Source organism: Talpa europaea (genome assembly GCF_964194135.1).
Source record: "Talpa europaea genome assembly, chromosome: 1".
Lineage (NCBI taxonomy): Eukaryota > Metazoa > Chordata > Mammalia > Eulipotyphla > Talpidae > Talpa > Talpa europaea.
Window position 1 is genome coordinate 56,955,166 of NC_140073.1, and position 288,358 is coordinate 57,243,523.

The following is a 288,358-nucleotide window of genomic DNA, read 5'->3' on the forward strand; positions in this document are numbered from 1 at the left end:
TGGAAAGACAAATATTTTTTAGGGAGGTAGACTCTAGAGCCATAATTCCAAGATTCAATTCTCAGCCCTGCCATTTACTAGCTGTATGTCAAATAAAATTCTCTGCCAAGGTTTGTTTAGTCAGAACAATAGAAATAGGGCTGGTGTATTAAATGGATTTACTTAAATCCACTCAGATTTAGAACAGTGTCTACTGTATAGTAAGTGCTAAGAAGTTTCAACCACAGTTACAAATTTCCAAAACAGTAGAGGGAAAATATGGGTTAAGAGAGGAAAAATCTTAATCTAAAAGAAATCCAGAACAGAAAATGAAACACAGAAATATGCCAAATAGTACAAAATGAGAGAAAAAACCAAATATAAATATAGCAATACAAACAAAATGCATAGTAAAATAATAAAATGTAATGCGATGCATTATAAAATAATGTAAATAGGCTAAGTTCTTGGGTTAAAGAAACTGGTGTGCCAGACTGAATTGCGAAAATAAAAACTACCTGGTAATGTTGCTTTCGCGTGCCATGCTAAAACATGAAGCGGATGGAAAACATGTGAGAGTCAATGAATCAGTTTCTCCTTGCCCTTGCTACTTTCCCCTGTCTACCTGTTTTAGGCCACCCCTTTGTCTCTTTTAAGCCTCTTCCAGGCCACACGCCCATCTCTCCCTTTCAGAGAGCCTCCTCAGCCCTTTGTTCGCTGGACCGGGAAAGGATGCTCATCCTCCGGTGTTGGCCAACTGGCTGACTCCTGCCTAGCCTATACAGGCATCTGATGGGGCAGGCCTCATGTCCTCAAAAGTTTCAGTTCACCAGTGTAACTGAGGCTAAATAGTTAAACTGCTAAAAAGGAAAAAAAAAATTAAATTTATCTCTGAGGTTTTTTTTTGCAGACATAGCAGAGTTTAGAGGCTTACTGCCTAATCTTGAGCTGAGTTCCAAGACTGGTTGGAGTTGGGAGATACACATAAAGAGGAGGGGACTGTTAGAGGTGAAGGGAACTTTCAACAAAAATTCAAAACACCAGTTATCTGAAGAAAAGTCTCTTTCTACTTCTACATGTTATGAAGTGCCTTGTAACTAGCCAATGAACTTCAGTCAAGTCCGCATTTATTTGCCCTTAAAATTATAATTATTATTATAATTTGTTAAAAATTAAGGTAATATTGATTTATGACATTGTGTATGATTCAGAAATATCAGATCCTACCTCTTCAAGTGCATATTCCACACTATATCCATTGGAGTGCTGATAGGGATTGCTTTGAATCTGTATATTGCTTTGAGAGAGATGGCTATTCTTTCAATCCATGAGCCAGGAATATCTTTCCATTTTTTATGTCTTCTATTTCTTTTAACAATGTCATAGTTTTCATTGTGTAGGTCTTTCACCTCCTTTATTAAGTCTACTCCTTGGCATTTAGTTCTTCTTCTTGTGATTGTGAACGGGATTATTTTCATGATTTCTCTCTCCTAACTCATTGTTTGCATATAGAAATGCAACTAATTTTTGAAGATTGATTTTGTATGCTTTCACTTTACTGAATATGATTTTAATTAGTTTTTTAGTGAAATCTTTAGAGTTTTCCATATAATCATGTCATCAAGAAATTGTGATAATTTTATTTTTTCTTTCCCAATTTGGATTCCTTTTATATCTTTTTCTTATCTAATTGCTGTGTCTAGGACATCCAATACTATGTGGAATAGTAGTGGTGAGTGTGCACATCCTTATCTTGTGCCAGATCTTAGAGCAAGAGCTTCAGTCTTTTGTGATTATGATATTGGCTGTGGGTTTGTTTTATATGGCCTTTATTATATTGGATAATGTTCCATCTATCCCCAATTATTTTCAGGGCTTTAATGGATATTGAATCTGATCACATTGTTTCTCTATATCCATGGATACACTTATTTGATTTTTATCTCTTCTTTTGTTAATGTGGTGAACTACATTGATTGATTTTTGGTCATTGAACCAGTCCTGTGTTCAGGGAATAAATCCCACTTGGTCATGATGTATGATCTTTTTGATGTCTAATTGACTGTGGTTTGCTAAGATTTTGTTGAGGTTTTTTTACATATGTGTTCATCAGATAAATTGTTCTATAATTATCCTTTTTTGTGAGTCAATTTTTGGTATCAGATTGATACTCAACTCATAAAATTTATTTGGAAGCTTTCCCTCTTTATGTTTTGGAAGAGTTGGAGAAGTATAGCTATTAGTTCATTCTTGAAGGCTTGCTAGAACTCAGCAGTGAAAGCATCTGGGCCTGGGCTTTGGTTCTTCAGGATACTTGATTACTGTGTCAATTTCCTTACTTACGACCGGCCAGTTTGGGTTTTCTATTTCTTCCTGTTTCGTTCCTAGAGGGTTATATACCTCTACGAAATTGTCCACCTCTTTTAGGTTATGCAATGTTTTATATGGATGTCTGTATTATTATCTTATGATCATTTATATTTCTGAGGAAGATGTTTGATGTTACTTCTCTTTAATGGATGAGTCTATGAGTTTTCTACCTGTTTTTCTTTGTGGGCCTAGCTAAAGGTTTGTCTATTTTATTTATTTCTTCAAAGAACCGGTTACTAATTTCATTGATCTCTGCATTTTCTTTTTGATTTCTATTTCATTTATTTCTTCCTCAATTTATATTATTTCCTTCTACTGGCTTTTGATTTTGTTTGTTCTTCTCTAATTCTTTAAGGTGTAAGTTTAAATTGATTAAGCTCTTTCTTGTTTCTTAATATTTGCCTGTATTGCTATATGCTTTCCTGTTAGCATGCTTTTACTGTACGCTATAGCTTCTGGTTCTTCTTTTCTTCATTTTAATTTGTCTCCAAGTATTTTTAAAATTATTATTTGATTTCCTCATTAATTGAGTAGTCATTCAGTGGTATGTTGTTGAGGCTCCACATACTTGAGGGTTTTCCTGCTTTTTTTGGGTATTTGAATTCTAGTTTAATACCCTTGTGACCGCAGTATATACTTGATATGATTTCAATCTTCATGAATTTATTGACACTTGTATTATTTCTATCCTGGGGAAAGTTCCTTGTGCACTTGAGAAAAATGTGTTCTTAGCTGTTTTGGTAGATGCAGTGTCATGTAAACATCTTTTAAGCCCATGCGTCCTAATTCCTTTTTAAAGGGTGCTGTTTCCTTGTAAATTTTCTGACCTGTTATCTGTATATTGATGTAAGTGTGTGTTTGAAGTCCTTTACAATTATTGTATTGTTGTCAATATCTGTTTACAGGTTTGCTAATAGTTATCTTATACATTTTGATGCTCCTTAATTTGGTGCATATGTATTTTTTTTTCTTTTTTTTGAAATTGGTGGAGGAATAATAAACTCTGCAAGAACATTTTAGTCTTATATATTCTTATTGTATATATTTCAATAATCTATATTAAAAAATTAGTATGGGTTTTAGTATATTCTAGGATTTAGAGTATCTTATCCTACTATTTCCTTAGTCTGTAGGACATTATAAGTTATCCATTATCTGTGTGTCCAAAGGTTTATAGGGTTATATAAAAATACACACAGTGTGTAAAACCTACCCATAGCTAAGGACCTAGAATCTGGGATTAGGAGATATTTTATTTTTTTATCTATTTTTTAAAGATTTATTTTTATTCATCTATGCATATAAAAACTGGAGTGTAGGCCAGAGGTGCAGGGCAGGGAGGAGGGGAGGGTGAGAGGATTCACCAGTGATAGAGTGGGGAACAGAACAGGTGGATCTACTAAAATACACTGCTGAGGGGAGCAGCACATGAGACAGGAGCAGTCTGCTGCAACATGTGGGTTAGTTCCCTGGATGGGGATCAAACTCATGGTGCTTTTTGATGAGTGTGATGTCTCCCTAATATATTGTTCCCTAAATAATTTTATAAAGACCATCCATGTATCTTGTTACCTTTTATAGCTTTCAGTCTATTTTTTTCTGACATAATATGGCTTTTCTGGCTTTTGTTCCCAGAATATATCTTTATATATTCTGCATCTCTGTTTTGTTATTATTTAAAGCTTCAATTTCTATATATTTTTCATTTATTTTATTTCTCAGTGCTTCATTTGTTCCCATTTTCTTGTAGGATTGTTTCTCAAACTTTTACTTTGAGCCTGTTTATCTTTGGAGTCCATGTGTGCTCCTGGAGATGGCAGAAAGTTTGGTTTAGTTTTCTGATCCAATAAGCTGCTCCGTACTTTTTCATTGGTGAGTTTAGACCATTTACTTTTAAGGTGACCACTGAGGTATGAAGATTTGCCACTGCCCTTTTGTCTTTAATTTTGGTTCTATTTTTTTCTTTGTTCAGTGTGTGTGTGTGTGTGTGTGTGTATTCTTCTTTTTGAATTAGAAAGAGGAAATTCCCTTTTCATTGTAGTGAAGCCTTAGTGTTTGCAAACTCCTACAACTTTTGTTTGTCTGGGAGGGCCTTTATGTCTCCCTTATATCTGAGGGTCTTGCTGCGTATAGTTTCCTTAGCTGGTAGTCTTTATCTTTAATTACTTTGAATATATCATTTCATTCTCCCCTTGCTTGTTTGGTCACCTCATAATAGTCTGATATAAGCCTGATGGGAGTATCTTAATAGGCTACTCACTTTTTCCCCCTAGCCACCTTCAATATTCTTTCTTTGTCTTGAACTCTTAGCGCTCATGACTATGTGTCTTGATGGAGACCTTACATTTGGATAACCATGTGTTTTTTTTCACTTCATGGACTTGTGTATTTATTTCAAATATATAGTGTTGGTCTATTTGGTAAGGTTTTGTAAGGTTTCCTCTATCATTTCTTTCAGTAAGATCTCTGCTCGTGCATATTTCCTTTTACTTCTGGAAAACACATTCATATGTTGCCTTCCCTAATGGTTCCTTTCCTTAATTTTTTTCTTTGTAGTTCTCTTTCTCCATTCACCTGACTCTTTTATGCATCATCATCCTTGATGTTTTGACTTTACCTTCCATTTGATTTATTCTGTCTCCACAATTTTCTCCAGAATTTTTCATTTCCTTTATTGATTTTTATATATTCTGCATCTCTGTTATATTATTATTTAAAGCTTCAATTTCTATATAGTTTTCATTCATTTTATTTCTCAGTGCTTCATTTGTTTTCCATGTCTTTGAATTTCTTCATCATGCTGATTTTGAACTCTGATAGGAAGATAAAGTCTTTTATGTCTTTGTGGTTAGAATGTGTGAAGGAACTATGAACCAGAGACACTTTTTGGGGGGTGGGGGGCGGGAAGGGAGGGATTGGGGTCAGAATGGGGGGATTACAATTGTATGGGGAATATAAAAATAAAATTTATTAATTAAAAAAAAAGAATGTGTGAAGGAAAAAAAAGAATATGGGAAGGTTCTTTTCTGGTGATGACACAGTCCCTTGATGAGTTATGGTGCCATGTGTTGTATCTTTCCATTTTGCCATTTTTCTGCTTTTAAAAAATTTCTTCATTTAAAAAGTGACAGCAGCAGTAGCTCAGACATTTGCAGTATGTCTGTATTTCCAGCAGGTGGCACAGTGGAGTTTTTAAAAAATTTTACTTTTTTTTTTTTTTTTTTTTTTAGTTTTCTTCAGTTTTAAATAATTTTAGATGCTTGACCTTTCTGTCCTTCTGTATATTTGGAAACCAGATTTTTCAGTTGCTGAGTTAGATGTGGGGGAGGCTTCTGGGGCTTCTGTAAGCCATGCAAGTGGGGACAGTGGATTGGTTCATGACTGCCACTACTGATCTTTCCTCTTTGAAGTTCCATACACAAGTCTCTGCAGATGAGGCCTTGTTAGTAAGTTCCATAAGGTTAGTACTAGTCTTGAGAAATGAGGGAGTGGCAGTACAGCCCAGAACAACGGATCCTATGACCTAAACTGGGGATCTGGTTTATTGTAAGCACCTCAGTTCCTTTGTATATATCTCCCCTCAGTGGTTTATGCCTCCACACTACTGACCTCTCCCTTCGCTGGGTTGCTGGCCAGGTGGTAGAGCCATTTTTTTTTTTTTAAAGATTTATTTATGCATACAAGAACTGGGGTACAGGCCAGAGATGCAGGGGGGTGGGAGTGAGAGGATTCAACAGAGACAGAGTGGGGAAAAAAACAGGCAGACTGACTGAAGTACACTGCCAAGGGGAGCAGCAGGTGAGACAGGAGAGGTCTGCTGTGCCAGGTAAGTAGCTCCTTGGCCGCCTGAATATTGAACTCGTGCTGCAGTGGCTGTGATAGCTTCACAGTGCTGTGCTTAACTCCTTGCACCACCAGGGAGGCCTGGCAGAGCCTTTATATGCGAGGCCTGCCAACAACCTCCGGGGCATTACTTTCCATGCACATCTTGCTTAATAAGGCATGAATCTTTTTAGTGTTCCTCTGGTGCTGTCTTTGCTGGTCTCTGATGTCTAATAGAATTCCAATTTCACCCCAAGTTACAGGATCCTCTTGAGTGTAGCCCTGGTGTGTGCTAACTTTCAGATTATTCTCTGGCAACAAAGCAAGGGACCTCCTATAATGCCATTTTTGGACAAATCCCTCTCATTTCCTTTATTAATATAGAAGATAAATTTGGGTTGGTTTCCTACCTCCCTATTGATCAATTTGCAATAATTTTGTTTCTTGTCTCAAAAATCCTGGCTGGTATCATCATCTGGCCTATGCACATTGGATAGAGAATCCAACACAAGGAAGTTACAACAATTCTAAACTTTATGTATTTTTATATTGTAGGTATATTGGTCCCCAAATATATAAAGCAAATGTGGAGAGACTGATGAGGGAAATTGAAAAATTTACCATAATTGTAGGAAATTTTAACATTCTTTTTTTTTAAGAAATAGATGAAATAGACAAAAACCAGTAAGGATATATAGATTTGACCAAAATGATTCACAAGCTACATTCCATGAACATGTAAAAGGCATCACATTCAACAGTGTGAGGGCCCATATTCTTTTTAAAGAGCATGTGAAATATTTTATTAAAATAGACTGTATATTCAACCATAATAACTTGCAGCAAATTTTAAAATGTTTGAATAAAAATAACTTCTATACCTACAATTAAGTAAGAAAGTTAATATTATTCATACATTTGGAATCTTGAAAATTGTGTCTAGAGATTTCCACTTCTGGATGCAATGTAGTAGAAAAAGGCATCATAACACTCTCCTTGAAACACTGGAAAAGTATGAATAAATTACAAATCATATGTTTACAGACATGTGAGAGCTGTGAAAGCAACAAGGACTAGGTCAGGAGAGAGAGAGAGGAACTTTCCTGAGGTGACTAGCCATTTCATTTCCTGGGAGCATTTCCAGTCTGAACATGGACTGCAGACCAGGCTTGGTTCATGTAGAGGGTCTCCTGTAAGGCTTGCCAGGGCCATGTGGGGCTAGTGCACAAATAGGAAAGTTGAGAAATTTGGCCAGTTTCTTCCACATCTTGTAAGTTGAGTTCTTTAGAAAATACACACTGAGTCTGAGATTTGCATGTTTATTATAGAATTTTATTGTAGTTTATTATAGAATTGCCTCAACTATACATGTGAGGGAGCAAGAGAAGCAGGGTAGGAAAGATTTTGAGTGTGGCTACAGAGAGTTGCTATAGTGACCTCAGCCAACTGCAGAGAGCTCTGAAGCTGAAGGGCCAGTGAGAGATGTTCCCAATGAGGAGCTGGTGTTGGGCCTTTAGAACTGAGTAAGCCAGTCAGTCATGTGATGCAGGTTGCTCAGAGGAAAGAGAGTTTGCCTTAGATGAAGCCTCTTCCTTCAGTCAAGTGCCATTCTCAGAGAGGCACGCAGTTGAGAGCCTGTAGCAGATAATACTCCTGAGTGTTTCAGATCTGAAGGGGGATCTGGTGGTGTAACCACAGCATCCACTACACTAGATGACATGTGCTGATTTCTGGGGCTGTGTATGAGAGGCTGGGGAGTTGGAATGAAGACTTACAAAAGTCAGTGAAATGATTCTTAATCTCATGGAGCTTAGGTAGAAAGTCTTGCTAAAAGAAGAGGTTACACTCTGACCTCCATGGGTGATCTGTCTATTATTCGCCATCTTAGTGGAGAGTGAAGTGGTATCCCGTTGTGGTTCTCATTTTCATATGCCTAGTGATGTTAGGGATCTTTTCTAGGAATGCATTGGTTCAAATATTTTGCCCATTTTTTCTAATTGGGGTGTTTGTCATCTTCTTATTGAGTTGTAAAATTCATTATATGCCTTTATCAGGTATATAATTTGCAAATATTTCCCCCCAGTTTGTTCCTCATCAATGTTCCCCTTAATGGTGTGTTTCAAAGTGCAAACATTTTGAAATTTGATTAATTAGAATTTATCGATCTTTTCTCTTTTGAATCTTGCTTTTAAATTGTATCTAAGAACTCAGGGTGAGTGAGGCAAGTGCATGCTGGATGTGTGAAACCTCCCAAAGTTCTATAGACATGTGGATGACTGGGAAATTTGTTTTAAAAATAGGGAAAAAGCAAAAAACCAAAACTAATAAGCAAAACAAAAGAAAAAAGAGTCTATAAGAGCAAAAGAGTGATTACCAGACAGGAAGAGGGAAGAGAGGTGAGTAAGTTAGAAAAAGGGGCCAAGCAGATGGCGAAGGATGGTAAGAGACTTTCAGTGGTGACCTGATGTCGTATATACTGATGCCTTGGGAGGCTGTACCCCTGAAAATTATATAATGTTATAAACCAATGCTCCTTCAATAAAAATATGTACCCAAGAACACTCCTCACTCGTTAAAAATATTTTTATGCAATATTTTCTTCTAGAAATGTTAGTTTTAGCTCTTACATTTAGGTCTGTGCTTCATTTTAAGTTTATTTCTGTGTATGGTCAATGTCTAAATTCTTCTGCTTTTTAAATTTTTTTGCATATGGATATCTGGTTGTCCCAGCATCAAAAAAACATTCCCAATTCAAAAGAACATTCTTTCCCTACTGAATTATCTTGGTGGTTCTGTGGAAAAATTAATTTACCATAAATGTAAGCACTTATCTGTGAATTCCCAATTCTATTTCATTAATCTACATGACCATACAGTTTTGATCATCATAGCTTTATAGATTTTATTTAATTTTTAATTATTTTTTTACATCATTGTTCATTTTTAAACAATATTTGCTTCCCCCCACCCCCTCAGGTACAGTCCCCATAGAGTTTCCTTCCCCAAGGCACCCGGGCACAATCACCTCAGTCCCCTGTGCTCCTCCCTCCCTCCCTCAGATCCCTCTCCCGCATCCTCCCCTGCAGGATGTCTCGGATTTATAATTATCCGGTTTTGCTTGTGTTTTGTACCATTATTATTTTTTTACACTGATGTCTTATTGGGTTTCCCTATATTCCTGCTATAAGTGAACCCATCCAATATTTTTCTTTTTCCTTCTGGCTTATTTCACTGAGCATAATTCCTTCTGCTCCATCCACGTTGCTGCTAATGGCATGAGTTTATCTTTTTTGACTGCTGAATAGTATTCCATTGTGTCTATGTACCACATCTTCTTGATCCAATCATCTATTTTTGGGCATTTGGGTTGTTGGCAGGTTTTACCTATTGTAAATAGTCCTGCAATAAACATAGGGGTACAGGTGCTCTTTTGAAACAATATTTCTGTGTCCTTTGGGCAGATCCCTAGAAGTGGAATTGCCAGGTTGTATGGTAGCTCCATTTTTAGTAGACTGAGGAACCTCCACACAGCTTTCCATAGTGGCTGGGCCAGTTTGCACTCCCACCAGCAATGTAGGAGAGTTCCTTTTTCACCACATCCTCTTCAACATTTGTTTTTTTTTTTTTTTTGATCTGTGCCATTCTTACTGGTGTAAGGTGGTATCTCAGTATGGTTTTGATTTGCATTTCCCTGATGATAAGGGATGTTGAACATTTTTTCATATGCCTGTTGGCCATTTGCATTTCCTCTTTGGAGAAATGTCTTTTAAGTTCTTCTCCACATTTCTTGACTGGATTGTTTATTTTGTTTTTGTTGAGTACTGTGAGTTCTTTGTATATCTTTGTGACCAGTCCCTTATCAGTTGGATGGAGAAGATTTGCACTTCTTAAATTTATAAGTACTTTTTTTCTTTTTGATTGTGTTGTGAATATAGTTTTAATTTTATTTTTAGTTTGTTTGTTGCTCATATACAGAAGTACAATTGATTTTTATATATTAACCTTGCATTCTATGGCCTTTCTAAACTAATTTATTGAGGGGAGAAAGAGACTTTATTATATTCTTTGACTTTCTCTACGTACAGGACTATGTCATCTGTGAATAAAGGTGGTTTTACTATTCTTCTCCAATCTGAATGATTTTTTATTTCTTTCTAAATTAAACTGAGTAGACCCTCATTGATCAGAAGTGGTAAAAACAACTTGCCTTGTTCCAGATCTTAGGGAGAAAGATTTATTCTTTCACTATTAAGTATGATGTAGTTGTTTCTTTCTTTTTTTAAATGAAGTTAAGATGTTCTTTAGCTGTTGAAAGTCTTGTCACAAATGGATGTTGGATTTTTTTCAAATGTCATTTCCACATCTGTTGACATGATTTAGTGGTTTTGTCTTTCATTTCATTAATATTATGGACTTTATTCACTAATTTTATGGACTTCATTAATTTTTAAGTGTTAAAATAACTTTGCATTTCTGCAATAAATCCCAGTTGTATATAAGTAATAATTTTATTTTATGGATATGGCTTACAATATTTTCTTTAGGGTTTTTACATTTATACTTGTGAAGGTTATTGGACTGTAGTTTTTTTCTTGTGCTGTCTTTATCTCATTGTGATATCTGTAATACCAGTGTCATAGAATGATTTGGAGAGTGTTCCCTCCTGTTTTCTGAAAAAGTTTGTGAAAGATTGGTATTATTTAAACTTTAAGTACTTGAAAAAAAGCTTACCAATAAAAACATCTGAGCTTGCACTTTTTGGGAGGAGATTTTTAATTACTAATTAAATCTCTTTACTTGTTATAGGTCTATTGATTTTTGCACTAAACTTTGACTGCCTTAGATTTGTTTGCTTTTTTTTCTAGTTTCTTAAAGAGGAAGTTTACATTATTGCTTTGAGAGTTTTCTTTTTTTTTTCTGGATACAGATATTGAAAGCTTTAAATTTCCCTTCTAAACACTACTTTAAACTACTCCTTATTTTCTATTAATCAATATATATTATGTTGAAAAAATCTTATGATTTTTTTTCTTTGAACCAGGAGTTATTTGGAGATGTAGTGTTTAATTTTCAAATAGTTGGGAAGTTCCATTTTTTTCTGTTGTTGATTTCTAACTTAATTATTAACTCTGGGAGAGTCAGGAAGAGTCCATTGAGCCAACTGCACTTGAACACTCAGGATGAATGTTGTCACCAGGCAGAAGCTGGGGTGAACTGAAACTTGACTGGTGAAGAGGGTGGGGAAGGATTTCCAGGTGGAGAGAGACCAAGCATGTGTAAGGGCACAGGCCAGAAAGTGCCAGCAAGGCTCTCAGTATGGCTGGAACAAAGGAAATGTAATTTGTGTCTTCTTTCTTTTTGTCTGGGTCAATATATCTTAAATTTGCTAATCTTGTTGGTATTTTGAAATAATGTTTTAGTTTTGTTGATTTTCTCTACTATGTTTCTTTTCTATTACATGGAGTATAAAGAAAGTATAATTGGAGTACAGAGGAAGATGTTGGACAGGAAGTAGGATGTTCAGATTTCAGAGTCACTCAAGTCTTCTGCAGAGATTCCCATTCCCTCCAGAGATCATAGAATAGGGATGTTTTCTTGAGATATTTTTGACTGAGCACAAGCACTAAGGAAGATGCTGGAAGAATAAGAATTGGGCACAGGGTGCTTGGTGTGTCTGCTAATTAGTCCCAGTCCTGGTCTGTGCTTGAGGGGTGGGCATTTTGTACCTCTCACGGGCAGGATAGAACCCAAGGCTGACTGGCAGTGGGTGTTTCCTGTGTTATACAATGAAATTAGAGGCCAAAGTTGCCATCCTAACAGGTCTTACCAACTTAGCAGGGTCCCAGATTGAGGGGGCTGCAGCCTTCTCCTCAGATCCGGGGTCCCTTCCATGGTGGTAGAGCACTTCTGGACATGTCAGCGGTGAAGGCTATGTCCAAACTTGGTCTATGAAACACTGGTGGAAGAAGACTGATGCTGTTCTATAAGATATAAGTTAGAAGGAGAAAGACAAGTACTGGAGAGTTTCACTCATACGTGGAATATAGAGAAACACAGCAAAGGGTCAGACAAAACCAAACCCAAACCAGACCCTTGAAATGTGACAGCAGAACTGAGGCCACCAGAGGGAGAGAGGGAGTGGAGGGCGAAGGGTGGAGGGGATGCACAGACGATGGCGGAGGACAATGGGCGCTTTGGTGGTGGGTGTGGTGTGGCAACATACACCTGAAGAGGCAGGAACTGTACCTCTGTATTATACACAGTGTTGTAAACCAATGTCACCTCAAAAAAAAAAAAAAAAAAACAGAAAACAAAAAACAAAAAAACAAAAAAACTGAATGAACAAAAAAAACCAAACCAAAAAACCCAAAACCCAAAAAACCAACCAAACAAGAAAACTGCTTGTTTGCTGAATTAATTCAGAGAGGGCAGGGTGCACGAGATTGAGTGTCTCGGAGCTGGGGAACTGAAATCAAGTCTTTTCAGGAACTCCCCCTGGTGCTCTTTCCTTCCCTGACTCTCTTCCTCTCGCCCATTTGCTTGCTAGCCTCCTCGCTCACAATTTCTCCTCTTTTCATTTCAGTAATAACCAAAAAGGAATGTCTAACAGTCAACAACTCAGGGCAGTGAGTGGCCTTCAGCCTCTCAGACCTCACACCGGGAGTCCTGCAGGGTGTGGATCCCTCCAGGAGGGACTGAGCTCCCTGACGGTCTGGCCTGCTCTGTGAACAGTGACTGCCTTCACATTCCTCAACTCCCCTTCATTCCTACCCACCCTTCATTCTTGAACACAGCGCAAACATTGCTCTCCCAGAGCATTGCGTCACCTGAGGAGGGATCCTCTTTTTTCAGAGCACCCCAACTTTTCTCTTGCAAGCCTTTCATGCAAGTACCACTCTCTCCAATGTGGCAAAATGAATTATATCCATATTTCATCTCCTGCCTGGGGCCTGAGCTCTGCAAAGCAGAGTTGTAGGCAGGGTTCCCATTGGCCTGTAAGGTCTAGCCCATAGTGGCAATTAATGGATGGGGCATTTTGGGCTAGGTCATCAGAGGAGGATCACACAAAATGAGTTTGCAGGGCTTTTGGGGAAAAGGCTCTCATTTCCGGTGTGCCTGGGCATCGCCCTTCACACCAGAGAGTTCAAAGGAAAAAGACAGTGACAAGGATGTCATTTGGGAAATCATTTATAGTTCCAGCGTTACTGGGGCTTCATTCAGTCCCACACCAGCCCCCGAGGCTGCATCAGACTGTCTGGACATTCATGGCTTCCTTGGGCCAAGAGTAGCTGTCCAGTGTAAAGGAGTCATAGTCTGGAGTGTAGACCAGAGATCTTACAAAAGCTTCCTTGTCTTGGGGCTCCGGGTAGTAGGAGGCCAGGTTGTGTTTGTACGCGAAGTCGATGACCTAGGGAAAAACATGTTTGACTGAAGACTGGATCTAAGGAGGAAACTGCTTGGGAGTCTGTGGAAGGAGGGGTGAATCCCTCTCATGGGTGGTGGTCTCTGTAACCGCTGCATAGGAAGGACGTGCAGCTTTGTGTCTTGGCAAAAAGTTGTTCCAGAATGGAGTATCTACTGGTCAAGTGTGTTCTTCCACCAGCCTCTGGGTCCTTAGCAGCGACATTGCCCTTGCTGAGCATCAATCGCCTCATCTCTAAAGTGGGGGTAATGAGACCTTTCTCTGGAATTGTATGAGGATAAAATTAGGTAACAGTCCAAAGTGACCAATACCAGATATTCTCTCCTCCCCCCCCCCCCAAATATGGGCTGAACTGGATGAACAACATGATCAGAAAAACTTGAATCTAAATAGCTCACCAAGGAAGGACAAGGTGGAGCTGGTCTGTGTGCTGGATTGTTCATTCAGTAGCCTTCATTGGAAAACTTATGGGGAGAATGTACTTTTTGTAATGCATTTTCTGTAATTAGCTTTAAAAGTTATCATAGAAAACTATAAAATATATATGCTAATAGAAAGATAATCAATGATAGTAAGCCCTTATGCTCTAATAATTATCAATGTTGGACCAGTCTGTATTGAACCATATTCTGATTCTTTGAAATCCCATCATCTTGGCATAGTCTCTAGAGTGACATTTTTACTTGGACTATTCCATGAACCCGACTACACATGGCCCAGCCCAGTCACCCTGAGAACCAAGAGGAACGAGTGTCTGCTCTGGGCTGCAGGCACTGAGTATGGCGTTCTCTCAGTGCTCTCTTATATTCTCCAGAATTTTGGGAGAGAGGAGTTACTGGCCCCTTTGGAAAAGGAGGAAACTGAGGCTCAGGGGAGTGGTGATTAGGGTAGATGGCCCTGCTGCCGGCTGGCAGAGCTGGGGCCCACACTCTACGGTTCTCATGATGCCACACTAGCTGACCTTTCTGTATAAATGGGCAATTATGACTCAATGGAAAAAATTCCACCCACATTCTGTTCCACAGAGCTGTGGACTTTGATGCCCTTTCTCCGCCTAGTGTTTGAAGAGAACTCCAGAAGTTTTCCCAGAACTGGCTTGAGTGGGTGTTGGGTGTGGGGAGTGAACTGCAGACAAGAGTTTGTCACCCAGGCTTGGGTTGTTTGCAGTGCTGCCCAAGGAGTTCGGGATGTGTCCAGTTTCTCCCCTTCAGCTTCCTAATGCCACATGAAAAATGGTTTAACCCTTGAGCCCAGAGTGCAGGGGAGGAGGCCCCTTACTTTGACGGCGATTCTCAGAGACACATCTCGAATGGTCCCGAGTGGTGGATACAGTCTCCCCTGGGACAGATGCTGCTCAGAGACCTCCTGGGCAATTTGCTGGGGAGAGAAAGAGAGAGAGAGAGAACTGACAAGAACAATCTGAGTTTCTGCTTTCCCAGAACAAACCCAACCTATTACCCCAGAGACTCATCTTGTCCTGAGGGGCAGGACTAGTGGTTCTCACTGGTGTCTCTGCCACCAAGTCACCCCAGGGGAGCTTGATGCTTAGACTTAGGCAAGGACAGCTCATTTCTGTGCTGACTGGCTGAGACTTAAAACAACAAGAGATTTTGTGAATTCTGGAGGAAAATCATTAAGTCTGTGGCTTGTAAAAATTCTGGAATGTCCCCTTGACTGGCCTGGTCTGTTGCATAGGGGTTCCCTGACTTTCTGAGTTCCAGCCTCCTAACCTCATGCCTCGTAACCTCATGGAGCCCTTGAGGCTGTCTTGTCTCTGTCCGGGGCTCTGTGACATATCTCCTTTCAGCCTTTGTCCCAGGTGGAAGAAAAGCTGGAAACAGTGAGCAGCTCCCCAGATGGGCCTTGTGCCTCTCCTGAGTGAAGGTCCTAAGCACAGCGTTCTGGGAGCAGCCCCTCCCACCACTGCCTGTCTGAGCGTCGCCTCTCCTACCAGCCTCATCCTCCAGCCTCACACACTGGTGCTCAGCCAGTGGTAGAACCGTCCCTACATGGTGGTTCTGCACTGCTCCTACCCAGTCTTCTTGTGTCAGACTTGAGTTTGGGAAAAGCTACGGTTCTCTCTGAAAACTAGAGCTAGGAAAATAGACAAGACAGCAACTTGGTCTTGCCTCGGAGCTTGGCAGAAATTAGGGCAGGACCTCTCCTCCTCTGTCCTGTTCTCACATTCCCACCACTCCTTTCCATTCACTGTCTTTCCCAGAGCTCTTCCACATGCCCAGCTCTGCAGTAGGGGTTGGGCACCTGTGGTGGAGAAGCCATAGTCTTTTCCCTCCTGGAGGCTGGTGTCAGTGGACAATTAAACACTAGAACACATACAACCGTGTGAGGGGAGTGCAAGGAGAGGGGACATATAGGCATAGAGGAAGGCCCAGTCAGTGGTGTACAGGAATGGCTTCCTAAGCTAAGACCTGAAGGAAAAAGCATGAATTTCTTGCATGAGGAGAGGGAAAAGCAAGTGCAAATTTTGGGAGGTGTGAGAGAGCAAGAAAGAACATGAACATGAGATTAAAAAAGAACATTGAATGGTAGCGGGTGCTCAGAGTGAAGCTGGACAGGAAAGCTGTGTCCAGCAGTAGAGCTTTGTGTAGAAATTGTGCGGAGAAGTTGGACATCATCTTGTTGGTCTCGGGGAAAAGATCTGAAATGAGGAAAGAGACATAGTCTGCTCCACATTTCGAAAGATTCTCTTTGGAGGTATAGAAGATGGATTGAGAGAGGGAAGCAGGATTTCCATGACGAAACTTCCTCTATAGGAGCTCATGAGGAAGAGTGAAGAGCTGCATCTGCCTGTGTGTTCATTGTGTTCAGTTCTGAGACACAGGGCATTGGTGACCCTGAGCTGAGGTGTGGAGACCAATTGTCCGGCCTGGCGCTCACATGCCCATGACCCTTGGGGGCCTGGTTACATAACCCCTTGTGTCATTTCCCTTGCCTATAACATTGGGATAGTCATTGTATCTCTCTTTTTTTAAAGATGTATTTATGCATGAAAGAACTGGGGTACAGTCCAGAGGTGTGGGGGATTAGAGGATTCACCAGAGACAGAGTGGGGAGCAGAACAGGCAAATTGACTGAATTATACTGCTGAGGGGAGCAGTGGGCAAGTCAGGAGAGATCTGCTGTGCCGTGTGGGTCAGAGGTCCCTGGCCAGGGATTGAACTCATTCTGCAGTGTCTGCTGAGAGTTTCCTAGTGCTGAGAGTTAACCCCTTGCACCACCAGGGAGGCTCAGTCACCATATCTCTTCAATAGAGTTTTTAAAGTGAAATGAGATAGTGCATGTAAATCTTCTGAGACATTCATTTTTCCATGGGAAAATCAGATTCAACTTAGATCACCTAAGCACCCTTTCCGAAATATAACCTGTAAGAAATTTGAAATCAAATTGTCAGCAAATAGAGGGGCGAGGTCTTGCCTACAGTGGTGATTAAAATTAAAGTGAAAAGGGGCCTCCCTGGTGGCTCAAGCTGTTAAGATGCAGCACTATGATGCTATCCACAGCCATTGCAGCACGAGTTCTATCCCTGACGAGGGAGCTACCCCCATGGTGCAGCAGACCTCTCCTGTCTCGCCAGCTGCGCCCCTCAGCAGTGTATTTCAGTCAGTCTGCCTGTTCTCCTCCCCTCTCTGTCTCTGGTGAATCCTCTCACCCACCGCATCTCTGGCTTGCATCCCAGCTCTTGCATGCATAAATAAATAAATCTTTCAAAAAAAATAATTAGAGCAAAGAGAGGACCTGTGTAACTAATGGATACTGATCACAAATGACACTGTTGAATTGTCCCACAGCAGGGGGATGGGTGTGCAGTTGTCTCAGGGTTACTTAGGGAAACTGTAGCAACTGTGTTTCTGCACAACAGGGGAATTTGCAAGCAGGAAGTGACTCTTCCTAATCAAACACCTGTTCATGGCCACAGGACACCGCTGCCCACGAGAGCAATGAGAAGAAATACAAACACAAAATATTCCCACCAGAGGTTCAAAGAAGAGCAACAAGAAACCTCAGCTAGCGTGCACACAGCCCGGAGAAGGCTTAAAAGCCTTCCGCTAACATTATTTGCACAGCCTTTGCAGAGCAGGTGCTTCAAGGTCAAGACATGGTAAAAAGGAACCTGGTGCCCGGGGCAATTCTGGTGCTCCTCAGAGAATCAGGGCTGAACAGGGTTGTGTGGAAGCCATTCCTGTGTCTTGCTGGTTTGGGGGCATCATTAGTGCTAAGGTGAGGGGGAAATGCAGGTGGGTGTGAAAAATCAAGGTAGAACCTTAGGAGCTCATTGGGTATAAATATATTTAATACTTGCATAAAGCTCTGATTAGCTTAACCTCCTAACACAGTCATTTCTATGCCTCAGTTCCTCAGTGAGGATGAACGGGAGGTGCCTGGCATTTGGTTGCAACAATAAATGTCAGCATCGATACATGTTATTAGTAATCATTGTTCCTGATGTGGGTTGTTATTCTGTAAGAATTCTCTCATTGGGGCCTCCCCGGTGGCGCAGCGGTTGAGCGCTGGGTTGCGAAGCTGCGCGCGGCCTCTGCGGCGCCGGTTCCATCCCCGGCTGCTCCCCGGCCACCGGAGGAGGGTCCCACATGGCGCGCAGACCTCTCCTGCCGCCCGCTGCTCCCCTCAGCAGTGTACTTCGGTCCTTCTGCCTGCTCTGCTCCCCGCTCTGGCTCTGGTGAATTCTCTCACCCTCCCGCGCTTCTGACTGTACCCAGTGCATGTATAAACAAAACAAACAAACAAACCAGCAAACAAATAAATAAAGCATGCCTCTATAAAAAAATAAAAAAAAATAAAAAAAAGCATTTAAAAAATAAAAAAAAAAAAAATAAAAAGAATTCTCTCATTGTTTCCACCATGTGCCAGAGCCCTTCTGGGAGTTTTCCAGTAGGACACCTAGCCCAGGTGCGCCTCACATCCTCATCTCTACGCACGAGATCCAGGGGCTCGGACATGCCACCTGTCCCTTCCTCACGGAGCGCTGTCCTCTGGGGCTCTTTATGTTACTGGTTACCCTGGGACATGCTCAAAACCCAGGCCGGGGGAGCTCATCTGCCGGGTCAGTGGCCCCATAGTCTCAAGTGGCTTTCGTGGCATCTCCTGTATTGGGCACCCAGATGGTCACTGCTGGGAGGGAGGGAGCCGGGCAGGTGGGGCTCCTTACTGCCAGTGCTTCCTGCCGCACCCTCCACTGATTACTCCTTAGCCCCCTTAGGAGCTGTTTGCATGTTTTGAGAGAAGCTTGAGGTTAGGTGCTTTGGGGATCTGTTGTCAGGGTGGGGCAGGTGGGCAGAGGAGACAAAGGGAGGACTCTTCGGGGCCCAGTAAGGATCAGGTGCCACCCACGGGCACTGGGGAGCGCAGGGACTTGGTACCTCTGCGGTCAGGAGGAAGATCTCCTCGGGGATGTGGCGGATCCCGCCTGCGATGACTCCCAGTGCCACTCCGGGGAACACGTAGGCGTTGTTGCCCTGCCCGGGGATGAAGGTCCGGCCGTCACTCAGGGTCACGCTCTTGAAAGGGCTTCCGCTGGCAAAGATGCCCCGGCCCTGGGGGTGAAAGCAAGTGGAGTGAGAGCTTGACTACGGGTCAGGCAGCACCACTGTCCTCGGCTGACCTCCTGAGCCTTGGGCCCTCTGCCAGGCTCTCTTTTGTGCCAAGCTCACTGGAGGTGCCAGCAGCGCAGTGCTCTCTTGTCTGGGAAGTTCAGCCCCCTCTGAGTCACCTGGCCGTCACCGGGCTGCTAAAAGGTGAAGTAAAGCTTTTCCACCTGTCACCTTCTGGGCGGGCCCCCAGCACAGGAGAGGAAGGCCCGTGGCCTAGGGATTCAAACGCCTGGGTCTGGGGACAGCGCCGTTCTGGGGGAACCCTGGGCACGTGTGGTGGGCAGAGCTGGCTTGGGCAGTCAGCTCCGCTCCTGACTGGCTCTGTGACCTGGGCTCATGGGTCATCTTCCCCATCCTGACTGCTCCTCAGCGGGCTGGGCCTGCTCTCATTCTCTAGTCCTCTCAGCCTGGGAAGGATTGGCTCCCCACTGACCTCGGTGACCTGGTAGCACTTCTCCGCAGTGCACTCGGCCTTGCTGGTGGGGTTGCTGAGAGCAAAGATGATGGGGCGCTCGTGGAAGGAGGCCATGTCCCTCAGAATCCGCTCTGTGAAGGCGCCCGCCATGGCGGCAACACCTGCAGGGACAGGAGCGTGGTGGAGCTGCCTGCCTTATGAGCAGCCCGCTGCTGACATGGCCGTGGGGGAATGGGGCATGACAGGGTGGTTCCCGGGGATGGCGCCTGCCTCAGGGTGGGGAGTGGAGGAGAAAGGGGTCTTCAGGCTTGAACTATCTGAGACCCTGCTAAACCCAAGGGACCATCAGTCAGTTTCCGGTCCCTCCCCAGTTAAGATGTACCCATGGGGGCAATCCTGGATGTTGTCTGTACAGAGAGAGAGGCCATGGCAGGGAGCAGGGCTCGGTGAGTCTTGGTTAGAGGTCAGCCTTGCGCTTTCCCACTGCATCTCTCCACCGCATAGCCGCAGCGGGTGCCGTAGGCCATGACTTCAGTGCACTTGTGACACATGCTCGTGGCTTGGAATTGGGCATGGGGTGGGGGAAAGGCTGAGTTTCCACGGGTTGCTGGGGCAGCCTCCGTAAGTCACCGTCTTCACCTGCTGGTCAAGAAGGTTAGCGGGGCTGGGCAGGGGGTCGCCGCCCTCCTCCTACCTATGATGGCTGTGGGCTTCACCAGTCTCACCACCTCCTCCAGGGACTTCACTTCAGGATGGTCCTGGGCAAACATCTCCTTCTCGTGGTTCAGGTGGCTCCTCCCCTGTGGGGAAAGAAAAACATGGCAGGACCTGCCGGATCGGAGCCTGGCTACATCTGGAGACTCTGAGAACATTCCCTGCGTTGGGCTTTGCTCTGCTCTCTTGGAAGCCTGTATATCCAATTTCCTGACAGACCTAAAGTGGAACTTAAGGATTTCTTGTGTGTGTTTCTGCAACCCAAGGTGGCGAAAGCCTTCCTTTGAGTGGCTAGGATCGTGTCTGCCTGGGGCAGGACACAGGGCTCCTTGGGAAGTACCAGGTCTTACGAAGACTTGTAGCCCCAAGATTTCCAGGACCCAAACCACTTTGAGGGGTGGGGGCCTGAATCACCAGGGCCAGGGAGTTAATTTGAATGTATTTTACTAGAGTCATCAAGTCCCCGGAATAATGCTAGACTGACTCCTGGACAGGCTGTAGCGGCTGTACCCCACTGGCCCCAACTCCCTTCCATTTCTTCAGAGTTAATGGGTAAAAGGCTGGTGAAAGCAGATAAATGTTTCTCCTGAGTCCATGGCACCAGCTGACTTCATGATGACCAAAGTGAAGAAGTTAACTTTGAGAGATCTTTGAGGAGGGGTGAGGACCATGGGGTGAGCACAATGATGTTGAAAGACAGGCGAGAGGGGAGTGTGGCAGCCTCCCCCTGTAGCTGGATTACGCTCCTGAATGATCTGGGATGTGAGGAGGAATCTCTAAGCCTCAATTCTGGGAATAATCTGGCTCCATATGGAACAGAAAGGAGTTCCTCTCTGCTGAAGGGTCTCTGCTATTCTTGGTTGATGGCCTCATGTACCCCCTGGGTTCTGTTGATGTCAGGTTTTTCACCTCTCACTGTTGTTGTATGATAGCAGAATTTCGGGCTACTTACCTCTCATTATTTCACACCTACATCACACACTGGTGATATATTTTACACTACCGTATGCCTAATATTGACATCCAGGATTCATGGCCCCTGGGGGGGGTGGAGAAGTACAGGGGCAACCGCCCTACCATGTGGGAATTGAGAGGTGCATAAACGTTGATGTAGGAGATTAATTAACACACACGAGTCCAGAGAACGCTTTTGGAGAGGTTAATCTGGGCTAAGTCAGAAGAGAAGAAGGAAGCAGAAGGGGCTGAGGGTTGAGAATAGGAATGTGCAAAAAGAGAAGACATGGAAGGAAGGAAGGAAAAATGCAAGGATGTGGAAGAGAGCACATACTGCTTTTGGACAATTAGGGCCCAATGTAGACGGAGGTTAGTGCAGGCTGAACCTCCCCACTTTTGGAAAAGAGCAGTGAAGGCTGCTGTGGGATGACTATTGCTTTGGCAGGTAAGGCATTACCCTCCTTTTGCTCACTCTTCTGACTCAGCAGTTTGCCCCTTGAGACCTCTTGATTTCAGTTCCAATAACTGTGGATGCCAGGAAACATCTCCTGACTGACAGTACCTTCACAATGAGCCCCTTGGAGTCCACCATCCAGATCTTCTTTGTGGCCTCTGCCTTGGGTACACCTTCTTTCTCTAGGGCCATGACAAGAAGGTGGGCGATGCCCATGGCTGCCTAGGAAGCACACATTTGGGTGTCAGATACAGCGCTGACAGCTCTCAGCATTTATCAGTCCCTCCTTTCTTGATGCTGTCCGTCCACCCCCTTCTCCAGGAAGCCCAGTTAAATTGTTTTGAGACACTCCCCTCCTGTTCTCCTCCTGGAACAATAGCAGAGAACTCCTGGTGTACTTACCTCACCTGCACCTTGGAAAACAAACACATGATTAGAGAGTTTGTTCTTGGTGATTCGCAGAGCGGCCAGGATCCCCGCCACTGCCACAGAAGCTGTGCCTGCAAAGAGTGGACTGAATTAATTCTCTGGTCTCTGTTCTTAACCCCCAAGAGAAGACCCCTGGAAGGGTTCCCCACTCTTTGAACTTGTGGCCAAACAAGCAACTTTCCAAATCCACCATAAAAGTCAGGCCTGCAAGCATGTAGGCATGGGAGGAAATTCATGTCCTATTTTGCAGACAACTTATGTTGAGAAACAAAACCTGTATTGATGCTCTACCCTAGGTGAGAGGATCAGAGAATCAGTTGCTACCACTATTATACAGAAATGAAAGGATAAGGGCAAATACAGTATAAAAGAGAGGTGTGACCTTCAGAGAATGGTTCGCTTAAGGGATGAGTGGATAAAAAACAATCATGAGACATTATATGGCCACGTATCTGAGCCGCTTAGCTCACTGCTTAGTCTGGCACATGCCATTGCCAAGGGGTGCGTCTGCAAGGCACACGTTGCCTGAGCAGGGGCTCAGACTCACTTATCACTCACTCTTGCAGCATGGCTTCCTCTCTAAATCCACTCCTAAGGTCTCACCAGAAATTCCTGATGACCAAGAAGACTTGGGCCACATGCTGGTGTCAACTCGGAGTGTGTGCTTGTCACCTCACAGCACTGATAAAGGTAGCCTTAAAGGGTAATAGTGAAGAAAATCTTTCCAAGGATTTGAATTCAGGTACTAAACTTGTTTGTCCACTCTGGTCCAAGAGATGGCTACACCTACATTAATCCAAGGGCAGGTGCTAATGGATTATCTGAATGTCTAGGGACTTGAGAAGACTAGAATAGCAAGATTGTTGATGAGGAAGTCTGGCGAAGGGGTGTGTGAATGGATCTCATGAAATAGGTAGAGTGTGAAGATATTTGTGCCCTAGATATTGATAAAAACTCACCAAGGGGCAGGATGAAAACAGGTTTTTCAATACTCAAGTGGATCAAAAGGCATGTCCTGTATGTGTCATCCAGTATCTTTCCCAGGCTAACAGGGTTTGCGATAGGTTTATGCACAAAGTAGCCGTACCAATGCTGAGCTCCTGCTATGGCACATTCTCTGGAAGGAACATCCACCTGGCAGCAGGATCATTGTATTGGGCTCCTTCCATAATAGACAGGAAGATTTCTCCTCACTGGAATAAAACATATTCTAGATAAAGACTTTTCTTGCCCTGTCTACAGTGCTTCTACCAGCACCATCACTGGTGGATGCTTGAAATGCCTATTCATGATGCTGACATCTTCCAGACAAGTTTTCTAATCAAGGAATTTAATCCAAAGGAATAGGAATATAGCAATAGTTCCGTGCCCATCAAATTCACTGGTTTTAGCAAGTATCCCCTCACCCAGGAGCAGCTGGATTCATATGTCAGGAACCTTCAGTTTCACCCAAGTCTTAGTTGAGGTAACATTCTGTGGAGAAGCATCTACAGATAGGATTTGACTTAGCAAACAATATACTGTGCTCTTTCTCCAGTAGCTAGATCACACAGGCCTGGGAGTGAAGAAGTTGCAATGGCTCCTGTCACCATTTCATCCAATAATTCGCTTGCACAGTTCTTGCTTCCCGTCACCTCGACTTTGTGCTCTAGAGGATTGGAGGTCTCTGTTTTAGGAGAAGTTAATTCTGCCCAAAGATGGGAAGACTGACTGTCTTCTAGGGAAGAAGAAAATGGCTATTGATACTTTGCCTTCATTTTGGGGAAAAGGTGAGAATTGACATCATTTTAATAGGCATGTTGTTCATTGTTTTTGTTGTGACAGAAGTACTGATGTGTAGGTACAGATGTGTGGTACGGATGTGTGGAATTGTGTGTATGGATGCTGGGTGGTCAAAAGGGTGACCTGTGTTGATTATTAGATCATTGTTTTTCAGCTTCAAACCCACACTTCTCACTGTCCTTAGTTTGCAAATCACTCTCCAGCTTTGGCAACTAGCTTTCTGTGTTACTTTGTGAAAAGGGGGTGTCAGAGCGCACCTGAGAGCCTGGACAAGGTGGAGAGGGGAAAGAATATTTTCCCAGCCTCATCTCACCTTGTAAGATTGTCGGGGTATATCTAGGACACTTAGTTAAATTTGAATTTTATATAAACAATGTTTTAAGTGTAAGTATGTCCCATGCAATATTAATGTAAATATTCTAAAACATTATTTCTTACTTACCTGGAATTTGAATTTTTTCTTTTTTAATTAATTAATTAATTTGTTTGTTTGTTTGTTTGTTTATACATGCACTGGGTGCAGTCAGAAGCGCGGGAGGGTGAGAGAATTCACCAGAGCCAGAGCGGGGAGCTGAGCAGGCAGAAGGACTAAGTACACTGCTGAGGGGAGCAGCGGGCGGCAGGAGAGGTCTGTGTGCCATGTGGGACCCTCCTCTGGTGGCCGGGGAGCAGCCGGGGATTGAACCGGTGCTGCAGAGGCTGCGGGCAGCTTTGCAACCCAGCGCTCAACCGCTGCGCCACCGGGGAGGCCCTGGAATTTGAATTTAACTGGGCAGCTAGTATTTTGTTTTTGCTAAATCTGGCAAACCCACAGCCTCCGTTTTTTTTTTTTTTTTTAACCTCTGCAGCAGCAGTTGAATACAATTTTCAGTGTCTATTACTTGCAGAGCTAGTCTCATAGTGCACCCCTCAGAGACTCAAACTCCAGCCAGCCACCCCCTGTCTTCCCTTTGCTCCCCCAGCCCAGGAGTTGTAGCTGACCCTTAAATGTCCCTTTCCCCCCATTATTTGATACATAATTAACAATTCCTTATATGGAGTATTCTCTGCTAAAGCCATAGGCATAGACAGCTGGCAGTGCTAATTCGCCATGACTGCAAAGGAAAGGAAATAAAAGTGGGATTATGTGTGGCTTGTTAAAGTTGCACAAATAAAAAGCATAGTTTTTCCACTAAGGCTGGCGAGGCAGCAGTAAGAAAGTAAAAAGTTTCAGTATACAATCCTTTTTAAAGTGCTTCAACCCTTTTGGACAAACTTATTTATAAGATAGACGCGAGAAATAACAAACACCTGACAGACGGGTAATGGTTAAGGAAATCAACTAGTGTGGACAATCGGCAGACTATATTGCAGTCATTGAAAATGATCATTGTGAGGATGATGCAGCAACATAGAAAATGCTGTGAGTTAGTAACTCATACCTGGTATTGTTATAAGTATTTTGTCTTAATGTAGACCTTTGTTTATTCTTCTTCTCACTTTACAGATTGGGAAATTGAGGCACAGAGTAGTTTGCTATGTGACCCAAGACCATATAACAGAGTGAGGATTTGAACTCAGAGAACAGACTTGCACTCTCGACTACTAAACCATGGAGTTAGTTGGAAGGAGTTAGTTGGAAGGAAGAGAACCTTAAATAGCACAGATACCATGATTCTAATTGCAATGAAATCATGGACAGAATCTGGAAGCAACACTAAAATACTGACTTCAGGGTGGGAATATGAGTAAAAAATTGGGTTTTCAGTTTTTCAGGGGTTTTGCTTTTTTCTGGTTCTGTGGTGGGGACTCTCCCAGAACTTGGGTTGGATTTGTGCCAAGGTTTAGAGGTTGTGTGTTGGTCTGAAGAAGGGGACACAGCAAACAGCTGGGGCTTAATAAATGTGGACATCAGAAGGCAAGACTATGGGGTGCAGTTTCTGCTAAAGACCCAGAGCCAGTGCTGAGGATGACTGGTGCTTCCTAACACCCCCTGAGAGCTGTGCACTTACTGAGGGCCTGCCAGACCGAGGTGCCAGGCTGGGCCCTACAGAAGATGGAGGGGAATCAAACATGGCCCCTGTACTCAGGCAGCTCCCGGGTTCCTAAGCCTTCAGGGAAACTATAACACAATTAGTTGCCAGAACCTGTTGTTTGGAAAATGTTGCATTCATTTATTTATCAAACATCAATTATGTACCAGACTTCAGGTTAGTGAGGTTACACTTGGTAGCCTGGATTACCCTTTGGTAACAAAATAGATAGGTCCGTCCCTGCTTTATAAAGAAAGAAGGTATGGAATAATTTTTATAAAGAAGTTGTTCATGATATGTTGTTAGCTAATGTGTAGAAAAATATAAAACCAGTATCAACCCACCTTTGCAACTTCAAGTCTCCCCATCTCCCCTAGAATGCTTTGTGTTTTTACAGTTCTGTGATTTGTCCATGTTGTTCCCATAACTTATAGGAGCTCCTGCAATCCAAGTCTTCTCCTCTGACAGACACTCTCTGCTTTCCCTAAACAACATGAACCACCCTTTATTTTTCCAGATCTTTTTATGTAACCTAGATAAACGTGGCTATGTCATGACCAGGTTCAGCAGAGCACTATATTAAAAGAAATACCAAGTTGACATCCAAGAAAGCATCAAAAGGCAATTTAAATAACTATTTAAGTGACTTACAGAGGTGGTATGAATTGCATTGTATGACTCTTCTTCTAAATCTCCAAATATCCTTTTTGCATCATTTTTTCAAAGTCCACTTATTATGTCAGAGACACCGCCCCCATTTCTCTGTTTCCCTGCAAACAACACTCCCCCTGCTCTTTGCTCCTTAAAACCCAGTTTCATTTTAGTTCTTTTTTCCCCTCAAGATTTATTTATTTATGTATATAAGAACTGGGGTACAGGCCAGAGGTGCCGGGGGTGAGAGGATTCACCAGAGACAGAGTGGGGAACAGAACAGGCAGACTGACTGAAATACACTGCTGAGGGGAACAGTGGGCGAGACAGGAGAGGTCTGCCATGCCATGTGGGTCACCTCCTGGCCGGGGATTGAACTCGTGCCTCAGAGGCTGTGGACTGCTTCATAGGTTGCGTTTGAACCCCTTGCACCATCAGGGAGGCCCTCATTTTAGTTCTATTGAAACAGAATTTGTATTTAAGAAGACCTGCAGATGGTTTACATGCCCATTTAAGGTTGAGACACTCTGACTTGTGGCTTCTCTGGAAGAACTATTTTCCTTCCATAAGATGCAGGACAACAAGCTGCTTCCTGAAAGAAGATGTGCAAAGTACCTGCCACCAGATGGCACCAAAGATACTTCATCAGATACAGCATTAATGGGTCTTTTCCTGCTTGGGTATTGAATATCTTTTGCAGGTAGAACACGCAGGCTGTGTGCCGGGATTACCTGCAGAAATTCAGCACTGGATGGGGATTGGAGAGGATGGCATCCACCAGAGGAATGTACAGAGGAGGAAGCAGGTCAGTGTTAGTGGCTTGCTTCACCATCACCCAGGGGCAAGGGAGGGAGACCTGAGGTGCTGCTTCCACCTGTTCAAGGTCTGTGTGCTTATGTGTTGAATGCAGCAGGGGAGGCATTATGAGGTTTCCCGGGGGAGAGCTGAGGGGCAGGTGGCAGTGGCATGGAGAGGTAAACTTAGGCAGTGGTGTAAAGGCCAGCTGTGACTCTAGAAGGAATGGAGAACATAAAACAGTGGGAAATCAGACAGCAAAGAGTTGAAAAATTCAGTAAATGGATCCAAGGGCAACTGTCATTTATTGTTAATCTTCACCATGACTTTGGCTGTATAAGCTCATCTGCATTTGCTCATTTAATTTTCAGAAGAGAAATTTTTTCTGTTCAGAAAATAGAAACAATCAGGACAGGTCTTCCGAATCCTCTTGCCACCAAGTGTGTACACCCTCCTCTGTCTCCATGTCCACACGCTCTGCCTCTCCTCCCGGGCCATCCATGACTACCCGGCTTCTAGCTATAGCCACTTCCAGGTGTGCCACATCCTGTCAGTGGGGCTACTTGGTCTGTCATTCTCTCTCCACTTTTCTGTATTCTCAAGTCCCCCTTCTCTACTGCACACTGTCATCCTGTCATCAGTACCAACTACGATAAAGTTCCATTTTTAAAAATCCTTCTTTTTAATCCATGTGGTTCCCACCTATCCTATTTCTTACTGTCCTTTATTGTCTAAAGAGCTGAGTGTGCGCACTACCTCCATTTTCTTTCTCCCTGATCTCCCTGAAACCCAAGCCAATCAAACAATTGTCCTCACATCTTGTTAAGGTCACTAGAACCTTCCCCTTGCCAACTCAGTGGTCGCTGCTTAGCACACCTCTTTCTGGACCTCTCAGCAGCATTTGATACTGTTGTTCATTCTTTTCTTTGGTAAATTCCCTCTGTGCTTGGATTTAGGGGGCCCCCCTCGCCCCTCCACTCATCGGCTACCTCTCTGGCTACTTCTTCACTTTTCCTTCCTGGGATTTCCGCAGAGAACATGCTTTGCAGAGGCAAGTTACCCTAATATTCTAGACCAGAACTCAGGAGGAAAACGGCAGCTCTTAAACCCCATTTTATAAAGTTAGGCAAATGAAGTTCTCTCCATCATTAATTTTCATGTTGGGGAGTTGTTGGATAACATGGATTTAAAAATAGGGAGGAAGGAAACTGCTTAGTTCTGGGGAGTTAACCAGCTGGAGAAGCCCACGAGGCCAAGGGTATGTTGCAACATGATTTGTGCCCCTAAGTGCCACAGGCAGCCAAAAAGTGTGGCTGGCTGTTCTCTATTCATGAGGGAAGAAAAACAATTTTCCCTTTTCAGAGGCAGCTTTCCATAATTGCATTTCCTGCGGATTGAGTCCTGGAGGCTTTAGGTCCAGGAAATAGCACAAAAGGACAAGCTGAAAATGTAGTTTCTGCTCTGCTTTTAATATTCCCATTTGACAAAATTAAAGGAATTTCTATGCTGAGCAGCAGATTGGTGGAGAAAGGGACTGAATTAGCACTTTATCAGGTTGAGGTGAGGCTGAAGTTCCAAGTGGCAGCAAGGAGGTGAGGCTGTCAGGGTCTGGCAAGGGTGACCTTGAAGGTGGAAGCCACGGAGGGTCAGGAGGTCCTCTAGTCCAAGGCCAGGCCTGCTTCCAGATGCACACATTCCCGCCCCGACATTTATTTGTTCATCAGTATGTGCTAGGGACCTGTTTTGGGTCTTCTTAGGCTATGCCTTGGAGACATAAGGATGAGTAAAGAGAGTCTGTGCACAGAGAGTTAGCAACATAAATACCCAGAAAATTCAGGTCCCTTTTATTAGGTACCAGGCCAGGAACTTCTAGATTACTTCAACCCTATTTCTTTGTCAAGAGGGAATTTTCTGGAACCTTTGGACTCTGAAGAGGCAGTTCCTGTCCTCTGGAGAAGGCAGGATTAGGTTCATTCTGCCACAATTTGGAAAGGAACAGAAGGGGTAACTACAATCTTTTTGGCTTCTTTAGGGCTTTATCTGATGCAACAGGCTAACGGGAGGGCCTCTGGGAAGCCAGGAGGAGATGCAAGAGCCCCGTAGCAACCCCATGGCTGGTAGCCCTGGGAGAGAGAACAGCCTCAGGGTACAAAGGAAGGCTTTGGGGACGGGAGAGATGAGGCTGCAGAGACCACCGAGAGTCACACTGCAGGGGTGGGGAGGGGAGAATGGAAGGCTGAGTGTGCAGGGGGTAGAGAGGGGGAGGTGGACCCCTGACAGCCCAATGGGACCCCTGGTACCTTGTCAATAGGACAAGCCAACTGGACAAAGTCTTCAGAGCTGAGCCGGGCCTCCATCTGCCCCTTTCCTGTTGGCATGTGGGTGCTCGGGATGTGGAAGCATTTTGCAAAGCAGTAATCACCACCCTGCAGCCCCCCCCCCCCAACCCCCCCCCCCCCCCGCCCACAACCGGTCGTGGGGAGGGGTGAGACCATTCAGGCTGCGTCCTGGGGGAGAGAGCCTTGAGCCCTTCCAGACAAAGAGGAACTAGCCAAGAGCCAAAGGGAGTTCTAAGCAGAGGGGCTTGCAGCGTCAAAATCACAGGGCTGGCAGGAAATTCACAGACGAGAGAGTAATGCAATGTGTGCAAGGAGAGGGAATGAGAGTGGTGCGGGGCCCAGCCTCCATCCTCTGCCTCCCCCAGTTGTTCACGCACACTGTCCCTCTCTCCACATCTAGCCAACCCTCTGCCGTGGGCCTCAGCCTCGCTCCCACCCACATCTCCCATTCCCGTGTGCTGGGCGCCCAGTAAGCGTCAGGGGATCAGCACCAGGTTCTGGGACTGAGCGCTGCTATGTGCTGTCCCACTGTGTGTCCCTCCAGTGACTAGGGGCCACCACAGGGCGACTCCTCCATGAGCTGGTGTGGGCTCCAGCTAGCTGGCACAGAGGCTGGTCATGGCAAAGCCTGGTGGCTCTGGTGGCACTGGCAGGTCACCAGCCACAGCTGTAACACTGTCACGCCCATTGCACAGGGATGGGCAGGAAGGCTAGGAGGGCTCAAGGCATGTGGCCAAAGCCACGGAGCAGAAAAGTGAAGATTCAGACCTAGGTCTGTCTCAGTCCCATGACTGTGAGCACCATGGGTCACCATCAAAATGTGCATGAGCATGGGGGTGCCCATGGCCTGGTAGATCGCTTGGTGCCCTGACGGGCCACGTGGCCCCTGGGATGCGGCGGGATCGGGGTGGGGTGGTGTGAGGGTGGGAAGTGGAGGTCCAGGGAAGGCGGGCCGGGTTGGGAGATGCTCTGGAGGTGAGAGCCAGCTGGGCCTCCCGTCACAGCCAGGGGAGCGCTGGGCCTGCGGTCGCTCGGCCAACCCTGTCCTGGCTTTGCTCCTTCGAAGGGACACCGCTGCCCCGTCCTCCAGCATGACCATCTCCTTCTGGCCTCCCCTCCTCTCCCCTGGGAGCAGAGATGTGTGCCTGGTTCCAGCTGAGACAACAGTCACCGGAGCCTGCCTTTCCCAAAGTTCCCGCGGCGCTGTCAGCGACGAGATGAGTCAGGGCAAGGGCCTTGCCCTTGAGGCCCAGGCTGGGGCTCCCCTCTTCCCATGCGTGGGAGCTTGGCCGGGGCACAGGAATCCACAGCAGCCCTGGGGAGTGCCTTATCCTTCAAGGCCAGGGCTCCCGAGTCCTCATCTATGTGGCCCTGTGAGGCCAGTGTCCCAGGCGCCTGGCGTGGCAGGCCCGCGGGGAGGCAGCTCGCACAAGCGCCCCAGCTCCTGCTCAGCACTGGCAGGCCCTCACTCAGGGGGTCAGTCTGGTGGGCCAGAGGCTTAGAGTCGCATCTTTGCCCGGTTCCCCTGAGGCTGTGAGGCTGGGCTGGTGTTCAGTCATGTTCTCATGCAGCCCCACTGTGTGCGGTTCCAGCAGGCTGGCCCTGGGCCCTGCGGGCTGCGCCCGCCGCCCTGGCAACCACACGGGGCTCGGCGTTGGCTTCCGTTTACCGCTGTGATTGCTCCCTCCCTCGTCTCTCCCAACCCCTCCAAGTTCCTTTTCTATTTTTGAACACAACTGTGTAGTTTTATTCCTCTTAACTTTGTATTTGGAAGTAAAGAGGCCCAGCTCAGGCATGAGCTTCATCTTGCACATTGACCCAGCACTCCTGGGGGTCCTCGCCAGTCTTTCAGTGGCCCGCCTGGCAATGAGACCAGACCGTGTGCCAGAGACTGCTGGTCCCGGAGGATCCATCGCTGACTAGCCGGTGGCTGGGGGCAGCCTTTCCCTCCCCGTACCTCCTCCTTGGGTCTGCCCACTGCGGAGGCGAGAGGAGGGTTTGGGTGAGATGGGGGGCAGTGACACCCACGCTGACCCAGGTCTGGAACTGAGTCCAAGGAAGAAGATGCTGCACTGCCTCCCTCACAGGACACTGGGCAGCCGGCTGCTATGGAAAGTGGAGACTTCAAAGTCAGAAGCTAGCCCCAGGTTTGCGCCCAGTGTGACCTTGAGCAAAACTTCACCCTTGAACTTCAGTGTCCTCATCAGTGATGGGGGCCAACAAGGTCTGCCCTCCCTGCAATATGGGAGGGGGCAATTTTCTAGGGAGCTTTGAGATAGTGTGGATGAAAGACACATTTCAGACCTGAAGTTCTGTGCGCATGGAAAATGTTAACATTTGCCACAGCCTGGGCTCCTTGGGAAGCAGAGTCCGAGAAACAGGGAGTGTTCAGGATGCCAACAAGATGTGCTCTTGGGATCCACCACTGTGCGAGGGCAGAAGGAGCCATTATGGGGTGGTAGGGGGAGAAGCCAGGCTGTCATTCTGCCCCAAAGCCTCAGTCAAACCCTGAGAAGCTCTGGAACTGAAATGTCCCCTCAGAGCTGTCCTGCACCATGACGAGCAGCACCTGCTCAGCAGCTGGGCATGATTCTTTCCTTGAAGGTCACACAGGACAGTTCCACAATCACAACTTTACTGTTGGAGTTATATGGTCACAACTCAGGGGGCAGACATCCTGATCAGACCTGATATTGTAGGGCTCCTGCCACTCTGGAGCTGTTTAACCACTCTCCTTGTGCATTCTAGAGTCTAGATTCCATTCTAGAAAGAATGGAAAATTCCTCTTCTGTCTGCTATGGAATCTGGGGCACTATTCTATCTGGCTTAGCCTGTGAGTGAGGCAAACTCTACCAGAACTGGCCATAAGCAGGACATAAAAGCCAATTAATTATTTAATTGAAAAAATGTGTGTGCAAATATGAGGGTGTATGCATGTGAAGATGTTTGTACTTCTGAGTATGAGCTCACATGGGGTGCATTTCTATGAGTGTTTCTATGTGGCCGCAGGCATGAGAGAGAGGCTGTGTGGGCAGCATCCCTGTGAAGGTTGGGTGCTGAGGAGAGTGTCATTGCCTGTGTCATTGCCTCTTCAAGCATTGTGCTAGGTACTGTGCAGGAAACTGGGAACAAGAATAGATGGACATGGTCCCTGCTTCTGAAAGTTTATCATCTCCTGCTGGTAGATAGCTCCATGTGAGCATTCAGAACTGTGTGTCACCTGGCGGGGCGTGGGGGGGGGTGACCCAAATTAGACTGGGGCCCAGTGAGGAGCTTCCCAGGTACAGGAGCCCTTGAACTGAATTTTGAAAGAGAAGTAGGAGTCACTAGGGGGATAATGATGGGGAAAGCCTTCCCAGGAGCAGATCTTTGGCCTGCAGCTACACCTGCGCATGGGAGGCATGGGAGAAAAAGTAAGGGAACATCAGAAGGCAGTGAAATTAGTGGAGGGTGAGGCGGGCACAGATACAGCCCTGAGCCTTACACTCCCAGTGAGTGTGAAATTTCTCACGAAGAGTGGTCAGAGCCAGAGCTTCCTCTTAGAGGCAAGAGTGGGGGGTGGCAGGGGTGGGTGGGTGGCAGATCCAGCTGTGTCTCCACCATGTTTATGTGGATGTACACACGTGGCTGTGTGTGTGTTTCTACACAGCTGGAGTCTGCTGCCACCAGGTGTGCTGCCCACACAGACTTTTTCCAATTCCACCCTTGGCCTTGCCTCCCAGCGGGCCCAGGAGGATGCCTTCCTGCTGCTGACTCATGCTGGCAGCACGGCAGGGGAGGGGGCGGTCAGGGCCTCCCAGGCAGGTGTTTCCTCCAGGGTCAGGGACACTCCTGCCTGCTGGGTATCAGGGCCAGGGGGAGGGGTGGACAGAGTGGTGACAGGGTGGGGGTTTCCATACCCTAGCTTCTCCCTTCTGAGTCTCCCCCCTCTATATGTTTGATTTTAATTATCTAATAATATGCTGATTATGGTATCCTGTTTCTTAAAAAGTTATGATTAATGCAACCCATTTATCACATATCTTTAGCTCTTAACATGGTCCACAGGAGGGAGGAGGCCTTTGGTTTTGTAATATAAGTACAAGAACTGTGAGTAGTCTGGAGAGCGATTAAGAACTTGGAATTTGGAGTCCTGGTGCTGGGGTTCAACTCTATACTTGCTGGCCATGGAAGTTACTCTTTCTGAGCCTCAACTTTAATAAGACAGAGATGGTAATATCTTGTAGGAGTGAATATAGAAAGTGTTTAGAGAAGCCCAATATATGTTAAATACTCTAACTCTAAATCTTAGCTGTTACTACTTGAGCTGACTCCATGTAGGTCTGTTCCTAACTCACTTGATGACATGTGGGGAACTCTTTAGGTCTCATCTGAAAAATGAAGGATTGGCTGATCTTTTACTCCCAAGGTTGCTCCATGCCAACTTCTTTTTACCTGGCATGACCCTTGGTTTTAAAATTTTTGTTTGTCAAACTACATTTGTTAAATAACGACCTGTTGTCATCAATGTTTCTCTTGTTGTTTATGAAATGCTGACTAGCTTACAGTGTTCCTTACTGAGGACGCCTGGATCCAGTGGGATAATCCCTGAGGGACCACCTCTTCCTTTCTAGTTCCAATCTTAGCATCTTCACAAGAAGAAGCAAGTACCTTCAGCTATTTCAGGCCCATAGAACAGGTAACCAGGTTGACCATGTACTAAAATATGCTTGTCATTAGTTCTTGGAGAATACTGGGGTCCTGGTGGCAGTATCTTTCAGAGTTATCATCCTGAGCAGCACACATTCAAACCAAATTAAGAAAAAGAATTATCCTAATTCTCTGACTGGAATCCCTCCAGTGTCTGGAAAATCCAAGAGCAAGTTGTTGTGTCTGGGGAAGGCCATTTTTATGGTGATTGATGCTTTGGTTTGATGAGTTTTATGTGCCAGTACTTTCCATACAGTAGCACTTAAAATTTTTACAATAATCTTGCAAGGCATCACTATCATTCCCATTGAAGAGATGATGAAACTGTGGCTCAGAGATGTGGTCTGTCCTAGTTCAACTAGCATTGTTTAAAATTTCTTTCATATATTCAATTACAATTCTTATTTTCTTCTGAAGCAGTAATGATCTCCAGTTTATAAATGAGGAAATTGAAGCTAGAGAAATCAAGGACCTTATCCAAGGTCATAGAGCTAAGAATTAGTCATTGGGAGTGAATCCAAGTTTAATATTCTGTCTTCCACAGTGACAGGCAGCTAATCTGCAAAGAGGTGCTTGCTTTGGCATCCAGGTGAGCATTGTGAGAATGTGTTAGTCCTTGGAGGCGCTATCAGTGGGGTGGACACCTACCTTGGATGTCATCGTTGAACATGCAGTACTTGTTGCGGTATTTGTTGAGCAGGCGGAAGGCATTGGCGTTGGCAAAGTCTTCAAACTGGATGAGGCAATTTATTCCAAACCTGTGAGATGGGGAGAAGACAGACACATGATTGCCTCCCTGAGGTTGAACCCTGGCAGTTCCAGCCTGTGCTGGGCAGCTGAGGGTGGGGCATATGTGGTGTGGCTCTTTCACTGTTTTTTTTTTTTTTAATTTTTAAAATATATTTTTTACATAATTGTTCATTTCTGAACAATATTTGCTTCCCCCCACTCCCTCAGGTGTAGACCCATAGAGTTTCCTTCCCCAAGGCACCCGTGCACCACCACCTCAGGCCCCTGTGCTCCTCCCTCCCTCCCTCTGATCCCTCTCCCGCCTCCTCCCCTGCAGGATGTCTCTGATTTATAGTTGTCTGTTTGTTTTTGGTTTGTTGTGTTTTGTATCATTATTATTTTTTCCCCTGATATCTTATTTTGTTCCCCTGTGTTCCTCCTATAAGTGAAACCATCTGATATTTTTCTTTTTTCCTCTGACTTACTTTGCTGAGCATAATTCTTTCTAGTTCCATTCATGTTACTGCAAATTGCATGAGTTTATCTTTTTTGATTGCTGAATAATATTCCATTGTGTATATATGTCACATCTTCTTGATCCAGTCATCTATTTTTGGGCATTTGGGTTGTTGGCAGGCTTTACCTATTGTAAATAGTGCTGCGATAAACATAGGGGTACAGGTATTTGGTTGATGTCTCTTTTGCAGTATAGAAGCTTTTCAGTTTGACGTAATCCCAGGTGTGCATCTTTTCCTTGACTTTCTTTGCTTTGGGTGATGAGATATTCTCTCTTATGGGCATTTTGGTGGAGGCTATAGTGTGGTAACAACACCAGAAGGGGGAGATTGTATACCTCTAAAGTATAAACAATGTTGTAAACCAATGTTACTATAACAATATATGTGTGTATATAGGATTCAGAGTTAATTACCAATATGCTTACCACACTGGACAGCAATCTGCATTTTTTAAAAGATTTATTTATTTATTTATTTATACAAGAGCTGGGGTACAGGCCAGAGGTGTGGAGGGGGTGAGAAGATTCACCAGAGACAGAGTGGGGAACAGAACAGGCAGATCTGCTGAAATGCACTGCTGAGGGGAGCAGTGGGCGAGTCAGGAGAGGTCTGCTGCACCATGCGGGTAGCCCCTTTACTGGCCAAGGGTGGGTGAAGACAATGCCCAGAAGCTGCTTAGACTGCCGTATTAAAAAACCCATGTTGGGGCCTCCCTGGTGGTGCAAGGGGTTAAATGTCAGCACTATGAAGTTATTGGCAACTACTGCAGCACAAGTTCGATCCCCAGCCAAGGAGGTGACCACATGGCGCAGCAGACCTGTCCTGACTCGCCTGCTGCTCCCCTCAGCAGTGTATTTCAGTCAATCTGCCTGTTCTGCTCCCCACTCTGTCTCTGGTGAATCATCTCACCCCCCACACCTCTGGCCTATACTCTAGCTCTTGTATGCATAAATAAATAAATCTTAAAAAAATCCATGTTATATGCAATGCTGCGTCAATAAAAGTCAAAAAATGAAGAATTAAAAACTCCCCTCCACATTGGAATTTTTTCTTATATTTCAAGTTCAGAAAAAAAGATTGCTTTTTCTGAGAACAAGAACAAAAACAAAAACCACAAACAAAAAACTGGCTTTGTAATCTCTTTTTCTTGTTAACATGGTTGGTGATGAAGCTGAGAGCTAAGTTTTTTGCTCCTTTCCTCCTTTTTTTGCTTCTTTGTAGTTTTTTGCTCCTAATTTAGTTTCTTGGTCAAGGCTCCTGTCCATACCTCCCCCAACTCTTACCCCACTCTTGAGCTTTGATCCTTGTTTTGATGATCTTGTTGTATTATATCTCTTATTGGAGACTTTCTGGAAGCAAGGATGGTGTGAAGTATTAAAAAAATACTTAATGCTTAAACAGAAAAATAGACTTCATTTCATGGGTCAATGTGTAACGAACGATGTCTGAGGAGGTCACATTTGCTGAGACAGAAAGGCCTGACTGGCCAGTGAGGACGGCCGGGCACACAATGGGGAGAAGTGACCTGTCATTCCCAGACCGAACCAGATGCTAAAGGCCAGCTTGGGAGTTGTTGTGGGAAGATTTATGACCTTTCTAGAAAAGGGTGGGCCTCGGTGGGCTGACTGTGTTAAAGGGGGCATCTGTCTGATGAGATTCATGTCTATGAGGGGTAAGTCACACTGAAATGGCCCAGAAAATATTTTTTCCAACTTATAATTTTGTGCATGACTTAGCCTGTGCAGTGAAAAGCAAGTGGGCAGGCAGATATTTGACCCTACCATGGTCCTTCCAGAAACTTATCATGTTGGAGTTGTTGTTGGGGGAGGCAGAAATGAGTTCATAAACAGGGGCAGGGATGGGATGATGTCACTGACAATGGTCCAGGGCCAAGCGTGCTGGGTATGGGTCAGGAGGCTGTGGCCAAACTGGCACTTCCACACAGAACTGATTTTTGCTATGTCACTTCTAGATTCTGCTTCAGTTTCTCATCTGACAAATGGGACAATTATATCTGCCAGGTCAACTTGTGTGTCCTGCTGTGAGGATTAGAAACTGAGGGTGACTTCGTCTACAACATTGCGTACTAAGGAAGTTTGGACTGTCCTCTTCTTAAGCACTACTAAAAATAAAATAATAAAATAAAAATATTGCTCGCTGAAAATTTCAGAACTTCATCACCAGAGATGGGGGATTGTCCCACAAATTATGCTGGGGTCAGTGGTCTTTGCCTGGCAGCCTGCATTTAGTGCCCTCTACCCAGTGAGGGGATACTGCAGTGAAATAAGTCTGAAGGAGAAAGACTAATACCAGATGGTTTCACTTATGTGTGGAATATCGAGAAACAAACAAAGGGTCAGACCAAACCAAACCAATAATAAATCCTAGAGCTCTGACTGTGGAATTGAGGCTACAAGCTGGCGAGAGGGGGAGGGGGAAGCAAAGTGAGACGGGCGCATGGAATATGGTAGAGGGCATGGGGGCCGTGGGGGGATGTGCTGGGCACAAGCGTCTGTGGGGGGGTGGCCATATGCCTCTGAATGACACACAGTGCTGGAAGCCAATGCTACCTCAATAGAAAATTAAATATAAAAAATAAAATTGGTCTCTTTTCATGGTGGAATATTATTTGGCAATGAAAATAAATGAAATTCTGATGCTACAACATAGATGATTTTAGAAAACATGCTAAGTGAAAACAGGCAGACATGTCTACTATGATTCCTTTTACGTGAAATGTCTGGAGCAGGCAAATCTGTGACAGAAAGAATATTGTTGGGGAAAGGAGGGGAGTGGGGGCTGACAGCTAGGAGATATGAAATTTCTTTTGGGGGTAATGAAAATGTTCTAGAATTGATGTCATGAAGATTACATACATCTGTGAATATACTAAAAGTCAGCAAATTGTGCACTTTATTTTTTTTAAATATTTATTTATTTATGCATACAAGAGCTGGGATGTAGGCCAGAGATTAGGGGGGGGGGTGAGAGGATTCCCCAGAGACAGAGTGGGGAGCAGAACAGGCAGACTGACTGAAATACACTGCTGAAGGGAGCAGCAAGTGAGACAGGAGAGGTCTGCTGCACCATGTGGGTCACCTCCCGGGCTGGGGATTGAACTTGTGCTGCAGTGGCTGCAGATAACTTCATAGTGCTGATGCTTAACTCCTTGTGCCACCAGGGAGGCCCTGAATTGTGCACTTTAAATGGGTCACTGTATGCTATGTGAATTATAATCTCAATAAACTTTAAAAAAGTAAAAAATAAGAATAATGAAAGTGCATCAGACAAATTCAGAAGTAACAACAAATTGTGGACTATACGCTCAATGGAATATTACTCAGTTATGAAAAAAAGATGAGATAGTGCCTTTTGGGGACGCATGGATGGAGCTTGAGGGAATTATGCTACATGAAACCAGTCAGAAAGTGAAAGCCAGTTAGGGATGGTTTCGTTCTCTTGTGAAATAAAAATAACCAAAGAAAACAAACTGGCAAAGCATCGCAAAAAATAGCACTTAGATTCTGTCAAAAATATACCAGAGGTTACCGGAGGGAAGAGGTGTCAAGGGAGAAGCACTCAGGGAAGGAAGAAGTATGCATCGGCACCCGAGCTTTGGTGGCGGTGAGTGGAGCGTGTGCACACATGGAGGTGTGAAGCTGTACTCAAATTACAGAGCTATGAAAATGATGGACAATTTAATAACAGTTGAGGAAAAAAATGCTGAGGGTGACTTTTTATATTGTAAGGTGCTGAACGCACATGTCACCCTTTCCACAATTATTCAGTCACAGAGCAGGCGATGATGATGGCGCGATCAGTGGCTGGAGGCTGAGTCTCCTTACCTCCCATTCAGCCCTTTGCTGCTTGTATAATGAATAAAACAACAAATCCTCCTGTGTGCAATTATCGTGCTATGCTCACCAACCCAAAATTTACTGGGAATTTTTGTTCCAGGGTATGTATTTCAAGTATTTGGATTGGGAAGGAGAAACAGAATGTCTTGGTCATGGTGACCTTTTGCTATACAGAATCTTCACAACATTTCCCCCGTTGCTCCACAACCAGCTTGCAGCTGGAAGGTCAGACCACAAAGCAATGTAGTGCTCACTATACTCCCCCCACTCCCCCCCCCCCCCCCCGCACACACGCACATTTAACCTTCAAGCAACACCACTCTGCGATAAAAATAAGGCACAGATTATAAATACATGCCTTTGTTTAGTGCACTATTTCCTCTTTCATATTAAATTCAATTTTATGTAAGAGAATGTCTTCAGGGAACAATTTGATTAAATGTAAAGCCTCATTAATTTAGGTCATTTCTAACTTGAGATAGAATAAGAAAAGACTATCTGAATTGCCCATCCAATACCCTAACTTGAACTGCTTAGATTTATGGGCCTCCAGACCCCTGTCCACACTGAATGTCCCTTGCCCTGGCTGCCCCCGGGGCTTCTCCCCACAAGGAACCACCCCTACTCTGCACATAACTCTGCTCTCTCATGCTCTGACCACAGCAATGCCTTCCACGTCCCTCCCTTCCACCACCCCTGCTGTTCATTTCCACGGAGATCTTTGGACACCACCATTTCCCCCTGTCCCTCGGTCCCTTCCTTATGGCTTTTCACAAAGTGATGCCACTGTCCATTCTGAACTACAGGTGGTGACTTCCGCTGCTCTCTTAGCTTCGGATCCAGCCAGCCACTGGGCTGTCTATTCACTCGTCTGTCTGCCCGGCCATTCAAAAACCCCCGTTGAGCACCTTGATACACTGATGCTGTAGTTGTTCAATACATGTTTTAGGAAGGGGTGGAAACATGAAGGGGGTGTGCTCGAGCTTGTCTGTGAACTTGTTAAATCGATTAAAAGCCACTTCAGAACAAAAGCACATTTTAAAGTGAAAAATGAGATAGCTGAAATGAAAAAGAACCTCGACTCACCAATATCCATACAAGTACAAGTACCTGACTTTCAGCACAAGGCCAATTTAAATGCTGGCTATAATTGCCTTGCATATTTACTGAAATATGACTATTGTTAACAATAGCAATAAAACAGCTATTGCTGTTGGCATCTCTACATATTTTATCTCTTATGGTATCTCTACATATTTTATCTCAATTAATTTTCACATGGCCTCATCAAGTAGGTGATATCTGAGCAGGAATCCTGAGCTACAGATATTGTTACAGGGCAACCCCATTGTGAAATAGGTTGGTCTTTCCCCCAACAATATTCTCTCTATCTCTGGGTCTCGGGTTCCTGCTCTGAGAGGTTAGGGCAGCGAGCTACTTACGACACTAGGAGCTTCACTTAGAAATTGGTACAGGCCAAAGTAGGGAGGTCAGAGCATTCTGCAGTGTCAGAAAGAATTTTGAGTCCCTGGAGTCCTTTGAGCTGGAACCCAGCAGACCAGGTGACCCCCCGCCAGGGCCAAAGCTAGGGCAGCATCAGGAGCCCTTCTCTCTTCCCCCCAGGACTCTACTAAGGCACCATGTGGAGCTCTGGGAAATTTCCTGATTTTAACGCTGTAACAGATTTCTCCTATTTATCTGTCCCCTTCTGCACTTTTGAACTTTTCATCCTGGAGCCCTGGCAGGGGCTCAGGAACATCTGATGTTTCTCCAGTGGAGAGTTCCTGAGATAGAGAAAGGGGCACCTCCCAAGGCACGGAGTTGGCTGCCCAGACTTCAACCCTGGCGACTCATCAAGGAAATGGCCGCGGAGCTTCCAGGGCAGGCATTCCAAGCCTGGGCTCTCTTAAGATCCAGATCCCTGGGGAGTTGATTGGTGTGAATATTAAATTTTTTTTCGCCCAGCACTCAGGCAAGGAACACCCAGAAATGGTGATGCAAGGCTGGGAGTCTTAGTGAGCTGTGAGTGACAGCGTGATGAGACTCAGGCCAGGACAAGCAGAACCAGGCACCTGCCACCTGGGAGTAGCCTCTGAAGGGTAAGGAGGTTCTGAGCTAGTTCTCTGCTCCCTTCCCCCATCCACCAAACACACCAGTGGAATACTGCCTGGGGATGTCGTGAGAGCAGAGCATTCCATGGGTTGTAGACTTGGTTTCTTAGTTCCAAAGGTCAGGACCTGCCATTCTTCAAACACCTGGGGCTGACCTCTTTCAGGCCTGAACAAACATGGGGGATCTGGGGAGAGCAGGTGAATTTGTCCAGCCTGTCTCCAAACAGAATGACTAAAATCTGCCACTCATATTTCCAAAACACATACACACCCTCACACACACATACACATACATACACACGAGATTTCCACAGCAGAGAACGTGGTGAAAATGTAAGTCGTCAGTTGAAACCCAATGGAAAGTTGTTTCTTTTACTTTTTCCTTCCAGGAACTAGAACTGACAGAATCACGACAGCTCTAGGTTTTAGTCTCTATTTTACATGTTCTGCAAACTCTAGTCATTTGAGATTCTCTTATAAAGATACTCTGTGGCTAAAAAAGTTTGAGAAACTCTGAATGCTACTTATATGCATGCAAATATATGCAATGCATAGTCAAGGTTCTGAGAAGTCCTGTATTAAGCAAACTGTTTGTGTTGGTGGGAATGTAAATGGGTACAGCCATTATGGAAAACAAGTAAGGAGATTTTTCAAAATGTTAAAAATAGAAATTCCTTATGATGCAGTTATCCTACCTGGGTATTTACCTAAAGAACACTAAAATACTAATTCAAAGAGATCTATGCACTGCTGTGTTCATTACAACATTATTCACACTAGCTAAGGGTGGCGCACAGCCTAAGTGCCCGAGGACAGATGCGCGATTAAGAAGAAGTATATACAAACTTTTGTGCCCCACCCCCATTTACCCTGCCCCTCCACGCACACACACCATGGCAGGCCACACTGGGAGAAAGTCTGAAGAAAGAGCTTTGTACTAGGTGGGGCTGGATTCTGGCCAGGCGACCTCTCCCCCAGGCCACTGCCATCACTGCTTCCGGCCAAGATCCTACAGTGACTGATCTTGCCCCTGCAGGTTTATCGCCCCTTCCCCCGCCCATCGCCCGGTCATTCTGAACATGAATCTGTACGGACCAGACCGTTCATTGTTCTGAAAATCCCTGCAGGGCCCCCACTGCCCTTGGGGACCTTTGGGGTTATGTGCAGATGCTGAGGTGCTGTCCACTGTGGCCCAGCCGTCATGCTCAGTCCCACTCGCGTCTTCCAATGCATGCTGCTGCTTCCCAAGGACTGGGCGCCCTCACACGGCGACACCTCTACTCACAAATGTAGAAGGCGCCCTTTCATGCCAGGCAACTCCTAAACAGACTAGAAGGCCCCGCGCAAATGTCACCTCTTGCACAAAGGCTGCCCTGCCCTGCAAAGGAAATATACTCTTAGTGAAAGATTTTTCATAGAATTAGTGGAGAGAGAGAGAGAGAGAGAGAGAGAGAGAGAGAGAGAGAGAGAGAGAGAGAGAGAGAGACTTCAAATAAGAGTTTCCCAACAAAATTCCCATTTCACCCATCATAGGCAAATGTCCAGCCAAACAGGCAGCCAAACAGGGACAACGAGGCCCAGAGGTTGCCACAGCTCTGTCAAGGACCCACAAGGAAGGGGTTTTGTGAATCCCTGAGAGCTGGGACGAGAGAAGAGAGTCCAAGTTCAAAATACAGCCCATAACCCACGATGGCATGAAGATAAAGGGGAAAGCTGCCAGTGTCTCTGCCAAGGGCCCGAGCGGCCTCTCTATGTGCCTTTCACCCGCGTGTCTCTTCCAAATCTCCGCCCCCACATCTCCACACGCCACTCCTTCACGTGTCTTCTCCAAGCCCCTCTGAGCGACTCCTCCGGCCGGTGGACTCTGGCAGAAGGTTTGACTGTCATGTCATCGTTGTGACTTGGAGGCGACACCTGGAGTAGAGTTGTGTGGAGACAGTGGGAGGAGCTTGGGAGAAACACGTGGGTGAAAGGCATGTGGGAGGCTGTTCTTTGGGACCTCCCCCTCCCCACCCCTCCCCTCCCCCCTCCCCTGACCTCTTCCCTCCCCCTCCTCCTCTCTCCACAGCAATTCAATTAAAAATTTTTCACACTAACAGTGTCTCTTTTGCCTTTGTGTGTGTGGACGGCTGGATCCCTTTCAGAGCAGGCACTGCCTCATATTTTGGGGTTCCTGGACACCCCTTGGCCAACACTAGCACTCCTGCTGGGGAACAGGGTTTGGCAAAGGAGTTCCAAGGATGACAGGGAGCCCGTTCTCGAGGCAAGGGCTGCAGCCAGCAGGAACACTGAGCCAATGTTGAGAAAACCACGTGGACTGAGGCATGATTATTGCCTTCAAGTTGAGGGGCCGCTGTGTGGACATGAATAACTCGGCTTCTTTTACGTGATCTTGAGGGGTCGAGCAGAACCCACATGTGGAAATGCGAAGAACACGGATTTCAGTGCTATTTAAAGACAACTTTTCAAATATTGAGTGGAAAGAGGCTGCCAGACCCTGCAAGTGAAAGTTGGGTGCTGGAAGTCCCCTGCATGGAAGCTGCGGGAAGGACCCCAGGGGGCCGAGGGTGGTCCTCTTAGGCCCTTCCCTTCCCGGCTCCCACACTGGATGGTCCCCTGCTGTGGGTGCCAGCAGCCAGCCTGGCATGTCCCTGCGGCTGTTCTTTCCCCTTCCGGGGAAAGTTTCCACTGAGTAACAAGAAAGTCACAGGAAGCAGCAACGTTTAAGCAAAGGTCCTGGGATAATGTGGCTGTTGCTCAGTCACTGCTCTGACGGCGATCTGAGCCCAGAAAGAAACACGCCAGGAAGAGTCTGGCCTTCCTCCTCTGCTTCCAGGTTTGTGGGAGTGCCTGGTCCAGCACTCAAATGGCGCCAGAAATTTTTGTGCTAGGAAGAGGATGGTGGCTGACCTGCTGACCTTTGACCCTTCAAAGATCAGAAGCCAGCACTGAGCTTCTCCCCCACCCCAACACACACAAAGGAAATGATCATTGTAAGATGTGATATGGGTTTTGCTTAAGCTGTGGTGGTAATTGCATTGCAATATATCAATGCATCCAATCAGCATGCTCTACAGCTTAAACCTGTAGCACGTTATGTATCCGTCATATCGCCATGAAAATAAAAGAAATGCTTCCCTCATATCAGCAGCTAAAGAATTTTGAAAAATGGGAGTTGATGGCTGATCCCTTCAGAGCCTTACGGTGATGACAGGGGGGCACCACGCTACCCTAGAGCAAGCTGCAGAGAGAGGCTGTGAGTATGCTAAGTTTTCATGACTGTCTTCTGGCTCGTCCTCCTTGCTTTCTGTTTTGAGAAGGTGACTGGAGTGTGATGTCTTTTCTGGAGTGTGTGTCTTTTCTGTCATGTGAAAGAACAGAGAGAGAGAGTATTCAAGTTAAAGGGTGGGTGCTAGAAATAGACCATGTGGGTTCAAGTGTGGTGCTACCATTTGCTTAAAGTGTGAACTTGGACATGATTCATAACCTCTCTGCGCCTCGCCTGTAGTGTGCCTCCATTCACTCACATTCCCCTGGAACTCAGGCTTTCGTAGTCATTATCTGGGAGCTTGAGATACAGCAACGGACCAAAAGTCAGGAGTCATCATGTCCCCCTAGAACTTCTATTTTAATGGAATAGGACAATAATTGTCTATTTAATATTGCATTAGATGGATTAATGTACACAAGTGGCTTTGTTGTCTGTAGGAGGCTAGAGTAGTCCAGCACTCAGTCCACTGGAGGGTGATGGTGGGAGGCTTGTTCTCTTATTTGCTTCTTTATTTCATAAATCTGTTTTTTAACTCAAGGAATTGTCTCTGGGGAAGAATTATTGCTTAGCTCATTATTTAAAAAGCCACTATTTTTTTCTAACTGCAAGAGAAATGCTTGCACACAATCAAACATCATAGAAATGAATGACACTGGAAGCAAAAATCCCTGACAATATCTTCCTTTAACTGTGATCAGTATTAACAGTTTAGTTTATATATCTCCAGATAGTCTTTCTTACATAACACACACATACATATATGTTATATATATGTATATATATAATATATGTTAACATATATTTATAACATATTTGTGTATATATATATACATATATATATTTTAAGTCATGCTGTATTGTCTTTATTTAAGCATCAAGACCCTTTCATCCAAATATGTCACCTAGTAAGTATTTCACCTGCTGTTTTGTTTGGGTGCCAATCTCTTCTCTCTGTTCAGCAATGATAAGGCGATACCTTTTCCTCAGGGAAGAGAAATCCACGATTTGTTACCTTTGCCAATATAAGAAAAGCGTTGGAGAGGCAGGTGGCAAAGCTGTTGCTGTTGGTGTCTTTCACATGGACAAAATCAAAAGAACCGGGATGTCTCTCTGTTGGTAATTGTACCTTTTTTTTTTTCCAGGTTAGCACCTTCGATTACTGTGCAGAAGTTGCCAGTGTCAAGCCTGATAAAATCTGTAGTCTTGACAGTTTCTCAATCAGTCCGAATGGTATAATTCACCTTGAAGAGGGGATCAGGTGAGTAGATGGTATTACCATTATGGGTGACCAGAGGAGGAATTCCTTTGGTGCCCACTAGAATTTTCCTCACTTCATACAACTTATACTTGGCCTCCTCAGGTCCAATGCAATAAAAAGCAAAGCTACCCTGAGCATCACAGATCAGTCAGAAATTCTCCCCAGTCTTGTCAATGCTGATGATGCCCATAAAACCAGCAGGCTAGGGTATATCAGTGTGCTTCTGGCATCAATCTTAATAAACTGCTGCATACAGATCTTCTTCACTTCATCTCCTGTTAGAGCATACTTAAGCCTATTCCATAGGAAAATGATTAGGGGGAGACATTTTCTCAGCTTGTGGGGACTGGAGGAGGTGCAAACACCCCATCAGCGTCCGATGCTTTGGTGCCACGACTCACTTCAGATGCTTCTGAGAATCATGAGCCATGGCTTCCCTCGGCAGGCAAAGAGTACACTTATCTTAAAAGAATAATTTTTTTATTAGATTTTTCCTAGTTCCTAGTTATAAAATTATAGTAAAAACAATTTGGCTAAATCAAATAAAATGGAAGGTAGAGTAAGATGGGGATGTGTATATTTGTGTGTGTGAGAGAACAAGACAAAGCGAAAATAAGAATAAATATACCATGGACTTGTTTGGAGTTAACGTGTCCTGCTGACATGGAATGAAGAGGCTCAGATTTGAGGGTTCCACTCTGGTCCTCTTTTCTTTCCCTCAACAATGTCCTTGTCATCAATAGCAGCTCAAAAAAACCTTTCCTGATAAACATTCTGGTGTCCTTGTTCCCTTCTGGATGATCACGGGTGGGAATGAATGTCTGAAATAACTACAGGCAGTACGTTTTGAGGATTTGGGTTTTCTGATGGTGTCTTATCTTAACACCAATGCACAGCTGGATTTCCATGCCTCTGATTTTCATTTTCAGAAGTTGAAAAAGTTGGTTCTTTTTCAAATTTGCTTATTTTTTCCTCACAGTGTTAGGTACTTTCCTTATTCATTCATTCTTATAAAAATATCTGTTTAATACATTTACTTGTAACTGCTTTAACTATAACACAGAATATGTCTCGGAATATTCCATTTCTTTGAGGTTCTAATGCTTGTAGCAGCTGCAGATCTGATTTTTCTCACATTGTGGATTGTTTCCACATGGCATGAATTGATTTTCATTGGGGAATTGTTTTTCCCTCTCAAGGGATTCCAGGTGACGTGGTTGTGAGAATCTTCCTTTGATTCCTTCTTTCAGGTTCTCTAACCACATCACTGGTAGGACGTTTTATACTCTTTTTAACTTGAGCATCTGACATATGTGTGTATTGTAAATGTGCCCTTTAAACCCACAAGTATGTTGTAAATGTGCACTTTCTTCCACATTCCCTTTCCCTTGGTCCCTTGTTGTTTCCCAGGGTTAGTTTAGAGCCACAGGGTTAGATGGGTGAAGGCTTTTCCAGTTTCGATCTTGAATCAGTACACCCTCTTGTCTGGTTCTGAGGCCTCTCACAGACTGTCCTTTCCTACTAAATCGTATTCTGAAACAATAAACATTCACCTCTGGGGGGGCCAGTTTTCCAGAAGCTTCTGCACAAGGCTTGCCTTTTCTGCATTGTTGGGTTTCTCATGATGTATCACCCACAGGGAATATGTATGTCCTCCACCCGCTTCCTCAGATTCAGTGCTGAATCTATGTCATTTCCATCTCTTCCTAAACACCCCTGATTCCTCCTTTCTCTGAATTCTGATTGAGCCAAAAATCAATGCCAAATAGTTGATGCCTTTATTCTAATTATTTCCTGTTGAAAAATTTTGTCTTCGAGGGCCTCCCTGGTGGCGCAGGTGGTTGAGCGCAGTGCTGTGAAGCTGTCCACAGCCTCTGCAGCATGGGTTCGATTCCAGACTGGCCAGGGAGATACCCACATGGTGCAGCAGACCTCTCTTGACTCGCCCGCTGCTCCCCTCAGCAGTGCTTCTGGTCTGTCTGTCTGTTCTGCTCCCCACTCTCTCTCTGGTGAATCCTCTCACTCTCCCACACCTCTGGCCTACACCCCAGTGCTTGTATAAATAAAAAATAAATCTTAAAAAAAATTTTGTCTTTGTGGGAGGTATATGAAATTTTTTGGGACATGGCCTGTGATTTTATTTCCTTTGAATCTCACTACAGTTTTCAGTGGAGTGCATGTCCTCATTATTCAAAATACATCTTTAGACTTGTGATTTTTTTTTGTTGGAAATGTATGATTTTTTTTTCTGCTTCTAGCTATCTTAGAACTTCCAGAATGAGTTTTCTTACTTCAGTGGTGAAATAAAGCTCAGTTTCTGAGTGGACTATAGAAACTGCTGCTCCTATATATATATATATATATATATATATATATATATATATATTTTTTTTTTTTTTTTTTTTTTTTTTGCCAGAAAACTACATCCTCTCATGGAGCAAATTTGAAAAATCAAATCCCAAAGCATAGACATATTTATTGTAGGGTGACGTGACTTTCTGTCCTTCTATAGGAAGCATTTATATGAAACTGCCTGAGGGAGACAGTCACAGGTGTCTTTATCTAACATGCATTTTCATCTCCTTGGCTTGTCTTTTTAGCTCTTCTACCCATTTTTTGACTGGATTGTTTGCATTGTTTTTGTTGAGTTGCATCTACTATTTGTAGATCTCTGTGATCAGTCCCTTATATCAGTTGTATGGAGTGTAAAACTTTCCTCCCAATCAGTAGGGTGTCTCTTTGTTTTGATTAATGTCTCTTTTGCAGTATAGAATCTATTTAGTTTGATGTAATCCCAGCTGTTTATCTTTTCCTTCACTTTCTTTGCTTTGGGAGATGAGTCTTTAAAAATGTTACTGAAGTGAATGTCATGTAGTGTTTTACCTATATTTTCTACTATATATTTTATGAATATCTATCTGTCTCTATATATAGACTATATTATATTCTACTATATATTTTCAGGTCTTATGTGCAATTCTTTTATCTATTTTGAGTTGATTTTTGTGCATGGTATGAGGTAGTGGTCTAGTTTCATTCTTTTGCATGTAGCGACCCAGTTTTCCCAGCACCATCTATTGAACAAACTGTCCTTGTTCCGTTGCATATTCTTTGTTCCTTTGTCAAAGATTAGTTATCCATATATGTGTGGCTTTATTTCTGGGTTTTCTGTTCAATTCCATTGGTCTGTGTGTATGATTTGTTCCAGTACCGTACTGTTTTAATTATTATAGCTTTGTAGTACAGTTTGAAGTCTGGGAGTGTGATACCTCCATTCTCCTTTTAATCAGGAGAACTTTGGCTATTTGAATTTTTTTTGTGACTCCATATGAATTTCATCAATATTTGTTCTATGTCTTTGAAGAATGTCATTGAGGTTTTTATCAGGATTGCATTGAATCTGCAATTTGCTTTCAGTAGGATGACCATTGTGATGTCAATTTTTCCAATCCATGAGGAGGAAATGTCTTTCTATTTCTTTATGTCTACTTCTATTTCTTTTAACAATGCTTTATAATTTTCTTTGTATAGGTCACTTACCTCCATGGTTAGGTTTATTCCCAGATATTTGATTTTTTTTTGTTTCAATTGTAAGTGGTGTAGTTTTCTTAATTTCTTCTTCCAATTGATTGTTTGCATATAGGAAGGGTATTGATTTTTGTGTGTTGATTTTATTTCCTACTATTTATTAAACTGGTTTATTATTATTATTATTATTTTAATAGAGGCATGTTTTATTTATTTATTTATTTGTTTGTTTTTTATTTATACATGCACTGGGTACAGTCAGAAGCGCGGGAGGGTGAGAGAATTCACCAGAGCCAGAGCAGGGACCAGAGCAGGCAGAAGGACGGAAGTACACTGCTGAGGGGAGCAGCGGGCGGCAGGAGAGGTCTGCGCACCATGCGGGACCCTCCTCCGGTGGCCGGGGAGCAGCCGGGGATCGAACCGGCACCGCAGAGGCCGCAGGCAGCTTCGCAACCCAGCGCTCAACCGCTGCGCCACCGGGGAGGCCCCCTGGTTTATTATTTTAATTAATTTTTCTGTGGAGTTTTAGGGTTCTCTTGTATATTAGCATGTAATCTGCAAATAGTGATAGTTTTACTTCTTCTTTCCCTATTTGATTTCCTCATATGTCTTTCTCTTGTCTTATTGCTCTGGCTGGGACTTCCAGTATTATATTGAAAAGCAGGGTGAGATTGGACATCTTTGTCTTGTTCCAGATTTTAAAGGAAAGGCTTTCTGTTTTCACCATTGAGAATAATATTGGCTGTGGGTTTGTCATATGTGGCTTCTATCATGTTAAGGTATGTTCCTTTCTTAGCATCTATTGATACGATCATATGGTTTTTACTTTTCTTTTTGTTGATGTGTTGTATTACATTAATTTATTTTCAGATATTCAACTATCCTTGTGCCCCTGGAATAAATCCCACTTGGTCATGGTATATTATCCTTTTGATGCACTGTTGGGTTCTGCTGGCAAGGATTTTATTGAGAATTTTTGCATCAGTGTTCATTAGGGAGACTGGCCTGTAGTTTTCTGTGTATGTGTTGTCTTTGCTTGGATTTGGTTTTAGTGTAATGTTGGCTTCATAAAACGTATTTGGTATACTTCTTCTGCTCGCTTTTTTGAAAGAGTTTGTGTAGGATAGGCACAATTTCATTTCTGAACATTTGATAGAATTCATTTGTGAAGCTGTCTGGTCTTGGGCTTTGTTTTTGGGCAGGTTTTGATTACTCTTTCAATTTCACTGCTTGTAATTGGTCTGTTTAGGTGTTCAATTTCTTCTTTAGCTTTGGATGATTATACTGTTCTGGGAATTTTTCCATCTCTTCTAGATTGTTGAACTTGTTTGCATATAAATGTTCATCGTAATTTTTGAGTGTTCTTTTGATATCTTCTATGTGTGTTGCTATTTTTTCTTTTGTTTATGATCCTATTTATTTGTGTTTTCTCCCATTTCTTCTTTGTGAGCCTAGATAGATGTTTGTCTATTTTGTTTATTTTTTGAAGAACCAACTTTTCATTTTGTTGATCTTTTGGATTGTTTTTCAATTTCTATTTCATATATTTCTGCTTTGACTTTTATTATTTCCTCTTTTCTACTGGTTTTTTTTTTGTCATTCTTTTTCTTATTCTTTGAGATGGGAGATTAGGTTGTTTCTGTGAGTTCCTTCTTGTTTCTTGATGTGAGCTTGTATTGCTATATACTTTCCTCTTATTACTGCTTTTGCTGTGTCCCTTACATTCTGGAAAGTTGTGTCCTCATTGTCATTCATCTCAAAGTATTTTTCAATTTCTTCTTTGATCTCCTCTTTAATCCAGTGGACTTCCATCATGTGGGTTTCAATATCCACGAAGTGGGAGAGTTCCTTGCTTTCTTTTTTATGGTTCATTTCTATTTTGTTGCCTTTATGATCAGAGAAGATACTTCTCTGGTATGATTTTGATGTATCTGTTGATCTTTGTCTTGTGGCCCAACATGTGATCAATCCTGGGGAATGATCTGTGAGCACTTGAATAATGTGTACTTGGATTTTTTTGGGTGCAGTGTCCTGTTAAGCCCATTAGGTCCAGCCCATTTAGGTCAAACTAAAATGTAGTCCATTTAGGGCTCTAGTGTTCTTGTTTATTTTTTGTCTCATTGTTCTGTCCATTGTTGAACGTGGGGTGTTGAAGTCTCTTAATTTATATATGTATTTTCTCTAATGTCTGTTTTCAAATTTATTTTTACTTATGCATACAAGAACTGGGTACAGGCCAGAGGTGGGGGCAGTACGAGGATTCACCAGAGGCAGAGTGGGGAGCAGAACAGGTAGAGTGACTGAAATACACTGCTGAGGGAAGTAGCGGGCAAGTCGGGAGAGGTCTGCTGTGCCATGTGGGTTTCTCCCCAGCCACTGGGGTATCAAACTCGTGCTGCAGTGGCTGCGGATTGACTCATAGGTTGTGTCTTAACCCCTTGTGCCACAAGGGAGGCCCAATAATTTTCTATAAATTTTGGCACTCCTTCATTTGGTGAGTATATGTTTATGAGTATTATATCCTCCTGATATATTGTCCCCTTAATCATAATTTAATGTCCATTTATCTCTCTTTTTATCTTTTTCAGTTTGACGTCTATTTCATCTGATATAAGTATAGCTCTCCCTGCCCTTTATTTTGGTCCATTTGCTTGTAGGATTGTTTTCCAACCTTTTATTTTCAGTCTATATTTATCTTTTGTAGTTAAATGTGTTTCCTGGGGACAGCAGAAGGTTGAATTTTGTTTTTTTAATCCAGCCTGCTACTCTGTGTCTTTTTATTGATGAATTTAGTCCATTTACACTTAGGGTTAATATTGGTATATTGTCCTCTATATTTGCCATTTTGTTTGTCTTTTTTTGTGATTTTATTCTTTACCTTATTCTTCTTTCTATTCATTCCTCTGTTGGTTTTGGCTTTAGGACTTCTTATAGCATTTTTTGGAGTGGGGGTTTGGTAGTAGTGAGTTTCTGGAGATTGTTTGTCTGAAAAGGTCCTTATTTTTCCTTCTTAGAGGAATGAGAGCTTTGCAGGGTAAAGTATTCTGTATTCTTGGTTGGCATTTGTTGACTGGCCACATGGCGTGGCAGCATTGGGAGCAGCATGGAATGGAGGAAATATAACTCAATGTCTAAGTAGGAGAGAGAGAGAGAGAGAGAGAGAGAGAGAGAGAGAGAGAGAGAGAGAGAGAGAGAGAGAGAGAGAAAACCTAAAGGGGCTCACAACTCTGGAGATGCAATGCCTTCCCCACTGCCAGTCTCACATTTATTTGGTATTAGATATCAGATTCAGGAAAAGTGGGCATGTTTGTGGAGGAATGAGTGGAGAAATGTGCTTGGTGGGGATGTTGACTAGGGAGGCATATGGTCTGGCACCAGCTAGGGGGAAATGAATAGGGGCTATTGCCTGGGCATCTCCATTGTTGCTGCTGATCAAAACATCCTATCTCTAGTCCCTGTTTATACTCAACTTCCTGTCAAGGTGGTCTAACTGGTCATGTTAATCTGGCCATAATATCTGCCTGCTGTTTTCAGCAGATATCCTCATGCCAAGACTTTTGTCTTGGTGAGAATTCCCCTGCCTGACTCTACATTTTAGTTTGATCAGTAGCAACTTTGGGTGCTAAGCAAAATCCCAAGAACAATGGGTGTTGGGGAATCCACAGTTGACTTGGAGTTTGTTGAATATGTCACTCCATTCTCTTCTTGCCTGTAGTGTTTCTTTGGAGAAGTCTGATGTCAGCCTGATTGGTTTTCCTTTATAGGTTATCTGTTTCTCCCCCCTCGTCAGCTTCCTTATGTTTTCCTTTTCTTGGGCTCTTGGAAGTTTTACTATTATGTGTCTTGCTTGTTTTCTTTTCATTGTTGAAATTTGGTGTTCTAGCTTTCTGTATGTCTATTTTCATGTTCTTCATGCTTGGAAAGTTCTCTTCAATTATCTCCTTGAATAGTTTCTCAGTTCCTTTGTCTCTCCTCACCTTTTGGGATTCCTATAATTCTTGTATTTCCTTTTCTCATGGTGTCAGATAGTCCTTGAAGTGTTTCTTCATTCTTTTCCTTTGTACTTCTCTTTCCCCCTTCTTTTTAAGTTCTTTTTATATCTATATATTCTAGAGTACTGATTCATTCTTCCATTTCATCAATTCTGTTTTTGTTATTTTTCCCAGAGTTCTTTAGCTCCTCCATTAATCTTTTAATATCCTGTATTTCCTTCATTTACTTCTTTAAAGATTCAATTTTATTTTTTAGTTCATTAATTATGTTTCTCATATCATTCATTTCCTTTTAATCTTCTTTATTGTTTTAATCATGGTGATTCTATATTCACTGTCTGGCAGGCACAGACGTCATTGTTGTTGAGTTCTGGGGGCCAATTTTCTTTTTGTGGTGTGTCCTTCCGCAGAGGGCTTGCTTGGTTATTTGTATTTTTTCCTTCTTCCTGTTGTTTGTTTTCTAATTTGTTCTATGAATTGGGCACCGTGCCACTGGTACTGGTGGGCTTATCTTTGGGGTGTTCCTACTGGGACGTCGGGAACTGGTGGTCAGACTGAGTCTGGCACTGTTGTGCCAGAATCCAAAATAGTGGAGGACAGGATACTGTTGCTGTGGATGGGGTGATGAGTGCTGTTCCTGAAGATCACTGAGTCTCTGCATGCTGCTGGCCTCTTCCCCTACATGCCTGTCTTAACCTTTGTTTATGAAGGCTTCCCTTTTTCTTTACTCAGTTCCAGAAGGGAATTGTGGGGTTTCTCGCTTTCAACAGCCCCTCAGGTAGGCCTTCACTTTCCTGGGACCCACAGCTCACCTTGTTGTCATGGGATTTTGCTAGGAATTACATTGAATCTGTATATTGCTTTAAGAAATGTGGTCATTTTAATGATGTTATTTCTTCCAATCCATGATCACAGAATATCTTTCCATCTTGTTGTGACTTATTTTTCTTTTAACAGTGTCTTACAGTTTTTAGTATACAGGTCTTTCACTTCTTTAGTTAAACTTCTTCCAAGGCATTTAATTATTTTGAATGCAGTTGTAAATGGGATTATTTTCCCAATTTCTTTCACTGCTAGCTCATTATGTGCATAAAGAAATAAAGCAGAATTTCTTTTTTTTTTTTTTCCCGAAATTGTGCTGCATTGGCTGTGGCAAGCTTCATAGGTTATGTCTTTTTTTTTTCTTTTTCTTTTTATATTATTTTTTTATAATAAATTTTATTTTTATATTCCCCATACAATTGCAACCCCCCCATTCTGACCCTAATCCCTCCCCTCCCGCCCCCCACCCCCCAAAAAGTGTCGCTGGTCCATAGTTTTTTGTTGACTTTGATTTTCACTTTCTTATAGTTATTCATTTTCCTGGTCCCTTATTTAAGTTTTCTAGATTCCTGCTATGAGTGAGACCATCCGGTATTTTTCTTTTTCTTTTTGGCTTATTTCACTGAGCATGATCCCTTCCAGTGCCATCCATGTTGCTGCAAATTGCATGTGTTTATCTTTTTTGAATGCTGAGTAATATTCCATGGTATATATGTGCCACATCTTCTTGATCCAGTCATCTATTTTTGGGCATTTGGGCTGTTTCCAAAGCTTAGCTATTGTAAACAGTGCTGCTATAAACATAGGTGTGCAGGTGCTCTTTGGAATTGATGTTTCTGTGTCCTTTGGGTAAATACCTAGGAGTGGAATTGCTGGATCATATGGAAGCTCTATGTTTAGTAGGTCCAGAAATCTCCACACAGCTCTCCATAGTGGTTGGACGAGTTTGCACTCCCACCAACAGTGCAGGAGAGTTCCTTTTTCTCCACAACCTCGCCAACATGTGTGGTTGCTAGTTTTTTTAATATGTGCCATTCTCACTGGTGTAAGATGGTATCTCATGGTAGTTTTGATTTGCATTTCCCTGATGACAAGTGATGTTGAACATTTTTTCATATGCCTGTTGGCCATTTGCATTTCCTCTTCAGAGAAGTTTCTTTTTAGCTCTTCTGCCCATTTTTTGACTGGGTTATTTTCTTTGTTGTTGTTGAGTCTCATCAGCTCTTTGCAAATTTTTGTGATCAGTCCTTTATCATTAGTGTTGGGTGCAAAAATGTTCTCCCAGTCAGTGGGGTTTCTCTTTGTTTTTGTTATTGTCTCTTTAGCTGTGCAGAGGCTCTTTAATTTGATGTAGTCCCAGCTGTTTGTCTTTGCCTTCACTATCACTGCTTTGGGTGATGTGTCTGTAAAGATGTCTTTGATGTGCAAATCACGTAGTATTTCGCCTATATTTCCTTCTATATATTTTATGGTTTCAGGTCTTATGTCTAGTTCTTTAATCCATTTTGAGTTGATTTTTGTGTATGGTGTGAGGTAGTGGTCAAGCTTCATTCTTTTGCATGTAGCGACCCAGTTTTCCCAGCACCATTTATTGAACAAACTTTCTTTGCCCCTATGCATAGTCTTTGCTCCTTTGTCAAAGATTAGTTGACCATAAATCTGTGGGTTTATTTCTGGATTTTCTATTCGATTCCATTGGTCTGTATGTCTGTTCTTGTTCTAATACCATGCAGTTTTGATGATTATGGCTTTGTAGTAGAGTTTGAAGTCTGGGAGTGTTATGCCTCCATCCCCTTCTTTCTTTTTCAGGAGAGCTTTGGCAATTCGGGGTTTTTTGTGATTCCATATGAATTTCATCAATAATTGTCCTATTTCTTTGAAGAATGACATTGAAATTTTGATTGGAATAGCATTGAATCTGCATATTGCTTTTGGTAGGATGGCCATTTTAATAATGTTTATTCTTCCAATCCATGAGCTGGGGATGTCTTTCCATTTCTTTGTGTCTTCTTCTATTTCTTTTAACAGTGTTTTATAGTTTTCTTTGTATAGGTCCTTCCTTCACCTCTTTTGTTAGATTTATTCCCAAATATTTGATTTTTTTTGTTTCAATAATAAAAGGGATGGTTTTTTTGATTTCTTCTTCTTCAGATTTATTGTTTGTGTATAGGAAGGCTACTGACTTTGTGTGCTGATTTTGTATCCTGCCAATTTACTGAACTGATTGATGAGTTGAATTAGTTTTTCTGTGGAGTTTTTGGGGTTCTCTATGTATATTATCATATCATCTGCAAATAGTGATAGTTTGATTTCTTCTTTTCCTATTTGGATTCCTTGGATGTCTTTCTCTTGTCTTATTGCTCTGGCTAGGACTTCCAGTATTATATTGAAAAGCAGTGGTGAGAGTGGGCATCCTTGTCTTGTTCCAGATCTTAATGGAATTGCTTTTAGCTTTTCACCATTGAGAATGATACTGGCTGTTGGCTTCTCATAGATGGCCTTTATGATGTTGAGGTATGTTCCTTGTATCCCAATAATTTCAAGGGTTTTTATCATGAATGGGTGTTGCACTTTGTCGAAAGCTTTCTCAGCATCTATTGATATTATCATATGGTTTTTATATTTCTTTTTGTTGATGTGTTGGATAATGTTGATTGATTTTCGGATGTTAAACCATCCTTGTGTCCCTGGAATGAATCCTACTTGGTCGTGGTGAATTATCTTATGGATACATTGTTGGATTCTGATAGCTAAAATTTTGTTGAGGATTTTTGCATCAGTGTTCATTAGGGAGATTGGCTTGTAGTTTTCCTTTTTTGTGTTGTCCTTGTTCGGTGTTGGTATTAGTTTAATGTTGGCTTCATAGAACGTGTTTGGTATTGTCTCTTCCTTCTCAATTTTTTGGAAGAGTTTGTGAAGGATAGGCACCAATTCATCTCTGAATGTTTGGTAGAATTCGTTTGTAAATCCATTAGGTCCTGGGCTTTTGTTTTTGGGGAGGTTTTTGATTACCATTTCAATTTTGCTGCTTGTAATTGGTCGGTTTAGGTGTTCTATTTCTTCTTTATCTAGCTTTGGGTGATTGTAGAGTTGTAGGAATTTGTCCATCTCCTCTAGATTGTTGAACTTGTTTCCATACAACTCTTCATAGTAGTTACTGATTATTCTTTTTATTTCTGCTGTGTCCGTTGTGATTTCTCCTCTTTCATTTCTGATCCTGTTTATTTGTGCTTTCTCCCTTTTTTCCTTTGTGAGCCTGGCTTGGGGTTTGTCTATTTTATTAATTTTTTTGAAGAACCAGCTCTTGGTTTCATTAATCTTTTGGATTGTTTTTTTAGTTTCAATTTCATTTATTTCTGCTTTGGTTTTTATTATTTCTTTTCTTCTACTGGTTTTGGGTTTTTTTTGTTGTTCTTTTTCTAGATCTTTGAGCTTCGAGATTAGGTTGTTTCTTTGAGTTCTTTCTTGTTTCTTGATGTGAGCTTCTATTGCTATATATTTTCCTCTTATTACTGCTTTTGCTGCATCCCATACATTTAGGATTTTGGTGTCCTCCTTGTCATTCAATTCAAAGAATTTTTTAATTTCCTCTTTGATCTCCTCATTAGTCCAGTTGTCTTCCAGTAGTGTGGTTTTTAGTCTCCATGAGGTAGGAAAGTTCCTTGCCTTCTTTTTATGTTTTATTTCTAGCTTGATGCCTTCATGGTCAGAAAAGATGGATGGTATGATTTCAATCTTGGTGTATCTGTTGATGTTTGTCTTGTGTCCCAGTATGTGATTGATCCTGGAGAGTGGTCCGTGTGCGCTTGAGAAAAATGTGTACTCCGTTTTTTGGGGGTTTAGTGTTCTCTAGATGTCTGTTAAGCCCAAATGCTCTAGGTCATTATTTAGAGCTTTAGTTTCTTTACTTATTTTTTGTCTTGTTGATCTATCCATTGTTGATAGTGGTGTGTTGAAGTCTCCCACTATATATGTGTTTTCTCTGATGTCTGTTTTCAGAGATGACAACAGTTGTCTGATATATTTTGGTGCTCCTTCGTTTGGTGAGTATATGTTAATTAGTGTTATTTCTTCTTGATTATTGTCCCTTTGATCATAATGTAGTGACCGTTGGGATCCCTTTTTATTTTTTTGAGTTTGAAATCTGTTTTATCTGATATAAGTATAGCTGTTCCTGATTTCTTTTTTGGTCCATTTGCTTGTAGGATTGTTTTCCATCCTTTAACTTTGAGTCTATTTTTATCTTTTGTAGCTAAATGTGTTTCCTGGAGACAGCAAAAGGTTGGGTTTTGTTTCTTAATCCAGGCTGCAACTCTGTGTCTTTTTATTGAAGAGTTTAGTCCATTTATATTTAGGGTTAATATTGATATGTTAGCATCTGTTTTTGCCATTGTGTTTGTCTTTCCTTTGATTTTATTTATTCTTTTAGTATCTTTTTTTTTTCCTTGTCTTCTTTCGTTGTTATTCGTCCCTCTGAGGTTCTGGCCTTAGGATTCCTTGTAGTATTTTTTGGAGTGGGGGTTTATTGGTAATGAAGTTCCATAGTTTCTGTTTGTCTGGGAATGTCCTTATTCTTTCTTCATAGAGGAAGGAAACCTTTGCGGGATAGAGTATTCTTGGTTGACATCTGTTTTCTTGGAGTCTGTAGACTATGTCCTTCCACTCTCTCCTTGCCCGTAGTGTTTCTTCAGAGAAGTCTGATGTCAGCCTGATTGGTTTTCCTTTGAATGTTATCTGTTTCTTCCCTCTTGTCAGCTTCATTATTTTTTCCTTGTCTTGGAATCTTGGGAGCTTCACTATTATGTGTCCTGCTGTATTTTTCCTTTCGTCATGGAAGTTTGGTGTTCTTCTTGCTTCTTGTATATAAATTTTCAGCTCCTTCTTCACATTTGGGAAGTTCTCTTCAATTATCTCCTGGAATATTTTCTCTGTTCCTACTTCTCTCTCCTCTCCTTCTGTTATTCCTATAACTCTTATATTTCCTTTCCTCATGGTGTCCGATAGTTCCCGAAGTCTTTCTTCGTTCTTTTTCCTTCGTACTTCTCTTTCCTTTTCTGTTTTGGTTCTTTTTATTTCTGTGTCTTCAAGAGAACTTATTCATTCTTCCATTTCATCTATTCTGCTTTCATTGCTTTTCCCAGAATTCTTTAGTTCTTCCATTAATTCTTTGATCTCCTGCATTTCTTTTACTTCCCTCTTTAGGGACTCAATTTCATTCTACTAATCGTTGATTATTTTTCCCTTATCATTGTTTTCCTTTATGAGTTCTGTCATTTTTTTAATCATGGCAATTTAAAATTCTCTTTCTGGAAGGCTCAGAAGTTCTTCCAAGTTACTGTCGTTGCAATCTGGGGGTTGGTTTTCTTTTTGTGGTGTGCTTCTTCCCTGAGGAGTTGCTATGTTGCGTGTGGTTCTTGTACTCCCTACTGACTGTTTTCTAATTTGCCGTATGCATTGGGACACTGTGTTGCTGGGACTGGCTGGCATCTTGGGTGAGCTTCTCTGCTCCCCTCTGGCTCCTCCGGGAGCCATCTGTCAGTTTTAAGCAGTCTTTACTGAGGAAAGGTCCCTGTTCTAAAATGCCGATGTGGGGACACACTCCCCTGTGCTCCTGGTCTGCCCCAGCAGTGGGTTCCCTCTCCCCCTCTGGGCTTGGACTGAAGGCCAGAGGTGTTCTGGTGTGGGCGAACTTCCCCGGCTCACCTCTGGCTCCTGAGGGAGCCTTCTGCAGGCAGTCTTTACTGAAGAAATGTCCTTGTTCTAAAATGGCGATGCAGGACCCACTCCCTGCGTTTCCAGTCTCAGGCACACTCTTCTGCGCGCCTGGTCTGCCCTGGTTTTGGGTACTCGCTCCCCCTGTGGGCTCAGACTACTGGTAGGCAGGGGCCCGGCGTGGGCTAACTTCCCAGCTGGCCACTGGCTCCTCCAGGAGCCTTTGCTGGTTTCAAGTCGCTAGGTGGCGCCAGAGATCTCTCCTAGAGCCCTTGGGGAGCTGTTTTTTTTTTTTTTTCACCCCGTGGGACAGGAAACAGAGCAGGAATGGTAGGGTAAACCTCAACGGCTTTGGGGTGCTGTGTCTGCCTTGTGCCCCACCGTCCTGGAGAACCCATGTCCCGAATTTTGTGCCCCGGATCTCAGTTCCAAAGCCCTCAGGTCCAGGATGCGGGCTGTAGCCCAGTTCAGTGTCCACAGAATGGCGTATTTTGAACCCCGCTCCCGGGCCTGGGTGCCTGGTTCCTGGATACTCAGTGAGGGACTTTCACCTTAGTGAGGATCTTTGCACGCGTCTCCCTGCAAGCCTAGGTGCAGGTGCGGGGACCTGGGTAGCCACGATCCCAATCCGCGTTTGCTTTTCAACCGCGCTGCTTTTCCGCGCTATCCCGATCCCGATCCGCGTTTGCTTTTCCAGCCCACCGTAAAGCAGAATTTCTTTATTAATTTTGTGGCTTACCACTTGACTGTATCTGTTTATTATTTCCAAAAGATTTTTACTGGAGTCTGGAATTTTCTGTGTATATTATCATGGGTAACTTTTTCTTAAAGTCAGATTTTTTACACTATTACGTCCCTTCTTTGTCACTCTTATCTCAGCAATTTAGGAATTTAGGGTTGGGGAGGGGCTGGAGAATAAAGGGGTAGTTTCTTTTTCACCTTTCCTAAAGCCTACAGCAGTTGCTGACATCAAACTTCTTTCCAACTTGGACCAAGTATCAGACAGAACCAGGGCTCCTGGTACAAACTTAAAATAGACCATTCCGGTCCGTTCTACTCTTAAGTTGTAGAAGTGAAAAAACATAAGTGTGAATCATCAGGGAAACTTGTCACACAGGCACAATACTCTGGGTTCCTTTGCATGGTAGGGGAAGAGCAGGAAGAAGGGAATATCCACTCCTGCCCATGGGAACATCAGATTTATCTTGACTTTAAGGACACTCATAGTTGTCTATTGCTGAAGTTCACAGATTGCATGGAGGATCCTTCATGCTGGTGGGTCCTCCCAAGTGGTCAAACTCCAAGATAGTAACTGAGTTACAGTGACTTTTTCTGGCCTCCGCATCTTAATACACACTCTGGTTAGTGGGTAAAGTCAAGAAGGTGGAGCTTGTATTAGCAGGATGTTTGGAAAGAGACAAAGATGTTGGAGGCAGGAACCAACATTTCCCAAGGTTCTTTCTTAAAATACACCATGTTTGTCTTGGGGACTGCTGACTCACCCCCAGGCTGGGATTTCCATCTCAGAGCTACATTCCCAAGAGTGCCTGGGGAAACCAGCTCATTCCCTACCTAGAGTAGCCACAGAAACATCTGCTTGAGCTTATTAAAAAGGCCAAATAACCGACTGTCAACCCCTCATTGTTCTGACGTCAGGACACATTCCTCTGGACTGAGGCACTCACTGCACAGGGACTCACCCCTGGATGGCCCATGTGTCTGAGAGATTGTGAACTGATTTTGATGATTATTTGAAGAGCCTCTTATATTCTAGTTGATTTAACCTTCTCACACAAAGAGCAATATGTCTCTGTGGGGAATAATGGAATGACTACTGACTCACTAGGTAAACAGGAAACAGAAAGCAAAAAACCAGTCAATTCCACTCTCTTCTCTTCGTGCACCAGTAACTCAAATTTGTAGAAAATCATCTGCCTTTGTAGTTAACAGACCCAGGCTCAACTTGCAGTCATTCAGACTTTGTATGACATGAGATAGGCTTGTAAATGGGGTTATTTCCCCAATTTCTCTCTCTGCTAGTTCATTATATGCATAAAGAAATACAACAGACTTTGTTTATTAATTTTGTGGCTTCCCACTTCACTGTATCTGTTTATTATTTCCAATAGAGTTTTACTGGAGTCTTTGGAATTTTCTATGTATATTATCATAGTCAACTTTTACTTAAAGTCAGGCTTTTTACACTATTACTTCCCTTCTTTGTCACTCTTATCTCAGCAATTTAGGAATTTAGGGTTGGGGACTTTCCTCTTCCATAAAATGAGTTTAATTATATCTATACTACCAGTCACACAGAGATCTTAAGAGAGCCTAACAGAACACTGGGGTAGGATGGCATCCTAAAGAGTATATAATGCTTAAATTTCCTCCTATACCTGCACCACCAATAAGTCACATCACCTATCCTTGTTCCTTCTGTGATGGAGAGCTCTAACACATAAAGAATCCAATGCACTGTGAGATAGCTCTGATTTATGCTGAAAACTGCCTCTTTGGGTGTTCAACCAATGGGTTTTCTTCATGTGGATTTAAATAGCAATCCAAGCTTTTCCTGGAAGAATGGCTTTCAGATATCCAGAGGGATCACTGTGCCCCTGATCTACTCAATCCCTAAGGCATCCCTCCACCAAGCTACCTTCACTGTCATGGCTAGTATCCAAAGGTACTTTCAATAACCTGTGACTTAATGTGGTATTTAAAGACAGCATGAAAGGAGGAGAATGAAGTGGAACACTCACCTCCCTTGTTTTAGATGCTATACCTCAATTAATGTGTCTGATTCTCGAATTAGCTGCTTTGGTGGTCTGCAGAAGCACCTCCTCTATAATCTCAGCTTCAATCACCTAACTTCCTGACTACCACTACCTTTCTTCCCAGTTCATTTCATCTCCTACCCAGTGCTATGATTCAGCCTCATTAGGACTTAGCAGCCATTGATCATATCAGTGTCCCTTACCCCTCCTCTCTTTCAGCATGCCCTCGCTTCTCTTCTTATCCAGCCTCAATGTCATGACTTATCACAACAATGGTCCTCTCGAATATACTCTCAAATCTTTTTTCTCTTGTCTGGCAAAATTCCAACCCTTATGAAATTCCTTACTCTGTTTTTCCTGCATCCAGAGTTGAAACGTGCTACAGAAAAAAGAGAAATAGGCTAACTAACCTACATTGAATTCATGGCCAGTAACGTCAAGAGGGCTGACTGCCTAGCAAGCAAACTTTAATTCCTTAGTGTGGATATTCCAGATATTGCTTCCTCCATTCTGATGCCTCCACCACCTCCATCCCCATCCTCACTGGCTGTGGACAGCCTTGCCTTTATCTTAGGAGGCCCCCACACATCCCCACCACATCAATCTACATGTCTGCATTTGTCCCCATCTCTGCCTCCTCTGTCCCTGCAGTGGATATTAGTGTGTTCTATCTAAAACTAAGCCTCAGGTACGCACTACATCTTCACCTTCTTGCTCCCTTACTCCACACTCCACTGATGATCCCTGCTTTTCTATAGGATGATTCCCATTCCATACAACTATAGTATTTTCTCTCACTTTAAAAAGCAAAAGCAAAGACATAACAGTAACAACATCAATGATAATGAAATGCTTTCTTTTTAGTCCCAGATAAGGAAACCAAAGGAAACTTAAAAATTGAGTAGCCAGGTTTGTCCAGGGTCACTGACCTGGAAGTGGTGGGGTCAAGCATCAAACCCAGTTGGCACACTCCCAAAGCCCACCAAATGAGACTTTATGGGCTGCACAGGCCAGAGCAACTCTTTCTCCAGCCCATCACTCTGGTTTGAGAGACTGCCACAACCCAGGTGCTCCAAGGACAAAAACAAAGGCTAGGGGTTTTCAAGTGAGACAGAGACTTCCTGGGTCTTCAGGGACCTGAAAGCTGCTATAACTCTGATTTGACTGACTGGCCTATTTCCAGGATTCCATCCCATCAGTATGGCAGTCATAGTGAGGCGGGCGGTTGGCTATGAGTACAGTCAGATTTGTGGACTCTGCCAATATGACACACCCCCACACAGACACAACACCTCATGAGTTTCAGCCCTGAGAGCACATGGCTTCTTGTAGTGGCTTATTAATGTGCCCTGGTCCTCAGATAGAGGTGGGAAATGGTGAATAGTGTGGCAAGTTGCCTTCCAAAGCCTTCCATCAGAAGGGGACACTTCTGTCCACCACTCACAGCATCCTAATTTATGGCACAAACCCAGAACAGCTCAGACCAAGGGGGTTTCCACCTGGGGCATCAGACACTCAACTGCCTCCAGACCACAGACTTCAGGCATCAGCCCTCATCCTAACCCTTGCTGTTCCGAAAGATTCTCCCAGAGAGTGATTCTATTTGGTTCTAAGTCTCCCAAGTACATGGGGCCAAGTTGGAATTTTCAGATCCATCCAGAAAAGTGTGCCTCTCCCGCCTCTTGTTTGTGGATCTACCAAAACCAGAGTTGACTTTAGTCACATTATCTCTTAATAGTCCTCTTTCAAAAAGGAGATTGGGCCACTTACTTATCTGTCACGGCCTGCATGAACTCGTCCAACAGCTCATCATAATCCTTCCCGCGCACGCGCTGGTGTTTCAGGCCAATGTATAGAGGGTCTCTGAGCAGCTCCTGGAACAGACAGCATCCGTTTCCTTAAGGGCTCTGCTTTAATGGAAAGGACCAGTGGATGGGGGGGTGGGAGGGAGTGGGGAGCCATCTGCCCTTCCTCCAAGTATCAAATCTGGAAGTTCTGGAGGCTAAGACCCTGACTGAATCTGATTCAATTGACTAAGAAATTATTATTATATAGAAATTTGATCAAAACATTTGTAAAAGCTCAGCTAAAACAAATATATTACCTCCTCCCCCCCCCAAAAAAAAGACCCTGAGTATGGACTACCAGGTGGTCCCCATTTTAGGAACCAGGAAACTTTGTTTTTTAAGATTTACTTATTTATTTATTTATACAAGCACTGGGTATAGTCAGAAGTGCGGGAGGTTGAGAGAATTCACCAGAGCCAGAGCAGGGAGCAGAGCAGGCAGACTGATGAAGTACACTGCTCAGGGGAGCAGCGGGCGGCAGGAGAGGTCTGCGCTCCATGTGGGACCCTCGCCCAGGGCCAGGGTTCCAACAGGCGCTGCATGCAGAGGCTGTGGGCAGCTTCACAACCCAGCGCTCAACTACTGCACCACTGGGGAGACCCGGAGCCAGGAAACTTTGAATCAGACAAGCATTTCTCAAAGTCTTCCAACTTCTGACTGAGATTGGATTTATTTCAGATATTTCCTCAGTGGCATTACTGACATTTTGATTTGAATAATTCTTTGATGTGAGGGCTGAATTGCACATTTTAGGATATTTAGCAGCATCTCTGACCTCTAGCCACTAGAAGTCAGTAGTATCCCCAGATATGACAATGGAAAATGGCTCTGGCTATTGCCAAATGTCTTCTTGGGGTCCATATTGCTCCTAGTTGAGAATGGCTCTCGCCAGTATCTGGATTGAGGTAACTCCTCCAAAGCCACTGTTCTGGACTCAAGTAGAGTCCTCATTCATTCATTCATTCATTCATTTACTCTTTCAATGAAATATTTGAATACTTACCATGTGCACAGCATCATTCTAAAATCTGGGGATACAAGGATAGAATGATACAACCAGAAATTTCTGTTTGGGAAAGATGTTACTGTTCATGCCATCCTGTGTTAGGTCACTCTCACTTCCCAACCTCCTTGCAGCTTCTTCTGTCACATCATTCACACACTGTCTACACTGGTCTCATGGCGACTTTCACTGGCTCGCTTCCTAGCTGCCTCTCCCACCCCCAACATCTCGGAATCAGTGGACTCATTCATGCATGGCACATCTACAGATCAATTGTTACTGCTGACATTGGGCCATGTGGGAGATTTATAGATGAAGGGAAAATGGTTATTGTCTTCAACATGCAGCCTATCAAGTGGTTTCTGACTAAACTTACAAACTCTGCTATAGGGTACAGTGACCATGCTTTGGGACCAAGTGTGGCACACAGGAGCATACAGAGGAGTAAAACAATTCTCTTTGGGGATGGGTGGGGATGTGTCATGGTGGAAATGGTCAGGCATTAGAAGACTTGCAGTGTTTGACAGGAGGGCTGGGCCCTCTAGGCTGAGAAATCAATGAGAAGAAAGGTTGGGAGCTGGAGACAAAAAAGAGGAAGAAGTACCTGGTGTGTTTGGGAAACAGGAAGTGTAACCATGGCTAAATGGTTAAATTGCTTTCAGAACCTAAAGCAAAAAGAAAAAAAATCTTAACTCTTCTCTGAGACTTGCTTTTTCAGACACAGCAGAGGCTTCACCAGTCCTTGAGTGGAGAAACATTAATGCAGAGGGGGCTCCTCAGAGGTGAGGGGCCCAGAAAAATAAGTCAAATTCCAGTAACCTGGCGAAAAGCCTCTTCGTACTTCCTCATGTATGAACTTCTCTGTAACTAGTCAATGAATCTCAGGCACATTCACATTTCTTTACCTTTAGCCTACTCCTTAGCCAATAAAAATTAAAACCTACATAACCTCATTCCTTTTCTTAATTGGGAGATAGATTTTCAGATTAACTCCTCTATATTTGCCAATCAATTTGTAATAAAGTGTTTTTCTTTTCTCAAAACATCAGTTTCCGTGCTTGCCAGGTAGAGCATGCTGGGTAGCAGAAGTAATTCCTTGTAATGGGGTCTTCTGGAATTATCTATTTTTGTGTATATTTCACCAAGAATATGAGCTCCTAAGGATAAGGATTTATGTTTCTTCATTTCCATTTGAACTCTTAGAAGATATAAAGATATAAGTTGAGTAAGATTATAGTCTGAAGTCCCTTCCCCCAGCTACTCCTGCTTTCCCCACTCTATTCTTTATGGCTGTCTCCCCAATAAAGCTCTCACATATCTCTTTCTTAAAGGACCTGAGCAGACACAGAGGTAGGTCTTATTATTTCCCCCCATTTTATAAATGAAGCAAGAAGACTCAGAAAAGTTAAACAACCTGTCCAGTCCTTGGGCAGGTAAGTAGAAGTATCAGCATTCAAATTCAGGTTCCAAAGTCTGTTATCTTAACCACTGAGCCATGCTGCTTTGGCAACTCTTCTTAATAATAAGAATTAGTGAACTTTTGATAAAGATAGTGCTCTAGGCCCAAGCTGTCTTGGTAGCACTGCAGGAGATGGCTGGGCAAAGTTCTGTGGGACAGAAAAGAACAGGCACTGTATGTTTTTCCAACCCCTTACCCCCAATGCTGGGCCATGGGTGGGTTTAGCACTTTCTCCAAGGCACCACGAGTCCTTTCTCAATATCTTCCCCCTAGATTACGTTTACTTGAGACAATTTAGGTTTCTGCTCCAGCAGTTGCGTGTGTGGCAGAGGGGGAGTAGGTGTCAAAGGATGAGGTTTTACATACTTAGTGCTCCCCTTCCATGAATCACCTTCAAAGTGAACAATGGATCCTCTGTCTTAAGGATTCTCTTCCCATTTTACAGCTGAGGAAGATGGAGCTGAGGTTAAAGTTTAAATAAACTGCCTACGCTTGCACAGCCCGAAGTGGCTAAGCTGAAACACAGTCTTATTTTGATTGGGTCTCAAGACAGGGCCCTTTGTACCCCAACATTCTATGCTGTGGGGACCAGGGAAGATGGGGGTGGTGCCTTATCTTCCCTGGGCCTTCTGGCAGAGTGCGGTTGGCTGAGAATGTCCAGGCATCACCCTGATGACCAGGCTGGGAAGCAGTGGGCTAGAACAGGGTCTGGGGACGGGTCATGTGTGCTCCAGCTGCTGGATCTCGCCTTTCAGGAGGAAAATGGCTTCTCAAAAGCAGCAGGGGGTAGGTGGGGTGGGGACTCCCACAGCTCTCCTGATATGACACAAAGAAGTCTCACTGAGTGCTTTCGCTGTAACAATGACTGCCAATGGAGTGTGGGGCTATAAGGCCTGGTCTCTCCCCATGTAGCCCTCCTCTATTCCTGACTTCCACATACAAATATCTAGAAGTTTTCAGCAGATAGTACTGTCAGTTGGAAATGCAGGATGCCTGGCCAAATTTGAATTATCAATAGTTAATGTATGTCCCAGGCATTACATGGGACACACTTTAGACTAAAAAAAAAATTGGCCATTTATCTGAAATTTAAATTGAACTCTCATCTTTTATTTTCTTTGCTAAATCTGTAGCTCTATCAGGAAAGGCAAAAGGAAGTTGGAAGGCCATGTAGTGCGATGGAAAGGGCAGTACTGCGCCTGGTGGCTGTGGCTGGGATGGTCCCCCAGCATCCTCAGTATGGCCTGGCTTTAGAACCAGAAGGATTTTTGGGATTTGAAATCAGATGGGTTTGAATTTAAGCTCTGTGATGTTGGCCAAGATATTTAGCTTTTCTTTGCTTCATTTTTCTTCTCTATCAATGAGGATGAAAATGATATTCATCACATAATGCCGGTTCTTTGAGGCAAGAATCTGCTCCTTATTCCCTGTGTCTCTCCAGTGATTCCCATGGGGTGGGGCAAGGCAGGCCCTTACAAAGCAGGTATTGACACGAGATACCTGAGTCTCTGGCCTGGGCTAAGGGGATGTCAAATTAAGAACTATGAGATCTTAGAAATCACTTGCTTTAACTTCTTCCAAATGAGTTTTTGAGGCCTAGAAAGATTAAATGAGCTGCCAAGGTCACCAAGCAAATTTGGTGGGAAAACAAGAACTAGACCAGGGTCTTCCCAGGTGGGACCAGCTTACTGACCTTGTGCCTTCCTGTGTTACAGTTACTAAGTTTCCTTTGCAACAAAATATTCCTGTAAGTATAATTCTAGTAGAAGTCTCTTCCAGAGTCGGTGAACTGGAATCTCCTCCTCCACTCGCTGTGGGAGTTAAATATTCCCTTGATGGCTGTTTGCCTAACTCTGCCTTCCTAAGATTTTTTCTGGAGCCAAAAATGTCACAGAAAACAATGGTTTTCTTCTCTTCACTCACCCTGTCACTGAGCACTGGACTTGAGCTGGAGGAGAGATGAACCTCCTGGCTCAGAAAAATTATTTCTCTTCTATAACAATAGGTGCTTTGAGATGTTACTCAGAGGGCATCTGGGGTTTGGGAGGTTGTGGTTTGGGCTCATGCTGTGGACATAGAACCCTCACCCATCAGGTTTGCAGTGATGCCCACCATGCACTTCTTTGAGAGCTCAGTTGAGGCCAAGACTAGGCTACAAAGGTCCGAGAAGGACACCCTCATTGATCATGTGCGCAGAACACACCTCTGACAGCCCTGCGTAGTGCACGCTGACTGTCCACTAGCTGCAGCAGTGTGTTCTTGCAAGGTGGAAGAACACCCAGCTCTATCGGGGATCCCAAGAGTCTCCCCGAATCCAGTAATGTCCCCAAGGCACCTTCACCAGGTTCAGTGACCATTCCTGTTCCCGTGTTTGTCTCCCCATGCACACATGACTCCCCTCCTCCCCCGAGTGAGCTACTGGAATCACACAGCATGTCCATGTGACTGAATCCACAGAGGCTCGACTTCCACCAGGAGAAGACTCCAAGGCTCAGAGGCCACTTGAAGCCAATGCTTTCACCCCCATGCTGCCCCCCTGAGACTCTCAAGCAGAGAGTAGGAGCATTGGGTCTTGATTCAAACATAGGGGGAGCTATTTCTGCTTGGGAACTCCATTTTCTGTGTGACAGGAGTGGATTGAGAGGCAAATATTTCAGGTCCCTTCTAAAGTGAACAGTCTGTGACTCTGCTGTGTGTGGAAGAAGCAAAATGCACAAACCAACCCACAGCAACCATGATGGCAGCCGGAGCAGGGGCCCTGCTCCCCTTGGGCACTTCATCATGGCTGCCCCTCCTTCGTGTGATCACTGCCCCAATTATTTATTTTTCCAGATCTCCTTGGAGTCCACATGTAATAGTGACTTCAAGTTCTAGGGCTCAAAATAACAAATGTTTTCCTTCAACAGGAAACCAGGAGGGGTGTTTTATGACCCTGATTAAAGAGCCTGTTGCCTCAGGAGTTTCATAGACACACACAGACGGTCTAGTCACTCTGACAGCCGTGCCCTTCGCGCCTCCATGTGAGGTGAAAGCTGAAGGCAGAGTCTCTCTCTCCTAGTCCTCTGCCGGGTCTGGGGGAGAGATGTGTCTCAAGACTCATGGGGGGAAAATCTTGCAAATTGATTTGCTAAAAAAAAAAAAAATAAATAAAACAAGAACTTCAGTGAGGGAGATCACAGAGTGAATCCATTTGAAAAGAGATAAATCAGAAGTCTTCCCAATGTTAGACTCTTTGTAATTGGATTTCTTTGTGCTGAGTCCCTTTTAAAAAAAGGAAATGAATATGTTTTGGCATTGTAAAAATAATAGGCGTTGAAGAAATAATAGGCAATACAGAAGCCATAAAGGCATAAAAATTGCTGTTATCCTCCCTCCACATAACTAAGGCATATCTCTTTCCAGGCTTTCCCCCGTAAGTACACTTTTAGACAAAAAAATGGAATACAAATATTTGCTGGGTTTCTTGAAGAGGGCCCAGCAGGTGTTCACCTTTCTTTGGAGGGGGAGGCCCACGCAAATAGCATGAGTCTACCAGGACTTGCTCCCGAGTGCCCATGGGCAGCCGGCTGTGAGAAACCTCTTTTCTCGGTGGTCACTGCCTTGTCTCTCATGCAGTGCCTGGCCTCTAGAGGCCGCGGGCCATGTGACTCGTCTAGGCAGAGGGACCTGGGTATGGGGACTGCACCTGAGGGGGTGGGGAAAGCAAATATTGTTTAAAAATGAGCAATGATGTAAAAAATAAAAAATATAGTAAGTAAAAAAAAGAGGGGAAAAAAAACCAAACCCAGCTCTGACACTTAGCGCTGTGGAGCATGAGGTAAGTAGTTCCCAGGCGTTGAGGTCCGTTTCCTCTCCTATACGGGGGAGTCTAGTCTCAGTGCAGTTGTTGTAAGAATTAAATGAGACTTAACTATATAAAGGTCTAAAACTGTGACTGGCACAGGCAGGTGTTGCTATTGGTTTTCCTGGAAAGGACACCTACTTTTCTCCTCTGCCTTCCCTGCCTTCCAGCTCTCCCAGGGCTGCAGAGGGGGTGAGGCTGTGCCCCCTCTCAGCTGGGCAGTACCCTGGTCCTTCCTGCCAGGGACAGCAGGTCCAAGGGACCTACTCTCCCTTCCACACCAGTTCAGAGACCTCAAGCCCCAAGCGGAGAAGCAGGCACTGTGAGTAGATACAACACATTTGCCACAAAAAAGATTAATTAGGTGACAGTGTGCAAACACTGACAACTCGAATATTCTACCCACGACTAGCGCTCACGTATCTCTCTCACATCTGGCAGAGTGCCTGACACATACGAAATACTCAATAAATTTTTTGTTAAATAAATAAAGAGAAAGTATTTTCCAAATAATCTGCAATGAAAAATTAGAACAAAATTATGATTATAATTAGAAAAGAACTACATCTATGTACATACACAGACAAATACTGGAAGGGACCACAAATGGAAAGCTGTGGGCAAACTTTCCCCTTTCAACATTTTGAGTGATAGCTTAAAGTTATGTAAGCAATGATTATTTGCACCTTTTTATTGAGGTTTGCAACACTTTGCATGAGTTAGGGGAATAAGTTCACACCCAGTCAGGTGTGTGCCCACGCTGCCCCCTCAGTCCCAGCACCCGGGTCTGTTACCGAAGACCATTGTGCCCCTCCCACCTTTGTTCCCACCTCTGTTTCCCCTCACTCTCTAATAGCTTCAGTTCTTCAGTCTTATTTCTAGGGTTTATTTTGGCTTAGCTTTGACAGTTCCTTTTTTTCTTATTGTTGGTGATAATTTGTTTTCTCCATATTCCACATATGAATGAAATCATCTGATAATTTTCTTTCTCCTGACTCAGCATAGTACCTCCAGCTCTGTCCGTATTATCACAGATAGCAAGAGTTCAGCATTTTTTGTACAGCTGAGTGGTATATTGTTGTGTGCACACGCCACATCATCTTAATCCACTGCTCTGTTGATGGGCATTTAAGCTATTTCTATACTTGGCCATTGTAAATAGTGCTGCATGAACATAGCAATGCATCAACCTCTCATATTAGTGGTTTTGTATTATTTGGGTGGATACCTTATATTGTAGACATATTTTTAATATTTTGAGGAATATTCATACTGTTTTCTATAGGTGATGGACTAGTCTACATTCCTACTAACAGTGTACAAGGGTTCCTTTTTCTCCAAAACATTTTGAACATTATTATTATTTTGATATGGGTCATTCTCACAGGGGTGAGGTGGCTCTCACTGTGGTTTTTTTTAAAAAGATTTATTTATTTATTTATACAAGCACTGGGTACAGTCAGAAGCGCGGGAGGGTGAGAGAATTCACCAGAGCCAGAGGGGAGAGCAGAGCAGGCAGACTGACGAGGTACACTGCTGAGGGGAGCAACAGGGGGCTGGGGATCGAACTAGTGCTGTAGAGGCTGTGAGCAGCTTCCCAACCCAGCGCTCAACCGCTGCACCACTGGGGAGGCCCAGTTCTCACTGTGGTTTTGATTTGCATTTCCCTGAAAATTTATGTGCCCCTTGGTCACCTATATGTCTTCTCTGTAGAAGTGTCTATTCTATTATTCTGTCCATTTTTAAAGTTGGGTTATTTACTATCTTTTTGTTGAATTATGAGTTCTTTGTAAATGTATGAACATCTTGACAGATGTATGAAGTGCAAATATATTTCCTCATTTAATAGGGTGTCTTTTTACTTTTGACTTCTATTTCATTTATTTCTGCTCTAATTTTTACTATTTCCTTCTACCGGCTTTTGGATTCATTTTTTTCATTTTTAGTCCCATAAGGCATAATGCTAGATCATTTATCTGAGGTCTTTCTTCGTTCTTGATGTGGGAGCTTTTACTATATACTTCCCTCTTAGTACTGCTTTTGCTGCATCCTATAAGTTCTAGTATGTCATGCCTTCATTTTCATTTTCTCTTAGTATTTTAAAGTTTTTCTCTGATTTCCTTATTAAACCAATATACATTAAACACAATATTATTGTGCTATTAAACCAATAACACAAATTTAGTTATGTGCTATTCAGCTTCCACATATTAGAGATTTTTCATGCTTTCTTTTTGCAATTTCTATTTTAATACCATTATAATCAATCTTCATGAATTTATTGATACTTGTTCATAACCCAACATGTGTTCTATTTTGAAAATGTTTCATGTGTACTTGAGAAGAATGTGTACTCAGCTTTTGTGGGGTGTAGCACCCTATAAATATATAGCAGGCCCACTGGTCTAATTCCTTATTTAAGGCTATTTTTTTCTTGATGATTTTCTGTTTGATTGATATGTCCACTGATGTAAGTGGGATGTTGAAGTTCCCCACTACTATTGTATTGAGGTCAATATCTGTTTTTAGGTTTATAATGGTTTCTCTTAAGTATCTTGGTGCACCTTCATTTGGTGCCTACATATTGATGAGTGTTATATCTTCCTGATTTAGTGATACCTGAGTCATTATATAACAGTATAACCATGGCTAGCCCTCTTTTTTTCCCTCCATATTCCATTTGCTTGTAAGATTGTTTTTGAAGCCATTTTGTTTGCATCTATGTTTGTCTTCGGAGCTCAGATGGGTATCCTGGCAACAACATAAAGTTGGGTTTTGTTTTTGGATCCATTCAATCATCTGCTCTATGCCTTTTGATTGATGAGTTTAGTCCATTTACATTTACAGTGATTATTGATACATAGGTATTTACTATTGTCATTTGTCTTTAGTTTTCTGGTTCTATATAGTTAATTATTTATTTTTTGTATGTTTTCTTTGCTTTGGTTTAGATAAAAATGCTCCTTTCAACATTTCTCATGGGGAGGTCTAGTATTGCACATCTCCTTCATCATTTATTTGTCGGGGATGGACTTCAGTTCTCTCTAATATCTGAAAAAGAGTGTTGCACAACATAATATTCTTGATGGACAGTTTTTTCCTTGAGTATTTTTGACTACAGTATTTCATTCTCTCCTTGCCTGTAGAATTTCTGCTGAGAAGTCTAATATAAGCTTAATGGGAATACTTTTATATGTTATCTGCTTTTTATCTCTAGCTGTCATCAAAACTCTTGCTAGTTTCATTATTGTCTTGGTGTATGCCTCATTGCATTTTGGTAACCAACTGTTTTTATAGCTTCACAGACTAGTATATTTAATTCCTTCCCCAGGTGTGGAAAGTTTTCCTTTATTATTTCCTGGAATATGTTCTCTAGTCCTTTCTCTTTCTTCTCCCCTTCTGGAGTACCCATTATTTTTATTTTGGCATTTTTAAAAAATATTTATTTTTTTATTTATACAGGCACTGGGTACAGTCAGAAGTGTGGGAGGGTGAGAGAATTCACCAGAGCCAGAGCGGAGAGCAGAACAGGCGGACTGAGGAAGTACACTGCTGAGGGGCGCAGCGGGTGGCAGGAGAGGTCTGTGTGCCATGTGGGATCCTCACCCAGTGGCCGGGGATCGAACTGGTGCTGCAGAGGCAGCGGGCAGCTTCGCAACCCAGCACTCAACCGCTGAGCTACTGGGGAGGCCCTATTTTGGCATTCTTAATGGTGTTAGATATATCTTGAATTGGCTCTTCATTTTTTAAGCATCTCACTTCTCTTTTTCCTTCCACCTGAAACTTTTAGTGCATTGATATTTTTGAGGCCACTGATTTGATCCTTCATTTGATGATTTAGTCTACATACATAGCTTTGTCTAAAGTTTTTGCTTTTATTTATTGCAATTTCACCCTCCTGAATTTATGTCACTTTCTTATTTAAAGTTTCAAATTCTACCTTCTATTTATTGATTTTCTTTTTGAGCTCAATAGCTTGCTTTTCTGAATTTTGTTTTATCTCTTTGATTAGTTTTTTTAAGTTCTTTTGCATTTCTTTGATTGTCTTTCTGAGTTCTCTTGTGTTATCTTGACTTAAATTTCTGAGTTTTTCATCAATCTCTTTCAGTTTCTTCATTATAGCCATGCTCAGCTTGTTATTAGATAAGGAGATGTAATCTTCAGTCTTTTTGTGTTTGAATTCTGGATAATAGTTCTTAATTTGTGATGTTATAATCTCTTGTTATCCTTCTCACTCTCCCTCACCAGGGGTTTGCTGTTATCTGTGAATGCTTGTTTTTAGGTCTATTTCCAGGGCCCTCCAGAGTTCATTGAAGACTCTGGTGGGGCCTGCCTTTGTTCTTATTTCAGGTTCTGACCTGGAGCTCACTGAGACCTGACCTATTCTTGTTCTCTCTCATCCAGTCCTACCCTCATGACTCATTTGATCATATTGTAGAGAAAGCCTAACTAATCATTCATGACCATTTTTTTTTTTTTAAGAAATTAAATCCAAGGTGGAGGAAGAGTACATAAAGAGTCTTGACAAGTTTTCTTAAAAGAGATGGCTGAAGAATTTGCATATCAATATAAACTTTTCACAACACATGTCAAAATTTTAAAAAAAACCTTTCTCTTTCCCTCAATATTTCCTTTTATAGGAACTTATCTAAAGAAATTAATCAAAGATGGAAACAGAGACTGATCTGTAAAAATGGGTATCAGAACACATTTTATATTTATAAGAAGAATAGAAACAACTTATATATTGAATAGTGGGATTTTAACATTAATTTTGATATAGCAGGCAGCTATTAAAATAACATTGTGGAAGAAAGGCTATGATTTGGGAGAAACTTCATGACACATATTACATTTAAAATAACATGATAAAAAACTGTACTTTCTATAGTAATCAAACTTTGGTTGTATACACTTTGGAGGGGGGAAAGGCTGGAAGGGAATCTGTGACAAGGTAAATACTAATTAGTGTTGTTTATGTGGCTATATTTTATTTTTAACATTTCTCTGAATATTCTTATTTTTTAAATGAGAAGGTGGACATATACTGACTTTAAACTGATTGAAAATCATTAAGAATGAATTTTTGGATATTTTTTCATGTCCTGTGCCTCAGACACAGTGCAGATATGGAAGACAAACGTCATGTCCTAGCATGATGGCACTCACAGCAGACATAGTTTTGGCTATTGTTTGAGCTCTTTGAATCCTAAACCACCTGAATCCTGCAGATGGATCTTACCCATTGTTTTGTTCAGTTTCTCTCCCTGGGTTTGCAGGACACTCATTTGTTAATTTCAGAGATTTAGCCCCTTGTCCTTATGTTTTTATTCTTAATTCTTTCACAGAGGCACTCTGCTCTAAAATATTGAAAAAAAAAACCTCAGTCCAGCAGCCATTCACACATACACCCATGACCCATTTAACCTATGAAAGAGAGGCCTCCAGAGCAATAGACACTGTCTGGGGCAATGGAGCAAGGAAGAGAAGAAAACCCAAGCTGGGGTCCCCATTCACCGAAGGTCTCAAGAAGGTAAGGAACAAGGAAACCCAGCAGTGGTTAGGAGGAGGGATGGGCAAACAGGGTGAGAAGAGCCCTTCACTTCATAGCTGTACAGCAGAAACTCCCTGAAGAAAGTGGCCCAGGAAAGAAATGGCCCAGTGCTGTGTAGACAAAACCATAAAGGTGCCCCTCGCCCATGGCAACTGTCACCTCAGGTCTCAGAGTTTCTGAGCGGGACGTGTATTACCTCATTGTTGGTGCCAACATCCAGCAGAACAGGGAGGCACTGCTGTGGGTTCACTCCTCCACAGGCGGTGTACAGGGCCAGCTTGCCCACTGGGATGCCCATGCCATAGCAGCCCAGGTCTCCCAAGCCCAGGATGCGTTCCCCATCAGTAACCACCACGGCCTGGAAAACACACAGACCATCAATCAATCAAAACAGTACCTCTGGTGATAAGTACTCATTCAGTAGCCTCAGTGCAGAAGATCTGACAGTGAATGCTCACTGGAGTGACAGAAGATGCTGGAGGACGACAGCTTCTCTTAAATAAGACCAAAGGCATCCATTTAATGGAAGGAGTGGGTCCTCCCACTCCCCTTTGGCAGGTTGGTGAGAACCCACAGAGGTAGAGAACAGAAAAACATTTTTCTTGCATTCTCAATTTCAGATAAGGGCTATAGAAATAGCTGGAGGGAGACCACATCTAGTCACTCTTCCTCAAAGAAGTTAAGCAAAAACTCTCAGTTAGAGATTCTGAGGGCCAGGGAGGGAAGAATACAATAAATGGAAATAATGAATGGAAACCAAGTAATCATGCTAATGCTACAGCCCCAAGGGCTAGAGACTAATGCAAGTGCTCTATATGACCTGCTCCTGGGGTAGTAGAAGTCCAATTTGCTAAAGACAGAACACCCTGTAACATCTGCTAGGGTCACTATTTTTCAGGAAACCAGGAGGGATTTCAAGCTATTCCAGAATTACCTTTGTGTTACGGTAAATAGTCACCAAGAGTATAGTAGGTACTAGTCATGGTGCTAGTTCAAGTTTTACCCACTTTGAATTAACAATGTTCGTGATGAATAAAAGGAAACCAATTAAGGGATCAGGAAAATAATAAGTAAAAAACCAAAATTAACAAGCAACTATAAACCAGAGACACTCTGCAGGAGAGGGGGAAGGAAAAGGATCAAAATAGGGGAGAGGGGAGACACAGGGGACTAAGGTGATGGCGCACGGGTGAATTGGTGGTGGGAATTTTATGGGGACTACACCTGAGAGGAGGAAGCAAACACTGTACAAGAATTAACAATGATGTAAAATATATATAAATTTAAAAAAATAAAAAAAGCTGATGAAATTGATGGTGATAATAGAAATAACCGCATGATTATGATGGACAACCCTTTATTAATTCATTTAATACATATTTAACTACTTTTTTTTTACTTTACAGTAGACACTATGCCAGATCCTGGGGAAGGAGCTTGCTGATCTGTGAAAACACATATGCATGAATCCAGGGCACACAAAGAGAGATGGAACATATATACTTATAATGAGGACTCTGGGAGGAAATTATGAGTATACGAGAGCAGCACTGAGAGACAGGAGAGTTACTTCTTGTTTAAACCTTGGACAGGTGGAGATTGCTTATTGGGGTGCAGCTAGAGAAAAAGACATTTTATGCAAAAGGAAGTTAAGATCCATGGTAGAGAAGGGGGATGGATGTAGGTGCTATGTGGAGGACAAAAAGGTAGGGGTTGCATGAAAGGAGAAAAAAAAGTCAGGTCATGGAGAACACCTCAGGGTGACAGTGAAGTTGTCAGAGGTCACTCTATCCTTCTGGTTCCTTCTATCCCTAAATGAATAAAGTATATGAGGTCCCCAATCCCTCCATTGGAAAATGATTTTGGGTCAGAACTTAGGACCAGCTTTGAACTTTGGGTGTCCTTGTTTGGCCTTTACGCATTTTATCCATTGGCAAATAGCAGTCAGTTCAATCTGTGCAAGGACAACATGAGGCATGGGGGATAAAGAGCCCCATTCTTGCCCTGGAGGAGTTTATGACTCAGTACCAAGGGGCCACCATGGACTATCTTTAGTTCTGCTTTCTGTCTAGGGATGACAATACTCAAGGCCTGGAACTGACTTTTAGTAGAAATAGGTTTACAATTTCTTTAAAAACACTCCTTTGTTTCTGGGACTAGGACTCTGGAGATTGCAACAGGCCCCTGAAGATCCTGCTGTTTACTGTGTCTAGGGAGAGTGCTTGCAACCTGCGTCTCACCTTATCACCCATGCCGTGGTAGGTAGGCAGATCCTCAACTGTTACCCCACTTAACAGGTGAACAAACTGAAGTTCTAGGACCTTCATGTTCTGTACATATTTGTTAAGTTTCAGTCATGCCAAGTCTGGATGTTTCCACATTAGTTACATTAGAAAGATTAGATGACTTCCCAAGTTTACCTTGGGGCATTTGAGGATTCTCCTCACTCCTCCCAGATATTTTTTTTTAAAGATTTATTTATTTATAGAAGAACTGGGGTACGGGCCAGAGGTGCGGGAGGGTGAGAGGATTCACTGGAGACAGAGAGGGGAACAGAACAGACAGACTGACGAAGTACACTGCCGAGGGGAGCAGCAGGGAGACAGGAGAGGTCTGCTCGTCATGTGGGTTGCTCCGAGGCCGGCGGGGATTGAACCATCACTGCAGAGGCTTCGGACAGCTTCACAGTGCTGCCTTCAACCCGCTGTGCCACCGGGGAGGCCCTCCTCCCAGATATACTGAATTTACCTATAATCTCTCATCTCTACATTTTCTCTCCCCAAAAGTCTCCAGTAATGTATATCCTGCCCATTATAATCTTCTGTGACTTTTCCTAATACTTGTTGTATCTACCACCACCAAGCCTCTTCACCAGTCCTTCCTGCTTCCCACAAACTTTTATTAATTACTTACTGCTTGCCAAGTCCTGTAAGGTGCTGCTTAATGAATCTTTTTTTTTTTTTTTTTTTTTGCTACTTAATGATTTGATGGTGATAGCCTTTGGGTTCTTAGTTAACATTTTTAAAAAATGCATGTTTCATTTCACCAAACAGCTTAAAGATTAACAGCAAGGGTTTTGGAGTCAGATAACCAGTATTTGATTCTAGATTGATTCTCAGCTCATTGATAACACACCATCCTGCGTCAACAGATAACTTCTCTGAGTTTCAATTTTTCAAAATATGAGGATAATATAATAATAGCACTGAACTTAGCAGGTGGTTGTACAGATGAAATGAAATAATATATGTCTCACTGGAAAATTTGGGGTGCCTGGTGTAGAGTAAATAATCAGTAAATGGTCTTTGCTTTTAAGATTACAATGATGATGATGATTGTTTGGAGCAGAGATTATATCTTAGAATTTTAAAAAGAATGTCCCAAATTTTATTTGTTTTAAAATATCTAAGTAACATTGAAGTATAATATTTTCTAGGCTTTAGGTGTGCCTTGTTATAAAACAAAGTCTGCATACAATTCATGATGCTCCATAGGTGTAATTGCACCCTTCAGCATGCACTTGATCCCTTTTACCACATTTATTCACCCTCCTTCCCCCTTCTGTTAGAATTTTTGATTGATTCATCTCTGTTTCAGCATCACCACAGTCAGGTCACGCAGTGATCATCTGTTATGTAAGTGAGAATGAGTGGGATGCCAGAGGAGACAGGCAAACACAGCTTTTTAAAAAAAATTTCTATGTTTTTTACATCATTTTTCATTTTTTGCACAATGTATGCATTTTCAACTTGGTTACATTCCCCATACAATTCTCACCCCCCTTATTTTGACCCTAATCCCTCCCCATAGTGTGTCTCTGGTTTATAGTTGCTTGTTGCTTGTTGATTTCTTCTTTATTGCAATTAGTCTTTTTCCTGGCCCCTTATTTAGGTTTTCTAGATTCCTGCTATGAGTGAGACCATCTGGTATTTTTCTTTTTCTTTCTGGCTTGTTTCGCTGAGCATGATCCCTTCCAGCTCCAGCCATGTTGCTGCAAATTGCATGTGTTTATCTTTTTTGAATGCTGAGTAGTATTCCATGGTGTATATGTACCACATCTTCTTGATCCAGTCACCTATTTTGGGGCATTTGGGTTTTAGGAACGTCTGATGTAGTTCAACAGAATTCTAACCTTGACACCTTCATCCATCCCAATGACTCCTGCTGTCATCTCTAAGCAGGTTACACTTGTAACTGTCTCGGACATTGCACTTGGATTTCCAGTCACCCTCTCAGATTTCCCCAGGCCGGAACCAGATGAATTCTCTTTTCTTGTTCACTTTTTGCCAAGACTTGGCACTAGAATCTGGTCCAAGTTTAAGCACCTGAACAGCTGATACCCAGTGGCAGAGGGTGCGCCTCCCTTGGTGTCACTAACCAGCTGCCTCTCCGCACCTCTTCCCCAGAGCTTAGGAACAGAGATGAGGGAAAGATATAGGAGCTTGGGAAACCTGTTCTCAGCTGAGTCTTCTGCCGGCTCAGGGTAATAGCCACTGTGGGAAAGAGTCAGAAAAGCCGTTCTCACTCCCCTTTGTGATTTATGCTGGACAGTTCTGTGGTTGGACCCATCCCCTTCTCCCTGAATAAGAGGGCCCCCCACAACTTCATAGCCCCCCAGTCGTAGGCTTCGGCTTCATTTCCCATGAGCCTGCTTTTCTGACATCTCTGTTTGGGGCTCTGTCTTCTGTCTGGAAACCCACAGAAAGTCATCTTTTATCTTCCCAATTAATTCAGAAATGCCTCTGAACCACCCCTCTCTAGTCAAGCAGAAACCAAGGGGCCAAAGACACTAAGCCTTGAAAAATTGCCTCCCCACCCAACCAAAGGGCTCTGGTGGCAAAAACACTTTTTCATGAGTGACTGCAGGCAATTTACTTAACCTCAACACGTTCATCTGAGCACAGACACACCCCCGCCTATTCATCAGGATCCACCAGGGGTTTTGGAGGCCTTTTCTACCCAGGTCGGATCATGGTGATGGTGGGAACTGAGTGAAATGGAGATGGGGGAAGTCTCAGCTCCCCCATTATGCCGGGAGCGGTATAATGAACAGATCCCCTTACCTAGGAAGAGAGACCTTCACCTCCTTTTTGTAAGGCAACTGGAGAAAACACACCAGTCTACAAGAGAGTCTGTGGTTTAGAATGTTCTGAGCCTTTGAAAGGGCAGCCCTGAGGGTCAGGAAAATAACCCTTCTGCAAAATGCAAGTGGAGAGGACAGTGGGGACTGGGAATTCTGGGCTGTCTGGTCAGCTCTAATAGACATACTTACTTGCTTGTTTGCTTGCAAATATTCTAATTGACTTATTTACTTGCAAATATTCAGAGCTTCTGCTTTTTCCAGAGAAGTCAGAAATTAAAATTTTTTTAGGTGAAACCTCCTAATTTTAAAATGTTGCCAACAAATTCAAATTTTCAAAAATTGAGGGGCAAACCAAAGACCAAATCAGGTTGCCTGTTTGTGGCCTGTGATTCCCAAGTAAGGGGCCCTCCATGGATTTTCTGAGCACTGTACAATCTCTTCCCTGCACTACTGTGTGTGCTACAACTACCCATTCCTGTGCCCTTCAGCGTTACACAGACCTTGTCATGGTTAATGCTCACATAGGGAAGCAAAGTTCAGAGAGGCTATCTGCAACTACGGCAGATAGTTTGCAGATTCAAGACCAGAACCCAGGTCAGGTCTGCCTGACTGCAAATCCAGAGCTGATTCTTGGATGTGGTTATCAGTTAAGCTCAAGTTTTTTCTGTAGGAAAACAGGATAAAGGGCTGAAGGGTGGAGGTGGCCTTAGACAGTCACAGGGAGAGTTTCTCCCTGCACAGTCTATTGTAGTTGTTTACAGGCCAGTCTGTAGACGATGGGCTCCCAAGGTTGGGCCCACACACCTTCTTTACCCCTGAGGCCCCAGGGAACGCTTACAAAGCAGATGTTGGTGAAATGGTTGTTGAATGCATCTGGATGAGATGCCCAGACTAGATTCACTCATGTATCTTCTGCTTCCCTTAGAGGCTCTAGGTGTCTCCCTTTACTTGAGACCCACATATGTCCCACTTCTTCCATGGTGACCCCAAAGCCTCTGACACTCTTCTAAAGTCATGACAGTTGCCAGCTCCATTTCCTGGTAATAAGCACTTAGTACTTGGAAGGTGGCCAAAATATGTCTGTTGAAGTCAGTGGATATTTAACAGCTAAGGTATGAGGAATTCATATGCTGGTTTCTCAACTTAATTGAAGCAATTTGGGGTCAGGACTGTGCTTCTTGTCCTGCATGCCTTCAGGCAGAGCCATGGCTACAGTCTGGTAAGTTGTACCCTAACAGGAGAATCAATTGGAACCTGAAATCCATCCCAGGAGCTCTGACCAAGCCATGTGTCAGTAGAGGAAAGAGAGCCTTTTTCTTACTGATCGAGCAGGGTGTCTTTTTGTCATTCTTCTTAATATCTCATAACTTGCACAAAACCAACTGAGGTATTGGCGGAGACCTCACCTCTCTGCTCTTGGCACAGTGCCTGGTATGGGAAGATGCTCAACAAGTCCATCCACTGAGTTCATTCAATTCAGCAAGCATGTACTGAGCACCTACTGTGTCCAAAGTTTCACAAGATTGAACTGTCCAGGAAGGTGTTTTGTAGGATTTCAGCAGCATGACTATGCAGGGAGCCTGGATAGATTTATTTTGTTGAGGGAGCTGGCTTCCCTTAAAGTCCTCAAGATTTTATTATAACTTCATCTTAGACACATCCTGGAAATATGCTTCTTCTGGGACTAGGGCCAAATCCTGCAGGATCAATGCCTGCGTGTAACTGGAGGGCAAGCAGATGGGCAGGAGGGAGAAGTACAGAGCAGCTCCATACCCAGATAGAGAGGCATGAAATGAGCACATCACTATGCCCAGGTCTGGAGTCCAGGGACTCTGGCCATCACTTGGACCTGGTCCTGAGAGTCAAGACCCAGCCCTACCTGCTCTTGTTCTAAATGCTACCACTTCCCTGAGAGCCTGGAGTAGGAGGGATACCAAGAGAGAGAGTTAGGGTGCAGGTGTACTTGGTGTCAGGGATCAGAGGAGGTGCAGGGCACTGCAGGAATGGAGGGAAGAGGCTCTGGAGAAAAACAATGATATCAAGCCTCAGTTTCCCAGTCCAGGCAGGGGGGGTGGGTAATGCCCTGGGAGGTACTGGTGTGGGGTTCAGTCAGCTCCAACACCTCCCAGCCCATGTGCCAGAAAACCTCTTACCAGGCACTAGCAAATGTTTTGCATTTTTTCTTCATTTTGTTTGCAGAAGTGACAATGGTAGATGCTAGAGTCCCTTAAACTTTTCTGTAGAAGCCCCTTTGGCAGGAGGTAATCTGGGGGTGTAGCTATATAGATGCTAACAGGTTCCTACAAAGCTGCATGCTTTATATTATAAATTAGTACAAATTTTGCATTTGACATCCTGTTTATTCTATAAAATTGTTTTCTCCTTAAATTTTTTGAGTAAAATTGATGCTCTAGGTGTTGGAGTGGCCTGATGCAGGTGAGGGGTTGAGCTCCACCCCCTGAGGTTGGTACCACCTGAGCCAGACAGGACCAGGCCTGATAACTGTGCAGTTACTCAGCCCCAACTCCACCCTGACGTCCTGAGCAAGCTTCTGGGAAGGAGGTGGAGCTGAGCACTCATTTCTGTGAGCCTTTAAAAGGGAGTGAGGCATATGTGCTCTCCTCTTTTTTTGGTTTTTGTTTTCATTTTTGTTTTGTTGGAGCTACCGTGGAAGGCAGCTGCCCTACTGGGTGGTGAACTTTCACCCCCACCTCCCAGGATGAGGGAGCCCTGACCTCTGCAGCAGTGGACCCCTGCCCCGCCCCGCCCGCTCCTGCAGCTGCAACTCCATCTTGCACGCTGCCTGGTCACTGGACCTTCTCCCTCTCCTCCCTCATGGGTTGCATTATTTTCTCCTCTCTTTTGCAGTATCAAAGGCCCTTTTGTTTACATTTGTGGTGGTGGTGGCCGGGCCCAGAACTGGTGAGAGAGGTTCTGACTCAGTGATAATTTTTAGACTCTTTGATGGGTAACACAGGAAGAAACAGCAGGTTTTTTTGGTCACTCTGAATATCTCCCCCCACTAGCCACCCCCGCCCCGCTCCCCACACGCACTGTTACGGCCACCCAGGTGTGAGGGCATTTCTCGTCATAGGGGTTTTCTACTGGTGCAGAATATCCCCATCATACACCTTACCCTCTCCAGGGTCGACCTGTCCAAACTCTACCTTCCATTCAAGTCCCTGCTCTGCAGTCGCCTCTCCAGGAATCCTTCCAGATTCCCCTCAGATCAAGAGTCATCTCTGCCTCTTTGAACGCCAGGTCTTTCTGGATGTTTCCTTCATCTCGGATCAAGTTCCACCTTGTGAGTCTTTGTGTGTCTGTTTTGTTTTCCTCATGAAAAGTCAGCTACTCAAGAAGAGAGTCTCTTTCTGCTTTCTCTCTGTATCCACCATGCAAACTGGCAGTGTTTATTTATTATAATATAATATAATATAATATAATATAATATTAATATAATATAATATAATATTAATATAATATAATATAATATAATATAATATAATATAATATAATATAATATAATATAATATAATATCACATTATAACATTATGTAAGTTTTAGGGGTTCAGTGATAAAACAACATCTGTATGTATTACATTAATTTCACCACTGAAAGTCCAGTTCCACCCTCCTCCATTCAACTGACCTGCTTTATGCAATTTATCCACCCCCTCCTTTTTGGTAAATACTCCCTTGTTCTTACCGTCTACAAAACTTTTTGTTGGTTTATATGTTTTGTTTCTTTATGTAGTATGAATTCGAATCACCCAGTGTTTGTCTTTCTCCACCTGTCAGTGTATAATTTGGTAGGTTTCATCACACGCTGGGCATATCATCAGACCACACTGCTATTATTACCATTACGAAATTTCTCATGGTGCTTGTTTAATTCAAGCCTCTGCTCGAGGTGCATTTGCGTTTGGCTGTGACAGGCCTGTGATCCAGGTCTGAGAAAGGGATGCAGCTTCTTGTCTTCAACATTTTTCCAGCTCTTTTTTTTTTTTTTTATAAATGGGAATGACTGTGGTCCAGGGTGAAAGGATTTACCTGACAACAGAGCACTAGTAGAGAAAACAGGGTCATACCTTAATGTCATCTTCTGGCCAAGAGTTTAGCATTGTTGCAATGTGGCCCTTGTCGTGGATGGTGATAAACAGCCCGCTAGGAGAAACAGAACACAGACAGACGGTCAGACTAGGAACAGAGCAAAGACCACAAGTACCGGGTGTCATTGTGTCTCTTAATTTGTCCAGAGACATAAGTTTGGGTCCTTGCTCCAAACCCCAAAAGTTCAGAGGGCCCTGCTCTGCCTGCCTCCAATTGTTCCTTTCCACAGGCAAGACATCTATAGGACAGCGTTACTGTGGCTGGACACATCGGCCTGTAGCTGTGTCTGGAACTTGGACACGTGGGTTGGGGTGTCCAAACACACGGACACGAGGCCCCTTGCAGTGTGGCGTGGGAAGAGTGCTGGACCACAGGTTTGAGCCCGCTTTTCCTGCCTCATTAAAATCTGAGAATTCTAAATTTAAGCTTGTCCTTCCAGACCATCATGAAGTTATATTTGTAAGGATAGGGGTGTGGAACATACTTTATTACCTCACTTAGGACTTTCATAAAATTTTTTTTATTTTTTAATTCTCTCACTTTTATTTTATTTTAATATTTTTTTATTCTTTAATATTCTTGCCAGGTATTTATTTTCTTTTTTTTATTTAAATTTTATTTTTATATTCCCCATACAATTACAACCCCCTTATTTTGACCCCAATCCCTCCTTTCTCTGCTCCCCACCCCTCATAGAGTGTCTCTGGTTCATAGTTTTTTGTTGATTTTGATATTTTCTTTCTTATAGTTATTCTTTTTCCTGGTCCCTTATTTAAGTTTTCCAGATTCCTGTTATGACTGAGACCATCCAGTATTTTTCTTTTTCTTTCTGGCTTATTTTGCTGAGCATGATCCCTTCTAACTCCATCCATGTTGCTGAAAATTGCATGTGTTTATCTTTTTGTGTGGAGATTTCTTGACCTACTAAACATAGAGCTTCCGTATGATCCAGCAATTCCACTCCTAGGTATTTACCCAAAGGACACAGAAACATCAATTCCAAAGAGCACCTGCACCCCTATGTTTATAGCAGCACTATTTACAATAGCTAAGCTTTGGAAACAACCCAAATGCCCAAAAATAGATGACTGGATCAAGAAGATGTGGTCCATATACACCATGGAATATTACTCAGCATTCAAAAAAAGATAATCACTTAGAACTTTTAATATTTACACTTAGGTAGGTGGACCTGAGTGTAGGTGGACCCTGGGATCTAGGAGAGGGAATATGTATCCTGGGCTGGGGGGAGGAACATGTATCCTGGTGCAGGGAATGACTAGTAGATTTTGCCACTTTCTTTTTGTCACATGTGCCCAAGAGAGCTCCTTTAGCTCATGAATGCCAGGGTTACATGCTTAATCTGGTTTGCAGGCTGGGGAGGTGTGGGGGAACAATTTTCTCAATTCTGTCTGCCCTAGGTTAACCAGAGGACTTCCAAAACATGCTTTTCATGGTTTCATAAGGTGCTCAGACTTTGAATGCATTATTTAAATCATGCCCGAGTAATTACTATAAATACCCTTGGCACCACTCTTTGGTCTCACCAGTCTTATAAAAACCCCAACCCTGAATAAATCCATGTTCTACATCCTGTGCTCTTCAATACACGCTATAAGATGCAGATGGACAAAATCCTGCCCCAGGACAGGCAGGCTGACTGGTACCACTGTAAGTTCATCACAGTCAGCCTGGGGGGACTCTCAACACTGACCAGTCCTTGTTCTTACAATGCTTCTCTCATCAAATTTGATTCTTTCCATTCTGCAAAGACTACTGTATGTATGTATGTATGTATTTCTATTAATTTATTTTTGTTGAAGTAACATTGACTTATGGCATTAACATTTTATAGGTTTCAGATGGACAGCCTCTTAAATCAACATCTGGATATGCTGTCTTATGAGTGCATTCTTGTTTTCATCTATCACCATACACACGAGCCCTTCTGACTAATTTACTCACCTACCTTCCTCCTTCCTCTGGCAACTGCTATTTTATTCTTATAGCCTAAGAGGTTTTTTTGTTTGCTTGTTTTATTTTTTAAAAAAGATTTATTTATTTATTTATACAAGCATTGGGTACAGTCAGAAGTGTGGGAGGGTGAGAGAATTCACCAGAGCCAGAGGGGAGAGCAGAGCAGGCAGACTGACGAAGTACACTGCTGAGGGGAGCAGCGGGCGGCAGGAGAGGTCTGCGCGACCTGTGGGACCCTCGCCCGGCGGCTGGGTTCAAACCGGCACTGCAGAGGCTGCAGGCAGCTTCACAGCCCAGCGCTCAACTGCTGCGCCACCAGGGGAGGCCCTGCTTGTTTTACTTATTTCATTTGTTTTGTTTCTTTATGTACCACATGAGCGGAATCCGTGTTTGTCTTTCTCCTTGCAAAGACTATTTTAAAAATTTATCAGAGCCCAAACCTCCAACTCTCTCCCTTTCTTCATCCCCATCCCTTAGTGATCTCACCTATGATGTCATAGGAAGCCATGGGAGGGTATCTCGGGCAGCTTTCCACCACAAAACTTACAAGCTTCTTCCTCTGCAGCCAATTACTTTGTTCTTTATGTTCCAAAGAATATTATAAAGCCTTATACAGCAGATTATTCCTTCTCTCTCTCTCTCTCTCTCTCTTTCTTTCTCGTCCCCCCCCTCCCCACAACAACCCTGAGTTATGTCCATGTCTTACTTTTGTTTTCTGGTACTGGCAGATTACTTGGACAGGATAAACTTTCTTTAGTAACACAATAGAAGTGTTAATATTTTAAGCAACTCATGGTGTTATGTAATAAAACTTCAATGTATATATATTTAATTTAATTTAACATATATTTTACATCATTCTTCCTTTTTGTACAAAGAATGCTTTCTCTTCTCAGGTGTAGTTCCCTCAAAATTCCCATCACCATCTCACCCCTGCACCATCACCATTGTCCCTTGTGGAAGAACACATTCTCTCCCCTGTTTTGATCCCTCTTCCTCCCCATCCCATGCAGAGTGTCTCTGATTAATAGTTGTCTGTTAATTTTGTGTTTAATTTATTATAATTATTTTTTTCCTGGTTCATTATTTGGTTCCCCTCTATTCCCCCCATAATTTGAAACCACCCTATATTTTTCTGTTTCCGTCTGGTTTATTTCACTGAGCATAATCCCTTCCACCTCCATCCATGTTGCTGTGAATGGCATGAGTTTATCTTTTTTGATTGATGAATAGTATTCCATTGTGTATATGTAGCACATCTTCTGATCTAGTCATCTATTTTTGGGCATTTGGGTTGATTTCATAGCTTATGTATTGTAAATAGTGCTGCAATAAACATAGGGGTACAGGTATCCTTTCGATACCTGTTGACTACTAATTAATATTTTTGTATCCTTTGGGTAGATTCCTAGGAATAGAAAAGCTGGGTCATATGGTAGCTCCATTTTCAGTAGTTTGAGGAACCTCCACACAGCTCTCCATAGTGGTTGGACCAGTTTGCACTCCCACCAACAGTGCAGGAGAGTTCCTTTTTCTTTACATCCTCGCCAACATTTGTTGTTGCTAGTTTTTTAATATGTGCCATTCTCACTGGTGTAAGGTGGTATCTCATTGTGGTTTTGACTTTCATTTCCCTGATTACAAGTGATGTGGATCATTTTTTCATATACATGTTGGTCATTTGTACTTCCTCTTTGGAGAAGTGTCTTTTTAGCTCTTCTGCCCTTTTTTTGACTGGATTGTTTACTTTGTTTTTGTTGAGTCTCAACAGCTCTTTGTAGATCTTTGTGATCAGTCCCTTGTCAGTCATATTGTGTGCAAAATATTTTTCAATCAGTAGGGTGTCTCTTTGTTTTGGTTAATGTCTCTTTTGTTGTACAGAAGATTTTTAATTTGATGTAGTACCAGCTGTTCATCTTTTCCTTCACTTTTATGCTTCAGCGGGATGTGTCTTTAAAGATGTTTCTGAGATGTATGTCATGTAGTGTTTTACCTATATTTTCTTCTATATACTTCATGGTTTCAGGTCTTATGTCTAAGTCTTATCCATTTTGAGTTGGTTTTGTGCATAGTGTGAATTAGTAGTCTAGCTTCATTTTTTTTGCATGTAGCAATACAGTTTTCCCTGCACCATTTATTGAACAAACTGTCCTTGTTCCTTGCGTATTCTTTTCACTTTTGTCAAAGATTAGTTGTCCATAAATATGTGCATTTGTTCCTGAGTTTTCTATTTGATTCCACTGGTCTATATGTCTTTTTCTTCCAGTATCAGTTTTAATTATTTTTTTGAAAGACATGAATGTGTTTTATTTTTATTATTTTGTAATAATAAATTTTATTTTTATATTCCCCATACAATTGCAACCCCCTTATTTTGACCCCAATTCCTCCCCTCCTGCCCCCTACCCCCCATAGAGTGTATCTTGTTCATAGTTTTTTGTTGATTTTGATTTTCACTTTCTTATAGTTATTCATTTTCCTGGTTCCTTATTTAAGTTTTCTAGATTCCTGCTATGAGTGAGACCATCTGGTATTTTTCTTTTTCTTTATGGCTTATTTTGATGAGCATGATCCCTTCCAGCGCCATCCATGTTGCTGCAAATTGCATGTGTTTATCTTTTTTGAATGCTGAGTAATATTCCATGGTATATATGTACCACATCTTCTTGATCCAGTCATCTATTTTTGGGCATTTGGGTTGTTTCCAAAGCTTAGCTATTGTAAATAGTGCTGCTATAAACATAGGAGTGCAGGTGTTCTTTGGAATTGATGTTTCTGTGTCCTTTGGGTAAATACCTAGGAGTGGAATTGCTGGATCATATGGAAGCTCTATGTTTAGTAGGTCCAGAAATCTCCACACAGCTCTCCATAGTGGTTGGACCAGTTTGCACTCCCACCAACAGTGCAGAAGAGTTCCTTTTTCTCCACACCCTCGCCAACTTTTGTTGTTGCTAGTTTTTTAAATATGTGCTATTCTCACTGGTGTAAGATGGTATCTCATGGTAGTTTTGATTTGCATTTCCCTGATGACAAGTGATGTTGAACATTTTTCCATATGCCTGTTGGCCATTTGCATTTCCTCTTCAGAGAAGTTTCTTTTTAGCTCTTCTGCCCATTTTTTTGACTGGATTATTTTCTTTGTTGTTGTTGAGTCTCATCAGCTCTTTGCAGATTTTTGTGATCAGTCCTTTATCATTAGTGTTGTGTGCAAAAATGTTCTCCCAGTTGGTGGGGTTTCTCTTTGTTTTTGTTATTGTCTCTTTAGCTGTGCAGAGGCTCTTTAATTTGATGTAGTCCCAGCTGTTTGTCTTTGCCTTCACTATCACTGCTTTGGGTGATGTGTCTGTAAAGATGTCTTTGATGTGCATATCACGTAGTGTTTCGCCTATATTTCCTTCAATGTATTTTATGGTTTCAGGTCTTATGTCTAGTTCTTTAATCCATTTTGAGTTGATTTTTGTGTATGGTGTGAGGTAGTGGTCAAGCTTCATTCTTTTGCATGTAGCGACCCAGTTTTCCCAGCACCATTTATTGAACAAACTTTCTTTGCCCCAATGCATAGTCTTTGCTCCTTTGTCAAAGATTAGTTGACCAAAAATCTGTGGGTTTATTTCTGGATTTTCTATTCGATTCCATTGGTCTGGATGTCTGTTCTTGTTTCAATACCATGCAGTTTTGATGATTATGGCTTTGTAGTATAGTTTGAAGTCTGGGAGTGTGATGCCTCCATTCCCTTCTTTTTTTTTCAGGAGAGCTTTGGCTATTTGGGGTTTTTGGTGATTCCATATGAATTTCATCAATAATTGTTCTATTTCTTTGAAGAATGACATTGAAATTTTGATTGGAATAGCAATGAATCTGTATATTGGTTTTGGTAGGATGGCCATTTTAATAATGTTTATTCTTCCAATCCATGAGCAGGGGATGTCTTTCCATTTCTTTGTGTCTTCTTCTATTTCTTTTAACAGTGTTTTATAGTTTTCTTTGTATAGGTCCTTTACCTCTTTTGTTAGATTTATTCCCAAATATTTGATTTTTTTTTTGTTTCAATAATAAAAGGGATGGTTTTTTTTTTATTTCTTCTTCTTCAGATTTATTGTTTGTGTATAGGAAGGCTACTGACTTTTGCGTGTTGATTTTGTATCCTGCCATTTTACTGAAATGATTGATGAGTTGAATTATTTTTCTGTGGAGTTTTTGGGGTTCTCTATGTATATCATCTGCAAAGAGTGATAGTTTGACTTCTTCTTTTCCTATTTGGATTCCTTGGATGTCTTTCTCTTGTCTTATTGCTCTGGCTAGGACTTCCAGTATTATATTGAAAAGCAGTGGTGAGAGTGGACATCCTTGTCTTGTTCCAGATCTTAATGGAATTGCTTTCAGCTTTTCAACATTGAGAATGATACTGGCTGTTGGCTTGTCATAGATGGCCTTTATGATGTTGAGGTATGTTCCTTGTATCCCAAAAATTTCAAGGGCTTTTATCTTGAATGGGTCTTGCACTTTGTCGAAAGCTTTCTCAGCATCTATTGATATTATCATATGGTTTTTATATTTCTTTTTGTTGATGTGTTGGATAACATTGATTGATTTTCAGATGTTGAACCATCCTTGTGTCCCTGGCATGAATCCTACTTGGTCGTGGTGAATTATCTTATGGACACATTGTTGGATTCTGATAGCTAAAAATTTATTGAGGATTTTTGCATCAGTGTTTATTAGGGAGATTGGCCTGTAGTTTTCCTTTTTTGTGTTGTCCTTGTTCGGTTTTGGTATTAGTGTAATGTTGGCTTCATAGAATGTGTTTAGTATTGTCCCTTCCTTCTCAATTTTTTGGAAGAGTTTGTGAAGGATAGGCACCAATTCATCTCTGAATGTTTGGTCGAATTCATTTGCAAATCCATCAGGTCCTGGGCTTTTGTTTTTGGGGAGGTTTTTGATTACCATTTCAATTTTGCTGCTTGTATTTGGTCTGTTTATGTGTTCTATTTCTTCTTTATCTAGCTTTGGGTGATTGTAGAGTTGCAGGAATTTGTCCATCTCCTCTAGATTGTTGAACTTGTTTCCATATAACTGTTCATAGTAGTTACTGATTATTCTTTTGATTTCTGCTTTGTCCATTGTGATTTCTCCTCTTTCATTTATGATCCTGTTTATTTGTGCTTTCTCCCATTTTTCCTTTGTGAGCCTGGCTAGGGGTTTGTTTATTTTATTGATTTTTTCGAAGAACCAGCTCTTGGTTTCATTGATTTTTGGATTGTTTTTTTAGTTTCAATTTCATTTATTTCTGCTTTGGTTTTTATTATTTCTTTTCTTCTACTGGTTTTGGGTTTTTTTGTTGTTCTTTTTCTAGATCTTTGAGCTTCGAGATTAGGTTGTTTCTTTGAGTTCTTTCTTGTTTCTTGATGTGAGCTTCTATTGCTATATATTTTCCTCTTATTACTGCTTTTGCTGCATCCCATACATTTAGGATATTGGTGTCCTCCTTGTCATTCAATTCAAAGAATTTTTTAATTTCTTCTTTGATCTCCTCATTAGTCCAGTGGTCTTCCAGTAGTGTGGTTTTTAAACTCCATGAGGTAGGAGATTTTCTTGCCTTCTTTTTATGGTTTATTTCTAGTTTGATGCCTTCATGGTCAGAAAAGATGGTTGGTATGATTTCAATCTTGGTGTATCTGTTGATGTTTGTCTTGTGTCCCAGTATGTGATTGATCCTGGAGAGTGATCCGTGTGCGCTTGAGAAAAATGTGTACTCCGTTTTTTTGGGGTTTAGTGTTCTCTAGATGTCTGTTAAGCCCAAATGCTCTAGGTCCTTATTTAGAGCTTTAGTTTCTTTACTCATTTTTTGTCTTGTTTATCTATCCATTGTTGATAGTGGTGTGTTGAAGTCTCCCACTACGTATGTGTTTTCTCTGATGTCTGTTTTCAGAGATGACAACAGTTGTCTGATATATTTTGGTGCTCCTTTGTTTGGTGAGTATATGTTAATGAGTGTTATTTCTTCTTGAAGTATTGTCCCCTTGATCATAATGTAGTGACCATTGGGGTCTCTTTTTACCTTTTTGAGTTTGAAATCTGTTTTATCTGATATAAGTATAGCTGTTCCTGCTTTCTTTTTTTGGTCCATTTGCTTATAGGATTGCTTTCCATCCTTTAACTTTGAGTCTATTTTTATCTTTTGTAGCTAAATGTGTTTCCTGGAGACAGCAAAAGGTAGGGTTTTGTTTCTTAATCCAGGCTGCAACTCTGTGTCTTTTTATTGAAGAGTTTAGTCCATTTACATTTAGAGTTAATATTGATATGTTAACATCTGTATTTGCCATTGTGTTTGTCTTTCCTTTGATTTTATTTATTTGTTCTTTTAACTTTTTTTGTGGCCTTCTTTTGTTGTTATTCGTCCCTCTGAGGTTCTGGCTTTAGGATTCCTTGCAGTATTTTTTGGAATGGGGGTTTAGTTGTAATGAAATTCTAGAGTTTCTGTTTGTCTGGGAAGGTCCTTATTCTTTCTTCATAGAGGAAGGGGAGCTTTGCGGGATAGAGTATTCTTGGTTGGCATCTGTTTTCTTGGAGTCTGTTGACTATTTCCCTCCACTCTCTCCTTGCCTGTAGTGTTTCTTCGGAGAAGTCTGATGTCAGCCTGATTGGTTTTCCTTTGAATGTTATCTGTTTCTTCCCTCTTGTCAGCTTCATTATTTTTTCCTTTTCCTGAATTCTTGGGAGCTTTACTCTTATGTGTCTTGCTGTATTTTTCCTTTCATCATGGAAGTTTGGTGTTCTTCTTGCTTCTTGTATATGAATTTTCAGCTCCTTCTTCACATTTGGGAAGTTCTCTTCAATTATCTCTCTGTTCCTACATCTCTCTCCTCTCCTTCTGGTATTCCTACAACTCTTATATTTCCTTTCCTCATGGAGTCAGATAGTTCCTGAAGTCTTTCTTTGGTCTTTTTCCTTTGTACTTCTCTTTCCTTTTCTGTTTTGGTTCTTTTTATTTCTGTGTCTTCAAGAGTACTTATTAGTTCTTCCATTTAATCTATTCTGCTTTCATTGCTTTTCCCAGAGTTCTTTAGTTCCTCCATTAATTCTTTGATCTGTTGCATTTCTTTTGCTTCCCCCTTTAGGGACTCAATTTCATTCTTCTGATCATTGATTATTTTTCTCATATCATTGTTTTCCTTTATGAGTTGTGTCAATTTTTTTATCATGGCAATTTTAAATTCTCTTCCTGGAAGGCTCAGAAGTTCTTCCAAGTTACTGTTGTTGCAATCTGGGGGGTGGTTTTCTTTTTGTGGTGTGATTTTTTCCTGAGGAGTTGTTAGGTTGCGTGTGGTTCTTCTACTCCCTACTGTCTATTTTCTAATTTGTCGTATGCATTGGGACACTGTGTTGCTGGGAGTGGTCGGCATCTTGGGTGAACTTCTCCGCTCCCTTCTGGCTCCTCTGGGAGCCATCTGTCCGTTTCAAGCAGTCTTTACTGAAGAAAGGTCCCTGTTCTAAAATGCCGATGTGGGGACACACTCCCCTGTGCGCCTGGTCTGCTCCGGCGATGGGTTCCCGCTCCCCCTCTGGGCTTGGACTGCAGGCCAGAAGGGGCCTGGTGTGGGCGAACTTCCCCGCTCACCTCTGGCTCCTGAGGGATCTTTCTGCTGGTTTCAGGCTGTCTTTACTGAAGAAATGTCCCTGTTCTAAAATGGTGATGTGGGACATACTCCTTGCACGTCCAGTCTCAGGCACACTCTTCTGCGCACCCGGTCTGCCCCCGCCATCGGTGCCCGCTCCCCCTGTGGGCTCAGACTGCTGATCAGAAGGGGCCTGGCATGGGCTAACTTCCCAGCTGGCCACTGGCTCCTCCGTGAGCCTTCTGCCATTTTCAAGCACTCTTTTCTGAAGAAAGGTCCCTGTTCTATGGGGTGTTAGTGACTTTTTTTCTGGTCGCTATGTGGCACCAGAGATCTCTCCTAATGTCCTTGGGGAGCTGTTTTTTTCACCCTGTGGGACAGGGAACAGAGCGGGAATGGTAGGGTAAACCTCAATGGCTTTGGGGTGCTGTGTCTGCCTTTTGCCCCAACGTCGTGGAGAACCCACGCCCCGAATTTTGTGCCCCAGGTCTCAGTTCCAAAGCCCTCAGGTCCAGGATGCAGGCTGTAGCCCAGTTCAATGACTGTAGAAATGGCGCCTTTTGCACCCCGCTCCCGTGCCTGGGTGCCTGGTTCCTGATTACTCAGTGAGGGACTTTCACCTCAGTGAGGGCCCCCGCGCGTCTCCCTGCAAGCCTTGGTCGCCGGTGCTGGGACCTGGGCAGCCACGATCCACGTTTGTTTTTCCAGCATGCTGCTTTTCTGCGCAAGCTTACTGGCTGGCCTGGGGCTGTGTGTAGATCTCCGGGGGTCTCCATTGTTCTCTAATGGCACCTGGAGCCGTTTGCTCACCTCCGCAGCGAATCCTACAGGGTTCTCCACAGCTCCACTTCATGGGGTGTGGTGGCTGAAATAGTTCCTTTCCACTCACAGTCCTGCTTGATGCGTAGTTTGTTCTTGTTGGTCGTTTTAGTTTGTTTTTTTTCCTCCTCTCTGTTGGTCAGAGAGTGCTTGACTTTGTGGGTGGGGGAGGGTAGCAGGGTTCTGTGCTTTCCTCCCCTCTAGTCCTCTTTTATGGCAACTTTCTTCTTCGGGTAGTTTGCTGGAGTCATCCGTTTATCTTCCGTGTCCCAGTTCTCACTGGGACCTGCCGCTTTTCCTCCCTATTAACTTTTTTTTAATGGGAGATCTTACTCGCAGCGTCTCCTCGCCGCCATGTTGATCTGCCTACAGTTTTAATTATTATGGCTTTGTAGCATAGTTTGAAGTTTGCATTTTTGCATTTTTTGGTTGGGAAATCTTTGGTATTTGAGGTTTTTTGTAGTTCCATATGAATTTCATCAATATTTGTTCTATCTCTTTGAAGAATGTCATTGATGCATATATACAAAGGTCTGGCGAGAAAAGCTGCAAGTGGGTGATAAAAGAATTGAGCAGACACTTCTGTAAGGACAGAATTAAGAATTTGAGTCCAGTCAAGTACACTCCCTCATAAAGTATAAATTGCTATTCTGGGGAATAAAATAGAATCCAGAATCCACAGAACCGACTCTACCTAGAGGTTCATTGCAAGGTTCTGCTTCCTCTATATACGTTAGACATTTTCCATATTAGAATAATTAAAAAATGAAGCAAAATAACAAAACCACCACTGAACCCCAAACTCCTCTTGATATTCCAGCATTTTCTCTCCTCCCTTCTGGAGCCACATTTAATAGAATTGTCTACACTGTATCCAATGTTCACCTTCCACTGCAATATACCTTTATTCAAATATCATATTTCCCCAACTTACTTGCTAAGGTTTCCAAAGATGCCCACTCCCACCCAGATTTTGACTTCTGTGATGTTATATATATTTGAGTTTTCTTCATTTCTCTCTGCTGTTTCTTCTTAATCTCTCATGATGGGTCAACTGGCTGCAGGGTGTGAAATTTCCTCAATTTGTACCACCCCACTTTTCTTGTACTGTCATTCTCTATTTTTATATCAGTGTCCGAGTTTTTGACCATGACTCAGGTATCTATAGACCAGATTTGCTCACACTTGCCACTATCGACATTTGTGGTTGGATAATTCTTTGCTGTGAAGGTGGGGTTGTCCTATGTGTTCTAGATGTTTGACAGCATTTGGTCATTACCTGCTAGATGCCAGTAGGAACTTCGCTTGTTGTGATGATGAAAAATGACTCCAGACATTGGCAAATGTTGCTGGGAGGCAGTCATTCTTGGTTTTAGAGTCATTGCTCTAATGTTTACATTAAAATGCTTATCTGACCTCTCCCTTTTCATGTCTCAAAGGCAATCCAGAATTAACATGTTCAAAACCAAATTTATGATCTAATATTCCATGACTATGACTCAAAAACAAGAACAAACAGACATCCAAGACAAATCTGAGTAATCCTCCCTGAGTATTAATTCCCATCCAAGAAATTTAACAATTCCAAATTCCTCAAATTATCCTTGACACATTCTCTCCTCTTTACACAATCCATTGCCAAGTCCTTCAATTCTGCTTTCTAAATAGCTCTGCATCATACGCTCCTGGCCCAGACTCCCGATATCTCTTATCTAACCTGCATATTAACTCCCCAGCTAGTATCTTCCCAGCTTATTTCCCATAGTAGAGAGAGCGATGCTCTTGAAATCAAAGTCTTACTGTATTATCACTTGTGCTAAAACTTCTTGCTATCATTCTTGGAATAAAGACCCAAATCTTTAATGTGGCTCACCTACAAGGCCCTTTGTGGCCACACGTTTGTTTTTTTTTATCCTTCCTTTGGAAGTCATAGTCAAAGACCTTCTTTCCATTGCTGCATGTGCCATGATATTCTTAACCCCAGGATCATTTCATATACCTTTCCTTCTGCCTGGCACACTCTTCTTACTCTGCTTCTTCTCACTCTTTGTTTAGTTAATTTCTTTTCATTCTTCTGATGACTTGCAAGTCAAAGTAAGTTTCCCTGTAACATATTCTTAGTCTTTCATCTCTACATTACACAGATTTATTATATTGATTTATGTGGCTATTTGGCTAGTATCCTCATTAGACTATAAGTTTCATCAGGGCAAGGTCTGAGTTAATTTTGTTGTTTTTGTTGTTTGATTCAGTATGCCCAGGATTAGATACAGGACATATAATTTCTGGATAATTGGAAAGGTGAATAAGTGAGCTATAATAATGATGGTGTAGGTTGAGGGATAAAGATGAAAAGTATTGAATCAGGTTGTAGTGAAGGCAATGTTCATGGTTGCTATGTTGCATTATGCTCCAAGGCTCATCTGGACTGTCTTCTATTGTGCTGGACTGGGCTTTGCTGGCTGTGGTGTGTCCTGTGGCTTTGAGTGGGGAAATGTGAATATGGAGGCAGGTGGGCAGGCCAGAGAAGAAGAAAACCCCAGAACCTAAGAACTAGGGTTTGTAGTGTTCCTTGTATCACATTGAAGGGAGAAAAGGTGTCTGAATGAACTTGCTTGTAAAGTTTGAGAGCAACTTCCAGGCACTTTCCATGTCATTTTGAAATGAATGTGGGGCACTCAATTGAATTAATCAATAAAACCTAAGTATTGGGTTGGCTTCTTGGAACTTGTTTCTAAGGATCATCTCTAGGAAGTCTAAGTTTGGAAAGCCACACACTTATGATAATAATGAACCTCAATGATTGTCCTATGTAAGAAAAGGAGTCACATGTGGGGATCCTGAAGTTTCTGTAGGGGACTTGCCTTGGTGGCAGAAGAGTAAAAGGGCTAAGTTGAGGCTACTTGCGTGGAACCTGTTACAGAACCACCTTCTTTAACTTCCAAACCAGCTGCTACTCTGAGGCTGACCTGAGGTCTCCTTAGAGGTGTATATAGGCCAGCTTCTATTTTTCCACAACTGTACCTCTAATAGCCATAAACAATTTCCCCCAGGTCATCATGAGCTAGTCACATGGAAAAATAATGCTCACAAGGAAGCCAATTCTTTCCTAGCCCAAGGCTCACTGATGACTCATCAGCGACCTTGGGGAAGTCTCCCACACTATCTAATCCCAGTGACACATTCCTGGCCTCTTGATCTCTTCACTTGGACTGTTCTGGAAATGTTCCTAGCCCGAACAACTTAGGTCTCAACTTCCCTTTACCAGGTAGAAGCTTAATAATGATCCTTAGCACTATTTCAGATCTTAGCAAAACTCTTCTGTGATTAATTCTAAAAACAGGAGAATGGGGATTATAGAAATGATCTGGTACATTAAAATAGACTTTCTTTGTTGAAGAAAGGAGAGGATGTCCTTCCACTTAAAATGAACATTTCTACTTTTAAATTTGGGCTACTAAACTTTCAAAAGTTACTCTCTGCATAGTCTATTACTCTCTAGTTAGATGACTGTACTAGTTACTTCCCCTTTTTAAGTTTCAGGAGGGAACATGGATGGGAACATTCCTTAGGATGGTTTTTCCCATGTTGTTTTTTCATGTGTAATTTCATGTTCTACAGATGACACAGCAAAAATAACTTCCTTTGAAATGTATTAAGAATTTTTGATCATTTCTCAAAGTACTTTTCCATTTATTAACTGTAGCTACAAATGATCCTAAAAGGATTGCTTTGAATGGGGATTTTGAGATATCCGGTTCAAAGTCCTCATTCTATAAATAAGCACGTTGCGGTCTAGGGAGGTGAAGTTACCTATCCACGGCCATGAAGCTCTTACGGAGGAGAATCTGCTTGGACCAGCATCCAGAGTCTAGTGTTCTCTCCACTGACCCAGACTACCTGTTTTCTGCCTGCATCTGTTTCCTTCCTGACAAACAGCTAGAGGTGCAGAGTGAAATATACCAGATAGAGATGCACACTGAGGCCAGGAAACAAATATTTTTTTGATGCCTCTTGGCATCAGAGGGAGGGAGTGTGATGATAATCTAAATAGATTGCAGTTTCAACAGGATCCTACTGGGTTTCTCGCCCTGCTACCCATTTCCTGACAGAACCATATCTATACCAGTTCAGGAAGAAGAATCTCTTTAATACCCTCAGCAACGTGTTTTCCTGGTGACGTATAGTTATTTCTACTTACACCTGTTTGGTCTCACCCTGAGCCCTCAGTGCCACAGAATCTCTGAGGCTCGAATGGGGATTCACAAGATTTGCAGTAATATCTGAATAATTATTGAAAATGATGAGGCTGCAAGCCAGTCAAAGTAAGATTTAGAGAGACAGCAGGTGGAAGGTAGCATAGACTGGGGGTTAAAGGTAGGAGCTCTGCAACTATAAGCACCTGGACTCAATGCCTGTCCGTTAACTCTCTAGCTAAGTGACCATGTACTAGTTACTTCCCTTCCTTAAGTTTCAGTTTCTCATTTGTAAAATGGACTCCACAATACCCTCTGCTTCATACCTTTGTTATAAGTATCAGCTTAAGACAGTGAGTATTTAGAGAGGTTATTATGTGTGTGTAGTAAGCCCTCAACAAATGGCGGCCATTATGTTGCTTAGTATAGTGTTTGAATGCGAGCTTGGGTGTCAGACCACGTGGGTTCAAATCCTGGCAAAATACCCAGTGAGATACCTGGCGTATAGTGCTCAGCAAATGTTAGCAGCTAATTAATTCATATTCTAACTAGAATTACACCAAGTTAATATGCACAGTTGTCAGAAGTCATGACTGGCAGTTCTAAGTGCCTTTAGTAAAATAGGGAGGCACTCATAAAGCTTGGTAGAAAAGATTTTATTTTGTGGCTCACTGAGTGGGGCAAAGTAAAAAGGTCTTTGGTCATACAGAGTTAAGACTAAAACTTTTCCATGTTTCCTGCAAGAACTAATATTCAGTGAGAGTGAGGTTAAGGGCAGTCTGAAAGGGTAAAAAAGTCACAAAAAGACAATATTCTTGCCCTTACTCACCATTCATTTGTCCATCCATCGACCCATCCAATATGCTTTTTTGGGGTGTCTCTGTTCCAGGGTTTTCTTAGGTCCCTTAAGCCTATTATCTTAACTCCCACACAACACAATCAGTGGGCATCATCATCATTCCACAGATGAGAAGAGTAGGTAGAGGTGAGATTCAAAATGTTTTCTTGGACCCTGAAGTGTGGCTTTTTTCAGGTGTGTGATTTGGGGCAAGTAACCTCAACTCTCTGTACTTTATTTTTCTCTTCACTAAAATGGGATAATAACTTCTCCACTACAGTCACAGGGAGGATCAAACAAGGCAAAGTCACAAAACTCTGCACACTGTAAAACCCTGTGGACACATGAATCTTAGTATTTCTTTGACCTCAGCGCCTGTGGCAAGGCTGAGAGGGGGTGTTAAAGGGAGGCTCTCACAGAGCCTGCCTTTCTCCCTGGTTCCCTGGATGCCCTTTCCAGATAAACAGGGCAGTAATGTGGGTGCCAGGGAGCTCTCCGCTTACCACAGCTAAGTTTGATTCTGTCTTCTCCCCTTGAGAAAGAGCCCATACTCTATCCCCTCTCACCCACAATGAATGATGCCCTGGGAGGCGCTGTCCTTGACATGCTGTGGTATTATCATCCTCCTCTGAGGCACCAGGGAGGCAGGAAGATGGGAAACACCAGGGAGCCCTGGGCCTGCCTCCTCTGAAGCACAGAGACATGTACAGTGTTTGAGTGAATTGTAGACGGCTTTGGGGATTCCAAAGTGCTGAACACCCCGCAGTGATATCTGAGCACTTGCCAAGCCTGTAACTCCTCTGAGTGATTAAAACAGAACGCCCTACACTGCCCGTGGTACTGTGAAGGTGGCGTCTGGGCCAGAGCCATTCATGGGTTTCACTTGCTGGTATTAGCCCTTAACTGGAACAGGAAAAAACAAAAATAATTTTAGCTACTGATTCCTTCTCCCAAGCTTTTCCTGTTTATGTTAGGAAAATAATTTTGGAACTTGAGGGAAGAGAAAATATACATACAGCTTATTCTCCCAAGGTATGAATAAGTCAAATACCTACGCCTAAAATTGTATTGTACGTGTCCCTGAGGTTGCTGTCTAGATGGGACCCGCAGAGAATTGTTTAGGAACATGAATCATTTCCCCCCGATTTCTGGCTTTCACAGGTCAGCATTCCTCCTGTAGTGTCTAGAAACACAGCACAGGTTCTCGCTGAGCTGATGCGTGGACCACAGAGCCCACTCACCCATGCTGAGAAGCAGCCAAAGACATGGGCAGCTCCTACTTGCATGGAGCTTTGGGGATAAGCACATGGGGAGGGACAGGGATAGATGCCGGCTTAGCAAAACTAGCACTAAACACTGATGCTACACTTTCACATTTCTAACTTATTCAGCCCAAAAGACATACTTGCTGTAGGTTTGTTTCTGTCTTCTCCTCTTGAGAAAGAGCCCAAACATTGCCCCCCTTCACCCAAAATGAATGGTGTCCTGAGAGGCGCTGCCTTTGACCTGCAGTGGTGTTATCACCTGCTTATGAGTCAGCAGGGAGGCAGGAAGCTGGGAAACCCCAGGCAGCCTCCTCTGGAGCACAGAGACTTGTCCAGACATTTCCTGAGACAGGCTTGACATGGCCTTTGTGGGTAGAGTGTTGAAGGGCTGGTGTGTGGTTCACCATCCTCTTTTTACCTAGCTACAATGACACAGGCCGTTTCAGGCATGGTTCTTCCTGAGGCTCACAGAGCACGGCCCCCGGCTGATTCCCACGAAGCATAAAATACACTTTAAGTGATGAGATTTTAGGTTTGTTTGCTCTGCAGGATAATATAACCATGGCATACCCTGCTCAACAAAATCTTTCAGAGATGCCAAAATGTAAAACCAATTGCTGGAGCTCTAGTTAAAGCAGAGTAAGGGCCCTGGTTCTTTGAGGACTTCTCATTTCTTTCAGCTCAGTAGTCATTGTTCTGACAACACATCTCTGACAATGGCAGCAGAAGAAAGGAATTCCTGATGGAAACAGAGTGATGGCATTGCAAGTTAGTAATGTTACTTAGAAGATTAAGTGTTTAGTGCATGTTTTCCCTGTCTCTAGATGCTGTGTTCTATGGGGGCAGGGCATCTCTCCCACTTACTGCTGTAACTTCAGAGCTGCTGTGTTGCCAAACATCAGAGAGCAACACATGTATCCCTTAAGCAGTATATGTAATGGGAATGCTGAGTGGTTCGGAGTATAGGTGCTAAAATGAACAGATCTGGCTATTGGCTTGCTTAGTTTTAAACTAGGCATATAGGGCCTCCCCCGGTGGTGCAGCGGTTGAGCACTGGGCTGTGAAGCTGCCCGCAGCCTCTGCAGCACGGGTTCAATCCCTGGCCACCAGCGAGGGTCCCACATGGCGCTCAGACCTCTCCTGCCATGCCCACAGCTCCCCTCAGCAGTGTATTTCGTCAGTCTGCCTGTTCTGTTCCCCGCTCTGGCTCTGGTGAATTCTCTCACCCTCCCACACTTCTGACTGTACCCAGTGCTTGTATAGATAAATAAATAAATCTTTAAACTAGGCATATAATACCTACCTAAAGATGTCTCAATGAGGATTAAGTGAAATAAAATGTACCATAGTTCATGTATGTGGCAAATGTCCCATAACTGGTAGCTAGTTATCCAAATATTGGTTATCCAAATATTTTCTGGGTGAGAGAAAACTCCAAGCCAACTCTTATCAGTTGAACTGTATCCTCCCAAAAGATATGTTGAAATCCTAACCCTAGGGACCTATGACCTTATTTGGAAATGAGGTCTTTGCAGATTAAGTTAAGATGAGTCACATGGGAGGACCTAAATGCGGTATGGCAGTTGTCCTTACAAGAAGAGGTGAAGACAGAAACAGCAGGAGATGCCCATGTAATGATGGGAATTAGAGTGATACACAGTGTCTAAAAGACAAGAAATAACAAGGATGGCTGAAGCATGGCTGAAGCACAACAGAGGCTAGAAGAGACAAGGAAAGACTCTTCACTATAGACTTCAGAGACAGCATGACCCTCCCAGCACCTTGATTTCAGGACTCTAGCCCCCAGAATCCAGACAATAAATTGGTATCATTTTAAGCCACCCATTTGTGATATTTTGTTTCAGCATCTTTAAGAAGCAAATACACTAACTGTGCGATTTTTGTGCAGTAACCATGAGTGGTGGTGACCACAATTCCTTCCCTGTGCGTTTCTTCAAACTCAATCTGTTGGAATTTCATAAGGGCAAGTGCAGGTGAAGTTTCCCCTCCATCCAACAAAGGCCTGTAAATGATATCACTATCTCTGGTTTCCATCAGGAGCCAGAAAAATCCTCTTGAATTTTAGAATTCAGTTACATGAGAAAGAAAAACAAAGATAATTTCACTTAGAAGAATGTTATTTCTTGAGAAAAGATACTCTTAACCCTTAACTCGACCTACAGAAGAGTGACCTTTAGGTCCTAAAATAGAATTAAGAAAAACACCAATAAAGCCCACTCTAGACAACATTCGTTTAGGTTTCTCAGCACCAAGTACAACAAAAAAGGAAGGCTTAATTAAAACAGGGTCAGTGACATTAGGCCAACCACCGGGGCTGGCCTTAGGGGGAAGGAATGTGCACTTGCAATTCTGGAACAAAGGTTCAGTGTTGCTGACAAAACCACCATTCCACACATTTTTTGGCAGGAAGGGAACCTGTCCTCTGAAAACCTGCAAGAGGTTATTTTTAAAGGCCAGCTGGAATCTTCCTCAGAGTCAAGAGCACACAGCAGAGTAGGAGTGAGAAGCTGTAGGGCTTTGCAAGCCAGCAACTGGAGAGGCAAGGCCTGGCCCAAAGCAAGGTGCTACCATGCCTAGTGGAACATAAACATCATTTTCTTCGCTGGTTCTGTGAATGGTTCCTGGAGGAGTGTGAGTAAAGTGCATGTCCACAGAATTCGGCGTGTTGGTGAGGGTCACTCACATGCTTTTTTGGTTTTATTTTCTACCTTGAGGAACATTTGCTCAGTTAACTCACTGAACTGCTATAGTAAATCTCCTACACCTCAGACAGCCCCCCTTTGGCTTCTACACTGTCTCCTTCTGCCATGGGTGCGTGTCCTCCCCCAGCCCTGTGGAGGTCCCTTTCCTTTTGGCCTTCCCAGGTGATAAGTGACATGAAATGCTCCCATTTATCGGAGCGAGAAAGTGTGTGGGCAGTGATGTCTGTCCATGCGACTCCATCAAAGGACCTCAGAGTGAGCAAGGCCTTTTGTGTCTCTTGCTTTGAGGTTAGTTAACTGCCTTGCCCTCTCAGGCTTCGCATACTCTGCTTGGGGCCAGGTTGGGCACATGGGAAACAAGGATGACCTAGACTTTACCTCTGTCCAGTAGAGTTTTCTGATCTAGGGAGGTGAGAAAAGATGATAGTGCCATGGGTGTGCAGCAGAGACATCACTGCAGGATGGGGAGAAGCCACCGCAATGGCTAAATAGAGGAATGAGAGGGCAGAAAGTCAGGACTGGAGCCTCGTTCCAGGGCCCTCAGTGCTTCTCCTCATGTTACCTTCCTTCTTGCTGCCATGGTGTGATTTCTCCAAGTTGACTTTGAAAGATCAGAAGAGCAGATGCCATCTCCTTCATTTCCATTGATGTGTGTGGGCCCCTCTGTACAGCCCCACACCGTATCCACTTCAGAAAGGGACTCCTGAATAGGTGGTATGGTGCTGTCTCTCCCTTGAACATGGAATGGAGAGGCTAGGACAAGGGCAGAAAGATTTTACTACTACTCTATCCACCTCTGTGAGTTGAGGGAGGTTGCCAGACCTCTGTGAGCCTCTTATGCCCTCTGAAAGACATAGAAGATGTTTTAGATCAGCTCACCTCAAAAACTGATGATTCAATGACATCACCTAACACGGTTTGCAGGTGTCTGTGGAGTAGTTACAGGAGTATGGATTTGGAGCTAGACAGAACGGGGTTCAAATCCCAAAAGTAACCTTTATTTGCTGTGCAGTCTTGACAAATTACTCAACCTTACTGAATTTTAGTTGCTCACTGCCAAAATGGAACTCTAAATAATAATAAATTTAATAATTATATCCACCACAGAGTTGATGCGAGTGTTAAATAAAATAAAACAACATAATCTCAACGAGGCCTCTGGATAAATGTTAAGTTGGAAAAGTTTGTCAAAGGAAATCATATTGGCTACCTTCCAAGAAACACAGAATTTCATGCCACGTATAGCATGACTACAAATTCTAGTTCGCCTATGTCTTGACACAGTGATTATTGTTTTCCTTTTCACTTTCAAAAACCCACTGATCTTCAGATCTAGTCTATTAAATTCCATACTAGGACTATTTATTGGGTGCCTACTATGGAAAGTCAAGCTCACCTTTTTCGTGGCGCCGTTTGGAATCATCTTCCTGTGCAGTCATTATTTATAATCCTAGTAACAACGCAAAGCACCTGTGAAGTAGCTTGATTACCCACAGTCTTTTGTTCTCCCTGACTTTTTGGAGCAGTCTACAATGTGCTCTGAGCCAGCCTCTGTAGAGTTGGCACTGAACCCAGACAAAAGAAGCAGACTTGAAGGTGTTAGGCCTGAAAACCTCAGGTCTGGTCTTGGCTCTTTGAGTGCCTGATCTTTGGCCTGAGGTCATGACACTGCTACCCCAACTCAACTGCCATATGTAAAAAGTAGGAAAGAAAGAGACATTTATCGAACTCCTGCTAAAGTCACAGTGAATGTCTCCCAGTGCTTCTCTAAGTTTTTATGCTGAAATTTTTATGCCCACTGTGATAGTTTAGGAGTAGGGCCTGGAGAGGTGGTTAGATCAGAACCGTCACACAAAAGAGTGGTGTCTGTAAAAAAAAGAGGCTTTAGAAGATGCCCTTATCCCGGCTGTCAGGTGCAGACACAATGAGAAGTCTGCCACCGGGAAGACTGCCCGCAACCAGCCATGCTGGAGCTCTGACCTCAAACTTCCAGTCTCCAGGACTGTGAGAGATAAATTTCTGTTGTTTGAAAGCTACCCAGTCTAGGGTGTCTTATCATAAGGGCTGGAACAAACTAAGGAAACTACCACCGGGAACATCTTACAAATGCTACACCATTTACTCATCACCAGAACTCTAGGAGGCACGTGAAGTTGTTTGCACTCACACCTAAGAGTTCCTGAGGCTCTGCGAGATGAGGAAGCATAACTGAGATAGGAAGCAGCCTGAGCAGTGAAAATAGCTGGTGAGAAGCAGCTGTGTTTTCCAGTTTCTCTTGCTGAAATTTCAGCAGTTATTTGTAAAACATTAAGCCTTTTAAGGGAGAGGTTTCTATTAACAGAAAAGAACTGGGCAGGTTTTTAATGGTTTTTACTTTTTTCTTTCTTCCTGGAATTTGCAAATATCATGTATTGCTCCAGAGTCTTTGATTATCAGATGGTTTTTTTTGGCAGGAGAAAATTGTTCAAGTCAAATTCCAAGGGTTGGGGGAATTTCTCCATTTGTTCTCCTCGAATAAGAAGGGTCCTGATAAGGTATACAAATAGCTGCATACTTTTCATTAAACAGGCATGTGAACCTGGAAAAGCTGATGAAGAGAGCACTGTATCTCCAGCATATCATAGCTGACTGAATAATTTATAATAAGAAAAAAAATCCCCAGAGATAGAAATGTCAGCTGAAATTGACACCCTTGTCCAAATAGCATATCACGTCAAAATCTGAAAACTCTAATTTTGCAACTTACACATGCTTCCAATTAGAATAGGGAAGGTTAATGTGGCTTCAGCTGTTACTTGAAAATACTAAAACGTGCCAAGAAAATTCAGAGAGTAGATACAAAGGAGTTTCTTTTTCTACTGAAATATCGACACCTCCAAGAATAATAATCACAAAGGCTACAGGCCCCCTTTTCTCTGAGAAGTCACACTTAACACTTCACTTTCTTTCATGACTGTGAACATGGTGCATACCCATACATGCCTCCACTTTATAAAACAAACACCTTCCTGCTGTCAAAAAGGCCTTGAGTTAATCTCGGTCTCTGGCAATACTTTTTTTTGGAATGTGGCTCTGTTTTAACATGAACTTCTGATTTATCCAAACTATCAAATCCGAGAGTCCAAAACTGCTGTACGTCTGACACAGCAGCCCTGCCAATGAGTTGCTTTTTACAGGTAGGCACAAGAAGAGGAAAGCTTCCTATTGGTTTGTTTTTCCAAAGCAGGTTAAGAAGTTGTCCCATGAATGTTTTCCCACAGTCATAAATGTCTGTACCCTCAGTTTGATAAATGAGCTAGGAGCTCAGAACCCTGTCAAGATGCACTGAACTGCAGTGTTCTCCTAAGCCAAGGACAAGCTGCGATCGTAAAAGCTTGAATCTATTTTATGTTCGCTTTTATGAGACAATTCTATGGGCAGGCATCTGGGTCCTATCTTGAAACAATTTGTAAGCGGAAGACTCTGCCCACTTTAATTTATCATATAACCATTTCTGGAGCTATCATCACATATTAGTCATGAGAGTTGGAATTTAATAAAGAAGAAGAGAATGCAGTATTGAAAGAGGACAAAAGTTCACTGGGAAAACATATGTGTAAACACCAGAGACCCTGATGATTGGAAGTAAACGTAGGAGACAATCAGGGCCTGGAACCACATGTCTGAACGAGACACACGGTCGGGGGTGGGGGGGGGCAGATGCGAGGGGGAGGGGTACATTTGGTTAAATTGGTCATTTTGATTGGTCAATCAAATGACCAATTCTCAGCCTTCAAATTATAACTTTTTTTTAAAATTTTTTTTTAATAGAGGCATGTTTTTTATTTATTTATTTATTTGTTTGTTTGTTTTGTTTATACATGCACTGGGTACAGTCAGAAGCGCGGGAGGGTGAGAGAATTCACCAGAGCCAGAGCGGGAGGCAGAGCAGGCAGAAGGACCGAAGCACACTGCTGAGGGGAGCAGCGGGCGGCAGGAGAGGTCTGTGCGCCATGTGGGACCCTCCTCTGGTCGCCGGGGAGCAGCCGGGGACCGAACCGGCGCCGCATAGGCTGCGGGCAGCTTCGCAACCCAGCGCGCTCAACCGCTGCGCCACCGGGGAGGCCCTCAAATTATAACTTTAAAGAAAGAAATTTCAGAAAATTCAAGATCAGGAATGCTCAAGGTTTAAAAAGTTTTTGCTCTTAAGTGACTGGGAAAGATGTGTACTTCTCTTCAGGAGGAAGTTCCAAGTGGACCCACTCAATTCAAAACACCAGTGTTACTGGGGAGCTCAAGAGAAGAGGTTTAGATTAGCCTAAAATGTCAGGTCTTCTGGTTAGCAACTGAATGACCTTAGCAAATAACTGCACTTGAACCTCAGTTTCCTCAGTAAATGGGGATAATGAAATGTTTTAAATAAAACAGTATGTGCCAATTAAGAGATAATAAATGGAAAGCGGTCACTAAAATGGTTGGCACATTTAGTGAACACTCAATAATTAGAAGCTATTTTTACTATTATTATTTATGTAAAGTAGCGAATCCTTCACATCCCAGGTTGACAACTAGTAGACAATAATAATGAATAAGGCTAAAAAGAAGTCGACTTGGGGGCCTCCCTGGTGGCGCAGGCGGTTGAGCGCCGCACTGTGAAGCTGTCCACAGCCTCTGTAGTGCCAGTTTGATCCTGGCCGGTTTGATCCTGGCCAGCGTGGAGATACCCACATGGTGAGGCAGACCTCTCCTGCCACCCACTGCTCCCCTCAGCAGTGTATTTCGTCAGTCTGCCTGTTCTGCTCCCTGCTCTGTCTCTGGTGAATCCTCTCATCCCCCACACACTTCTGGCCTGTAACCCAGTCCTTGTATAAAAATAAATAAATCTTTAAAAAAAAAGAAGTCCACTTGATCTGAATTCTGTAGGTATGAGCTATATGCCTGCAGTATTATATTGTCTTTTCTCTGTTTGAATACCTTAAGGCTGTATGACTAAACCCAAGGTGCTCGATGACCAGCGTAGCAAGTGGTGGCCTCAGTGTCAATCAGTTCAAGGCATTTTGACAGTATTTGTGCCACTAGGAAAGATTTTTACCATTATGTGGAGAAACACAGCAGATCCAGTCCTTTATTTCTATTGACTTTTGTAAACTAAAGCATTTATTTGTGAATTTCAGCAATTACTTATTAGAAGCCTTTACATGACTTCATGCCTATTCTAGGCACTTGGGATATTTATTTAGTGAATAAATCAGACAAAAATCCTTGTTCTTATGGAGCTTACATTCATTCATTCACTCCCATATATGAGGGTGGCCATTTTAGGAAGTCAAGAAAGGGAAAGGCCAAGGATACAAAGAGGTAGAAGACACACAGTCTGAGAATCTCCATGTATGATAGATCTGTAAGTAACTACAGGATAATAATGCAATGTGTTTCACAATAGAGTATTAGCAGACAGGATACTGTGGACAGATAAAGAAGAGGGAGCAGAATATTCTGCAAGCAAGAGAGGGATGACAGAGACTTAGGAGGTAGTAAGAAATGAAGACATCGGGGATGGGTCTTAAAGGGGATGCAGGAGTTTGCAATTTGGGTAAAGTGGGGAAAGGCTAGCAGGTTTGGGTCAGTGAAACTTTTGACAGAATATAAATTAAAAGAAAGCACATGCTCAATGAAATAAGCCAGAAGGAAAAAGAAAACTATCAGATGGTTTCACTTATAGCAGGAATATAGGGGAACCAATTAAGACATCAGTGTAAAAAATGTAATAACAGTACAAAATGCAACAAAGCAAAAACGGACAATTACAAACCAGAGACATCCTGCAGGGGAGGAGGCGGGAGAGGGATGAGAGGGAGGGAGGGAGGAGCACAGGGGACTGAGGTGATGGTGCACGGGTGCCTTGGGGAAGGAAACTCTATGGGGACTACACCTGAGGGAGTGGGGGGAAGCAAATATTGTTTAAAAATGAACAATGATGTAAAAAATAAATGAAGAAAGGAACAACCAAGAAAAAAAAAAGAAAAAGAAAGCACAGACTAAGTATAGACTAACTGAGCTTATTTTGGAAACATTGGAAACAGAGCTCTATCAAGCACCGACTAGTTAAAAACCCTATATATTTTTTGTTTTGCTTTAAAATTTTTAAAAATAGCATTGATTTTTCCTAAATTTTTTGATCAGGTGAGAACAAGTGAGTTGACTCTAATTTGGGTTTGCTTTCTGATGTTCTGGACTTACCCAGACTAGCGTTGACGGAAATGTGGCCCATGTGGTGTGGTCCAAAGGTTTCTGTTGGGGTATAAGTTGGGAGTGGCTTAAGAATGGAGAATGTAAGGCCCCCCCCTCCTGACACAATGGATCAGAATCTTGGGAAATGCAGCTGAGTCAAGCTTTTAACAAGTGGACTCTGGTAAAATTTTATTTATTTTTTTAGGTTCTTTTTTAAAGATTTATTTATGCATACAAGAGCTGGGGTACAGGCCAGAGATGCGGGGGTGAAGAGGATTCACCAGAGACAGAGCAGGGAGCAGAACAGGCAGACTGACTGAAATACACTGTTGAGGGGAGCAGGGGGAGAGACAGGAGAGGTCTGCTGCACCATGTGGGCAGCTCCCTGGACACCAGGGATGGAACTCGAACTCTTGCAGTGCTGCAGTGGCTGCAGACAGCTTCACAGTGCTGCAACTTAACCCTTGTGCCACCAGGGAGGCCCCCATCTGGTGAAAATTTAAAACCACTGGCCAAGGTAGAGGTTTACTCTCAAAATACTTTCATCCTGGTTTGATAATCAAAATCATTTGATTACCAATTTATCTTAATTATTCTACCCAGTACCTCTCCTGATTTTGTTGTACTATTAATTAAATTTGATTTCTGGTACCATCTTTGTCTAGAAAGAGAGGTTTCTCTGCTCTTCCCTACTGGTTACCTCCACCCCCACCCCGTACCATCTAGGAAGTTCACGGCAGCTTCCTCTGTTCTTTGAACCAGTAAACATGTTACCATGACAACTTCCCTTCTATGTCCCTCTACTTGACTGCATACAAGAAGCACCAGTTGTCTCACTCGGAGGCCATCCTGCTCTGCAGCAAGGATGACCTATTTTTTTTTTTAATTTTTTTTAAAAGACTTATTTATTTATACAAGCACTGGGTACAGTCAGAAGCGCGGGAGGGTGAGAGAATTCACCCAAGCCAGAGCGGGGAGCAGAACAGGCAGATTGATGAAACACACTGCTGAGAGGAGCAGCGGGTGTGGCAGGAGAGGTATGTGCGCCTTGTGGGACCCTCGCCAGTGCCTGGGGATCGAACCAGTGCTGCAGAGGCTGCAGGCAGCTTTGCAGCCCAGCGCTCAACCACTGTGCCACCAGGGGAGGCCCCAGATGACCTGTTGAGCCTTGTCTGTGATGAGGATTGGACAATTGCTATTTATCCTCTGAAGTCTAGTTTTACATTCAACAAAATTCAAGAAACACTTGAGTGCCTGCTACGCCCCAGGTGCCATAGAAGTCTTCTTGCTGAAGATTCTTACAAGAGCCAACATACTTTTTATTTTAATATTAAAATTAATTTAAAAGATTCATAAGAAAATTACAACTGGAATTACATCCTGGCATACAAGTGTACAGGTAACTTTTTTTGATGAGCTGAAGGTTTTGTTTTATGAAGTTTTTTTTTAATTGGAGACTAGCCATAATAGACTTAGATGAACTCAGAAGTGAGGGGGAGATGGGGCAGTGGTAGAAAAAGAGAGAGAGAGAGAACATGTCATATTTTCAAAACCCCAGAATTCAAATCATTTTATCCCTTCTGTGATTTACTAAGAGAAAAATTTCCCCACAATAAGCAATCATATTATAGAATGACATTTCTAAACCTGGTATTAATTGATGTTAAACAAAGTTGTCTTTTTTCATATTGAATAAGTCTTATATAAATTTGTTTACACTAATAAAATTAGTATCACTTTAACTTAAAAAAATAATTTAAAAGATGATGCATCTTAAAGAAAGTTATAGAGTTAAAGCTCTTTAAGTAAGGAAACTCTGATAATAATAACTCACTGAAAATAATTGGGAAAACAGGATTCCAACTTTCTTGTCTTTATCCATTGTCCTTCTGTCCATCCTTCCTACCATTTCACAAAGATGGAGTGTCAGCTCTGTGCCAAGTGCTGGGCATTCAATGATGGGGGAAAAAAATATAGCTCCTGCCCATAGGAAGTTCATAGTCCAGTAGCAAAGCCATAAAAAGCTTCAAAGTCAGCTCAGATGTCTTACTATTTGTGCAGAATCAGGAGTCCTGTAATCTCTGGAATTCTCCATTGCCTCCTGTGAAAGTGGCTTCCTTGTCTGTTTCTCAGAGCGATTGACAGGATTGGGCTTAAATTCAATGTAAAGCTTAAAAGCACTATATAAAGGTAAGTAATAATTAATGAATTCAGCTTGATTCAAATGGCGGGGAACACATCTCTCTGTATAGTAGAAGAGAGTAAAGAGGCAGGAGACCTGAGTGCTAGGCCTGCCATTGCCACCAACCTGTACCCCAGGTGGGAGGCTGTCATGTCCCTTCTTAGCCTCCACATGAGCTGTTTGATTTATAGCTCTGTGATCCTGTCATTGTATGGTGCAAAGAGAGGCAAACCCACAGAAATGTAGAGCTCTGAGGGTCTCCTGAGAACTAGTCAGTTCCATTTCTTCACAGAATGAGCCCCACCTGAGCTGTTCCAGGGAGAGGTGACTCAAAGTCCTCTTAAGGCAAATGTCTCAGCTTGCCTTGGTAAGCAACATGGAGAACTTTCCAGGAGTTTGGAGAGTGGGTTGCAGGGGGCATAGATAACACCTGTGTTGGTTGTGCACGTTTTTGTAATGTTCAAGTCATCAAATATCCTGACACTGCTCATTTTGGGAGTGTCTTGAGAACAGGATACACACTGAGTGCTTGGTGTGTCCTGGCTGCATGCCTAAAAAGGCTCTGCCTGTGCAGGAGTGAAAGGCCTGCCAAGGTGTGAACCCTTACTCTTTTCCTGAGGCACTCTAGCCAGACACCTTGGCATGGCACTGCAACTCACAGCCCATGCCACCCCACCTGCCTGCAGGGAACTGCAGCTGAGACGGAGGCGCATCCACTTCCTGCAGATACCTTTGCTGATTTCATTCAGTCTAAGTAATTTCATTCAGTCTAAGTAACTGTCTGTTTTGTGGTTGTTTTAGGAGGCATGTTTGTGGACACAGGATTCAGAGAGGCTGAACTTCAGCAAAGTCTGCTGGAGTGAGTTCCAAGTGGAAGGAGGGAGATGCCTTAGAGTAAGATAGAACTGGGGTTCGAATCCTGCCACTTACTAACCATATAGCTCCAGGTGAGTCTGCTCTGATCTGCTCCTCTGAGACACGGGACAGAGACATTATGATTCTCAGGCTACAGAGACTCAAAGACAAGAAAAATAACACAACTATCATGGTACCAGCCACTCATTGAAAGGAGGTAGCCGTGGTAGTTATGATCCACCTCACGGTTCCATTTCTGGAGCACAATTTCAACTTTCCATGACTTTCATCACATGGTTTGAACCACATTGTTCAAATCTAACAATCCTCATGCTTGCTTAGTGTCCCTCTCGTCCAGGCACCGCAGAGACCTTTTTCTCAGCACCCCGTATTTTTACTCTTCATCTACACATCCAGGCACCTCTAGGCCTTTGGTCTCCTCAGGCTTCAGTTAATACAACAGTTCCCTGTGGCGTTTCATCTCTAGTTCTCTAAGGATTATCTCCTTGAAATAGCTTTGGTTACAGCTTGCCCATACCCCCCACCCTTGAAAATGTACCAGGATCCCTGAATAAAGCAATTGAACAACAACTCACCTTGACTCATATGGGCCCACCTTTCTCCACCGCATCAGTTAAGAGATCTCCTCACATGCCCTGCACACACCAGGGGCTGACATGGGGCTAGTCTCCTCTCCTGGAGATGCTCAGTCACCAGAGAAAAGAAGCGCCTGGATACAACAGGCAGCAGTGGGGTGTGTGCTCTGGAGCTGAGTTTGAACTGTAGCTCTCCCAGGTACTAGGTGAGTAAACTTTCTCTGTTAAAGTAGTTAAAGCTACTTTAATTCTCAGGATCTGTTTCCACTTTATGAAAATGGGCTTAATGATATCCTATACCACAAAGAGATACTGTGGGCCCAAAGCAGTGAAGTGAGTCTGGTGCAGCCAATGCCCTGAATAAATAAATGTGAGTTCCTGTTATAAGAAAGAATTAATTAAGGTATTCTATCTAGAAGGGATTGTTGTTTTCAGCATAGTAACATAAATCTTGGACTTGACTGGCCAGAAAGAGGAAAAATAGTTCACATAACAAGATGTCCAGGTAAAGATAGCTCCAGAATTCATTTATTTAGTGACTCAACAATGTCACCAAGGATGCAGGCTTCCCACATCATCAGCCTTGGGTTTGTCCTTAAGCTGTTTTCCTCCTGACTATCGGATGATAATCTTAATTCCAGGCATCCCAGGTGGACATGAAGATGTCTAGGGAGGTAGGAACTCTGTTGTGACAAGGAAAACCTTCCCAGAAGTCTGCTGCAGCTTAATCTCACATGTCCTTGACCAGAATAGCGGTTGGCAAGGGGCCTGGACTGTGATTGCCTGGAATTCATTAGGATCTACTGCTTGGTACTAGAAGTGCCAAGACTTCCTCAACCCACTCTGCACTTGGAGGAAGGAAAAGAACTGAAAAACCCAAGGTTTTGGGTTGTCTGTGATGTCTTCTCCATTCCTGGTTTTGAGATTCTATGATTCTTGCTTTGCTCTAGATTCATGTGTTGCTTATACAGTTCTTCCTGCTTGGAATTCATCTAAGAAATCTTCACGTGCACATTAGGCAAACTTTCCAGTGGGAACCAAAACGCTTCTCTCAAGATTTAGATGGACCAACAATTTAGTACAGAGAATTCTTACCCTAAAGAATAACCTCCATACTTGCAAGGTAAAACGCTTTACTATCTGGCTTATATTACCTGAAAGCTGGTCTTCTCCTAAGGTGGGCTGTAAATTTCTCAAAGACGGGGGTCATGAATAGACTTTCTTAATCCGTTTGGCTCTCCCATGTACTTACGGTGGTCAGTCGTAAAAATGGTGTTTAATCAACACATGTTATGCTTATGCAGATGACAGCCTTTGGAGCTTTCTGGTTGGTGTACCCAGCACCAAGGGAGGCTCAGGGAAGAACAAAGACACACTTCCCTTCCCACGCCTGTGATCCTGAAGAGGCACTCATATAATGGATTGTGTCAGGTAGAAATTTCGTCTTCCACCACCCACATCAAGTTTGTCTTTTTAACCTTCATCTCTGTTCCCTTCCTCTTGACTCCTCCTATAATTCTTCTATTAAAGCAAAACCAAAAACCAATCCTTCCTAAGAACTCATCCCTATGGTTCTGAGAAATACTAGTTTAAGATTAGTCTCTAAGAAACTAGTTCATGGATAAAATTTTCAGTGCTATGCTCCAGGGTACATGAAGAATTTGAGGGGATTCCTGTGGGTGCAATGTGAAAATAAAGATATAAATTTGATAATAGATTTTAGGGGTTGGCCAGCTGGTGGTGGGATTCTTTTCTGGCAAGGCAGCCTTTCCAGTTTCTTCAAGAAATTCTACAACAACACCTTACTCAACACAACTAATCCAGAACTTTCAAAGCATTTACAGTTTGCAGTACCTCGTAAGAAACCACTCTTTTTGGACTAAACCATGCATGAGCAAAGTGCAATTTGAGTGCATTTTACAGGTTAATGGGAAATCAAGTTTATTTGAGGAAGGTCTACTCACCTCCTGCCTGTATTTATGTATTTCCTTTTCAAATTCTCCATGCACCTAGTCTTTTGATCATCATGACTGGGATTACCAGTGTCAAAGAAAAGAACAGAGTCAGATGAAAAAGAAACAAAAGTCAGTTTGTTTAAATTGCCAGGGAAATCTGCCTTTGGCTAAAGGAAGTCAAACTCAGAACATCCTGTTCTAGTTACTAAAGATCATCTGCCTCCGGCTTGAGTAGGAAAATATAATGTTCGCATCTGTGTGGGTCCTGCCCAGACATTCCCACCTCCCCTCACGTCCTGTGCACCCCCACTCATCATAGCTTCAGGGCATGCTGTTCCCCTGACACAGTAAACTGCTACCTGGCCCTGCCAACATCCCAGGCAGCTCACATGTAATTGAGGACAAACTTACTGGTTAAAAAATGGAATCTCAAAACTTCCTCTAAAAAAGAATGAGCCAGTTTTCTTCAATGATTAAAATTCATGTGATTCATACATAAAAATCAATGATCCTTCTCTCTTGCATCTGTCTGTTCCAAAGTATTTCAGTGGCAAGGGATCCAGGCACAATTTAACTCACCCTCACTTTAACAATGTGACAGTCATTGTTAGATAGCAGCTAAATAACCATGTTTTGAAAGGACTCCTTATATCCCCCCTTTCTTAGATCTATTTCAGCATCAATCCCCAAGCTACAGCACCAAACAGTCCACAACAAACCCTGGAAGGCCCAGAGCTCTGCCTGGGAAGGCACTCCATGGGAGGCAGAGCTCTCAGCAAAAATGACACTTCTGCAGATGAGCCTGCAAGCTTTTACTTGCCAGAAAATGAAAAGTATGTGTTTCATCTACTTCTGCATTTTCCTTCTTTAAATGCCAGAAACTGTAGAGGCAAATTTATAGCCACAGTGTTCTCATCTGCTCAAAAACTGGAGACTGTAAGAGTTGGAAGGAATCCCTGAGATTGCCTAGTAAAATCTCCTCATTTTACAAATGAGGAAATTGAGCCCAGAAAAATGGACAGATTTGCTGAAGGTCACACTGCTGGCCAGTGGCAAAAGCTGGGACCAGAATCTGTATTTGATGACTCCAAGCTCTTACTGCTCCTGCACAGTGGGGCTTGAAGTATGTACTCTTAACTTCCTTCAGATGTACATTTTGAAATTGTGCAAATCTGAGGGATGTCGTGTTTTGTGCCCGCGTGCTTAAACTGCAAGACATGACTTGGGCTTGGAGTGCAACAGTGGGGTTTATTAACAAAGGGGAAATTTGGGAAAAAGGAGTTTCTAAGGCTACAAATGGTCTGCATTGTCCAGTAGTCCATACCGAAGGCTGCTCATGCAAGATGTTTTCCCTTTAGTAAGAGCCTTAAGCTGGTGGCCCTCCAATAAGTGGTGGATCAGGACCCAATTCATGATGGCAGCTGCAGGTAGTCATGGGAAGGGGCTGCTGAGGTAGCAGCACAGCAGCAATCTGGAGGCTGGACTGGACAGTGCCAGATGTAACAGCACCAGGAGGCAGTACCAGACATGCTGGAGGCAGTGGCAGCAACAGGATCAGAAGTGGTGGACAGCACTCAGAGATGGCCAGACAGCTCTCAGAGATGGTTCAGCAGGTGGCAGTATGGAGGATCAGGCACTCAGGGTTATAGCTCTTTAGAAATTCCAGGCAAGGGTCAGCAGCAGACAGCTCTTTTAGAGGAGGTGTCAGAGGATCAGACAGCAAACTTGCCCTGTACAGCTCTTTCAGAGGCACCGGGCACAGGTCAGTGGCACCTAGTAACAGACATTGTGGAAGAAGAGCAGGAGGTAGGAGCAGCGGTCAGGCAGTCAGGTGACAGTTTGAAGTGGAGAACAGATGTGAAGATCTTGACAAATCTCTCTGAAGCAAAGGATGAATGAATGTCTCTAAGGCAAAGATCTTAATGAGTGAAGTTCTTGCTCAATGAATGAAGCAAAGGTCTTGATGAATGGCCTCAATATACAAATGAAGCCATCTGCTGCCCCATTCATATTCCCTTCAGAGTGCCCACCTTTCAAACCCAGTTGACCCATTTTAAAAACTGGTGCTATTTGCAAGATTTGACTGGCACCCATGCTAAGTCAAACCTAATCAGTCCATTTATAAAACCACGCCCATTTCAAAGCTGAAACCTCATTGGTGCAGCAAACTTGCCTGGCACGGAGGTTGGTCGTCTTGCCCTGGGGGCTCAGTAGAATGGGGGATGCCTGGCTGCACCTGGTTGCTGAGGCGGCCCCTCAGGGGAGCTGGGCAAGCTAGCCTGCAGCTCTGAACCAGGGGCTCCTCTTAAAATTTTGTAGGGAGCAACTTTTTAACACCCTTTAATCCATTAGTTTTCAGTGTGGCCCATTGTAGGGAAAATAGGGTGACTCGGGCTATTTTTCACGTCCTCATTGCTAGCCTCTACCGCCACCGCCTGCAGCCTTGCTTTCCTCCCAGGTCTCTTTACTCACACATGATATTGTGTTGGTGCAAAAAGTGCCTGTGAGCATGATCACGGGCCCGCATGAACACCCGAGGCCAAGATGTGTGTGAGCATGGGGACACGCACCTGTGATGATGGACACCCTGGCTGAGAAGCCAGAGAGCATGGGGCGTGCATACCGATGAATGCAGATGCCCAGGGTGAAGATCACTACAAGGTGGAGGTCATTATAGGAGGGAGAAGCGAAGCCAGAGAGCGAGATCTCAGGGGCTGGGAGCTCTGTTGCTGCCTGACTCCCAGCTCGCCTACCTCATGGCTGCTGGCCTGCCCGTATCTGGTTTCCTTGTATCTAGTCCCCTGATTCAGGATTGAAACCATGTTAGAGATACTGAAGTCTCCAAAATTCTCTTTTTCATCTGCCTGAATCAACCACGAGCCTGCCTGCCTTGCGGCTGCTTCCACTACACCCTGTTCCAGCAGCATCTGCCTTGCACCCTGCAAAGTAAATGAAGATTGCTCAGGCTTTTGCGCCACTGGCCTGCGGGGCTATTGCCTGTGACCTCGAAGGCAGGAGGTGGTTGGGAGTGTGGGCTTGGGCTACACATGTCTGATGGTGGACACTTGAGTATGGTGAGGGCAGGCGTGAGTGGGCACACCTGAGCCCAGAGGCTCAGCATATAAAGGAGGCTTCACAGAGGACAGAGTGGCAGAGGATGGTGTATTGGAGACACTGTGAGACCATGAGCCCCCCAGAGAGCCCAGAAAGAGTAAAAATTATGCCAACCTCCCCCACCAGCCCTTTGCCTGGTTGCCCCACTACAAGTGGCACAGGAAGATCATTAGAATCCTGAAAAAGCCACCGGGCTCCAAGGCTTTCTTATGCCCAACTCCTGAATCAAAGGAGAAAGTGCCCCATGCCCTGCTGGCACGACGCTTTGATTTCCCGTCGCTGGACTGTTTCCATATAACATTTGCCACGTTTCAGCTGAAATCCTGGAAAAGGCCAAGCTCATCTTATGAATCAGGTCATACAGATAATTGGCCACACTTAGTCTGCTGTGTCCTCCTGTCCAATCCGCCCCGGCATGGGCTGAATGTGCAGGTTGGGAGAAGGGGCACTTCTGTGAGTGTTGGGCCTTCAGGAGGAAGCTAAAGGGGAAGGAAAGCAGAGATGGGCACCTTCCCACAAACCACCCTCCCTGACCCTGTGGCAGAGGCATGCAGGAGCCTGGCCACGGGGCTCAGCAGTGCGGCGAGCTGAGGCTTGTGCTGGTTTTGGTTCACTGTCATGACTGGTCTTCAAGACAATGCCAGGCTGGGGTGGTCTGAAAAGCATGGGTTGTAGGTCATCAACTCCCTACAAATCACGGAAGAGCCATACCAGAAAGGACTTCAGAGATTGCCCAGCTCAGCGGCTCTAAGTCCTGGCTGCCTCGGAGAACCCCCCGTGCTGCCTGGGACCCGTATCCAGGAGTCTGGTTTAAACCTGTCCCAGCTGCCTGTCATACACAGCCACCACCCAGAGCCGCTGCTCTTCACTGAACAGGTGGGTAAATTTCGGCTCAGGAATATACCTGCGCGGATCCCCATTCACAACGTGGCTATGGCTCACTGAAAGATCTCACTTATGACTTGGCTATAGGGTTTGGGTTATTTAGGTCATAAATGACTCGAGCTGAAAGAGATCTCAGAAGCCATGAAATCCAACCTTACCACTTTTATTCACGACTATGGGACTGGGTGACTTGTCTAAGGAGCTGTCCCAAAAGTGGTAGGAAGGGCTAGGCCCAGGTTTCCTGACTCCCGACCATAATGCCAAAACTGGAGGGCTAGAGGGTCAGATGAGAAGCTGGGCACACCTAGGGTTAGGCCTGATGCTTGCCTTCCTCAGGAACCTTCCAATGGCACAGTGGCAACTGCTTGACAAGGGGCTTGGTCACGAATCAGTGATAAGAGGACTGCAGCAGGGCTATTGTGGATCAAAGTACAGGCCAACTCTGGTTTCTTCACTCATGCACACAAGTGCAAAACCACTCAGGCTCAGGGAACAACAACAATGAGGTTTATTTATAAAATAGGGGAAACAAAGTTTCTAAGGCCACACATGGCCACTATCTCACTTCTGATAGTGTCCAGTCTCCAGAAGACCCAAATAAAAGTCTGCGCATCCAAGATGGCACAGGGCCTGGGGCTTGTGGCAGCCAGAAGAGGCAGGCCAGGGTCTAACTCACTGCAACTGGAGATGCTCGCAGGGGGAGCTTCTGAGATGACACCACAGCAGCCCAGGACAGTCTAAATGTCGGATAGACAGCAACAGAGGCAGCAGCACTGGGAGTCATGCCAGATGATCAGGAGCAGTTAACAGCTCTCAGAGGCGACCCAGATACAGAGTGAAGGTCACCTGTGAACAGTGCTGGGCAGCACTGGCCAGTAGTGCTGGTTATCATGAGTCACCAGGAAGCAGAATCAAAAAAGAACAGCATTTAACTCTTGTGAGTTGTTGGCCCACACCACCAACAAACAGCTCTTTGAGACACCAGGCTTGGGGTCTTTGGTGCTCCTGTCAGGCAATTTCCGAGGCAGGAGAGAAGCATGTGTGGCAGCCCCTAGCCTCTGCAAAGCTTTTCGGCTTCCCTGCGAAGTTTTTCAGCTTCTCTTCTTTCTTTGGGGGCTGGCTGCTGGCTGCTGCTTTCTTCTTTGGAGGTCAGGAACAGAGTACTTCTTCTTTCTTTCCAGGCCAAGAACAGTGTGAGAATGTGAAAGCCCCAAGCTGGCCAATTCCCTGCCTTATATCCTCTTCCAGGGTCTTTCACCTAGAAGTCTGATTGGACTGTTTTCAATCCTAGGAGTGATTGGACCTTTTAGCACCAATCAGCTCAGAGCTCACATCTGATCAGTTCATTCCATGATCCAATCACCAAATATAAAAGGGAAACTGTGGTACTTACACAGACCTGGGCTGGAGAAGCCACAGTCGGAGCTGGCTTCAGTGAGGTCGGAGGCTCTCTGCACCTGGTAGCTCTTCAGTGGGGCCGGTATAACAATGGAAAGGGTGGGAGCCTGCAGCCATTCTGCAGGGTTGGCTCTTCTGAGAACCCACCTTGTTGGCTCAGGGCCTCTCTACTGCCTGCAGCTGGAGGGAGCCACAGTGTTGGAGCTGGCCCAGTGGGGCCCCAAACTCCTCCCTGCAGCACTGAACTGTGGACTGTGGAGCTAGCTGTTGCCTGTGCAGCCCCAGTAGAGGTGCGTGCCCTGGGGTGGTGTGGTAGAGGAACCACTGCCGTACGCCATTACTGCTGGCCTCTGCCTGAGCCCCAGTGGGGCCACTGGTGGAGGGTGGTAAAATGCCTGCCACCCTGTAGGGTAAGGTAAAAAGCATCAGGCTTTTCTGCCCTCCCGCCATCAGGATAGATGACGGAACCCTGTGGTCCCTAATGCATGCCTGATGGCGGGCACCTGGAGTAGGGTGTGGGCATAGATAGATGGGATTCACCTGGGATAAGACTGTGCTATTAAGGGCGGCATCACAGGGACTCCAGGAGGAACAGAGAAGTTGAGAGAAGCAGAGAAGCCAAGAACAGAGAAGCAGAGAGAAGGCTGGAGAGCCCAGAAAGAGTAAAGACTTGCTGGGGGCTGGGAGGCCTGCCAGCCTCCCAGTGCCTTGGCACCCCTGCCTGCTGTGTACCTGGTAAATCCAAATAAAAGCCTGCAAAAAAGCCACTGAGGGCTCCAGGACTCCTCCTTTACCTGGTCTGCTGGATCAGAAAACCTGCTCTGTGCCCATTCCTGCCTCTACACACCCACTGCGGCTTGTACTGCCCACAAGTGGCTGCTTGGGCTGGGTGACACGCTGGCCATCAAGCCTGCCCAGTGCTGGTGGAGGAGCTGCCCACAAGCAGTAACTCTGAGATGTCTCCCAGTACTTAGCTGGGAGCAGGAGAGAGTCAGTTTTGCCCCACAGCCTGTGCTGTGGGTTCTGGTTTCAGTTATACAGTGAAGTCCTCATATAACATTGTTCTCGGAAACTTCAACATTAAGCAAAATGATGTAAGATGAAGCCAAATTTACCATGGGTTAATTGCTAGAAACAAGAATTAAAGTCCTAGGGCATATTCTGGTCACAAAAACATCTCCAAACTTTCAAAGACCCAAAACACTTCAAGTATAAAACAATAATTTGCATTCATTTATTCACTCTTGTGTTTATTCATCTTCCAGCCCAAATGTTCTAGTTTAGGGTAGTAGGTGGTTGGAGTTCATTCCAGAAGCTCAGGGTGCAAGTTGGGACCCAACCCTGGATAAGACATCCTTCCATTTCAGGGTGTACCATACACTCTTACTTTCTCCGATGGGGACAACTGACACATGCAAATAAACTTAGCATGTACAGCTTTGGGATGGGAGAGGAAACCAGACTTCCTGAAGAAAAAACCATGCAGATGTGGGGAGAACAGGCCAACTCTACACAGGCAGTGATTTTACCAGGAATTCATGTTTCCTCACCCCAACCCCTATCTCATCAATGTAATAATGAGATGATGTTGAAGGAAATGACATTTATTTGTGTGGACTTGGAGCAGACTTAGCCAAAGGAATCAATGCTCTGGTGCCTGAGCACAGGGAGGAGGCAACTGGTCTTGCTTTTTGCCTTCAATACCTTCCAATAATGTCGTGAGGGAGAGCAAGCACATTCCTGAGAGCTGCCAGCTGCATTGGAATCCGATCGCAGCGTATTTCAAGACTACAGTTAAAGGATTTCAGGGGTCTTCCCATTGTGGAGATAAGTGTTTTCCAGAGCGACTTTGGTTAAGGTGTTAGTGCCCGCTGGCCCTCTGTATGGCTAGGAATGGCTTTTGTGGACTCTGAGGAAACAGAGGCATGTGCTTTGTGCTCTGGAGTCTCTCTCTGTATGTGTGTATGTGGGAGGTGGTAGAGGTCCCTGAAGATTAAAAAGGTTCCAATCTCCTCCCCCCCCTAAAAAAAAAGAGGTCTGGACTCAGGAAACACATAGTGAGAATCAAGAAACCCCAAGGAAAAAGCTCATGCAGCCCACACAACCCCACGAGGGAGACAGTTCCTGTAGTCTGGGTTTTGTAGGGGTGGCCAGCCCGTCTCTCAGGCGATATGACCACTAATCGGGACACTGATCACTCTCATTTGGACTCGAATCCGAGGCCTCTGGCCACGATGGTATGCTGCCTTTGTGTGTGTGCACCTGCCAGCCCGTGTACACAGGAGTTTATAAGAAGATAAGAATTCAAGCGTTTGAGTCTGGGGTGTTTTGTTTACCGGGGTGTAAGGAACATGGAGTAACTCAGGCTCTTATTCATCTCCTGCCCTAACCTCTATGGCTGCCACTGAGGCTTTGCTTTCTTCCCAGGTTTCATTACCCACATGTGATATTGTGTTATTGCAAAAAGCACCTAGGAGCGCAAATATGGGACATGCACACCTATGATTATGGACACCCAGACTGAGAAGCCAGAGAGTATTGGCAAATGCACCTATAAATATGGACACTTGAGCCAAGAAGCCAGCAATTAAGGGAGACAGTGACGATCACGAGAGAGATTGTGTGAGACTGTGGGAGAGGAACAGGGGGCTTAGAAGGCACAGTTGCTGCTTGCTTCCTTGCCTGTTGGTCTGCCTTTGCATCTGGTCACATGCTTTAGCATTAAAGGTGTGACAGATACACCGAAGACTCCAAGATTCTTTTCCCGTTTTCCTGAATCAACAATGAACCTGCCCAGCCTAGGATGGTTGCATGGCACAGGGCCACAAGTAGCTGAATGTGAAACATGATAAAACACAGAGAATTGGCTTTGGCTCAACTGAAATGTCTTAGACAATTCAACCTTAGCTTTCATCTCAGTAAAGCAGTAAATACGTTGTGGGGTCATTTTAGGACTCAGTGATAAAGTACGCAGCTTCCCAGTCTAGGACCATATGAGCATCATAAGGTATCCTGGTATATGTCACTGGTCTGTATGCAGGAACCCACCTTCTTCAGATGAGAGAGACAGTGACCTGACTTGGGGCCAAGGGCTGCTGCTTTGTTGAACTCAAAATATCCTCAGTTATTCTTCCACAGAGCTTCTGAACCTTCCCTTTCTAATTCATCACAGTCTTCTAACCCTCACATGGATTTACTAATTTGCTGTTAAACACAAGCACCAATCATTTGGTGTCTGAAGCAAACAACAGAGTATGAGGCATTTCAGAGCACTAATTCCCTCAGCAATTACAGTTTATGCTGTTGGACGGGGGACAGAGTCAGATGACAGGTCCTGGAGGTAGTGGGTCGGGCAGATCACAGCTGTAGAGTGCTGACTAGGCTGGGCCATCTCCATGTGGAATCTCACTGAGTCCTCACAAGCAGCCACATGAATGACATTATTCCAATTTTACACCAGAATCTCATCAGGAGCTGAGAGTCAAGGCCAAGGTGCTTGTTTTGAAAATCCATGCTCCTGTCACTACCCACAGGCAAGCCTTTAGCATCCACATAGTCTGGGGGGCCCCCAGAAGCCAGCAAATGTTAGGTGTAGGGGTGTGTACACTGCTTGTGGCTCAAGAGGACGAGATGGGGGTTGTGACAGGGCTGGTCAGGAGGGAGTTGGCCTCACATTTGACAGTCAGCTCCATCATATGACTTCCTCCCAGCACCCCTCCTTGAGTTGAGTTCCCTCCTGCTCCCCTTTGTCCCCCTGTCACTTCTGGATTTCATCTCTTCTGTGTCATACACCAGGGACTTTCAGGGGCATGTCTTTTTTTTTTTTTAATAAAGATTTATTTATTTATGCATACAAGAACTGGGGGACAGGCCAGAGGTATGGGGAGAGGATTCACCAGAGACAGAGTGGGGAACAGAACAGGCAGATTGACTGAAATACACTGTTGAGGGGAGGGGAGCAGTGGGCATGACAGGGGGAGGTCTGCTGCACCATGTGGGTATCTGCTGGGATCGAACTTGTGCTGCAGTGGCTGCAGATAGCTTCATAGGTTGCGTCTTAACCCCTTGCACCAGGGAGGCCCCTCTGAGACATTTCTTAAGCCAAGCTTATCAGACTATGGTCTTTGGAGGTATGTGATGAAGGTGTTCCAGGGGAGAGGCAGGAGAGACAAGGAAGCCTCCACAGAGCCCAAAACCTGCTGTGTCTCATCTGCCCAGGTAATTCAGGTGCTCCTGAGTTACTCTCATATCTCCTCCAGGTTGTGAGGCAATGCGGACTCCTAGGTGAGGTTCAATTTTAGCATCAGCTGGACCTAATTAGCTTTGGTGGTGGCCAGGTGCTTTCACAGAGGACTCCATTGTTCCCTGGAACCTGGCAGGAATGTTCATAATTTCAGAAATTGAGAAGCAGCTGGAGTTGGCACACTCCCCCTCAGGACTGTCCTCCCCTCACCAGCTAATCCATAAAGCCTTTAAAAACTACCTTGGATGAGGCTCAGGACTGGGGTGGAGCTCAAACTTTCATTTCCCTCAAGAGCAGGGCAGGTTTGGAATTAACACCTGGAAAGCAGCCAGATGTAAACCTGGAGCAACAGTTCAGAATGTCACATGTCAGATAACTTAATTGGGTAATAATCTACAGAAGGATTCATGCAGAACACACTGGAGGTCTGTACTGAGTGTGAGGGATGAATCCAAGAACCCTTCGGTATGTCCATACCTGCCTCAGCCCCACCCTCAAGACCCAGGATCCACCCCTCCCTGAAGAGACAATGGAAACAGTATCTAGCAATCTCCATCATAAACCCCTGCCGCCCTCCCCCCCCAACTGCCTCCAGGGCAATCAAACATTCTGGGAACTGCAAAGGCAGCCTGCCTCCAAAATGTCCACCAAATGTGCACTGTCCCAAACCACATGATGGGCAGTGTAGAGCAGTCATTACCTGTTCACACTCTGATTCAGACTGAATAGGTTTGAGTCCTGCTTTGTTGGTTTGGGCAAATTATTCCTCTATGTATGGCTCAGTTTTTCTATCTACAAATAGGATAATAGTACAAGTCTCTTAGGAGGATTATGGTAATTAAATGAGAAAATAAATGTAAGTATTTTAGTATATTACCTAGTCTTTTGCAAGCATTTGTTTTGAGTAAGCTTTTCTCCTGGTTCCACACTAACTGTGGGTTCCCTGCTAAGACTCACACAACTATTTCTATCCTATGCACAACTTCTGAAATACTCACTAGGGCTGACCTGGATATCTGCACTCAAGACATCAGCAAGGCCCTGTTTCCACCCACATGGACCCCACTCAGACAGTCTAGTAAAAAAAATGTGAGCTGGTACAATGAGTTGCCTCAAGTCCTGTTTGAACAGGTGAATTAAATCATCAACTGCTGAACCCAGTCCAAACACTTTGGTCCGTCACCCTGACCATGAGGTGCCATACTAGACAAAAATTGTTAGATCTTGACTAATTATTATCTCAAAATTTCCTGGAGGGAGAAGGCTGAGAGCCTGCATGTGCAGTTGGAATGCAATTTGTCTGCACAAGTTCTGGGATAGCCCAACCCAGGACAAGCTATGATGCTGCTCTCCTCTCAATATGGAAATACTGAAATAAAGTTATTTAATTTTCCATACTTTTAAATACCTTTTTGATGTAACTGCCCCTCATTCCTATAGTCAGAACTCTGACTTTACCAATTCTGGTTTGGGCAAGTTGATTTCCTCTGGCCACCTCAGTTTCCTCATCTGTGTGACTATAGATACTGTTACCAAACTAATCTTACAGGATATTGTAAGTCAATGGATATAAAGGCCTACCTTCCCTCCCTTTGTGCTCCTCACCAGATACAGCAAATGGAGAGATACCAAAGTGAACTGACCACCTGGATGACTATAAAGCCTATAAAAATCAAGCCCTTCCCTGGAATGGCCATTCCTTTCTTTTCTACTACAGAATTCCCATTCAACCTTCAAGACTACCTCAAGTGTCATTTATTCTGGGAAGCATTCCTGCTGCCCTCAAGAAAAATGAACTGTCCTTACCCTAGTACTTATGTAATTTCTTATCCTAATTAAATCTCCTATTTCCATTTAACTTATATGTAACTTTCAGTGTTATTGTGTGGCTGCACACTTGCTGGTGCTTTACTTGATGTCAAGACCATATTTTGTACTTTGGGAATAACTTCATAGAGTCCCACATGCTCAACACTTAGTATTTGCTCCATAGACGTTCTTTGACTAAAATTCAGTCTTGGCTTGCTCCTTGGAATCTGAAGTGGTCTTAGGAGGCATATTAAACCTTCTGTTGTGTATGCAGGGTCATGATTCTGATACGAGGTTATCCAGAACCAATAACTGAATCTATAATCTAGTCCATAGAGGGTGTGGAGGAGGCGCCATACAACTTGGGAGCAGGAGGTGGGAGCAGAGCCTCATATTTCCATAAGATCTGAGATTCAAGTCAGTGGTGGCTGTGAGCCATGACTTAAGGGCTAAAAGAACCATTCAGGGAACAATGACTTCTGGAAGAGTCAAATCAAGTATGTTTACATAACATTGAGTTTGGTTTACCACTATAGTTAAAGAGTGAGTTTACTATGTGTTCAATAACTCAATTTTATTTGTAAATATTCAAAAATACAGATGTATAATATGATCCTACATTTATCAATGATTCCTTTCTTCTATGAAAGTTACTAAAGAGAAATGGATACCAACATTTATACTAGGTACCTGATCCACACTATAACATCTGATCTTATGATTATTTGAGTTAGATAGTATTGTTACCTCCATTTTGTAAATGCAGAGATTAAGACTGAGAGAGGTTAAAAAAATTAACTATAAAGACTGGGGAATATCAAGACCCATGACGGGAGAGGTGCCAGATGTGTTCTAGGCCCTACTAGATCCTGTGAGACCTTGCAAGTCACCAACCCCAACTAATCAGCCCCATAACTAGTGAGGGGGGAGAAGCCACACCTAGCAGAAGCTCGAGCCACAGTAACATCACCCCTAAAGCAAATAGTGGGAAGAAGGAATGCCCCAGCAAAGGCCACATGAGTCATCAGGGTAACAGTACAACACAGAGGAAAAATCTGCAGAACTTAACTTCAAACACATGAAAGAGATATTCCTCCTATCAGATATAGAGCTTAAAATGGTCATAATAGAGAAATTCAAAATGGAAGAACATTGAGAAAACTCAGAAAAACATATGAATCTCCATAGAACTACAATCAACCAAAATAGGATAGAATTTGAGGCTCTAAATAAGAAAACAATGGAGATTCTGGATATGAAAAGAGAACTAGAGATGAAAAAATTCAGAAAAAAGTTATGGGAATAGAATATATTAAATGGAAGAACAAATCAGTTTATTTGAAGATACAAATACAAAGAATCTGGGTAGAAAAAGAAAGGGAAAGTAAGTTGAAAAATGAAGAAACACTATGAAAATTATCTGACTCCATGAGAGAAGTACCATAAGAATAATACTACCAGAAGGGAAGGGAGAGAAAAGGAACAGACATCATATTTAAAGAAATAATGGAGGAAAACTTCTGGAACCTACAGAAGGGAGTAAATGTACAAATCCAGAAAGCTAACAGAACACCAGATTATCTGAATAAACTGAGATCTACACCAAGATATACAGTACTGAAACTTTCAAGAGTTCAAGACAAAAAAATATAGATAATGGCAAGCGGGGAGAAGCAGATTAGCTATAAAATTACCCTGATCAGGCTAACATCAGACTTTTCTGAAGAAACACTACGGCAAGGAGTGAATGGAATGATATAATCCAAATACTTAAAGATAAAAACTGCCAACCAAGAATATCCTGCAAGTCTCTTATTCAGATATGAGGCTGTCTCAGTCAAAGAGAAATAGAAAGAGTTTGAAACACTAGAACCCTCCTCCAAGAAATATTAAAGGAGCTCTCACATCTAAACTGAAAAGAGGAACATACACAAAGAACTGAAAAAGGAAGAAGATTCAAACATAAAAATTAAGGACAAAATGGCAGTAATACACTTTCACGTATTGGGCCTCCCCATGGCACAGCAGTTGAGCGCTGGGCTGTGAAGCTGCCCGCAGCCTCTGCAGTGCCGATTTGATTCCTGGCTGCTGGGCGAGGGTCCCACATAGTGTGAAGACCTCTCCTGTGGCCCGCTGCTCCCCTCAGCAGTGTACTTTGTCAGTCTGCCTGTTCTGTTCCCCGCTCTGGCGAATCCTCTCACCCTCCTGTGCTTCTGATTATACCCAGTGCTTGTATAAATAAATAAATAAATATTTACAAAAAAATAAACTTTCATATATCAATTATTGCTCTAAAAGTAAATGAATTGAACTCACCAATTAAAAGACACAGAGTATATATTTGGATTAGGAAACAGAGTTCAATCTTCTACTCTCTCCAGGAGACACACATAAACTCCAAAGATAAATATATGCTCAAAGTAAAAAGCTGGGAAACAATCCTACCAGAAAATTGGTACCCAAAGGAAGACATGGATAACATACTCATATCAGACAAAGACTGTAACTAGTAGAATTCTAGTTATAAAAAGTAATAAGAAACAGGGCCGGGGATTATATAATGATTAAGGGAACAGATTGTGTAATATACACAAAATTCATTAGGCAACTACTATTAACTCTGCAAACACATATTGGAAAAAGAAAACATGTTTATGAGGGAACTTCAACACCCCACTTTCACCAATGCACATATCAGCTAGAGAGAAAATAAACAGGGTTATATAATAGCCTTAAACAAAGAATTAGACTCCATGGACCAATAGACATTTACAGGGCCACACCCCCCTCCAAATGCAGACTACAAATTTTTCTCAATTGCACATGTGACATTCTCCAGAATAGACCACAATTTGGATCATAAAACAAACATCAACACATTCACAAAGACTGATCATACCCATAAAGGTATCAAGCTAGAAATTACATACAAAAATAAAGCAGGAAAATCCTTTAATAGATGGAGACTGAATAACACACTACTGAAAGATTACTGGGTTAATAAGGAAATAAAGAATAAGTAAAAAAAAATACCTCAAGACAAATGTTAATAAAGACATAGCCTTTCAGAATTTATGGGAAACATCAAAAGAGTACTAACAGGGAAGTAAATAGTAAATGGGCCTACATCAAGAAACAAAAAAGACCTCAAATAAGTAAACCTTGCTCTCACATTGAGGAGGACCTAGAAAAAGAAGAACAAACATCCAAAAGTTAATAGATGAACAGATATAATAAAAATTAAAGCAGAAATAAATGAAACAGAGAAAGCAGAAATAAATGAAATAAAAATAAAAAAGCAAAAGATAAAAAAACCCAAAAGCTGGTTCTTTGAAAAAATAAAACACACAAACCCCTAGCAAGGCTCACTAAGAAAATAAGGGAGAGGTAGTATCAAAAAAATAGGATATAAAGCAAAACAGGAGAAATTACAATAGACACTGCAGAAATTGAGAGGTTAGTAAGAGACTACTATGAATATTTATATGCTCACAAATTCAATAACCAAGAAGAGGTGTACGAATCCTTATAATTATAGAATCATCCAAGACTGAATAGGGAAGAAACAGAGATCCTGAACAAACCAAACATAAGCAAGAAAGTTGAAACATGAATTAAAACTCTCTCAAAAAATAAAAGTCCGAGCCAGATGGCTTCACAAATGAGATCTACCAAATTTTCAAGGAACCTATCCTTATTAAACTATTCCAAAATGTTAAAAAAGAAGGAATGCCTTCAAGTTGGATTTTTGAGTCCAACTCTAATATTAAGACCAAACAAAAACACAAAAAAGAAAACTACAGAGCAATTTCCCTACTGAATACAGATGCAAAATCCTCAAAAAAAAAGTTAGCAAAACAAATCCAAAATGTATTAAAATGATCATGCACCATGATCAAGTAGGATTCATGCCACATTCACAGGGTGGTTCAATATCTGAAAATAAATCAATGTTATTCACCACATCAAATAAAGGAAGGATAAAAACACAAAGGATGACAAGAAAGTATTTCATAAGATTCAACATTTATGATGAAACACTAAAAAATCTGGGAATAAATGGGACATACCTTAACATAGTAAAAGCCATAAACAACAAAACCATATCTAACAACATTCTCAATGATGAAAAACTGAAAGCTTTTCCACTAAGACAAGGATGTCCACTCTCACCACTACTATTCAACTTATCATTGAATGTCTTGGCTAGAGTAGTTAGACAAATGAAGAATATAAAACGAATCCAAATTGGGAAAGAAGAAGTAAAACTCATTATTTGTAGATGACATGATAGTATACATAGAAAACCGTCAAGACCACCCAGAAAAACAAATCAAAAGAATCAGGTTATCCAAGTGGAAGGGTATAATATCAAGACACAAAAATTAGCTGCCTTTCTATATACAAACAATGAACTAGAAGAGGAAGAAATTAAGAAAGTGACCCCATTTACAATCATATCAAAAATTAAACATCTAGGATAAACCTAACAAAGGAGATAAAAGATCTATACAAAGCTAACTATAAGATGTTGTGAAAAGAAATAGAAGACACAAAGAAATGGAAAAATATTTCCTGCTCATGGATGGAGAAAATCCACCTGTCAAAATGCCCATCCTGCCCAAAGCAATATACAGATTCAGTGCAATCCAAATAAAAATACCAATACCATCATTCTTCAAAGAACTTGAATAAATACTACTAAAATTCATATGGGATCATAAAAATACCCAAATAGCTAAGGCAATCCTGATCAAAAAAGAAAAATTATGGAGGAACCACACTTCCAGACTTCAAACTATTCCATAAAGCCATAATAATTGAAATAGCATGCTGCTGGAACAAAAACAGATAACAAAGAACCCAGAAACAAACCCACACCTATATGGACAGTTAATCAATGAAAAAGGGGCCAAGAACATACACTGGAATAAGGAAAGGCTCTTCAATAAATGGTGTTGGGAGAACTGGATGGCGACATGCAAAAAATGGAAAGTATATCTTTATCTCATACCATAAACAAAAATCAAAACAGATAAAAGACTTGGATGAAACACCTGAAACATAAAATACATCAAAGAAAATACAGGCAAAACACTTCATGACACAAGCTTCAGTGATGTCTTTAGGGATTCATCAAGGACAACAAAAGAGAACTTAATACATTAAACAGAAAAGTTTCTGCACAGTAAGAGAAACTGTAACTAAAGTGAACATACGCCCTACTGAATGGGAAAAAATACTATGCACCACACATCTGATGATGGGACTGATATTGAAGATCTACCATGACTCACGTGGCTCAGCACAAAGAAGGAAATATCCCAAACAAAAAGTCAGAAAAGGTAAATAGGCACTTCTCTGAAGAACACATACAATGGCAAACAGGCACATGAAAAAATGATTCTCTCTTATTATCAGTGAAATGCAAATCAAGGCCATAAGGAGACACCACCTCACACTTGTGAGAATGACCTATATTGTAAGGACCAGAAACAAAAAGTGTTGGTGAGGATGTGGAGAAAATGGAGCCTCCTACAATGGCAGCAGCACGGAAGGGATAATGCTGAGTGAAGTCAGTCAGAAGGAGAAAGACAAACACTGGATGGTGCCACTAATTTGTGGGATCTAGAGAAACCAAGCTAAGGGCCATATACAGTCAAACTTAAAAATAACCCTTGAAAGGCGACTATGGGACTGAGCATGGAGAGTGGGAAGGGAGTTCGGGAACTCCAAGAACAAAGAGGGTAGGAAGCACAGTGGACTTTGGGGCAGGGCTATGGGTTATTTGGTAGCAGGTACACTAAGGGGGCTGGGTCCTACACTTCCAAAACACCAACAATAATGTAAGCAGTGTTAGTTTCATTAAAAAAATCTACCCAAAGCCATCACTGCTGGCCATGGCCCTGGGCTCCCCAGTCTGCAACTAAGGCTGCTTTCCCACCTGAGCGTCAGTTAACGCCAGGAACTGGCAAAGAATATGTGGCTTTCGTCCTGCCTGGTTTCTTGCCTCTTCAAGAAACTTACGTTCTAGGGGAGATGGATGCACAAATAATTAAATGCATAATGCATAAAATAACACTATGGAAGAGATATATGTGTGATGGACTGAGGAGGCTGAGAAGGGAGTGCTCAGGTTGTTCAGCTGGGGGCACAGAGACAGCCCACAGAGAAGTTGATTCTTGGGTTGGGTCTTGAAGGAGAACCTAAGTTTTGATGGCAGGAAAAGGAAAAAGGGCGAACATTGCACTCAAAGCAGAGGGGAGCACATGTACAAAGGCCTGGGGAGCAGCATCCCAGGGGAGGACTTGGGTGTAGGGAATAGATCAGTGCAGCTAGAACCTGGGACTCTGAGTCACGCCTGTGACAGGCTTTGCTTTGTCAACATGTTGGGCTTGTTTTTTGGTCTTAGTGGTCCTAGTGGCATCAAAGTAAGGAAATGACAGAAGCTGTCTGGCTCCATGCAGGGAGGAGAACCTGGAAGGGTCATTTCTGAGTAGGAACTAGGTGGTAAATAGAGTCCTGCATCCTTCAGAAATGTACTGTCATCTCCCAGTATTTTTGCCAGTATTGGGTTTCTGGAATGAGAATAAGAGACAGGAGCTTCTTTCCTGTTGAAAGCGGCAGATTGAGGAGCAGAACTGTTACAGAGGGAAACACCCCTTCCCACTGTTTTCATCCCCCAAGGATTACACAAGTGTGTTGTGAGTGATTACACTTCAACATCCGGGCCACCCCATCAAGACCATGTTTGACATGCTGCTCTCCGCCAAGGGCAACAGGGAGACCAGCAGGTAGGGTGCCCAGTGTCAGGACTTGCTGTGATTGTCTTGCAATGCTCAAATTCGGGCTTCGGGGTTGGAATGAACAAAATTAACCAAATTAACAAAAGATGTTCTAGATCCATGATTACATGTTCCTCATTATAGTACATAATAATTAATACAGATACATAAATTCCACATAAATGTAAATTACACATCTGTGCACAGTGCCTTATATTTTGACATATTCTAATGCAGAGTAAGGGTTCTATTTCATTACATATAATGAACTTAAGCAGCTGGTTATTAGGGCACTAGAACTGTGTTGCTAATTAATAGGTACCTTGCACTGAAGAATTTCTGAAAATTTTTCCATTTTTTTTCTTTAAAAAAAATAGACATTCTAGGGGCCTACATGGTGTCACAAGGGGTTAAACGCAACCTATGAAGCTGTCCACAGCCTCTGCAGCATGAGTTCAATCCCCGGCCTGCCAGGGAGCAACCCATATGGTGAGCAGACCTCTCCTGACTCACCCGCTGCTCCCCTCAGCAGTGTAATTCAGTCGGTCTGCCTGTTCTGTTCCCCATTCTGTCTCTGGTGAATCCTCTCACCCCCCCAAACCCACACCTCTGGCCTTGTACCCCAGCTCTTGTATGCATAAATAAATAAATCTTTAAAAAAAATAGATGTTCTGAATGCATGATGTAAAAACCAAGTGATCTCTTTTAAAAGAACTATTGTGAAATTCTTTGGCTTTGAAAGAAAATATAGTGCCAAATTTTTGCCTAAATGACATTTTAAGTGGACTCTGAATCAAGCCCAAAGGAAGGAAAACTGATTCTTTGACTCAGCAAAAGAATTCAGTCTTTGGTATCTAACACTCCATTATTTATTCGCCTGAATTGGCAGGAGAGCTGGTGCGACATTGAAGATGACCAGGGAAGCTGGGGTTCAGGGGAGTAAGAGGTAGATGAGAGAAAAGCAATCCAGAATACCTCTCAGGCCAAATCCAAACAACATTTGGGCCTTTTTTATTTGGAGGCAGAGAAGCTCCATTATTGTCTTACTGGTGCTAGTTCATTTGTTCATTGGGTCATTTTCTGAGCAAGTGCTTAAAATCAAGTATCTCACCAGGAGCTGGCCTCCAGAGAGGAAATAGCCAGGCCAGTGGAAAGAACTGGTTGCCCTCCCTGAGGTAGCCCCGCCCCGAGCCCCCTCCTCTGGACAGCTCACCGGGGCCTGCGGAAGGTCAGGCCATAGTGCTGACAGGCCAGCCCCACGGTGGGCGTGTACACGATGGGCATGAATTTCTCCACGTCTGACGTCAGCACTCGGTAGAAGAGCTTCTCGTTTCGGTCTTGGAGGGTCATGAGAATGATGTACCTTGAAAGGGAGACAAGAACCTAATTGATGGCATGTGTCAGCCGCAAGGCCCTTGGGAGCCCACACTCAGCTACTTAGAGTGAAATGTCCAAAGTCACCCACCTCTCCTAAGCATGGTCTCATGAATCGTAGAGAATGGTAATCTATTGCCTGCCTTATGGTGCCTGTTATTATAATACATGGTGTAGGCACTGTTTTAAATGTTTAACGTGACCTCATCTAACACCCCCAGTGACTGGTTTAGGTACTGTGATGTGTGCTTTGAGAGACAGGAGGTGATGGCATAGAGAAGTGAAATAACTCATAGAGATCTGAACCTAAACTATCTGACTCAAATCTGCTCTCAAAATGGTGAAATATAGTTAGTTATGGGGCTATTATGTGAGCATTAATGAATGACAACAGCATTCTGGGATGCAGTAGGGCTCCACTGGGCACAGCAGTGATGCAAGAACTGGCCTTTCCTACCACCCAGACCAGTTCCTGTCATATGCAGAGTTCATAAGTCCTTGAATTTCAAGCAATCTCAGGAGGCCTGTTCCCTCTTACCTAATCCTGAAATCATTAAGCCAGGAAAGGGCCTTTCATTCACACTCCTAAAAAGGCAAAAAAACACTGAGGGAGGAAACCTGGGGGCAATTCACAATGAGGTGCAAATGACAAATGGTATCATACATAACTTTTCTCTCCACAGTTGGAGGGAAGGGGAGTATGCAGGCCCCAAGGCCCAGGCATGCCGTGGAGTGAGGCAGGTGCTCTCGTGGGAGAACTGTCCCATGTCTGCTGGTAGTGTCCTGGGTTTGAACCTAGCTCTGCTGTTTACCAGTTGTGTGACTTTGAGTAAGTCTGTGACCTTTTAGGGCGCTCCCTGCTTCTTCCCCATCAATGTCACTGGCCCAGAACTAAACATTGTTTTAGAAGGGCTCTCAGGAAGGGAGGCTTTAGGCTAAGAATAGCCATGATCTCCAGCCATTACCCGTGTAAAGGTCCCCATACCAACCAGTCATTTGTATACATCTCTTCCCAGTCCTGCGTTCTGTAATGTCAGGTTGTCAAAATCGACAGCTATAGTGGGAGTGTTTATAACATGGAATGTATCAAATACTATAAGTCAGCTCTCCCCACCCCCATTTCCTGCCTGGAGAACCAGTTAAATATTTGCCAGCCTTTTCCCAAAAGAAGCTGGGAGACTCCTTGGTATTTCCCCAAACACTTGATGAACTAGGGACACTGAAAATGAGTGGCTCAGAGGCGAGAGTCCGTCCGGAGAAAAACCCTCTAGAACTGGAGTCTGACATGTTTCTGCATCCAGGTAAGTGAGAGGAGGGGAGGATTTGGGACTTTCATTTTTAGAATTTAATATCTTTAGGAAAAGTGGATTTTACTTTGGACTTTAATTCTTTGTCAATGTAACAAAAGAGAGGAGGTTCAGATTGTTTAGCGTTAAGGTATACCTCACATTGTTAGGTAGGTTCACTGTGCAATTTCTGTTTGCTTTTCAGGTTGCTCTATCCCATTAGACCCCATCTGAGTGGGAGAAACAAAAGGGAAAGAATATTTAATCTGGACTGCAATATGGCTTTGAAGTTAATGTAGATAATATTCAGAGTTTAGTGCTTCTGGAGTAGGGGTTGGGGATTTGGCAAAGACTTGCTTATCCACTGCTTCCTAGTAACAGATGGTATGGGGGGGCATAGGAAGATGGGTGCAGGATGAACTTGTCATGCCACTGAAGGCTACCCGTATGGGGACAGCCACACTCTCAAGACCCAAAGTCTTGGCCAATCAGCTCTATAGAGATGTAGGAGGAACGCTTATCTTCTTACATTTCTGCTGGAGGCCATAGCCAGGCAGCATATTTATTTAATAATGTCTTAAAGAGTGCCCACTGCACACCAGCCACTGTTCTATGCATGTCACAAATACTAATGCATTTGATCTTCGCCATAACCCTAAGAGTTAGGTACCATCAATCTATATATACTTATTATACAGAAGGGGACTGGTTCTGAGAGGTGGAATAATTTTTGCTCTTCAGGGTTAGAATGAGGATTTGAATCAGTCTAGTATTAGCATCTGCACTGCTGCCACGAAGCTCTGATGCCTCTTATCTGTGGCATTGCAGAGAGGCTGTTTCAGCACAGACTCTGAAGTCAGCTACCCCTGTGTTCAAATACTGGCTGTGCCAATTCATGGCCAAATTACTGGGGAGGTCATTGTCTTCTTTAGTGAAATCGATGAAGCTAAACTTGGGAAGACCCCCCAACCCCCGCAATTTGGCTCTTCATGTCTCTATTCCCAAGAACCCAGAGAAAAGACAGGGTTACTAATTGCTCCCCATAAACTTCCGACATATGTGACCCAAGGTCCATTTGTCCTTCAGGCCCTAAAATGGACCTGTCCATTTCTCTGTTCCTTCCCCCGTTCCCCTTGTTTCAGGCGCCAGGGCCATGTACCCCTTCCTTGTCATACCTGTCCCTGCCTCTTTGCGCACCTCTTCCCTGAGTGAAATGCCTTCAGAGTACCCTGCTACTGTCTGCTGAAGCCTTATCAGAGCTTCTTGTGCTGACTCTGACTCCACCACTTCCCTGGGGCCCTCCCAAATGCCATTGGCTAGAATTTGGAATTCAGTTTCTTTTCCCAGTTTTCCAGGGCACATCCATCATAATGCACACATCCATTATAATAAGTGCTGTCCTTCAATATCTTTTGGGAGGGCAAGACTGAGATTGGGATCTCTTGGAGTTCTTAGCCTTTTCTAGCCAGAAATATCGAGAAAGCCCTCTGTGGAACACCAAAGAAGACAGAGAGCTCAGCCCAGGACCAGGGAGGAGAGAGATGACTTGAGGTACTGACTTGTCCAGGTCGCTCTTCTGCTGCTCATAATATCTCATGATGCAGAGGACCTGGACATCCTGGCTTAGGAAGCAGGGGGGGATTAGGCCATGGATTCCAAGCTGTAGTCTTTCTTCAAGTGTAAAGGCCATGCCCTGGGAAGTATAAGAAAGAAATAGACACACATAAATGTTAGGTAGGAGCCCAAGGAACAGAAGAAATTCTATCCACAGACAGGCAGAAGTTACTGTGATTCAACAGAAAGGGTCCTGGACTCAAATTCCTCATCTACCAGTTAAGCAGCCAGACAATCTGAGGCTGGTTATACATTGACTCTTCTGAACTTCAGCATCCTCCTGGAAAAGTGGGGAAATGTCTACAGCTTTTTTTTTAATATATGTTTTTAGAACACTTTTAGATTTACAGAGAACTAGAGAAGACAGTGGAAAGATTTCCCATATATCCACTCTTCCAGTTTTCTCTTTATTAATTAATGACATCATGCACAATCTTTAGCATGAATGAACCAATAATGACAAATCACTATTAAGTAAAGTTCAAGGTTTATTACAATTTCCTTACTTTCTCTCTAACTAACCTGAGGTTACGGGTTTGTAGAAGGAAGATCGCAGGTGAAGAACCATTTTCACTGCATTACGTCAAGGTACAAGCTACCAACATGATTTATCACCTTTTATATCAACCTTGATCACCTGGCTCAAGTCGTGCCTGTCAGGTTTCCTCACTGTGAAGTTACTTTTTTTTTGAAAATTCTAAACTGTTTTCCATAGAGGCTGCAACATGTCCTATTCCTACCCATGATACAGCAGGGTTTCAGTTTCTCCATATCCTCAACAACATGAGTTATTTACTGCTGTTGTTTTTCATTACCACCATCCTAGTGCATGTGAAGTGGGATCTCATGGTTTTGTTTGCATTTCCCTAATTACTTTTTTTTAAAGATTTATTTTTATGTAAGAACTGGGGTACAGGCCAGAGGTGAGAGGATTCACCAGAGACAGAGTGGGGAGCAGAACAGGCAGACTGACAAAATATACTGCTGAGGGGAGCAGCAGGCAAGATGGGAGAGGTCTGCCGCACCATGTGGGTATCCCCCTGGCCAGCCGGGAATCTAACCTGCACTGCAGAGTCTGCAGACAGCCCCACAGTGCTGCACTCAACCCGCTGTGCCACCAGGGAGGCACCATTTCCCTAATTTTGCTGAACAATTTTTTCATGTGCTACTCCCATTTGTACACTGTCTTTGATAAAATGTTTATAGAAGTCCTCTGTTTTTGTTTCACTGTTTGAGGATGTGCAAAACCGTGAAAGTGGGCACTTTTTAAGTCTTTAAAAGGTAATACTGACTACTCAGGAAAATCCTGAGAATTTGTTCCTGCCCTCAGAGCTGCTGGAACTGTATGAAAGACAGCTATGTAACTATTTGAAAGGATGATTCACAGATACTTCTCAAAATACTCTCCACACATAATGATTCCAAACTCTTTTTTTCATCAAGGTCAATAGTCACCAGCTCATAAACACTCTGTGCTGGACACCAGCTCTGCCAGTACAGGGAGACACCGAGGTCCCCGTTTCCTGCAAAGGCTCACTCTGGAGCCTGGGCACCTTCACCAAACATCTGTAGTCTGGCAACTGCTCACAGGCTTGGAGAAGACTGTGACCATTTCTCTGTGGCCCCAAGGATCCAAGGGAGGCCTCAGCGTTTACTTGTGTTATCATATTTAATAACAGCCCATTTTTCTCCACCAAGTTAAGAGTTTCCCTTGGCTGACTGCCACCCACTTCTTTTGTATTTGAGGAAAAAGTATGACTGTTTAGCAACTGATAATTTTGGGGATTTAAAAAATATTTCTAGATGCTTCCTTTAATCTTGAAGTTAATGTTAAAGCAACTTAAGATTTACAAGTCCACAAAACAAAAATACAAGCACTTTAGTTCTATCATCTTCTCCAAGATGCTTTACTACAGTGTAGGGGAAATGTATTAGAACTTATATTTCTCTACAAAAAATTGGTAGGATTTGCATAACATAGAGGAATTGACAGTGAGCTTGTTATTTATTTCTCATTGAGAAATTACCTTTTCTGTGATCTGGGTAAATAGAGTTATGGATCATACTTTCTATTTTTTTTTTTAAGATTTATTTATTTATACAAGCACTGGGTACAGTCAGAAGTGCGGGAGGGTGAGAGAATTCACCAGAGCCAGAGCTGAGAGCAGAACAGGCAGACTGACGAAGCACACTGCTGAGGTGAGCAGCGGGCATGGCAGGAGAGGTCTGCTGCTCTATGTGGGTTTCTCCCTGGCTGCCTGGGGATCGAACTGGCACTGCAGAGGCTGCAGGCAGCTTCACAGCCCAGCGCTCAACCGCTGCGCCACCGGGGAGGCCCCATACTTCCTATTTTTAACAAAGCTCTCAAAATAGGACAAGTGAATTTTAAACATGGCTGACACTCTTAGTTATACAGTTAAACCCTGAATAACTTAAGAGCTAGGGATGCCCTCCCTCTTCCCCACCCATCAGACATCTGTGTATAACTTCAAAATTTACATAAAACTTTACTACTAATAGCCTGCTTTTGACCAAAAAGTTTACTGATAACAATTGATTAATACATGCTTTGTACAGCATATATGTTACATACTGTAGTCCAATAATAAAATAAGCTAGAAAAGGGAAATGTTATTAAGAAAATCACAAGAAAGAGAAAATGCATTTATAGTACTCAGATCTTTGTGGTATTCAACCAAGACACATAAATACCACATAGCATTTATTGTTCCTCTGAAATGCCTCAACTGTTACAGATCATTCCCTCTAGCCAAATGCACCTACTAACCTGCTACAGCTTTTCCCAGGGATCCTTTGGACCTCCCTAAGGTGCAACAACTAATAACTAATGGATCAATATCTGGCAAAAATTTGGCCTCAAGACCCTGTTTTAGAGCTAAAGGCCAGGGACTGTTTCCATTGGTCACTGCCTCTACTGAAACAGTGTTAATCTATTATAACTCACTGCTGAGTTTACCTATTGTATCATCTTCCCTAAATGAACATCTCCGGCCCAGCAAGTAAACTCTACCTGTGAGCTTAGCCCTGCACACATTGCAAGGGCAAAGCTTATCGGCACTAGAGAGAAGATATTTGAATAGATTCCACTGTAAAATGTCATGACTCAAGGCAATAAGTTTTCAGGAGGTGTCCATGCCCCAACCTCCTGCTGTCGAGAGATCCAGGCTTTCTGGTACCCATTCCTTCTGATTGACTTCTCCAAGGGAAGGCCTCACAGCCCTGCTTGGTCATCTTCCTAGTGGCCTCTGCATGCAGAGGCCTGTTGTGTACTTGACTACCTCTCCTCTCTTGTTTATTACACAAGACCTATGAGCTGCTGCTTTGTACCAGGTCTACCAGGTTAGGCACTGGGAGTCCTAAAGGAATAGTCCCGGTAATTGTCATTAGTCTCCGAGGAGATATGTGGATCCACATATTATGGCTAACCTGGGGCTCTGCATATAAAATGGAGTGCTGGCTGTTCATGTGTTGTGGGATTAAGTCAACTAATGCATGTGAAATTCTCAGCACAGGCACAGGCACACAGGATGTGCTACTGAACACCAAATGATTTTGTTTGTGGGGCAAGGTGACATGTGAAAGCTCATGAGTAGATACTTAAGGGTCATCAGAAGCTAGTCTGGCAAAAGGAGGTTGGAGGAACAGGGGCTGGAGTGATATCACCACATCAACTCTAGCTTCTTGTCCAATGGCTCAGGCAAGGCTCTATCTCTGCAATTCTGTGCCTTCTCACCATGCCCCAGGAAGCACCTTATTCTGGCTGCCAGTCTTGGAGGTCAGAGAGGTTAAAACTTGCCCAAGGTTATACAGCAAGTCCATGGCAGAAGCAAGAGTAGAACCCAGGTCCACACACTCCTACAGTTCATACTCTCCTCTGAGCTAGCAGCTGCTCCTAAGAGATAACAGATGAAACAGGTCATTGACTAAGTTGACCTTTATTCAATTAGAGATGGAATTATTCTGCTTTTCGAAGTAGAGTCAGTTACCTCAGTGGTTCAGCCAGCATTCAAAAGCTTCAAAAAGTCTTAGCAAACACAAACTTGAGAATAGCCTCCCTCACATACATACTTCTGTAGCCAGGTACAAAATTAAAAATCCAGAAATACATCATGAATTCCTGAAAGGGGTGTGGAGGATAGTTTGCTCATTACTGCCAGAACCAACCCAGCTTTGCGCTTAAAGACCAAGCTTTGGTGCTATGGGCAGCAAATGTATGGAGGCTGCCTGTGACTTTTCATATGATATACACAAGCTTCTTATTCTAGCTGGGAGATAAAATTCAAAATTCCTTCCATGGGATAATGACCAGGATCTGGAAGTGTTGTTCTCATGCAGTCAGTATGGGAAGGGAACAGGAAGTCAAAGTTCTACATTCATTTCCTCCATTTTGGGGCTGTTCTTCATCTCTCTGAGTCTGCTGCCTTTGCTGGGTGGTATTAAAATGAGAACATGAATGTTGATATCTCTGTAAATTCTAAGGCGTGGTGGAAAGGTTTAGAAAAGGTTCTGATTATTGCCATTTCAAATCCCTCTAGGTTCAGGACTATAAGCAATTTAGCAATTGTACTTTATGACATTTATTTCCTTTCTAGTCCCTTTTCCCTTCAAGACAATGGAACTTTTGAGGGTACGGATTATGTCTAAATGAACTATGTGCCCCTTTTACCCAGCACAGTAACTGGCACAGGGTAACATTCAAAAAATACATGCACAGATGAATAGATTCATTCATTCTTTCAACAAAAATTACTAGGTTCCCCTATATACTAGATGCTATTTTAGACCCTGGGGAACCGCTGTAAAAAGATAGAAGGTTCCAGTTTTCTCTAAACCCCAAGTGAATCATTCCTATTGCAAATTAATAACAGCCTTTGTCACTGCTACATCAATGCATTTGTCTGCCCAGCACTGAGCTGCAGGAAATGTTCTATGCCTGCATATATTCTCTACTGTCTTCCCTACACAGCAGCCACTGGCCTCAAGGTAGTACCTGAAATGTGGCCAGTATAACTGGGAAACTGAATTTTTCATTTCATTTTAATTAACTTAAAGTAAACAGTCACACACTGTACTGGACAGCAAAGAACATGTCCACATTCAGAATCACGTGCAGCCTGGTCTATGGAAAAGCATGTGGAACTGAAGACTCAGAGCCCTGGGTTGGGTCCTGGCTCTGCCACAGGGCCCAGGCATGCTGACCTTCCTTCTGTGCTCCCTGTGTGAGATGCAGAGACCCACAGCTTGTGGTGTGGGTGTGTCCTGGGAGAGGTGGGAAAACAGGAGAGAGAAGTGAACTTGACATGGCAGGGGAGATTTTGGGACTCTCTTCCTGGCTAGCCCAGCTCCAGGAGAGAAGGAAAACATAAGGGTTGGGGACTCTTGAAACTTCAAAAGAGTCATTACATGTTTCACAATGAGTGATTTAAAAGTCAAGGATGGGGGCAGGGAGGCAAAACTGAATACAAAGCTATGCAAATAAAACCTACAGGGAGAAGTAAGGGGGCAGGAACACCCGTGAGAGGTGGAGCAAAGAGATTGTGTCCACCTGACTTTATAGGCACATTCTGAAAATGTTAGGAACAATTGGAGCATCTTACAATTGGATTTGGTGGCTTTAGGTAAACAGCAACTCCAGAAGAAAATTATTTTTTAAAAGATTTATTTATTTATACAAGCACTGGGTTCAGTCAGAAGCGCGGGGGGGGGGGGGGGGGGTGTGTGTGTGAGAGAATTCACCAGAGCCAGGGCAGGGAGCAGGGAGCAGAACAGGCAGAAGGACTGAAGTACACTGCTGAGGGGAACAGCGGGAGGCAGGAGAGGTCTGCGTGCCATGTGGGACCCTCCTGGTGGCCAGGGATCGAACCAGCGCTGCAGAGGCTGCAGGCAGCTTCGCAACCCAGCGATCAATCCCTGCGCCACCAGGGGAGGCCCCGGAAGAAAATCTTTGCAGTGATCTACAAGCCTCCGCCATTGGAGAGAACAAAGGTGAATACAAAATGTCAAGAAGAGTCAATAAAAGAGCTGTTAGATGGACTTGCTTTGTAAGCACCTGAGGTTCCAAGGAGGCACCACATTAAAAAGGCTGTGCTTTGGGACCATTTCCACCAGTAGCAGTTGGAGGTTCCCAGGAAACCTGGTAGCATGTGACCCTGCTTCTCTGATGGGACGAGAGAGAGAGAGAGAGCGCGCGAATGTGTCTGTTCATGGGGAGCAGGCATATTGAAGAGGATTCATCTTTTGCCCTTGGAATGTCTCAAGGTCTTGCTCTCACTTTGCCTCCCTAATGTCTTTTAAATATGTTTTTAATAACTTCATGTCGAGATATGAAACAGCTATTAGAATCAAGTCACTTTGGAGGAGCAGACTCCCCTGCTGTTGCCCATTGCCCGTCCCCCCTCCCAGCTAACGTCCTGGTCTCAAGTCTCCATTCTGGCAAAGATGTAAAGTTCCAAGTTAGGTAATAATAGTAATAATATTAACAAAATTATTAGTTATCAAAATAACTTTAGCTATTATAATTTAAATATCATTCACTAAAATAATTTTCTTACCTTAACACTACACAACCAAGTTACTTCTCTAGGCATCAGTTTTTCCCCACATAAAATTAATTTTTATTCTTTGAAATAACATTTTAAATCTAAAATGAACACCTTTTATATCACCTTTAAGTTTCAAGTTACTGTAAGAATTAAAAAAAATAATTTTTTTTTAAAAAAATTCCTTAACTCTCTCATCAGTTTACTTTTTTTTTTTTTTTTTAAGATTTATTTATTTATTTATACAAGCACTGGGCACAGTCAGAAGCGCCAGAGGGTGAGAGAATTCACCAGAGCCAGAGCGGGGAGCAGAGCAGGCAGAAGGACCGAAGTACACTGCTGAGGGGAGCAGCGGGCGGCAGGAGAGGTCTGCGCGCCCTGTGGGACCTTCGCTGGTGGCTGGGGAGCAGCCGGGGATCAAACCAGCGCTGCGGGCGGAGGCTGCAGGCAGCTTCGCAACCCAGAGCTCAACCGCTGCGCCACCGGGGAGGCCCTCATCAGTTTACTGTTGCTCGCTCTTTCTTCTAGGCATCAGTTTTATCCATCTGTGAAATGGGGATAATACATGCCCCATCTATTTCACAGGGATAGGTGAGCCAGTAAAGGTAATAGGCAATGCAGTGATTTCAACTATAAATATTAAAATAATACTTAATACTTTAACAAAGTAATCATTTAAAAATACATTAGATAAATTAATAATAATTTAATACCTGTTAAATGCTAATAAGCAATGATGGGAATAACTCATGTAGCTTCACTGGCCCCTTTCTTCAACTTAAGACTAGATCTGGGGCTGGTGACAAGTGTTCTTGAGAGACATTGTGTGACTTTTGGAGGCAACAGAGATGAAGAAGTTCATGACCTTCCTGTTCCTCTAGGCCCGGGGCATTGCCTCCTTCTTTCATGGAGCCCTGCACGTTCCTTCACCCCTGGCTTTAACACAGTGTCTTGCAACTATCTATGTGAGTTTCTTCTATCTGAAAACAAGACTTGTGCATTTCTGCATCCCTGACAGTTACATAGTGCCTAGCACATAATAGGCATTTCATGGCATAAACTGAATGAAGAAATGAAAGAAAGCATATGATGATTCCTATTTTTATTTAAAAAGGTGGAGTAGGGCCTCCCTGGTGGTGCAAGGGGTGAAGACGCAACCTATGAAGCTGTCTGCAGCTGCTACAGCACGAGTTCGATCCCTGGACAGGGAGCTACCCATATGGTGCAGCAGACCTCTCCTGACTCACCCGCTGCTCCCCTCAGCAGTGTATTTCAATCAGTCTGCCTGTTCTGTTCCCCACTGTCTCTCTGGTGAATCCTCTCACCTCCCCCCTACACCTCTGGCCTGTACCCCAGTTCTTGTATTAGTTCTTGTATGCATAAATTAAATCTTTTTTTAAAAAAAGCTGGATTAGAGGGCATTCAGTGGTTTATAAATTGGTATATGATATGGTGATTAAGAGCTAAGCTTGGAATCATGTAATTCTGAGTCTGCAATGCTGGTTCATGAAGATTACCTGTGATGAATGAGGTATGTAAAGTATTTAACCCTCAAAGGTGGCTAGTGATTAGCACTGTGAGAGGCTTGGGAAGGGTTGGGGAAGGTAGAGAACAGGTTTTGTGGGAAAGGTGACTTTTGACCCAGGTTCTAGCAGGTAACCTGAGAACCTGTTCCAGGTCATGGAGGGAATTTGCCACACCAATCTTAATGACAGCAACCTGCATCCTTATCTCGTTTTCCTTAGTGTGTGTCAGATCTCTGGAGGCAAGAGAAGGCCAGGTGGAAGGGAGGAGAGGAAAATTTTTCTGCCTGTTCTGCTTCCATTCCAGAACTGGCTGCCACCGAAAATCTCAGAGGAAGGTTCAGGAAATCCACATGTTCTGTGTTGCTACCTGCTCAAGGCTAAGCAGAGCGCCTCTTCACTGTTCCTACAGCCAGACTGACTTGTGTCTCACCTTTTTTTATGTGTTCTTCCAGAGACACTAGTGAGAGAATCAGCCTCCTCTCTGGCTCACTGCACCACTTAGTCCCCCTGATTTCCCCTTGGCTGTCCTTCTCCTTGAAAACCCTTGGGTCGAGGCCTCGAGGCCTCATTAGGTGACCTTTACTTCAGCTCATACCCTCAACTGTCTGGTAGACTAGGTGTCCCAGCCTGGCAGACAGAGCAACAGAAGCTCTTGAAAGCTTCTTAGAAGCACAGATTTCTAGGCTCACTCCCAAAGACTGGGAGTCAGTCTGGAATGGAATCAGGGACTTAGGGATTTTTAAACTCTCTTCAATAATTCTGAAAATTAGTCATATTTGGGAACTGGGTCCATTTGTGGGTGGGTACATTTCTTTACCTGAATTTCAAGTTTATAAAACCCAGAGCCCAAATCTCCATCTTTAAGTTCAAATCAGTAATTCCCTGGACTTCTGTCATGGTAGAACCAAGTTGAAAGCTCATTCTGCTACTCTTTGGGAAGAATGGCTCCCTCCCCTTCTTGTATTCTAGTGCAGTAACTGTCAATGAACACATGTGCTTTAGGATACAAGTATGCTATATGGAGAACTGTCACTAAGACAGGTCATTTTTTTTTTCTTTTTAAATTTTATTTTTATATTCCCCATTCAATTGCAACCCCCTTATTTTGACCCCATCCCTCCTTTCCCTGCCCCACCCCTCCACAGTGTGTCTCTGGTTCATAGTTGTTTGTTGTTTGTTGATTTTGATTTTTTCTTATATTTTTTTTCCTGGTCCCTTATTTAGGTTTTCTAGATTCCTGCTATGAGTGAGACCATTCCTCAACCTACTAAAGATAGAGCTTCCATATGATCCAGCAATTCCACTCCTAGGTATTTACCCAAAGGACACAGAAACAATAATTCCAAAGAGCACCGGCACCCCTATGTTTATAGCAGCACTATTTACAATAGCTAAGCTTTAGAAACAACTCAAAAGCCCAAAAATAGATGACTGGATCAAGAAGATATGGTACATATACACCATGGAATATTACTCAGCAATCAAAAAAGATAAATACATGCAATTTGCAGCAACATGAATGGAGCTGGAAGGGATCATGCTCAGCGAAATAAGCCAGAAAGAAGACAGGTCATTTTAATCCAGATCATGGTCAGTGTGTGCACAGCTGGGGAATGAGAAAAGCAATGAGGAGGACCACTTGTACACAACTGCTTGTGTGTTGTGTACTGAATCATATCACACTGAATATCACATATTTCTGCTGAATCATATCACACTGATTCTGGAATTCTGGAGACACAGTCTGTTCTCACAAATAGTATCTTCCTTCCCTGGAATAGAGGGAGATCATCAGCCTGTTTACTCATAAACTTCTTAAGGAACAAATTTTGGCACCTTCCCTGACTAAGTACTCTGCGAGTCGAGGACAGCCACTGCTTTCTGCCAATAGCCTTTGGAACTTCACTCAGCCAAGTATTGGTACTAACAAGGTTGGGCCTCATGCAGCAGCTTAGTCAAAATGAATTTCCCATTGCTGTGAAAGTGAAAATAAGCTTACTTTTCAGAAAGTGAATTAATTTTGTATCCTACTTTTTTTATTCAAGTATTTTGTAAAAACAAAATTCATTACACAAGCAACTACGTGCCTTTCCCAACATCTTTCCAAATGGAAAAAATGCCTTGTTTATTTTTTATTGCTTTATTTTTTCTAAAACTGCTGATGTTATGTGATCCTAGACAGGACAGGGTTCATTACCCCTATTTAATGAAGAAAAAAATTGAGGTTCAGAGGGGTCATTGACATGCCTTGAGTGTGTGGCAGGTACATGTTATTCAAAAGCACATGAGAGTAATATCTATTTTAACTTGTTCACCAGTGGAAGACAGATTGTTACAAAGTTTGTGGATATGGACCAGCATGGAAGAGAAATGGAAGAATCTGCTTCTGAAATACTTGGCAACTCTGGGATTTTGTCCTAAGCAAACAAGGGAACTAAGAGGTAGATAGCTGGAAGATTGATAATTCATTCACTTGGCAAAATTCCCCATGATCGCTGGAATACTTCATCAACCATTCTTCTCAAGAGACTGTTATTTAAAATTTAAATAATATTGTTCTTGGCACCCCGTTGGTCCTCTAACTTGGCTACATATCCACAGGGTAATGGCAGAGGAAAGTGATGGTTTGGGGAGCCATGAAGGATGAGGGAGTCTGCTTCCTTCCTCCAACAACACAACCATTTTTTGACAGGCCCAGCCCATAGTTCACTTTTTCATTGAGTCAAAAAGGGAACTATAATCCCTTGTGCTCTTTCTGCCCTTGTTTTTATGGTGATGGTGCACAGGTGAATTGTTGGTGGGAATTCTATGAGGACTACACCTGAGAAGAGAAAGCAAAACATTGTTTAAAATATGCTTGTAAAATTGATGTAAAATATATATGTAAATAAATCATTAAATTAAAAAAAAGTAAACTATAACCAGGATGAATAAAACAAACAGGCACAGATATAATTGGGACGGCCTCTGAATAGGCATTGTTTATGCATGCCTAGTGGATGCTGATGAGTGGGTGGAGGTTCCAGAACTGAATGTGAGACCAGTCAAGGTCAGTTCATGTAATAGTTGTCCTGTAGTTCACCATAACTTGTTTGAGACCTGACATTAACTAAATCCTCCTTGTGCCTGAGCTTCAACTTTGCCACCCACTCAGGCAAACCAGGAAGAAGGTATTTTTTTCCCCTGAAGACAGACGACCCATTTGACACACCAAGATCAGAATAAACAGACTCCTTCTCTTTTGTGACTCAGGAGGAGTTAGTTTATTCATAGTCTAGGTCCAAAGTCATTTTGCAGGGGTTTTCTAGTAGTTGATTTCTAGTTTTATAGCATTGTGAGCAGAAAAAAAATATTGGTATGATTTCAATCTTAATTGAAATCACACACTTAACCTGTGTCCCAATATGTGGTCTTCCTTGAGAATGTTCCAGATACACCTGAAAAATGTGAAGTCTACTACTTTAGGTGGAATGTACTGTAGATGTCTATTAGGCCCAGCTAATCTAGCTTATAATTTAGATGGTGCTTCTTTATTTATTCTCAATCTTGGTGATTTGCCCACAGTTGTAAATGGAGTGTTAAAATCCCTTGCTACTATAGTGTTGCTGTTTATGATTTGTTAGTTTATCATTGATAGTTTTATATATTTTGATGAATAATTTTGAACATATTATATATTCTTGTTATACAAGTCCCTTAATCATTATATAGTGTCTATCTCTGTCTCTTATTATCTTTCTAAACTGAAAATTTGATATAAATATAGCTGTTCCTGCCTTTTGTGTTTATCATTTGTTTGTAGAATTGTCTTCCAGGCTTTTACTTTAAGCCAGTAGTTTTTTTCTTTTTTTTTTTAGAGCTGAGATGAGCTTCCTATAAACAACAAAAGGTTGGACTTTGTTTCAGTAGCCATTCAGTCACTTAAACTTTTTAAATGGTGAACTCAAGCCATTTAAGGTTATATAGGAATATGTGTGTTTATTACCATTTTGTATATTTTGTTGTTTTTATAGTTTGCTTTTGCTCTTTTTTCTTCTTCTTTCCACTATGTGTTTCTTCTATGGATTTTTTGTTTTGAGGTTATATAGAGCTCTATGTGTGATACATTTACACTTGTGATCTGCTGAGTGATTTGATCTCAGCTCATTCTGACAGTCCACATTTTTACTCCACATTGTATGATTTTAATAGCTGTTATTTCTAGGTAAAATTTCTTGTTGTTCTGTAAGTCTCTTTAGCATTTCTTTCAAGGCTAGTTCAATGGTGATGAATTCTTTTAATTTTTGTTTTTCTGTAAAGCTCTTTACTCCTCCTTCAGTCTTTAATGAGTCTGGCTGGATAAAACATTTTCAGTTGGAAATCCTTTTTATGAGAACTTTAGATATTTCCTGCTATTTCCTTTTGGTCCACAAATTCTCCACTGAGAGCTAGTGGATAATCTTATTGGTGCTCCTTTGTATGCAACTCTTTTTTTTTCCCTGAATGCTTTTAATATCCTTTCCTTGTCACTAGTTTTTAGAATTTTAATTATGTGTTGTTTCCATTCTGAATTATTTTGTTTGGAACTGTTTAGGCATCTTGGATCTGAATATCTGTTTTCTTTTCATGTTAGGAAGATTCTCAGCTATTATTTCTTTAAATAAATTTTCTACCTCTTTCTCGCACTCCTTTCCTTCTAGGGTACCTATGATGAAGATGTTGCTTCTCCTTATATTGTCCCAAAGATTTATTATATAGTTATGTTCCTTTTGATTTGTTTTTCTCTTTGTTGGTCTCTGTGTTTTCCATGATTGTACATTCATACTCACTAATTCTGTTAGCTGCTTCTACTTGTCTACTACTGAGTCCCTCTATTGTACTTTTTAGTTTAGTTACAGAATTCTTTACGCCCATATTTCCATTTGAAGTTTTCCCATTCTTATTGTTTCCTGCTTTTTTCCCCTATTAATTATTTTTCTTATTTTGATAAGTATAGTTGTGACTGTTGCTTTAAACTCTCCATTGGTAAATTACACAGTTTTGCTGAATTTAGATTTTTCCCATTTCATCATTTGTGGTATATTCCTCTGTTTTGTCAATTTTAGCTGTTTTTTAATATATATTTTTTCTGAGGTAACTGGCTTACAACATTGTATGTAATTCAGAAGCATGGAACCACACCTCTGCAGATGAATGTCACCACACCACACCCACCAAGGCACATGTAGTCCTCCACCATAGTCTCTCTGCACAATATGTTACACCTTTTCTCCTTCCCATATTGTAGCATCAATTCCAAAATCAAAATGCTAGTGTTTGGTATTGGTTTGGTTTTGTCTCACCCTTTACTTTTTTCTTTATATTCCACACATAAGTGAAACCATCTTGTATTTGTCTTCTTCTGACTTATTTTGCTTAGTATTATCCCCTTGAATTCTATCCATGTAGTCACAAATGACAAGAGTTCATTTTTTTTTTAGAGCTGAGTAGTATTCCATTGTGAATAATCCACCTCATTGTCTTAGGGCAGCTAAATTGTTTACATAATCTGGCTATTATAAACAGTACTGTAACGAATGTACAGAGTACATGTATATCTCTAAATTAGTGTTTCTACATTGTGTGGGTAAATACATAGGAGGAGTCATGCTGGACTATATGGTAGGTCTATTTTTAATATTTTGAGAAATCTACACACTGTTTTTCACTAGGGGGGGACTGATCTCCAGTCCCAATAAAGTATACAAGGTTTCCTTTGTATTCGCATCCTTGCCAACACTTGTTTCATTTGTTGTTGTTGTTGTTGTTTTAATATGGACCATTCTCACAAGTATGAGATGGTATCTCATTGTGGTTTCGATTTATGTTTCTCTGAGCATTTTTCCTAATGCCTTTTGGCCAACTTAATATCTTCTTTGGTGTAGTGTCTACTTAGATATTCTGCACTTTTTTTTAAAGATTTATTTATTTATTTATACAAGCACTGGGTACAGTCAGAAGCACGGGAGGGTGAGAGAATTCACCAGAGCCAGAGCGGGGATCAGAACAGGCAGTCTGACGAAATACACTGCTGAGGGGAGCAGTGGGCAGCAGGAGAGGTCTGCACACCATGTGGGACCCTTGCCGGTGGCCGGGGATCAAACAGGTGCTGCAGAGGCTGCGGGCAGCTTCACAGCCCAGCGCTCAACCTCTGCGCCACCAGGGGAGGCCCTATTCTGCACATTTTTATTGAGTTATTTTGTTGCTGTTGTTACTGAGCTGTGGGGGTTCTTTAAAAATTTTGAATATAAGTTCTTTGTCAGAAGTATGATGTGCAAATATTTTTTCTGATTCAATTGAGTGTCTTTGTTTTACTGATAGCTAAAGCTTTTTAGTCTGACATAGTCACATTTATTTATATTTACTTTTGTTTCTTTTGTGTTGGATACAAGTACACAAAGACATCACAGAAGTCAATAACAAATGTCTTGCCTATGTTTTCTTCAATGTGTTTGGGGTCTTACACCCATATACTTAATCCACTGTGAGTTAATTTTTTGTGTAAGATATTTGAGATGGTTATCTAGTTTCATTCATTTGCTTGTGGCTGTCCACCATGTGTTGAAGAGATTCCTATTTCTCCAAAGTGTAGTTAGTTTAAATCTCATAGTTAGTTTAAATCTCTTAGTCAAAGTATCATAGTTTAAATCTCCTCTTCCAGGCTCCCAATTTTATTCTATTGGTCCGTGTGTCTGTTTGTTCCATTACTATATTGTTTTGGTTATTATAGCTCTGTAGTATAGTTTGAAACCAGGGAGTGTGATACCATCACTTGTAATTTTTTGTCAGGACTGTTTAGGCTATTTGCAGTCTGTGGGTCACTATGAATTTCAGTATTTTTTGTTCTGTTTCTTTTAACAATGCTATTGAAGCCTTGATAAGATTGTTTTAAATATGCACATTGCTTTGGGTAATGGCCATTTTAGTTCTGTTGTCTTCCAATCCATGAGCAGGGACTATCTTCCTAGTTTTGGTGTCATCTTCTATTTTTTTTTTTTTTTTTTAGCAATGTCTTACTTATAGTTTTCATTCTACAGGTTCTTCTGTGTGACTACTTGTTTATATGCAGTCTCACGTTGTTCATGTGGGAATAATAGGTGGGCACGCAGGTCTTCTGAAGCTGATTATCTAGGAATTTCCTGCCAATAAGACAATAAATATTATACCTGGATATCCTGCACTGTTCACTGAGCAGGGAAATAAGTGCCAGAAATTGCATCAATCTAGGCCTGCACCTCTGCTGACTCCCCAAAGAGGGCACCAATAACCCTCTGGGCAGACTGATTCACTGTTACCACATGAATTTTCTTCCTATGCCCTAGGCATGGGCTGGAGGTCACATGCAGAAAGGGAAAGGTGGCTTCCTGGACTCCCTACATGGGCATGGTCAGTTCTGGGATCCCAGCTATTGCATAAGTAACAGACAAGTGATTCTCTCCATTGCTGAATGTAGTCATTGGCCACTGGAGTGCCTTAATTGAACAGCTGAGTAATCTGTGCTCTTGCTGAGAAGTATGCACTATGCTTCCTAGGCCTGTGCCATGGGACACCCTGGAGCACTCAGTGTGGGTAGGGCAGATACCCCCCTGGTGAATCATTCCTGACTATCATTTAGTCTTTTCTACCCTTTCTGATGGTTTCTCTCTCTCCTTCTTGCTGAGACATTGGCCCTCATTTCCCCAGTTCAGTTCTAGATGCTGCTGCTCTCTCCAGATGTCTGCCCTCAGAGTCCCTGAAGGAAGCAATGACTCAAGATCCTGTCCATCTGCCATATCCCCCCCCCCAATTTATATTTTATGGGTTGAGATAAAGAACTTTATTTCCTTATTTTGGTGTAATGGCCTTATATTAAGATTACAGGTTATAGGATCTAATCCTAGGCTGTTTGCCCGGGATCCCAAAATGTCTGTTGGTTTATAGCCTGAAGCCTCGACATCTATTTGGATGTGTATACCAGAGGTGTATTATAGGCATGGTGTAGGAGGAGGTGCCAAGATAGTGGGAAAACAAGAGCTTGCTGCTAATAAGTACCAAGGATTTAAGTACTAAGGTGCTTCAGATAACCAAAATGTGGGGAGGGGTAAAGGAAAGAGGGAATCTATACTGATTTGAGAGCTACAGGTTCACACTGTGGAGAGATTACTATCCTAATTATGATCATGGGCTGATGAAGGCCATGTGTTTCTGAAAGTCTGCACATGCCATCCACAAAAACGCTATCACTCCTGCAGACATCTTTCAACCCTCTCCCAGGGAGGGTTGGGTGGGTGTTATGGTTGGGATAAAATTGTGCTAAGTTTTAGATACTGCCTTTTTAAAATGGGGTTGATAACTGTACCTACTTCAACTTCATAATGTGTTTCTTATGCATTAGAGTGGTGCTTAGTAATGGCTCACTAAATAAATGCTGGCTATTGTTATGTTTAAATGAAACAGTTTCACTGATAAATTGGTGGCAAGTAAGAGCTATGCATCATTTTAATTCTAGATGCCAACGTCCATCTACTCCCTGAGTATCGCCACCTGCATATCTTGGAGGTCTGTCAAATACCACATGCTGTAAACCATATTCATTTTCCATGCCAAACATCCCTCCTGCATTTTCTGCTTAAGAGTGGTATCACCAGGTAGCCCAGTGGCAGCTTAAAATTCATCCAGGATTCCTCACAATTCCACACACAAATTTAGTCATTACTAAGTCCATTTGATTTTCTATCTTCTAAATAGCTCTGGTATCTTCCCTGTTATCCATCCAGCTCATTCTCATCTTCCTCGTCTCTTCTAGATTGAGATCATCCCAATCTGCTAATAAAACAGTGGTTCTACACGTCCTGGACTCTGGTCTTAGCCATTCCTAAACACTGCCCTTGCAAGACAATTTTTAGATCTTCTTCCACGTTGCTGTTTAAAAAAAAACAGATTTGATAATTTTCACTTTCTAAAATTAAAACATCTTTAGCAAATTCTTCAAGGTTTTCTATAAGGTATTTATCCTTTTTGACTTCATCTCCCACCACCTTACTTGGGTAGCCTTCAACATGGCAAACTTCCCATTTCCAGAGGAAGCAGGCATTTTCACACCTCCGGGCATGCACATTCTGATAATGGCCTTTTATGCCTGTCTGCTAATCACTCTGGCGCATGAAGGATAACATGTACATCGACTTAAACTTACAATTAAGTACTCTGACTCTCAAACTTCAGTCTACAGCACAGCACCTGGATTTCTGTTTGAACATTGAAATCTGAAACCTCTGTCTGTAAAGTGCTGATTACAGCAGGCCAGGACTTTTCACCTGCATCCTCAGAAATTGTTAAGAAACCACATCAGAGGGGTAGATAAAGGTTTTACACAAACTTTCATCTGCAAAACACAAATTCAGAAATAAATGTACCTTGTCCTTTGGAAATATCTCAACAGTTTCAATGAGGAGAATTTCTTTGTATGTATCTACTAATGTTATTGCCTTAAAATATAAAGACTGCATATTTCAAAAGCACAACAATGGCACTAATCTTCATACACTGTTGTAGCAAGATCTCCCTTTGTCTCTAGTGGAAAATCCCCACGGGAATCTGGGCACTGAATGAGTTTTCAACACTTGCCTTCCTTGTGGAGAAGGAAGCTGAGCTGTTTCCACTGAATGTGAAACAAAGGTATTTCTCTGTTATTTTCCATAAATAAAAAAAAAAGGAGAAGCTTCAAGTTAGTGTAGGGTGAAGAAAACGTCAGGCTTTTCTGCCCTCCCGCCATCGGGATAGATGATGGATCCTTGCGGTCCTGAATGCATGCCTGATGGCGGGGACCTGGAATAGGGTGTGGGCATAGGCGGATGAGATTCACCTGGGCTGGGACTGTGTTTTTTTAAGAGCACATCACGGGGATGTCAGGAGAAGCCAAGAATGAACGGAAGCCGAAAGAAGAAGCGAAGCTGAGAGAAGGCCGGAGAGCCCAGAGTGAAGACCTGCTGGGGGCTGGGAGGCCTGCCAGCCTCCCGGCCCCCCAGCACCCCTGCCTGCCATATGCCTGGTGAACCCCAATTAAAAAGCCTGCAAAAACCACTGAGGACTCTGACTCCTCCTTTACCCGGTCTGCATGGGATCCTAGAAAAACTGCACTGTGCCGGTTCCTGCCTTTACAGTTAGCTATCTGGGTTTTAGGGGTTGTTACACCCTGGAGAGAAGTTAAGATCAGAGACTGACTTTTTTCTAGGGCACATGTCAGTATTTTCATTGCTGAGAGTTAATGCAAATCAGATAACCCAAGGCTTGCAAGGACCTTAGAACAATTTTCTCACTATCGTCTCTCTTAAGATGTTCACCACCTGGCCCACCCTTCCTACTTGACTTAATTAGCATTCACTCATTCATTCATTCATTCAGCTAGCATATTCTGTGCGACAAGCACAATTCTAGGTGCAGGTGAAGAGATGGAAAGGCCAAAAATCACACATTTTGGTGGGAGAAATTTACAAGGATGACACGACAAAATGACTTGTCATTCAAACAAAGTTACAAAACAAGGTGATGGGATTCATTTGAGTAAAATGTGTTGAGCATACTTTGTGCAGCTGTGAAAAACTACAGTTCATTACTTCAATAGGGTAGACAACTGCTAAATAAATAACCAGCTGAGTAATCATTTCATGATGAGAAATTCTACAAAAAAGACACAGAGTGTACTATGAAAGCATGGAAGGAACTGAGAGTCCTGTGTAGTTTTCTCTGGGGGGAGGGTGGTCAGGTGAGACTTCCCTAAGGAAACCACATTTGAGATTAGATAAGAAAGATAAACAAAGAGTTAAGTAGGCCAAGTGCCAGGAGAGGAGCTGAGCAGAGAAATACTCTTAGTGAAGAAGAAACAGCAGGTTCAGAGAGTTGGACCAGGGAAGGAATATACAGGAAAAACCAAGACGGTGCTCCCCATGAGTGACTTGGCTGAGGACTTAGGTTTTCAGCCTCAGGGCAGTGGAGAATCACCAAACGCTTTCAAATAGAAGAGACATAATCGTGTGTGTGTGTGTGTGTGTGTGTGAGTGAGTGTGTGTTTTATTGCAGAAGAGTACAGCTACTGTGAGAATTTGGGGAGAAAATTAAGAATATGTTCATAAATAAGACTTTCCTGTAATAGTTCTGGAAAAGGCAATACAGCTTGGACTAAGATGGTGCAATGTAGCTGAATTGTCAACCACGCACAGGACAGGCAGCTTCATGGCTAATTTGGGCAGAGAGAAAAGATCAGTAGATTTGAGAGGCCTGTAATGCTGAAGTGGAGGACCAGGTGCACAGGCAGACCAGTGGCGTGGAGGTTGGGGGGGAGGCAGGCAGCCACCGAGCCTCCCAGCCTTAGCAACTTCCCTCCTCCCTCTGGCATCTCTTCTCTCTCCTTTACCCTGGCTTCTAGGCCCAGGTGTCTGAATTAACACGTGTGCATGCCCCATGCTCTTGGCTTCTCAGCCCCAGTGTCCGTAGTCACGGGTGCACATGCCCTGTCCCCCAGCTCCCAAGTGCTTTTTGCAATGACATATCACACATGGGTAATGAAACCTGGGAGGAGAGCTAAGCCACAGGTAGCCGCCAGAGAGGTTAGCAGCAGGGAGGCAAAAAGATCCTGGTTACTCCATTTCCCTTACAGAGAGAAACAGATGGCTGGAGAAGATAAGATAGCTAGGACTCCTGATGGATGGGATTTAGGGCCTGAGTGAACAGGAGGGATCAGGAACCACTGCCATTATAACTGGATGGATGACGGCAGTGGCATCCCTGAGATGGGACACCAGATGATGGGGACCAGGACTTGGGGGGTGGTGGGAGGAGAGGAGCTTATGTCAAGTTGTTGTTACTTGTAAACATTGAGTTTGACAGTCACCGAGACCTCCATCCGGACATGTCATGCAGGCAGTTGGATATCTGTGAGTCTAGGCATTAGAGGGACAGAGAATAAATTTGAAAATTGTTAGGAAATAACTGAAACCACTGTGGGGATGCATTGATCTATGTAGAGAGTTTAGAGTAAAGAAAGAGAATAGGTTGGAGCTCTGAGAATCTCCAGAATTTTCAGGCTGGAAGCAGGCTGTAAGGGCAGAACTGGGCACAGTGCAGGTTTTCTAATATCCAGCAGACCGGGTAAAGGAGGAGTCAGAGTCCTCAGTAGTTTTGCAGGTTTTTTATTTGGGGTTCACCAGGCATATGGCAGGCAGGGGTGCTGGCTGGGGGGCTGGGAGGATGGCAGGCCTCCCAGCCCCCAGCAAGTCTTCACTCTATCTGGGCTCTCTAGCGTTCATTCTGCTGCTTCTCGGCTTTGGCTGCTGCTGCTGCTGCTGCTGCTGCTGCTGCTGCTGCTGCTGCTGCTGCTGCTGCTGCTGCTGCTGCTGCTGCTGGCGTCCCCCCGTGACACCGCCCTTAAAAGCACAGTCTTGGCTCAGCTGAATCCCATCTACCTATGCCCACACCCTATTCCAGGTGCCCGCCATCAGGCATGCATTCAGGACAAGGATCCATCATCTATCCTGATGGCGGAAGGGCAGAAAACCTGACATTTTCTTTACCCTACACAGGCTATGTCAGTAGAGGAGCCTGAGGGGGCACAGGGGTCAGGAGAAACCAGAGATGGGCTGTCGCAAGCTGGCCAGGGAAGAGAGCCAAGGAAGCCGGCGATTCGGAAAGGAAGGGCGGGAACGCTGCTGAGCTTCTCTGAAGGGTCACGTCATGGAAGGGCTGAAAACTGTCCACTGGATCTAGCGAAGTAGAGCTTTCCTGCCCACCAGTGCGGATCTGCTCCAGTGAACTGGTCTGAGAAAGCAGGCGGTGAGGAAACAGAAACTGATGTTGGCTCAGAGAGGAGTTGGGTTCGGAGAGCGGGATCCTTGGCTTACCTCTGAGAAAAGTTTCATCAAAGCTTCCATGTCAGCAGCACACAGCAAGTTTCCCCATGAGACAAACATCCAGTTATATTCAAAAGGGCAGGTTTATTCTAGAAGGGAGGGGCAGTAAAGGATGCAAATGGGCAGAAAGAGCTGCCCCTGCAAGGGGCCTGTAGAGTTACAGGTGGGCAGTTTTGGGAGGAAGCTGCCTCTGCTGCTTTGCAAAGGGAGATCTGAAGAGACACACCTGCATGGTCACAGTCAGAGCAGAGTCTGCACTGCCTCTTGCCAGTGCAGAACTTCTACTCATAGAGTCTTCTTTTCTTCGGAAGGGGCTCATTCCTTCATGGGATTGTTTACTGCTGTTATATTATTTCTAGGGTTGGTGCCTAAGGATTTTTTTTTTTTCTGTATTTGGTTTGACTAGGTTGATTTGAAAGGACCTGTGATTTTTTTTTTTTGCAATGGCCCTCAGTCTCCACATCCCCACCTGGTCCGCGCCTCAGTTGGTGCCTCTGGAAAATTTACTTTTCTGTATCTTGTTTGATGACTATGTTAATCATTTCTACCTTTACCTCCAGTTTTGCCCGTTTCTGGTCTTGGGATGCCTCTGTAGGGTAAGGTAAAAGGTATCAGGCTTTTCTGCCCTCCCGCCATCAGGATAGATGAGGGAACCCTGTGGTCCTGAATGCATGCCTGATGGCGGGCACCTGGAGTGGGTACACCTGCGCTAAGACTGTGCTTTTAAGGGCAGCGTCACAGGGACGCCAGAAGCCGAGAAAGCAGCAGCAGAAGCCGAAAGAGAAGCCGAAAGAGAAGCAAGAGAAGCAGAAGCTGAGAGAAGACTGGAGAGCCCAGATAGAATGAAGACTTGCTGGGGGCTGGGAGGACTGCCAGCCTCCCAGCCCCCCGGCCCCCCAGCACCCCTGCCTGCCGTGTACCGGGTAAATCCCAATAAAAAACCTGCAAAAAACCACTGAGGACTCTGACTCCTCCTTTAACCGGTCTGCATGGGATCAGAAAACCTGCACTGTGTCCTGTTCCTGCCCTTACAGCCTCCTTCCCAAATTTTCTACTCTTAGCTTCCATCAGAAACAGCTAATGCCACAACTCTTCCAAGAAGTTTGGCTACCAGAGAGGAGTGGTTTGCAAAGGGGAGTGGCCTTCTCAGCTGCTGAAAATGAGGAGAAGGGCATGGACAAGGGGAGGTGCTGTCTTCCCACAGGCTACGTGGGAAATTATTTGCCAGTAGTGAGGGTCTGAGACATTGGAGCAGAGAAGTTTTGAAAATAAATTTGTGCTGAGCATGAAAGCAAGCTTACTAGAAAAACCTGAGATTTCAGGACATTGACAGGGACTCTTCTGAGGCCGATGAGCACGTCAGCACAGTTCAGCTGTGCACTGCTCTCTGCTGTGTGTTTTTCTCTAGCATGACCGGCTGCCTGCGCAGCCTGAGGGAGCAAACACTGGACTCATTCAGGGTTGTGATTTTTTTCAAAAGACTGAAATGAGAAGATACCAGACAAAATTTTCAGAGTATTGCAGAGAAGAGTGGGAATGATGGGCCCTGGAATCCAAATTGGCCTGGACTAGTCGAGTGGGCAGCAGCAGTGACTGGGACAGGAACATGAACAGGGTAGGAGGCTGAATGGAGTGTGGCGTGGAGTTCAGGGCGCTGACCAAGCAGCATCTCTGCTCAGAATGCATCATTAGAATCATTAACTTCTACGATTCACACTAGAGGAATTTCATACAATGCCAAGGCCCAGGGTGTAACTTCGGGAGTAGCTAAGGGTGAATGCAGAGGAAAAGGACTCCAGCTGGGAGAGGCTAGTGTGTTGGCACGGTCAGCCCTTGTGCCACTGAATTTGTGAGGAGAGGGGATGCTCGTGGGCCCGGGTGTGTGAGCAGGGTGAGGAGTCACCGCAGCCACACCAGTCTTAAGAGCAAGTGAGTGTGGATTTATTGAAGCAAGAGGGAAGAACTGACAGCAGGAAGGGGTCCAATGGAGGATGCCCATTTACTCCAGTCTGTCTAGAACTGTGCATTTCCTGTTGCCCAGTGTGCCAGGCTATTGATTAGGCACTAGGTGGTTGGGAAGTTTCATGATGTTTGTTTATCCTGTAACTGGATCTTGCTCTAGGGGTGGCTGGCTCAGCAACATTTCAGTAAAACACTTCTATTTTTCTGGGAGATATTTAGTCCCATGTCTCAGCCTTCCCCATTCCCCAAGTCCTCCTGGTGTCAGCTGCTCTCAAGGTCATCCAGAATGACAGGAGGATCAGGGTGGACAAAGGCTAGAAGCTGGTGCCAAAGTCCTCAAGGAACAGAAAGTGGTAAGTGACAGTGATGAAATGGAGAAAAGGTCAGTATCTCTCAATGGCCCCACTCTGCTTCTTAAAACAGAAACAGAGCAGAGGATTTCATTGCTGTTGGTAGTTATTTGTTTAAATAAAAGGAAGGGAGAGTACAGTTTTAAAAGTGCCCTTGGGACTAAAAGGTCACAATCTATGTCCTGATTGGTAGGGCTGAGTGTTTAAGATAAACAATCTCTGCATGATATGGGTTTGGAAGAAGTGAGCAACTCAGGGTGAGGATAAGTTTTAGTTAATAGGAGGAACTGGGGAAAATGTTCTGGAAGGGATTGAAGACTTAAGAGAAGGTCGTTATACCTAAAATCTAATTGGAAGGGCATGGGGTAAAGAATGGAAATCTAGGTCTGGGCTAAGGAGGCACAGACAAGACACTTTGATGGAGAAATAGATGTAAATAAAGGAGGAGTGGGAAGGAGGTTAATTGCTTGGGGTTATAAAGGAGGTGGACAGCGAGGTTTTGCAAAGGAGGTCTTATCTCAGCAGAGATCAAGTAGAAATTCTGCCCATGGGCAAAGCAGAGGGGAGCAGTCCAGGTGGGAGGATGAGCCTGCACAAAGGGTAAGGGAGGCAGAAATGAGGGAGCGGAAGTGGATGCTGAGGTCAGAGTCCTGGGCAGGCACAGGATAGGTGGGTCCAGGCTACAGAGGTATCTGGGGTCTAACTGAGGTTCCTTGTGGTTTAGGGATCTCCTGTCAGCTTTTAAGTGGGCCCAAAGCATGATCCCTGATAGTCTGTGGTCTAGATAGGTGGGGCTCTTCTGTTCCTCCATCTGGCTGAATTGGAATGTATCCAACTTCAATCTTATGGGTATAATCTACTCATTGCTGAAGACTAACTCAAACCTTAGTCTGGATAAAGCCCTTCAGTCGACACCTCCTTCTTTTCTCAAAATGTTCTCCCTCTTAAAGTCAGCTTTATACTCCAAAAGTAAGGCAGTGAAAAGACTGCCATACCCCATTTGTGTTGACAAGCATCCTCCTCGTGGAGCTAGAGAGACCTGGTAGGACATGCAATTGTAATTAAGAAAGAGTAACCTGACTTTCTCATGTAGGAAGAAGGTAGAACAAGAGTTGTTTCTCTTATACTATTAAAATCTGAGTGTCATCAGGTTAAATATAAACAAAGATCGGATTTAAAACCCTGAGTTAATACTGTTCCAGTTAATGACTGGTGGTATGGCCTTAATTTACTCAACTTCTAGAACCTCTATTCATCTGTAAAATGGGTTAATAATACCATTACACTAGGCCGCCAGCTGGTCATCTAAGATCATTCATGTATTCATCCTACATTTTATGTGTGCCTTACTATGTGCCAGGCACTGTGCTCAGAGCTAGGCTTTGGGAGTGTAGGGTAAGGCAAAAAGTATCAGGCTTTTCTGCCCTCCCGCCATTAGGATAGATGAGGGAACCCTGTGGTCCTGAATGCATGCCTGATGGTGGCACCTGAAGTGGGTACACCTGGGCTGAGAGACTGAGTTTATAAGAGTGGCGTCACGGGGACACCAGCAGAAGCCAAGAACAAATGGAAGCAGAAGAGTAGAGAAGCAGGGAGAACATAAGAGAAGGCCGGAGAGCCCAGACAGAGTGAAGACTTGCTGGGGGCTGGGAGGCCTGCCAGTCTCCTGGCCCCCCAGCACCCCTGCCTGCTGTGTACCTGGTAAATCTAAATAAAAGACCTGCAAAAGCCACTGAGGACCCTGACTCCTCCTTTACCTGGTCTGCTGGATCAGAAAACCTGCTCAGTGCCATTCCTGCCCTTACAGGGAGACACAGCCCTTTCCTCCTGGAGCTTATAGATAAAAGATACTACACACAAAATATGACAGTAATGTGCTACAGGGCAACCCCAGAGGGAAGTGGGAGGGAGAGAGGGAAGGAGCAACGGAGGGAAAGAGAAGAGAAAGAGAAACTAATTGGTTAACTTGTCCTACTGGTAGCACTGTCTGAACTGGGATCCCAGTTACTTGCTGAAGGCAGGCAAGACTAAGCAGCCCCTGCAGGCCCACATGTGTTTGGTTTTACACCAAGCATGGCTGCTTAATCCCATCCTTAATTCCCAACAATTCCCCCCTTCAAGAACTCAAGAGTCAGGGCAGATTCATGGCATGATGGGATTTGTAATCCTCAGCACCTGGGATCTCTGGCATGGAGGTGGGGGTGGAGTCCATAAAACAGTAGTGGGTGGAGTTCATTCAGGACATACTGTTCCCCAACAATGTACAGATAACAATCTAGGGAGGCAGACACCAAGCCCAGTGCCTGGTTCAGAAGTATCCTAAATACACTTAGTGAGCTCCCTTTCTCTCTTAGCTTCTCTCAGTCAAAGCAACAAGTGTTCTTTGCTAGTAAATTATGTATTTGAGAAATTTGCAGGGCCCACACAGACACAGAAGGGGGTGAGCTGAAAAAAACATGGCAAAGGGACAAAACTCATGTCCTCTCCAGGCTTCTGAGTCAAAAGAGACCAGTGGAACATGAGAGCATCAAATCACACATCTCAACCTCAAAGTCGCTGGCTGACTAGAGCAAAGTACAAACCCACCGGTCTCTCGAGTGAGCACAGTCCTAGGATGCAGATTGTGTGGAGGCCAAAGCAGCAGCCTCAAATAGGGCCTGGGAATGTGGCCTCTGAGTGCTGATGATTGACCTTCTCCACAGCCTGTATATCCACTAAAGTATGAAGGGAGGAGGGCCCTATCCCATGCCAAGGGTATCAATTTGTTGGTGAAAGAAAGACTGGGTTTCCCTACAGTTTACTCATGAGTGACAACATTATTTAAAGTTGTGGGGCACAAAGACTCCCTAACTCCCCAGTGGCCTAGCATAAAGGAATCAGGCTGAGGCACCGGGCCTGTTCTTTGTGAGGAGGCAACTGTGTGTGAAGAACTCAGGAGAGATTTCCTCCCTGGCCTTCCCTCTGCGCGGGGGCCTACCCTGGCCACTCAGCACGGCTCAATGGAGGCTGTGCTGGGGGATAGGAGGTGCAGGTGCTCTTAACAGCAAGGCTTCCTCTTGGATTCCTTCAGCAGCAGAGGGGTAGGGAATACTTCTCTCTGCTCTGGGAACTCGGGCAACGTATTTTGGCTTCTGATGCGACTCAATTCTCTCCTTTCTTGGTAATCTTGCTGTCACCGGCATAGCCTTGAAACTCTCAAAATATTTGCCAAATGTACTACAGGTATTTGTTTACAATTCTGCTTCCACATTTAAGTTCATTGGTTTCCTTATGGCAAGAGCTGTGTGTAACTTATTTTTACCTTGGACTGGTAGTAGGTGCTTCAGAAATGTGTGTGTGTGTGTGTGTGTGTGTGTGTGTGAGAGAGAGAGAGAGAGAGAGAGAGAGAGAGAGAGAGAGAATATGAATGAATATATGTCTTCAAGGTTGGACAAGCAGATGAGATGACAGTGTGAACATTACAGACTCCAGCGGGTCCTCAGTTTGCACAGAGGTGTCAGATGGGCAGTGCCGTGTGTCTGTCCTGCTTCCCCCCTTGTGATTTTACCGAGCTTTTGGGATACTCATCTCTCTTATACATTTGACGTCCTTATTTGAGATTTTGCTTGGATAAATGCTTCAGTGGGTGAGAAAATTGTTTGAAAAAATATTGGGCTAGATTTTTCCCATTTAGTCTCTTCTAGTTTTGCTACTTCCTGTGATGGGCAAGTTCTTGTTTCTCTTCTGTATTTGAATTCTGGTAGAAAAACTTTTTTTAAAAGATTATTTATTTATGAATACAAGAGCTGGGGTTTAGGCCAGAGGTGTGGGGGTAAGAGGATTCACCAGAGACAGAGGGGGGAACAGAACAGACTGACTGACTGAAATACACTGCTGAGGGGAGCAGCTGGCGAGACAGGAGAGGTCTGCTCACCATGTGGGTAGCTCCCTGGCCGGCCTGGGGATTGAATTCGTGCAGCAGAGGCCGCGGACAGCTTCATGGGTTGTGTCTTAACCCCTTGCGCCACTAGGGAGGCCCCTAGAGAAACTTTTTGCATCTTTACTTTCAGAAGGCCACAGGAGGAATGACAGGAATAAGTGTCCACAGATTGTTCCATTTGGGCCTGAGCTCTGATAGCTGAGCTGTTGCTGCTGGGTCCCCACATGTCCTGGGTCTCATGAGTACACCATCCCATATCACAGTGACAGGGTGAGGGACTTTTGAGGTGAATGTTTTTAGCCTCTGTTTGGAATGCCATTTTCTCATGTCTAATTTGAACATAACTTCCATGGCACTGTATAGCACTTGTGCTGACTGTCCCATATGGGAAGCTGACTCTGCCCTTGAAGAGTCAATGTTGCTACTGAGGGTTGGTCACTGACAAAGGGGAGTTTGTCACTCATATTTGAAAAGAGCACAAACAGGCAACCTGACGATGCCACAGCATCCATATCCAAAAGGTCATGGAGAGGCTCCCAAGGCTTTAGCTACCTGCTCACCCAGCCTCTGCCAGTTGAGCAGCTACTGTGTTGGGGCTTGGTGTAGCATGTGGATATAGTAATGATAGAGAAAGTCATTTTATTGGGGAGCTCACAGCCCAGTGGTGGAGACAAAATTGAGACAATGAAACAATTTGAGATGTTAAGTATAGACACAGAAAGTATCAAATTCTATGAGTTATAAAGCAGGGAGAGAACCAGTGTACCTGCAGGTGGTGGGAGCAGGCAGGGGGGGAAAGTCACAGAAAAATGACAATTGAAACAGATCTTGGCTTTGGATAACTGTTCAAGTCTGGAGGTAGGCGAGGGGAAGCAGGGCAAGCCTGAGCCACCTGAGAGTCTCAGAGGAGATTTGGGGTGCGGGACCATCTGGGTGGTGGGACTCAGTTGGGAGGGATAGGGTTGAGGAGATTAAAATAGCCCCTACAAGCTTTGATAACTACATTATGCTGGAGTATGACAGGGATCCTGTGGGGTCTAGCTTCCGCGGGGCCTGGTCAGCTTGACGGAGGCCTGCAGTCTGAGCAGTGGCTCCTGGAGGCTGAGTGTCAGTGAGCCTGAGACTCTGCCCCACAGCCCCAGGGTGTGCAAGCTGCAGCCACACAGGCCGCTCTGACAGGGGGAGAAGTGGCAGACTTTACACCTGCCCACCATCCCCAGCACAAGCAGCCTGGGGATTAAGCAGCCTGACTTGGCTGCCAGCTTTAGCCGCCAGCTGTAGCAGCCCCTTCCCCAGTGCCAGCTGGGTTTGAAGGCAGGAGTCCACACAGCTCCGGCAGCATCTGCTTGGGCCTAGTGGCCAGCGTATCCCTGCCTGCTTCCCAAGTGCTCTGCCTTTGGACAGTGCTTAGGTTGCTTTAGAAGCAGCATTTCCCCCCTGCCTTCTCTGCATGCAAGTGGCCCTGGGGCTCCATAGTGGAGGCAAGCCCCTCCTGGGCCTGCAGGGAAGAATGCTGTGGCCCTCTAGGGTGGCTCTGGTGCTGGGGCTCCCTGGAGTGCAGGCAGAGAGGCCCACAGTGTGCCGGGGCCAATGCGGCAGGCTCCTAGCAGCAGCCTACCTTGCGGTTGTTGGGGACCATGTCCCAGCACGGCTGCAGGACCCCCTGAATTGTTAAACTGGGCTCTACTGAAGGGGTACCAGGTACAGGGTGACTGTGGCAGGGGCACTGGCTCCAGTTGTGGCTCCCTAGAGCCCACTGTCCCAGAACCTGCCTGGACCTCAACACAGGTGGGGTCTAGGTAGGTGCTGGGGTAAACTTTTGTCAGGATTGTATATGGACCTGACAAAATCTGGTTAGAAGTAAATCTGGTTAGAAGTCTCCAGTCAAGGGCTTGATCTCATTTTGTGGATCAAAAAGTCAGCAAACTGATTGGTGCAGAACAGCATGGATCAAATCCTTAGGTTTCTATCCTTAGGATAGAAAAATGGTCCAATCAGGCTTGTGGGGTGGGGGACCCTGAAGAGGATGTAAGGCAGAGCAGGAGCCAGATTGCTATAGTCAGCAGCTGGCTTCTGAAGAGAAGGACTCAGCAGATGGCTTCTAAAGACGCATTGGGCAGATGGCCTCTGAGGGATTCAGCAGACCTCTACAGACTCTAAGATCTCCACAGCTCTGCAGACATCTGCAGACCTATGTCCACCTTCTCAGAGACCTGGTATGTGTACCTGATGCCAGCCCTGCCTCTGACATTGCATGCAAGCAGCACTGCTGGCCTCAGCCCGCTGTCTCAAAGAGCTGTTGGCTGTTGGTTCATACTAATAGCTCACAAAGAGCTGGAGCGCTGGTATCTCTGACACTACCTCCTGCTGCTTGTGGTGAACAGCACCACTGATCACTGCTAACCAATGCTGTTGATAGGTGGCCAGCATTCTATGTTTGGCCACCACTGAGATCTGTCCACCACTCTGCTCATCTCACATTACCTCCTAGTGTGTTGTCTCTATTGCTGTCCAATCTGGTATCTAGTGCTGTCCAGTCCAGCCTTCAGACTGTTTCTTTGGGCTGCGATGGTGTCACCTTAGTGGCCCCACCTGTGAACACTTCCAGCTGCCACCATGAGGTGGATCCTTGATGGTGTGCCACCAGCTTCAGGCCCCTGTTGATGGGACAGCACCATCTTGCTAGAGTACCCAAGAAATCCTGGGTACTGTGGACACTATTTGGGGTGATACAGTTGGCCACCTGTGACCCTAGAAACTCTTTGTTTCTGCAATGGGGTTAAGTAAGCCCCACTGATGGTCCCTGAGCCTGAATGGTTTTGCAATTGTCATTGCGTGGATGAGAATCCATAGAAAGTGACCTGTCCCCTTCCTTGGCACTGTCCTTTGGCACTGTTTTAAATAATGTGTTTTCATGCTGTTGTAGAGGCAGTGGGGAGCCACTGAAAGTTTTAAAGCATGGTTTTATGTGCCAGGCTAAGTGATGCTAATTACCCCATAGGCAATGGGGAAGGCAACCAAGCAGGTAAGTACTTTTCACTGTAAGGTGTCATCTGGCAGCCGAGAAGAGCCTGGGGAGGAATGGATCCTGAATGGAGTGAGAGTCTGTGGCCACAGTTCATATGAAGTATGAAAATGCTCTAGAGCAGAGGAAATGACATAAGGAATAAGAAGGAAGTGGAGTAAGAAGGCATAGCTTCAATGTACTTATAAGGAGAAGAGAAAGCAAGACATGGTCCTTCCCTGAGTATTGAGTCATGCCAGGGAAATAGAAGACACAGGGACCTTGGACATTTCAAACTTGGGAGGTGGGTTGATCTCTATTTATTCCTTAGCCCTGCTTCATGGAGAACTCTACCCAACTACTCCAGACACGGTCTACAATGTGACAAGTGATTGTCCAATTGCGATATTTCTATTCTGATTCTCTGCAGGGCTGAATTGTGTGTCCCCCCAATCATGTGTTGAAGTCCTTGCCCCAATACCTCTTGGAATATGACTGTATTTGGAACTAGGACTTTAAAAGAGGTAATTGTTAAAATGAGATTGGCAGTGTGGGTTCTAATCCAATATGATTTATAAAAAGCAGAGATTAGGACACAAACAGCACAGAGAGTCCATGTGATGATACAGGGAGAAAACAGCATCTTTAAGTCAAGGAAAGAGTCCTTAGAAGATACCAAATTGGCAAAATCTCGATCTTTGAGATACCCAGTCTGTGGTATTTTGTTATGGCAGCTAGATCAAACTAATACCCTTCCTGTGAGCAAAATCTCACGTTGGTCCAAGCCTGCATGAACTCATCCAGGCATGATAGGGAAAGGCTGGAAACTGGAACCATATTCCCTCTTTTTATTTTTCCAGCTAGTTCAGTCTCTTCACTGGCCTATTTTATTACTATAGTCATAGGCACCATTAGACTGGATGGGCAGGTGATTTTGGGAAATTCAATCACTAAAACAAGGATTCCATTAGGTTATCACCAGCAGTTGGATGCTGCTTTTTTTTTTTTTAATTTATTTTTATTTATACAAGATCCAGGGTACAGGCCAGATGCATGGGAGGGTGAGAGGATTCACCAGAGACAGAGCAGGGAACTGAACAGGCAGACTGACGAAATACACTGCTGAGGGGAGCAGCGGGTGTGACAAGAGAGGTTTACTCATCATGTGGGTTGCTCTGAGGCCTGCAGGGATCAAACCTGCACTGCAGAGGCTGTGGACAGCTTCTCAGCTCTGTGCTCAACAGCCTGCGCCACCAGGGAGGCACAGATGCTCCTTTTTTTTTGTTTTCCTAAAAAGTCAGTCAATTTGGGGGCTTCCCTGGTGGTGCAAGGGGTTGAGTCTCAGAACTGTAAGGCTGTCACCAGCCTCTGTGGCACAAGTTCAATCCCTGGCCAGGGAGCTGGTTCATATGGCACAGCAGACCTCTTCTCTCCTGCTGCTCCCTTCAACAGTGTAATTCAGTTAATCCGCCTGTTCTGCCACTCTGTTTCTGGTGAATCCTCTCAACCCCCCCACCCTCCACATCTCTGGTCTACACCCCAGCTCTTGCATAAATAAATAAAATAAATCTTCAAAAAAAGTCAATCAATTTAGTTCACAAAGCTCATAATAATTCAGCTCTTGGCAATGCTCACACCTAATTTCTTAGACTTTGGGGAGGGTAAAGCTTCCTTTTAACTGGAATGACTATTGAGCTTTGTTGAAAAAATACCACTTGGAAGAACAATATAAAAGAGATCTGTCTTCAGGAGCTTATAGCTAGGAGAGGTCGAGGAGCACTTCCTGAGCTGTGGTGACTTGGTTGCTAATCCAAGGAGAGAGAAGTGTGAGACTTGTGGCCTTAATTAGGCAAACCTAAGGAATCTCATTGCAGCCAATGGGAAGATGGTTCACACAGACAATTGTTGGATGTAGCTAGCTCACTTTCCATAGTTGAGATCAGTTATTTATCTAAGGTTGCTACTGAAACCAAAAACAAAGGAGTGTTTTACTAATTTCCATCCAGATTCGATGATGTGTTTTATTTGTTTCTGGTTAGCAACAAAAGAAAATGTTGGAATAGAAGCATCTGGAATACTGGAGAAAGCCCCAAAATTAAGCAATATCTGGGGGAATACACTATGTGGTCTTTCCTCTGGAAAACACCCATTGAGAGGAGACAACATAGAAATTAGGAGTCAAAGAGGCCTTCATTTGAACATTGGCTCAATGGATTACTTGGTACATGACATTGTTGAGGCAGTTGCTTAAGCTTCATCGGCCTCAACTTCCTCATCTATAGACTTTGCATAACATCAACTTCTCTGCACAGGTCTTTATGAGGATTCATAGTTTTTGTGACTATGTATGAAGAGACAACAAAGCAATTGCATAGAGATTATTATGGTGGATTAAGCTCACTTTTGGGAAATTGTTCATTCCTGTACACAGTGTTGCAGCTCACTGTTACCATGACAAGTTCACACAGAACAGCAGTTCCTCAGCCTTGCTTTACTCACATAGTACAAGTGAGCAAGCACCTATAATATGCCAGGAAACATACTATACAAAACAGACAGCCCACAGTGCACCCCCATCAACTAATTTCATTCCCAACCAGCTGGAAGTTTTAGGACCCATCACAAAGAATTTCACTATGCTTCAGACACCTTCTCAAAAGGTGCCACTTGCTACGCTAGAAGTAAGAACAATAATAACTACCATTCTACCTTTTGGTTTCATGCATGACATATTAAAAACACTTTCACATATATCTTGTTACACAGACAAAGGTTTTGGAACCACAACACACAACCAGCTATTGTAGAAGTGGCTAAAGCCTGGTTTCCATCTGACCCTGTGTTCAATAGGAAGTTTATAACATATATTTTCCCCTTACATTTAATAGTAAATATGCTTATTATATACAGAAAAGTTAAGAAAAATTAAATAAAAATTGCATATTAGTTCTAACCAGAGTTGATGACTTTATCATTTGGTTTATTTTATTCTAATATATTTCCTATGCTTAAAAAATAAGCCTTTGTTTCAAGAAAGTTGATATCCTACTATATGTAAATTTTCACTTATTTCCCACTTAAAATTATACAATAAGCATTTTCTCACATACTAAAACTTCAAACTAAAACATCACTAAAAAACCGAAGAAACACTCCAACTGTTATTTAATCATTGCCCTGTTTGTATAAGTGTTTTTAAACTTTCACCATTATAAATATGCTGTGATGCGCATACATGTAACTTTATTTCTGTTTTTTTTTCTTTAGATTGAGCTACTACTATAAGTGGACTTAAGAGACTGATGACTCATTCATTCATCCAACACATGTTTAATGAGCGCCCACAGCAGCTGGATACCATTGTAAAAACTGTACAGTAATAAACAATTAAAAAACAGACAAAATATTCCTGCCTTCATTCTAGAAGCTTACATTTTAGAAAGTATAGACAATTTTAAGCCTCTTCAGGCATATTGTCAAGCCACTTTCAGAAAGGCTGGAACAACTTACAAGCACACTGGCAATATGTACATAGTCAACACTGCATTTTCACCAGCACTGAATGTTAAAACTTTTTAATTAAAAAAAAATTTTTGCCAATTTTATAACACTGATGGCAATGTTGCATTTCTTAAGAATATTTCTCCGTGTAAAAAAATAATAAAGAACAAAACACAACACAGCAAAAAGGGACAAAATAAACCAGAGACATCCTGCAGGGGAGGGGGAGGGGGAGGGATCTGAGGGAGGGAGGGAGGAGCACAGGGGACTGAGGTGAAGGTGCACGGGTGCATTGGGGAAGGAAACTCTATGGGGACTACACCTGAGGGGGTGGGGGGAAGCAAATATTGTTTAAAAATGAACAATGATGTAAAAAATAAAAAAAAATTAAAAAATAGTGAAAATAAAAGCACTCAATTTATAATAAAAAAAGAGAAAGTTTCTCCCTTTCTTCTCTACCCCTAAAATTTACCCACTTACAAAACACAAGTGAACTGAAGAGACAATCAAATTCCCATCTAAATGACAAGTTTCTAATTTGTTGATTTCCTTCCAGTGAGAAAACAATCCCAACCCCAGTCAGGGGTGGCCACCTTAGAATCACCTCCTATGGTCTACAAGGAATGTAGCAGGAAATGAAGACAACAAGTCCATACCCTATTAGGACACCATATGTCTGGGAGACAGGTCAGCAGCCAGTTTCTCCAACCAAAAGCTACCACTCTTTGGGGTACCAGTCCAGATAAATTAGGTGGGATGGCTGCAAGGGTAGGGTTGAGGTCAGGATCAAATGCTATTCTTTTATGCAAACACTTACAATTTGTAAAAACTGAATTGTCAAAGAAAGTCCTGTCCTTTTTCATGGATACCTTTGGAGGATGTTGAGACTTTGACTTGGACTCATAAAGAAAGAGGATAAGTATATGTATGAAAATACATTAAAAATAATAAAGAATTTTTTGGAGCATTTGTCCTATATTAGAATTTTTCAGAATATTATTTTTACAATAAATATTTGTATTGTGCTTACTATGTATCAGGTATTGTTTCAAACACTTTGAACTCTTGTGATTATCATAACTGGTTGATGATGTATATATACTGTCATTATGACCATTTGACAGGTGAAGAAATTGAGGCATAGAGTTTCAGCCAGGATCTTATCCCAGTCTTTATAAAGTCCATGCTCCTAAATACCATCCTGTAAGAAAAAAACCTGAGAACCAAATCAATGAGTAATTTCCCTGATTGGACAGTTTAGGTTGACAGGGACTTGATGAGTGTCTTTTATGACCAGGCACTGTGCTAGCTTAGATCACAAAGCTCTTGAGTGGAAGGGCTGGGTGCTTGGTTCTGGTTCAAGGTCTGACTCTAGGCCTTCTCTCTCCACAGCTTCTATTTAAGGGGAAATATTTTCTAGTTAGAGTTGATGTGTAAGAGGCAAGTCTTGCATAAGACACAGCACCCATGGAACAAAATGCCACAGCCAGAAGAACAGAAGCTCTTGACTGTGCTATGCTTTGGGAGGGCAAATCTGGGTGGCTCCCGGCTACATATTTTAGGCCCCAGATGCTCTAATATGGTCCGGGTTGTTCAGAATTTTTATTTTTGGGTTCAGATGCCTCTGTGTAATAAACAACAGACTTAAGGAATTTCAGCAAGTATTCCTATAATCCTCGACCTTGCACTGGAATCAGCTGAACTTGCAGTTATTGAAAACTGTTTTGTTTCCCCCTTGACTGTACTTTAGACAGCTTTGATAGCTCCCTCAACAATTTTCTTCATATTTCAAAACCTATGAAATTACCTATTTGAATAGATTATTCATTTTTCTCCTTATTGGAAGCACACAGCCACTACAATGCTTTAATAATAGAAACCAGATGGATTGAGGGGTCTTTCAGGAGGGGTTTCCTAAGCTACTTAGAGTACATACTGAACTGCAGTCTCTTCTAACTAGTACACAAATGAGCAGACTATAAAGTGCCCTATAAACTACTTCCTTGGGCAATTTGAAAACTTTCTCATAGTCAGAGGAGATACATTTAAAGCCAATTGTCCCCTTTCTCCATTTTGAAAGTACAGGATGCCAGACTTGACTCAGTAAAGTCCAGGAGAACATTGATCCAGAAGGGCGGGCTACTCCTAAATAGTTCCTACTCAAAATTCAGTGAAAAATAACTCCCAGTGTTTTTGATTTAAATTCCTTTCTCCTAAGAGACTTTGAGAAGATTTCTTGCCTACACACAGAGTAAAATGCTAGGGTCAAAAAGGACTTCGACACCAGCTGATCTCCTTTTTATATACTATAGATGAGGAAACTAAAATTTTGAAAAGCTCAGTGAATTGGCCAAGATCATGCGTATAGGGAATGGCAGGCTTTGCACCTGAACCCCACTTTAAGTATAATGTGTATTCATTGCAGCATTTTCTTTCTTCTGTTTTGCATTTTCTTTCCTTTTTTTTTCTTTTTTAAAATTTTACTTAAGTACCATCGATTTACATAGTTATAAATAATTTGTAAGGATAGGATCCTCCCCTGCCAGGTGCAGTCAGCGTAGCACACCCCCAACCAAAGCACCCACAGTCCACCACCATAGCCACTTTCTCTGCAACCCTACCCACCTGCTCCCTCTTTGGGATCCTCCGTTCTATGGTCATCTTTCAAGGGTTAGTTTCTAAGTTTGACTTTATCTAACCCTTGGTTTGGTTTCTCTATATTCCACATATAGGTGATACCATCCTGTATTTATTTTTCTCCTCTGACTTACTTTGCTTAGCATAATCCCTTCCAATTCCTTCCATGTTGCCTCAAATGACATGAGATTATCTTTGATTACTGAGCACTGTTTCATAATGCATATATACAGCATATTCTTGATCCCGTCTCCTGTTTTTAGATACTTAGGTTGTTTCCACAGCTTGGCTATTGTAGATAGTACTACAATAAACACAGAAACGCAAGTTTCTTTTCAAATTCGTGTTTTTGAATACCTACAATGGAATTACTGGGTTGTATGATAGATCCATTTTTAGTCTTTTGAGATCTCTATATACTGGTTTCCATAGGAGATGGGCCATCCTTCATCCCCACCGACAGTGTGCTAGGAGTCCTTTGTCTCCATGCCCTCATTAACACTTGTTTCTGATCTCTTTGACATGGGCCATTCTCACAGCTGTGAAGTGATATCTCATTGTGGTTTTTGATTTGCATTTTCCTGACATCATGTTCATCATAAGTGATGATTCACAGGGCCTCCCTGGAGGCCTAGGGGTTAAGTCTCAGCACTATCACTGCTACAGCCTGAGCCAATCCCCCACCAGGGAGCTAACCCATAAATGGTGCAGCAGACCTCTCTTCTCTCATCCGATGTTCCCCTCAGCAGTGTATTTCAATAGATCTGCCTGTTCTGCTTCCCACTCTGTCTTTGGTGAATCCTCTCACCTCCCCCCACAACTCTAGCCTTCGCCCCAGTTCGTGTATGCATAAAATTAAATCTTTAAAAAAATAAATAAAACTTAAAAAAAACTGTGCCTGTTGGCTATCAGTTAGTCCTCTTTGGAGAAGTGCCTATTTAGCTGGGGTTATTTCTTTTCTTTTTGTTGAGTTGTATGAGCTCTTTGTAGATCTTTAATATTAGTCCTATGTCAGATGTATGGGAGTGCCATGTTTTTTCCTACTGAGTAGGATGTCTTTTCATTTTAATTATGGTTTCTCTCCCTGTGCAAAGCTTTTTAGATTGATTTAATGCCAGCTGTTTATATGCTCTTTTGTTTTCCTTACTACTGAAGAGAATGTGCAAAGACATCACTTATGCTTATGTAGTGATGTATTTTTGCCAGCATTTTATTTTATGTATATTATGGTTTCTAGTCTTGCATCCAAGTTTTTTGTCCAATTTGAGTTGATTTTGTGTATGGTGTCCAAGAGTGATCTTTTATTCTTCATTCTTAATTTCATGCTGAGGCTGTCTAGTTTTCCCAACACCATTCTTTGATAGGCTTTCCTTGCTCCAGTGTATATTCTTGGTCCTTTTGCCATAGATTAACTATGTCCACATAGTTGTGCATTTATTTTGGGGATCTCAGTTCTATTCTATTGCTCTGTGTGTTCTAGTAATATGCTGTTTCAAGTATTATGTTTTTATAGTATAGTTTGAAGTCTGGTTGTGTGATACCGCCATTCTTCCTATATTTTTTAAAATCAGGATGGTTTTGTTTTTTCTGGATCTCTTGTAGTTCCATAAGAATTTCAGTATGGTTTGTTCCATTTCTTTGAAGAATGCCATTGAAATTTTTATTGGGATTTTATTGAATCTGTATATTGCTCTAGGTAGGATGACCATTTTGACATGGATGATTCTTCCAATCCATGAGCAACAAATATAATTTCTAAGTGTCTTCTTCTATTTCTTTTAACAATGTTGTGTAGCTTTCTTTGTACATGCCCTTGACCTCAATCATTAGGTTTATTCCTACGCATTTACTTTTTGGGGCATGATTGCAAATGCCATAATTTTCTTCCTCTCCTAGCTCATTATTATATAGAACAATAACTGATTTTTATGTATTGATTTTATAACCTTCCATTTTTCTGATTTATTATTTCAATTAGTTTTATGGTGGAGTCTCTAAGGTTTTCTATATATATTATCGTGCTGTCTGCAAACAGTGATTGATTTATTTACTCTTCCCAATTTGGATTCCTAATATATCTTTCTCTTGCTTAGTTGCTCTATCTAGGACTTCCAATACTATGCTGAAAAGTACTTGTGTTATACCAAAAATACTTTCAGCTTTTCACTTGACAATACTGTTAGCTGAGGGTTTGTCATCTATTGCTCTAATTATGTTAAAATAAATTTTATTTACTCCCTTTTTTTTGAGGGTTTTCAGCTTAAAACTGTTGTTGAATTTATCAAATGTTTTCTTGGCAACTATTGATATGACCCACTGCCTTTTATCTTTCCTTTTTTTTTTTATGGTGTGGAAGATTACATTTATTGATTTTTACCAATCTTGTACCCTGGCAAAATCCTCTTTGGTCATAGGTATAATCCTTTTAATGTATTATTGGATTTGGTTTAAGTTTTTATTGAGGAATTTTGCATCTACATTCGTTTGGATGTAATACTTCTCTCTCAAATATTTTTGTGTGGAGTTCAATCAGGATGTGTATTAGTTCATCTTTGAAGGTTTGATAGAACTCTCTTTTGAAGACATCTGTCCTTGGGATTTTGTGTTTTGGGAGAGTTTGATTACTATTTCAATTTTCTTGTTTGTGATTGGTTTGTTCAGGTTTTCTATTTCTTTCCTATTCAGTTTTGGATCATTCTACAATTCTACGAACTTGTTCATCTCATGTAGGTTATTGAACTTATTAGCATGTAAATGTTCATAGTAGTGTTTTATTGCCCTCTAATTTCTGCAGTGGCTGTTGTATCTTCTCCTCTTTTATTTCTGATCCTCTTTATTTTAGTTTTTTCCCATTATTTTCTTAGTGAGCCTAGCTAGAGGTTTGTCTACTCTGTTAATTTTTTTTTTTTAAGAGTGAGCTTTTGGTTATTGATTTTTTGAATGTTTTTTTTAAATTTCTATTTCATTTATTTCTACTCTAATTATTAGTATTTCATTTCTTATGCTGACTTATTGTTTTGTTTATCTGTCCTTTCTAGGTGCTTGAGATGAGAGATAATTTATTTAAGCCTTTTCTTGTTTCTTGATGTGGACCTGCATTACTATTTACTTCTCATGTAGCATTGCCTTTACTGTGTTCCATAAGTTCTAGAAAGTTTTCTCCTCATTTACATTTTTTTTAAAAAAATTATTTATATATTTTTGTGTAGGGAACTGACTTGTAGGCCAGAGGTGTGGGGGGTGAGAAGATTCACCAGAGACAGAGTGGGGAGCACAACAGGAAGATTAACTGAAATATACTGTTAAGGGGAACAGCAGGAGAGACAGGAGGGATCTGCTGTGCCATATGTGGGTATCTCCCTGGCGGGGGATCAAACTCAGGTTGTAGGGCCTCCCCTGGTGGTGCAGCAGTTGAGAGCTGGGCCGCACAGCCTCTGCAGTGCCAGTTCAATCCCGAGCCGCTGGCCGAGGGTCCCACATGGCGCACAGACCTCTCCTCCCATGCCTGCTGCTCCCCTCAGCAGAGTATTTCATCAGTCTGCCTGTTCTGTTCCGTGCTCTGGCTGGCACTGGTGAATTCTCTCACCCTCCTGCGCTTCAGACTGTACCCAGTGCTTGTATAAATAAATAAATCTTAAAAAAAAAAAAAAAAACTCAGGTTGTAGCAGTGGTAGGGTTGAGACTTCACGACTAGGCCACCAGTGAGGTCCTCATTGTCATTTCTCAAGGTAATTTTTAATTTTCTCATTAGTCCATTGTCTCTCAGTAATGTGTTGTTCAATCACCATTTGCTGGAGGTTTTCCCTGCTTCTTTGTGTAGTTGATTTCTAGTTTGAAACCTTTATTGTCAGATAAGATGCTTGGTGTGATTTCAATCTTAATGACTTTGTTGATATTTGCCTGTGACCTAACATGTGGTCAATTCCATAGAATGTCCATGTACCCTTGAGAAAAATGTGCATTTTGCTTTTTTTGTAGTGCATTTCCCTACAGATCTCTTTTAGTTCCATGTGCTCTGATGCTTTGTTTAAGGCTATTGATCTGTCCATTGGTGAGAGTGGGGTGTTGAAGTCCCCTAAACAAGTGTGTTTTTTCCAATGTCTGTTTTTAGAATTGATAGTAGTACCTAATATAATGTTGGTGCTCCTTCATTTGGTCAGTATATATTGATGAGTGTTATGTCTTCCTGATGTAGTGTTCCTTTCATCATTATATGGTGATCATCCCTATGTCTTGTTACCTTTTTTTAACTGGGGAATCTTTTTGTCTAATATGAGTATGGCTATTCCTGTCTTCATTTGGTTCCCATTTACTTGTAAGATTGTTTTCCAGCCAATCACTTTGAACCTGTGTTTAAATTTGGCAAGTCTCATGAAGACAGCAGAAAGTTGGATTCTGTTTCCTAATCCAGATTCTGTGTCTTTTAATTGGTGAGTGCAGACCATTTACCTTTAGAGTGATTACTGATATATGATAGTATGCTGTTGTCATTTTGTCCTGAATTTTGTGGCTCTATCTATTTCCCTGTTTAGTTTTTTTGTAGACTATCTCTTTGGTTTAGATGTGAGAGAATGTTTCAATATTTTATTGGGGGGTTCTAGTGTTTGCAAATAACTGCAGTTTATTATTGTCCAAGAAGGTCTTTATTTCTCCCTTATATCTGAAAGAGAGCATTGCAGGATATGGTCTTCTTGATTGGCAGTTTTTGTCTTTAGATATTTTGCATTCTATTCTTTACTTGCCCATAGTGTTTCTTAAAAGAAGTTAATGTTAACCTGATCAGAGTTACTTTATAGGTTATCTATTTCTTCTCACTCACTAACATCAATATTCTTTCTCTGTCTTGAACTTTTGGAAGTTTCACTATTATACATCTTGGTGAAAGTCTCATTTGGTTTAGGTAACCTGTTGTTCTTTTAGCTTTCTGAATCTGTGTACTTAATTCCTTCTCCAGGTTTAGGAAGTTTCCCCCTATTTCCTCTTTAAATGAGTTCTTTGTTTTTTTCTCTCTCTTTTTCCCCTTCTGGGATACCCATTATTCTTATATTAACTTTCCTCATGGAACTATAGTTCTCAAAGTGTTTCTTCATTTGTTTCTTGCTTCTTTTTCTCTTTTTCTTGTTCAACAAATAGAACATCAAATTTTTTTCTACCCTACTCCCATAACTTTGTCCAGAATTTTTTAATCTTCTCTATTGATCTTTTTACATCCTTAAACTCTGCTATTTTCCTATTTAAATCCTCTATTTTGATGTCCTATCTGTTGGTATTGCTTCTTGGGACATTCGTTTATTTTTCTGAATTTTCATGTATCTATTTGACCCACTTAACTGTGTTCTCTCTGTTTTCTTCCATTTCTTTGAATTTCTTCATTATTGAAATTTTGAACTCTTTATCTTGTAGGAAGAATAGATCTCCCATGCTTTTGTGACTAGATCCTGATGACTTATTTTCTTTCTGTTGTTTAGTAGCCCCCAGAGGGTTCATGTGGTCCTTCATTTGTTTTTTTCTTTCTCCCATGTTTTTCATTAAGGACCATGATGTGAGTGGGCCTTCCACTATTCCTGGGTGACCCCCTATGCTGGACCAAGGGTCTTACTGGTGGGTCTGTGGGATGCTGGTACCATGTGGGTCTGTGGGATGCTGGTACCACCAGAAATTCACTGGTGCTTTGCTCACTCTCCCCACACACACTGGGCCTGGGCCCTTTACAGTAGGACTGCAGGATGTTGGCACCTAGTAGGGCCTTTTTATAGGCCTTTGTTTTGCCCTCTAAACTGAGCTGGGGCTATTATCAGTGGGTATTTGGCAGTGCCTTTTTCATTTTATTTTCTATTTCTCCCGGCAGAACCAGGTCTTGGATGATGTTAGGATGGGTCGAACTGGAGTGGATCAGGTTGTGGAGGATGGCCACTGCGAGGGAGCAACAGGTAATAAGGAAAGAGTCTAGCCTCAAGCAGCCAAAGAATGTCTGGCCAAGAAATCCAGGAGAAGGTAGAAGCCCAGATTTAGATAGCTGGTATGTATAAAGCAGGAAATTTGACATCAGATGATACATGGAAGTGTAGTAAACAGATCAGGTAAGCAGGAAGTAGCAAAGACACAGACTCTTAAATCATCTCCCAGTGGTAGAAATGAAGTTCATAAGACCCTCGGTACTATACCAAGGCAAGGATTTGACCATAGGGTTCTTAGTAATAGGAACTAGAATTAGAATCTAGGATTCAGGCCCAAGGAATAAGAATTCTTTAAATTCTCCCACAGCAGTATGGTAAAGACAGTAAGTAGCTGGCAAAATGGTATAAACTTTCATATCTCTCCGGCCTCCCTTGGTTTGGGGACCACTTATGGCCCTTATGGCTGTGAGGGAAAGTAGAGACTCTGCCACACATCTTGTTGCTAAGGATGGAAGGAGGAAAACTAGAATTTTATCAAGAACAAGTCTGTTGTTGATTCTTTGTCCACTCATTCCAACTCTGTGAAGCATATTCCATAGAATATGTGCAGCCTCTGGTTGTAAGAACAAAATACAGTTACCAGAAAGGAAGGGGGAAGAGGCGTTGGTAATTGGGTAGAAAGGGGTCAATTATATGGTGAAGAATGGAAATTACACTTTTGGTAGTGAATATAATGTAGTATATTCAGATGCTGATGTGTGATGCTGATGTGCTATGCATGTGAAACTTATATGATGTTATAAACCAATGTTACTTCAATAGACTTTTTTTTTTTTTAATTTAGCAATACATCCTACTATCACAGTGACTTTTCTAAATTACAAACATGATTGTGCTACTCCTTATTTTGGGACAATCTGGTCAAAAATTACTTCTCAACTTAATGACTGAGCTGAGAGGTAGTCCAGAAGCACTGGGAAGCAGCTTGCCTTCCAAGTTGATTGGTTTAGCTCCACACTATACAGGTCACTAAATATTTTGAAAGTCACCCCTACTTACTTATTTCTACTTCAATCGTTACCTTTATGGCACTAAGTTAGATCATTTCAGAAAACACATTATGTCTTGAATTAATTAAGTTCTTTTATTTCTCATAATTTTGCCTTTGGGGCCCTTGACTTTCTCTAACTCCTCTCAGACTTCAATGTTCTCAAGCTTGTAAAACTTTCCCTAACCTCTTCCTATTCCTTTTCCACTCCTTCTGACTCTATATGACTATTCCACACCAAAGAATTAAGAGGCAAGGTTTTTTTTTTTTCCCCCAACATAGGAGGCAACTATTTCAAAAGAGTGAAGGCAATATTATCAGACAAAGGTAAACCAGGAAAATAAATCCTTCCCTTATGAAATTTACAGAATCTTACAAGTTGGAGGGGATCTAAGAAGGTACTTCCTACATCCCCTCTGCAATACCCCTAATAAGTAATTCTTCAGCTTCCAGACTAGAACTCCAGAGATGGGGAAGTCAGTATTTTTATAGTTTTTTTTTTTTTACAGTGAATGAAAGTTGATTTTGCAATAAACATTACTTGTATGTCCTTGGCCTGCTTTCTAGAGCTGAGCTACAGAATAAGTCTACTTCCATTCTACTAGATGACCCTTCAGATATTTGAGGCTGGCTATCATTTGCCTTGTGTCTATTAGAAAAATACTGGGGTCCCAGAATTATTCTTACTGACATTTCAGGATGAGAATCATGCCATGATTGTCCCCACAAGACAAATGTACTTGTCAGGTTTTTTCCCAAATGTTTGGCACCAGTATGCTGTTTAATTTCAGACTTAACTAAAGCATAAGCAGTATACCCCTTAAATATGAGATTTCAAATGCACAAAGATAAAAATAAAAATAACAGAAGTTGTCTCTTAGAGAGACAGGAGAATTTGCAAACATTCTGAAATGGTTCTAGCAAATTAAAGTTCAGTTGCAGTTCATTTCTTGCAAAGGGACAAGGAGGTAACTCAAAGATGAAGTCCATGTGTCTCTCAGAATCTGTATACATTTGTTTGCTTAATTTAGGAAAAATTCCTAGGAGGGGCCACTGTGGGGAGCTGGAGACCACTCTGAATTGAAATCCAACTCTAGTAAAATTAAGCATGCAGGAGGAGATGGAAGCAATCTGGGCAATGTTTGAATTGCTTTTGGGAAATGATCCTGGGATTTCTTTTTTGGATTCACTCACAACAGTGATCCAGGTATAGCTTAAATGTAATTTTGCCCTCTAAACTCCCTCTAGAGGTTCAAGTGTGTAACTGCCAGCAGAGCTGTGGACTTGGAAGCTGCCCCAATATCCAAGGGCATTCAAGAGGAAAACAGTGAGTAAAACATTTCTTTTTCTATTAATTAAAGTCAAATCTGTTGACTGAAAAGGATTGGGAAAAAATATCACTATTCTCTAAGTAAAACAAACCTGAGATCAAATATACATTAACATACATTCATAAAGAGGAGGAAGTAACTGGTAATATTCTACCATATTAAATTAGGTAATAAGATGAGAGTTCACAGTGCAAAGAAGGAAGCCAAAATTCTTAATGATTTTCTCAATGTGCTGACTTATTTGGCATGTATATGTTGTTTAATGGATAACAACATGATCATGATTACAATTACCAATTGTTGAACATTTATTATGTGACTGGCATTGTGCTAAATATTTTTCTTACATTTTCTCAGGTAATATTTACAGATGTCCTATTATTAGCAACCATTTAAAGACCAGGACTTAGAGAAACTCAATCCTTTGTACAAGCACATGCAGTCAATATGTCGTGACACCAGGGTTGGAATACTGGCCTGTGCTCCTAAACACAATAAAATAGTGCATTCCCCCTGCGCACATCTGGTGGAACAGGCTGCTGGCTTCACTCACCCACTTCCTAGCAGCAGCAGTGCTCATGGTAATGCCCACTCAGGATGCTACAATTGTGTGTCTTGATTGTGTCCACTCACCATGCTTCAGCCAGATGGACCAAGAGCCTTACATACCATGTCATAAATAGCAGGACAGCAAGTGCCACCCCACAGGGTGGCAGGTTGGAAGGTTTAACTTGGAAGGTTTAGCTTGGAGTTGTTTTAGCTTGGGGGACTGTGCTCCTGAACTCCACGGAATAGCACCTGCACAAAACCATGACTACAAGACCAGGCGAGGACTGGTTGACTGTCATGCAACCATCCCAAGATGGGTAGGTTCATTTTCAGTCCTCATAGCTGAAAAGAGAATTTGGAGCTTTCAGTGGATTTTCCAGTCCTTTAATGCTGAGAGAGGGGACCATATACACTGGCAGGCAGACAGAGCAAGAGAAACTCCAGCACTGAGAGAGGCAGAACAGCAATTCCATTGCCTAATCTCCTCTGCACTGTAAAGTGCCCATAGGCAGACAACTGATACATTGTTGCAAATTCAAGGCCCACTCTACCGTTTGCTAGATGTCCCAATGGTGGAAAACATAGCATTTCAAGGTATGGGTTCTGTTTTGTGTAAGGTGAAAAATAGCCTGATTTACTCATTTTCTTTACAGTGACAGAGAAAAGACACATGTCCCAAAGAAAAGAACAAGACAAAATCTCTGAGAAAGACTATAAAATAATGTATATAAATAAACTACTGAGAGAGAGCTCAAAGTTTTATTACAAAGATGCTTACCAAATTGGGAAGAATAATGGATGAAGTAGAAAATTTAAGATCCAAATGTAAGTTACAGAGCTGAAGAAAGAAAGATCAAACTGAAAAATACAATAAAGAGAGGGGTTCAAGAACAGATTGAATGAAAAGAAGAGTGAATAACTGACTTGGAAGATAAAGCAAAAGAATAGCCAGACAGAACAGCAAAATGAACAAAGAATTTAAAAAACCAAACACACCTTAAAATAACTCTGAGATGACATCAAGTGAAATAATATTTGCATTACAGAGGTACTAAAGAGAAGAAAGAGAAAAAAAGGCCAGAAAAACTATTTAAGGACATAGTGGCAAAAAACTTTCCCAATCTGGAGAAATAAACAAACATGCAGGTACAGGAATCCAGAGTTTGAAATTAGAGGAATCTGAATAATACACACCAAGGTACATTATAATTAAATTGCAGTTAAAGAGAAAATCTTATGATCAACAGGAGAAAAGAAGCTTGCCACATACAAGGGATATCTTATAAGGTTATTAGATTTTTCAACAGAAACTATAAAGTGGCATGACATACTCAAAAGTGCTGAAACAAACAAACAAAAAAACTTTCAACCAAGAATTCTTTATGTGGCAGGATTAACCTTCAGCATTGAAGGTGAGATTAAGCATTTCACAGCGGAACAAAAGCTAAAGCAATTTATCACACTAAACCAGCCTTGCAAGAAATATTAAAGCCTTCAAAATGAAAAGGAATGGTACTAAGTACTAAAGAAAAAATCTCACTCGTAAGGGAAATTATATTGTAAGAGTAATGGACCAATTATAAAGCAACCCTGAAGATTTAAAGACAAAGTAGTAAAATTAACTAAAGCTACAATTAGTCAAGGGATACACATAACATAAAGATGTAAAATGAGACATCAAAAATATAAAACATGGGGAGGAAGGAGTTGGCAACATAAAGTTTTGGAATGTGTGCAAACTTAAGGAGTTATTGACCCCAAACAGAACATTACACACACAAGATGTTCTAAGTGAAATAAGTCAGAGAAAGACAAATACTGTGTGATCTCACATGTACAATTTACAAGGGCCACCTCATAGAAACATAGAACAGAGTAGTGGTTGCCTAAGATGGGTATTGGGGTGAGAAAGATAGGTGATGGTGGTGAAAGATTTCAGACTTTTAGTTAAAAGAGAAATAAGTTCTGGGATGTAATGGATAGCATGGTGACAATAGTTTATAATACTCAATTGTATATTTGAAAATTGCTAAGAAAATAGACACTAAAAATTCTCACCACGAGAAAAATGTTGTAGCAATGTGAAGTTATGGATGTTAACTTATTGTGGCAATCATTTGCAATATATACATATAATAAACCATTAATACCTTAAACTAATACAATGTTACATGTCAATTATAACTCAAAAACCTGGAGGGGAAAGAATTATTAAATGTAGTGTAATACATGTAATTAGATTTTAAGACTTTAAAAAAATGACCACACTAAAAATTAAATAGAAAAAACTATGGGGTCTTCCTGGTGACTCAAGGGGTTAAGACAGAGTACTACGAAGCTATCCTCAGTCATTGCTGCATGAATTTGATCCCCAGCCAGGGAGGTGACCCACATGGCACAGCAGACCTCTTCTGACTCACCCGCTGCTCCCCTCAGCACTGTATTTCAGTCAGTCTGCCTGTTCTGTTCCCCACTCTGTCTCTGGTGAATCCTCTCACCCTCCCGCATCTCTGGCTTGTACCCCAGTTCTTGTATGCATAAATAAATAAATATTAAAAAAAAAAAACTATGACCTTTTTTTTTTTTCATTTTTCAAATGTAGCCACAGAAACAAGGTCAATAATTATCCAGAGTTAGTCACATTGATCAATATTTTTCTAAATTTAAAATAAAAATTTATAAAGTATTTCAGTGTATGTTATATAATAAGATGAAGAAACAGCACTACAGCCCTTAAAGGTATGCTTGCCATTTTGGGAAAAGAAAGTAATATACATACACAGCAATATTAAGTTTGTGCCATTTTATAACAAAATGATGGGACTTGTATTTTATGAAATATAATTCTCAGATAATTGCTCAAACATATTTTGAAAATAAAAGTATTTGTGGAAAATAAAAATAAACAAGATAAAATAATGGCTTTCCTATTAGAAAGAATGGGACACATCAAGATTAGTCATTAATCCCAGGCATCAGACCAGGTATACTAGACCTGTAAATTAACGAGGAGCTAGATTGAGAGAGCACATGCAATGCTTGGTTCATTGTAAATATTGAGTGAAAACCTTCCTTTCTGAAACGGCTAACAAATATACTATATGTGTCTTGAGTGTGTATTTCAGAGACACAGACTCCTGGAGATAGTCTATGCTGTTTAATCTTTGCATCCTGTCACCTATCTGTTGCCTATACGAGGTGCTGAATATATATTTGCTGAAGGAATCCATGAATGACTGAATGACATTAGGCCTATCTTCTACACCTCACAATCTGCTAGGAATGACAAGATTTGTACACACACACACACACACTATAAAACAAATGAAACATGAGTTAAAAATACTAAGGCATATTCCTACAATTCCACACTCTTCATATAAGCCAGAAAAAGTGGCCCGTGTCTAAGAAGACATGTGCATACATGCTGACTGCAAATTTAGTTCTAATAGCAAAAATTAGCAACAGCTAAACGTCAATCAACAAAGACATGGAGATACAGCAACTTATTGATACAATAGAATATTACATATTGTGGTTAAAATTAATGGATAATTCTTGAAACATAAGTGAAGACTTAATTTGTACTTAACAAATTAATGTGTATTTAACACCTATTAAGTGCCAGGCACTACTTCTTGTATTCTGAACTTATTAGCCCATTTAGTCCTTGCAACAACTCTCTGAGGGTATGTTCTACCACTGAACACACATTAAGAGAGGTAGTTGCAGGATACCTGCACTGGATGTAATTGTCAAGATGTTCAAGCATATGCAAAAAGACCTTCATTTGGGAACATATCAAAATGCATTCACATTTTCATGGGGATCATTAAATACCACATTATAATAGAAATTAACTACGGGTGGTGAAAGGGAGGGGAACATGACCAGGACAGGAAGAGAAGGTGTATAAAATGTGTAATGTTTCATAAGCCAAGCTAGATCATTGGAACATTGAGATGCTTTTTTTTTCTGAAATGCTTCATAATAAAGAATGTGATCAACAAACTGACACCAAACACCTTGAGGACGTGAAGGAATGAAACATTACTCCTGATCTTGCATGGAGAATGGGGCACTGAAGTTGAATCTAAATATTCTGGGTAAGGCTATGGAATTTGGAAATCAGCCTAGCTGAGTGAGGGATGCTTGCATAGGGGTGATAGGTACAGCAGAGCTGAATTATTAGAAATATACTCCATTTTTCATGCCAAGATCCCTGGGAGGTCACTCAGATCCTGAACTTAGTGGCTCCAATATCTACTTGGCCTCCTATCTAGGGTTGTAGGTGGGGGAACTGGGAAGTTCTAGTCTCTGTCAGAAGTGGCCATGGGCAGCTGGAAGTGCTTCCGTTGGGAGGCATCCCAAGGCTTTCTTTCAGATTATGTGGGAGAGGGAGGTCTATGACTACTACTCAAGGGCACATTAGCTGGGACATGGAAGTCTGTTTCTGAGTTTTGGGAGGAATGATAGGAATTGCTGCAATTCAGAATCGGGTCAAGTAATCAGCTGAGAATAGGAGATAACAAAATGCATAAATAAAATAACAAAACTAAACCAACAGTTTGGGCTAGGGCATAGAGGAAGACCAGTGTGTGGGCAGCTATGGCAGTGGGTCCAGACAGCTCCAAACTCCAGATATTGTTCCAAGCCAAGCAGACTTCCCAGATACTGCCCTAAACTTGGGTCTCAGCTTCTTCCCCTGCCCAACAGTCTGCATCTGTGGCTGCAGAGCTCACCTGTTTGCACTGTCTATGTATCTGCTTTTGGTCTGAATCAGAAAATCTGGAGCCTGGACTACTTTGCCAACACCTCTGGAGGCAGTAGCTGGTTTCCCAAGTGCATGTTGGTCAACAAACACTGTTGCAGCTGCAAGATAAGGCCAAAGATGGGGCCTTAGACATTGGCTTTTCCTCTGCTTCCGTATGTCTGATTTTGGACAAGCTACTCAGCTTCTTTAAACCTCAGTTTCCTCATCTACAAAAAGGAGTCATAATAGAAAACACCTCAAAGAGTTGCTGTGAGGAGCAAAGCCGATGCACCAACAAATACTACCATTTATGGGTGTTCACTGTGTGTCTAGTCCTGTTTTCAGCACTTTGAAACTGAATCCCACATGAGCTTCCCAGCACTTCTAAAAAGGAACTGGGGCACAGAGCTCTAAAAGTAGCTTGCCCCTGTCTATTACTCATCAATCATGAATCCAGGATTTAAACCAGATCTGACTCCAAAGACTATTACAGTACTGGAGGCTGTAAATGGTTTACAAATGTTATTTTCACTACTTATCTAGAAGTTATAAACTCATCACGACTAGGTTAAGAAATCTTCTCTTCAATTGATTTGGAATTAGCTAACACCCCACATACACAGGCTGGATTATTTCCTTGCTGTGTCTCCAAGACCCATTTTGCTCCATATAAGCATGCTGGTGTCTTTTTTCCTCCTTTCAGGCTGGGCTCTCAGTAGGCCAGGTTGGACACCAAGGGCTCCCCAAAGCAAGAATAACTTTCCCTGGAGGACCCAGGCCTCCCAATTCCAAAGGTGGTATTCTTTTAGTTTTCACAACTTCTTGGCAGTCATCACCAACCTGGGACCTTTAGAGTGATTTTTTTTTTTTTTTGGTAGTCTCCCAAGGCTAATACCTCAAATTCAAATGTTCCTTTCACTTGCCATGTAGTTCTTTGAATTAAGTGCTCTGGAAATTAAGCTTTTCAATAACTTCTGTCTCTTCACTAACATATGATCAGGTCAAGCCACTTCTCCTATACCCAGTATTATTCTTACTATTGAATATTAAGGGTTTGGCACTCCAGTTTCATACCACTTTATGACTTCAAATAAATTAATGAGCTACTTATTTATAAAATGTCTAAAATATTAAATCATGTCACATCTGACCACAGAGAACTTTTATGGATTTTTGCTGTAAAAATATATCTACTCTGGCAGAGTCAGATTCGTTTTAAAAATATGATCCAGCATGAAAAAGCAAGCACCATGGCCTTCAGTTGGATGTCCTTTTGGGAGATGTTTTTCTTATGTTCAGAAATCAAAGCAAGAATTTATATGCGATTCTTCCACATGTGTAGATGTTAGTGAGCCTCTGGCTGCATTTGGACCCTACACATACTTTTCAGAATTACAGTTTGAGAATCTGTAGCCTTTGGATAATAGGAACCATGGGATATTAGAGTTGGCGGTTACGGGAAAAATCATTTAGTAAAAGATTCTCAAATTCCTGGTGAAAAGAAAGTATTCAATCACAAGCCAGCATATTAAATACCATTCAGGTCCCTGCTAAGTTCCAGGGACTGTTCTAGGCACTTTACATGCATGAGCTTATTTTTTCCTCCCCCAAATAACATTAGACAGATACTCTTGCTGTTCAAACTTTATTGATGTGGAAATGCAGTGACCGAAAATTAAATAACCTGCCAAAGGTTTGGATATAGGTTTGGGACTGGATTAACCACTTAACCTCTACTTTATATTGCTCCTTGATTCAGTATCACTAAGCAATTAAGGTCCACCTCTGTCTCAATCTAGGGTCAAATTGCTATAAGCAGGTACCTGCCCCTGGAGCTCTGTCAAGGTGTGGGAATATATATACTGGGGGTGATGATGGTGGTGTGAGGTCGATAGTGATGGGGTGCCTCCTTTCTCTTCTCAGCTGCCTATTCTCAGAGAATGTCAGCATCTTGATCTTGGGGAAGCTATAGCCTGGGGGTTAGGGACAGAATTCATGTGGGACCCTAATTCATGTGCTTGCTCTCAGGGGTTCTACTGTGAAAACACTTCTTGAAATTAAAAAAAAAGAAGAAAATTCTTGTAGTGGTTTTAGAGTGTATACTCCTTTGAAAAGATTTTTTTGAACAAAAGAAAATATGAACATCCTAATTGTATGGGCTCTCCATAAAAGTAGAAAGAAATAAAACCTACGTCATAATGCTACCACCCAAAGACAATCTGTCTGACAAACCGATCAACAGATTGCTACACTCTCCTCTAGTCATTGTTGGATAGTGGGCTTATTATAGCTGTGACTATAAGATTCTGGAATGCTGTATCTTTTTTTTTTCACTTAATATCGTCTATACTATTACTCTCTCAAATACGGATCATTCTAAAATGTTTCATGGACAGAGCTGGAAGGGATTTTGTTCAGTGAAATAAGTCAGAAGGAAAAAGAAAAATATCAGATGATTTCACTTATAGGAGGTATATAGAGAAAGGAAGCAAGGGATAGGGAAATAAAAAAAGAGAGAGAAAACTAACAGACAAACTATAAATCGGAGACATACATCAAGGGAAGGGGAGAGAGAGGAATCAGAACAGGGGAGGCATGAGGGATTATGGTGATGGTTCCCGGGTGACATGGTGGTGGGTATTTTTTTTTTTTTTTGAGGGGAGCAGCGGGTGAGTCGGGAGAGGTCTGCTGCGCCATGTGGGTAGCTCCCTGGCCAGGGATCGAACTCGTGCCACAGTGGCTGTGGATAGCTTCATAGGTTGCATCTTAACCCCTTGCCCACCAGGGAGGCCATGGTGGTGGGTATTTTATGGGAACTACTCCTGAGAGGAAAAATCAAACATTGTACAAAAATGAAAATGATGTAAAATCTCCATATATTTAAATAAATATATTTAATGAAAAAATTCTGGCTACTTGAAAAAATAAAATAAGATGTGGTATAATATATCACTATCGGGATAGGCCATAATTTTTGTAATCATCCCTCTGTTGTAATTAATTAGGCATTAATGCTATTTTTTATTTTTTTTAAGTTTTATTTATTTATTTATGCATGCACTGGGTACAGTCAGAAGCACGGGAGGGTGAGAGAATTCACCAGAGCCAGAGCGGGGAGCAGAGCAGGCAGAAGGACCGAAGTACACTGCTGAGGGGAGCAGCGGGCGGCAGGAGCGGTCTGCGCGCCATGTGGGACCCTCCTCCGGTGGCCGGGGAGCAGCCGGGGATAGAACCGGCGCCGCAGAGGCCGGCCGTGGGCAGCTTCGCAACCAAGCGCTCAACCCCTGCGCCACCGGGGAGGCCAGTGCTATTTTTTTTTTTTTAAAGGTTTAGCTATTGTAAATAGCACTAAAGAATTTTTAAAAAATTTATTGCGGTGATGGTTACAACTGTTTTGTGTTTTGTAAGTCCAGGACACCCTGCCCCACTTAAGATGTGTTATCATAGCGCCCCCATCACCAAAGCAGCCAGAGTCCACCATACAGTCCATTGTGCTCTGTCCCCACTTTCTTCGCACCTCCCTCTTCTCCTCCCCATCTAAACGCCTCAGTTCCATGGTCTGCTTTTCAAGGGAAAGGTTTCAAATTTGGCTTCTGAGTTATTTCACTTAGTATAATCCCTCCCAGCTCCATGCATGTTGCTTCAAATAACATGAATTTATCATTTTGGTTGCTGAGTAGTATTTCATTGTGTTTTCATACCACATATTCTTGATTTCTTCATTTTTTAAAGATTTATTTATTTATGCATACAAAAACTGGGGTGTAAGCCAGAGATGTGAGGGGTGAGAGGGTTCACCAGAGACAGAGTGGGGAGCAGAACGGGCAGACTGACCGAACTACACTGCTGAGGGGAGCAGCAGGTGAGTCAGGAGAGGTCTGCTGCGCCATGTGCATAGCTCCCTGGCCAACCAGAGATTGAACCCATGCTGCAGAGGCTGGCGATAGCTGGACAGCGCTGTCTTTAATCCATGTGCCACCAGGGAGGTCCCTTCTTCATCTGTTTTTGGACACTTGATCATGTTTATAATTCTTTTTTTAAAAAAAGGTTTATTTATTTTATTTATACAAGCACTGGGTACAGTCAGAAGCGCGGGAGGGTGAGAGAATTCACCAGAGTGGGGAACAGAACAGGCAGAGTGATGAAACACACTGCTGAGGGGAGCAGCGGGCACAGCAGGAGAAGTCTGCACACCATGTGGGACCTTCGCAGGTGGCCGGTGATCTAACCCGCGATGCAGAAGCTGTGGGCAGCTTCGCAGCCCAGTGCTCAACCGCTGCGCCACCAGGGGAGGCCCATATTTATAGTTCTTTAAGTGCATTGTTGTGTTTGGTTTGCTCGGTTTTTATTGAGGATTTTTGCATCTATGTTCATCAGGGAGATTGGTTTGTAGTTTTCTTATGCGTTGTCTCTGTTAGGTTTTGGTATTAGATAAGATTGGCATCATAAAATGTGTTCGGGAGTATCCCTTATTTTTAAACTTTTAGGAAGAGTTTAAGTAGGTGTTAGTTCATCTTTGAAGGTTTGATAAAAATCACCTATTCCTGTGCTTTCTTTTTTTTTTTTTTTTTGGAGGGTGCAGAGTTTTGATTACTGTTTCAATTTTCTTGCTTTGGATTTCTATTCTTTCCTATACAGTCTTAGATGACGGTATAATTCTAAGAATTGTCCCTCTCTTCTAGGTTATTGAACTTGTTAACACATGCATGATCAAAGTAGGCTCTTCTGATCCTCTGACTTCCTATTGTAACTTCTCTTCTTTCATTCTTGATCCTATTTGAGTTATTCTCCCTTATTTTCAAAGTGAGCCTAGCTCATGGTTTGTCTATTATGTTTATTTGTTTTTAAAGAACCAGCCTTTGGCTATAGTAACCTTTTAGACTGTCTTTTTCATTTCTACTTGATTTATTTCTGCTCTAATTTTTATTATATCTTTTCTTTGCTAACTTTAGTTATGTGTGTTCATCTTCTAGGTCATTGAGATGAAAGATAAAGTTATCTATTTGAGCTCTTTCTTGTTTCTTGGTGTGGGCCTGTATTGCTATTTACTTCCCTTTTAGTACTGCTTTTGCTGTCTCCCATAACTTCGGGAAGGTTGTCCTCATTGTCATTTATCACGAGGTTTTTTTTTAATTTCTTCTGTGATTTCCTCATTAGTTGAGTAGTCTTTTAGTAATGTGTTGTTCACTCTATATGTTGGAGGTTTTTCTGTTTTCTTTTTGTAGTTGATTTCTAGTTTGATAACTTTATTGTCAGAGAAGATGCTTGGAATTATTTCTTGCATCTTGAATTTGCTGATAGTTGTCTTGTGGCCCAATATGTAGTCCATCTTGGATGTCCCATGGGTATTATGAAGAATGTGTATTCAGCTTTTTTTTTTTTTTTTTTGGTAGTGCAGGGCCCTAAAGATATCTGTTAGGCTCATGTGGTCTAATTCTTCCTTTATGGCTATCGTGTCCCCATTTATTTTCTGTCTCATTGACCTGTCCATTGGTGAGAGTGGAGTATTAATGTCCCCTATCACAAATGTGTTTTTCCAATGTTTGCTTTTAGAATTGATATTAACTGGCTATTTTTGTGCTCCTTCATTTGGTGAGTATACATCCTCCTAGGGTATTGTTCCCTTAATCATTATATAATGTCAATCCTTGTTTCTTGTTCCTTTTTTTCAATTGGATATCTATTTTGTCTGATATTAGTATGACAGTCTCTGCCTTCCTTTGGGTTCCATTTGTTGTGGGATTGCTTTCCAACAATTTATTCCACATCAATGTTCATCTTTGGAGCGCTGGTGTGTCTCCTGGAGACAACAGAAAGTTCAATTCTGTTTCTTAATCCAATCAGATACTGTGTCTGAGTGAGTTAATTTCATTTACATTTTGAGTGATTATTGACAAACCATTGTCTCTTAATTTTGTGGTTCTATCTGTTTCCTTATTTAGGACTTATGGATGAAATTCTCTTCATTTTAGATACAAAAGCTCTTTTCAGTATTTCTGGAGGGGGGCGGTTAGCATTTGCAAAGTTCTTCAGTTTATTATTGTCTGAGAAAGCCTTTATTTCTCCCAGATGAGGGTTAGATTATTCTTGGCTGGCATTTTTTATCTTTAATATTTTGATCATGTCATTCCTTTTTCACTTTGCCCACAGTGTTTCGCCAAAGAAGGCCAATTTTAGTGTGGTTGGGATACCTTTATATGTTTCTGCTTCTTCCTCTTCAATATTCTTCAGCTTCAATAGTCTTTCTTTGTCTTGAACTCTTGGTAGTTTCACTACTGTATCTTCGTGTAGGGCTCATTTTGTTTAGATACTCTGGTATTCTTTTAGTTTCCTTGATTTGAATATTTAATTCCTTCTCCGGGTTTGAGGTGTTTTCCTCTTTTATTTCTTTAAAGAGGGTGTCTGTTCCCTTCTTACCCATTCTCCCTCCTGGGATTCCATTATTTTATATTGCTTTCCTCATGGACTTTGATAGTTCTTGAAGTGTTTCTTCATTTCTTTTACTTTGTTTCTCTTTTCCTTCTTCTATCTTGATTCTTTGTCATTTGCATCCTTAAGTTCAGTGATCCTCCACTGGGTCTATTTTACTTACATAGCTTTCTCCAAAAATTTTCATCTCCATTGACCTTTTTACGTATTACAACTTTTTATATCCTACATGTGCAATAATTTTTTCTGAACAAAAATTTTGTCATACTTAGGTTTATTTCTCTTGAAAAGATTTCCAACATGAAAAAAATAGAACATCTCTTCATCTGAAATGTTACTTCACTGAGAGTTTCTAAGTGCTGACATTACTAAATTGTCAATGTGAAAATAAGAAAGTCATAACGGAGCTATGAATTATAATGTATTCTTTTTTAAAAAAAATATTTATTTATACAAGCACTGGGTATAGTCAGAAGCGCAGGAGGGCGAAAGAATTCACCAGAGCCAGAGTGGGGATCAGAAATACACTGCTGAAGGGAGCAGCGGGCGTGGGAGGAGAGGTCTGCGCGCCATGTGGGACCCTCACCGGTGGCCGGGGATTGAACCAGCGCTGCAGAGGCTGCGGGCAGCTTCGCAGCCTAGTGCTCAACCGCTGCGCCACCAGGGGAGGCCCTATAATGTATTCCTAAATAAACCTACACTCCCCACATTTTTTTTTTTTCAAAATCACACTAGTCCTGTAGCTCAATGTTTGGTAACATGAAGAATAGAAACACTCTTCCCACCTATAATATAAGCATATCTGGAAATATCACAGTGGCAGGTAGTGTTTAGGAACTGGGGTTCTATTTCAGTTCTACCTCTCTTAAAAAACTCACAACTCCAGTCTAATCTGGTTAGTATTCCTGAAAACTTTCAAGGTCATGAATAAATAAGGAAACAATAAGAAATTGGCACAGATTGGACAAATTAGGGGGACATGGAAACCAAATTCAGTGTGGCACTCTGGCCTGGATCCTGGAATAGAAAAAGCACCGTGGTGGGAAAACTGGTGAAATCTGTATATAGCCTAGTGTTTAGCTAGTAGCAATGCACCAATATTAATATCTGTTTTGACAAATATACCATGGAAATGTAAGATGTTAATACTGACAAGGAAACTGAACTCTCTTTCCTATCTTTATAACTTTTCTGTAAATTTAATAATCTGCAAAATAAACATTTATTTTTTAAAATGATGAACAATAAGAGTTCCTTATTCAGTCTGGCTTTGATTGCTGGATCTGGGATTTGTTCCAGGTGAGTGACCTCAAACAAATTGTTTTTTGCACTCCTGTTCCTCTATTATATATGAAGAAAATTACCTATCACAGAGGGGTGCAAGTTTGCAGTATCATAATGCAGATAAAGCACTATCATTACTGGCATGAGGGGAGTGTTCTACAAATGTAAGCCATAAGATTTTTAAAAAATTTCATATGGAGGTGCCTCTTTCCAATTCTTAATTTCCTTTAAGTAAAAAGGAATTTTTATGCACAACTATATAAAAAGTGGAAAATTAAATAGCCTCATTAAAATTTCAAACTCAACACAAAGGAGACAAACTGTTACATGTCGGTTACACGAATCTGGAAATGTAATGGGTTTGGGCTCTGGGTTATTGCTCTTATTTTCTGTGTAGTCGGGTCATTTCCTAAGGGGAGGTCTAGTGAGAAGATGCAAGGTCTTGAAACAGGACTCTATAATCTAGCACCGATTGCCCAAAATCACCAACTTACAAATGCCCATTGTAAGACATTCTTTCATTTGAACTGCTTAGAAAAACAATCCTGTAGAGAACTGAAAATGGTCTGTGCTTGGCCTCCACCCAAAGGCAAATTATTTTAGTATGAAAGTCTAAGGAAAATAATTTAACCACAAGCTATGTGAGAAGGACAGGAAAAATAACCAAAGAATGAAGAAAAATAGACTTTGGTTCTTTCATATATAAAATTTCTTCTTTTGGGTGCTAAACTGTAGTACAGATGTGGAATCTGACCTTGAGTTTAGGGTCCAAATGACAAAAGGAAGATAAATAATTGAAAACTTAGAAAATATTCTGGGACGATATTAAACTTCTACAGAAGACTAAGGATGAACATGGCTAAAACCCATTATTCAGCTACTGCATCTGAAGTCCAGGACCAGAGTTTAAATCCACTTACAAGATGTAGAAACATAAATTGCCTAAAATAAGTCAACTAGTTCAGTTTCCTTACTGCTGGTTTGCGGTTCCTAGGAAGTCAGATGTACTACAATTCCATTTATTTATATAGTTCTGTAGTTTGGTTTCCTCACTGAACAATTTGTGATAATATTGACAGCACAAGATTCCTTAAGAGGTATCAGGATTAAATGAAATAACATATGAAAAATACCTTCCACAGAGCACTCAATTGGACACAAAGAGAAAATATTAGTTAAATGCAAGTAACACGTAACATTTACCAGGTCACATATATGACCATGTTTCTAATGTTAACACTTTTGTTGCTGGAAAAACTATTCATGGAGAAATTAGAAAATAATACTGCTTAACAGAATGCTAAATTGGGAGGTAAAATATGGAATCTACTAACTTCTGCTCCTTTTGGCTGCCAAATTCAACTTCACTTGTCAGAATGATCTCTTGGAAGTGGAGAAAGTAAGGTTTTGGATTAAATATCATATATTAATTAAAGCAGCAAATTTATCCCCTTGGCGTAAACCTGATAAGCTAACTAATGCTCTTCCAACTTTGGCAAGTGAGAATTTTACCACTGAACCATCAATGCTCTTCCAACTTTGGGATTCATGATAATTCATAGCAATAAACCACTTAATCCAGGAATGTGCTTTTCTATGGAAATAAATTTTCTAGCCTGCTTAATTAATGCTGAAACTTGAATATTTAGGGATAAAAATTAAAACTAAAATAATTTATATTATCTGTTTTATGCTCTAGATTACAAACACATATCTTCCTTTAAATCTCAAGTGCTTGGCAGAGTAACCAGCACTTAATGGCACTTAATATACGTTTTACCATACCGCAACGCCTGGCTCATAGTCTCCCTTCTTAAGTAAAGTTTAATGAACATGATCTATCTTATGTTCATGGCCACAGTCATTATTTGGATACAATATTTAGATATCACCCCATGTGAGTGAAATCCTCTGAGGCTATTTGCCTTTGTAAAATGGTTTCAAATGTGATATTTTAATTTCTCCAGCATGTGTTAAAGTTCTCAATCTCCTCTCTTGTTTTCAAGGCATCCACAATCACAGCTAACTGTCATTATACTGATAGCACCTTTTAGTTTTTCTCTTTTCTAAATATGAACGGGGAAACCAGAGAGTTTATTTTTTGGGAATAATGTCTAAAAACTATAGTCAATAGGTCCTATGCAGAGAGTACAGGGTTGACCTCATAATAAATCACGAATTGTACTACATGGGCTCTTTGGTTGCTTGGAGACTTAATTTTCATTGACTCACTAAAAAAAGTTGAATTGACCACCTTTTTGGCGCCAACCACTACTCTAAGTGCAAAATCAGTGGAAATAATGGACACATCGGTGTTTTCCTTAAGTGATATTATTGATGCATTTTGGAGACATAATACACAATTAACACAGTAAAAAGGCAAAGAGTGTGTTAGTGATAGTGCTAAGAAAACAAATGGAATAAATCTGGAGCAAGATATGGCAGGGAGAGTTGGTAATGTATTATAAAAGGTTGTTTAAAACCAAAATGAAAATGCATACATTGTGCAAAAATGAAAAACAATGTAAGAATTATATAAAATAAAATATATTAAAAAAAAAAAAAGGTTGTTTAAAGTTACCTCTGAGGAGGTGGAACTTGAAGGAGTCTGGGGAAATTTGTTAAGCAGTTATCTGAAAGATCTAGGTTCCAGGCAGAGGACAAAGCACAGCAAAGCCCATAAAACTGGAACAGAGTCCAGCAAGGTGGCCAGTGTGAGCAGAGTGGTGTGAACAAAAGGAAGGCCTGGAGGGGAAGGGATTAACCTAGGAGGCAGGTAAGGGCCATTGCATTTTCCTTATGAGGCAGGTGCAAGAGAGTCATGTCTCCATTTTACATATGAATCAACTCAAGATTAGAGAGATTAAGCATCTCTTTAAGGCATTAGAAATTACCATTACCAGTTTTCATATTGCCTCCTTTTAGGGGCTTAATTTTTCTAACGTGTCAGACTTCATGTAAGGGACTTTGGAGCTAGTATCTAAACTCATATCTTTGGGTTACAAATACTCTTTTCTTTTTTTTTTCTTTTTAAAGATTTATTTATTAACTTATACAAGAACTGGGGTACAGGCCAGATTCGCGGGAGGGTGAGATGATTCACCAGAGACAGAGTGGGGAACAGAACAGGCAGACTGACACCCACAAATGCTCTTTTCATTCCATCATGCCATTCAGTTGCAGAATTAATGCCTGTCACATGTACATAGTCAATCAAGGAAGGTGAACACGTGCTGCATTTGCACATTGGCTACACTGACTGCAAAGGAAGGGGTCACCTACCTCCACCTGGTAACACACTGTGAACAGTTCAACTATTTGTGTACCTTAATATAATGCATTATTTTTCTGGTCAAATATTTTATAATTCAGTCATTTTGCTTATTTAGTCAAATTCTCTGCCTCCCAGTGCCTCAGTCTAATTTCCCTAACTTTTGCATAATGGCCTCCACTTGACTTAAAGTCACTTGTCCTGGCACAGTTTCTCACCAGAGTGTGAGGTTTCTTGGGTCCTGTGATTGGTAAATAATGCAACAAGATCCAATCTCCTGAGTAGACCTCTTCTGGTTTGGGATTGGGATGCAGAAACGATGATGTCAAGAAAATTCTTTCAGGCTTCACAATAAGGTGTCCAGAACTAAAACATTCTGTTTTGGGTTCAGATCAGAATATCAAAACTAATTTGTTTGTGCCAACTCCCAATTTCTCCGTAATTGCTCTGGGAAGATTGCTTGCCTACTTGAACTACATTTCCCATCCTGGCACAATGTTCTTTTAGCTTAATAAAAGGAAGAAAATCACCATTTTCAACAATCTAAACCCAGTGCCAATGGAAAGAAAAAAAGTGTTTATTGGCACAGAATTCATGGAATTTAAGAATAAAGGTCAAATGCATCATATTTTAAAAACTTTTCCCCATTAGTCTTAGTTAATTTATAAGCATGATTATCATAATTCTTAAACAAAAATGAAGAAGTTTGAATTATTTACAAATTAGTCTAAGAATTTCTTTCAAGTAATCAATATTTTAGGCTTTGTTTCATCACTTTAGAAGATTTTTTCCCCTAAAGTGCTTTTAAATTCATGATCTTCTTTCCTTTCTTTTTCAACAGCAAATTCCCCAAATATAAACTTTCATTTGTGAACAGGACTACACTCAAACCCAAGCTGATCTAAAACATCAGATTATGGTCAATTTAGTCTAACTTCTTACATTATTTAATAATTAAGATTTAGATGGCTTTCAGGAGAATGTTCAAATCATAATTGCAACCTAGATTAAAATAATTGGGAGGGGGAAGGTGTGCATGAGACTTAAAAAATCAGAATACTAAAATCTTTGTCAAGTGAATTTTTATATAAATGAAGAATCGTCTAAAGCAAAAATTAAATACCTTTTTCTCTTTACGAGAGCTATACACTTTCAGAGATTACAGAGGTTTGTGGGTCATCTAGTCCAGAGATGACCAAAATATTTTACCTGGAAGCCAACTTCACGCAATTGCTAATGGGCACCACACACTGAAAAATACAGGGAGCTCAGCAAGGAGTGTGTGACTGATTAGCAATGCCTGATGGTTAGTGGAGGAGGCACAAGGTTGCAGAATATGTGGAGGGATTGTTCCAGATGCTTGTCTTAATCCAGTCTAACCCACCAGTTTCACAAAAAAGAAACTTTATACTGCAGAGACATTAAGTGTCTGCCAATGGTCAACTGCCAGTTATGACAAAGCTAGAATTAAAGTGCAGCATTTTTGGTTCTTATGTTAGATCCATCTATCAATGGCAGTCGTCAAAACCTTATTACACATTTCTCTGATGCAGTAAATGCATGAAAGGAAGACACCAACATGTCCAGTGAGATCTACAGGCTGAAGAGGTAACTACTCACACCGGGCTCTCATGGGATGAGAATGCCGAACAGTGTGTGACCTTCTGGTAGATCCATAGATTCCGGATCTAGTCGTGGCTGGGACCAGGGCAACAACATTTTATCCTGAGGTCTATGGGCCACAGTTTGAAAAATACAGAAATGGCATTTCTTTTTTCCCTGCCTGTTCTGTTCTGAGGTTTTCCCACTTCACACGGCCCTGAGCACCACACCTTCCGCTGAGTGTGTCTTTTTCCTTCCACCGATCTCTTTTTATGTTTTTGGTTTCTTCTCTCACTTTTTGACATAACTTCTCTTATTCATCATCAGCCCATCATGTTGTTTTCTCAGTTTTGTTTCTGGGACTTTTCAGCTATTCCCTATCACTCCCCCTGGCAGCACAGGCTCTGAAGCTCAGAGTCAAACCCTGGTTCCTTGTTTTATTGACAAGTGTGACCTTGGAATACATGGCTTCGCCTCTTTGTGCCTCAGTTATCACATCTGCAAAATGCAAATGATATATTATCAACCTTAGAACATTGTTGTAAGGATTGATTTAATGAATTAACAACAACTAAAAGGCTTAAAGCAGGATCTGGTGTGTTTAGGTGCTATAGAAGACTGCATTTATTTATTTATTTATGGTTTTACACTGTTTGAAGCTACCAGAGAGTCAAAAGTCAAGTATCCAAGGTTGTGCTGTACAATTAATAGTTAATCCATAGCTCAATCACTAGATCTTTTCAGAGGTACTTCTGAGGGTCCTTCCACTTCAACAGCAAGAAGTTACCAAGCATTCTCTGTGAGTTCAGATGTGTTATGGATTTGTTTCCTCTCTGGGAGTTATAAATGCCTTTTTCTTAATACCTTAGACATCTTTGGAATGTCTGGCCAGTTAAAAGTCACCATGACCCCGTGCACACATGCCGCTAGCCCTTCAGCCACCATGATGGGCAGTGGACATTGTGGCCCCTTGCCTCCAGCCACTGACTGGACCAGCAGTGGCCACCTCATGCTAGCTGGACTAATCCATTCTTTCTCTCACAATTTAGCATTTGGTCTACAAATGGCTGAGTTTGTGTCTCTTTGAGGCTGGACATTTAATATAAACATGGGAACTGTGTGGCAGCCATGTTTCCTACAATTAGGAATTGAGCAGCAGCAGTTGGCTTGTTGACACTGAGAGAACAGAGACGGTAGAGGACTCCATGGGCCTCCCAGCCCTTGCTGCCGGAGCTCCCCTGGGCCTACCTGAATTCCACTGACTGAGTCTCTCAGACACCTTCAGAGCTCTAGTTCTCTAATGTAGATCAAGCTTTTTGTGTTTAGCCAGCAGAGATCTAGAGTCTACTTTTACTAGCAATGAGTGTGAAATTTGTGGATTCTCTGACAGATCCTTTGTACCCAATAAACGCAGAATCAAGTAAAAACCATCTGTTTAGTCACATACATACAGCTTTGCGATCACTCCCTGCATTGTTCCCCTTCCTAATGCCCCACGCTTAGGTTACTGCTGTAGGTCACACCCTGTATAGAGTTACTGCCAGTGCTCCTGATCACAGGCATAATGCAACGACCAACGCAAAGTTGGCTAAGATCGATTTCATTGTTTCTTTTTTTTAAAAGATGTATTTTTTTTAAAAAAGATTTATTTATTTATTTATACAAGCACTGGGTACAGTCAGAAGTGCAGGAGGGTGAGAGAATTCACCAGAGCCAGGGCAGGGAACAGAACGGGCAGACTGATGAAATACACTGCTGAGGGGAGCAGTGGGTGGCAGGAGATGTGCGCCATGTGGGACCCTCGCTGGTGGCTGGGAATCGAACTGGCGCTGCAGAGGCTGTGGGCAGCTTCGCAGCCCAGCACTCAACCGCTGCGCCACCAGGGAAGGCCCCGATTTCATTGTTTCTAAATTGCTCATAGGGAAAATTCAATTCATTGCACGGAGTGAATACATTTTACCAGTTGGTTAAAAGGGTAATGGAATGAGTGAATATTTTTGAAAACTACAGGTTTTATGCTTTTTTCTGTTATTTCCTTCTGACTCCTCTGAGTTTCTTCCTTGAAAGAAACTCACACAGAGAGGAACAGAAAACGCAAATGGGCTACTCTGCAGACAGGTTATGGAACCTCAGACACCACTGTTCCATGGGGCTTTGCTCTGAGTGGAACAGTATTGCAGAAGGCACAGAGAAAGCAAAACCAGCCTATGGAGCCTGTCAAGTATTTGAGTGATGTGGGCTAGAGAGAAGGTATGACCAGAGGTGGACAGGAGGGAGATGACATATCAAGGAATAAGAAAATTGTCATTAGCACTGTTTGATTTTGTTTAAATTTGCTGAAACACTATTTTTTCAGTATTGTAAATGAAAAATGTTTATTGTGCTTGATGAAAAAAAAGTCCAAATACTTGAATAGTACAGGGAATAAAAAGGAAAAGAATACCTACCCCATCGCCAAACTCCTCACCAGATAGACTCACAGTTAGTTAACAAAGTACACATCTAAGAAAGTTGTTAGAAGACCCAGCTCCCTGGTTTGGACCTCTGGATTTACAGAGTACAGTGATTTCTCTCATGCAGCAGCATCACAGAACAGAGAAGTATAGCTGGTCACACATTCTGGTAATTTGAAGACCATTAGGAAGGCTATCATTTGTTCAAAATACAGGGAACAGCGATGAATTTGCAGTGCAGCAAGGCAATCATCAGGAACCTCATGTTTCCCCAGCTGGCAAGCTCTAGTCTGCCAAGTTGTGGCTGGGAAGTAGATGGCTCCAGAGTCAGAAAGACCAGGGTTTGAATCCCAACTTGACAGCTAACTGTTGGCTTGACTTTTCTGTGACTCAGATTCCTTGTCCATTTATTCATCAATTCAACCATAGAGCTTTCTGTATGGTAGACCTTGTGGCAGGCATGGGGATGCAAGGGTCAACAGGGAGCGACCCGGTCCCTGATCTAATGACACTCAGTGTAGTAGACACATACTAAGTCAAGATTCATAAACATTAAACTGAAACGGAGAGTGTGGTGTGGTGTGGTGTGGTGTGGTGTGGTGTGGTGTTAGAATGCAGATCCTTGAACAAGGCTGTCTAGGTCAGTTTGAGTGCAATCCTGAGTAAATTATTTCACTTCTTTATGTCTTATTTCCATTATCTGTAAAGTGGGATTGAGCATCTATCTGCACAGGGGCTGTTGTAAATTAAATCATGGAAAGTACTTAGAACTATGCTGGGATATAGCAGGTGCTACCTGAGCACTAGCTATTACTATCACTGTGCTATGGAAAAAAGACACACAGTGTAATAAACATACGATAAAGGCCACTGAGCGCATGAAGGTCAGGGATGGTCTTCCTGTGCCAATTATTAAATTATCTCTTGGCTCCAACTGACTCTAGAATCTGTCTTATAACTTAGGGGACTGGACTCTGAAAATCACATTTTTTGCTTGTTAACTGCCTGTATGTTGATGAAGGGGGCCTGGCAGCCTGGAGGAGAGAACAGCACCTGCTCCTTCCTCTGATTCCTCAGCGATTCTTTGCTTACTAGGGAGCAGCAGCCCCATGGAGTGTGCTGTTTTTTCTACCGGTGGACCCAGTTTCATCACACCCCCCCCCATCAGTAGCAGCACCAGCACTGGGGCTTCCTCCTCAGAGGTCTGGGTCTCAGGGCCCTGGGGCCCTTCTTTAAGCTCCGGAGCTTTAGCAATTCCAAGGTTCGTACCCACAGACGAGAGGTGGTAGCTGTGTCCTACAGGTGCCAACTCTGCCCCTCTGATGCCCATCCCACAGGTGTCTGGCCCCGTTCTTGTAGTCATTCTTGTTCTGTAAGGGGTCAGTGAGTAAATATTTCAAACAGCGTGGGTTACATGCTATCTCTTTTGTGCTTTCTTTTCCTAACATTCCTTTACAAATGTAAAAGCCATCTCAGCTCACTGGTCACTCAAGACTGGAGCAAGCTGGTTTTGATACAAGGGCCTGGGTTTCCAATCCTGGCTTATTGTTTTTGTTTCACCCTTTCTGTGACCCAGTGAGTGTGTGATATCATATCCCCTCAGTTCACATAACTGGTATGGTTTCAGTCTCCTGCCTGGACTCTGATGTACTTTCTTGGGATCTGAAGAAAAGCTACAACCAACCAGTAAAGGCCAATGGGAGGCTGCCTGGCAGGGAGTGAGCTAGGGTGCTCAGCATGAGGGTGCTCACCCATGTCCAAGGGTCCTGCAGTGGGAGGGAGTGGACTGACCGTACAACCTGGGGCCAATGCATGTAGTACCTTGTCTTTCTCGAAACTCCGGAAAGCTGCTGACAGGCTTTAAGAAGATGAATTATTCTAGGCCCATATTTGAATTTTGAAAAGACCTTCATGGTTAACATGGAGTGTGGCAAGCATAAATGATCTAGCCTTTGTAAAATGACTTGTATTGAATAGATGCTGAGCCAATTTCAACTTCCCGCCTCTATTCTGTATCATGGCTACAGGGACTGCTGCTGGGTTTCCAATAAAATTTGCTTGTCCTCTGGGATTTTTCAACTTTGGAAGGACATTTTCAAACTGTGAAATTTCCTCTGCCCATATGCCATACAGATATTGGTGTATTATTATTTCTTTAATCTCGCCTTGCCCAAGAAGGCAAAAATGATTTTTTGGTCAGACACACAGTGAAAGGTTCTGAGGATGTTGTGCACAGCCATTTGGCAAACACATTCTTGGCAGCTTTTCTGCTGACTTGTGAATCTCCTCTCTCTAAACGACTTAGTATCAACCTCAAATTCACAACCTTCACAACCCAGACAGTCTCCTGAGGGCCGTTCTCATGGCCAGATTTGCGCGAGGAGAAGCATGTGTCCTTGTACCACAGGCAAAGCACAGGAGGCCTCTGGACTCACTAGGGGAGAATGGCTTCAGTTACATGGTACATCAGCACATTCCCAATTTCAGACACAAAAGTAGAACAGTTTCTGGAACAAATTAACATGAAAATATCACCCTTTCCAGGAATGACCATGCCCTCTGGCTAAAGCTCCCCCACCTTCTCTCCTTGTCCAACCAGCACATGTAGGTCATATGCTCTGCAACCTGCGTTTGCCAGAAGAACCACTAGGTCCCTGCCCTCCAGAGCATATTGTTTAATGGGGACAATGGTAGACACCTTTCAGCTGTTAGTATCTTAACCTCTGAGGGAGCTTACAAGATTTAAGTACACAAAATAATTATGTCAGTATATTAGAGTCAAGTCTTTGGCACTCACAATAATTACCACGAGCAGTCGCTATGACAATCTGGTTCCTGGCCTTGGCTGAGCAATATTGCACCCCCACCCCCCAATACTGTGGGCCACTAGAGTCCCTGCCTTGGAACAGCAGATATTTAAATGAAGCAGTTCCAGTCTCACAGTCTAAGATACTATTTCTATTTTTCCTAAGCAGAGATTCTCCATTTGGGCTGCACATTTCAATCACCTGGGGAACTCTCTTTTAAGCACTGGATGCAGTGCTGGGCGAGACTGCAGTTGCTGCAGGGTCACAGGCCCACAGTTCTCTTTTCCCTCCCAGCACAGTCTTGTCCTGGGGTGTCTGCTCCCACTCTTGGTAGATGCTGGAGTTCTAGCTTTTTTTTTTTTTTTTTTTTTGGTGGGAGAAGGAGGGGGAGGTGATTTGGGTATCTCAGCCTGAGCTAGTGTGACAGGTGTTTCAAATATCCCAGCCTGGGCTTGGAGCAGTAGCCTCTTCTACAGGGAAATTCAGGTGCTCTGACACCTTTCAGTTGTTCTGTGTTAAAAGCCTCAGACTCAAACCAGCAGTTCTTGCTCAGTACGCCCACCTCTGCAGCTCTCTAGCAATGACCCTACTTTCTGGGGGCCTGCTGATGCACCCCCTCATCCACTGCCGTGCCGGGTCTTGGGTGCCCCCATGATGGCATGTGGGTCAATAGCTGCGGGGGCCCTGCACACAGCCACTCCTCCCTCCTGTGAGTTGCACTGTCCTGCTATCACTATCACATTGAACAATGTTCAAGTTTTTTCTGCCTCTTTCTTCGAGCAGATGCTCCCAGGGTGTGCTGTGGTTGTCAGTTTTTCCCTCCATGGTTTTGCCTTTGTTTTGTTTGTTCTGTCTTGCAGCAGTTTTGTTGTGAGCATCTGGAGGAGGGAGAGAGGTTTTTTCCCTCTGCTGTCGTCTTACCAGACTCCGATTTTTAAAACTTCTAATGTCCAGGCCTTACCCCAGACAAATCTTATCAGAATCTCTAGAGGTGGGATGTATCATTAGTACTTTTTAAAATTCACTAAATAATTTAAAAGTTTAGATAAAGATTATAACCAGTGCCCTATAATGTGTCTGCCCCTGATACTGCAGATAATTTTAAAAAAAATTTTTTTTAAAGTTTTGCATAGAAGAACTAGAGTGTAGGCCACAGGTGCAGGGAGTGAGAAGATTCAACAGAGAGAGTGGGGAGCAGAACAGGTAGATCTACTGAAACACTGCTGAGGGGAGACGTGGGCGAGACAGGAGAGGTCTGCTGTGCCATGGGGGTAGCTCCCTGGCTGGGGATCAAACTCTGCCCGTGGTGGTGATAGTGCTGAGTCTTAACCCCTAGGACACCAGGAAGGCCCCTTGACTATTTGATACTAGGACTTACTCTTTGATCCAGATCGTAGTCCTACCTGGAAGTTCTTACCAATGTTTCTGTTTTGGTTGCCTGTCTCATAGCTCAGCTCTTTTTCAGATAATGGGTACAGGTAACCACGAATGGGGGTGGACATACTGACCTTGGTTTTATGCAGTGTTGTAACCACTCCCCTGTGTGTGGGCCTTCACTAAAATTCAGACCTCTGAGTCTCAGTTTCATAGTCTAATTTACAGAAAGATCTATAATGACATAGGAGAAGCTTCACATGGAGAGAAGCCTCTACATCTGGTATTTCTCATTAACAAGTATGGGATGAAAACACAAAACAAAGAAGGGGAGCACACTCTTCTTCTTCCATGACCTACATTAAACACCCGATTAAACAGTCTCTGTAGAGAGATGGTTTGCTTGCCCCTTGCTTCTGCAAAAGCTACTGGTGATAAAGAAAACTCAATGGGTCTGACAGATAATTTGCCTTTAGGGGAAAGAAAACACAGGCCTGGAAACCAGACCCTACTATCTTTCTCACAGGGGTCATGAGAATGTCCAGCATCTAGAAATTGTGTCCCTGAACTTTATTCCTTTTGTCACAACATTTAGAACAGCTGAACTATTCCCAGAGGCATGGCTTTGTCCCCGGGACTTTACAGCACTTTGTAAGAGAAAGATGCAGGCCCTGCACTCATTTATTTGTTTTCTTAATGAAGCCCTTAAATTTAGAAAATAGCTTTTAGAAACTGAGGGACAATTTCTTAAGCTGAAGAAAGAAACCTGACCGAATGTCCAGCTTTAGACCAGACACTCCTCCTACCCCAGGGACAGAGGAATCAGATTTCTGTTACAGGCACTGATTAACTTAGACTAAGTTCAACTCCCTGCAACACTTGGAGCCTGGGTCTTGTATGAAAATAAACCACTTACAGCTTTCGTTTTCCTCTCTTACAGAAAAAAAAGTCACACAGTCTAAACTGTCTCTCAATCCTTTAGTTCTGGGTGTCTGCTGAGCCCTGGATTTCCACTGTTGTTTTGCAGAGGTCAAACATGGCTCACCTGAAACAGGTCGGGCATATTCTGAGCAAAGCAATCATTCTAACCTAATAAGGGACTTACAGAAGCTACTCGCTGGCCAGGTTTGCCACCTATCACTGCTTCCAGGTGCCTCCCCACCCAGCTCTGATGTGTGAGATAACTGAGGCTGGATGTGAATAACAATCTAAATCTGCGCAGTTGAGGTTTCATTTTGTTAACACTGCACCATGGCAACAAGGCAGGATGGAGCATATGGAATAGGAAACCGTGTGAGTGCCCACATGGGCACTGGCCTCAGACTTCAGGCCACAGGGAACTTCAGAGGCTCCACAAACAATGACTTACTTGCAATAAAGGGTGCAATCCCCTGCTGAACCTTTCATTGCTTTTATCTGTTCTCTGTACAGAGTTTCCCAAAGAATTCTTTTGATGAGGGGAGTTGAAGGCCAGGCTAATAGCATATAAACAAAGCATAAAGCAAATAAGCAAAAGGCCTAAACAACCTTGAATCGCCTCTGTTATTAATGAAGGGAATAAGAGCAAGGGCAGAAGTATGATTTCTGATCACAAGGTCCTGTTTTACAAACATTTTGGCAGACTTTGCAGGCTCCCTGCCCCCTCCAACCGCCTCCTCCCCACCCCGCCATGCCCTGAGTGGGACACCTGAGAGGCTTTTATCCCCAGTGACTCTCCTGCATCCCTCACAGTGCCGTGAGTTGCACTCTCTCCGGGTTTCCATGAGACAGACCACTGGGAATGTGCTCCTGGCCTTTTCTTTGTTTTAAACAGCAACTAAGTTCTCTTTCTACACAAGCTCCAAGCCCAAAATCAACACTACAATTTGAGGTAAAAACTAAACCTCCTGCAGTGTTTACCTCAAACAAATACAAATGACAAGAGAAATCAACAGGCTGGGGCAGATTTCATCAAATTGAAACTATGGCCTGGAAAAAACATGCTTCTTGGCATCTCCTCAGAACACTTACCTCCAGCATTTCTCCTCAGAAACTGTTGTTAATGTCTAGAATAATCATGCTAATAAGTGTGAGTAATTAGTTAAGAGACCTGAGTCAGGACTTTTAAAGAATTTTTTGCCACGGTTAGTGCCTGCCTGTGCAGCCCCGCCAGAGTCTGCAGGCCATGAGAGGCAGTGGAGGGTTGAGGGAGGTGACGGTTCGGAGCCCCTGAGGAAGACCGAGGCCTGAGTCTGGAGAGGGCAAGGAAGAGAGAAGGCGCTTGAGGATGCATCTGCCCGACAGAGGAGGCTGGGACAGCAGGAAGGCCGTGACTAGGGAAGGTGGCGGGAAGGGAATGACCCACCCAGTTTCAGATGAGTCTAGCTCACAGAGGCCCCGGGCAACAGGAGACTGCAGCATAGCTGGTTTAGGGGGAGGCTACTTTGTCCTGAATTTCAGGTGCTGGATATAACAAAATGCTGACAAGCAGTTTGAAAATGGCAGTTCTGGGCCTGGTTTGGGGAGATTAATTTGTGAAAGGGCACAGGGTCCATTAATGACACAGCTTGGATTTGAACACTGGATTTCAATCCTCAAGTCCAGTGTTTGCAATCCCAGTGCTCTCTGGCTCCTGAGAAGACAGAGCCTCTCTCCCTGCACATTAATGTCTTGGTGGAACAAAGCTCATTGAGGACAGACAGATTAGATACCTAAGTCAAAGTTTCTCATAGCTGAGGTTTGCTCACCTGTAAAACTACCTTCAATTTGTAGGAAATAACAACAAAAATGCCAGAGAGCCAGGACAACACTCAAGATAGGAACTCTGCAAAATGAGGAGGCTGTGTTCCCAAACACCAATGCAGATCAGAGGCACCTCATTGAACTTTCAAAAATGTCCCAGGCCTATCCTAGACCAACTAAATTTATATCACCTACCTGTCAGCTATGTCACCTACAATTCACCTAGGTGATTCAGACACATCTGGAACCACTGGCATGAAAAGGACATCTGAGAGAAAGTCTTAAAAACAACAGGTAGTGATAAAATAGACACTGCCCATCAGATGCTGACTCTATGCCAGACACTGTCTGTTTCACCATATGTTACTTCATTTAATCCCCAGTGAAGGAAAAGAAACATGGGTTCCAAGAGGCTAAGCTCCTTGTCCACAGTCCAGCGGCTGTGCTTCCAGGTGAGACAGGGTGGGCTGGGTCCCTTGGGACATGAAGTCGTAGAGAGGCACTGGGATGGAGAGTGGCGAGCCTGAGCAGAGTGCTTCCCTGGGAAATGGTGTCACCAGGCAGCAGTTTGGGGAAGCAGCAGTGAAGCTGAGAGACCTGGGGGGTAAATGGGGGGAGGTGGTTGAGAAGCAGAGCTCAGGTGGTATGTGGACTTACCAGCTTCTCCTTCTGCCTGTTCCTCACACTGCAGCCAAGCTGATTCATTCTTTCACTTGAATAGAAAGAATGTGGACTTGGAGCTAGTCCTCAGGGACCCAGGCCTGACTATCCCTTCCTGCCTCCCTCTGGACATCAGTCTCCAGACCTGCAAAGTGGGGAGCTGCCCTGTGTCCTGGTCCCAAGACTCTTTGCAACACCACATGCAGCAGCTCTCTTCAGCCACCTGTTGACCCACTGCAAAAGGGGCACTAAGGAGATCAGTGGCAGAACTGCCCTCTGGGGCCCTGGTCAGCACAGGAGGCATCAGTGACTGCAAAGGCAGGCGGTTCCCATCGGGGTAGCCCACAGTGCTGTGTGGTCACACAAAATCCTCTTGGCCATCACCCTGGCCCCAGATCCCAGGGCAGGCTGTGCTGATGGGAAAGTCTCAGGACGTTTGGTTTTCACAGTCCCATCCCCTCAAGCTCTCATTCATGAGTCAGTCACCACAGCACTGAGTCACACCCCTGCTGAGCACCACATACGGCCTTAGGACAAGAGCCAGGGGTGGGAGGATACCCACAGAAGAGGCTGTGCGGCCAGGATATGCATTCCAGCAGTGAATCACCACCACGCACTGTGTGGGCTGGCTGAGGGTTTGTTTTCTTATTCTTTGGCCACAGGAGCTCCTCTCTGTAAAGAATAAGGTGGCTTTACTGTCCCCAGTGCGCTTGCTGACACATGGGAGAGATGTGGCCAAACACAGATGGCTGTCTAGTCACTTACCACGCGCTGGGCACCATGCAGAGAGCTTCATGGCATCTACTCACTTCATCCTCATAGCAACCACATGAGAGGTGGCATTACTAACTCTACTTTGTGGATTAGCAACCAGAGCACAACACATGTTAGACAGTTTGCACAGTGATATAGTAGAGGAGGCAGAACTATAACTTGAACCCAGTTAATAACAGTTCCACCTATTGTAAACGCCATGTTCCACCATCTACATAAAAATAACTAGAAAATAAGGGCACGGAGGAGAAACATAATACTAAAAATAAAAGGGGATTAGACAGGACATTGAGATTTCATTGCTTCTGCAAGTAAGGGAGAAGCAGAACCAACATGATCTCAAACCTCATGGCCTGCTACTTCTGCAGGCCCAGGGCAACAGAGAATAGCGTTAGAGGGCCTGGGGGTGGGGGGGAGGGATAGAGCATGCCCGCGAGATGCTCCAGGGAGGGTTTCAGAAGAAGTGTCTGGCATGGACCTTCGGGCTTCCTAGGCACACACAAGGATAGCGGGTGGTCTGAGGAGGTGGCTGCAGGAAGGGGAATGACTTCATCAAAAGCAAACACGCAAAAAAGTCAAGGCCTTTTTAGGAAGTGAGGAGTTGTGTTTCCCTGGTCCTAGCACAGGACGAGGGAAGTAATCGAGGGAGCCAGGCTGGCGAGGTCGGAGCACAAGAGAACTTCAACAACAGGCTGAGAAGCTTGGGTTTCATTTGTCAGGCAATGGGTATCTGAATATTTCCAAGTAAGACAATGCATGACAGAGCAGTCTTCAGAAGCTGCCTGAGGGCACATTGTGGCCAACTGAAGGGAAACCAGGGCAGCAAAGAGTGGTGCAGTGGCGACAAAGATGATCCTTGCCCTGGGGCAGTGAAAGACACCCTGGGAAAGAAGAATCAGAAGGATTCAGGCCCGGGGGCATGGGGCCATGGGGACTGGAAAGAGTCACCAGCACAGAGGGGCCTGCCCTGAGTATCCAGCCGACTAGGCACAAAGGAGGTGAGTTTCATGTGGAAACAGTTTAGAGTCTGGGATAAGGAGCATATCCCTGCGTGGTGGCAGATGATATAGGATGCTCGGGGGGTTGTGGTGCCAAGCACACAGGATGTAGGCCGCTGAGCAAAGGCAATGCCAAGGATGGGAGGGCAGGAATGAGGCAGACACATGTATGTAGTTCTATACATAAGTAGTGCTTCAGGCGTTTCAAGCCACTTGCACATGTTCCTCTTTCACAGGGTTGTCAGGGTGATGCTGACACGTCTCATCCTGCCATCTATGCAGGAAACCTCCGTCTAAGCAGTTAATGTCTGGTCTGCGTCCGATGGCAGAGCTGAGACGGGAGCGGGGCCATTGGCTCCCAGCATCTGCTGACTTCCATGGAAGGAATGAAAGGGGCCAGTTTCCTCTGGTGTTTATTCTCCCGTGACCCTGAAAAGTGCCCAGCTCCCACCATTCTCCACCCATCCCAGCGTTACACAGTGTGGGCCAGCGGGGCAATGCCTAACAGAAAACATAAACAGGGCCTCCCTGGTGGCGCAGAGGTTGAGCGCTGGTACCCGGGTGCCAGGTGAGGGTCTCATGTGGTGCACAGACCTCTCCTGCCGCCCGCTGCTCCCCTCAGCAGTGTATTTCGTCAAGTCTCTGTTCTGTTCCCCGCTCTGGCTCTGGTAAATTCTCTCACCCTCCTGTGCTGACTGCACCCAGTGCTTGTACAAATAAATAAATAAATAAAATAAAGTTCATAAAGGTAGCCATTTTCTGATTAAAAAAAAAAACAAAAAACAAACATAAACAGTTAACTGTACCCGGGACCCCAGGAAACACTTGCCAGAGCCGATAAAGCCTGGGGAAAGTCAAGAAACACCCAGAGGGGAGAAGGCAGCTCCCACCCCAACCTACAGGCAGGCCCGTAAAGCCTGAGGAGAGCAAGAAGTGGCAAAGGGGGGAGGCAGACCCCAACCTGCTGCCCGGGCTGATAAAGCTACACCCCGGAGCTGAGTTGCGGCAGGGGGAGGTCACTTAGAAACTGCCCCCTGGACTGATACACCAACTCCCTGGGAGCACCTGTGCAGAACGCCCCCGGAAGGGACTGAGGCAGAAGCCTCCCGCACCCCATTTAAGCCAGTAGCCCCCTGCCTTTCCTCACAGCAGTTCTTCCCTGGACTCTGCGCGGCAGGGGCCTCCCGCTCCTCAGCGTGCTTTCATTCTGTCTCCAAGTAAACTCCGTGTTTGCTTCTGCTAAAGAAGAGACATTAAAATCTTTCGTGGCCATGGTTAAGGAAGGAGGAGCCCCGAACCCAGACACACCAACACACGGTCATCATGGGCATGAGAAGAGAAGAAAGGAGGCAAGAGGGAAGGGCGGGAGGGAGAGGAGGGAAGAGGAGGACAGAAGGGCCGCCCTACGCCCCACGGGCCAGGAAGTCTGGGGGCCAGAGCCAGGCACACAAGTCAGTAGGTGGGAGTCCCTCCCCCCCAACCAAGGCAGCTTCTTCCCACTCTAACCCCAGCAGCCTGAGGCGCCACACCTGCGCTCTGATGTGATGACTGTCAGCTCATGGGCTGCATGACCACAGAGGGTGTCTTCAATGCCAGACTTCCCAGTTCACTCGCTCACAACCAGGTCCTAAGTGTACCTGACTCTCAGCAACACTGTGGCCTTTGGTTCGACATAAGTGATCATGCCTTGGGAAGAAAATTATACAAGAACATACAAAGGGTGACCGGCCTGGTCTGCATTGCGCGAGGCCTCGGGCTGGAGGGAGGCGCGCATTCATGGGCTGAACAATGGCCATGGGATTTTTTTTTTGTTTTATTGCTTTTTATTCTGAAGAAAAAAGGGGGGGCACATATAAAAGCTAATTTGTCCATCGTCCTCTCTCTGGGAAACATTTTGGCTGGTCCTTTTGAACACTATCCTGGGCTTGTTCCCTTAGGACAAACTGAAACTCGATGATGAAAAGCAACGATGGAAGTTAATCTAGACAAAATCTTCCACAGCCATTCTTTACAGGTAAAATTGTGTCTTTGCTCCATTATGGATGCAATCACTTCAAAAACTAGGAACTGCCGGGGGCTGCAGCGTGAGAGCTTTGCGGATGACTACTGCAAGTTGGGGGTTGCTAGTGGGCTCACTGTGAAGTTTCTGTCGCCCCCGATTTCTTTGTTGAAGCCCTAATGTTCCCGTCCCGGTCCCCAAGGTGATGGTGTTGGGAGGCGGGCCTTTAGGAGATAATTAGGTTAAAATGGTGTGGTGGGAAGGCAGGAATCGCGCTGGGATTAAGTCCTTATTTAAAAAAAGGAAGCGAGCGAGCCCTCTCCCACAGGCTGTACACCTGCTGTTCAGGCCACCCAGTACCTGCAGCCTGAGCTGACTAAGACGATAGAGATCACAGAGTCCTCGCGTCATTTCCCAGAGCAACTCCACGATGCGGCTGTCCCCCTTTCACAGACGAGGGAACGGACTCACGGAAGCAGCAGGGCCAGTGCAGCAGGGGTGAGTGGCAGAGCCAGGCTCGGAGCCCTTGTTTTTGACTTGACTCCTTACCTGGCACTTCTGGGACTGCTTTGTTCACCCTAGTGTTGTTCCTGGGAAAGACACGGGCCTGTAGTGCCAGGCAGGGGTGGCAGCGAACACCTCCGGGATAAATGTGAAGACACAATGGAAAAAATGTCTCTACCAGCCCGCAGGGTCACAGAGCGGAAAAGCAAACATCTAGGGTTGGAGGAATGAGCAGCCGTTCTGGGAAGTCGTTATGAAGTTAGGGGGCAGGGTGAGGCAGGTCTTACCTGAGAATTTCTGGGTCTAATTCCCTGGAAGACCTTAGGGATGCCTATTACATTTTCTGTGCCTCAGTGTTTCTTATGAAAGGCACTCGTTTTGGTATCATGCTATTTGCTTCTTAGGTTTGTGTGAAGCATGAAACGTGATGATGGCGGCGAGAAGTGCTGTTAGGTTCTGCTTGGCAAAGAAAGGCTTCAAGGCCATGGCCTGGGCTTGGGAGCAGTGGCTAACCATGGCCAGACCTCCATGGCCGGCGCTTGTTCAGAAATGACCATCTCACACACCTAGAGACAGGTGACAACCTGCAGGAAGCTCTTTCACCAATGTTTTTGCTTCCTCGTGCCCCCAACCATCCCATGAGGTCCTGGTGGGGAAACTGAGATTTGAGAGGATAAAGTAGAAAATTTACAAGTTTGGAATCAGAGTCACCTTTGTATTCTGTTTTTTTGTTTGTTTGTTTGTTTGTCTGCTGTGCATGTAGTCTTGGGAATGTTATTTAGCTTCTCAGATTCTCAGTTCCTTCACCCTAAAAAAAAAAAAAAAAACCTGAATTGATAAAAGACTACCTCCTAGCATGTCGTGGGATTGTATTTCAATGTACATGACGATGTCCCTGAAAATGTTAATTTCTGCCTTTCCATAAGTGCCTTGCTTGCAGTTACAGAACAGCTGGTAAGCAGCACAGTGGCATCTGTAATCTAGGTGTGAGGAGCTGTGAGGTACAGCAGTGATCTACAGAGGAAGCGAGAAGCTGAAGATCTGGACAAGGGATGCCGCTTGCCTCCCACGGTTCTTGCTTCTACATAAGGAGTAAAAGAAGGATAAAAGGGAGTTGAAAGTGAGCAAATCAGCAGGCTCCCCAGTGTACTTCAAGCCTGGCAGTGGCTGGGTCTTACCCACAACTAATGCCCACACATGCACAGTTAATGAGTCCTCAGGAACTCAGTCAGTCAACAATGTCGTGTCGCAGTTGTGCTGTGTGTGAAGCACCAAACCAGGTTCTGGGGCTTGTAAGAGCTGAGCCAACAGTCACTGTCTGGGAGGGATCCTGTAACAGTGGGTGAGATAAAAATAAAAGCAAAACCCCTCGTCACAGGAGCGTGATAAGGGCCACTATATGGAAACAACATGGGGTTGCAATGGAAAAAGCCTATATTTGGTGTGGAGCTGTCAGGGAGGATTTCCAGAGGAAGGGACACTGGAGTTGTCACAGCAAGGGACGGAAAGGACCAACGGGCACAAATAGCTGGAAAAGAACAGGCTGGTGCAATGTAAGAATTGTTACACGTTTGGGGTAGATGGGGCTCATGGAGATGGGGCGGTAGAGATGAGCAAGCTAGATTGAGACTCCCACCCCCTAGGCGGGTCCCAGACATTGTGCTCAGTGGTCTGAACTTGGTAGTCCCTGCAGGAAAAAGCCACGGAAAATGTTTTTGAAAAGAGTACTCATGTTTTAAAAATGTCTTCTGGTGGTGAAGTAGAAGTTGGGTTGGGGGAAGGAGAAATTGGAGACAGGGAAGTAAATAGTCCACAGAAATGCCCAGATAAGAAAGATGAGTTTCTGAACTATGCTTGCGTGTGTGTGCGCACATGTGTGCATGTGCTCATGTACACACACACACACATCACTGGTTCTACCTCTACTGAAACACATTGGCATGGCTAACTCTGGCTTCCAGCACCCATGGGAGCCCCCCAACCTGGCTGGTTCCTCCGGGGTTACCTTGGAAAGATCATATACTCTTCCTTCTCTGATGTGGTAAACCCAGATGACTTTTATTCCCAGACTAACATCAAAGCCAGAGTTTGAGGTGATTAAAGACTGTCTGTGAGGCTGTGGTACTGGAAACTTCCTTCCAAGCAATGTCAGTGCAGGGAAGGCTGTGTGACTGGACACACACACAGTACCCCACCACGAGCACCACAACTGCATTTCAATCAGCTATTGGACCTTTAATGGCAATTACAGCCACCAAGGGAAATGGAAATCTGCATTTACTATTGATTTTTATAAACAAATGGAAAAAATATATACAGATGCACTGAAGGAAATAAATCATATTTAATGTGCTTTTGTTAAAATAAAAGCTTTTAATGGAGAAAAGAAAGAATCCCTTGTGGTGTGTAGGGCGAGAGTAGATGACATATTATCTTTCCAATTTCTGTAACTCTTACTAATATGTCAATATTAGTAAAAGGGCAAGGAAGCGATGAGCAATTACTGGTGTCTATGATAGGTCAGATATTGGGCTAAGCACGCTTAACCAGTTTAGATATATATTACCATTCCTAATCCTCAAAATAACATTGTGAGGTTGGAATTATTGTCCCACATAGACAGGAGACCAGGAAGGAAAGATCAGTAACCTTCCCAAGATCACCCAGCAAGTGGCAAGGGCAGGATGCAAAGCTACCTTCCTTGAATTTCCAAGGCTGAGCGCCTTCCATTTCACTCCCCTGCTTATCTCCTTATAGAAATGTGAACGGCTGTACCTCCATGGCTGACGGGGAAGTCCCCGAGGAGGTCTTTCTCAGAAGGGCTATGTCTTATCTCCAGAGACCATTTGACTGGAAGGAGCCTCAGAAGTGATCACATCCAGTTTCCCAGACACAGAAGCTGAGAAAGGGTGTGGGTCACTTCCAAGGTCCCACAGGTGAGGAAAGTGCTGCTCCGTCTGTTGCTGAGGTCTCCTCTCCCCCCGGCCAGTGTTTGCTGCTTTATCGGGCTGAGGCTGCCTATCTTAGGAGTTCCTGTCCCACAAAAGTTTAATGTTCTTGTTGACTTTATAAATGAGATTTCTATCCTTGCCTGCCTCTCTAAAGGAGCTGTAGAAGTAATACCATTTCCTTTGCAGATTTGCTCAATGTAAATGCAGGAATTGAGGCTTACTAATGTCAATAATCTGCTTCTACAAGATCCTACATGAGAATGAATAGGAAGGGATTAAATCACATCAAAATGGTTTTATTTACAATTAGTGTTGGGTATCTTGAAATACAAACTCCCACCCAAATTTTTATCCCAAAGATATACATCTCTCCCGCACGGTGCCATAACCATTTCCTGCTGGCATGAAAATATACATCTAAGCACTGTATCCAGGATATAAATGACAGCTTTGATAGGAACTGCTCAGGGGACACCCTTGTGTGGTGATTCCTGTTCTTCATTTCTGGACCTAAACTTTCTATTTGGTCTGTATTCAAAGCTAACTATCTCTTGAAGGAAAAAAAAAAAAAAGAATTTGTAAGCTCAGTTATGCAGATCTCAAATATGTCTTGAACAGAAATCACCTCTATTTTCTACAAACTGATTGGTAAAGAGAATAAAAATGAAGCTCCATAATAAAGTAGAAAGCCTCAAGGTCAAAGAAACCTAAATATCCCCTCAAATTAAGTTATAAATGTAGTTTGCTCTAAGAACCACATGATTCAAGCTAAGATGGCAGATAATTGGGACACAGTCCTCCACCTATGCTTGGCATAGGTGGGTGAGCAGGGACAGGTGTGTTTAAGTGATGCAAGAAGAGCAAACAGACATGACGAGAATCAGAACCCCCTCTCTGGGCCTGAGATCTATGATTCAGAAGAGAGCAAGTAAACAAGAGGACAGAACCTTACTATAGTTTAGGAAGAAGAAACAATAAAAGCAAGACTGCATGACAGTCTTTTGGTGTCCTGGCCAATTCCTGCCAGGAGAGTTCGGATTTGGTGGAGATCCACAGAGTATATTAAAAGCTTCAGCCATAAAAGTTAAGTTCGGTTTGGAGATTTAAAAAACATGGGGTTTCCCAAGGTAGAAGGCCTCTAGGTCTTACTTCTTTCAACCTTCGAGCTAGAGCAGTGGAGGTGAGAAACTGATCCCACTGTCGCAATAGCTTTAATGTGTGACTAACATGTGCTCAAATAATTTTATCTGGGGTCACAGGCTTCTTGCTCTGACTGGACAGTTCGAGGCCATCAGCCTATGCTTGGCTTTCCCAGGGGCTGCCTTATCTGTTTAAGCAATGTCAAGACCCACCAACATGTATCCAGAAATATTCATTCTGATCTTGAGCTATTACCCATCAGAGACTTCTCTCCTCACTCTCCTCCTGGTTTTCTTTAACCGCTCCCTAGCCACCATGTTATATCTTCAACTATGTTCTCCAACATGACACATGATTCAGTTCCTCTTGTTCTCCACCAGTAGCCCACCTCCCCATGCAGATTTTCTTCTCTCTCTTATGGCTTGGTGTCTCCACCATATATATTCCAGGACAAATGCCTCCCTTTCAACTTGGTCCCAGGATCCCATCTCCTAGATGAGAGACCCTAGACTTGAGCACTTCATCCTGATGGAAAGAAATGGGGAGGAAGGTATTTCTGAATTTCAGAGGCCAATAGCATTATGTTCAACAACTGGGGAGTATACACAATATGCATTTTGTTTCATTGGGGTCCATAAAAAGTATGTGTTATTACATCTCAAAAGAATAAATATATAACATATATTTAAATTAAGTTTACTATTCAGTATCCCTTATGCAGTTCTAACAGACTAAGTACAATGCCTGACACTGAGTAGAAAAGAAGGAGAAAAGTTTTCTCACTCACTTAGGGAGGAAAATAAGAAAGCAACAGTAAAATTAACAGCACAGTTTAAGACAGGAATGGAATTATAACACAAAACCAAAGGAAAGTACTTAATTAAAGGTTATTTGGCCAAAAAATACTAATATAACAGCTCCTGTCTGAGTGGGCAAAAAGGAATTACACTTGAGTGGCAAAGCCCATGACATAAACGTTTCCCTCTTGGATACTGGGGCTCTCTGAGGTCTATAAACCACCAACTAAATGGATGCAAACATGTTTACAGTCTTCCTCCTTTGAAGCTACAGTAATATGAAATGTTTACAGTGTTAGCTGCCAATAAAAATATTCACCCTTTTGAAAAGGAACTGAATTAAAGACAATCATTACAGTTACGCTATACAGACTAAGTTATACAAGATCAAACACTTGGGAAAACTGCTAGTGTAAAACCAAAGATCTTTTATAATATCATAAAAATTGCAAGGCTATCAACCTCCCAAGGATTTTTCATTCTGGGAGACTTGATTTCTTGTTTTCTTCATTGCACTTTCTACAACATCTGAAAACTTCATGGCGAGAGTCATATCATGTGACAGATGACCTTGCCCAAATGATATGAAAAAAACGTATGGAGAAAGAAGAGTTTTTTTGCAATGGTATTCTGTTGCTGATTCTATTAAGTCTTTGCCTCTTTTAAAAATCTTTAAACATGTCATTGAGATTTTTATTGGAATAGCATTGAATTTGTATATTGCTTTTGGCAGGATGGACATTTTAATAATGTTAATTCTTCCAATCCATCAGCAGGGGATGTCTTTCCATTTCTTTATGTCTTCTATTTCTTTTAACAGTGTTTTATAATTTTCTTTGTATAGGTCCTTCACCTCTTTTGTTAGGCTTATTCCCAAGTATTTGACACCTGGGATTACATCAAACTGAAAAACTTCTGTACAGCAAAAGAGACATTAACCAAAACAGAGAGACATCCCACTGATTGGGAAAAAAATCTTTTCACTCCATTCAACTGATAAGGGACTGATCACAAAGATATACAAAGAAGTCACAGGACTCAGCAAAAATAAAATAAACAATCCAGTCAAGAAATGGACAGACAACCTAAAAGACATTTCTCCAAAGAGGAAATGCAAATGGCCAACACACATATTCAACATCCCTTATTGTCAGGGAAATGTAAATCAAAACCACACTGAGATACCACCTTATACTAGTAAAAATGGCACACATCAAAAAAAAACAAGCAACAACAAATGCTGGCGAGGATGTGGTGAAAAAGGAACTCTCCTGCATTGCTGGTGGGAGTGCAAACTGGTCCAACCACTATGGAGAGCTGGGTGGGGGTTCCTCAGTCTACTCAATATGGAGCTACCACGTGACCCAGCAATTCCACTCCTAGGGATCTACCCAAAGGACACAAACACATTGATTCAAAAGAGCACCTGCACCCATATGTTTACTGCAGCACTATTTACAATGGTGAAACCTGGAAACAACCCAAATGCCCCAAAATAGATGACTGGATCAAGAAGATGTGGTATATATACACAATGGAATATTATTCAGCAATCAAAAAAGAGAAACTCATGCCATTCGCAGCAACATGGATGGAGCTAGAAGGAATTATGCTCAGTGAAATAAGCCAGAAGGAAAAAGAAAAATATTGGATGGTTTCACTTATAGCAGGAATATAGGGGAACCCAATAAGACATCAGCGTAAAGAAATAATAACAGTACAAAACACAACAAAGCAAAAACGGACAATTATAAATCAGAGACATCCTGCAGGGGAGGAGGAGGGAGAGGGAAGGGGGGGAGGAAGAAGCACAGGGGACTGAGGTGATGGTGCACGGGTGCATTGGGGAAGGAACCTCTATGGGGACTACACCTGAGGGGGTGGGGGGAAGCAAATATTATTTAAAAATGAACAATGTAAAAAAATAAAAAAAAGTAATTAAAAAAGTAATTTAAAAGTAATTTAAATCTTTAAACAGCCTTTAACCTTGACAAGTGGCTGGCACTGGGTCAAACCAGCTAAGAAAATCAATCCTAAGGTTTTTGTTTTTCTATTTTTCTTCTCCAGAAATCATGGTTTAGAAAGACAAACCAGAACACAACACAGAGAGAAGTAAGCTAAATTTCAATCTAATGGGGAAAATGACAGCATTTTGCCCACCAAAAGCCAAATCTGTGAAAAGTTTATACTGAATTAACTTTAAATCCTTGTTTCTATTCCACCTAAGTCCTCTCCAAAAAAATAGAGAAAGGAACGGAAAAAAAAAAAAAAACAGAGGAAGGAAGTTCCCATCTAGAAAAGATATTTTCCAAACTATGAACATTATGAAAATTCATTCCATTTTATTATTATTTTTCCAGGGGACTGCAGGACAATATGGAAGGGCATCTCCTGAACTTCCAAAACTGTGAAGAGTCTCGCTCATGACTTTCTGATGCAGCAGTGATGCTGGCTGCTGCACAGAAAGGTTGGCCACAATCCAAACTGATAAGAACTAATGTACATGTATATCAGCAAGGCAGTGCCTTCTTTCCACTTGGGAGATAATATTATAACCGCAGTATTGCTCTCTGAGAACAAAACTAGAACAAGGATGGTTATGTCGACAAAGGCCAAGGACACCAATGCTCATAATAAAACACTTCAAAGAAAAAGGTCTCAAGTCAGTAATTCCTCACATTTTTATTAGTCCCTAAATACTCCTTAAGGAATTTCATGTTCTGAAAAATTTTGCATTTATGGTAATTTATTTTCCAATGTTTAAGACATATATAAATACCAAGCAGAACTTCTGATACTGGCACGAAATAATTAGCATTAATAGTTTTATTGTGTTCAATTCTAGACAAAAGAACATGATTTTCTGGCTAAGCAGTGTAAATTCATGATGGATAAATATTAGGTTTGTATCATGGTTTTTTAATATTAAAAATAAATCTTGGACTCTCATTGTTCTACTATGGAGCTTAAGGAATTCTAGAAGGATTCTGGAAACACAGTCCTCTCCTTCCTCAATGCCTCTGTATCTGTGTCCTCCTCACCATTGATCATATCAAGTCTTCTTCAGTCCCTCATGAAAGTTAAATTCTATCTTATCTAGTGTCACTGACACTGCTCTTTTCTCTGGGGTTGGAGTCTGTCTACAGCTCAAATCCTATAGTGTCACTTTTCAGGATTCCCCTCACCTTCAGGACTAACGTCAGACACTTTCCAGGCAACAAGCAGCCCAGATCCTCATCTATGTCTGCCTCCTACATTGCACTCCAGCCCCATTACATTCATGCTCTGTCCTCATCAGAATCACCTATGGTTCCTCACACACCATGCAGTTTTGATATATTTACTTGAATTATCTTTCCTCCACCTTGTCTTCCAGGGAAATCTATATATGTGTACTGCTATCTATCTATATATGGCTTATTGGTGGCACTGTATATTCTGCTGCTCCATTTCATGTTCAACCACAAAAGGTGGCTATCCTTACACCTTCTCTCAGTGTTTGACCTAGACAGCTTCTCCACTGCCACCTTCATCTGCCAACTCCACCTCTTCCATCTGTGTCAGCTCTGACAACACTGCCTCAGAGTGTTTCTGCTCACCTCTCCTATGCTCCCCTGGCACCCATATACACGATCCTCTCATCACTCACCTAATGGGTTGTTAGTCTACTTACTAACTGGTCTCCACCTCCATCCCTCTTCCACCCTAAGTTTCTCGAAGGCAAAAGAAATGTATTCACCATTAGGTTTCCTGCCTAAAATATGATAGGTACTAGGAAAATGTGTATTGAATAAATGTAATAAATAAATAAGTCTTGGGAGAATTCCAGGAATTTACAGGGTGAATGGAAGGCATCAGGTGGTCTTTAAAGTTCCCGCCAATGTCCAGATTCTGATTCTAATAGAGCCCATGGGGTAAAGCCTGTCAGTAGTGAGAAGCAGGGAATGCCCTTGTCAGGAGTTGGCAAGACTCTGGAGCACCAGAGTGCATGCAGTAATTTCCGGGGAGACTGCTTGAGCAGGAAGTGTCAGGTTAGCAAGAGTCAAAGATGTGGCCCTAAAACCAGATGGTCTGGGTTCAAGACCCAACTCTACCATTGTTTGTTGCTAAACTAACTTACCACCTCAAGACTTAGTTATTTTTTTTTCTTCTGTAGTATAATAGGATACTGTAAAAGGTTATGATATTGTATTAAATGAAATCGTGTATAGAAACTGCTTAGATGAATTCCTGGCACACTGTATGTCAAAAAAATGCTAACTCACAATTATTAGTTGCATTTCTTCAATAAAACATTTCATCACTAAAAGAAATTCAGCAACACAGGGATCTAGGTTGGAACCCTCAACACCTTGTTCAAAAATCAGAGAAGGGGGGATGGAGCCTGTTTGCTATATGTGGGGACCCAGCTTCACTTTAGCCAGGAGGGGCTCAGCAGCCCTTCTCCTGGTGGGGAAGTCACCGGACAGCGAGTGAATCAGAAGGGATGTCAACTTGGACAGATGCTGTCTCCCTTCTCCCATTTTCTGAAAAGATAAAGGCAAACAAAGCACTACCAGACCTGCCTTCTCCAGGGAGCCACACATTGAGGAGTATATTTCACAATCAATTATGCTACAAGCTTCATGTGGATCATGACCAAATAACAATACAGAATCTAGACAATATACTTTCACAAAAATAACATTCTCAAGTTGCGAATCGTTCAACTCTATCCCCTAAGGTCCCTCTAGCTTTCAATATCATTTTTAAAAGTAAATGCAGCTTTGATTTTCTCTTATTCAAGTTTCTCAAAAGCTGATGATCTTTCCCTCAAAAATCTCTCTCCTCAAATGACTGAGTACATTTTACTCTTTTCTGTATTTCAACCAGGCTGCCAGGCAACCATTTGGGTACACAATGAATGTGTGCTTTTAACCACTGACCTCAGCACCCCCAATTAGAGGATACCCTTAGATTTCATCACACAATCATAGAGCATCTTTTGTGCCTTGCATCAGAGGGGCAGTCAGACACCATCCCAAAGGATTTCCCAGTGAACTTTCTACACATCAAAGTGAAAGTTTGGGAGCTATGATCCATGTCTTTGCAAACAAAAGTGCTGCACATTAGTGATCCTTTTGCAAAGGCCATACAAATCAAAAGCTGCCCCCTCCCCACTGTAAGACTGGCATTTGGAAAGAAGAGGATGAAAGAAACCTTTGGTAAAATTAACCAAAATACAAAGTAAGGTAAAGCCATGACCCCCAGAGCCTACAAAGGACCAAGAAGACCAAGACAAACTGGAAGCAGGGAGACTGGAGCAGAGCCTGAAAGCATGTCCAGAGACACTCCATAAACACAGCCCAGACTTAGACTAGCACAGATGGCAGCCCACCCAAATTTGAGTCAGACAACACATATTTCTGTGTAGGATTTATCCTCCGGCATTACTCCTTACATAATTTAGATAGTGCTATTTACAATTGTTTTTAGAATAGGCAGCAGGTGTCCTATGGGAATCAAACATATTGCCTTCAGTAGATAACTTCATGTAGGCAAACTTAGCAATAAGACTATTTCAAAAGGATTTCTACAGGATAGGAATGCCATCCTTGGGTTACAGATGGGTCAACTTCCAAAAATTGGTCTGAATGTCATTTACATTTCAATTCCCAATTCCCAACGGAAACTGTTACCTAAAATTGAAAAGACAATAGAATATTAAAGAAAATTATCTGAAAAGAAAGTAAATCTCTCATTATTGCACTGTCCCAACACAGTCATTTTCACACATTCACTTCCAAGTATTTTCACAGAGTTACATTTTTTTACAGCAACACTCATAGGTACAGATCCATTTAATATTTTGCATTTTGAATTAATAAAAGTCAGGATTTCAGAAATCTTCATAATGAGCACATAAACACTAACTTAAAAGGAATATACTTTCTTTGGAGAAACTCAACTATTTATAATAATATGTTTAGGAGAAAACACTTCCTGAACATCAACTTCATGTTCCAAGAATTGTAAATTTCCCTCAGTGCTCTGACATCCCATCCCATGCCACCTTGATCTTCTGAGCACTGAGAGATAAGGGTCTCCCTGGTATGTTGTCTTACATGAGGCTGCTGTAACAAAATACCATAGATTGGGTGGTTTAAGCAACAGAAATTTATTTCTCACACTTCTGGAGGCTTTAGAAGTTTAAGATCCAGGTTTTAGTCAATTTACTTCTTGGGAGGACCCTGTCTTCTGCAGATGTCAGTTCCTCACTGTATTTTACATGACAGAGCTGGAAAATGATTGTCACCTGTCTCTACTTACAAGGGCACTAATCCCATCATGAGGGGATCCAATTGATTTAATCACCTCCAAAGGTCCCACCTTCCAAATACTGTCACATTGTTATGCTTAGGCTTGAACATATGAATGGGGGTCCAGACATGCTCAGTGCACACTATGTGGTTTCCCTCCTCAGGGGTGCTGCGGGTGGGGGAAGCAGAGCAGGAGTGGTAGCCTCGAGGACTCAGAGGCTGGGAGTTCTAATAAGTTAGAGATACTGAGACAAGCTGGGGTCTCCTACTTCTGGTCTGTTTCCTAGACCTCCTCCCCCCCACACTTTGTGTTTTTCCATGAATATCCAGCATGTTCCTATTATCTTTGTTATTAGGGCATTGTCTGTGTCTCCTGAATAGGGCCTCTTTCTTCCAGGGCCTGTTTTTTTTTTTTGTTTTTTTTTTAATAATTCTTAATTTTTTTTAAAGATTTATTTATTTATTTATACAAGCACTGAGTATAGTCAGAAGCACGGGAGGGTGAGAGAATTCACCAGAGACAGAATGGGGAACAGAACAGGCAGACCGATGAAATACACTGCTGAGGGGAGCAGCGGGAGAGACAGGAAAGGTCTGTCGCGCCATGTGGGACCCTCGCCGGTGGCCGGGGATCGAACCGGCGCTGCAGAGGCTGCGGCAGCTTCGCAGCCCAGTGCTCAACCGCTGCGCCACCAGGGGAGGCCCTCCAGGGCTTGGTTTAATGCTGGTGAAACTGGAAAAACTGAGCTCTGTGCTGTACTCTCTGGCCTTCACGCTAGGTGGACATCTAAGCTCACCAAGGGCTGATGTGATTCACCCACACTCCAGACAGAGGCAGTCCTGGGCATGATGACCCCACCGAGGGAGTCTCTGGAGGAGCAGAGGCACCAGGTGAAAGGAGGGGGATTTGGTGCAAAGGGAGGGTAAAGGGAAGGGATGAGAGAAAAGGGCCTCTGTAGAGGCTGCAAATGATTCATTCATTCAAAACCTTTTTCATTAAGCATCAACCATGGGTCAAGCACTGTTCTAAGTACCTCAGATACATCAATAAGCAAACAGACAAAAATTCCTACTCAAATGAAGCTCACATTATCGCAATAAAATACCAAAAATACCCATAGTAAACAAAAAAATTAAATATTATGTTGGAAGTTTCAAAAACTATGAGGGAAAAATAGTTCATGTTAAGAGGTATAAAGAAGGTTGAAAGTACTGTTTACGGTTTCCTATGGACCGCTCAGAGTAGGAACCACTGAGAGAGTGTGAAACATTGAAGAAGGTTAGGGTGTGAACCATGTGACTGTCTAGGGACGTGTGTTCTAGGTCGAAGGAACAACCAGTACAAAGATTGCAGGGAGGTCTTTAGAGTATCAGAGGAACAGCAAAAAGGCCAGTGAGGCTGTGGGTGAGGCTGAGGCCACAGAGGGTCAAGTTGTGCAAGGTTTATAAAGACTGATTTCACAGGGCTTTGAGCAGAAAAGTGACATGCTCAAACTTAGTTTTAAAAGAATTGCTCTAACTGTTGTGTGAGAACAAACAAGGTGCACAGGAGAAGCAGGAGACAGCGGGGGGAAACTGCTGTCATCACCCAGAGACAGACCAAAATGGCTGGGGGTGGGGTGGGGAGCTGCAGTGAGCAGGGCTTGGATTCCAGATCTGGTCTGAAGCTAATCAATAGGATTTTCTGGTGAGCTGGACAAGGAGTCTGAAAGGAAAAACACAGTAAAGGTTGTGTCCAATGTTTAGCCTTGCTCGCCTCACAGAAGAGTGGGTTGAAAGAACAAGACTGGAGCTTGGGAGATGAATGAAGAGGTTCTTACATATATAGCATGATAAGATGAAGTGGGAGAGAACAAGGCTTGTGGTAATAGAGATGTAGACAAATTGGGTTGATGGATTTTAAAGGATGTGGTAAAACAGACAATAAAAAAATATATAAATGCTTCACAAAACAAAAGAACAAACAAAAGGAAAACAAACTTTTAGACTACAAAAACAAAGTAATTATTACTAAAAGGGATGGGGAGGTGGTGTATATAAATCGGGTATAAGGGATGGATGGAAACAAGCCTTTTAGAGGTGAGCATAATGTAGTGACTACCTGATGTATGCTGATATATACAAGTCTGCACATGAAACCTACGTAGTTACTTTAATAAAAATGCTTCAGGTTAAGTATTTCGTGGCATTTTCCTCAATAGCCATTCTCTCTCTCAATTATGCAGAACGTCAGCTGAGTATATGTGTGCCAACTAAAGATTACATTTCTAGGTTCTCTTGCAGTGAAGAGTGACCTATGACCAAGTTTTGGCTCATCAGATGTGAGTGAAGACCAAATCGTGCCTTTAAAAGGCATTTCTCCTTCACAATGGCTTCACTGTGGAGTCCATGGTAGAGGCCAAAGCAGCCACCTTCAACCACAAGTTGTATGATACACACTAAGGAAGGTAGAGTGAAATAAGCAAGCCACTTGCTGACCGGTGACGGTCTACCAGGACTTGCTCACAAGGAAGGCATATGCTTTTATCTTGTTTAAGCATCTGTATTTCGGGTAAACTCTCTTACAAATTTTCTAAACTGTAGTCTAAATAATGTAAGTTTCTTGAGCTGTTTCAAGTACAAAGTCTTACCATCAATGTTGCCAGTCCCATGAAGCTAGGACAGTATTTGATAGGTAAGGCTTTACTTTTAACTGCCTCTGGTTGTTAGTTCTTAAAATACCTGAAGCCTGAGTTTTAAATTGCTGAGTCACTGATAAGATACTAAGTTTAGAATAAATTGCTGCTTATGTAACTTTTTTTTTTTTAAGATTTTATTTATTTATTTTTGCATAGAAGAACTGGGGTGTAGGCCAGAGGATCAGGGAGGGGAGTGGTGAGAGGATATATACCAGAGACAGCACATGGAGCAGAACAGGCAGATCTACTGGAAGACACTGCTGAGGGGAGCAGCAGGCGAGACAGGAGAGGTCTGCTGCGCCATATGTGGGTCAGCTCCCTGGTCTGGGATCAACTCAGACTGTGGAGGTGAAAACATTGAAACGTAACCCCTATGCCACCAGGGAGGCCCAACTAATATGTTTTCTTTTTTAATAATCCATTACTTCTCTTTTAATCCAGGAGGCCCAATTGAGTATCACATTTAAAGACAAGGAAGACATATTTATCATATGCCTTTGGGGCATAAAACACCATCACCAACAAACTCCTAATTCTCCACACAATCCAGCCATCATCTCCTGATTGATGAGTCAAGTGAGAGACTCACCCCACCCAAAGGAAGATCAATTTCTAAGCTGGCATGAAACAAAGACATATACTTTAATTGAAGGTAACTCTTAGTTGTGTGAGAGTCTAATAAATCACCACTGAATTCAGCCACAGATGTGCAGCCACCACTACAGTGCTGGCTAATAACCTTCAATGTTCACTAATCCAAACACATCAAGTCTGCAGAAGGTGGTCACCCAAGGCTCTGAGAGCCTCACTGCATGAAAAACTCTGGTCACAATCACAGTGATCTGAATGAGCATCCTTCCATTCCTTCTGTGCCTGACTGGCCAGCTCAAGAGACCAAAAACCTACAGAGAATCAGCTGAAGAAGGGCCAGTGGAAATTTATGACAAAAATCATCATCGTATGTATATGGGTGGGTCAAAGGGAAAGGGTCAAAGGGAAAGATGATTCACACCCCTCCAGTCAAATGCCCTAAAGTCTGGGAAGATTACAGTCAAATATGTGTATTCCTCTGAATTAGCCATTTCTAGGCCTTTCTATAGGCAATGAGAGCAGGAGGCAAACTGTAAGGTAGTGATATTAAGGTTAATAAAGTTGAGAGGAAAGAGGTCCTAATGGAATTGAGGACCTGCATCAACTGACTTCAGGATAGTACAAACAATTTTCAACATCATGAGCTCAGGTTCCCTAAATTTATGGACAACATCCTATTTATATCATTTAGGAGGACAGGGACAGGGGACAGAGCAAGACAACCTTTAGGGATCCACCAGCCCAAGGCTATAGGAAACACAGAAAAGACAAACATTCTAACCCTCCCTTTATTTTCTTAATTATTCACAAAGCAGCAGGTACAGATTGGTAGTATGCTAGTAATTCAAGGCAATTATTGTCAAAATTACCAGAGTTTGCAGTGGGAATTTATTGTTTTGCTTTCTGGCATCCATCCCTCTTCTCCCTGATGACAGTGCATGGATTTATTGTGAGAACCACATCCCCTTTATTCTACAGCAGCTGAGGTGGGTGACCCAACCTTTAAACCCTATATTTATGAGGATGAAGCTGACATTACAGAAGAAAAGCAGAGCGCTAGAGAGAGAACCTGCATCCTCAGGGGTGTCATCTAGACTGCTGGGTCAAGCCTTGCCTGCAACCCTTCCTCCAGATATTTTCAGTTAAAGAAATATTTTATTTACCTAAGCCAGTTTCAGCTGAGTTTTCTAACACTTTCTACCAAAGTAATTCAAATTCATAAAACATTTTAAATAGTCCAAAGTAATAATATACCAAGGATTTAGGGTCTCTTCTAAGGGAGGTAAGAGGGTGATAGTTGGAAGCTGAGAGAAAGAATATTTTTCTTAGCTTCTATTAATTATACAGGACATAGTAACAATAGTTAGCATCTATATAATTGTTCGTAGTTCTCAAAAATGCCTCATCACATGTATTTCCTCAATTGAATCTCACAACTGAGTCACAAAAATTATTACAATTTTATTTTGTGGTAATGATTTATCACGTTTTATATAGTTTAAATATGATTTTAAATTCAATGATTAACCTGATTATCACAAAAATTCAATGAGGTGGGAACAGTGAGTCTGTCATAGTATTTACGTTAGGCAAAAGAAAGTCAAACCTCAGAGAAATTCTGTAAGATGCCTCTAACAAGATGCCCCAGTTACAGGTGGGATAGGGAGACAGTCTCAAAGCTAGATCTCCTTCTTCCTGGGTTTTCACACACCCTTTGTTTCTCAGCTCAATCCTTTGAACCAATAACATTAACACTTACTCCAGAAAGAAATGTGCATGCTCTTAGGCACAATGCTAGCAACGGGCTGCCCTTGATCAAAGCACCAAAGATCCAATCTGGACTCCAGTTCTCTGATCAGAGCTAGCTGGTGACCTTGAGCTCGTGTCCTTTGTCTTGTTTTCTCACTTGTAAAAGGAGAGGTTTTAATTACGATCTCTGCTGCCCCTTCAAGTTCTGTAATTCTAGACTTTCCTGTTCCTACTTCCAAATTAATCTTTTCTTCAGAATAATAATTCAAACTTTAATTGCCATTTGCTCTCAGCAGTGTTGGGTACTAGCCTAAGAGCTCTACGTCCACTCTCTCTTTAAAACTCACACTCTCCCTGAAAGAACTGTCTCTCCTTTACAAATAAGGAGCTTGGGCAGAGGTTAAATGAGCTGCCCAAGACCCGCAGAATTAGCACGAATCAGAGGACATCTGATCCCAGGCCAGCCTGGCGCGGGGACCTCAGCCCAGTCTATGCTGTTCTTGCAGGAAAAAGCGCGCTCCCCGCATTTCTGGCCTCCTGTCCCCACGCAGACCAGGGGTGGGGAGAAGCCACGCCGAGTGCACAGCCTCTCGAAGGCAAAAATGGAAAACTACTGGAAAGGCGCCTGCGAGGAGCCTTCCCCTAGCCGGGGCGGGGCGTCCTTCCTCGCCCGCCGGCGCCCTGGATCGGGACGACCCCACCCTCGGGGGCCTTTACCTTGTTGAGATGCGGGTTCCGGGTCACGTCGTACCCGCGCTTCTTCATGGGCACGGGGCGCGGGCGGCCGGGCGTCGAGTGGCACCGGCGGGTGGGCGCGGGGGGCACCCCGAGGGCCCAGACGCCGCGGGCCCCGCGGGGCAGGAGGGCCGGTCGCGCGCAGGTGCCCAGCGCCGCGCCCATGGTCCTCGTGCAGACCCGGTCCCGGGAGAAGCCAAGGTCAGGGGCACCTTCCGGCCTGGCAGCGCCGGGTGCGCACCGCTAGGCACCTGGCCGGACGCCCGGGCGCCGCGTCCTCGGGGAGAGTGCGGGGGTCCCCAAGGCTTCAGGGCGCCAATCCCGTCCTGCTCAGCCGCCACCTGCGCGCCTCCGCGCGCCCGCTGCGCGCAGGCCTGGCCGAGCGTGGGCAAAGCGAAAGCAGCACAGGAAGCAGATTCGGTGCGGGTGATACCCCGCGCCTCCCACCCGCACCCATGCCCGCAGGGAGAGGAGATTGCCAGGCACGCTGCCCCAGAACCTGCAGCCCAGCTCTATGGCTGGCCTGAGTCTCCTCCTGCCCTACCCGCCTAAGCGAAGATCTAGGCAGCTCTTTTGTGGGCAGGAGGGAGAAGGCGCAGAGGTCGCTTGTGTCTCTCCTGCCTCGGGCTGCACGCTGCAGGGGCCTCGGGAGCACTAGGCTGGTGCACTCGGGAAAGAGAGGTGTTGGGACCCACCGTTTGTTAACACACGGGGTTTGCCTTGAAGGGGCACCTCTTAAGCGACCGCATGTGCCCCTCCAGTGACAAAAAGCTTAGAATGTCCCCGAAGCCTCTTCATATTGACCAGCTGAATGCACAGAGGTGCTTAGGAATTTAGGGATCCACATGCCCCTTTACTATTCTCACCATTCCGGGAAGGTCCTGGCTGCCGGATTCAGAGTAGAAATCCTCAGGCTCCTGGTGTTCAGTATTGCATCACTCTGGCCAGTATAATAGCCATCAGCCACATGTGGCTTTATAAAATTAAATTAAATTAAATAGACTAAAATTAAAATCTAGCTTCCTCAGCTACACTAGTTACATTGTGAACGTTCAAGAGCTGCCTGAACATACTGGCTATGGAATTGGACCATAGAGATTGGAACATTTCATCTTTGCAGAAAGTTCCATTGCATTGCTGATAAAGGGCTCACAGTTACTAAGAGAGCTTTTGGGGACTCAAGGGGCCCTGCCATGGATTGCTGGGACTAGACGAGTACCTTGGGGTCCATCTAGTCCCTAATTTAATTTTATTTTTTAAGGATTTATATATTTATTTATGCATATAAGAACTGGGGTACAGGCCAGAAGTGGGGGGGTGAGAAGATTCACCAGAGACAGAGTGGGGAGCAGAACAGGCAGACTGACTGAAATACACTGCGGAGGGGAGCAGCGGGTGAGGCAGGAGAGGTCTGCTGAACCATGTGGGTTGCTCCCTGGCCGGCGGGGCTTCGAACTTGTGCTGCAGTAGCTGCAGATAGCTTCAGAGTTCTGACACTTACCTGTTGCGCCACCAGGGAGGCCCCCCTAATTTAATTTTAAACTTTCTCCACACAGTAGCCAAGAGACTCCCTTGAAAGCAAACGTTTTCTGTGGAATAAAATCCACACTCTTTTGGGTGCCTACATGTGATCCCAAAATGTGACTACGAACTTCTCAGGCTCATCCCACTCTGTTCCACCCCTCGCTGAACTCTAGTCACACTTGCTCCTCTGTTTCTTCCCCAGAGATGCCACTCCATATTTGTCTATTTTTGAAATGCTCCTTCTCTCACATCTCCACTAAGTGGTCAGCTCCAAGACTTTCTCCACTCCATCCAAGCTGGCCTCTGCTAGGAATTATATAGTGAAGAGTGTTCCCTTTAAAGAACTTACACAGTCAGTAATTGGCTGTTTTTGTAATTGTTCATTGCCCATCTCTCCCCATGAACATTAATGTGCCATCACAGGCTAGCTCAGTGATAGGCGGGAAGTGACAGCTACTTTCATGAGACTTGTGACCCTCTCAGGCCGACTACTGGGCAGATGACGTGGTCCTGCATTACTCCCCTTCAAGGCCCGCCCAAGGACAGCCCTCCCAAATGTGTGCCCTGAACGTGGTCTGAGCACAAAGCAGGAATCATGATGATTCAGGCCGAGGGTGGCCTGAATTTGAGTTCCCTCCTCGCCTCAAGTCTCTCCCGATTCCAGTCCAGTCTTCACGGTGCTGCTCTACTGATCTGTATAAAAACAGTACTCTTCAAAACATATTTGAACATACCCGGGGGGCCTCCCTGGTGGTGCAGGGGTTAAAGACAGCACTATCCAGCTACTGTCAGCCACCACAGCACAAGTTGGATCCCCTGGCCAGGGAGCAACCCATATGGTGCAGTAGGCCTCTCCTGTCTTGCCTGCTGCTCCCCTCAGAAGTGGATTTCAGTAGATCTGTGTGTTCTGCTGCCCACTCTCTGGTGAATCCTCTCAGCCCCCTGTACCTCTGGCCTACACCCCAGTTCTAGTATGAAAGGAAGAAAGGAAGGAAGGAAGGAAGGAAGGAAGGAAGGAAGGAAGGAAGGAAGGAAGGAAGGAAGGAAGGAAGGAAGGAAGGAAGGAAGGAAGAAGAAAGAAAGAAAGAAAGAAAGAAAGAAAGAAAGAAAGAAAGAAAGAAAGAAAGAAAGAAAGAAAGAAAGAAAGAAAGAAAGAAAGAAAGAAAGAAAGAAAGAAAGAAAATGCCCAGTAAGGGAATGGATGAGAAAATCAGTGTGGTTGAGGAGGCATAAAACCCGGAGGCCACACTGGTCTGGACAAAGCGGAACCGTCTCCTACTCTACAGGGAGCTCCCAAATCAAGAAGCCTGGAGAATCACCCCACACCTGCCCTAGGAGAGGCTCCTGAGCGGCTCTGCCTTGCGACCTGCCTCCCAGGTGCACCTGGGGGTCTGAGCAGCCGGGTGTGCCGTGGTCCAGGAGCGTGGTCCTCGCCCAGGAAGAGGATGAGGTTCCAGGAAAATGACAAGGCCCGTGGGTTGACCATGGATCCATGTCTTGCAGCAGGGGAGAGAGATGTGGGGGGAGGGGGGGATTGTATGTGCATTTTTTGGAGGGAGGGTCACAGCTAAGGGGAGAAATAACTGTAGAAAGATGACCCAGATGTCAGAAAATAGAGGGGGGTGGGGAGAAAGAAAATACCTGGTGGGGATTGGAGATGGAAGTAAAATGCAAGTTTCCAGGCTCTGTCAAGGGAGATTCTAATTCAATAGGGTTTAAATGCCCGGAGTCAGATTTCCTCTTGGAATGCAGATTCCTATAAGCTCACAGGTCATTAAAAAAAAATGAAACAATTTTGATTCATAATTTTGGATGCCTGAAACCAAGAATATCATTGACACTCTTCTCTCTGCACTGTTTTTTTTTTATTTGTGCATCTCTCTGCCAGTTAGCAGACATCTTAAAGGCAGAAACTGTGTGTGTCTGTTTCCATTTTTGATACCTCGCACATTATCCACTTATCAAAAAGTGAACATTTACTGCAGTCTACCTTCTCTGGATATATTGACCTTTCCCTCCTTGGAGGACATTTAATGGGGAACCTCAGTGACTTGAAACTCACTTAGAAACCGGAATGCAAAGGGCAAAGTTTCCCAAATAAGCCAAAACAATTTTTATACAGTTCAGTCACTGCCGCACATTCAGTTTACATCAAAGGATCACCCCCATGTCTCAAGTGTAACTTCATTCTCTTAACCCAAACATAATTCTAACAATACTGTTTTTCTTTTGAGTGTGCTTAATCTTTATTTAGCCAAGATAAAGAAAAGTGCTACTGGTGGGTTCACCAGGGGCAGCCGCAGAAGGCAGAACAAGAGGAGGCGTCTGCTCTGCTCTCAGATTGCTCAGGGGCTTCCTCCAGGTTGTCCTCCTCTGCTGGGAGTGCTAATGCCGCCTCCACTGGCAGAGAGGGGGAGAGAGGAAGCAGTGGGCAAGCAAGTCTACTTTAGGGAAGTGGCATGGAAGTGGCCCACATTACATCTACTTAGAATTTTTGGTGAAAACCAAGTCACATGGTCACGTCAAGCTTCAGGGTCGCCTGGAAAATATGGTCTCTGGCAAAAAAGGCATGTATGTGCTCTAGCAAAGTGTGCTGAGGAGGCTGCTACTAAAAGAAGAAGGGGAATATAGTTTCTGGGGACTAGTAACTACAAATCTAATTATAATACTTATTTTCTACGCAAGTGCTTGGCATAGAGTTGAGGCTCGGGAACTGTTAGCTATTACTGGCGCGTGTGGTTTCCATCTTGGTCTCACAGCAACTTCCTTACTTTTATTGCTAACCTAAGATTACAGAGGCCAGGTTCAGAGCCATGAAAACTTCCAGAACTTCTCTCAACCCTGCACAATCCCGAACAACTCTGAGTTCCTTAAGCTTGCCGGTCCTGTGGTCCAGACCAGCGTTAGAGAGAAATAGTCTTCATAATTTGTCTTGGCCCTTCTGTCTGCACATCCCATCTACTGACTTCTGCCATCTGTGCTGTTCTGCTCTTGGCGCTGCAGCAAAGTGTCTCATTTCTCATCCTGGTCAGAGTTACCACTTTCCTAGTGCAGTTACAACATTTGCTTTCCCATTTGGATTACATTCTGGATTACATTTTCCCATTTGGATTACATTCTGTCGCCCTGCTAAGTGGAGTTTTATTTATTTATTTGTTTGTTTGTTTGTTTGTTTGTTTATTTACTTATTTTTGTACATTGTTTGCTTGCTTTTCTCAGGTGTAGTCCCCATAGAATTCCCAACACCAAGTCACCCCTGCACCATCACCACAGTCCCTTGTGTTCTTCCTGCCTCGCCCTGGTCTCTTTCCCTCCCGCTCCCCTGCAAAATGTCTCTGATTTGTACTTGTCTTTTTATTGTTTGGTTTTGTTGTGTTTTTTGTTATTATTATTATTAGTAGTAGTATTTTCCCCTTGGTCTCTCATTTGTTTCCACTATATTCCTCCTATAAGTGAAACCATTTGATATTTTTCTTTTTCCTTCTGACTTATTTTTTCATTAACATATCATTGCATCTCCAGTACCTGTACCTGGCACAGTATTTGGCATTAAGGATGCACTTGTTTATTAAATTTGAAAAACTGATAGAAATCAAATTAGTGCATAAACTTTTTTTTTCTCCATGTCCCACTTTTTTTTTCTGAATTTATCTGAATTTCACTTTCTTTTTTTATTTTTATTTTTATATTCCCCATACAATTGCAACCCCCTTATTTGACCCCAATCCCTCCCCCACACCCCATAGTGTGTCTCTGGTTCATAGTTGTTTGTTGATTTTGATTTTTTTCTTTCTTATAGTTATTCTTTTTCCTGGTCCCTTATTTAGGTTTTCTAGATTCCTGCTATGAGTGAGACCAGCTGGTATTTTTCTTTTTCTTTCTGGCTTATTTCACTGAGCATGATCCCTTCCAGCGCCATCCATGTTGCTGCAAATTGCATGTGTTTATCTTTTTTGAATGCTGAGTAATATTCCATGGTGTATATGTACCACATCTTCTTGATCCAGTCATCTATTTTTGGGCATTTGGGTTGTTTCCAAAGCTTAGCTATTGTAAATAGTGCTGCTATAAACATAGGGGTGCAGGTGCTCTTTGGAATTAATGTTTCTGTCCTTTGGGTAAATACCTAGGAGTGGAATTGCTGGGTCATATGGAAGCTCTATCCTTAGTAGGTTGAGGAATCTCCACACAGCTGTCCATAGTGGTTGAGCAGTTTGCACTCCCACCAGCAGTGCAGGAGAGTTCCTTTTTCTCCACATCCTCCCCAACATTTGTTGTTGCTAGTTTTTTTGATATGTGCCATTCTCACTGGTGTGAGATGGTATCTCATTGTAGTTTTGAAGGGAATGGAGGCATCACTCTCCCAGATTTCAAACTATGCTATAAAGCCATAATAATCAAAACTGCATGGTATTGGAACCAGAACAGACACATGGACCAATGGAACTGAATAGAAAACCCAGAAATAAACCCACAGATTTATGGTCAACTAATCTTTGACAAAGGAGCAAAGAATATGCACTGGAGCAAAGAAAGTTTGTTCAGTAAATGGTGCTGGGAAAACTGGGTCACTACATGCAAAAGAAGAGTGCATAAACTTCTAAGGACTGAACTTGATTGAAAGCAAATTTGATTCAGTGTTAAAAGGTCATCAAAGTCCCTTAAGTTAGAGTTTTTTGTTCAAGTAGCTATCTAGAATCAGCTTTTGTCTTCTGTATGCAGATTTTAATGGCCATACCCATGTACTTTTTTTAAAAGAGGTGCAATAAAATTCACTATTTTTGATAATACCATTACTTAATGAATGCATGATATTCCACAAAACATTTTATGTTCATGTACTTATTTCTCTTGTCAGATGTATGATGTGCAAATATTTTCTCCCAATCCATTTTTTTGTTTTGGCAATGGTTTCTTTTGAGGTACAAATTCTTTTTAGTTTGGTGTTACCCCACCATTTCCTTTCTCCATTATATAATTCTGGTTCTTTTGTCAAAGAGTAACTGTGCATATTTTTGTGTGTTTATCTCTGTGCTTTCTATTCTATGCCATTGTTTTGTGTTTCTGTCTTTGAATATCATACTGTTTTGATTACTGTTGCTATGTAGAATAGTTTGAAGTCAGCGACTGTGATGCCTCCATTTTTTGAATTTTTTAAAATTGTTTTTAAAGATTGATTTATTTGTACATATAAGAGCTGGGGTACAGGCCAGAGGTGTGGGGGGTGAGAGGATTCACCAGAGACAGAGTGGGGAACAAAACAGGCAGACTGACTGAAATGCACTGCTGAGAGGAGCAGTGGGCAAGACAGGAGAGGTCTGCTGCACCATGTGGTTCACCTCCCTGGCCAGCCGGGGATTGAACTCTCCCTGCAGTGGCTGTGGATAGCTTCATTGTGCGGTGCTTAACCCCTTGCACCACCAGAGAGGCCCCTCCATTTGTTTTTAACAGAAATCTTTAATTCACATTGCTGCTATATTACTTGGAGAAACTTCAACTCTAATATTTCGTTACACCAAAGGAGAATGGTGAAGAACATTTGTTTCCTTCCTGCCCTGGTGCCTATCACTCTAAACATATGGCCTGCACTCTGGGAATTTTCCCAACAGTTTCCTCTGCTCCCAGGACCCCTATCCTTCCACCACAATTCCATTCAAATACCAAGTCCTCCAGCAAATGTTCCTCAATTCCCCATCCAGTGGCTCTGCGCCCCTCCTGAATGGTCCCTAAACTCTGCTTTTTGTGTCTTTCCTATTATATTTTTATAATATGAAGCTCTGTGATTTGTCTTCTGTGAGTCTCAAAAGGGCTCACAGAGGTTAAAAACAACAACTTTGGACCCAGATAGTCCCGACTTGACCAACAATGAGTATGTCCATAGGGATTTTATATGACCTCTTTATATTCCACCACTTTCGTGGATAAAACCGAGATTCTAATGTTAGTTCCACAGGGTTTTTTGATGGATTTATTTACATGTTTATTCATTTATCTGTTTAAAGTGCATTACACTGCTCTTAGTACATATATGCCAGGCACTGTTCTAAGGATTTATAAATATTAACTCATTCAATTTCATAATACTTCTATGAAATACTGCACTGGTTATTCAGCTGTTTCTTTCAACTCTAAGCTTTTCTATAATCTGATTTCTGACAGGAGTTTAGACACTGCAAACCAGTTCTTATTCAGCAGCAGGGTTCATGTTAATTTCTGCCAATAGGGGACACTAGAGGGAGAGTGAAGCGGTGAGGGGAGATTATTTGCCTTTCCATTTACTTGCAATCATTTCCTTTCTCTTTCCCCCACCCCCTATCCCAGGCCCAGCCATAGTTCTTCACCCACCATCAGCCTGGTCCCCGCCACTAGAGTCCTTGCACGTTCTGGAACAAGCCTCACTGGCTCCCTGCAAACTTGAGAGAGACCTCTTCCTCCTCGTGTCCAGTCCTGATGGCCTAGTCTCTTCCTGTGTTCCTGCAGCCTCAGGGATAGGAGCTGCTTCTGTGTCCAGTTAATTCCTAGAGTCGCCTCAACATTCCCTTCCCTATTGTTCACCCCTGTAATGCATGTGAAACCTGTTCTTTTACATTCTTTTTGCTGCGATGTGCCTCTGGGGTTGGTCTTCTTGACTAGACCCTGTGCCCTTATAGCTCAGCCGGTAAAGCATCAGATTTTAATCTGAGGGTCCAGGGTTCAAGTCCCTGTTCGGGCACCACTTGTGAGCCTCTAGTGGGCTCTGAGACCTGGGACGCTGATCTTGAAGAATCCACCAGACGGGGTCTGCTGTGCAAGCAGTGGTTCTCTATTTTTCTCAGCATGGTTATATAGGAATTATGAACAAGGACATCTGTGTTTTATCATAAGTCAGAGAAAGCCAAAACAACCTTGCCTCACACGCCATGTACGTGAGCTCATACACACCATGTAGGTGAGCCCTTGGGCATATTGGCCATGCCTGTCCTTGTGAGCCTCTGTTGATAAGTTATGACCGAGGAGACCTCCAAGGTGAAGCAAGTTCCAGGCGTCCTTCCCAGGCTGTTTTCCACCCTGACACACGTGAGTTTTGTCAGTGTTTCTGTCAGCCCTTTCCCTTGCCCCCCTCAGGACGCTTCTCCATCACCCTCATGCAACACCCTGCCTGACAGAGATTGGCTCAACTATTAACTGAGTTTTGTAGATGAGGAAACAAAACCTACTGACATCAAATAATTTGCCTGAAGTGATCAGGATTTCAACCCAGGCTCCAGATGTCATGGGGGACACAAGGCACAAAGGACTTAAATTTGGGGAGTGGGCAGCCAGGTCTGATGTGGAGCGAGCACTAAACATACAGTAGTCGCCTGATCTTCAGTCATCATCGTCACTGGCACTATTCCAGCTTCCATCTCAGATTATGTATTAAATACACACTGAACTGGACCCAAGGCACCTGACCAGGTGGGCCAGAGGAGCCTGAGTTAAAAAGGCCACGGAGGAGCAGGGGGCACGAAGAAGCCTCTGTATCCAGTCCCTGCGACCCTTCTTTAGAGTTGTTTCCAGGGTAATAGAGTTCCCTTCCTTCTTATCCCACCCCCCATCTCCTGCTACCTTCCCTGTCCCATTAGGTGGAATTAAATAGTTCTTATCCCACCCCCCATCTCCTGACACCTTCCCTGTCCCATTAGGTGGAATTAAATAGTTCTTTGGCATTTTGAAAAAAAGAGAAAAGAGAAATAAAACCACAAAGAGAAATAAAGCAATTTTTGTTGGGTAGCAAAAGAAAACATGTTTCTTATTTTTGTATTGCATTGCATTATATTTCTCTAGTCTTCTGTTTCATTACCATACATTTTTAATACCTAATTTTACAAGATACAAAATTTTACAAAGGAGTATCTTTGAAGTAACTACATTTCTAATAGAGGTGCCTCACTGAACTCTTTGATCTGACATACTGTTATCACCTAATACTGACATATATTTTCATAAATTCCTTTAGTCTTCTATTCAAGTAGCTGTCATAGCAAACATAATTGCCTCCAGATAGAAGGGAACACACAACATATTGCATTTCTTCTCTTCAGATGCCCTGCGTGACTCCATTTTGTTCTGCCCTCACCCTCAACAGGCTCACTTCCCTTCCTGGGCCGGCCTACATACAGGGCAGCCCTTATCTTCTTCATGAGTGGTTTAGGCACAAACAATCTATAATTCATGTCATCCCTGCCTCCTTTTCTTCCCTGCAACAGGAATTCCAAGAAGAAAATGCCCTCAATCAGAATGACCAGGGAGGGAAGGGGTAATCAGTACTTTTTGTGTATTTTCTAAGCCTCCGGATCTCCCAGAGGTTGTTTGAAAAATCTACTTTCTGCCCCTTTTGAAGAACTCTATTCAAGCACTCAGCCCTGACAGCCACCACACCATTCCTTCGGTTTGCTCTCCACCCCTCAAGCTCCTCCCCACACACAAGTTAGACACAAAGGCAACTGTTAGGAAAAGCAGGATGCTGAAACAGAAATCCATGGTGGCAGCTGCTGAGCTAAGCAGCTGATAAGGGGGGAACAAACTTATGCCCTAAGTGTGTGTTTGGAGGTCAGGGTGGTGGCACAGGGGGGAGGAAGGAGATTCTTTGTTTGCCCTTCCAGGTGCACATCTGGCCCTTTTAGCACCCCTGCACCTGCTGACCCTGCTATGATTGCTTCTCTGACTCCTATTCTGCAGAGACTCCAAGTTTGTCACACTGCAGTGAACATAACCTCCTGCTTCCTCATTTTAATCATCCTGACACACTGCTGTAAGGGGAAAGTGGCTTTCCCTGTTGACAGTCTGATGTTCTGTGGGACAAAAACCATCAGCTTTCTGAAGAAATACTGGAGTTCTCACTAGAGGCAGGGTTATTTTTGTTTTCAGTATTTTTTTTAGTTAGATTTTCTGTATGAATAATAAGTGTGATTAAGGCAACCTCTTCAGTGAGCCTAGGTTCTCTTCAGCTCCCTCAATTGCTTTTTGTCTTCCTTTCTTACAGGACTTAACCATTCAGCCCCTCCCCTCAGCTTGCATTCAGCCTCAAATCACCCTGTGCCATCTCCCAAAGAGATGTGATTTGTTTCCACACTGGATTCACAGGCAGTTGTTGATTGCCCTGGTGTCATCTGTGCATTCAGTGTGCATAAAGCCAAATGTGTATTCTGACCCAAAGGTCAGTCTTTCTACCTCAAGGTCATTCCAGTTGTTCCCCGCAGGCTAATCATTATCAGGACTATCAGTGCTTCTCAGAGCAGGTCAATTTAAATAGTTGTTTTTTGTTTTTTTTAGCTTGAATTTGGAGTTTGGTTTCAAAACAAATAGACTGGCTTACAAAAGGTTAAGAGTGGAGGGTAATCAAGCCACATCCAAGTGATATGGACTAGAGAGATGCTTTTTTGCTTTTCAGGCATGAGAATTAGCTACACACTATTTTCTTTTGTTTTGTTTGTTTTAAATAAGCTGTTACAAAACCTGCTGTTACAAAGCAGGTTTTGAGATCTGAGCTCCACCAGTACTTTAATTTGCACAGTAAAATAAACCAAGCTCACTTTTTGGGATTGTCACCTCAGATTATTTCCAACAGAAATTTTAAGTTCTTTGATGTCAGACACATTCTAGGAATGTCGACGCTGCCACTCACTAGCCAAATGATCCTGGGAAATTTACTGGATTGTTCTGAACCTCAGTTTTCTTACCTATAAAATTCTATAAATAATAGTATTTAACTTATAAAATGGTTGTGATAATTAAATACCTATTACATAGTCAATATTCAATAAATAATAGCGATTACTATTTCCATACTTCCTCTGGGTTTCCAAAGAATATTTGTGGTCATGTAATAATTGCTGAATAAACTTGGGTTAAGTTACATTTAACAGAATTATGAAAAGGGTCAGTGTGAAATAATGGTAAATCTCCAACGTAGATAATGCCCAGAGGCAGCCATTGAAGTTTTAATGAGTTTTAGCTGTTGTTTAATTACCATACAACACACACAAACACACACACGCACACACAAAGAGTATAAATCTTTTATATCCAGCTCTATTAAAATACTGGACATAAAACTCACACAAGAGGAGTTCTGTGAATGTCCCCTGGGTCCATCTACGCATGTTGTAAATAGTTCACTTGCACCACTGGCATCTATGTTGCTGTATCTGTCCCCTCTACCTATCAAATGCCAGGACCTCAGTTCACCTAAACATTGTACATGTATAGGAATTTACTAGCAGAGAGGTGGGATTTTCAATCTGAGCCACACCCCATGCTTTCTACTCCTCTGTTGTTGACTGGGGCTGGAACTACCATTTCTACTTCTTAGCTCTACTGAAACTGCTCAGATCCCTGCTTAGTGGCAGGGATCTGCCCACTGTCGCTTCTGAAGCCCTTAGAGTAGTTGTTTTCTTGGCTGGTGCACCTTGAAATTCTTTGATATGCCTATCTATATGTAAAATTTCTGTGGTTTCCCACTTTTTCTCTCCTGCTAGAAATTTTTCTATAGTTTATCTCCCTTGGTTGTTGGGAAGGTAAAGAAGAAGGTTCAGGATTCCTCTCACCATATTCTTTCAGATTTCCCATTCCCTGGGAAGAGGGCAGTGTCCTGACAGAATGACATGGGTCTCAACAGATCTGGTTATTACATGTCCTCCTTTCTCAAAATGCACATATGTTCCTGGGCGAGGAGGGGGTCAAAGTGGATTCCAGGATGACCTCATATCATGCTCTTTACCTCTGCTTTCTCTGATCACAGTTTTTAATTCTAGCCTATCCAGCAAAACATCTTTGTTTAATACATTTTTTTTTTTTTTGGAAAGGTAAGGTATTTTCCCTGTCAAGCTTCAAGCTTCAGTTAAGTCTACCTGATATAATCATACACACACAGACACACACACACACACACTCGAGTTGCAATTATGTTCAAGTTTCTCTTCCTGAGACTCCAAGGATGAAGCAAATCAGCAATGTGTCCAGAGATTTAAATGTCCTAAGTGCCCTGTGATATTAAGGCACATGTCTCTTTAGAACACACCAAGGACTTACAGTAGAAACTGTGCAAACTCAGCAGAACTGCATCCAGATCAAAGTTCTTACCAAGTTGAGTTGCTCTACTACATATCTTTGAAAACACTTGCTTTAACAAGATATGTACAAAAGAAATGAAAGGAAAATTGGAGTTTCTTAGAAATCAGAAGTATTGAAGTTGAACTGGGAGCTTTCTAAAACTCCTAATACAGGAAATCACATAATTCTAGCATTGTAATTACGCTCAGAGGTCATCCATGTTTTATAATAAATCAGTGATGGCGTCAAGAATAGAAACTGTTCCTTGGGAAGAACTTTCTGGATGAAAGAAGACATTCTGCAGCAGTGGGATTTCTGATGCAAGGGAGAAAATTCTTTCCTCTGAGGAGTAAAACTATTCTTTACATTTTTAAAAGCATGATCACTCTCAGCAGCATTACTTTCTATCCTTTTATTTTCCAGTTTTTATCAAGAGTCATGTTGCAGAAAGATCTTTTCTCCTTTATAAGAAGAAAGTGAGAGGCTAGACTGATAAATGACCCCCCATGCTAAACACTAAAGATAGCAGAGAGAGACATTTCATAAAAATAACAGACTCTAAGTTAGGAATTTTTGATTTAATTACAAATTTGAACAAGCTTTAACAAAACCAAGAAGATGAGAATTCTGGACAGAGTAAGAAGTGATTGATAATAGATGAGAATTAGCAGAGAAACTATCAAATTATAATGATATATTTACATTTCTTAAATCTTGTTTAATGTTCTATGCATTGTATGATAGGATATTGTATGGGATTATCTCAGGATTTCAGTTAAAACCCTAGGCTAAGGACAATAAGAGGTACCTCACATTCTATAAAGAAACCCAGGAGGGCCTCCCTGGTGGTGCAGGGGTTAAAGTCTCAGTGCTATCAAGCTATCACCAGCCACTGCAGCACTAGTTCCATCCCCATCTGCCAGGGAGCTACCCACATGGTGCAGCAGACCTCTCCTGTCTTGCCCGCTGCTCCCCTTAGCAGTGCATTTCAATAGCTCTGCCTGTTCTGCTCCCTGCTCTGTCTCTGGTGAATCTTTTTACTCCCTGAATCTTTGGCCCACACCCCAGTTCTTGTATGCATAAATAAATAAATGTTAAAAAAAGAAAGAAAGAAACCAAGGAGCTGCCAGGGCTGTGAGGAGGGATACCTGACTCTGCTCACTCTCACTCTCATGAACTGAAGCTGGGAGTCAGGACTCTTGTATTTTCTTTCACCTTCTTCTTTTTTAAAATTTACTTTTTTTTTTAGTTCTTTTTTAAAATTTTTTTTTAAGATTTATTTGTTTATTTTATACAAGAACCGGGGTACAGGCCAGATGCACAGGATGGTGAGAGGATTCACCAGAGGCAGAGCAGGAAATAGAACAGGCAGACTGATGAAATACACTGCTGAGGGGAGTGGCAGGCAAAACAGGAGAGGTCTGCTGTGCCATGTGGGACCCTCGCCGGCCGGATGGGATTGAACTGGCCCTGCAGAGACTGGGGACAGCTTCACAGCTCTGCGCTCAACCGCCTGCACCACCAGGGGAGGCCCTAAAGTTTACTTATTTTATTCTTTTAATTTTGGGTTACATTTTCACTCTTCCATATGTATACGTGTTGACTCACCCTGCACCAAACACGCCAATACCTTACCAATACTCGCCTCCCAATCCTTTCCTCCCTCACCCCGATCCTTCTGGCAACCAGTGAATTTTTACGCTAAGTTCAAGATTTGTTTTTGCTATATTTGGCAGTTTATTCTCTTTTTTTTGCATATTTATATTCACAGATAAATGAAACCATCCATTGTGCACCTTTCACTTTCTGACTTCTTTCAATTGGTACAGTCACCAAAATCCCTGTCATTTTGTCCCATTAGACACTATTTCATCATTTTAAAAGGCTAAACAGTATTCCCTTGAGTATATATTCCACAATTTCTTTATCTATTTGTCTGTCACCTCTGTTTTTGTTGTTGGTACACCAAGAAGGAAGTAGCTGAGGGGTATATACCTGGAGACGCCCGTGGTCTGTCTCTGGCTGGATTGCAGGAAGCTTCCCATCTAGCAGGGCAACTAGGAGGAGCTGTCATGAGCAGCCCATGGTAAGTTTGCAACCAGAACAGTCAAACAAGAAGAAAAGAATTGGTTGTATTGTGTGTAATCTCCACTCTTCATAGCAGCCAGGATGAATGGAGATTCCTGAAGGCCAAGGAGAAACCACAACCAGTAACTAACTGTGCATGAGCCATCTGAGGGTATGACATCCAAAAGACTAGTCTGCTGCAGGGAGGATGTCCATTCTGGACAGGAACTGAGCATAAGGTCACAGCAGGTCAGCCAGGAAGCCTGGCTCTTCACCCAGGTCAGGCCCTGATAATGGCATCCAAGAAAACCTGCTCTGGCATCCAACGACATAGCCAGTTTTGAAATGTTCACTGTACAGAGCGCATCAGAAACCATGAACAAACCATATAGAACATAGTGTAAATATGAAGTCTTTTTGCTTCTTGTATTAAGTTTCCTAGGGTTGCCGTAACAAATTACTATAAACTTTGTGGCTTAAAACAATACAAATTTCTCCCCTCACAATTCAGGGCCTGGAAAACTAAAGTCAACTTGTGATCAGGGTGGCAATTCCTCTAGAGACTCAAAGAGTGAAGGGGGCTGTATCACCCTGATGTACCTCTGTGGGCACACCCCTCTCCCTTTTCAATGTGTGTCTCACTTTTGTGCGTTTCTTACAAGGTCATGTCGTTGGATTTAGGACCCACTTGGATAATCCCAGATAATCTCATTCAAAATTCCTTAATTATATCTATAAACATCCCCTTTCCAAATAAGTTCACAACCACAGGCTTCAGGAAGTGGACTTCTTTGGGAGAAGTGGGTAATGATTCAACTCACTTCATTCCTTGCCCCTTTCTGCCTCCAAACAGGTAGGGGCCAAAATATGCAGGGTGAGGGAGGGAAGGAGGGAATCAATAGATTTTAACCATTCTTCTCCCAGAAATTTGCCACTGCCTGTAAACAGGCCTGAGTTTGGGAGAAGCGTCTTTGAAATGAATGTCAGACTGAGATTTTAGACTATACCACGTTAATCTTTCCTTACCTCGAAGTAACTTTGAAGCTTTGAGAGCTACTTGAGATTTCCTCAAGGGTCATGAAGAGGATCTGACCAAATATTCTGAAAGCCATGATGGGAAGGGATAAAATAGTCACTTCCTTTTGTGTTCCACTGGGTTCAGCACATTCAATAAACTGGTTTCAGTAATATTAGTTTTTAGATATGCCTTTTGAATATAAGCACTTTGAAGTTGTTTTCTTAAAGATTTATTTATTTATGCATACAAGAACTGGGGTACAGGCCAGAGGTGAGGGGGATGTGAGAGGATTCACCAGAGACAGAGCGGGGAACAGAACAGGCAGATGTACTGAAACACACTACTGAGGGGAGCAGCGGGCGAATCAGGAGGAGTCTGCTACTCCATGTGGGTTGCTCCCAGCAGGCCGGGGATCACCACGGACAGCCTCACAGTGCTATGCTCAACCCTGTGCAACACCAGGGAGGCCCCTAGATCTATTTTTAATGTTATGAGGAACCTCAACACTGTTTTCCATAGAGGCTGGAGTAGTCTACATTCCTACCAACAGGGTTCAAAAATTCACTTTTCTCACATTTTTGGTAGCACTTGTTTCTGGACTAGTTGATAGAAACAATTTCACAGGCGTGAGATTACACATCATGTGGTTTTGATTTGTATTTTCCTGATAAGTGATAATGAGCATTTTCTTCATGTGTATGTATTCTGTGGAGGAGTATACCTCTTTAGCTATATTGTTAACTTTCATTGTTTTTTTTTTTTTTGTATTCTCTTTGATGAAGGCTTCTTGGATCTTGGATATTAGTACCAAGTCTTACATTAAAGTCTTTGTTACATTTTGGTTTGGGAGATGCTCAGGGGGAGAGAGGGAGAAGGAGCGAGAGAGGGCAGGGAGGAAAGCACAGTAGAGTGTGGTAGAGGACTGGGGGCACTTTGATGGTGGGAAAACTGTGGTGACCGCCCTTGAGGGGAGAAATCTTATCTTGGGAAAAGATAAACAAGGATGTTGAAAAAATAAAATAAATAAATAAATGATGTAAAAAATGGATCATACATTGTGACCAAGTAGTGGTCTAGGATCATACTTCATGACCAAGTAGTCTATCCAAGAAAGTAAGGATGATTCAATGTCCAAAAATCAATTATTATAACTCACCACATCAACAAAAAGGAAGATGAAAATCATATGCTTGTACCAATATGTGCAGTGATATCATTTGACAAGTTTCAACATCCATTTATGATAAAAATCCTCCTGAAAATGGGGATAGAGGGGACATACCTCAATATATATATCCAAACCCACAACTAACATGGTACTCGAGGTAAAAAACTGAAAGCTTTTCCTTTAAGATCAGGTACAAGATAAAGATGCTCACTCTCACCGCTACTTTTCAACATAATATTGAGTCCTAGTGAAATAATTAGGGAAGAGAAAGAGTTGAAATGAATTCAAATTGGGAAAGAAGTATAACCACCACTATATGCGGATAGTTTGCTAATACATAGAAATAATGATAACATACAGAAAAATCTAAAGACTCCACTAAAACACTTTTATAAATAATAAAACTCCACAGTGAATTTACAGGTTAAAAAATCAATTGAAAAAATCAGTTGCTTTCTTACATGTAATAAACAAATTGGAAGAGAAAGGAATCATGAAAACAATCCCATTTAAAATCCATTAAAAAATAACTAGAAGTAAATTTACCAGTGGGGGTGAAGAATCTGTACAATTAAAAATATCAGAAATTGTTAAAAGAACTAGAAGTCACAAAGAAATAGAAAGGCCTTCCTGGCTCATGGATTGGAAGAATTAACATTGTTAAACTGTTCATTTTACAGAAGCAATATAGAGACTCATTGTAATCCTTGTCAAAGTTTCAATAATGTTCTTCAAAGAAATAAATCAAACATTACTGAAATTTATATGGAACTACAAAGGACCCTGAACAGTCAAAACAATCCTCATGAAAATGGAAGGGAAATTTGGGATCACACCCTTAGACTTCAAACTATATTACAAAGCCAAAACAGTCAAAGAGTGTGGTATTAGAATAAAAATCAACACACAAACCAACGAAATAGAATTGAGACCCCAGAAAAATCTCACACTTAGATGGAGAGTTCATCTACAATAAAAGAACCAAGAGTATATACTGGAGAAAGTAAAGTCTCTTCACTAAATGGCGTTGGGTAAACTGGACAGCCACATGCAAAAGAATGAAATGAGACTACAGTGACATGCCATATACAAAAATTAAGTTAATATTTTTTCTTTGTCTCTAGTTTGTTACCTGAACTCAGCCGCCTCAGCGGTGGGAGTGGGCAGGGGCAGGGGTGTTTTCTACCTGCTGCTCCACCACAAGTGGTTGTGGCAGCTGCTCCTCAGAGACCTTTTATGTCACAGTGTACTTCCTGGATCATGGAATGGACCAATCAGGTGCGAGCTATGAGCTGATTGGTGCTAAATGGTCCAACCAGACTTTTGCTACCAGGACCCAGCCTCTCACCACAAGTCAGTTGTGGCAGCTGCTCCTCAGAGACCTTTTATGTAAAGTGCATTTCCTAGGTTGTGGAATGGACCAATCAGGTGCTGTGGGCTGACTGGTATATGGTCCAATCAGCCACAGGATTGAAAAAATGGTCTAATCAGACTTGTGGGCGGGGCCCCTGAAAGAGGCTATAAGCCAGGGTTGGTGCTCATTGAGGGGAGAGGCGGTGCCAGCCCCTGGAGAGAGGAGAAGCCACGTCCAGCAGCTGCCCAGGGAGCGAGCGGAGCCGAGGACGCTCCCGCATGGCCTGCCCTGGCCTGGCCTGGCCTGAGCAGAGCCAGAGGCCCGGTCCGTGTCTCCAGGGGTGTGTGTGGGTGCATCCCGACCGTCCGGAGAGCCTGGACACGGCACTGACCCACCTCTGGGCCTGGGGACCTCAGCACCAGCGGCTTGGCCCAGACCCACGGTGGCTCCTGGGAGAGGCCGCCTCTCGTGGATGCTCTTTGTCTCCCCTGTTTGTAAAATAAACCCCATGGTGGTGGTTCCTGAAGCCCGTGGCCACCTGCAGTCCTGTGGGGAGACCCTGGACAGTGCCGTGTCCTCCCCCGCCACCGGCCTGTGTCTGGCCATAGCTGTTGATTCTGGTTTTTGGCCTTTTGGGGCTTTTTCATGGTTCTCTGGTGTCAGAGCCTGGGCACGCAGGGGCTGCACCATCCCTCCAGCCTCCTGCCCTGTGGCCTCTTCTGTGGCCCTCCCTACCGTGTTTCAGTTTCACTACTATGTGTCTTGGTGGTGTCCTCTATGTTTAGAGGAACATTTGCACCCTCAGCTTCATGGACTAGGGTGTTTTGTCCTTTCCCAGGTTTCATTAGTTTTCCTCTATTATTTCCTTGAAATGTCCATCTTCCTTTCTCTCTTTCTTCCCCTTCTGAAATACCCATGTTCCCTTTCCTGTGGCTCACACAGTTCTGTAAGTTTTTCTTCATCCCCCCCTCCTTTTATTTCTCTTTATTCTTCCACCTTGAATCTTTGTGCATTATTACTGCAAAGTCACTGATTAACTTCCAGGTAGTATATTCAGTTTTCATAGATTTCTCACAAATTTTTATTTCCTCTATTGATATTTTTACTCCCTGGAAAACCATTATTTTCTTGTTAAAACTTGAATTTTATTTTCTATTCATTAATTTTATTTCTAAGTTCATTCATTTTCTGATTTTTTTGTATCTGTTTAAATAGATTTTCAGAGTTACTTTGTATCACTTCAATTCCTTTGAATTTTTTTTATCATACCTATTTAGAATTCTCTACCTGATAAGAGGATAAAATCTTCCATATCTTCATTATTGGATTCTGGAGAGTTGTTCTCTCCTTGTGGTTCTCTCCTTGTGATAATCCTTGAGGTTTCAAGGTGTCAGGTTATGCAGCTTTTTATTCCCCATTTGCTGCTTTAGATATCCTCATTAAAACACACACACACACACACACACACACGTATAATAGTAACTTTGAGAGTTGCATTACTTTTATTTTTCCAGTAGTGATGCTGTGTTTTATTTGACTTTTAGTTTTTCTGGCTTTTAACAGCTTCTGTAGGTCCTATGACCTGATATTAAAGGTACTGAGTCAGAGAGTGGGGCATGGGCCTGCAGAAATACAGTGGCTGGTGTGAATGTGCTGAGTGTGGAGGATGACTGGCTCCTGTCAGATGCACTGTTGATATTCCTGCATTTCGGAATTCCATTGCTGAGAATCTGAGAGTCTGTGTACTGTCAGTGCACTTCGTGAGCTCAGCACTGACACAAAGAGTATAGGGGGAGGGGGGGAATGCGGTCTAGTGCTTTGTCTTTATTCTTTTTGCCAAGGACTCAGCTTGGCCTGTGGGAAGCATCCACACTTCTCTGCACAACCTTCTCTTCATTTAAGGGTGTGGCCTCCATTCATCAGTCAGGGGTGTGTGACTCCATCCGTTTAGTGCTCCGTCTCTCAAAGCCCCTAGTTAAGTTGGTAGCACTGCTTTTGTATGACATTTATTCCTAGCCACCTCCTGTTCAAAGAACTGTGATACTCTTCTCTGTATCTTTTTTTCTATCATGGCCAGTGGATATTCCAGTTTTACCTCAAGTTGTGAACTCTCTTGGTGCAGTGTCCTCATGGTTAGTTTTTAGATAATCCTCTCAGGAGAGAAATAAGAAACTCCTCTATTGCCATCTTGGTTCATCCTGTCAATAAGCAGTTCTTTTAATTGAAGATTTTTCACACACCTTCCTAACCACCAAACAGATATGGACTGATAAAATGTAGCAGAACCCTACCATCAAAATTGTAGAAATTCAGCCTCATACCACTTGAGACTTGTCACGCTATAGGCTACATTGGGTCTTTATTAATGGGAATCCCAAACTCAAATGAACTGTTGAAGAATAGTTGTGTGCTTGAACAATTGATTTTTTTAAGATTACAAAAAATTTCCAAGCAAATGTATCTTTGATCTTATATGTTTTTTTTTTGGCTGTAATTTTGTTCATCTCTGTTCATATTTTCAGCTGATTGCAATCTTTTTAATATTGACTTTGCTATTCCATGTTACTTCTAATTCAGAGTTTTGCATCATGCACATATTTGGTAAACGGGTTCTATGGGACTACTTTAACAGGATATTTGGAAGAGGACAGAGCTCTGTAATAATAGTGGAATTCCTGGTCTACTATTCAGTGTCCTAAAATGTCAATCAGATCTCCCATTTAGTTATGCTTACAGCTTTGGACTTTTTAGACAAAGAAACACCAACAAAATAAAACAATATTAAAAACAGTAAGAAAAATGCTACATGATAAGGCTGAGCTCAGTTGCATCCCATCCCATATCCTTTCCTCCTACCATTTTATAGGTCTGAAGGTGAGGTTTCTTGTTCAACTTATTGATGCTCAGCAATTTCAAGACAAAAACACAAAAAGTAGATTAATTTTCAGCAAGATGTGAAAATGTAGACAGACTCACTTAATCATCAGTTACTGAAAAAAAATCAGTTGTCCAGTTATCACTATTCTCTGACTTTTTGTATAATTAGCCAAATTATCCTTTATTTATCCTAAATGATATTGGGGTTATAATGGGAAAGGGGTTGGAGGGCAGATAGAATTTAGTAACAGGGTGAACTGACAAGATAAATGGGTAATGCAAAGTTCAGAGATGAAGCAACTCTGGAGCACAGGTACAGTATCTTAGCCAAAGCAAAGAATGTGTTCTTAATAGATGACACACCTGAACAAGAAAGCCAGCATTATGTAACCACCTGTCTAACTCTCCCATTCTATAGTGGTGTCACCCCAGCTGGCTTGGACAAATTTATTAATCATTAGGAAGAAAGTAAATGTTATTATCCAATGTGGAGGTGATTGGGAGCAATTGCATTAATACTGCATCATGATACAAGGGCATTAAGAAAGATTATTGAGTACAAGAAACATAGCTTTGGATAATCTTTCCTATGCTCTGACTCACACTTGAACTTCATTCAATCATTCATACCAGGCATAGATCCTCCTGACTTGCTATTGTTGCTAATAAACTTCATGCACACATGAAAAACTCTACTTGCCTCTGGCCTTGGTGTCCTGATAGTGTCTGGGATCTTACATCACATTACCACTTCCAAAAAATCCTGGTTCCTTAGGTATCACAAAACAGATTTGTCATGATCCTGTCTGATTCACAGAGTCAGTACATGGTGAGTAATGACAGACAAAACCACCTAAATGCCAAAATTGGTAAAGCAGAAAAGATTAACATGAAATGACTTTAATTTTGACAGCCACAATGCAACACAGTGTAGGTTTTCTATGTTTTGAAACTGAACAACGATTCTTTTTACAAGATTAGAACAGTTACCTTGTTTGTAGGCTATATAAAAGCCTAGGAAGAAAAATTAAAGCCAAACTTTAATTCTGGATATATTTCACCCAAGTTTATCTACAGGGATTACAGCTTGTTTATTTCTTGAAGCAAATGGAAACATTGATGCTTTGGTCACAGGGTGTTTAAAAGCTAATGTGTATGAAATATGTTTATAAATAAATGGTATATTAAAAGCTATAAATAATTTTTATTCCATTTTATTGGTTTTGTTGAAGGCATAGCTTTTATAATTAACAGCTTGAAGTAGTAGATACCTTAGAAATAGGCATAAGTTACAGTATAGGAAGTACATACTCCTTTAATTTTTCTGTCATTAACAATCTCATGATTATTCTTTCAAGATTTCTGCAATTTAGATTCATCAACAGAGAGTATCTTGAAGGATGTATCTCAGGGAGTTTCTTTTCTAAGGCATTAAAACCAAGGCATTCTCTCCTCTCTTACAGATAACCAAGGATTGCTGCTCTAGATTTTCTCAAAGGTGCCCTCAGATGCTTCTTCTTGCTTTTGTGCAAGCAGTTCCCTTTTTCTGAGTATTCTTCACTCCATCAGTGTCTAAATCATTGGCATTATTCAAGTTCTAATTCATGTACCACCTTACCTTTCCATCTTTTCTTTCATGACTCCCATTCCACTCAAGGTCTTGGTCATTGCTTCAGTTGATGATTTCACAAATCTTGATTCTCAAAGACCTCTTCTCTTTTGGTCAAATTCAATGTTTTGAAAAAGTGTGTCTCCAAAGAAAACAGTATTTAATAAGAAAATGCTCATCTAGTCAATAAGTTCTTTCTTCTTGAACAATTATTATGTAATAGTCAATAATATCAGTTTTATTTAGTGTTATGAGTTGCATAATCATATGAGTCACTGGGTTGTGGTGCTAATTATAATAATGATGAAAAAGTTAAAGTCAGCAGTTAGTGGCCTAATTCTGGCTGTTATGTTGTACTTTGTGTCCAAGGTTTTCCCTTACCTGAACATGTTCTTTTGGAATACTGAAACCAACAAAATACTGTGTCTGTAAAAACATGTTATCTACCTATTGTAGCCTAGAAATTTCAACCATATTATCAATAAGCACTCTGGGCTACTGATGAGCATGAGCTAAGTAATGCTAACACAAAGTTGGTAAAGTACTAGACTAGAAAACTTGAACTTTTATTTTAGGTGGTATGACAAGATTTCTGTTTCTGGGAAGCTTTATGTAATACTAAAAATGGCTTTCAAAGCTTCAGTTTTAGTTTCTAAGACCCTTAAGACCCTTAAGCTTCTGTGTAGCTTCAGTGAGAATTAGGAGCCACTATTCTAAACCTTTCTGATTATTTTACCAAACATCAACTGTATTCAACACAGTTGAAACTTCAAAGGTTCTAGTTCCAGAAAAACATTTATCATAGATGATTGTTCAAAATGTCAAATAGCAGCTATTAGAGGAAAAAATTTAGAATCCCATCTTTCCAAACACACCTTGGGTGAGCTTGGAAGAAATGCCGCTTATGTTCATTCTCACATATACCACCTTTAAAGAAGGAATTATAAAAGTTATAATTTATTACAGTCTTACTGTGGGCTAGGCACTGATTTGGAAATCATGAGCTTAAACATTCACCAACAATTTCATTATGTCAATTGCATCAACAGCTATGCATAGTAGACTTACCTCCATCTAGTGCATTTATTTTTTCTGCAAGTAATTTTTTCTCTTATACTTGATACCTTCCCTGTTTTCAAACTTGCCTTTGACACTGATTATCTACAGGGTGAAGTTATTACAATAGAAGTGAAATGGAGTGAAAAAATATAGGTTTTGTCTATAAAATATGAATAATAGACTTGGAAGGACACTTTCAACATGAATTTTGACCACTTGGCCTAATGATCTAGAAGACAATCAGAAAGAGAAAGAATTCCTAATTTTATTCTTTTTAAGAAGTCCTGTATTGTTCACCATATATCTAGAGTACAGCCCTTTGGGGTTCCAATTCTATTATAGGAAATTGAAGAGTCTTAGTTCATACAGCTAGTACATGAAAGAATTTAAACCCAGGTATAAATCTAGACCATGTTTACAGTCACAAAATTTTATTTTCTTTTTAGGCACATAATTACTTAGACATAGACAGTGTATTAATTCTGGGTGAAGATATTAGGAAAAAAGTTAATGATAAGTTATCAATAAAGTATTTCAATGGTAGAAGAAATATTTCCATTTATAAATGCATTCATACAGATTTAAAGCAGCAAGATAGTAGAATTAATTTTGGCGGTAAGCACATTGGCTCATCAGGAAATTTTGATCCACCAACGATCCTGTTTTCATCATCACACCATCACCATCATCTTCTTCATTATCATTAGGTGAGATAAGACCAAATACCCCAGAAGATCTCTAAGCATTTTGCAAAAACTAGTTTTGGATGACTGACATGACTTCAGGGCCTGTAACAGGCACAAGGTGTTTACCAAACCTGTTTCTTCTTCTTCCTGGATACAGAATTTTATTAATTTCTCAGATCGCCGTAAAATTAATGTGGCCATAATATCAAGTTCCACTCAATAGAATGTGAAACATGATAACTGCTCCACTATGGAAACAGAGATAATGGGATGTGAACATAAATTATCTGAGCTCCTTGTAGGATTGGCTCATAAAAAACCTTCATTGCCACCATCTGTGTCATTTTTCCCAAGTCAATGATCATGGAAACAGTATATTGAAAATGGAAGACCTCCAAGAAAATGGAAAGAAATGGAGTTCCTTAATTACTACCTGAAATAAAAACAACCATTAAGTAGGAACACCCAGTTGAACTTTGAGTGAGCCAGAAACATATTTCTATTTTACTAAGCTATGTATATTTTGGAGTATATGTATATATCAGTTAACATTGACTTACAAGGGGCTTTAGTGTTGATTTATGACTAAATGAGGCATATTCCAAGGAAGAACTTTATTAATGAAAAAGAAAGGTTTCAATACTGATAAGTCATATTTAGATTTTTTTCTTTAAAGTCTTAAGGACATGCCAGGTTTGCAATGAAAATAAGATGGCATGGACTGATTAGCTGTCTAAGTATTTGGAGAAATGGAAACAGCATTTCCAATCCTTAATTGATTAATCACATTTAATCCAACAAGAAAATAATTATCCTTCCATTTTATTTTATTTTTTTAAAGATTTATGTATTTATGCATATAAGAACTGGGGTACAGGCCAGAAGTCTGGGGGGGTGAGAGGATTCACCAGAGACAGGGTGGGGAACAGAACAGGCAGACTAACTGAAACACACTGCTGAGGGGAGCAGCGGGTGAGACAGAAGAGGTCTGCTTTGCCATGTGGGTTGCTCCATGGGGGGCTGGGAATGGAACTCATGCTGCAGAGGCTGCAGATTGCTTTATAGTGCATTGCTTAACCCTGGGGGCCACCAGGGAGGACATATCCTTCCATTTTAAACCATTGCAGTAGCCATAGAAGAAAAGTTCCCCTGTGCCAGGATCCCTTCTAATTGTTTTTAATAAGGATGAGAATTCTTCAAAGACATTGATACAGGCATAAGGCCATAAATAGTTCATGAGGGAGAGATAATACGTGCCCAACATTGACCCAATACTCAGATGAGGTGATGGAGCAATTCTGTGACTTACTTATTTAGCTACATAGGCCAACACTTCAGAAAGCACAGGTCACACAAAGGATTACTGTTGATGCTAATTTTGTTGTTATTAATTTTTATTTTACACACTGAGGGTCATTGGATTCAAATGCAGTAGTCTATCAGCAAGAAAATTCCCTTTTTCCTCTCTACTTTCCCTCTCCAGTTCTGTTGTAAGAGCATTTTCAGCCAATGTCTGCACAGTACCAGCTCACTGGAGAGTGCAAAGTGTTGTGCTTGACTTCGTCCTGATATCCTTGGTCTGGAAACCCAAAAAAAGGGGTAAAATGGGTTTCACACATTGGAATGCAAATGCCAGATGATATTGAATGGCCAAGATTGAAGTAATGAGAATATAGTTGAACTTCTGGGGGTGAAGGGTGGAACATGAATGTGTGCTTCAAGTGTCATTTCAATGCAGTTGGTGACTCTTGACTATTCTAAATAGAAGCTACAGAGGAAAAATTCAGGAAGGTTTATAGTCAACTTCAAGATCCCAAGCACTCAGCCACAGAGGGTGTGGACATGGGTACATGGACCAGAATTTGACTATGTAGTACAACCCCACATCCCAAGTACCCTGCACATACAGCAATTCTAGATTTTTTTCTTATGTTTTGTGATTATTGTTTTTGATCTCTGGATACTGTGATCTCAAGGAGGGCATGGACCACACTTCTCATCAAAGTCAAAACTGGGTCACTACATGGAAAAGAATGAAACTTGACTACTACCTCACACCATGCACAAAAACCAACTCAAAATGGATTAAAGAACTAGACATAAGACCGGAAACCATAAAATATATAGAAGGAAATATAGGTGAAACACTACATGACATATATCTCAGTAACATCTTTAAAGACACATCACCAAAAGCAATGATAGTGAAGGCAAAGATAAACAGCTGGGACTACATCAAATTAAAGAGTTTCTGTACAGCAAAAGAGACAGTAACCAAAATAAAGAGAAACCCCACTGATTGGGAGAAAATTTTTGCACAAAACACTAATGATAAAGACTGATCACAAAAAACTACAAAGAGCTGATGAGACTCAACAAAAACAATGTAAATAACTCAGTCAAAAAAATGGGCAGACGTGGGCCTCCCCGGTGGCGCAGCGGTTGAGCGCTGGGTTGCGAAGCTGCCCTCAGCCTCTGCAGCGCCGGTTCGATCCCCAGCTGCTCCCCGGCCACCGGAGGAGGGCCCCACATGGCGCGCAGACCTCTCCTGCCGCCCGCTGCTCCCCTCGGCAGTGTGCTTCGGTCCTTCTGCCTGCTCTGCTCCCCGCTCTGGCTCTGGTGAATTCTCTCACCCTCCCGTGCTTCTGACTGTACCCAGTGCTTGTATAAATAAATAAATAAATAAATAAATAAATAAATAAATAAATCTTTAAAAAAAAAATGGGCAGACGAGCTAAAAAGAAACTTCTCTGAAGAGGAAATGCAAATGGCCAAGAGGCATATGAAAAAATGTTCAACTTCACTTGTAATCAGGGAAATGCAAATCAAAACTACAGTGAAATACCATCTTACACCAGCGAGAATGGCACATATTAAAAAAACTAGCAACAACAAATGTTGGCGAGGATGTGGAGAAAAAGGAACTCTCCTGCACTGTTGGTGGGAGTGCAAACTGGTCCAACCACTATGGAAAGTTGTGTGGATGTTCCTCAACCTGCTAAAGATGGAGCTTCCACATGATCCAGCAATTCCACTTCTAGGTATTTACCCGAAGGACACAGAATCATTAATTTAAAGGAGCACCTGCACCCCTGTGTTTTTAGCAGCACTATTTACAATAGCTAAGCTTTGGAAACAACCCATATGCCTAAAAAATAGATGACTGGATCAAGAAGATGTGGTGCCTATACACAATGGAATATTACTCAGAAATCAAAAAAGATAAACTTGTGCAATTTTGCAGCAACATGGATGGAGCTGGAAAGGATTATGCTCAGTGAAATAAGCCAGAAAGATAAAGAAAAATACTGGATGGTCTCACTCAGAGCAAGAATTTAGAAAACCTAAATAAGAGATCAGGAAAAAGACTAATTATAATAAAGTAAAAATCAAAATCAACAAGCAACTATAAACCAGAGACCCACTACAGGGGTGGGGGGAGAAGGGAGTAGGATCAAAACAAGGGGGGTGGGAAGTGTATGGGGATTATAACCAAGATGAAAATGCATACATTGTGCAAAAGTGAAAAAAATGATGTAAAAATATATATAAAATTAAATTAAATTTAAAAAGTAAAAAAAAAAATTTCTTCAGAGGATGTCACCAAGATGACAACAGAGGAGGTTCATTGCCTTACTCCTGAAAGGAACACTTCAGCAGTTAATCAGGTAGCCTCAAAATCTGGGACAAAACTGAATGTCCCCTTAGACATCAGAGACCAACACAGAATGCATGTAGGAGATTCACACTTCATTGAACAAGAGGATGGTGGAGAAAGAGAAACACACATGTAAACTGTGATTTGGGCCAGAAGACATTATGTGGGAGTCTTTTTTCAGTCAGGGGTGCAGGTAGGGAATAATGGAAACAGTATGGAGGCACACACTCTTGAAAGAAGGGAAACCCATATGAAGTTGCTGGGGTGCCTCAAACAGGTCAAGTCCCTGGTAAGGAAAAACAAAACAGAAACTGCTCTAGACTGCATTCCCACTCTCCTATGCCTAACATCATGAAATTTACTGAAAGCACACAGACTGCAGAACCTCAGCTATGAAATCCTAGAGAAGGGAGATTGTGAAAGTACACAAGCAGGAAATAGCCTCCACCCTCCAGTACATTCTCACCAGCAGCTTAGACTCCTTAAGTCCTCCTCCACCTCACTGACTCAGCAACTGCAATAATGGATCTTAGCAACTACAGAAGTCACCAAAAGCCAAAAACAAACAAAAAAACCCCTCAAATCATAGCACCACCTTCAAGAAAAGCAAAACCATTCAACTGTCTAAAAAACTGTTACAGATGTTTTTTAAAAATGGAAATTTAAAGTAGCAAATGGGCCAAAAAATAACATACACCAACTCAAAATCTTAAGGGAGGATGACATCACAAGGACAGAACAAATCTACAGAATCCAACCACAAAGATATGAAAGATTTTATTTCTATTTCCCTATAAGTATAGGGTTCAAAATTGTTATAATAAATAAACTAAAAGAGATAGAAGAAAACTCAGTAAGACAAGTCAACATGATAAAATAATACTCAGAAGAGTCAATCAAAGAGATAGAAGAAAATTTAGAAAATGAATAAAATCAAAAATAAATTAATGAACAGAAGATAGAAATTGAAGTTTTAAATAAGAAAACAACAGCAATTCAGGATGTAAAGAGCTCAATAAATGAGATCAAGAGCTCAAGAAAAAGCTACAGAAGCAGATTAGAACAAATGGAAGATCAACTCTGTTACCTCAAATATAATGATGCACAAAGGATCCAGGTGAGGGAAAGAATTTAGATATGAAAAAAGTGAAGGTCTTCAAGAAATACTTGATTCCATTAGGAAAGGCAACATATAGATAATATGTATCACCGAAGGGAAAAGGAGTACAAAGAGTTTATTCAAAGAAATAATGGAGGAAAATTTCCCTAACCTGGGATAGAAATAAATACACAAATCCATGAAGTTAAAAGACTTGGTTACCTAAATACAAATAAACCTACTTGAAGACACGTAGTAGTGAAATCACCAAGATTTCAATACAAAGAAAGAATATTAAAGGCAGCTGGGGAAAAAAAATTGTTACTTTTCAAAATCAGGTTTTTATCAGACTTCTCAGCAGAAACTCTTCAAGCAAAGAGAGACTAGAATGGCATACTCAAAATATGCAAAGTTGTTGAGGGAGAAGAAAATGTCTGTCGACAAAATCCTTGAGTCATCACTTCCTTCACTTAAGAGTGAAACAGTATCTCGAGGGAGTAGCCGCAGCTGGAGCAGAGCTGGGGAAGTGATGACCAGTGTCTCCAGAGGAAAAAGACAGGGAGCATTGAGAATGATAGGAAAGACTGAGACACAGTGTGTCAGTAACTGTGCCAGAATACTGGGAGTGATACCCACCCTACGCCCTCTAGATCACCTGGGTTTTCCTGTGGGTGTCTAGCCCTGGGCCACACAATGCAAGTGTCTCTGAAAGAATGCAGAGAGCTGAATAAAGAGATTTCAGTGGCCTGTGACTGATTTTAAAAATAGGCAAACACACTCACTTATTTTACATTCAATTTGGACTTTCAGGAAGTTCCCAGAGTGTGGAACAATAGAGTCATTCCAGTGTGAACAATCTGTAGAATAAAGTTCTCCAGAGTCATCTTTGCCTGATATGGGGAGTCAGGAGAGATGCCCATCTGTCCTTACACCAGCCAAAGATTATAGGACTCCCAGGAAGATTGTAGTCTGCTGAGCAAGGGGCTTCTATATAGGCTTCAGCAACCAAGAGAAACACCCACCTCTACCTTGTGGGATTTTTACACCAGTCCCCAATTTGTTAGTCAGAGAATGCAATAAGCCTCCCTAGTGATCACAGTTTACTGAACAAAGAACACCCTGTAGTCTGTGCTTGGTTTGGGGAGTTTGGAAAGTCACCTGCATATCCACAATGAGTTCTCCAGTGCTTTTCTGAAATATCCTGGAGAGTATAGGCTTCTGGAGGAGAATGCAGCCTTCTGGCAAGGGGAACTTGGGCTGGACTTGATGACTGAGAGAGGCTCCTGTCTCTTCCCCTGTATGATCTGTGGGCCAGTTCCCAGCTCAGCAACCAGAAAGGGCAAGCTTCCCCACAGAACACAGTCTGTTGAACAAAGGACAGCCAGATTGCCTATGCCTGGCTTTGAGAGTTCGGAGAGGCATTTGGCCCCCATCAGTGTGTTCCCTCAGACCTCCCTGCATCTTCCAACTTGTGCAGCCAGAGTGTTTAGGACAGCTAGGGAACTCATCATCTGCTGAGCCAGGGGTAAACAGGCTGCTTGAGGTTTAAATCAGCAGTCAAGAGAAGTACCTGCCTCTCCCATTTCAACTTCTGGGCTTCCTTTCCTACCTTGTCCAAACTGAAAATGCAAGACTCCCAAGGAGAACATCCTGCTGAGTAAGGACCTTAAGTGTTATAGGAGGCTAGATCCAGTAGTCCAAGAAGTACCAACTAGACCCCTGTTTGGTTCTGCAGACCTCTGGACAGCCTGAATGCTACATAGTCTATAGTTACCCAGAGTACCTGCTGGGGGTTGGGGCCCACAACTCATGCAAACCACCTCTGCATGTAGCAGGGACTCAGGGGACAGATACTATTCAATGAAACTGCAGAATTTAGAGCTAGGCTGCAACCAAGACTAGTTGCTAGATCAGGCTTCTGTGAAAATACTGCTGAGGAATTCTGCTATGACCCACATTGACCAGATGGTGATTTCAGATCACTCCCTCCTTTCAAGCAGCTACAGCCCTGAAGAAAGCATATGTTCTAATAGTCTGCAACAACCTTCACACACCTGTATCTTCAGTGTACACAGTGAAAGCTATACTTTTGGACTAATATCTCAAGCTGATTCGTATTCCAATCATTCTAACTGGAGATGTAGATTCAACCAACACAACAACAGAAAGCACAGCATCCAAGGCCAATACCATAGTAAATTTTATAATCCTAACCCAAGACAATTATAGTAGGACAGGACTGGAAGGAAAGCCATTTATCTTATTCCATAGAAATAATCAGGTATGCCAACTAAAATAGGGATGCAGAGGAATTCACCCCAATCATTGCATTGAGAAAAAACCCTGGTTGAAAACTCTTCTTCAAATAATCAACCCAAACTTCTGGAAAAAGCCTTCACACTAATAGTCTAAGAGGTGCTTACAAGTGAATGAACAAAATGAGTACAGGAAGGGGAGAACATGAGAAAAAAAAGTTCCAAACATAAGTTACAGAGATAAGGAATGAAATAGTTGAACTTAGAAATATACTAGCAGGTCTGCTAGCTGACACAATGAGAGTGAGGGATGAATCACTGAGATAGAATATAGGGTAGTGGAAGTCATTGAAAAAGATCAGAAAAAAAGATTTAAGAAGAATGAAAACAACATAAGAGGCCTATGGAAAACCACCAAGAGGAACAAGCATCAGGAGGAATACATTGGTGTCACTGGAAAGAGAAAGGGTCAGAAATCATATTTGAAGAAACAACAGTTGAGAACGTCCTCAAATTGGGAAAGGAAACAGGCATTCAGGTCCAAGAAACTAAGAGAATTCCATACAAGATAAGCCCAAGAAGATGCATATTGATACATATAATAAAGAAAATAGCAAAAATTCAAGGTAGTGAAACCTAAAAGCATCTAGAGACAAGCAAATAACCACATACAAGGAGACCTCCTGTAACAAGATCAGTGTATTTGTCACCAGAAACCTTAGATAGAAGAAGGGAGAGCCATGAACATTCCACGCTCTGAGTAAAGAGGACCTCAAACCAAGAATCTTTACCCAGGTAAGCTAATACTCAAAACTGAAGGAGTGATAAAGAGTTTTACAGAAAAACAACAATTCAAAGAATCCATTGCCTGCGTTGCAAGAAATATTAAAGGGTCTGTTATAAAATGAAAAGCAACCTCAATTAAAAGCAATATTAAAAAATAATAAATAAGGTGAGGAGGAGATTACAAATGGGATCTGGTAGAATGAAGCAAGGATAACCTGGCTTTCCATTTAAGATAGATACTAAATATACAACCCTATCTGTAAGCCCCATGGTTATGTTAGGGCAAGAAAGTATCGAAAGAAAGAGGAGAATGACATACATTCAATCACTACAAAAAAGGTAGTTTTCAAAATACAATGAAAGAGAACAAGCGAAGAACAAAAGGACAGTGGCAAAAAGCAAAAAATGCAGTTAATAAATAGCAAAATGGCTATTCACACTTATATATCAATAATTTGCCTGTCAGTGGTCTTAACACATAAATAAAAAGACACTGTGGACTTGTCAGATCAGAAAACAAAATTCAACCTTTTGCTGTCTCCAGAAGACTCCTCTCAGCTCCAAAAATAAGCAGAGGCTTATGGTAAAAGGGGAAAAAATCCTACAAACTCCAAAAAAGGCAGGGACAGCCATATTACATCAGATCAAATAGACGTCTATGAAAAAAGTTACAGAAGACAGAGATCAGCTCCATGCAGCAGGAAGACATAAATCTTATCAACATATATGACCCAAACAAAGGAACACCAAAATTACAAGGCAACTACTAACACACCTAAAAGAAACACTGACAGTATACAATAGTAGCAGAGGATTTAGACATCCCTCTTATATCAAAGGACAAATCAACCAATCAGAAAATAAACAAGGAAAATACAGCCCTAAATGAGAAATTAGACCAGATGGATTTAACATGCATTTATAGGACATTCCACATCAAAAAATTTGAGTACACATTCTTTTCAAGTACATATGGAAAATTCTCAAGGACAGACCACATGTTTGGACCACAAAACAAATGTCAATAAATTCATGAAAACTCAACTCATTTTGAAACAGGGGTGGTCAGAGGCAGGGCAGGAGGCCTGATGGGAAGACAGAATGGCCACCCGCCTGCCCTGGCTGCAAGGCAAGAGTGCCCCCAAAAAGCACCAAAAGGCCAAAAGGCCAAAAACCAATACCAAGGGCTACTGCGATACAATACCCACACAGTAGGGGCCTATGGGTTATAGCCAAACAAAAGGACGGTGCCCAATAATAGGTCATTGTCTGTGGGTTCTCACCAGCACACACAATTGCAAGAGACCTCAGATTACAGGAACAACAATCATGGGGTTTATTTTATAAATAGGGGAAATGAAGGACTTACAGTAGCATCAAGTGGCGAGTTGTCTGACCTAGATAGCATAAGTGATGGTCCCCACTTGTCACCAGGAGTGATGGACAGCACTGGCCAGTAGTGATGGCCATTACTGGTCCCTTAGAGGTGGTGTCAGAGACACCAAGTGTTAACAGCTCCTTTTGGGTTATACCAACTATACCAACAACAAACAGCTCTTTGAGACACCAGATCCCGGGCCTTTGGTTCTCCTTTCAGGCAATGTCAGAGCCTGGGCCTCTGTCTCTGACAGAGGTCTTCAGCTTTTTTTCCCTCCTTGGAGGTCAGCTGCTGGATACTTCTTTTCTGCTTTCTTCTTCTGAGGCCAGGAACGAAGTCTTCCCCTTCTTTCTTCTTAGTCTGGAGGCTGGAACCATCTACCCTCTTTGAGGACTAGCATTGTCTCTCCTCTTAGGTGGCTGGAGCCATCTCCCCTGTTTGAGGGCTGGAGTTGTCCCTCTGCTCCTCAGCTCCCTCTGGCCCTGACTTATCTCCTCTTTCAGGGTGTCTCACCCTCAAATATGATTGGACCATTTTTCAATCCTGTGGCTGATTGGAGCATTTAGCACCAATCAGCTCATAGCTTGCACCTCATTTGTCCATTCCACAATCCAGGAAGTACACCATTACATAAAAGGCTCTGAGGAGCAACTGCCACAACTGACTTGCAGTGGAGCAGCAGGGTGAGAAAACACCACTGCTGTTGCTGGCTCCCATCGCTGAGGTGGCTAGATTCCTGCTACAATTTTAAGTACCTTCTCTGAACTCAATGGCTTAAAACTAGAAATCCACCACAGATAGAATTCAGGAAAAAACTCAAATATAGGGCCCTCCCCGGTGGTAGAGCGTGTTGAGCACAGAGCCGTGAAGCTGTCCGCAGCCTCCGCAGCACAGGTTCAATTACCGACCTGCCAGGGAGAGTCCCACATGGCGCACAGACCTCTCCTGTCTCCCCGCTGCTCCCCTCAGCAGTGTTTTCGGTCCTGCCTGTTCTGCTTCCCACTCTGTCTCTGGTGAATCCTCTCAACCTCCTGCGCCTCCTGTACCCCAGGTATTGTATAAATAAAGAATAAAAATCTAAAAAAAAAAAAAAACCCTCAAATAAGTGGAGACTAAACAACTACGAAATACTGAATGACTATTGCATTAATAAGGAAATCAGGACCTCCCTGGTGGTGCAAGGGGTTAAGAAGCAACCTATGAAGCTAGCCGCAGCCACTGCAGCACGAGTTTTATCCCCAGCCAGGGTACTACCCACATGGCACAGCAGATCTCTCCTGACTCTCCCGCTGCTCCCCTCAGCAGTGTATTTAGTCAGTCTGCCTGTTCTGTTCCCCACTCTGTCTCTGGTGAATCCTCTCACCCCCCACACTTCTGGCCTGTACCCCAGTTCTTGCATGTAAAAATAAATAAATCTTTTTAAAAAATAAGGAAATCTAACAAAAAATAAAAATTACCTGGAGACAAACACCAATGAGCACAATGTTATCAGAACTTGTGATGACATAGAGGTAGAAAAAAAAGGGAAATTTATAACAACATAGATCCACATCAAAAATGAACAAAGAGCTCAACTATGTTACCTAAGTAAACTAACACCTTAAGACTCTAGAAGAAGAACAAATGCAATCAAAAAGCACGGGAAGAATGGAAATAATACAAATTACAACAAAAATAAATGAAATAAAATTTAAAAACAGTACCAAATATCAATGAAACTAAGAGCTGGCACTTTAAAAGAAAAGTAGAAAAAGCTCTAGTGATGCTCACTAAGAAAAAAAGAGAGAAACTTCAAATAAAGAGAATCAGTAATGAAAGAGGTGAAGCTATAGACATCTCAGAATTACAGGGGATTGAGAAAGAATAATTTGGATATCTTTATGCCCATTAATTGCATAATGGAGAAGAAATTCTTAGACTCATACAACCTTCTAAGTTTGAATCAGGAAGAAATGCAAAATTTGAGCAACTCAATTACAAGAAAGGAAATTGAAACATTTATCAAAAAATCTGCCCAAAATGATGTAAAAGGTAGAAATAAAAAAAAAAAGTAAAAAAAAAAGTAAAATAACTTCCGCCAAAAAACAAAGCCCAGGACTAGGTGGTTTCACAAGTGAGTTTTATCAAACCATCAAAAACCATCCTTCTCAAACTATTCCAAAAAAGTTGAAAGATTTCTCCCAAAGATATTTTATAGGCCCACATCACTCTGAAAGCAAAAGTAAATAAAAGAAAGGAAAACTACTAGCCATTATCCCAGATGATTATAGAAACAAAAATCCTCAATAAAATCATTACATTACACTATATTTACATTTACATTACATTTAAAGTATCATATGTCATGACCATGTGAGATTTATTCCAGGATACAAGGATGTTTCAACATCCAAAAATTTATCTATGAAATTCACCACATCAATAAAAGAGAGTATAAAAATCCTATGATCATATCAATAGAGTGAAAGAATTTGACAAGATTCAAAATCCAATTATGATATCAACTCTCAAAAAAATGGGGGTGAAGGGAACATATCTTAACATAATAAAGACCATGTGCAAGAAACCCACAGTTGACATCATTACTCAATTGGTAAAAAGTGAAAACTATGCCTTAAACATCCCGTACAAGATAAGGATGTCCACTTTTACCATTACTAATCAAAATAGTATTAGAAGTTCTAGCAACTAGACAAAGGAAAGAAATAATGGGAATACGATTTGGGAAGAAGGAAAGCTAGCATTATTTTCAGAACGCGTGATAAAGTACATAGAAAACCCTTAAGACTCCATTACAAAGATATTGGAAGCAATGAATCAGTTCAGTAAAGTGGCAGGCTACAAAATTAATATACAGAAAAATGTTGTATTCCTATAAGCAAAAATTGAACTAGAAGAGAAAGAAATCAAGGAAACAATTCCATTTATAATCACATTGAACATTAAATACCTAAGAATAAACTTAACAGAGGGGGGTGAAATATATGCACAAGAAAAACTTTAAGATGCTATTAAAAGAGATAAAATCAAGACAAATAAATTGAAAGAAATTCTTTGCTCATATTCTGGAAGAATTAACATGATCAAAATGACCATCTTACTCTGCAATATACAGATTCAATGGCATTCCTAGCAAAGTCCAATGCATTCTTCAGAGAAATAGAGGACACATTGTGGAAGTTTGTATGGAACCACAAAGATTCTGAATAGACAAAGCATCCTGATGATAAAGGCCTCCTGTGCCTCTCTGGAGATGATCCTTGTCTGTTTACTGACTGTGTGGATTTCTTTATGGGTGACAATTGTTCTGAAAAGATAAAATTCCTACTCCAAATGGGAAAATTGTAATGCAGCCACCTCAAGGCCACTTGTTACTTCTCAAGTTCTAGTTGTGCCTTTTTCCACGAGTACCCTCATGAGGTCTCCCTGGAGGTTTGTTTTTCAGGTTTTAATGGTGAAAGAAGAGAGGCTCAAAACTCTTAACATTTGACTGCAAATAATTTTTTGGGAGTTCACTAAATATTACCCTGATTTGATCTAGGTTAATTTTATGGAGTACATTGTTTTAGGTTAATCTAATTATTTGAGAATTACAATAAAATAGAAAATTGATCTTTAAATAGAACTCTAAAAAACAAAACAAAACAAAACAAAACCTCTTCGTTCCTGGACCAAGTTCTCAACCAGAGCTGTTAGACTGAAAGACTGACTTAACTTGAATGAATAACTAAACATTAAAATGTAATGTGCTGGGGCATCCCTGGTGGTGTAAGGGGTTAAGCACAGCACTGTGAAGTTATGTGCAGCCTCTGCAGCACGAGTTCCAACCCCGGCCAGGGAGCTACCCACATGGTGCAGCAGACCTCTCCTGTCTTGCCCACTGCTCCCCTCAGCAGTGTATTTCAGTAGAGCTGCCTGTTCTGCTCCCCACTCTGTCTCTGGTGAATCCTCTCATCAGGGAATTCTGGCACCTCTGGCCTATACCCCAGCTCTTGTATGCATAAATTAAAAAAAAAAATCTTTTTTAAAAAAGGTAATGTGCTATGTGTGCAGGCACATGCATGTGTGTGCATATGCCTGTGTGTGTTACAGTGAATGAACTTGCTTGAGGATAAAAAGCAATTATGTATTGACTAACATTATAAACAGTTCCTTTTGTCAAATTAATCAGGTGTGGATGGACAAGTCAATTAAGAATGATACAATCCCAAACTGAACTTATATTTAGATCTCAAGTGAGTGGGTTTGTTTTCATACTGTGAGACAAAAGACATGATTCATATTGAAAATGTGAATCTTCTTCAACCCCTCCTCCCCCAAGGGCTGTGGCTTGCTGGATCAGCTTATTGGCGTGAGGTGGAGGTGGAAAAAATTCAGGTCATGACAAAACAGGCAAAAGAAGGAAAACAGATAAATTGATCAACATAAAAAAGAATTAAGACAGGAACACAAAAGTAGATATTAAAGGTTGAGTGGACAGAATTGGAGGTAATTTTGTAGAGTTTGGAGAGGAGGCAACATGAATGAGATGATAAACATACATGAGGTGGAAAAGAGAATATTGATTTTTTCATTATTTTCTATTTAGTGCTGTCAGAGAGACTTCAATAAAAAATTTAAATTTCTTTTGATTATGGTAGATGCAGGGCTAATTTCTTTCAATGAGAAACCACACATGGACAAATTCACTAGGGTTTTGAAACTAATCTGTGTTCCATATTGAATATGAAATGGCAGGCATAGTTTGACATTATCTGGCACACACACTCACACATACTGCCATTTAGAATGGTCAAATATCTAATAAATGTTTTGTGATATTCAAGAGAACTGACAGATAATAGTGATTGTGTTGGAGCAAGAACATCTCTAATAGAAGAAAAAATAAAATTCTACCTCTACACTATATCTCTGTAACAAAAGATAGTATTTCTAGATAATACCAAAGGTATAGATCGAATACTGCTGACAATGGGCCAGACTTAGAGAACTTCAGAGAGAGAAAATCATGTTAAGCACAAACATGGCCCGTGTAACTTATTTTGTGCTCTTCTGCAACACTACATCTACACAGAATTACTATACTACATCCAGCTTAGGGGGTTTTCTATTCCATGTGTTTGGTTAGCTATTCCTCTAGAAAGCTATACAGCAGTGATAATTGATAAGGTTAAGAAAATCTGATACTCAGATGAACGCTATGGGCCCTTCCTAGAAAAATGCACATACATAATACATGCATATCACTTGCAACTTGGTGAGTTCATCGATCCTCTGGAAGACCAACTTTAAAATTCCTACAACAGTCTAGAACATAAAAAAATCCTTCAATAGAGATGACTTTGTGAGATTTAAGCTGACAAAGCAGTGGATTCTTCTTCTTTTATAACAATGCGTTCACATACAAAACAGAGAGGAGCAAGTTCTTAAAGAGAAATATTCTCAACCAGCTTTTACAAATGTTATTCTAATAAGGACCAGTTTTGCAATGGTATATGTAGCACTACTAAGTAAATGAAAAAGAAAAACAAGCCATTCTTCCCTACCCTAATATGAAGAGAAAGCAGGTCAAATATCACAAAATAACACATGTACATCCTTAGGGTCACAATTAATTATTTCCCTGAAACTTTCAAATGCAGATTTTTGTCCCATAGCCATAAGGAGCATTTAAGCAAATTCTAGGGTTATGGATCAAAGTACCTATAGCAGCAACAGGATTAGAATTTGCCATCATCATCACTATTGTCATCATCAAGTCCTGGAATATATCTTTCTTTTTGAGATTCTTTAGTATTTTCTCCAATCTACCTTTCCAGACCTCTCTTCCTCTGCAACCTGCCTTGTAGCTTATAGTTAAGGTAAACGAAATATCAATCTCATCAAATTTTAGTTCCAGCTTCAACTTCTCTCCTGAATGCCAGACTTGTATATCCAACTGCCTACTTAAAAAATGCCACCTGGGTAGGGAATGGGTGATCTCATATTCGTCATGTCCAAAACTTGATTTTTCTTTAGTTTTTTGTAATCTGAATCTTTCATATTCTGTAATCTTCAGTTTCTATCCTAGAAGACAGGAGCATCTCTCATTATTTATTCATCTAAGACATGTTCAGACTCAGAATTGTAGGATTTTTGTGGATCTTGTTGAGTATGAAAGCGTTCTCCAGTTGCAGCAATGTAGACTGTTTTATGACCTGTGTCACTTATGCCTTGCTTGTTCTTTTTTTTTTTTAACCTTTCAGAAATCTTTATTGTTCCAGCTCATTAAAATGTTAAGTCTTTTGGACAGTATATCTTAAAGGCCATAAAATTAATAGTGTATTTTAAAAGTTTTATTGGCATGTAATTTCTAAGTCTAATTTAGCCCCAGTGTTTAATTGTGTTGTGTCAAACAGGCTGGAAATCTGGTGTTAATGCTATTTTTCTGTTTTAAAAGAAAACCATTTTCTCCAAGGCTAAGTTCTGTATTTTTGAATGTATTTATTTCACACTGCCTTGCATCTTCATGCACTAAAATCTTAAGGCTCTGTTAGGGCTAATCTGGATTTGGTATTTCTTTGTGTCTCAAAATTATGCTGAAATTTCAGTAAATAACTAATCAATGCCCCTGGTCTGGCAGAACACACAAAACTAAAATCCTGCATATCAGTTACTGGAATTAAATTTTATTAATTTATTTTTTTTTAATTTAAATTTTATTTTTATATTCCCCATACACTTGCAACCCCCTTATTTTGACCCCAATCCCTCCTTTCCCTGCCCCCCATTCCCCATAGAGTGTCTCTGGTTCATAGTTGTTTGTTGATTTTCATATTTTCTTTCATATACTTATTCTTTTTCCTGGTCCCTTATTTAAGTTTTCTAGATTCCTGCTATGAGTGAGACCATCCGGTATTTTTCTTTTTCCTTGCTTGTTCTTTGTGTCCCAGTCTTGACCTATCCACTCCTTAAATACTCATTTCATGTGTATTCTGCTCCAAGGACAGTGAAAATTTGGACAAGCAAGGTCCTTGGCCCTCATAAACTGTATCACCTCAAGTAGGGGGACTTTTACAATAAAAACTAATAAATAATACAATTTGAGGCCATGAAAAACATTAAGAAGTAAATGTAGTTCTCTCTCCAGGTGTTTCTGAAGATAGAATCCTCATTCTCTTCTCTGATTAAGGTTGATTTTCACTCTAAGGGCTACATCAAATTTAGTATCTTTCTCATATTTCCCACCAATTGTACAATTGTCTATCTCAATTGAATATGAGATACTGTATTTGAGGAATCTTGACACTAAGAGAACATCTACATAACATGCTTTAAGCATTTATGGTCTGCCATAAATTAAGGAAACTGGAGGTTTCCTGTAGGTTTAGTCCCTGTGTTTCTGTTGCCAAAATGCTGGCCAATTTTATGTTTGCATTTGAATGAGTCTACTTAATAGTTCTTCTTGGGGGCCTCCCTGGTGGCACAAGGGTTAAGTCTCAGGACTATGAAGCTATCTGCAGCCACTACAGCCACTGCAGCAAGAGTTCCATTCCTGGCCAGGAAACTAACCAACTTGGCACAGTAGACTGCTCCTGACTTGACTGCTGCTCCCTTCAGCAGTGTATTTCAGTCAGTCTGCCTGTTTTGTTCCCCACTCTGTTTCTGGTGAATCTTCTCACACCCCACACCTCTGATCTGTACCCCAGTTCTTGTATGCATAAACACATAAATCTTTTTTTAAAACAGCTCCCCTTGAGTTCTCATGCAACCTCTTGCCCATTTCTGTCCTCTAAGCATATTGGCTCATTATTTGTTGAATTTGTTGTACCCTTTTTTTAAGGAAAAATTTTTGATCCAGGCCGCTTTGCACCCTTTTTATTCCTCCTGGAATATCTTCCACTTTCTAAGACTTTTTAAGTCTTTTTCTTTATTCTGTTTTTTTTTTTTCACTTTAAATGTATTTTGCTTGTTTAATGGCTCCTAGGCTTGTATCAATTTTATCTAGTCCTCCCTGAAAGTATTTTGTTCAGAGCTGGTTTTTCCACCATACATGTTGCTGTCATTGTACACTAATTGTATTTTCTATCTACAAATGTTGCCATGATAAAGTTATATAAGTGAAATCACCTCTCAATATATTATAGTCTGTGTGTACCAATGAGTGCCATAGTCATCCCTGGCAAACATCAAAGATTTCATTTGTTGTGCCCTATGTTACTCCTAACCTCATGTTACTTTGGATCTACCACCTTTTGTATCCTATATTGTCTCTGACCCTCAACCATGTACTTCATCAACACCCTGTACTTCTTCTTTACAGCATATTACTCTCTTGAATTTGTCATTGTTTGAATGAGAGTGTGTTTTAAGTCCTGTGACCACTGCCAGACTCTAATACAGTGAGGTCTATGTTTTGATCATGCATAACTGCATCTCCAGGGCCAAACAAAGTACTGAAAGAAAAGCAAACACCAAAAAATGCACAGTGATTGAGTGACTTAATTTTTATGTCATCAGATAATAAAAGAGCTACTGGGCTTGTCCATCCTAAGAGCACACTCTCATTCTGGAAGTCACATGCATAAACTCTACAGAGATCTCTCTAATGACACTGTTCCTAAAAGCCAGTTACTTGAAAGACCAGGAACACTAACAGGATTCCTACAAACAGGATTTGCAGGTTTTCTGTGCCTAGATAAAACAGTCTAATCACTATGAATTTTTTGGCTAATTTACTCAAATTCTTCTCTCAAAAGAATACTGTTCCTGTCTTCTCATGGGCTTGCAAGCATGGCCATGATCTACTGTCATTAGTTCCAACACTTCGGGGATTTGTTTTTTGTTTTCTCCAACCAGGCTGACACAAAGCAAATTTATATTCTTCTGCTTTAAGAAAAGTTACAAAGTGGGAAAACTTCATCATTGATCCTGCCTTCTGATCCCATTCTGTAAGCCACATTTCTTTTCTGGACTGTCTCTCTCTTGGGTCATCTTTTCCGCTATCACCCCAGATAACAAGTTCCCTCATTCTGAACCCTGCCTCTGATATCTCTCCACAACCCTAATTTTAATTCTTGATGTGTAACTCTCCACTCTACAAAGCAGCAACCTCCTGAGATATCATAACCACTAAGCATGAAGGTATTGTCCATCTAAGGAGATACACTTGCATTTCACTATAGTCTCAGATGGATATAGTTGACCTGAGTAACTGACTCTACTGATAGGAGCATTAGGTTTCCAGGAAAAAGGAGAGACATGGGGACAGTTGGGAACACTGGAGAAACATGAGCAGGGGTGTAGAGTCTGGCAGACTTGTAGAGGTGTGTACGCTACCATATTTTTCACGTGGAGCAGACAACTTCTTTACAGCCTCCTCCATGTGGTAAATATACATATATACATATATATGTATAGATATACACACATACATATATATGTATATATATACACACACATACACACATACTATATATAGTATATATATATAAGCATAGTATATATAGCATAGTATATATATATGGTATATAGTATATATACCATATATATATACTATATATAGTATATAATATATAGTAAGTAGATTAAAATTGACTGCTTTTTATTCTTTATTTGTTAATTTTTTTTCCATATGGACGTTAATTTAGAGAACTTCTTATCATTTCTTACATATTCAGGATCATTTGTGTACACTTTGCAATTCTTTTTTCTTTTTTAATATTTATTTATTTATTTACATAAGCACTGGGTACAGTCAGAAGCACGGGAGGGTGAGAGAATTCACCAGAGCCAGAGCGGGGAACAGAACAGGCAGACTGACAAAATACACTGCTGAGGGGAGCAGCGGGCATGGCAGGAGAGGTCTGTCGCATGATGTGGGACCCTCACCAGCAGCTGGGGATTGAACCGGCACTGCAGAGGCTGCGGGCAGTTTCGCAACCCAGCGCTCAAACGCTGCGCCACCAGGCGAGGCCCACACTTTGCAATTCTTGATTCTAACCCTTGTTGGAGTACTTATTCCCCCACTGGAAAACAGATTCACAGTAAACAATGATAGTACTGTGATCAAAAGATAAAGAAACAGTACTGAGTCACTTCAATGCTGTCATCCTGGAACATGTCTCTATCTAAAATTTAAAACACTAAGACAAAGTGGCTGGAGTGATCATTTGAAAACTATGTTCTGCTGAATGTGATCCAGGGAATGCTTTCTGGTTTACAGTATGAGTTGAAGGCCACAGTGACTCTCATATATATTATTAAAAGTTAACAGTAACTATGGAGCAATTGTTTATAAATTCTATGGCCAACAAAAGATATTGGCGGTAGCAGTATTTATCAATGACAACATTTGAAATTCTGAATGCTTGAAAAAATAAAAAGCAGACTAAACCCAGAAAACTCAATACTATTAAAGTTTTTTTAGTTTTCTACCAAGCTTATACCGTCTTCTTGCTGGTACCTAGCACAGGTCACTGCATATGGGCTTAGATCTCTCTCCAGCTCCTACTGTGGGATTTAGCAAAGCCACACTATCCTGTCCAAAATTCCCCATTTCCATTTAACCCTCTCCTGCTCACACTTTCTCATATCAGATATTATTTCCAAGAAACATTTCTGACTCTTTTCCTTGGGATATACTAGCCATGGCTAAGTGATCCCCAGCATTGTGTTCTTGTCGTGAGGTACCACATAAATCTGATCCAACCTACACACCTGATGGAAGTGGTCTCAGTACCTATTTCTGAAACTTTATGCTTCTACAGGGACTTTGTCTTCATCTTTATACCACCTACACTGTGCCTGGATGGTAGAGAAAACTCAAAAAATGTTTCGGGGTTTCAGCCCTGGCAGAATGCCTGCAGGTCATATTCCATTGTTGCTTGACTCAAGTGCTCCATTGCGTTGCTCCCCTTTCAAGGGGTCTCGTTACTTCTCAAGACAGACAAACAGTTGGAACTGTGAGAATACTTTGTATTTTGATCTTTACCTAGTATCTTTGCAACCTATAGAATTAGCCTTTTTTGTTTATGAACTGTTCATTTGAAGGGAATTTTCCATACTTGCCAACAAATATATCTGATCCATCCACGGGAAATGCCATTTTCTATCTTATAAATAGTAAACCAGGAGGGATGAGGATTGTTATCGCTTAACAATCAACTGGCTACATTCAAGATTTTAGTACCAATTAATCAATAACTACCGAAGAAGTCATCTGTGTATTAACAGATCTGTTAGCTGGGACCGGAAGTGAAGATCATGGGGGTAGCAGTATATGTGGGAGAATGGGGAAAGGATTCTCTCATCCTACTCACAGATCTCCTGATGCAGATAGTTGCCTAAGGAAGTATTTGCCTAAGAAGAATATTTCCCCTGAATTTCCATTTGTTCAGGTTTGATTAGCCTAAATCTTCATGAGTACAGAACAAGGTACTCCGATCATGGCTAGGGGACCGCAGCATAGGAACCCCTTGATTTGTTTTGTCATTTTTTTTTTGTTAGCCCCACTGGGATGAATGTCAACATTCAAGGTGCTTTCAGCTAGGATGTGAAATTGTAATATGGCTAAACAAAGGCTTCCCCAAATGATTTTTTTAACTTTAGCGTAGACTGGACCAAAGTCACTATAGTGAATATTTGAATCCTGAGCCGCCTGGGTTTGTCCTTGTACCATTCCAGGGAACTAATGATCAGGCAGATAAATATCTCAGTGTGCTCAATAGAGTTTCCCCCTTGTCACAGGGCTATGTTTGTATTTCTGCTTTTGCTATTAACGCTCTGTGTGTTAAGCAAACTGCAGCCTGCGGATGCATTTGCCCTGCTCTGTTTCATATTGAAGGGCTATTTACATTCTAGCCTTCAGCACTTCTGGGGAGCTGGAACTGGTTATGAGCCCTGAGACTCTAATCTGTAGAAGTCAGTGTTTCCTGTGGTCAGGAAGTACAGCAACTTACATGGTGGAGAGTTAGAATGAGTGTACCTCAGCTCCTGGATTCATCATGTTTAATTATGAAGGTTAGAAACTAAATGGAAAATACCATTTTCAAATTAGCCATAGTGAATGGGCCACATCAATCCCAAAACAAACAGCCCATTGGTGTTGATATAACTTTTGCCACCATCTAAGGTATAACCTTGGCTCTGCAGCTTACTTGTGGTGATTCCTGGGAAAGTTCTGGACTCTCTCTGTTCTTCAATCTCTAAAATGGGGCTAATAATGTTCACTTATGGGTTGTTGTGACTAGCAAATATAACCATAAAGGTGAAATGTCTAACAGAAAACCTGCCATTTAGTAAAGACTTAATAAAGTAGTCATTTTTACATTGAATTTGGGGGGTTTTCTAATTTAAAATTCCTCCTTAGTATCAAAGTTATTTTTCTCTCTTTTTGTAAAACAGTGTTCAATTGCTAGTTAGAATACAAAAACTCTTCTACAATACTATTAAAAAATAGTGATTTTATAATTTTGACTCTGCAATAGCACATTTAGACAAAAATCTCCCTATAGTATTTGCTGGTAATCATCTTTCTATAGTTATAGATAGTGAACTCACACATAATATGAAGGATTATGGTTTACCTTTCTGCTTTTTTGTTTCATAGGATTTGTGTTTGACACAAGACCTGCATTGCATTTAAATGCAGTAACATTGACTTTGACGTTCATAATGCAGAGAGGAGTATGTAAATTACCTCATTGAACTTCAGCGTTTTTCATCTGTGAAGTGGAGATAATATAGTCTCTTTCCATAAGAGTATGATGAAGATCATATGATAAGGCCAATAGAGTGGTTACCAAGTGTCTAATGTATGGTATGCATTCAGTAAGTGTTCACAGCATACTAGCAACATTTTTGCTTTGATCAATTGAGCCAACTCACTTTTCCTCTTTGTCAAGCTAAGACTAATTCATTACCTTATTATGTCGCATGCATTTTACTAGTGATGAGCAAGAAAAGTTCTTAAACTTTTTTGAGCCTTATTTAGGTATTTACTTGTTCATTTATTAGTAATTAGTTTAGGAATTTGCATATTAATCAGAGAGGTAGAGAAAGAAAAGTCCAAAAAGTCAGAAGAATGAAACAAATTGATGAATAGGAGAGAGATATAAAGAGATAGAATACTCTGTGGTTTGTCGTTCTAGTTCCTTCTAGTGGCTAGAACAGGTGTGTCACATAGGCTTAGGATCAAGTACTAGTACCTAATCTGGTGCCTAAACTAGCCTAAGTTTCTTTCTGACACTTGCAATTAAATAGTCCTAATACAATTAACATCATGAAATGGTTAGTTAAATATTATAAATTTTTAAGCTATTTTTTTCTAATACTCAGAATATAGTTATAAGTTGCTCATAGAACATCTACATTCTATGGACTAGTAGTTAAAAGGCATAAATATGGTATTTAAAAACAAGGTGACTCTTAGGTAGTTTCTAGTCCAGTATTTTCTGTGTGGTATGTCTATCACAGGTGATATCTGAATTCATTTTACATACTACATGGGTGAACATTTTAAAATTTTTGATAGCTATTTAATATGTAGTATGGAAAAAAACAAGTACATCAAACCTATTATTTCATGGATCTTATCCAGAACAAGACTAAATTTAGTGTTTTTTTTTTTTTTAACAGAAGGTTGTGCTTCCAGAATTTATGGAGAAGCTTGGATTAGATTAATCACTCAGTTGATAATAATTACAAACCCTGAATAAAATATTTTTTTAAACCCACACTGCCTGAAAATTCCAGAGAATGAAAAATGTCAGGCAAATATTGGAGGATTTGACTCTTGAAAGAAGGAACCCACATTGAGTAAGACCCACATTTATATAGTATCCACCTGGTATCACTACATGGTGTTTTCTAGTCTGTAAAGTGCTCAGGGAATGAAGTCCGGTAGAAAATCACAGTTATATTAGCCCTAAAAATCAGATGAAAGAGTTCAGAATTTCCAGAGTAGCAAGAAATTAAGCTAAGAACTTCTGGTAAGCAGGGAGTCACAGAAAGAGATCCCTAAATCTATTTATTATTCCTCAAGTCTCTGAATAATCTGTTAGTGTTTAATGGAAAACTCCAAGTTTTCCAGGAGGCAAAAAAATGTCTTTGAAAGGTCAGAAAGCTAAATGGAAATTTCAGCAACTTTCCACTACAGGGAAAGTGAGAGACTGAGACACAATTAAAATGACTTGGCAAAAATCTTGGGCTTTCCACGGGTACCTCAGAAAGGTCATGGTTGGAAATAAAGTCCACATGCTAGGACTAAGCGTATTAACCTAGAAATAGCTGCAACTCTGTTAGAGAAGCAGTTTCCAAGCTAGTGAGCAACACTAGTGACCAGCTCAATGGGAAAGTAGAGTTTTCTGCTCTACCCCCTGACTTCCCGAACAGGGACTGCTGGGAGCTGGGGACAGAGCCCTACATGCCAAGGGGCCTTTAAAAAGATGGTGTAAAGGGGACTCCCTGGTAGCACAAGGGGTCAGGTCTCGGCACTATGAAGCCAGGGAGCTAATAACCCACATGGCACGGCAGACCTCTCCTGTCTCTCCTGCTGCTCCCCTCAGGAGTGTGTTTCAGTTAATCCTCCTGTTCTGCTCCCCACTCTGTCTTTGGTGAATCCTCTCACATACACCCCCACCTCTGGCCTACACAGCAGCTCTTGTATGCATAAATAAATGAAATTAATAAAAAAAAAAGATAGCACACAGGCAGTTGATCTCTTTTTGACACATGTGGCTCTTGTTCTGCTTGGTGGATGGAAGGCTTGAAGATGACTGCAGCTTCCCTTTTACCCTGGTCTTTGCTGGGCAGATGGATGGGGCGTTCACCAAAGGCAGCTCCCTCTTGTACTCTGGCCTCTGTTCTGCGGGTGCTATCTAGGGTAGGATATTTGGCATCTGGCCAGGTGTTGGCCAGTACATTTCCTTTCCTTTTCCTCTTTGTTAGTTTCCCCTTTAACTCATTCTATATGTAAATAATTCCTTTTTGTTTCTCTCTGCATATCTGCTTTAGGTCTTGTCTAGTATTCTGAAGTTCACAGGTGAGAACTCACAAACTGGATGATTCCTATTTCCCACTGGGTGTGCCACATAGCAAACCCCACATGAACATGTTCTATTAGAGATTAAAACAAAACTCTGTAGTAACAAGGTGACAGCCAGTAAGCTAAGTTCTTGCTGAAACAAAGCAATACTCTATAAAATACAATTCTCTATCAAAGGAGATAAAATCTAGAATCACTATAACACATTATTTAGAGTTACCAGTATACAGCTAAAAATTAGAAATGAAAAAAAAAAACAGAAAAATGTGACTTATATGAAGTTGAAAGCAGTAAATAGATACAACCACAAGATAATCCTATTTTGGAATTAGTGGACAAAGAATTTAAAGAAGTTTATATAAATTCTCAATGAATTTAAAACTCTGTTAACAGTGATAAACAGAAAGGACATCTCAGCAGAGAAACAGAAATGTTTAAAAAAGGAACCAAATGGAAATTTTATAATTACAAAAAATGAATAGCTCAAATTTTAAAAACTATTGGATGATATTGGAGACAGCTGAATGAAGAAGAGGAAGCTTTAAGATAGATCAATAGAAAAACTGAGTTTGAAAAAATAAAGAAAAAACAGACTGATAATATTTAAAACAAAAAGACAAAAAGACACACTATGCCGACACTAATTATAAAATATCTGTTGTGGCTGTACTAATATCAGGCAAGGTAAGTGTCTAGACAAGCTACAATATCAGCAATAAAAGTGTGATTTAATAAGGATGAAAGTATTTCTCCTAGTAACAAATTTCAAACTATGTACAGTGAAAGCTAACAGAACTATAAGGGTAAATGGCAAACTCAAAATTGTAAATGGAAATTTTAACATTTCTCTGTAACTGATTAAAAAAAAGACAATACCGGGCCTCCCCGGTGGTGCAGCGGTTGAGCGCTGGGTTGCGAAGCTGCCCGCGGCCTCTGCGGCACCGGCTCGATCCCCGGCTGCTCCCCGGCCACCAGAGGAGGGTCCCGCATGGTGCGCAGACCTCTCCTGCCGCCCGCTGCTCCCCCTCAGCAGTGTGCTTCGTCCATCTGCCTGTTCTGCTCTGTCTCTGGTGAATTCTCTCACCCTCCCGTGCTTCTGACTGTACCCGGTGCATGTATAAACAAACAAACAAACAAATAAATAAATAAAATAAAAACATGCCTCAAAAAAAAAAAAAAGACAATACCTTCATAATTTAACAATTGCAGAATACACTTATTTTCAGTAGTACACCAATTCACCAAAATAGTCTATATTATGGACTATTATGGACTATAAAACAAGTCTCAATAAAATTCAAAAGACTAATATTTGAATATGCTATCTGATCACAATAAAATAGAATTAGAATAAAATGTCTATTAAAAATGTCTAGAAAATATCTCCAATTATTTGGAAATAAGGAACAAAGTTCTAAAAACACATAATTTATTTTTTTAATATTTTATAGAAACTAATTTTATTTAAAATTACATTTGTAGAATAAAATTTTTCTTTCCACTCTGGTTTAGTAAGGCCAGAGACATTATAATTCATACATAATAGTAAGCTACTACCTCTTTTTTATTTATTTTTTATTTTTTAAAGATTTATTTATTTATGCATACAAAAGCTGGGGTACAGGCCAGAGGCATGGGGTGGGGTGAGAGGATTCACCAGAGACAGAGTGGGGAACAGAACAGGCAGACTGACTGAAATACACTGCTGAGGGGAGCAGTGGGAGTGTCGGGAGAGGTCTGCTACGCCATGTGGGTTGCTCCTTGGCTGGCTGAGAATCGAACTTGTGTTGCAGAGGCTGAGGGCAGCTTCACAGGTTACATCTTAACCCTTCTGCCACCAGAGAGGCCCCGATACTTCATTCCTTTTTATGACTGAATTACATGGTTCCTTAGTATGATTACACATTTTATCTACCATTCATCAGTTGATGGACACTGGGTTGTTTTCACTTCTTATCTTTTATGAATAATTCTATGAATGTTCACACACACATTTTTGAAAAGACATAATGTGTTTTCGTTTCTCTTGGTTATATCAATTTGCTAAGGAATGGCATTGCTGGATTATAAGATAACTCTAACTATATTTAACTTTTTGAGAGATTGCCAGACTATTTTCCAAAGTAGCCATACTATATATTCCCAACAGTATATTCTTGTCAAAGTTTGTTATAGTACACTTTCCTGTTTATAACCAGCTTGGAGGATGTGACAATTATTGACCTTTAAGTCAATCAAAATGAGTCCAAAATGCAAACAATGAGCAGGTCACTTCCATTCACTCCCAACTTTTGTCTCAGAATCAATTCTACAGGTGCAATATAGCATAGAAGGCCCTCTGTGTTACCATACCTACCCCCTTATCTCTCTAGAACCTCATGTTCCCCTCTCTTGCCCTTTATGCTTTATTAACACTAAATTGCATGAAGTTTTCTGAATACACCTGTAACCTTTGAAGATTTTAACTGCTTTTCTCTGAGCCTAGATTTTTTAAAAGATTTATTTATTTATGCATACAAGAGCTGGGGTACAGGCCAGAGATACAGGGGGCAAGAGGATCCACCAGAGACAGAGTGGAGAATAGAACAGGCAGACTGACTGAAATACACTGCTGAGGGAAGCAGCGGGAGAGACAGGAGAGGTCTGCTGTACAATGTAGGAATCTTGCCGGCTGGCCGGGATCAAACCTGTGCTGCAGAGGCTGCGGACACCTTCACAGCGCTGCGCTCAACTAGCTGCTCAACTGGGAAGGCCCCATGACTGTTCATTTTTTATTTTTTTATTATTATTGTTTAAATTTTATATATTTTTACATCTTTTTCATTTTTGCACAATGTATGCATTTTCATCTTGGTTATAGGCCCCATAAAATTCCCAACCCCCCTTATTTTGACTCTAATCCCTCCATCCTCTTCCCCCCATAGTGTGTCTCTGGTTTATAGTTGCTTGTTGACTTTGATTTTTACTTTATTATAATTAGTCTTTTCCCTGGTCCCTTATTTAGGTTTTCTAAATTCCTGCTATGAGTGAGACCATCCAGTGTTTTTCTTTTTCTTTCTGACTTATTTTGTTGAGCATGATCCCTCCCAGCTCCATCCATGTTGCTGCAAATTGCATGAGTTTATCTTTTTTGATTGCTGAGTAAATATTCCATTGTGTATATGTATCACATCTTCTTGATCCAGTCATCTATTTTTGGGCATTTGGGTTGTTTCCATAGCTTAGCTATTGTAAATAGTGCTGCTATAAACATAGGGGTGCAGGTGCCCTTTGGAATTAATGTTTCTGCGTCCTTTGGGTAAATACCTAGGATTGGAATTGCTGGATCATAAGGAAGCTCCATCTTTAGCAGGTTGAGGAATCTCCGAAAACCAATCAATGTAATCCAACACATCAACAAAAAGAAATATAAAAACCATATGATAATATCAATAGATGCTGAGAAAGCTTTTGACAAAGTACAACACCCATTTGTGATAAAGGCCCTTGAAATTCTCGGGATACAAGGAACATACCTCAACATCATAAAGGCCATCTATGACAAGCCCATAGCCAATATCATTCTCAATGGTGAAAAGCTGAAAGCATTTCCATTAAAATCTGGAACAAGACAAGGATGTCCACTCTTACCACTGCTTTTCAACATAATACTGGAAGTCCTAGCCAGAGCAATAAGACATGAGAAAGACATAAAGGAATCCAAATAGGGAAGGAAGAAGTCAAACTATCACTATTTGTAGATGATATGATAATATACATAGAGAATCCCAAAAACTCCACAGAAAAACTAATCAAACTCATCAATCAATTCAGTAAAGTGGCAGGATACAAAATCAACACACAAAAATCAGTAGCCTTCCTATACACAAACAATAAATTTGAAGAAGAAGAAATCAAGAAAACCATCCCTTTCTGACTGTTCATTTTAAAATAATATTTGCTTTCCCCCACCTCAGGTGTAGTCCCCATAGAGTTTCCTTCCCCAAGGCACCCGTGCACCATCACCTCAGTCCCCTGTGCTCCTCCTTCCCTCCCTCTAATCCCTCTCCCTCCTCCTCCCCTACAGGATGTCTCTGATTTTGTTAAAAAACCATAATTTAAAGAAGAGGTCACATGGGATATCTGAAAAGACTTCAAATCAAATGATAATAAAAACAGACCTATCAAAATTTTTGGGTTTAATATATTTAGCACTTAAGGCTTAATTTTATAGTTTAAGTATACTTTTATAAGAATGAAAGATACAAGTAAAGTCAAAGGGAAAACAATATCATAAATTTCAACCCTAATTAGCTGGGGAAAAAAAAACAACAAAATAAATCTTAAGTAAGTAGAAGAAAGAAAATAATAAGGGTAAATATAAATTAGGAAAAAAGCCAAAAGTTGGTTCAATGAAAAGATAGATAAAATTGATCAATTTTCTCTGCACTGATCAAAAAACTGAGGGACAATACATAAGTTATCAATATAGAAATGAAAGAAGGGTTAATCAGTTTTGTTTTTTTAAAATTTTTTTAAAAAGATTTATTTATTTATACAAGCACTGGGTGCAGTCAGAAGCACGGGAGGGTGAGAGAATTCCCCAAGCCAGAGCAGGGAGCAGAACAGGCAGACTGACGAAATACACTGCTGAGGGGAGCAGCGGGCAGCAGGAGAGGTCTGCGCGCCATGTTGGACCCTCGCCCCACACCCGGGGATCGAACCGGTGCTGCAGAGACTGCGGGCGGCTTTACAGCTGTGCCACCGGGGAGGCCCTAATCAGTTTTTTAAAGGTAATAAAGGTCACCGTGATGACCTCACTTACGTGTAGAATATAGAGAAACCAAACAAAAAGTCAATAAAAAGTCAAAACTAGCAGGCTGGCCGTAGAACTGAGGCACACAGCACAGGGTGGGGGGGTAGCAAAAAGGGAGGGAGAACACACAGGAATATGGTGATGGTTCATGGGTGATAAGGTGGTAGGAGAACTATGAGGACTACAATGATGTAAGAAAAAATTAGTAAAATAACTAACTGAAAAATATAATAAAGGATACAACATTTAATTCAACAACAGATGAAATGAAAACTGAAAGCACAGCTTTCCAAATTATATTAAAAAAATAAACAATTTAGGGGCCTCCCCGGTGGCGCAGCGGTTGAGTGCTGGGTTGCGAAGCTGCCCGCGGCCTCTGCGGCGCCGGTTCGATCCCCGGCTGCTCCCCGGCCACCGGAGGAGGGTCCCACATGGCGCGCAGACCTCTCCTGCCGCCCGCTGCTCCCCTCAGCAGTGGACTTCAGTCCTTCTGCCTGTTCTGCTCCCCGCTCTGGCTCTGGTGAATTCTCTCACCCTCCCGCGCTTCTGACTGTACCCAGTGCATGTATAAACAAAAACAAAACAAACAAACCAGCAAACAAATAAATAAAGCATGCCTCTATAAAAAAAAAATAAAAAAAATAAACAATTTATAGCCCTCTTTAAATCAAGAAATTTAATTTATAATTATAAACCATCCTCAAAGACAATTTCAGGTCCAGATTGCTTCACTGGTGTATCCTATCAAATATTTGAGGAAAAATAAGACTAATTCTAATAATAAGAATCTTACACATCTTCCTTCTGAAAATAGAGGGTAGGAACCCTATCCAATTTGTTGTATTGGAACAAAAAGCCTTGGTATTAAAAACTAAAACGTGTTAAAAACATGTTACGTTTTAAAAATCTAAAAATCAGTATCCCTCATGAACACAGAGAAAAACCTTTCTAACGAGATATTCCCAAATAAAATAAGGGGGCTTATCCCCCTTAGGAAGACAAAGGAAATACCTTGACCTGATAAAGGGCATCTATGAAAAAATCTATACTATGTTAAGTATAGATTATAGTATAAAAATTATGTTAAATTTTTAATGATGAAGCTAGAGTAATGATGTCTACCCTTGCCTGCTATTCTACATTGCTGAGAAGGTATCAGTGTCATAATGCAGGAAAAATAAATAAAAGGCATAAAGATTAGAAAGAAAAAATTAAAACTGTCTTTATTCACGGACTGTTTGCATAGAATAGCTTAAGGAGACATACCCTTCTATTACGCCTAACAGGTACACAGAGGCACAGAGACAACCTGTGAAATGTCAGACATAGTCCTGCCCTCTCTGAACTCCTAGTCATGTAACAGATGGGCATGCATGCTAGTGTGAACAATGCTGTCGTGGGGTGAGGGGAGAGGGTGGTTAGTATAATAGCAAAAGATGAAAAACCTCACCAGTGCATGACAAAGAACCAACTTTTAATATAGATGAACACTAATTAAGGTTTT

At 42.2% G+C, this 288,358-nt stretch overlaps 1 protein-coding gene and 1 pseudogene across 2 annotated transcripts; both read right to left on the reverse strand.

Annotated features, from left to right (window-relative positions):
• Positions 1-13,417: 13,417 nt before the first annotated feature.
• Positions 13,418-233,597, reverse strand: ME3 (malic enzyme 3; the record flags this gene model as incomplete). The annotated part of the gene is made up of 14 exons (XM_084250209.1): positions 233,406-233,597; positions 139,614-139,747; positions 136,608-136,757; positions 85,907-85,982; positions 76,931-77,092; positions 64,801-64,904; positions 35,107-35,216; positions 22,164-22,261; positions 21,870-21,983; positions 20,334-20,439; positions 19,658-19,800; positions 18,994-19,167; positions 14,873-14,971; positions 13,418-13,579 (listed from the first exon to the last, which is right to left on the reverse strand). Exons 1-14 carry the CDS (start codon positions 233,586-233,588, stop codon positions 13,418-13,420), a joined length of 1,815 nt encoding a protein of 604 aa, XP_084106335.1. The 5' UTR covers positions 233,589-233,597.
• Positions 40,450-46,632, reverse strand: LOC311180290 (small ribosomal subunit protein eS4-like; annotated as a pseudogene). Its single transcript has 3 exons — positions 46,604-46,632; positions 45,921-46,548; positions 40,450-40,580 (listed from the first exon to the last, which is right to left on the reverse strand). The product of its transcript is annotated as a small ribosomal subunit protein eS4-like (transcript).
• Positions 233,598-288,358: the final 54,761 nt, after the last annotated feature.